The 216343-nt window shown below is 41.3% G+C and overlaps 4 protein-coding genes and 3 long non-coding RNA genes across 19 annotated transcripts; 2 read left to right on the forward strand and 5 right to left on the reverse strand.

Annotated features, from left to right (window-relative positions):
• Positions 1-305: 305 nt before the first annotated feature.
• Positions 306-55515, reverse strand: HEG1 (heart development protein with EGF like domains 1). Of its 2 annotated transcripts, none has more exons than XM_081924669.1 (21): positions 54910-55515; positions 32708-33043; positions 31822-32148; positions 28904-29227; positions 28064-28387; positions 25743-26069; positions 23425-23688; positions 20680-21021; positions 20009-20341; positions 17221-18624; positions 16109-16225; positions 15883-16002; positions 15211-15290; positions 14470-14528; positions 13266-13426; positions 11411-11545; positions 5663-5705; positions 5476-5513; positions 4134-4221; positions 2681-2855; positions 306-1288 (listed from the first exon to the last, which is right to left on the reverse strand). In XM_081924669.1, exons 1-21 carry the CDS (start codon positions 55175-55177, stop codon positions 1139-1141), a joined length of 5415 nt encoding a protein of 1804 aa, XP_081780795.1. In that variant the 5' UTR covers positions 55178-55515; the 3' UTR covers positions 306-1138. The 2 variants fall into 2 exon arrangements, with proteins under 2 accessions (XP_081780795.1, XP_081780794.1); XM_081924668.1 differs by having other exon boundaries at positions 23347-23688.
• LOC309377890 lies at positions 41274-47082 on the forward strand. The gene is made up of 3 exons (XR_014171768.1): positions 41274-41793; positions 46084-46215; positions 46523-47082. It is a non-coding gene; the product is annotated as an uncharacterized lncRNA (long non-coding RNA).
• Positions 55516-61961: 6446 nt separating the features above from the next.
• On the reverse strand, positions 61962-129985 carry SLC12A8 (solute carrier family 12 member 8). 4 transcript variants are annotated; one of them, XM_081925050.1, is made up of 14 exons: positions 128685-129985; positions 119674-119904; positions 118375-118521; positions 114705-114896; positions 111775-112006; positions 87363-87476; positions 80752-80839; positions 79825-79912; positions 72994-73140; positions 71443-72112; positions 69972-70069; positions 68821-68938; positions 65587-65647; positions 61962-62184 (listed from the first exon to the last, which is right to left on the reverse strand). In XM_081925050.1, the coding sequence occupies exons 2-14, from the start codon at positions 119791-119793 to the stop codon at positions 62019-62021; spliced, it is 2241 nt and encodes a 746-aa protein (XP_081781176.1). In that variant the 5' UTR covers positions 119794-119904; positions 128685-129985; the 3' UTR covers positions 61962-62018. The 4 variants fall into 4 exon arrangements, 3 of the variants coding, with proteins under 3 accessions (XP_081781176.1, XP_081781177.1, XP_081781178.1); XM_081925051.1 differs by having other exon boundaries at positions 128216-129985; XM_081925052.1 differs by lacking the exon at positions 128685-129985 and adding an exon at positions 127899-127942.
• Positions 129986-130106: 121 nt separating this feature from the next.
• LOC309377827 lies at positions 130107-131777 on the reverse strand. Its single transcript, XR_014171699.1, has 2 exons — positions 130249-131777; positions 130107-130213 (listed from the first exon to the last, which is right to left on the reverse strand). It is a non-coding gene; the product is annotated as an uncharacterized lncRNA (long non-coding RNA).
• LOC309377741 lies at positions 130274-163917 on the forward strand. 6 transcript variants are annotated; one of them, XR_014171627.1, is made up of 4 exons: positions 130274-130378; positions 145725-145786; positions 158827-158880; positions 162901-163917. It is a non-coding gene; the product is annotated as an uncharacterized lncRNA (long non-coding RNA). The 6 variants fall into 6 exon arrangements; XR_014171628.1 differs by lacking the exons at positions 130274-130378; positions 158827-158880; positions 162901-163917 and adding exons at positions 131912-132182; positions 134025-134362; positions 149541-150439; XR_014171629.1 differs by lacking the exons at positions 130274-130378; positions 158827-158880; positions 162901-163917 and adding exons at positions 131912-132182; positions 134025-134059; positions 149541-150439.
• ZNF148 (zinc finger protein 148) lies at positions 137847-176963 on the reverse strand. 4 transcript variants are annotated; one of them, XM_081924979.1, is made up of 7 exons: positions 171878-176962; positions 157629-157975; positions 154430-154555; positions 151126-151249; positions 150448-150531; positions 146133-146251; positions 137847-145160 (listed from the first exon to the last, which is right to left on the reverse strand). In XM_081924979.1, exons 2-7 carry the CDS (start codon positions 157956-157958, stop codon positions 143556-143558), a joined length of 2388 nt encoding a protein of 795 aa, XP_081781105.1. In that variant the 5' UTR covers positions 157959-157975; positions 171878-176962; the 3' UTR covers positions 137847-143555. The 4 variants fall into 4 exon arrangements, with proteins under 4 accessions (XP_081781105.1, XP_081781103.1, XP_081781104.1 ...); XM_081924977.1 differs by having other exon boundaries at positions 154430-154558; XM_081924978.1 differs by lacking the exon at positions 171878-176962 and adding an exon at positions 158637-158722 and having other exon boundaries at positions 154430-154558.
• Positions 176964-181007: 4044 nt separating this feature from the next.
• Positions 181008-210622, reverse strand: SNX4 (sorting nexin 4). Its single transcript, XM_081925301.1, has 14 exons — positions 210405-210622; positions 206065-206183; positions 200882-201020; positions 199376-199525; positions 198108-198155; positions 197611-197666; positions 193923-193995; positions 192450-192511; positions 190425-190490; positions 188605-188694; positions 188082-188181; positions 186290-186435; positions 183196-183310; positions 181008-182835 (listed from the first exon to the last, which is right to left on the reverse strand). Exons 1-14 carry the CDS (start codon positions 210570-210572, stop codon positions 182788-182790), a joined length of 1380 nt encoding a protein of 459 aa, XP_081781427.1. The 5' UTR covers positions 210573-210622; the 3' UTR covers positions 181008-182787.
• Between the last annotated feature and the right edge of the window lie 5721 nt (positions 210623-216343).

The raw sequence follows: 216343 nt of genomic DNA on the forward strand, positions 1-216343 counted from the left end.
CTGCCTGTGAAATTCAACAAGCATCCCAACCAAATTTGGGGGCTCATGTTGTGGCACTTCAGGTATTCTCAGCCAGAGTTTCAGATTCCTATCACTTTTTCTTCTTCCTGATCTGATGATTTCAGGATTTTATTTTCTGAGCTCAAATTTCAGATACTGTAAACCTGAATATCATAAAACACCCCACACCCCCATTTTTACTGTGGGCAATCCTCACACACCATTTGGTGGTGTGTAACCATTTTGGTTACACACACACACACACGTGTATGTGTGTGTGTGTCTGTGCATGCATGGTTCTATAGTATGAGACCGGCATAATCAATTCACTAAGAGTTCACAGAGGAAGAAAAAATTAATGGCTGGAGAAGGCATGGGCATGAAGCAATGATTACTGTTCATAAGACAATGGTCAGTAATAAATTGGGGGCAAACAGAGGGCAGGAGCAAGCACCATTGCAACTGAGTCAATACACAACTGAATGACAAAACAGGAAATAAGAAGATGCATTATCCTAAGAAAAGAAAAAGGACCCTGAACTTTGCACATTACACACAGAACCCCCATCCTTAGGCCACATTCCCATACACATCCCCGGCATTCTGTGACTATCTCATCAGTACCCATTAATAGATACCTGGTGACAGAGAAATGGTTCTTTCCATAAAATCCACTCAACGCAGCTTTGCATAAAATGTGGGCAACACAAACACAGCACTAGTTGTTAACTGTAAACACAACACACTTTACTGGCGTTAGATTTAGAGTGTCATCCACAGCGTTTGTTAGCTTTGCTTTAGTGATCTACTATCAAATTCACATTATGTGACACAATTAGTGATAAGGAAAAGATGCAGAATGTACACAAGGGAACTCCTTTAAGCTTCTCCCTTGCCTCTTAGACAGGCCTGTGTGCTGACTTGCTCTTTACACGTGCCTTCCCATTGCTGTTCAACAGCAGCTACAAATGGCTCCTTTCGGACAACCCTGTTCAGTATCCTCCAAGGGTTCAAAATTTCCTTTCTGTATACAAACTATGCCAGCATCTGAGCTGTATAATTAATGTGTACCCAGAAAACAATCAGCAGGCAATGGCCGATGTTCCATTCACTTTCCCATCTCTCTCCTGCAATTCCATTAAAAGTAATCTCTTCTTCTGCTGTCATCACTAACAAAGGAAGGATTGTATTGGCCAGGGTAGATGCAGGAGTGTCGGGATCCCGGAAGACCTGTGTAAGGTGGGTACAGCCCGTTTCTTTCTAGTTCAGGGTTCCTTGGGTTGGTTGTCTAGAAGGATAAGACATGGACACAGAAAGGAAGGGAAAAAATGGTTCAATAGTCAGCACATCCTTTGTGGGATTTTAATAATAATACATGAAGGTACAAATGCTTCCAATAGGTAATATGCTCTTCTGATAGAGCTTAAGCAGATGTGTTCAGTAATAATTGTTTGAGCATTCTAGGCCACCAGGCTCATGAAGAAAAAAATAATCTGTTTGGTTTTTATGTATATAATGCACTGCTTTGAAATTTTTGACGGAATTGTGGTATATAATTTTTAAAACACACACACACTTATATAAACAACATTACCATGAAATTAAAACAAAAAACAGAGCATAGAAGCAGTTATTATTACAGTATTATGTCTATATAGTGCCACCATGCATGACAAAGGTAAACACAGTAATATCTCTGAATCCCTCTTTTCACTTTTATTTCTTATTCTCTTCCAAACCAAAAATCTGGAATGCCAAAGCTTTGGAAACAGAATTATACCAATCAGATGCAACCTAGGAAAATATATTGCTGCCTAATACTTCCTTAGCATACTGGAAAGCAAGCTTCTCTCACAAGTTGTTCCTGGCATGAACAGATCATAGCCGTTGCAACCCAGACCAATGAGTACATAGAAAATACAGCACATCTGTTTTGTACTCCGATGCACATGTATGGAGAACGCCTCCAGGGCAGCTATTTTGGGTGAAGCACAGCCAGGTAGGAATCAATGATGTAGGAGATACAGTATGCTGCTATCATTGTCATATGTTATAGGATGAAGACAAAGGAGACCTGGATACAAATTTCCACCCAGCAATGAAGCTCATCATCATTAACTTGGGCTAATCATTCTCTCTCAGCATAACTTAGCTAGAGAGGGGTGGATTCCATTGATTTATTGGGCAAAGGGGAAGCTATGAAGGTAATGAACAATATTCCTGGCCCTCCCCAAGGCCAAGATCTTAGTAATCTGTCATACTGGAAAGACAAAGACATCACTGTTGGATGTTATGGGGATTGTTACATCGTAATTCATGTACTATTATGATGCTATAGCGGCTGTATGCTCTAATTGTGGCAGCCTGTAGAAGGCGGGACTATCTGAATGCATAGACATAGTTTTGCCACTAGGTGGCAATGGACTTAACTGGGGCTAGGTGAAGTTGAACGTTTCCTGTGTCTGTTCTGTTCTTTATGGAGAGAGACAATAAAGTTCTCATTTAGCTTAAGCCTTCCATGGCAAGATCAGCATAAGAGGCCTGCAGGAACATACACTGACTGCACAACAGCCCCTGCTCAAAACCAATTATCTTGACTGTAACCTTGGTTATATATCACTGAGTATAGAACCTTTGGACTTTTGTTAAAACGCACATGTACAAGCTGAGGATTAGTTACCATATAGTAAACATCTGTCATCTGTAGTAGGTTTTTAGTGCTCCCATTCTCTTGCATTTCAATGGTTTCTCTCCCCCAGTCTTGAGCTCGAGGGTTTTTGGGATACTCAGCATATGGCGACATCTGGAAATCTCCACTTTTGAAGATGAGTTTGCTTATGTCGTTTTTATTCTTCCTGGGATAAATAAATAAATAAATAAAGATTTATATGCAAACCATATGAAAAGGACAGGAGATAGCTATAAAACTCCCATGCATCTTTTTCATAACCATAAGAGAGCCAGTGTGGAATAGTGGTTGAACTTGGATGAGGGAGACGCGGATGCAAATCCTCACTGAACCAGCCATGAAGCTCATTGAATTTCCTTGGGCCAGCTGCTCTCTCTTTCTGCACAGCCTTGCTTACAGGGGTGTTGTGAAAACACAATTATGACTGGGGTGGGGAATAAGGGTATGCAGAATATGTTTCCACATATGTTTGAATTTTTTTAAAAAAACCGCATGAAAAATCATAGTTTTACTGCAAATTTCTCATTTTTTTTGGTATGAAATGTTGCCTAGTATACTCATTTTTGCAAAGCCATTTCATTGCAAATAAACACATTTTGCATGTTATTTTCACGGATATATGCATTTCTATGCACAGTTGACCCCTTCATGGATCACTGCCTTGTTGTGGCGAAGGGGCTTGAATAACTCGAAGAAGCTATGAGCTATGCTGTGCAGGGCCACCCAAGACGGACAGGTCATAGCCGAGAGGTTAGACTAAATGTGATCCATCTGGAGAAGGAACTGGCAAACCGCTCCAGTATTTTGCCAAGAAAACTCTATGTACATAAAAAGGAGAAGCTTTGAGAAAAAAGTGAGAGTTTCCAAGGCATGCTCTGGTTCATGGGGTCACAGAGAGTCGAACACGGCTAAGACGACTAAACAACAACATGCACCCTAGTGTATGTATTTTTGAACGCATTACTTGGCTAGAGAACTGCATCACAAAATTGAGGAAAGTTTCTTTGAAGGATAGCTGTGTTTCATTTCACGTATCATTTCAGAAAGTGCTGACTAAGTAAGTTTGCCTTAAAATGCAAAGTGCATCAAATTTCTCTTCCATCCTTAGCAGGGAGTCAGATACTACACTGCTCTAGTGGACAAATGGTGGTGGTGGTGGAGAAATATAACGATAATATCCCTTTCTTTTGAAAAATTAAAGAAGCTTCTGCCAGATCTTACTTATGCTTTTCAGTATTTATGATATCTGCCAAATCATTTATCTTGATATGGCTGAGATACAGCTCTGAAACATTTGGACATTATTAATTTTTGCAAAATCACAATAAACATTTTAAAGGTGCAATTTCGTTCAACGAAAGTATAATCAATAGATAAACAATTTCCCCATGACGGGTATTTAGTATTTTATTTTAAAAACAGGCACTTGGCTTAGGATACCTACTGGCAGCATGTGACAATGAGAGCTATCGCCATGATGAGCAGAAGTCCCCCTCCAGCTGCTGCGATCACAATGGTGATTAGCTGATACGCTAAAGCAAAGAACAGAAACAATATTGCTTCAATGGGAAATTGTTCATCTTTTATGTATAGGCAATAATGTGAAGCTGTCACCTTCTTGATGCCTGTAAAGATTCCCTTAGCTAACCTCTGAGATGCACTTATGTCATGGAATGCTTACAAAGCCACCATCAGGTATGGGATAAAGATTCACTGATGTAGCTTAGCTTCTTTGACAGAACTGGAAAAACTAGTTAGCCTATGAGGAAATGCTCACAGAGACAATTAACAGGTACTAGTTGATATACACATATTTTACATATTTTGAAACCTCTGAACTCATTGCTGGCTGGTTTACGGATTCAATTCAGTGTGCTGTACTGGTTTTGTTTTGACATAAAAAGGTAAAGGTACTCCTGCCCGTACGGGCCAGTCTTGACAGACTCTAGGGTTGTGCGCTCATCTCACTCTAGAGGCCGGGAGCCAGCGCCGTCCGCAGACACTTCCGGGTCATGTGGCCAGTGTGACATCGCTGCTCTGGCGAGCCTGCACCAGCGCAGCACACGGAACGCCGTTTACCTTCCCACTATAAAGGGGTACCTATTTATCTACTTGCACTTAAGGGTGCTTTCGAACTGCTAGGAGGGCAGGAGCTGGGACCGAAAGACGGGAGCTCACCCTGCTGCGGGGATTCGAACCGCCGACCATACGATCAGCAAGTCCTAGGCACTGTGGTTTTACCCACAGCGTCACCCGCGTCCCTGCTTTGTTTTGACATATAAAGAACTAAATTGCCTGGCTTCAAATTACCTCACAGAAATTCTCCTTCTGTATGAATCCTCCCACCCAGACAATGAAGAACTTTCAACAGGGCCTGCTGAAAGAACCATTTTACATTGACGCCACGTTAGCTTTCAGCAGATGAAGGGCCTTCTTTGCTGTGGCCTCTGGAACTGTGGTACTCTGGAATGGCCTCTGAGAGGAGTCTTATATGGCTTCCTCTCTGTATTCCTTCCAGGGTCAGGGTTGGCTCTCTTTTTCACAATGTCTAAAAATTAGGTTTGATAATGTTTTTTCTGCTCTGCTCTATTTGTACAGATCCCTTAATACTGCTTGCTTAGACATCTGTTGGTTTTAAATGAATGGTTTTTGATGTGCTATAAGTGACTGCCTTTAAAGCCTCGGTCATACACTGTTTTGGAAATCTATTGTTGAAAGACCATATAACTTATTGAAAGAAAAGCAAAACCAGTTTGGGAGTTAGAGCTGCTAGACCAGATACTCACGATTGCCACAGTTGAATCCTCCTAATCCAAATGGGCAACTGAAACAGGAAAAAAAAGTTTCCAATCAATTAAGTGTTAATTGAACCAATATGAAAGTGATCAAAATGTGTTAATGACTAGTGATGGCAATGAGCAGGAGGGAAAGGAATGAGAAACAAAGAAAAGAGATTTCTATAATTTACTGTACCTCACACAAGTGTCATTCACAAGTTTATACCCATCTTCACAAGCTAAAAGAGAAAGAGAATGTCCATGAGCACATCTCAGTGACAGAAAAAGATCATTGCTGGTATCCAAAGAACTACTTTAGGTGAACTCAGTGCAATTATTTTTTTTTACATCCCTGCCCACTTTAAACAGCAAACGCCTGTGAAAAACTGCTTTTGAAAGTCCTCTTAGTTTCAAAAGTGGGTTTCCACTGGGTATGACCAGCGGCTGCTCTTCAATCAACACGAACACATCTTGGGTTGTCCAGAATCAATTGCACCATTCTGTTATATTCCGGCCAATAAATAGGCGCAATCAGTAGTGGCTGGCAGGGTGGCGCGGATGGGACCCAGCATTAGTGAAGAGGGAGTTCTAACACAAGCCTGGTTCAAACCTTGGCTCAGCTCAGCTTAGAGAACCAGGGAGGAACAGAGTGGCAGAGAGTTCCTCTCAAGGATCCAGCACATTTATTCAGTCTCCCTAAGGCACAATTTGGCTTTCCATGTAGTGTGGAGCAGCATTCAGGGAGAGAAAGCAGAGTGAAGACCTTGAAATAAGAACTTTCTACTTTTCACCAATTGGCATTTAATTATGTTTTATTGAAGTTTTTAATAATTTTTTTTATGGATGCATTTTGAAGATTTGATTCTTCTATGTTGTATACCCCCTTGATATATTATCACAAAAGCGTGGATTACAAATAAATTATCGTATTTTTTGCTCTATAAGACTCACTTTTCCCCTCCTAAAAAGTAAGGGGAAATGTCTTATGGAGTGAATGCAGACTGTGCAGCTATCCCAGAAGCCAGAACAGCAAGAGGGATTGCTGCTTTCATTGCGCAGCGATCCCTCTTGCTGTTCTGGCTTCTGAGATTCAGAATATTTTTTTCATGTTTTCCTCCTCCAAAAACTAGGTGCGTTTTGTGGTCTGGTGCGTCTTATAGAGCGAAAAATATGGTAATAAAAATAAGACAATACTAGGTAAGTAACTTGATGCATTTAAACCAGCTGGCCAGTGGAGGTCACTCTTAACACACAGCAATGCTACATATGAAAAGACTTGCAGCGGTGTCCACATTTCACTCAAATACATTTTTAACCAAAAGCAGCCTGTGCAGACTGCAGTGTTGAGCAGAGGAACAGGGGTAAAGGTGGGGAGGGGAGGAGGCATGGGCTGGGCGGTATCTGCTTTTCAACATTGCGGTGTATTGCCAGCCAAACATCACAGTTTGGCGATATACCGTGATGTTGAAAAAACAAGATGCGTTGGCCTCTGCCCGCGAGACACCAGGTGAAACTGCCCCAGCTCTCACCCAGGCTCGTAGGCTGGGACAGTGCAGCTTGTTCGTGCAGCTCAGCTGGGGAGAGGAACTTCCCTGCCCCCCCCCCCAGCTGAGCTGGCTTGCTGTGGGAAGCGGCCACCGTTCAGCTGAGCAGTTTCACAAAGCCCCCACCCCACTGCCAGCTTACGGAAACCAGCTCCTTTAACTGCTCAACTGAGGCAAGGACAGCTGCACACTCCTCCATCAAGCAGTTTAAAGATGCAGAGGGAGGAACAGGCTGTATTGGCGGCTCCGTCGTATGAGGACAGAGTGGGATGGAGATTACACTCAGCGATATATTGGTGGTGAAACTGCCGGCGCTCCTGAGTCCCTCTGCTAGCAGCGCCCACTGGGGAATCAGGAGCGGTGGTGGTTTCATCAGCGATATACCGCTGAATGAAGCTGACATCACGGTCTGCTCCTCATACTGGTCCTGGGCAATATATCGATATATCGCCCAGGACTAGAGGAGGCTTTCACCTCTTTGACTGTAGCCATTTTCCCATTCATAACCATCCCCTGCATGGAAAAGTGATACAGGCACACTTAATTTTTCCTTTGGGGAGAGGGGGAAGAGAGAATGTCCATGAGAACATCTCAGTAATAGAGAATATATATATATATATAGAGAGAGAGAGAGAGAGAGAGAGAGAATGAATAAATTAGATATCCAAAAAACTACTTTAGATGAACTCAGTCTAAATCAGCTGGGAGTGATTTTGATTTTGTTTTTTTAATGGCTAAGGGCAAAGAGTTTAAGTATCATCACTATTCCTTTGCTCAGTGTCTCAGGGTCGTATCCAACACTGAGTGGGGAGTTCCACTTTTGCAGTGGGACTTCCCCTTCTCCTTTCCCTGTGTACCCTCAAAATCTGATCCAGAGAGTTATCCAAGCCTCTGGAGCAGATTTTGAGGGTGCTCAGGAGACTGCAGGGCAAAAGGATGAAAAGGAGTTCTGTTGTGCAAAGTGAAGTCTGCTGCTCTAGTGTGATAGCAGCACTGGATACAAACTAGAGTTTCCAGAGGCTGTTTTTGGTTTACAGATTTACATGTCGTTTCCCCCTAATGGCACATATTTAGCATTCACAAGGTCCCAGAAGGCATAGGAAACGAGAGGCAGAATGCATGCTTTGCATTCAGAAACTCCCAGGCTGAATCCCTGGCATCTCTGGATAAAATGATCAGTTAGCAGGTAACGATAAAAACCAGTCCCTAGGACCCCAGAGACCCACTGCTATTCAGGATAGACAATGCCGGGATAAATGGAGAAATAGCCTGATGGTATAAAGCAGCTTTCTATGTTGTTTCTAATACTTTAATCTGCGGCATCCCTGTGGATTAATAGTGACCTCTGCTAGTCAACTGGTTTAAATCAATGCTGAACCAAAGACTCATCCCTCTACATTTCAGGGGGTTTAAGGGAATGAGACCAAACCCATGCCGAAGACTGGAAAAGGGTGTGTGTGTGAACATTTGCAATCGGAACAGCAATAGTTCAGGATTGAGGATTCAGTAGTGAGGATTTCCTCTTCTCCCTTTCCACTGAACAAACCTGAAGTACTGCTGCAAGTGCAGCAACAGTGTGGAGTGAGCAGTGGAGCCTGCTCTGTCGTTCCTATGCAAATACAGGGCTTTCGATGCTATTTGTTTAAATGCTGCATTTCATCTTTATGTTATAAATTAATTGATTCTGTTATTTATTTAGTGGGGCCAAAATTCAGATTGTATTTAGTTTTCAAGGAGATGACAATCCTCTTTGATTGTTATTGGCCGCATTTATATGTGGTCTACAGAGCTTAATAAAGATAAGGAAGGTAGGAAAAGTGAAATATGAAACTTGGTTGCAGCTTCCCAGCTATGTTTTGCTGGAGCCCACAAAGCTAAACAATTTGCACACAGTGCTTTTAAGTTAGGCCCTACACGTTCCTTATTGGCAAACAATTATGTGGTGTTCCGGCCCTGCCCTTTATGTATCATCCATAAAAGGGACCCCTCTACTATTCAAGTGAGCAGCTTAGAACAGTGGGATGAGCAAGTTAAATAAATTGCTGCTATGCTTGATGGAAGGCGGGAGAGGTTTGGCACCTTGCCTCCACCCCTCTGAGAATGTATAAAGCGTTAACTCCAAAACATGCTATTATCTGAAAGCCAGAAACCACTTTTTCACCAACACTGAAACACATCTGGATATTTTTTCTGCTGTGCAGTGAACCCAGCCACCCACCGTGTCTAAACACAACCATTTTCAAAATGCAGGACACATCAACAGAATGCTTGAGATCCAGAACTCAAGACAGATAAACAGGCAGGTAAATCTGCATCTGTTAGACAAGTACTGTACAGCCAAAGTTTAGGTTGATTTTCATGCAGAAAATCTCTGGAACCAAATGGCACTATAAACTTGGCAGGGAAGCTCCTTATTAAGAGTTGGCAGCGTGTTGTTCTTCACCAGCCAGCCAGCCAGCCAGCCAGCCAAATCCAGTTTCTCTCTACTGTTCCCTGACCCTGCATAAGAGTCACATACACTCCTCATTCACTCACTTGACAGGACTTCAGAAATCTAGTTCTGGCTCCTCCCCAGGAAATTTGCCAACAAAGAGGGCATCCTGGACCATAATTCAGTCATATCTCCCAGTTTTGCTGGGATTACTAATGTAGGTATCCCCAGAGCTGGTCAAGGACACAGCTGTTGCTTAATGGGGTGCTTGTGTAGGAGTTCCCAACCAATCTAGAGTGGTGCAGAATTTAAGTTAAACCAAACTTGGTGTTGCTGCACTTAACTCTGGCCAAGAGAGGTTCAGACGCTGTAGTCTGGAGCAAGTGGAACTGCAGGTTGTCCAGTTTGTGGCTGCTGCTAGCAAATGACTGAGTGAATTGGTTGATTCACTCCTGTGTCCATAGAAAGGTGAGAGAGGATTCCTCTCAGAGGATGGGTGGAGGAAGATGCCTTGATGATCTTGGGAATGGAGGGGGGCTGGAACACAGATAGAAGCTGGATGATTGTGGAGCAAAGAGAGAAAGGCGTTGGACAGGGATGGGGGTAGAAGGATGCTGGATGGCCATGCAGAGAAGAAAAAGGAGCTGGGGGTTATGGGGGGAATAAAGAGAATAAAGATATAAGTGAAAGGAGCGGGTTAGGGAAGAGAAAAAGAAGCACAACATCCCAAGTGCCAGGGACCATACTCCCCAGAAATTGTGGGGCACCTGTATCTTTTAAAGTAAAATTTATTTTGGGATTGAGGGGCCTTGGAGCATAGGAAGAGGAATTGTAAGGTGCTGTCTTGGTTTTGGCCTCCGCTGATTTGATAAATCACAAGTGAATGTGAGATTCTACAAGAGGTTTTTAATTTTTGTCTTTATGATAATTTGTTTTATAATATTACTTATTATATAGATAAAAGCAGACTGACACAGTTTCCTATTCCAATGTTGGAAATGCTCCATGTGAACAAAGCATCACTTTCAGGCTAATGCTGAAGGTGTATTGGCCAGGGGTGCCCCCAGAGTGTGCAGGGAACCAAGGGGGCGGAAATCAGCATCCGTGTTCATGTTTGAGCCTCTGCAAATTCAAACTGAATGCTTGCAGAGAACTACAAAAATAAAATGAGGGTTATCTCAGAGCAAGCACAGATGTCAGATTTCTGAAGTTCTTCTGTCTCTCCATGTTTAATTAATGTCTGAGGTGTAGACTAATGGAAGGTCACTGCAGCTACTTCCATTAACAGAAAAAGTGAGGTCATATTGCTGAAATCTAGACAGGATCTAGGCTACATCCACATGGCTTAGTTAGCATGGAGTTCCTGAACAAGCAGCGGGGATACTATTTTATTTCGGACTGAACTGGATTCAATCTAAAAGATATCCAATAGGGTAATTAAATGCTATTGGATCATGTTTCTAAATGTGTTATCTGCTTTTCGGGATGAAAAAGCAATTCACACTTTGGGTCAGCTCAATTGGAACATTGTGAAGGATCCACCAAAACAGCCTGTGAATAAAAAGCAATTATCTTTTTTTTTACTTCCCTTGGAGATCAGACAAAACAGAGACAGAAATAACCACACTATGTCATCTCTAAAAACTGAACTTTCGCCACAGGCATATCAGACCCCTCCCTGGCCTGCCCCCTTTTTATTCTTTTCATAGGATCTTTCTGGCTTACACAGCATGCTGTGTAAAAGGATAATATTATTGCTGCACTGAGAGCAAGCAAGAGACCATATCCCCAATTTCTACTGTAGAAAAACGAGCACTGGGAGAAGGAAACCTAAGCTTTTAATACTTATTCATAGGGCTTGGCACGCATAGAAATACAAGAAATCACATTGATCTGCGGAATATCCTTTGAACTGGAACCAAAAGATTAAAGATGAACCCCAGCGATCCAGCTGCACAGTGCATAATACCTCTGCAGGAATGATCCAGTTTGTTGTATTTGAAGTATCCAGCCTGGCACTTGCAAACTGCAATGCCGTCCAAGTCCACACACACAGAAGTTTCTTTGTCGCATTCCGGATCTTTGTGTTTACACAGGCCGCCAACTATTGCAAAAAAAAAAAAAAAGAACATTGGGAAGGTCATTAACTAGGCAGAGGGAAAGTGCACCTTCACTGGATTCTTTCTCTACAGATATCAGGACTGGAATTAGATATTTTGTGAGTGAGGGATGGGGAAAACCTGTGGCCCTCCAAATGTTGCCAGACAGCAGTTTACACCATCCACAGGTTTCCTACCGCTTGTTTGACCCTTATTGTTCCCTTTTGAAATGCCACCATTGCTAAGGTGCCAGGCTGTACAGCTGTTGCTCATCTCTTAATGACAAAAAACCTAACCAGCTGATCTTGCTAATCCAGTATCCAAGCATTTCCAGTGTGTTGGTAATAGCTGTGTATACTACTAACTACTGTTGTAATTTTTAGATCTGTGTTTGTGTTATTTGTGCATGATTTTATGCCAGCGTAGATGTCGCTGAGACAAAAGTGCAAACGTGCTGGGAATGTGGGCTTGGGAGAGCACAACTTTGACTGAGACTCTGTCCTGCCATGCAGTGTCTAAAATCTTCCTAATAAAGGCATATGGAAGGCATTGAGGCATCACTCTTGGCGGGTGTAAAATGGCCATGATTCACCTTCATAAGGCAGCATGCTCAGCATGGAAGCCTGGTAGACCTTTATCTTGGTACTGGTCATTAGCATCGCACTCTCCCATACACTTTTGAAGAGGCAAGCCATTGCCATAGATGTCTTCTCAAAACAGTGGTACCTTGGTTTACGAACTTAATCCGTTCCAGAAGTCCGTTCTTAAACCTAATCCATTCTTAAACGGCGGCACGCTTTCCCTAATGAGGCCTCTGACCACCAGTGCCCTTCCACCATTCAGATTCCATTCTTAGAGCAAGGTAAAGTTCTCAAACCAAGACACTATTTCCAGTTTTGTGGAGTTTGTAAACCAAATTGTTCTTAAACCAGACTGTTCTTAAACCGAGGTACCATTGTATGCTTGTCCACTCTCATTGATGGAAAGGTTACTGGTTACGGTAGAGCCCATTTTCTTGGATTGGTAATTTAACTTTGTGGTTTTGTGTTACTTTGTGTTTCCTCTGTGCATCCTTAGGGGTTGGAAACTGAAATACCATTAACCTTGCCAGTTCTGACTGTGATCAGGTTTTTTAAAAAAATTCAATTCCCTTCTTTTCCACTAAGGATTAGCATCCTTGGAAAAAATCTAACTGTTGGTAAGCTAATCAATTTGAAGATCTATATTATTAGTAGTACTACTGTTTTATTTTTAAAACCTGCACTGTCAACTCTCATCCTGTGGCTCTGAGAAGTGTTGCCCCATAATTTTGACAGGTTCATACCATGTGGTCAGGATTCAATGCCGCACCTGACATGAAAAGCCTGTACACAAAGACCATAACCCCACGGTGTGTCCCATATTTTACTTACAAGAATGTTTTTGTAGAGAGGCAAGCTTCTCACACATGTGAGAATGAAATCTTTATTTTATCCTATAGAGGCTTTCAAGAGGCTTTAGGTTTCAGTGAAACAAAGCTTTTCAAAGAGAGCTTTGAAGAAAGCAAGCTTTTAAAAAGAAAGAAAGAAAGAAAGAAAGAAAGAAAGAAAGAAAGAAAGAAAGAAAGAAAGAAAGAAAGAAAGAAAGAAAAGACAGAATGTTCTTTTGAAAACTTTCTTTAAAAAAAAGAAAAAGAAAAAGAAAAAAACCAACCCCAAAGCACAGTGTTTAACCATGTCTTTTTACCTCTGTGGAGCAGTGTAAGTTTAGAGATGAACTGGCAAGTCTGTGTAGGAGCCTTGCAGGCCCGGATGTGGCTTCGCACGGTGCTAGCAACCTCAAAAAGGGTGACATTGGAGAGCAAAGAAAAGGTGCTCAGGACAGACACTTGCATGATGCCCGACTGCCTGTGAGAAAATGCAAAGTCTGTATCATCATCCTGCAGTTGTAGAACCACGACACTTATTTGAGAACGGTACAAATATCATACACACAGCATGAACGCATTTTCCTAGTCTTGGCTTGGCAGTATCTGTTTGCCTGTGGTGCTTTATATCAAAAAGACAGGGAGGCAGTGCACTTCAGAGGCTGCTGGAGTCAAAGTGCCCACCTGACCCTTCTTCAGGCACAGCTCCTACCACTTTTGCAGGTGCCGGGGGGAAGACTAGGACCATGCCAAGGACCTGACTATAAAGCCAATGCTGGTTGTGCTAGAAAATCTGGCATGCCTGATTCCATTAAGAATCTTCAGAGCAGGTGCATTCCTGTGACTTAGTGTGCTGGCTGGAAGCAACATGTACATACTGCAGGGAAGGGTTATCGGTTTGTTTTGTCAAATTGCACCAATTCCATGCAATATAAAGAAGTCACAGGTTGATCAAGGGGAAAGGGGAAAAGAGCTTGTGCTCCTTTAGAGTTGTGTACACGAGAAAATTTCAGGAGCGGTATCTTTTATTACTCAACATGATAAACTGCTCCTGCCCAAATTCCCTCTTGTAGGTATCATTTATTATTTCTATAGCAGCATCAATGTTTGTGGCATTTTACAGGGTAAATGAAGACTGCAGCCTGTACCAGAAAGCTTCAGTCTTCAATTGAGGCAAAGAGTTAACCGACTGGAGGTGAAGAGAACCAGGGAAAGAATGTGTTATTGCAGTCTCTCTTCCTCCCAATTATTAATGGCACAGTATCATGGGTGGGGGGTGGGAGGGACTGTGGACTACATATCACAGTATAAAATAGTTTTTATATGTGCTGGAAGCTGCCCAGAGTGGCTGGAGAAATCCAGCCGGATGGGCGGGGTATAAATAATAACATAATCATCATCATCATCATCATCATCATTATTATTATTATTATTATTATTATTATTATTAAAACCCCCGGGGCAAGAGTTCAAATCAAAGCTCAGCCACCAAAAGTGATGGTTTTACTTTTTCATGATCCTTACCTGGATGCTTTAACAGTGGAAGTGTAATAGCCTGGCAATGTTGAAAGAGAATTGTTCAGCTGTAAAAAAAAAATTGAACAGACATTGTATTGGTTTGTTTGTTTGTTTTGCAAATTGAGCCAGGAGCTCCGAGCTTCGCCATCATGCCATGCATCCGAACCCAGCTGCACCAGGTAGCTGGGCTGCTGCTGCTCGCCTGGTGTGGTCCCTCACCACCATTCCACCCCCCCCCCCCCCAGTGTGTAAGGAGGTCCTGGTCACCCACAGATAGCAGCACATGGGGACATGAGAGAGGAACTTGGGCCACCTATTGCAAAGGAGAGGCATAGGCATGGTGTGTGTGTGTGTTGGGTGCATGTGTGCTGTTGCACACAAATCTGGAGCTGGCTCTGCTTAAACCTTTGAGGAGCAGATAGTGCTTCCTATGTGAAGGTTCTGAATGCAAGCTCATGGGTCACGAGAGGAAAAAGGCAAGAAGCAGCATGATGGGCAAAGTTGTCCACGGTGGACAACTTTAGGATGTGCTGGAGAACTTTCTAAGATCATTCACAAGTTTAAAAGACAAACTCTACTGCGCTGTAGGGCAGGCAAAGGTGCCAGCCATGCCCCTGATAAGAGAGCCTTCTGTAAAAGAGCTGGGCAAGGAGAAGAAGCCCCCTTATTTCTTTCAGCAAACTGCCTCCTCACAAGCTGCCACTGTCAGTTCAATACTACGCTTAAAAAGCATCTTTTGACACTTACCATGTTCATAATAGCTTCTTCAACTTGAAACTCGGAGTACTGCCCTCCAGTTGTGTTAAACTGGCCAACAAAGGTTCGAACTGAAGGCAAGAAGATAACTCGTTAGCTATTTTAAGGGCTAGATCTCTCTCTCTCTTTCATGTACACACACACTGAATGCCAAGGAAACCTAACTTTTCTCCACAACAGTGAAATAGAAACATGTCTTTTTATTTAAATGGAAGTTTTGTATCTAAGTCCCAAACTAGACATTACACAGCAGAACATGGTTAACTGCCAATCATACATTAATGTTAGAACACAGGAAGCTGCCTTATAACAAGTCAGGCAATTGGCCCATCTAGCTCAGTATTGTCTACAATGATTGGCAGTGGCTACTCATGGTCCTCCAGCCACTGTTGGACTGCAACTCTCATATTCCCTATGGTCATGCTATCATGCTAGCTGTGGCTGATGCATGGTTGAATCCAACAACGTAATGCACATCTTCTCTACTCCTTTAAAGTCTTGAAGTGTAAAATCATGGATTGGATAAGTTAGTTGAACTTAGGTAATAAGAAGCAGCCGGTGCTAGTAAAACCTTTTAAAATAATAATAACAAATTAAGCTAAATGTGGCTTTATGTTTTATTAAGAAGTTTGTCCCCACCCCCAGTTTCTTCAGTTCTCTTACCTAAATTGCACTTTCCTTTCTCCATCTGGTAGCCCAGGGAACACGTGCAATGGAATGAACCTTGTGTGTTAGTACATGTGGCCAAGGCTGGGCATGAATTAGACAGACACTCATCTACATCTGAAACAGAAGGAAAAAGCCACAGTCTTTAGAATGGAAGTCCACCAACCCACTTTTCACTGCTGTAAAGCACTGATGGAAAGGGCTGCCATTATTCCTCCTTTACCCGTACTGCAGTCCTCTCCCTGCCAACCAGGTGAACACTGGCACTGGAATTTGTCCATCAAGTTATCCACAATGCATTTCCCATTATTAAGGCAAGTCTCTGCGGTGCACGCATTAGCTGTGAAATAAAGCATTTGAAGAATTAAGTCAGGATCAACAGATGTGACCAAATTCACCTCTGAACCCCCACATTCAACAAGCAAGGTAGTGCACTGCACCTTTCACCCACATGCACACAAAAGCTTCCTCTTCTGATACCTAGAACCAACAAGTCAAGCCAAATAGACTATACGCTGCTGGGGTGATCACTCTCCAGAACCATCCAATGAATGGCTACTGCTGGTTTCCCAAAACACACAGAGAACCAGCTTCCACTCATCCTGCTGATCGGAGTCTCATTTCTGGCATTCTGAAGGTGGGGTACCTCTGGAGCATTACCAGCAATGGGCACCTTCAAGCCATAAAGAAGTGGTGCGCTTCACAATGTAGCCTTACACCTTGGAGACAAAGCGCTATTCAGCCTACATCGCAAACATAATTTTGTGCAAGAGGCAGGCACAGCAGAAAGGGCTTCAACCATAGGTCATTGCCTTGTTTAAATGCAGGAGAATATGGCCAGCAAACACTGGCACACTCTATTAACTAAAGGAGTAAAGGCATTACAAAATAACTATAGTACATAACTGCAACAAGAGGTTGCATTGTAGAGAGCTCCAGGGTTCTAGAGAGATGGGATAGCCATGCCCTTTTTTCTGCAGATTCCATTTTATTATTCTAGATGATCCTTCCCCCACCTCAACAGACATTCAACATTGTGTGGACACTGCTGGGTTGTTTTGAGACAGGTGTTACTGCGTCCCCTTTCAGTTTCATCCCCTATAGATGCTTTATGTGTGTGTGTTTTAAAAAACCTATCCCCCCCAATCTCCAAATAATTTTTGATTCTGAGCTCCAGAGTAGATGGTTTCTGTTTTTTGTAGAAAGGCATAACCACTTTTTTTAAAAAAAGATAATCTACCAAATGAATTCCCATCCCAAAGTGCAATGATACAGCACCATTAAATCCATTTTTCGTGTTATACCCATTTCCATCATTTCTCAGAGAAGGCTTACCTTTTCCACGGGAAGCTGGAAATGTCCTTGGACTTCCTCCCCGTGCAAATGTAGTGGCTTTGGTGGGAACCGGTGAAGCAGAAACGGTCCCTGCAGTGGTTTTGCTGGAAGGAAACATTTTGGGAGGGTGGGCAGTAGTGGCTCTGGAATCAGTGGTTTTAGAAGCAGTGGTAATGCTCGTTTCCATCCCTTTTGTGGGAGTTCCAGTGGCATAAGATGGCGTCTTGGTGGGAAGGGGAGGACGTACTTTCCGAGGCTTTGTAGTGACCACATAATCCACGCTTGAGGCCAACGTAGGTAATCCTAACGTTGTGTGTGCTATATTTACAAGGTTCTTTCCTGTGGTTACCCCCACCAAACTGAAGGCATCCTCCAGAGTGGTTGTATATGGCAATGAAGCAGTTGTTGCTTTGGCTGTCTCTGAAACTGTGGTACTCTCGGCCCTGTACGTGGGAGACGTAGTCGGAACAGGAGGCATTTTTCCAACCCTGGTCCCTGGGAGAGAAACGTTTTGCCCCTCCGAGCCCTTGGTTTCATCTAGGGATACTGTCATAGGTGACAAGTGGTCTGTGAGCTGTTCAGTAGTTTGGGTCAGAATAAGAGAAGACCCTGTTGTCCCCAGATCAGTGCTGTCCTTCAGTGGGTATATCTCAGTCTGGTTGCTGAATGGCCTGTTGGAGCTTCCAGCTGTGGGTGGGTCTGTTCCAGTTGTCCCTTCAGATGCAGCCATAGAAACACTGCTTTCCGAAGGCTCACTAGGCTGCAGCAACGACAGTGTTGAGGAAAGAGGAGGCAATAAAGAAGAGGATGGGGGCAGCGTGGGCAGTGCTGTTGGCAACTGCCTGCGTGAAAAAGCTGGCAAAAGTGTTTGAGGGGAAGGTGAAAGCAGGGGTGGGAAAGCAGAGGAAGACAATGGAAGAGGGGATTCTGAGGTCAAAAACAGAGTTGGCAGCTGAGTGGGTGGAAGTGAATCCTGTTTCAGTGACGCTGAAGAGGAAGGTGTGAATGATAAGCCGCCAGCAGGTGTCAGTTCGAATTTCGAATATAACTGAGTTGCATGCAGCTCACTGACTGTGGAAGAGTAGGCCGGTGTTTTCAGGGCGTGTACAGACAACGGTTCTGTTGACGGTGTGGAGAAACCCATGTTGCCGGAGGACATGTTGCTTCCTCTGATCTGGGTCACAGAAAATGAGGACTGTGCTGACTCTGAAGGGCTGGAAATTTCTGCATAAAAAGTGGAACTCTCGGATGAGTCAGCTGATGTGCTGCTTTTTGGAATAGACAGTAACGTCCTTTCTCCGCCCCTTGTGAAAGTGGTTGAAATGTACGTGCTGTCAGTATGAGAAACAGAGATTATTTTTCCAGTGTCAGTGCTACTCATTGGCTGGTAGTCTGTTCCAGTGTCTAAAATACAAGCAAAAATTATTATTAATTCTTAGCATGAAATTTCTACTGATACAGATTGGGGCCCCCAATAACAGTACTAGTTGCAGATTCCATATGTAATAACATTAAAACAAAAAAAATCCATAAAAGTTTCATTTTTTAAAAAAAGCCTCAAGGTAGCAATTATTGGTAACTTCCATTATCATTTTATATGAATTCATGGCCGTAGGCGGTTTGATGGCTTATGTTACAACTGTATACAGAGAAAAAATCCTAGACAATAATCATGGTAGGAAGGAATATTAACAACAATTAACTAAGACAGCAAAAGGCTATATCCTCTTCTTGCCAATATCTTCTTGTTCTTACTGAGAATAAGTGACTATTGAAGTAACTCACAATATTGGACTGAGCTTCTGCATAAAATGAGCTGTAAATGCGTCATTTTATGTTGCCAGCTGATAAGAGATGGTGAGTAAATATTATTAAACCAAATGGGATTTACTTATGACTGGACATGTATAGGATTAGGTGTTAAGACTGCAATGCTATACATGCTTATTCAGAGGTAAACCCCACTGGGGGTTACACTCAAGGAAGTGTCCACAGGATTTCAGTCCAAAACTAACCCTAACCCTTTACATTTATTGCTTCATTTCGCTTTTCTCTTACACACTTTTTAAAAAGTGCCAAGCATAGCTTATGACAATAATAAATAACTCAAAACAAATTCCTTAAGTACAATTCACAGTATTAAATCCAAACCATTTTTCCTTAAATCTCCTAACTAATATCAACAATTACTTCATCCTAACCTCCTAAAGGTTTGGAGAAATGTTTTACAATGCTTGAGCTATGGCTCTAAGATTGGCAGGCTTTTCTGGGAAATAAATCCCAGAGAATTCTTCCAGCTCTTCTAGTCCAGAATGCTCCCAGCTGGGGACCTGATGAACTCACAAATCTGTCTGTTCTCTGAGGTCACCCTGACAGGCCCACTTTCAGAACAAACCTTGGTTTCAGCTCGTAGCATGTGCAGAGTGAGATATAACCACAAGCCCAGGTTTGGACATATTGAGAAATCAAACCATAGCTTTGTTCACAGCAGCAGTAGGACCGGGAACCTGCACACTTGCTTGTTTGCACTAAGCGTGGCTTAGTGTTACCTGTGGATCACTGTGGACATCCAGTAATTGTTGGTCCCAAGAATAGAAAGACATACACAAAAGCAATACCTTTTACAGATTCATCTTCATTCAGTTTCACCAACAAGAAATAATAGTTCAATGAAACTTGTTGCCTTGTCTTGTAAAGCTTACATGAGCTTGAAGAATATGCAATTAGGGTGATAATTGTGTATTGATAAGTGCTGGCAGGTAAAGCAGGGTACAAAATAAAAACCAACCTGCAGGTTCACTTTGGAAGGAAGAGTAAGTTGGTGTCCTGGATGAGCTGAAGTTTTGGAAAGACTCCGTTGAAGGCCCAGAAGTATCAAAACCTTTTACTGAGAAGTCAGTCCTTCTAGAGTATGCTTCTGCTGAGGAAGGATTTAGTTCTGAGCTGTTGGACTCTTCTATATATGAAAACGTTCTTTCAGTCGCTTCAGCAAACGTATTGTTAACTATGGATTGTAGAGTTTGTGTGTCTCCTTTGCTGAAAGTTGCTGAATGGTAAGTGCTTTCAGTGTAAGAGTGTGAAATGCTTGCGTCACTCATTGAATGATGACTACTTGCAAGAACTGAAAGAGGAATTTGAAAATGAAATTTTAACATTTCATTGGTTCATACTGTACTCCAGATCCTCTTTTGCTGCAAAAAAACCCCAAACTCAAATGTCATGCTCTGAACAAATTATACAGCTTATAACAGAACTGCTTATCATGAGACTTGATAATTTGTAAGTGTGTATGCATACACACACACACACACACACATCTACCTATGCATACATAATATATACATGAAAATAAAGCTCTTTAGAATTCTAGGTGTTTACAGCACGTATAGACATACATAATGCAAACTATGGTGAGTACAGTCAATTCTTCCTTCACTTTTTTTCCTAAAGAAAACTTACTTGACGGATCCTTTGGTGAAGATGGGGACGTTGGAACTTCAGAGGAATGCTGAAGCAGGTGCTCAGTAGAAGATCCAGCGGATTGCACTTCACTTTGTGAGACTTTATGAGTTTCTCCTCCGGGATTCAAGCTCAGGGTCAGATCTGAAGACTCGGAAGTTTCAGTATTGTAAGTGGTACTGTCTGTTGCATCAGGAGATGTGCTGTTATCTGGTAAAGACCGTGAGGTCCTCTCTCTACCATGCATGAATGTAGTTGACAGGTATATGCTGTCTGTAGAAGCCCCAGAAAGCCTTCTTTCCACATCAGACACTTTAACTGGCTGAAGACTGCTTCCAGTACCTAAATCGAAACAGAATACACCGTATATTTCTGTGTATAAGACAACCCCTATTTTTTTTAACCATAATTAAGAAATCAATATTTTAAACATCAAACAGAACAACTTTGAGATTTTTTGAGGGAAGCTGGCTGCCCACGCCAGAGTCAGAGCCTGAACCCCTGTGCATTCACCATCCATGTACAAGACAACCCCCAATTTTTGACTAATTTTTTAATAGCAAAAACCTTAATCTTATACACAGAAAAATACAGTAGTTGGGGAAGAGGAAAATACAAATTTCATATGCATCCCTTCTTTGAATTCCTTTAGGTGTTCGTACTTCCTGTCAAAGGTACCGCTTCTTTCGATTATTTTAAGTATGAACACTTAAAAGTCATAATAATACAGCTGATCCTCAAAGGTTTTCAACTAATGCCACACAGCATGATTACAATTCAAAGAAAGATGTTGTTAGTTAGGCTTAAGTGCTCACTTCTTATATCCTTTTGATATAGGCAAAAATTATTTTGATTTTAATGAGACTTGAGAATGTATTTGGCTGGGTGGCCTCCAGTACATGTTGGGTCTAGAAATAGAAAATCAGATGACTACATCACAATATTTTTTATGGTTCCATGGAGTTGGAGTATTTTCATAAGTCTGAAGTGGAATTAAGACTAGCACAGAATGTTTTTAATGAAAAAATGGTGCAGAAACTGGACAGTGGGCATTTGAAGTCAGCGGCTATTTGATATGCTTAACAGTGTTGCTATACAAGCAGAAATGCTGACGAGCTGCATTTTACATTGTGTGTAATTTCATAGATCATAATAATAGAGTTTTCAAGGATGGAATACAAAGAATGGACATGTGCCAAGGAAACAATTGCATGAAAGTCACAATAGTTATTGTTGATGCTATTATTATTATTATTATTATTATTATTATTATTATTATTATTATTATCATCATCATCTCAGCCTTCCTCCCAAAGGAGCATAGGCTGGCAAATATGCAAGTGATAAAACAATTAAAACATCTAAAAAAATTGCAATGCAGATATAGACCAGGAAAGATATCTCCTTAAAAGGCTTTTTGGAAGAGGAAGATCTTCAGTAGGTACTGAAAAGTTGACAGAGACAGTGCCTGTCTAATATTTAACAGGAAGAAATTCTAAAGGGTAGATGGCACAACACTAAGGGTCTGAGTCCTGAAAGCCAGTGTGGTGTAGTGGTTAAGAGTGGTAGTCTCGTAATCTGGGGAACGGGGTTTGCATCTCCGCTCCTCCACATGCAGCTGCTGGGTGACCTTGGGCCAGTCACACTTCTTTGAAGTCTGTTAGCCCCACTCACCTCACAGAGTGTTTGTTGTGGGGAAGGAAGGGAAAGGAGAATGTTAGCTGCTTTGAGACTTCTTCGGGTAGTGATAAAGCGGGATATCAAATCCAAACTCTTCTTCTATTGCCAAAGAGTCAAGCTGTTACCCAGTTTAAAAATGGCGTATCTTTTTAGCAGCAGAAATTGCTGCACCTAAGGGCAACCTCACATTTTTTAATCAGGTATGAGCAGACTTCAGATGTACTATTTTGTATTATGTTTCCCCCCTGGAACTTGAAGTCCACCACATGCGAAATAGCAGTGCAGTGGGCTGGGGCTGAGGCAAGGGTAAGAATGCAAAGTAAGAATTCTTCTGAACACATGCCCAGGAATTTGTTGTGCAGAACTGCATTCCTTTCACACAGAAATCCAGTCCTGGTTTCCCCTTAAGTTCTCTCTATTTCAGCAGCCCAATTTGCAGAGTGGGGCTACTGGTAACCCCTGCTTTACATGATAAGCATATTTGTTCCATGTATAGCAGGGGCTCCGGTTGCATGTGCTTGTGTGTGTAAAGACATACATGCGTTATGCACATTTTCATATGTTTTGCCACAGGAACCACAAATGTATACAAAACACTTTGGCTGTGTACACATTATACCTCTAAAGCATATTCGGATCACAGTTCCTCTCTGAAAGAATTCTGGGCATGGTAGTTTGTTAAGGATTGCTGGGAATGGTAACTCTGTGAGGTGTAAACTACAGTGCTCAGAATTCTTTGAGAGAAAGAATGTGTTTTGACTGTGCTCTAAAGGTATAACGTGTGCACAGGACAGTTATATAAAGTGTGGATGTGTCGCAAAGAGCAAAGTTATAGTCGTTCATATTCATGTGTATAATACAATAGTTAAAAGCTGACTGTTACTTTAAAAAGGAAGAAATAAGGGGAAGATTATGGAGAAAACTACATAGACAGACAGGAAAAAAGCCGATTTCTAACCGAAGCAATAACAAAAATTGAAAACTCACTTGAAAGATCTATTGCAGAAGATGAATAGGCAGAAGTTTTGGAGGAATATGTAAATAAATGCTCTTTTGAGGACTCACTGAAATCCATCTGGGTAGATGGGAAACTTTCCTTTCCACTTTGGGCTGAGGTTGACAAGTTCTGGGTTAAATCTAAAGAGCTGACATTTTCCAGATCAAAGGTTGATAGCTCTGTTGCATCTGTGGATTTGCTCTTGATAATTAGAGATCCTAATGTTCCATCTCCACTTTTGATGAATGTGGCAGTAGAGAACATACTCTCAGTCTGAGAAACCCTTTCCTCTGAACCAAAGTTGTTGAATGTGTGCTGGCTACTCCTAACATCTAGAAGAGAACAAACTGGAATTAGAACTTTGTCTACAAGTTCAGACTAAAGTTATGCATATACATTAATTGTGCAACTGTATGCACATTTACTCAGAAGTAAGTCACAATGTGTCCAATGGGACTTATTATCTTGTAAGTGTGTTTAGGATAGCAGCCTATTATAAAAATCGTGATTTTCAGTTTTCAAGTTTATCATGCTAATGTCACTGTCATCTCATCCAAATACAACCTTCTGTATTTTTTTTTAATGATATGGAAATGTTTTACATTTCAGGAGAATTTGCTTATTTAGATTTATTCTATGGTGTTCATTTTTTTAAAAAACAACAAACATTCTGTAAAGAGAAAAGAAAAACACAATGAGCTGGGAGCTTTCCCATGAGTAGACAAAATCATGTATCCCCTATAGTTTCTTTAAAAAATGTGCCATAGTGGCCACCTGCTTTTCATCTTTCCTAACCTAATTTAAAATTTCGAATCTAGTAACTCATTATGGCTTCATCTAGCCAATCCAATTAGAAGAGGTAGTCACTATCCTACGTCTCATTATCTCTGGCATGGTCTTAGTTGGGCAACATATTCCATTTAGGTCAATGGAATTAATCAGTAGAAACTCTAATAAGCTAAATTACTAAAGCTAAAATGTGGATTTTTCCATTTGAATTTAACCAGAGCAGAGGCCACAACTAGTGAGATGTTCTAAATCAAAAGCAGAGATGTATGTGTCACCTACAGCCTTGCTTGTGTCGCTTAAGAGATCCTAAAAGCCCGTATTTGCGTCTCACAAGAGCGATGGAAGAGTACATATTAGGTAAAAATTTCCTTTTTCAATACTGTCTTGAGTTACCCAGACCTTTGACTTAGGAAGACACTTCCAGGGTAGGAATGCTATGCCCCTGGGGCCACTGTGAGCCTAACAAGAGACCTGGTAAGAGAAGTTATTATCTTTTTACAGCACTGTTCCTACAGCAGCTTCCTTTCCCAAGCGTTCCAAAAGCAAGAATCTGCTAATGCCATCTGCCCAACGAGGCCTACAAGACTCAAAAAATCACTAGCACGAACTTCCTAATTGAGTAGAATATTTTAACTGTGGTAACCATTTACTATGTGTGCTGCTTCTTAAATAAAATGACAATTGGAAGCCACTCCCCATGTGGATTGCTGACACTGTTTTGAGATCATCTACTCCAGCAGTTACTATGAATGAATGCACAACACTGGCACTCAGATGACAAGCCATTTATAGGTCACATTCACATCATATGTTTAAATCACATGGCTCCCCTCAAAGACTCCTGGGAACTGTAGTTTGTTAAGTGTGCATTGTAAATGACAGTTCCCATGATTCCTTGGGGAAAAGCCATGTGCTTTAAATGCATGGTACGGATGTGACCAGATATTATGTCCCTCGCATGGAAGTGTCACCACATGGAAGTGTTCATCAGTGAACTCAATGTTAACGCTGTAACTTATGAAGTGGCCCTGGAGTATGGCGAAAAGAAATGATTTTCAGAGCAGGTGATGAAAAGGCTACACTCCTTATGGGGCTCAACATCCCTTTAGAAAGTTTTCCATTCCCAAGTCAAGCCGCAGCATAGCTCGCCACAGGAGTTGGGGCCACAACGGGAAACGTTTCCTTTTACTCCAGCCCACTCATGATCGATAGCAGCCACCATGGAGTGTGTGGAAAGTCCCAACATTATTGCCCTGGCTCATATGGTGACTTATATAAACAATACCACTGAGAGGGAAAGGGCACTTACTACACGGATGCTGATTTCCAGGGAGTGTGTAATCTTCAGATCAGCCCTTAGGGGGTGATGGGTGGGGCTGGAAAAGGGATGTCATAAAAGGGCTAAATTGTTCAAAGGTGTCCTCTAAGCACAAACAAGAGTCCCCAGGGCTATAACACAAAGTTTATGTGAACGTTCTCTCATTGCCTAGGATCGGGAGCAATCCCCTCTTTTTCCACAGGAAATTTGGTTTTACACCAGCCAAGGCAAACCAGTGCTCTCAAATGTGTAACAAAACAGAAGATCTTAATTCTTAACCTGTTGCTTCTGAAGGGGACTGGGAATGTGTAACTGCTGCTTCAATAAAATCAGTGTCCTCTGTTGACAAATTCGTCTGTCTGGTCTGCTCCGGAGTCAACATGTAAGAAGAATTAGGGAGGGCTGAAGAGCTGGAGGTTTCAGTATTACCGGCGATGGACTTTTGTGTTGTGTTCTGAGAAATGCTGTTGTTGCTTAGAGTTTGTACTGTCCTCTCTCCACCTCTGTCAGGTAGAACTGAAACAGTTACCCTGTCAGTATGAGAACTAGAAATACTCCTCTCTGTATCTGAGCTGCTTGCTGACTGGTGATCAAGATCTTCAGTAGCTGAAACACACAACAGTAAAAAAAAAAATGATGTATGCCGTCTCCAGGTATAGAAAGAGTATCTCAAGTTTTATTATGTAGTTTTCTTATAATCATGCAGATCAAATGGAAAACATGAAGGGGGGCATGCGCGCTGCAGCCCAATAAAAATAATGAATGCTAGATTAATGGTTGAATTCAAAAAAATCAATGCGCAAGAGGAATGGCTTCCACCCACACAACAGAACTTTCCCTCCTCTCCTCCCACACTGTGCCCCCACACCAAACCCAAATCTATTCTGATGGGTTGCTCTGATTAGGAGGGTTCAGAGGCCACTGGAGGGGAGGAGTGAGATGGGAAGCTCCACTGCAAGAGCAGAAGTCATTCCACTCACACAAATATTTAGTTGGAAACAACCCATTGTTTTATGACAAAAAAAGTTAAATGTTTTTGTACATGGTTTGTTTTTATTTCCAGTTGTCATCGTAACATTGGAAACATTAATTTGGATTAAATACATTTTATAGCATAAATTAATAAAAAACTTCTCTTTTGGTCTTTTTTCTTTCAAGTGTGTGTGTGTGTATATATATACCATGTTAAGTACCTCCATACTTCATTAATCCATTCCTCAATAGTTGGAGAAATTGCTTGACTTCAGTACCTGTTTTTTCAACTGCTATAATCTCCAAGACCATTTAAAAATATATATTTATCTTTATACTTGTTATAGGTTAAAATGCATATGTGGGTACATGTTGAATCCCTCTGCTCTAATTTATTATACTTTTATATTTCCAGTAAGCTGAACCATAATTTTTATTTAACTATTTAACTAATGTACCATTTGAAACAGTTCTCTCTAGTAGCCACCTTTAATAAGAAACAAGTGTTCCCGTTGGCAAGACATTTTCACAAATATATATAATTACATACACTCCAGTATATTAGCTCCATCCGCCATATAGTTTTAACTTGATTAAACTCACATATGTATTCCAGGAGGAAAAAAATAGATCTTTGACAATATGTTGTTATTGTTGCCAGTAATCAATCAGTCAAAATATGTTAAGGTTCTGAAAGGCATATTGGGTGACATCCGGTGATCTACCAACAAGTCACTGTTGATACAATAGATCCCCCTGCCCTGCCCCAGTGTGCCCCTAAAATCTGTTCAAGACAGTTGGGAGTCAGTTTGGAGTAGACAGGGGAGCAAGGCAGGAGGTTGCAAGGGAGAAAAGGAATTGTTCTCATTGCATGTCTGGAGGTCCATTCATGTGATGTTGGACATTGCCAAACGATTCATGTCCCCTCCAAAAGTGCAAATAAATCCTAATTTGAAATACCAGTACAGTAGTACCTCAGTTTACGAACTTAATCCGTTCCCGAAGTCCGTTCTTAAACCAAAACCGTTCTTAAACTGAGGCGTGCTTTCCCTAATGAGGCCTCCAGCCACTGGTGCCTTTCGGATTCCGTTCTCAGACCGAGGTAAAGTTTGCAAACCAATACACTATTTCTGGTTTTGCAGAGTTTGTAAACCAAATTGTTCTTAAACCGGACTGTTCTTAAACCAAGGTACCACTGTACTATACTATTTAGATATTCTAGTCTTAAAGAATAATGACCAACAATTAAAACCTCATGTTTGCATAGTCCTCCATTTTTTTAAGTTTTTAAAAAAGATTTTAAAGTTTCCTTAGTGTAAAAAATCAGGATAATAAATGACTGAATCTGACGCAGATTTGAGTGGGCTCAAACATACCATAACACCTGTCCTGTTTTCTAAACGAAATTGAGAATAAAGAGCTACTGTTAACTTCCTTCAGTTGTCTGCACATTTGTAGACAAGTTTATTTCAAAACCGCCTTTAGTGGTTTGTCTCTCTAATCTTAGCCTATCTCCTCTTGCTCTCGTTTTTTAAATCTATTCATCCTAATGCTTTGGTTTCATTGTTACACCAGGCAAGTGAAACAGTACTCTGAGATTTAGAATAAAAGAGATCTTCATGCTTTACCTGTCATTTCCAAAGAAGCCTGGGAATGTGCAAGCGTGACTTCGGTGAAATCATTGTCCCCTGGTGACAAATCCATTTGTCCAGTCTGTACTGGAGTTAACACGTGAGAGGAATTCGTGAGGCATGAAGAGGTGGAGATTTCATTGCTAGCCATTGTGGATAGTTGTGTTGCATTAAGAGAATTGCTGACGTCTCTCAGTGTCCGCGATGTCCTCTCTCCGCCGCTATCAGTTAGACCTGAAACAGACGCACCGTCTGTGTGAGAACTAGAAATACTTCTCTCTGTATTTGAGCTGCTCCTTGGCTGACCGCTGTTTTCTGCAGCTGAAACACAAGAGCAAGACATTAGATGTGCCATCTGCATGCGCTAAAAGGACATCACATTGCATTTCTTCCCATAATTATATTCAGACAGCTCTAATGGAAAACAAGTCCATATCCCCTTTTGTCTGACAAAAGCAATGAAGTTCAAAAAGATGCCTTAGAGTATGATGAGAAAGTGTGATCCTGTGTTGAGTCAGTCAAAAGGGTGGTTACCTGTGAATAGTAGAAAAAGGAGTGAACCTATAACTGTGTGTGTGTAGGGATGCTTCATTTCTGTGCTTTTAATGCCTGCACTGAACTGGGTGCAGCTGTAGAGGGTGCTCTGGTGCTTTTGGGTCTGGGAGACAGAGCCCAACAATATTTGAGGAACACAGATTTCCTGTCTCTGAGCTATAAGGTATTTGCTCTTTTTCTATTCAAGTTTATATTCATTGCTAATGTTTGGGCATCATCTTTACACCAGACAAGTGAAACAGTGCTCCAAAACCTGTAATAAAAGAGATCTTCATCCTGTACCTGTTGTTTCTGAAGGAGCTTGGAAATGTGGAAGTGCTGCTTCAGTGAAATCATTGTCCTCTGGTGATAAATCCATTTGTCCAGTCTGTACTGGAGTTAACACATGTGAGGAACCCATGAGGCCTGAAGAGGTGGAGATTTCATTGCTAGTGGTTGGGGATATATGCGTTGCATTAAGAGTTCTGCTGACATCTCTTAAAGTACGTAATGTCCTCTCTCCACCCCTGTCATTTAAACCTGAAACAGACACATCATCTGTGTGGGAACTGGAAACGCTTCTCTCTGTATTTGAGCTACTCCTTGGCTGACTACTGTCTTCTGCAGCTGAAATAGAAGAGCAAGATATTAGATGTGCCACCAGCAGGCACTGAAGGTGGATCTTATTGCATTTCTTCCCATAACTGCATTCACACATATTTAACAGAAAACAAGTTAATTGTGCTCCAGTCCCTGCACCAGCTGATAGAAATGATGAAACCTTGGGGGGAAAGTTGGGGTTTAAAACCTTTATAATAAAATCTGAGGGGAAAGTGCTAGTATAAAAGAACTGCTTTGAAATATTCAAAAATATCTACATTTTTAGGAAATTCCTACAAGCAGTAGCTTGCTCCACTTTAAACCCAGTGGAATACTGTAAACCCTGCAAAGCTATAGGATTGTGTTATGAAAGGAACCTCTAGTGTGACTCACGTTTCGGGACCAGAAACAGCAAGAGACTTGAGAAAGCAAAGAACAAGATCTTGGAAAGACGGGGAAGATGCTAACTCTGGTGCATATTTCTGAGCGATCGTTGTGCAACATATTTTCTCTTTAACTGCAAGGCTCTCACCCACAAGCCAAATTAGGCTCGTGGGGTCTTAATTTGGCCCACAAAGTCATGTCCCAGCTAAGTCCACCTGCACCACAGCCAAGGCACCTTCAGACTTGCTCTGCAAAGCACATCACAATTGTGGCATGCAATGTTGACAGAGGGGATTGACCAAAGGGAGCTGGTGTTACTATTGTGATGCAATCCATTTTCAGCTGGAAGCTCCTCCTCAGAGTGACACTATAACTCTATGCATTATTATAACAAGACTTTAATAAGGCAGCATTTGATAAGACACAACCATGATTATTTACCCCCTCAGCTTCCAACAGACATTGTGTATTTCAAAGAGCCCATTTCCATTAACTGAATGAGCTATGTCTGCAGCCCTTTTGCAGCAAGGATCAAAGTGCAGCAAGCCATCAAACTTCAGGATAAGATTGTGGCTAAATAGTAGGCAAAAGGAAGTCAAAAGCCAACAGCTATTCCAAAAGCCCCCACTCAGACATCCTACGAAATAATCTTGCTGGCAAGTAATACCCTTGGTCCCAAATAAGGAGATGGCCTCTTTGTCAAGAAATGGAAGCAGTGCTCCCAAGTCTTGGCATCCCCATTCACTCACTCTTTTCTTCCTACCAGGTCCCAACCCAAAGAATGCACAGATTGCATCAGCAGAATATGAGGCAGCCAATGCTTCTTCTGCCCATCCCTTTTTCACTCTACCCCTGCCTGTTTCACTTGTTGGTTTTCTCCCTTTTCTGTTCTTAGCAATGAAACCAGAGCTAAGTCAATGATCAGTAGTAAACTCCACCACCGCCTGGAAGAGAAACTGAGAGTGGGGCAATTGAATTGTGTTGCTTTCTTGTTTTGCTGTCCTGGGCTCCTTTGGGAGGAAGGGTTGGGTAGCAAATTAATAAAAGAAATAAATTGGGAAAGGCTATTCAAGAGGTGAACAAATAAAATCCCAGCTTGGATCAACAGGAAGCAATAAAGAGGAAGTGTTCCATTTAAAGGCACAGAAGTTCTGAAAAGCATTAATAGTGCTTTGCCGATTGCTGGTGCTAAAACTGTGCCTCCTCATGGGGTGGGAGGTGGGAAAACATGGGAAGAAATGTGAGTGAACAAAAGAAGGTGATTCTAAAGAAAAGGGATACTGTGAAAGCAGTAGGATTTCCCCCACATTGCATCTTTCCCACTTTTGCCTTATCAGGATTCACCCGTCTAGAACCTAAATCAACTCTCCAAAATTCCTGGTAAAATTTCTTCTTTTGCACAACTATTTAAAAACATAGGAACCATCTTCCCCTTTCCATCTACCTTTTTTCTATGAGTGGAAAAGATGTCTTCCAGTGGTTACTAGTCATGAAACCCCAGACGGGAACCTCAGTCTTTACCAAAAGTATACTATCCATGCTGATGACAAGGAACGGATAGCTTCATCATGCTCTGCTTTATGAATTTCAGTGAGGAATATTACTATCCACCATCAACAGACTACTACCATGACATAGAACGACAATTGTTTTGATTTCACATAAAATATCAACTTAGTTTCTGTTGTGATTTTTAAACGGCATGCCAAGAATCTAGTCCAGGCTTCCTCAACCTCGGCCCTCCAGATGTTTTTGGCCTACAACTCCCATGATCCATAGCTAGCAGGACCAGTGGTCAGGGATACTGGGAATTGTAGTCTCAAAACATCTGGAGGGCCGAGGTTGAGGAAGCCTGATCTAGTCCTCAAATCATAATGGTGACTTGCCTTACCACTTCTGGAGAAAAACCCCTCAAATTAATCATAAACAATCCTTTGCATTTTGGAACATACTAGAGAGCTTAAAGTTTTCACATCTATTATCTCAGGAATACTTTCAAAAACCCTGCAAGATAGCCAAGTATCATCCCAAAATCTGAGATGCAAGGAGGCTGAGAAATAGTGGCTTCCCTGTCGCCACCAATATTTGCTCAGCTGAGATAAAATCTGCAGTAACTTCCTGGCTCACAGCTTACACGGCATTACACTACAGCAGTTCTAAAACAGTATAATGCTATTATTTCTCTATGGGAATTCATTAAGAAGTAGTCATTTGGAACAGAAAAAACAACAACATACTAGTCTTTGGAGGCAAGTAAGACTGGGCAAGCCGAATCCTTGCTGAAGAATCAGGAAATTGTGTGACCTTTGATGTGTTACTTCTTCCTCTGGAATGTGTTGCATGAGACGGGAACTGGGTTCGATCAGGAAAGGTGGTGACTTCCCTCTGAGAAACTGGGTCTTTTCTTGATGAATCAGTCAGAGCGACGCTGTCTGTAAGAAACTGTGAAGTCCTTTCTGTGCCTCTGTTGGCTGTTGTTGAACTGTCCATGCTGATTATATGCAAACTGGATGTTGTGCTGTCTGCATCCCACATTCTATCTATATGGTGGCTGCTCCCAGTAACTGTAAATATGAAATGAGAAAATTAAACCCTATCAGGCTCTAACAATTTGGTATTTGAGGTGGAACCATGGCTTCCATCCATCTGATGTCTTGAATTACATCTGGTGTCGAGGGCTGTACAGAACTTGCAATAACTATATTATACTTGGGCATTACACAAAAAAGCAACTGGAGGGTAAATCTTGCAAAATAGGCGAATATATACAAAATTCATTATTTGCATAAATGTATGCAGGTTCAGCTTTGTGTGGCATCTTATTCATAACTTTGCTTGAAAAGGGGGGTGTCTCAGATTCCATTTGTTTTCATTTTCAATGAAATTCAACTAAGACTAACTACAAACATGTATAATGTAATGATTACAAACACCATTAAACACCTTTATGTTTGTACATCTAATCGTTAACAAAGGAATGACCATAGCCTTTCAAATCAATCTGTGCCTCATCCAACTTCTCCTTATTCTTACACACACCCATTCAGCTTTACTGTTTCTGGTATTTTCCCAGGGTTTGTCATTCCATTCAGATACAAAAAGACTTTTGATGGTGGAACTCACTTGGGTGATTATCCTCTGAAAGTGAAGAAACGGGTGTCCTGGGAGAATGTATCCTCAAAGTCCCTGTTTCGAATCCAGCAATATCCAAGGAACTTGGTGAGGGATCAGCTCTTCTGGCCTGCATCACCGAAGATGACTGCTGAGCTGTATCTCCAGACCTGATCATTTCAATAGAAGCAGAGTTTCTTGTTCTGGCAGTAGACACAGAAGCACTGTTGGTTATCGTCCACAGTGTCCTTCCTTTGACACTGCCAAGGGCACTGAAGGCATCTGTATTGTGTGCATGAGAGCTGGAAGTCCTTGTTTCGATGTTGGAACTTTCGCTGCTCATAATGGCTGGAAGAGAGGAAAAAGGATAATTAAAACAGAAGCAAAACCAGGTCTGATCCTAATTACCCTGGACAAGTCACAAATTTATTAGCGGACAGCAGATGGTTGTTATGTCTGTGTGTGTTTGGGCCCAACCTGTGCTTATGTGTGCGCATGTGTGAACAAAAACAGAGAGGGAGGGAGAATGTATGTATGTGCATGCCCATGTGCCCGCTCCATCACATCTCATGTGAATCATCTTGGGTTTCCACTCATTTCTCATTTCTGAGCATTATTTTTTTCATATCATCCCAGAGCCAATAGTTCTTTAGCAACAGACACTACACCACCACCGAATCCTTTGTTTTCATATCCCCTGCCCCTGGCAGTCATAGCTGCATGAATTACTGCACTTTGGAATGTATCCCAGCTTTGTAATTACACCCTGTTGACCTAATTTATCCTCCTAATTATTTTTAACATCTTTCCAAGAGACCATGGGTTGGCTGCAAACAGTTGGTGATCATTACCAGCGGTGATCATGCTTTAGCGAAGCCCACGATCATTGCAAGTTAAGAACATAAGAACATAAGAATAGCTCTGCTGGATCCAGCCAATGGCCCATATGGTCCAACATCCTGTTCTCACAGTAGCCAGCCAGATGCCTTTGGGAAACCCACAAGTTATCCATATGTAAAGATGTTTCAGAGACGGGGAGATGTGCTTTCAGATAATGTATTTCTGGATTCAGAATCTCTTCTAGGACCATACAAGGCAAAGCCAAGTCTATTCTCATAACAACAGTGGTCTGGCAAACTCTGTCCTGTAGGTTTCCTTCATCTGTGAGAAGCCTGTGCGTTCGATTACTGTTATCAACATTCCAGAGCCAGCACACACGAGTGTCCAGAGTGCTCATATCTGACACTGTCACACCAACAAATCATGCCCCCAGACAACAAGCTGCTTGCCAGGGTCAGTTTGCTCTAGAAATTCGAAAACCTAGCAGGCTGTGCAGCACATGCATTTGTAACTCAATGCCTGGAATGTAATGTAGACCATAGTCCCTTTTTAGCAGCACTCAAGCAGAAAAAGTTGGGTATGCAAAAATGTATGCACCTTCCATCCCCCCTTCCAAATGTTTTGAGGAACGAGCCATCAGACTTGACTGCTCAGTGACACACTAATGCCTTATCCGGGTGGAATCACATGCTCTTTTGTGACACAGAGGTTCTGGAAAGTGTTGATAGTCCTCCCACACAATTTTCCCTTTAAGGTTGTGTTATGCTTTCTTGCTTGTTCTCTCACTCGCTTCCACTTTCTCTCTGTGTGTGTCCATGCGCACATATACTGAGATGTAGTCAGAATTTTAATGAGTTATAAACGGTTATATCATCTATACCAGCTATGGCCGAACTTGGCCCTCCAGCTGTTTTTGGACTACAATTCCTATCATCCCTGGCCACTTGTCCTGTTAGCTTGGGATGATGGGAGTTGTAGTCCAAAAACAGCTGGAGGGCCAAGTTTGGCCACCACTGATCTATACCAACAGCGAACTCATTCTTTGTATCAGTCTTGGGCTGGCCCTGCTGATGCCTAGTTTGTTGTATTTCTGATGCTATGCAAGTGGTACTGTTTATCCCTAATTTTAGTTGATTGTTTCTATCATTGTCTTTAGTTGCAGTTGTTTTTAAGATTTGTGATGGATGATCTTCACTGCATTTTATGTATATATAGCCTTAGTAAAGGTTTGGCTCCTTCACACTCTAGATCAAGTGCATGAGAAAGAAATCCTTATCCTACTACAGTATTTCTTTATTAAACTTATATTCCCCACCCCCCACCCTGAAAAAGAGGGTAGCAAGCGTAAAAGTGATAAAACAATTAGAACACCTAAAAGCAATTCCAATCTGGATGCAGATCTTATAACATTGAGGAAAGTAAGATAACAAGTAATAGGAAAACTGGTCTTTTGAGATAAATTAGCTAAGCAGAAGTTACAATAGCCTCTTATATAAGTAACTCCCTATACATAGAGGTAAAGTTCAGTTATAAATTCTTTTGTCACATACAAAGCCACTGCCTCCTGATTTGAGCAGAAATGGTGTCCATCCTCTCCTCTTGTTAAGATAAATTATTTTACTTGCAATATGAAGTTATCGCACAGCCTTCAGTATCTGTGGCATTGTTCCCGAGTTATAACTACAACATGAGTTGTGATGATTACCAGACTTGCCTATTATAAATGCTACTTCCTCCTACACATTTGTGATACTGTTATAATGCATCCAGCATAAACAGATTCTGCTTTTAACCAAACTTCTGGGTTTCCACTTTAGCTGTTTGACTGGATTGTGAAGTTCTTAAAACAACACATAATGGATGTGATCTATTTGTATAGCACATTACAATGGACTTCATCATATATATTTTTTACTCCTGCCACTGAATTTACGGCTGCTATTTGCATTATTTAGAAATCAGTCTGGGTTATGTGCAGCCCAACTCCCCATGAACATTTCCTTGGAAGTAAGTTCAAGATAGTTGCCTTTAAATCTATGAGATGTGTTCATCTGTCAGCAGCACCAGCCCTGCCTCTTCTACCATTCCCAATTATGTGGCTGCCCTGCAGGAGATGGTCAAGCAGACAACGATGCCAACAGTTATTTACCTAGCACTTTCAAGGAGCAGGGCCTTTTCTGTGGTCTCCCCTCCCCTTTATAGAACTCAGTTCCAGGGGGACACCAGGCAAGCCATGTCACTCAACTCTTTTAAATAAGCTCTAAAAAGGTGCTGTTTTAGAATGGCCTTTGAGGATTAAAATGTGAGATTGGCAGAATGGTTGGGCCATGCATGTCCAATGCTGGTTTCAGCCTATTTTAGTCCGTGTTTAATTGTCTTACTGTAATCAGATTCAACAGTTTTACTTTTGTATTTTAATGATTGTTACTAGTGTATTTCAGGGATCGGAAGCCACTTTGTGGGCTGACTGTTCTGAAAAGTGGAATACAAGCCTTTTAAATAAAGTGCAGAGATATCTCCCCAAAATTATGTTCCTTATGCGCTCCATTTGATTACAGGTTTCGTTCATGCCTCAAACAGCAGGAAGCTCACTAACATTACCATACGACTTAAATCTTTATTTTCACAGAGGTCAAAGGCGCATAGACTCTGAATCCTTTCGCTCCATTTCTGCAAAGGGCAGCCACTAAGACTTGTTGAGGCCTGACCCTACTTAACTTGTATAGTCTGATAAGCTCACAACTCAAATCCTGTTCCTGCTCAATTTGATAGCAAAGCTCAAATTAACTCCCATAAGTGAGACTCCTAAAAAGGGGGATTACCGAATGGAAGTATTGGAATGTGGCAGCTGTTAAATGAAAATATTATAAACATTCTAGGAACTTTAACCCCAACATTTGTAGGGTTTTAAAAAGAAAGAAAGATGGCTACCTTTTCTAAATTTCACAGACTCTATGAAATCTATGTATAACAGGCCAGATAGGCTTAATTTATGAGTTAATTATACATACCCCTTTGGTATTGTATGCATCCCTGTTCTGTTAACTTATTTATGGCATCTGCTAACAAGGGAAACTGTATTTTTCATTTCTGTGTATACAGTATTACTATTTTTATTTAAAAAAATGCATATCTAATCTGTAACAGAATATTTTGTATTGGTACAATTATATTATTTTTATTTGCCCCTTCATTTCCCCACCCTTTCCTTTTCTGTGTATTTGTTACTACACCGGGAAAATGAAACAAAATGTTTTTGAAACATTTCTGGGCAGAATATAAAGGCTAACTGGAAGACTTGCAGAAAGGAATTAGAGAAAAGTGTTTGCTTTTCAGCTATGATGCCAGGATAAGCAACACTGCTGAGTAGAGAAACGAAGTTCTGAGTTCTGATTTATTCAAATTTTGAATGGTTGAATACTTCAGAGTTCGTCTTCTGCAGTTATCCTTTCAAAACACATTTACAAATTAAACATTCAGAGACAAAAAGTGGAAAATTATATCACTCAATAGGTTAAAGATAATCAGCTCCTTCCCCACAATTTGTCCTTGGTAGATTCCACCCTTCAACGGCTACAAAAGTGTATGTATGTGTGTATGGATTGGGGGACACAATCCACTATAAATGTGCTGTTTACACAGCATTATATTTTCAACATTATGATGCACAAGGAATTTGATTAGCAAATCTTATTGAATAAAAGAAGGGATTAATCATTTACTTAGGGTTTCTAGTCCTCTCCATCGCAAAGACTCAGGCTGTGCTTTAACAAATTGAAAACATGGATTAAGAAAACAACCAGTTAAAATGAAATAAAATTTAACCATATCTGAACTCTTATCAACAAGTCACACATGAGGTGATTGTGAGGCTATGTAGGTAAGGCCTGCCTACCCACCAGCTAAATATTTAGCAAAATTGGGAAATGGCCCAATCAGGATATCATCCCATGTACTGTCAGTCGTACATTAGTAGCTGAGTAAGACCACTTCACAAGCTTGCCTAATATACAGTCAATAGAGAGCATGGTTGGTGGGTGTACTTTGGCTCACTCACACTTTAAATTTAAACCTCCCTAATTTACTAGTTTCATAGCTGTAGAGGAACAGTCACGAGAGTCACTCTACGCAACTTTGTTCCCTTCATTTGCTGTTTATTACATTCCCCTGCCCCCTTCCTCAGGAGAGTGTACATGGTCTCTCCCACCCCAACCAACACTTTACCCTCACAATAGCCCTATGAGGTAGTTTAGAGAAAGTGACTGGCCCAAAGGTATCTGCTGAGCATCATTTATGAATACAATTTATACTTGGATCTCCCTAAACTATACCCAGTACTCTAGCTTATGCACTCATTAAGGGCAGAGAATGGGGGGGGGATCACACATCTCTAGCAGGAACCATGTCTGTTTTTTGGGCCCTCAATCGTTGTGGTCTCTGAAATGAGAGGTACATGTTGTACTTAATGCAAATGCCATGCTCTGAAGTGGTTGGTTACTCCCTTCCGTAGAAAGGGTGTCTTCTAAGTAAAGGAGCATCTGGCAACCTTAAAGCTAAAAAGATATGTTATGTGTTCTTCATCTTTCTGGAAATTAAACCGCACTGAACAAAAAGAGAATCTCATGAGAAAAGTAACTGAAACTGTAAAAGTAATGTTTGCAATCTGGCAAAATCCACAGTAAGTCTTCACACTCAAGAGAGAGAGAGAGAGAGAGAGTCACAGAAGAAAATCTGTATTCCCTTGTTCCTTAGTCTGTGTAGGAAACCTTTAGCAGTAAGGTTTAGGCTGAAAAGAATAATAAAGAAGACAGTCGGCCTCTCCTGCTTCATGGGGAGGCAGCACACACTTTAGCAGCCCACTCCTTTATCAGCTACTAGGAAAGCAGCTCTCTGGACTGTGTTTTTCAAACACTGCTGCGGATGTAATGATTATGGGTGGAGGCCGTTTTGGAGCCAAGCGAGTTTGTGCTGTGCGAACAAAAGCTTCGGTCCTAAATCTGGACTCTTTCAGTTTCCTTCCGTGTTCTTTCCCTGAAAGGAGCAGCACTGAGAAAAATCCTCAAAGCAGAAAACCAATTCTACAGTGTCCTCAGCATGTGGAGAATATTCCTTAAAAAGGGTGCACTGTTTTCTCTGATAAGCAGGGGAATGCAATTAACCCTTTCCTTAGTGGGACAGGCAACCTGTTCAGCACAGAGGGAAACAATGGAAACCATATGGACAGACCACATACAAATACAGTGGTACCTCAGATTACATATGCTTCAGGATACATACGCTTCAGGTTACAGACTCCGCTATTACCTTGGGTTAAGAACTTTGCTTCAGGATGAGAACAGAAATCGTGCGATGCCGGCACAGCAGCAGTAGGAGACCCCATTAGCTAAAGTGGTGCTTCAGGTTAAGAACGGACCTCCAGAACGAATTAAGTATGTAACCTGAGGTACCAATGTACCACTATTTTTTTAATAAGCTGCTCCAGTGTGGTCTCATGAAGGCCACACTCTGGCACATGCGCAGCCACAGCACATTTATTTCACATTATTTGTAAACCTTGAATTTTGAGCAACCGGCGCCAAGCCCAGTGTAATGGGCTTTGAAATTCTGGGAATGCGATTATTTTGTTTCTGAGGACAAGTTCACACTTAGCGAGAGAGCTGCCACATACATGCCTTGGGAGCACACACAGGCCACTGGAAAAATCACAGGAAGCACTGGTGCCTTTCATGAGAATCTGTGGTTCCATTTGGGCATATAAATGTGGCACCAGCAAACTGCTTGACTGTAGCATCCTAAAATCAACAACAGTGCTGCATGTTTTGTTTTACAGGTGGCATTTATCAAAATATATACAAATCTGTTTTGGTATCGCATTTGTTGAATTACATGCATTGTTTTCTCTGCATAATACTCTATACTTCTTATTGACAATCCACATTCCTATTTACTTATGCAGATCACTTCATTTGGAATGTCTCTCCATTTTGTTCCTACTGTGTTCTATACTAGGAAAACAAGCAAGGACAGGACGCCAATGCCAGATAAATCCAAGTAGGTCTCACAGCCCACCAGAAAGAGAGAGAAAATTTAAACTGGTTTAAATGCACAGGAGAAGATGAGAGCCCTTTAAAAGGGCTAGCCTCCATGCATTAAGAACTCATAATGAGCCAATGCACTTCTAAGGAATTATTAATCACCACCATCATCAATATTATTATGTTCTAAGTCTACAAAAATTAAAAAGTAAGGTTGCCAATCCATTATTATTTCTCTTTGAATAATACTTGAAAGAGGGACTCTCCATGTTTTGTGAATGCTAAAAAATGTTCAGCATGAGACCAGCATAAGGGCTGTGTTGGTTTTTGGGCATAGTCTCAATCTACAGCAATATTTTTTCTGCTAACAGACCCCTTTCTATTCAGAATCGTCAGTAGGCATTGGTTCGTTATAAGTATTGTTTTCTGGTGCATAATGAACACCAAGGCGTCTTTCTATAAATTCTAAATATGATTTTGCTTTATTGACGTGCTTTTCCGCTTATCTTCTTGACAGTGCTCAAGATTAGCAAAGTTCATTCTGGTATAAATGGATTTTCTTGCTTGTTTAAAATGTTACACCACCCAGTATCTATATTCCCATTTGGAATTCTCTTGTGAACTCTTTCTGTTCCTGGTAAAACAGAATTGATGCTTTGGGCTTTAATAACAATAAGAAGAAGAACCACAGCCACCACAACAACCGAGGAATAATGTGGATTAGTAGAAATTATGAGAGAGAGAGAGAGAGAGAGAGAGAGAGAGAGAGAGAGAGAGAGAGAGAGACCCTATTTTGTCACCATTTCAACTTCTACTCATTTCTGATGGCAACATCATAGGAGTCTGTCAGGCAGCTCAGAGAGGAAGTTGACTGGCAAGAGTCCACCGGTGCAGAGTTGCTAGGTCACTGGAACAATAAAATGGCAAGAAAAAAAACATCCTGGCTGCAAAAGGGGCCAGCCGAGAGTATAAAAGGGCGGGTGGAGGCAGGGGGCACGGGGAAACACAATGAAAACCATGGCAGCTCCCTGAGTGTGTGGAGAACAGGTTGACTGGGATGAAATATAGTTTCAGGCCTGAGTGATCAGGACATTGCCTGGCAGAGCCTTTGCTGGGTAAATTTTATAGCACATCAGATTTGGATAACTGTAAGGAAATGTCCTTAGCTACCAAAACGTGCCTTTAGAGTAGGCACGAGGAGGCCATGGAAACTGGATTGTTTTCCATATATGAAGATTTTCATTGTCATCCAAATGCCAAACATGTCATGTTAAGCTAGGGCTCAGATATTCTACTAGACAGTAATCAGGAAACGTCTACATTCTTATATAACCTGCAACCCACAGGAAAGCTGCAATTAAACAGGAACAGAGCTGAACAATAACAGGGACAAAAATCTTTCAACCATTTATAGGATCGGCCAAACGACATGCCAGAGCTGTTCCACATTTTTGACATTTCTGAGTTCAGATTTGGGCTGATGTTAACCCCGTAATTTTTATTAGGGTTTGGTGTCTTAAAACTGATAGCTGAGTGCAATTATTAGCACTTTAACCTAAGAATGACATACTAGTACAACCTGCAACAAAATGCTGCAGTGTGAAGTGTTCCTGTACAGTGCAGCCAGAGGATACTCCATTCCTTTGGCCCTCCCTGCCAGTTTTCTATTTCCTACCTGCTACAACAGACACCTGGAATTATGTGGTCACTGAGAATGCTCAGTCCTCACTGGGCTGTTTGGGGTATTAGTTTTCGGTCTGAGAGAGAGAGAGAGAGAGAGAGAGAGAGAGAGAGAAACCAATAGTGGTTTTTTTTGAACTTTTTGACATCATTGGATCCCCCATGCATCCTGATATCTCCCCCTCTTGTTTCTGGGCCTCAATTTTGGCTACAATCCTGTCAGGGCTCACCAGCAAAGTCTGCTATTAGAAGGAGTGCTAACATACCGAATGAATAAAGGAGCATTTAGGGCTATCTATGATGGTTCAGTCTGGGCTAGACTCCATGGCAGATGTATTTTATTTATTTTTACTTGTAATTATTGCTATTAACTCCGCCTCCCCTTTCCAAGTCTCAGGAGGAGTTAATCTCATTGCGCTCAGCTTGGGAGTCTGTGGAAGTGCTTCCGTGTGCTCTAAAGCCCAGGGCCATAGGAGAGGCCACTCCATCATTCCACACACACCCCTCCAAGTTCTCTGAGTTGCACAGAAGACTCTGAAAAAGGTAAGGACAAAACACAGCTAGCAAACCCAAGCCATAATGTGTGGATGATTCCTGCTTCTGTATAGCCTCTGTATGCAACTACTGCAGCACGATCCAAGGCTCATGCCTTTGCAGTGATAAGAGTGCTCATATCCCTTGCTCCACAAAAATAACCATTGGCTTGCAACCTGACATTTTGGGGTGAACCTCTGTCTCCCTGATTTGGGATCTGGGTATCGTTAAGAGCCTGGCTTCACAGAAGTTAACGGCAGGCTCCTACCGACTTTGAGCAAAGCTGGGATTTCAGCCAGGAAGTTAGAAGCAGAGCTAAGAATAGCCTTCAGATCCCAATCCTGCACTTTAAACCCTAATAATACCCACCTTCCTCTTCTTAATATGCACTTGGAAAGACCATCGTGAGGCCACTAAGTCTGAGAGACAGGGTCGAGTGTCACCCTTTGTTTATCATGGTCTTCCTGGGGTCCTGCTTCTTCCCATACCACAGAATTTAGCAATGCCAGACCGCAACAAATGCCTGTTGTGGCTGAAGCAGGTGGGAAATCCAGATCCATGGTACTCAAAGCTACTCTGCCCACTAAGCAAGGCCTTATGTGCTTTTTAACCTGTTAGTTCTACCCCCAGCACAGCAGCTTCAGAAGCAACAGGCCCCAAGCTGTATGTATGTAACGGAATTGTTGTTTCTTGCTCTGCTGAATTTTAAGTGAAGATGACAAACAGGCAAGGCACAAATTTCTGCCCTGATAACTCTCCTAGAGATTGCAATGAACCAGGCCTTGGTTTACTTCAAGACCAAGTAAGGTCGCACTTATGGGGGGGGGGGGAGATAAAGGGGGTAATCTATTTTGATAACCTGTAGTGAGAAAGAATTACTCAGTTTCTGTTTAAACATTATCTGGAGTGGTGTGGTTTCTGCCATCCTAGATATTTCTATCATGGTACTCTTTGCTAGCTATTTTAGGCATTTCTTATTAAACGTCTGCCTTTCTACCAAGGAGCTCAAGTACTTAGTACTTCCATAGTACATAGTACTTCCACCTTCCCCATTTTATCCTCACTACAAACCTGTGAGGTAGTTTGAGCTAAGAGAATGTGCCTGGCCGAAGGTGACCCAGCAAGTCTTGTGGCTGAGTAGGGATTTAAACCCAGTCCTCCCAGGTCCTTGTCCAATATTATAACCACTACACCACACTGCCTCACACCACATGGTTAGGAAAAACTATATGGTTGCATACCATCTGGGGTAAGGTGCAAGTTTCTGACAGGCTTATGTGCTTGAGAAATCAAGAACTGCGTATGTAGGGAAATGGAAACATACTCCAGAATCTTTTAAGGACATACTAAAGGTTACAGGACAGCCCTTCTCTTGCAACATTAGCCTGACAGGAACTGTCTGTCCCCTTGCAAATACACTTCCAGGAGAGGAAAGCATTTGCAATGGATAAAAAATAATAATGAAGAGAACAGGCTTAACTCTTCCCCTGCTAGCCCATACTCAACTGTGTTTAAGTCTGAAATACAGACCTGAAACAGTGTAGTAAATTGGTGTGTGGAAGGGGGAGTTTCAAAAGAAAAATGGCTGGCAAGAGAAGAGTAAAGCTGCTTCTCTGTTACAAATCACCCCCTCTTGAGCATAAGGTGCAAAGCAGAAGCAGCCACCAAGCCAACCTTACACACTGCTGAAATTTAGTCTGAGCTGGTTTGTTGAGCGAGACCTCCAGACCCACTGCAATTGCACAAGGTGCTCCTGCCAGTATGTGACTGAATCCCTCTCAAATGTAGGAACAGCCTGGGAGTGTCCTGAGTGCCGCAAATGCATCAGGAGTGAGCAAGGGGTACCACACTGGGGGGGTCCATAAGGAAGGCTTAATTAAACACCCTGCAGACGAAGGTCACATAAAGAGGCAAGCAAGTACGATGCAAAGGTCTATCGAAAGGAACAGAGCGATTCTGTGGTTTGGTGTTTTGTTCTTTTAGAAAAAAGGTCAGCTAAGGAAACAATTCTGTGGTACTTAAAAAAAAAGGTCAGCTAAGTGAATTAGTCAAAGGGCAATTAACTAAGAGAAAGCCTTCATTAAAATGATCTTTGCATGAAATAACCAGATTTTGTAGTTGAGCAAGCATTGCATTTTTTTCCCAGCACAGTGCTGCGCTGCACAGATGTAGCCAGTCTGTAGGCACTTGATCTAATTCAGCCTCATAAAGTCCAATAGTTCTCAGCTAGGCTGGAAGGGCAGGCTTCCTGATTTAAGTGGTCCTCAGGGCATGAGGCGCCAGCCGGGAGTATTCCACCTTCTTCACCTTACCTCCTCCTTCCTTGGAATGGCATCCCGTTCCCCACAGCTCACAGAGAGCGGAACTCCCAAGCCCAGCCCCCTCCCAGGCACATCCTTCCAGTGCATTGTCTCAGAAGGGTGTAGCTGCTTCAGTCTGAACTGCACTTGGATCTCTCGACACCCTATAATTTTCACCTCTTCCCCCTTGACACGAACCATCTTGCCTACTGGCATAAAGGAGAGAGAAGATGGCCAGGGGGGTGGGGAGCTGCAAATTTTGGGCAGGCTTTTCCTTTCCTAATCAAAGCCCCACCAGTTACAGTTCAGTATTGAGCTCGAAAGTCACAAGGCTAGGAGGTATCCAACAGCAAAGGGCTAACATTCCCCTGTGATTTAACATCTGCTGCATTCATCCCCACAAAAGCCACAAGCCATCTTGGCTGGAGTGCGGGGATCACTTTACTCCAAATGAGATTATGGGTCTAGAGGAGGTTTTGTGCTCTGCCAAGCCTCCTTCCCCAACAAGCTGCTTTGTGCCAGCTTCCAAGCCACCCAGGCCTCTGCCAAGGAATTCCTGTGCCAACCCTGTGGCTGGCCATGCATCCATGCTCATGTCCTTCTGGACGTCCTCTACTCTTGAGCAAAAGGACCACCTTCTCCCATTCATTTCATCTGTACACCTGTTTGAAAGCTAAAAGATTGTGAGCCACACCACCTTGTATTTATCTTAAACATCTCGTGTAGTTATTTGATTTTACTGCCGTTCTTCCATGAAGTGCAATATCCAAGGCAGTTAACAGCCTGTCAATAAAACGCGCATGTAAGAAACCCCCCACAAAAACAAACAAACAAAAAACGAAACAAAAACAGAACCCAAACCAATTACTATTATATCAGCAGGAATGGGACCCCTCCCCTTAAGAACACACACCTAAGTTTGTATTTAAAAATAAAAATAAAAGGAGGGAGGAAAAGTCACAAGCAATAAATGAACAGTGAAAGTCTACATACAGTGGTACCTCAGGTTAAGTACTTAATTCATTCTGAAGGTCTGTTCTTAACCTGAAACTGTTCTTAACCTGAAGCACCACTTTAGCTAATGGGGCCTCCCACTGCCGCCGCGCCGCTGGAGCACGATTTCTGTTCTCATCCTGAAGCAAAGTTCTTAACCTGAAACACTATTTCTGGGTTAGTGGAGTCTGTAACCTGAAGCGTATGTAACCTGAAGCGTATGTAACCCGAGGTACCACTGTATTTCTATTCAGAAGTAAGTCCCAGATATATATTTATGTATTGGATTGCAACCAAAATTGCACAAACTGTCCAAAAGGGCACCTGTTGTATGCAGGTGAGGACATTTGAAAGAAGGCCCTCCTCCAATGGGGTTAAGAAAAAGCAACAACAATAACAAGAACAAAAAGGATATCGTGGTGAAATGGAGTGTCATTCAGGAGACAAAGCTGACTGGAAAGTTGAGCACTTTTGTTAGGTGGTACAGATAAAAGATCAACATTTTGTTATAGGTCCTGTTTGTACCCCTCCCACCTGAAAAAGCAAGGCCAGGGTATAAGCAGATGGGGACCCAAATTTAATTTTTGTGTTTGTTGCAAATATGTGGATACTAATCCTCAGATATGAATTCTAGTTACTTTTTTTTAATTAGCTCTGAAGCATATCTAAATAACAATCTAAATACAAGTCAGTAGGCATGAAAGTGTATCTTTTTCAACTCATTTATGCTGCCACAGAAAATTTGCAGTTAAAAAGAAAGGCATCAGACCAACTGCCTGTTTTTCCTCATTATTCCAAGCAGAGATCGCGTTTCTTCTTTAAGAACTACTATTTGAAAGAGCCTTTATTTGCTGTGTTATCTGCCAGCCTAGCAGTATATCACATCTCACTCTGGATAAATGAGTTGATAATATCCCAAAGAGGACTGAAACGTTTAGCATTTCGCTCTGTAATTTAAGCTGGGATCAAGTAACAATGGCTGTTTAAATGCTTGGATCTTTTTCAGGGCTACATTTTCATATGGGCTTGCAGAACCTGCACCAAGGGCAGAATGTCTTTGCAGGTGACAAGCACTAAAACTTCCTAGACACAGATGCCCAGAGTCCACAATAAAACGTAATAAAGTACAGCAACAAAGGTAATTAGACTTCATGATGAATTGTGAGCCTTGACTTGCCCATTAAATAGCCAAGGTCTTGACTTTAATGCTGCTTTTGAAATAACTTTTTTTTTTTTAATGGTTTTGCTTTGTCCATCAGAATTGTGTCCAGTTCCTCTGGAAACTCCTAAAAACCAATGTTCCTCAATTGGACAAACCACTTTGAAATTAAGAAAATGTTGAAATATACATATACTAAAAAAACCGGAAGCTGTTCTACTGGGAATTGTAGGTACAGACATTAACAGACAAGATACTAAGCTTTTCCTATATGCAACAACTGCAGCAAGAATTTTATTAGCACAGAAGTGGAAACAAGAGGAATTACCGACAAAGGAAGAATGGCAACTGAAGTTAATGGAGTATGTGGAACTGGCCAAAATGACGGGAAGAATCCAAGAACAGCGGGACCAGAAGTTCCTCAAGGAATGGACTAATTTTGTAAATTATTTGAAAGACAATTGTAGTCAATCAAACACATTGGTAGGATTGCAAGAAGCTTTGTAAGGAAAGGTACAAAAATCACTGCAGAGAAGAATAAGAAAATATGAACCTTTGATGTTTTTGATTTGCAAGCAATGGTTAAGTAGTGAAAATGCAGAAATTTGAAATGAAAGACAGAAAATCACAAGGAAGGTTTGAAGGAAGACATGGCTCTAAAATGCCAAAATGTATAATGTAAGAGGAGAGATTGTAATGGAAAGCATTATTGTAAAATTAATAAAAATGATATGGCAAAAAAAGGAGTCCAATAACTTTGGGAAATAATAAAGCAAGAATACACATGGATCTGTGATGGTTGCCTTGGTAGTACTGGAACTTGAAACTCAATGTGGATTTCCAATGCAACTTTAGGCTCCGCTCACATTTCAGATCTATTTGAAATAATACTCCAGATATACCCTAAGCTGACCTAGGATATATTAATTTAATTATGCAGTCAACTCATAGAACATTATTAAATTTAAGTCCCTCTTATCTCCTTGTGAATCACTGACTTGCAGGACATCCTGTTTCATTGTTCAAAAACGATGGATTATCTACATCCCAACAGTGTCAGGGCAGGGCTCTGGGCCAGAGGTCCAGAACCCCATTCAGCAGAATGAGCAGGACGGCCCCCAAATGCAACATAGCTTCCTCATCGCATGTCAAAGAAATATACACATCTTAAAGCAGGGGGATCCATTAACTTAAATTAAGGACAGTCCTACACTTACCAGGGCTTTAATTCCTACTGAACTTAATGGGACTTGAGTCTGAATAGACATGTATGGAAATAAACTGTAAGACCATTAAGTCCAGAGTCCAAAATTACCTCATGGTATCCCATGATACATAGCTCTTCTTCAGGGAAACATTTAATACCCTGGGTAGTTATACACACGTTGGAGGAAGAGAACCCTCAACAGTCATCTTTACTTTGGTAGATCACAATGACTGTTCCTTCTAAAGATTTATATTATAGGGGTGTTTTACCCTTACCTTATTAGAGGTATAAATAATCTATTCTTTTCAAATAATATGTGAACTTTGCACCTTTTGCCATTTTGTCCCTGCATCTTTACCTCATTTTGGCTACAATCCTGGGAACTGTAGTTTCCCCCTCCGCAAAGCTACAGTTCCCAGAACCCTTGAATTACAGTTCCCATAATTCTTGGGGAAAGTTAGGTGCTTCAGTGTATGGTGTGTATGTATGTTGTCTCCTTCATGTTAGTGCTGTTCCCATCTAATCTTGCTGCCCTCCTTGCTCCTTTTGGCCCGCTGAGGTGCCATAGCCACTGGCCCAGAAAAAGAAGAGCGAGGCTTATTTGCTTCCAAATGGATGTTGCTGGGTCTTTGAAGCTCAGTTTCAATGAGAGCAGATGTTGGGATATTAAAGATGCCTACGCCACCTGAGGAGACCACTCTCATCTCAAGGGCCATGTGTGTCATTTATACACACAAAAGAAAATACTCCCCCCCCCCAGTGCTTCACTCTGAGCTCCCCTCACCCCGCATTTCAGAAGCCTGGATCCGCAGACAAAGTTACAGCCAAACAAGCAACAGCTATTTTAATGGCTCCGCATGTTGAAGTTTTTAGAACTTCCTTTACTCGAGGGAACTGCATTCTTCTAAGATTATATTATTACTTGGGCTGCCTGCCTCAGCAACACAGCCTCTCATTTCCCTTTTGGGTGGGAAAGTTTTTCTCCTTGTCCGTGGACTCTAATTATGATTTCAGCCTGAAGGGTGGATGGGAATGTTCTGAGCGGTCAAAAAAAGCATAGGCTAGCTAGCCATGCCTCGGGGTGAAGCAGGAGGACACGGTGGTTTAGCATCGCAGCATTTAAAATATGTGCCTGCATCTTCTTCACACAAAGTTCACTATGTCATAAATGTGCCTCTGCACCCCTATACCTAGCTTTAAAGCAGGAATGGGGGAACTTTTTCACCTGAGGGCTACATTCCCTCATGAGCAACCTCCCGTGTGTCAGTTGTGTGGGAGGCCAAAAGGAAAAGTGAGAGGGGCAATGGATACAGTAGCTACACCCCTCGCACACAAAAATTAATTTCTATAAACACACACAAAACACACCCCTTTCCATTTCAGAAAGCAAGAGACACTCAAGGGCACTTTATAGTCTGACAAAAGCCCTCAACGGTGGCCAAGTGAGGAGTGTGGCCTAGGCAGGAACATGGTCACCTGGCAAGAGTTTTGAGAGTCACAGAGAGAAGCCCGGAGGCCTGAGATTCCCCAGTCCCATTTAAAGGAAACCCATTAATAATTTGCTGCTCTAATTTCCATATTTTGTATGAATAAGGTATTTCCTCACACTCTCTGGTCTCCTAGTCTTTCCTGAAGCTACCTGATTATAAACTTATTGTTGGGGTAAAAAAAAAAGGGGGCACTGTCATCTCTCCCCCTCTCTTCTTCGCCACCTTCCCCCCGCCCTTGCATGCCATACGATATGTATCAGATACAGCAAGTCTGCGCTTCCAAATGCAGACAGAGCAAAGTCGGTAGTTTTTGTATCTTTCTAGAGCACAAGACTGAACGCTTGTGATAAAACAAAAGAGAGGCAAACCTAAAAACGGTGCTGAAAAATAACAGGTAACATTGAAATAATACCTTGCCTGGTGTATTTTGGTGGGACCCTTTCCGCAAGAGCGTGGGAAGTCTATTTGTTGAGTTATTCTACTAAGACATTTGTCCACAGAACCAAGCCCAGCGCATAAATAGAGAGGAAGAAGAATGCCAAGGCAATCACAGCTGTAATCCAAAAATGATTCAATGGGCCATATGTGACCACTGTTGTGATAATGAGTAATCCTTTGTTTTGTTTATTTGTTTATTGCATTTATATCCCTCCTTTTTCTCCAAGGAACTCAAGGTGGCACACACTGCTCTACCCCCTTCTCATTTAATCCCAACAACCCTATGAGAGGCAGTGACTGGTCCAAGGTTTCCCAGTGAACTTCATGGCCAAGTGGGTGTTTGAACCCTGGTTTCCCAAGTCCTATTTGCTTGAGAGCTTTCTGCTTCTAGTCATATAATACCCAAGATACTGCATATACAAGTGTTAGGGGAAATGCAGTTTATCAACAAATGATAGGGTTTGCGGGCATTTCAGGAAGCAACAGCAAAATGGCTGCCCATCCGTATGTTGAAAACATGGTTACATTCCAAAATGCCCTAACGGACGGCCCAAAATGCCCTTGCTTAACAATGAGACCAGATATAAATGTTAGAAAAGAATAAATCAACCGCACTCATTTATTCATTTTTGAATCTCAAAGGCACAGAAAAAGGTGGAGGGTCCCAGACAAACATTTGTTTTTCATAACCATCTGAGCTAGCCATTTTCCTCTGACTGCTGTCGCTGGCTGTCCTCACGATACCCCGTGTAAGATAGGAAATTCTTAATAATCCATCATAACCAAATAGGAACTGAGATACAGCGCCAATCTACTGAGTTTCCTAAAGTCACAAAGGGAGGTCTAAGACTGAACCAAGGTCTTTTGAATCCCTGCCCTGTTTCTTATCTACCAGACAATCTTTCCTTCCTTTTAATGTAAATGCCATTTTCTTTTTTTACATTGTTTACAGTTGAGTACTGAAAAAGTGGCACAATGAGGGCAAGACCATCTAGCCCAGCATCCTGTCTCCAATAATGAGCAATGCTGCTTATAGTAAGTCACCGCCTAGTGGCTTGGACAGCATCTAGTAAGCCTGCACACACACTATTTAAAGCCTGTAAAAGGTAAAGGTAAAGGGACCCCTGACCATTAGGTCCAGTCGTGGCGCTCATCTTGCTTTATTGGCCGAGGGAGCCGGCGTACAGCTTCTGGGTCATGTGGCCAACATGACTAAGCTGCTTCTGGCAAACCAGAGCAGCACACGGAAATGCCGTTTACCTTCCCACTGGAGCGGTACCTATTTATCTACTTACACTTTGGACGTGCTTTCAAACTGCTAGGTTGGCAGGAGCAGGGACTGAGCAATGGGAGCTCACCCCATCGTGGGTATTCGAACCGCCGACCTTCTGATCGGCAAGTCCTAGGCTCTGTGGTTTAACCCACAGCGCCACCCGCGTCCCCATAAAAGCCTGTAACTTCCTCCCAAAGAAACTTGGGAACTGTTTGTTAAGGCTGCTGGAAAATGTACTTCTGTAAGGCGTAAACTATCATTTCCATGATTCTTTATTTGGGGGGGAGGGTGCTTTTCCAGTCTATAAATGACAATAATTCGACCATGGACAAATATCCAAGTGGACTTTTTTTTGAGAACAGAGGCAAGAGTGGAAGCTTCTCAGAGTCCTCCCCTCAGCTCTGCAGGAATCAATACCTACACATTTCATTTCGGAGCAGGCACCCCTGACCTGCTTCATAACCATTATCATATCTTTAAATGACTTTCGTATTTTATCCTTGCTGAACACAATCCAGTACATGAATAGTTACAGTTAACCTTATTGATTTAAATGGGCTTGAACTTAAGTGCCTCTGTTCTGATTCCAAAATGCATATTGGGGCCACATCTGTATAAGACCAACTAAAATGTCACAAAATAGTATGCAAGCTTCAGAGTTCTCCTGAATGCTTCATCAGGTTAAATGGTAAACAAAGCAAGAATATGGATTTTGGAATTTTTCTTATGGGCCAACAAAGCTACCTTTAATTTTTTTTATTCTGATTGTGGACACTACACATATTTATTTGCTTATATACACAATTTAAAAAAATAATACATGTTATTTGACGGCATCTTTTTTTTATATAAAAAATGCTCAAATGCTTTTAGATGCTATTAATTGTTTTTAATGGTTTTGGATACTTTTACTTTAAAAAAAATGTTTAAAATTAGCTTTTAAATAGTATTGTTTTATCACAAATGTATTTGCCACCAGGGACCTCTTTAGGAGGAAGGGTGTGAGCTAAATGTACAGTAATAAACCATCCATCCATCCAACTGTTTGGTCTATCCCTGGTATCACGACATAAATACTGTATCAAGAAATACCGCCATCATTTCCTTTCATTGTTACAGCTTTAAATATTTGTTTAAATCTGTTTCATTGGCTTTAAACACCTGAAACAAATTTATTCTGGCCCAACTCTAGACCTCAAAGGCCTATTGAAGGGTGACTACAACAAATACTAGTCAAACAAAGAGTATCTCAGTATTATATAACAGCACTGGAGTGCGTCTTTACAGGGGTTGATTTTACCACATTCATTTGCCCAAGTCCCACCAGGGCAGTCTGTATGTTAAAACAGGTTTGTGGATCCCCGGCCAGATCAAGCCTTGAAGAACCAAATGGAAGCTCCATGCTACATGAAGAAAGGCCCATGCAACAGATGAAAAGGTAGTCCGCTTTAGCAGAAAGGATCATGTACTGGGGTGAATTGTTTCCAGCCTCTGGTAAACAGAAATTACGCCATGCGAACCCTAGTCAAAACTAACTTGCCTTTGGATTTGTGCATTGCGCGTTGCGCATAGAAGACCTCTGCTTTAGCATAAGGTTCTGAAGTACACCTGGAGTTGGCAAAGCACTGTAGGTATCTACTAACCTTTCCCTCTCTCCTCCAAAGGTTTTTCCTCTCCCGGGCCCCTTACCACCTTAATCTCCAGAGTATAGAAAGTAAACCGAATGCCGCAGATCTGCAGCATATCCTCACCAGAGTCAAATCACAACTCTTGCCCCTGCATCTTTATGATGCCATCTGTATGATGCTGGCAGAAATAACTGCGGTACTATAGAAAGGAAATTGCAGCATCTCCAATAATTTACACACCCTAGAGCCAGACTTTGTGCATCACCTTAGCAGATGATGAGACACACCAGCTGAGAAAACCTTATGTTATACAACACAACCCTATGTGTATTCACTTGGAAGGAACTCCCATCTTGTTCAACATTGCTTACTCCCTACTAATTATGGTTCGGACTGCAGCCCAAACCTTTCTAGTCCTTTTCAGATGAGATGCAGTTCTATGCATCCACAGTGGCCAAAGTTTCTAGGTATCACAGTATTCCCACACTCCAACTGATCCAGCCAGGGGATGCCTGCTCCTTTCATTCCTTCTTCAAGTGCCACTGCCTCTTTCTGGGTTTCAGAATCCCTGTATGGCTGGGAGAGGAAAGAGTTGCAAAGAGGGGACGCCTCTGCTGCATGCTTTAAGTTTCTTTTAACGTCTGCACCAGTGTCCTTTATAACATCCCAGCCTCTTGTCACCCTCCAATTTTAGCAAAGGGGACCGGCAGAAAAGGTAAAGCCACCCCCCTTATAATTCAAATCCTGAATTATATATGACTTGAGATTGCTTATCCCTTAAATACATGCTAATCATGCTTTGATAGTCACAAACTTGGGAAAGAAAAGTAGAATCTATTTCATGCCACTCTTGCAATACATACTTCTCAGAAGAGTCTAATTTGTATGACTGTGCAATCCTATAAATGAGTTCAATAGGGCTTTCTTCCAGGTAAGTGATAGGACCCTGAATCCAGACAATATGGGACCCTGAATCCAGAGATTCAAATGTACCTGGGAGTAAGGCCCCATGAACTCAATGGGGCTTACTACTGAATAAATATGTAAAAGTCTGTTTGTGTTTCTAACTATTCAGTTTTTCATTGCTCTTTTCTTGAGCCAGGCTCCTGTTTGCTCTCTTCTACAGTATTATAGAGTTATAGAAATAGCAGGAAATCAAATTAACATTTACCTGCATTTTCTACTTTTGTTTATTTTGCATTATTTGCATTCATTTTCAGTTGCTTTGTGACAATTATCATAATCAACAACAATAACATTAATTTTCATCATGATCATCCTCTTGTGGTTTTTTTAAAATCCTTCTTGAAAAGACTTTGATCAATTTAATATTAGGAAATGACAGAAAATCATGAACACAAGTGTCCAAACACTTTATAACTGGCTCAATGTAAGTTACAAGTAAAATATTTAACCAAACTCTGCTCCCTGCACAAGCCTCCATTCATTCAACTGGAGAAACACTGGTTGTAATGGGGGCAGGCAGAGAACCCTTGTTCAATGAGATAAGGTACATTTACTGTGCCATGCTATGCATCTTTGCTTAGATTGAAGGTCATTCCACCAAGTTCAACAGGACTTACTCCTAGATATGTATAGGATTGCATCTTAGCCAATCAAGTTACTCTGTGGGGAATTCTTCAGAACTCTGCAAACTTATTTTACCTATAGACTTCTGTACAGTGTGCTTAAAATAGCCAACTGTTTCTATATACCACTCACCTATCAAGCCCAAATATATTTTTTCTTATTATTTTCATTGTTCCATGACTTCCAGCAGCTTGTTTTCTGGAAAGCCTGTTATTTATCTTTACCTACTGCAACAGAAATCCTAACTAGAGGCATAATACATTACTACTAGTAGTAATAATAATAATATTTGTTTTGATCTTTAGATATTAATTAATTGTGAACGGGGAAGCTTCTCTCTCACAAAATAGCCTCGTTAGATCTGCAAATTAAACCCAGTCAAGTTTTGACAGGACAATCCACCATGCCGTTCATCCAGTAGCCGGACTCCCAACGCCTTCTCCCATAGCCAAGTGTCCCAAGCCCTTCTGCCAACGACATGGGGCCACCAGCCCGACCCAAGCGAGGAGCAGAGCAGCTGTCGAACAAGCCTCCCTTACGGCACTTGCAAGTGGCGCTTAAGAAACCTTTCTCCCTTTGCGCCCCACTTGAACATCCCCCAAAGCCGGATCCCTATAGAGTACTAAGAGTGGGAGGTTGGGGTGGGGAAGAGAAGAGATGGCGAATAACAGAAGTTATTTTTATTGTTTCAAAAACAACAACTCGGTGCTGTCCGACAGAAGTGGCTTTCCTTTGAGTCGCAACCCCTGCTGGGACATGGGTGGGAATGATCACCGGACTAGAACTCCTTTTTTTGCTAAAGGGAAAACTGGTGGTGGCGATGCTGAGGGGGTGGCAGAGGCGCAGAAATCGGCCGGCTGGCATGTTCCTTCTAATCCGTCTGCAGGAATCCTCCCCGCACCACCACCCCCGTCCATGGCGGGATGAAATGTGCCGGATGAAGCTAAGCCCCCCCGGAGCAGCAGCTGCTGTGGCGGTGGGCGGGCGGACGGACACACACACATCCCCCCGAGCTTCCCTCTCCCCGCTTCTCGCTCTCTTACTCACCCAGGTCTCCAGCGCCGACAGATGCCACGGAAGGCTCCGGGCTCTCCTTCGCCTTGGGAAGCAGCAAGGAAGCCGCCGAAAAAGAGGAGTCCTCCTGGGGAGGGGTAGATCCCCGCGGCCCCGTCGTGGCGAAACGGGAGCGATCGGTGGTGGAGGAAGAGGAGGAGGAGGACGGGGAGGCGAGGGGGAAAGATCCCACAAAGAGATGCAGCCCCACGAGTAGGAGGAGGCAGAATTGATGGATCAGAAAAGTGCACGTTGCTGGCATGATGCTCGGGGCTTCACATGCCCGGTGGTGAATAATAATAATAATAATTAATAATAATAATAATTGCTGTAAGCACCATGCTCAGTGGGCGGGGAGGGAAAGGGAGCCCGAGCAAAGGAAAGGAGCCGCCTCTACTCTCGGAGTTCCCCGGGTCCGTGGCGAAGCCGCTGGATCAAGGGATTTCATCGTGGAGGCGCGGCTGATCTGGGAGGGAGAAGAGAGCAGCCCCAGCCGAGTGGCTCACAGCCGCATGCGAGCTGCACGAAGCCTGAAAGTAAAAGCACACAAGGGCAAGGCTCCTCCTAGAAGCTGACATCACCGGGCGATGCTGCTCCCCTCCCTCCCTCCCTCCGTCCTCCGCCCCCAGCGCGCCGCCCGCCTTCATCTCCCCCACCCTTGCAGGCGGCTCGGGTGGTTCTCTCCACAGCCATGGTCCTAGCCGGAGATTCAAAAGGACAGAGGGCATCCGTAGACCAAACTTTTTTTCGGGGGGGGGGGACGACAGGCGGGGTTTCCGGATTATCAAAATCATTAGGGAACTTCTACATCACCTAGAAAGCTGGTGTGGAGGAGCACAACAGGCCCAAGACCCTGGATATCTCCCCCCCCCCAGCAAAAGCCTGAAAACAGGAAATTTTAACTTAGGACAGGAAGTTTCCTGCTGAACAGAAGCCCCATCACAGAATCTGCCCAGGCAATCAGTGGGGTGTAATGCTGACCCGGGGAATATCCCCTGACCCTTCACACACACACACAAGTCTTGCATGGAGAGGGGTTTCCAGTAGCAGTCAGGAAAGCTGTTTGTTGTGTGTGGGGGGGTGCTCCTTAGTTCATGCAAGACGCAGGGATTGACCAATTTGTGGCATCTAGGCAATGTGGATTGCAAAGGGCAGGGTCTGGGCAGGTAAGGACCCTGATATGTGGAAAGAGGACCTGTCAGAAGTTCACATGGTGATAAGCATTTTCAGGTGCTCTCCAGCATGGCAATGAAGCTGTTTTTTTCACTGTCGAATGTAAAACCTGCATTCGATTTATTTTTATATATCAACCATAAATGCAAGACACATGCGTAAAGACACAGACGGCACAATTCTAGATAGCCATGGAAAAGCATTTTGTCAGCTCCTTCAGCCAAGTGACTGGCTGCAGTAAAAAAAACTTCCCCAAGCAGTTCTGGCTGAGTAAGTACATCCCTGCCCCCGACAGGTGCTGTAGCTGTCTAGGATTCCATCCAAAATCTTTATAAGCTAAAAACACATTGCATTACAAATTATGGCACTACATAAATGATTAAAGTGACCTTACAACATGCGTGTATATATATATATATATGCAGGTTTTGGTGTCCTTTGGTGTCCTCGGAAGTTTATATATATATATAAACTTCAAACTATTGATCTGCTTTTCATCAAATTTATACTCCTCATTCATTCCAGCAATAAATAAAACTTACTTCTGCTGGTAATTATTTATTGCCTGTCTTCTTTTATCCCAGACTTTTATTTCACAATTGTTCCATTCTGTTTTCTATCTCACATTTACAACATTGAGGGGAGGGGAGAGAGAGCAGGACTCTTGCCAGCTTAGGAGGAGAAAGAGGTGGTGGAGGTTACATTAGGGGAAGTCCTTATAGTTTAGTGGTAGAGTTTCTGCTTTGCATGCAGGAGGGTCCCAGGTTCAATCCCTGCTATCTCCAGGTAGACAATCCTCATGAGCCAATGGACTGACTCTCCATGGCATTCTACTATCCTGCCCAATGCAGTGAGATTCCATTGTAAAGACACCATCACTATCATCCTCCATACCCAAGCTAAGAGATTTAGCTTGCTTATGTTTCTTTGTAGTAGTTGATCATACTACTAAGCAAGATGCATGGCAAAAACACAAAGTCGCTTGAAAAAAGCTTCAGGTGTTGCATCTAACATTACAGTATTGTATTGGAAACCAATACAAGGTAAGCTGTGATATCTTTATAGCACTACTACTGTTGCTCCAGAATTACTTTACCTTATAGAGCTCACAGCAATAAAATAATTCTTGGCACTTGTATAGTGCTTGGAGAGCTTCACAGCCGTTATCTCAGTGATCCTTACATCAACTTACAATGGCTTGGCATTAAAATCCTTTCATTGCAAATGGAAACATGAGGCTGAGAGAACACCCAGCTGCCTATGGCCCCCTAATTTATGGATTGGCAAATCCAGTTCCCCACATTTCCACATCAGTTTAGATTTATTTTTATAAAAGTTCTCATGAAGAATTATCAGTAGTTTAGGAGATATTTCTCCTAATACGGTACACACATTTTTATATGTGGTTTTGCCCAATATTGCATTTTTGCATGTTGTGCACACTTTCCCCTAGTATATGTATTTATGTACAGTGGTACCTCGGGTTAAGTACTTAATTCATTCTGGAGGTCCGTTCTTAACCTGAAACTGTTCTTAACCTGAAGCACCACTTTAGCTAATGGGGCCTCCTGCTGCTGCCGGAGCACAATTTCTGTTCTCATCCTGAAGCAAAGTTCTTAACCTGAAGCACTATTTTTGGGTTAGCAAAGTGTGTAACCTGAAGCGTATGTATCCTGAGGTACCACTGTACACATTATTTGTGGTTGGAGGATTTTAAAACAAAATTTTGGAGGATAGGTATGTTTCAGTTTGCATATTGTTTTGGGAATGAGATAGGTTCCCCATTCATGAGAATTAAATCTATTTTCTCCCTCATCTTTACTCTAAATAATTCATTGCCAAGGTGGAACTGAAACAGGCTCATGTTATTAACATCTGTGCTGCCCTAGATGCTTGAATAATACTACAATCACTAGAAAACAATTCTAGTTTATTCCCATCTTTTATTTTGCATGGTCATCACTGCCAGGCATCGTAGCACCACAAAGTTTCTTTTATTTAAGGTTAGCAGCCTACTTTAATACATGGCTTCTCAAAATTGGAATCATTTTCCAAGACTCGCCCCTAACCTTTTTACATTCTGCCTGCCATGTTGTCATTTTACCCTTGCAACCTGCATTACCACCCAAAATCACCCACCTGCAACAAGAACTTGAACTCTTTCCAAGAGGAGAAACCAGATAATGATTGAAAGGAAGAAACTGCATGGATGAATTGGCATACAATCAATCAATTGAACTGCATGTAGAGTTTTCAGGAGATAAGTAAATAGGTATTTTTGAGGTTATTGGCACAGGAGCATATAAGACTTCAATGTGCCAAACACACAGCCAATGAAAGCAATAATTTCAGAGAAATATGTATGTATATCCTTGAAGGGAAACAAACAAGAGAGAAGAATGAAGCAGATTTAAAGAGCAGGAATTCAAATAGCTTTTTATCATTGTAACTTCTTAAACATTTGTCATCCTATACCACTGTAGTATTCATTACTGAAAATAGCTAAGGAACTCCAAGTTTATCCTCTCAACAACTTTGTGAGGTAGGTTAGTTTGAGAAAGAGTGGCTAGTGCAAGATCACCCAGCCTTTCTTTCTGAGCAGGGATTTGAATCCAGATTTCCCAGGTCCTAATTCAAAACCTTAACCACTGGCTCCACCACACTGGTTTGGGCATTATGAAAGACATATCACTATCTTGGAAAAGACCTTAGCTTTGGGACCAATGTAATCTGCTCTTGAATTTATGCTTACATCCCAAACACAGAGCATCACTAGAAGGAAGTGATGTCACCTGTAGCACAAATGTGCTTTGAATGGTCCACATGATTAAGAAAACAACAACACTGCTCTATATTTGATGCAATCATTTCTTGCAAGCAGGATAACACAAATATCTTAAGCACAAAATTCTGCAACGTACCATTCATCTCAGCTGAATAACTGTAGCATGAAATATGGTAGCAAAATCACCATTCCTCCCTTCTGCCATCAACATTTTGCTTCTGCATAGAACACATTCTGAAAAAGAAACAATGAACTGCCCTAAGATCTAAGGGACGGGAAGTATATATTTCATTCATACATGTCACTTATTTGTTCTTTGCAATTTGTGGAAGATTAAGTTTAAATCAAAACACACCACTCACACACATTCGCAGTTGACAAGCATCAAACAAGTTTAATAGTTCTCCAGTGAAGACTCCAAATATGGAATAATGATAAAATTGGCAAGTGAATTAATTAGACACAGTATCTTATTATCTTGCATGTGAGAGCGATTATTTAAGCAAGTGAAAAGTAAAAAGCAAGTAAAAGCAGAAGCCAAATTATTGGGCGGGGGTGGAATTACAGAAGTTTGTGTAGAATATTTTTGAATCAGCTGGCAAGACTGGCTTTTCTTCCATTAGAAGCAAAGTGGGAATGCAAATAAAGTGAGCTAATAAAATGAGGTACTATTGCTGAGTTGTAGTGTGGGGGTGGGGGGGGGGAAGAATAGCAAACGCTTCCAAATTCAATCCCTGGAATATGCAAGTAGCGCTGTGAAAAGCTCCATCCCAAAATCCCATGGAGCAGCTGCCAGTCACTACAGACAGACAATATTGTGCAAGAATTACTCAATAGTGAGATGTGGTATAAGGCAAATTCCTTTGTTTTTTCTCTATTCATTTTATTTAACATAATTTATATACCATTTGATTGTAAACAAACCAACAAACCACCCTCCAGGTGGTTTACAACAATATAAAACTAAACATTAAAAATTGTTGCTAAAAACAGGTATTATAAATATTCATAAGATTAAAATCAACAGCAGCTAAAAAGATTAAAACATGTGATCATCTTTGTGTCTTGATAGGCTTGCTTAAACAAAAAATGTTTTTAGAAGTACAGTGGTACCTCGGGTTAAGTACTTAATTCGTTCTGGACATCCATTCTTAACCTGAAACTGTTCTTAACCTGAAGCACCACTTTAGCTAATGGGGCCTCCTGCTGCCGCACCTCTGGAGCACGATTTCTGTTCTCATCCTGAAGCAAAGTTCTTAACCCGAGATACTATTTCTGGGTTAGTAAAGTCTGTAACCTGAAGCGTATGTAACCTGAAGCGTATGTAACCCGAGGTACCACTGTATTACGTGGCAGCTGCCAACAATGCCAGTTCTACAGATCAAAGTGGTCAAATAGGCGTATACTGTGTGAGGCAACCCAACTAGTGGTCATATGTTTATATACTAACACCTAGAACTTGGCTCAATGGCAAATAGACAACCAACGCAGATTTCTGAGGGGAGCTACATGCTTATAGGGTCATGTTCCTGTCAGCACTCATGCTGCAGCATTCTGCACTTACTGCCGCTTCCAGATCAATTCTCCCAGTTCCAGAGTCAGGCAACAAGCTTAGAGCTCCTGAAAATAATCCATGGGTACCCACTGAGTCAATTAATTCAGACCTGGAAATATACTTGCTGTTTAACATTTTATTACAACTGCTGTTAATTTTTCACATCATAAAATAAGAGGTTGGTTTGGCGGCGGGGGCATGTTTCATGTTGTCCACCCTAAGCACCATGATACCGAATTCTGGTACTGCTCCAGTCTGAGTCCATGTAACACATGATTCCTCTTGATGACCTGTCTTCCACACAACCACCAGGTATCAGTGGCGTAGCGTGGGGGGTGCAGGGGGGGCCGGCCGCACCGGGCGCAACATCTGGGGGTTAGGGTTAGGGGGCGCAAATCCACGGGTTAGGGGGCGCAAATCCACGGGTTAGGGGGCACAAATCCACGGGTTAGGGGGCGCAAATCCACAGGTTAGGGGGCGCAAATCCACGGGTTAGGGGGCGCAAATCCACGGGTTAGGGGGTGCAAATTACTTGCCTTGCCCCGGGTGCTGACAACCCACGCTACGCCACTGCCAGGTATCATTAAAACAGTAGATAAAAACGGTAGATAGTCACAGTAGCTGGGGGCGGGGTAGAGACTTAAGGGTCAGAAGCACTCAGCCATGTTAAAAAAAAATTGCCAAGAGGGTTTCTAAGTCAGCCTTGTAAATGTGCATACAAAAGTGCAACAAAAATGTTCTAGTAGCTGGCAGAAATGGAGCTCCATCCCTCCTCTAACATCCCACTGCACTTCTATGCAGAATGTGGAGATGGGGGGCTTCCTTCCTCAGGCGGCCTGCTTGATCCAGAGAAAGGTTAGAGAGCACTCCTGCCAGCCTGCTCACTTGTCTGCATGCAGCTTATTGTTAATTCTGCGTTAATTTCTGTGCCCGATCACAACATGCAATCCTCATTTTAAGCTTTGATGGTTTACATTTTTTAAAAAAATTCTCAGTTGCTGCATGGAACGTGTCTGATATGGGGCTGTCTGTTTCACACTACATGGATAAGAGGCACTACATATAGATTTAGCATTGGTTCTTTCTGGGCAGCTAAAGTTTGACAAAACTGTGTGTCCAAAGCTCAGTTGTCTAGAAACTCACCTGCTGAGTCTACCTATACTGAAGACTACTGTTGCTTCCCTTTTTCATTCTTCTGGTATCCTGTACCTATGGTTTTCTGAATTACATGCTAAGATATGGACATATTAGAATTAAGCGTGTCATATAAACAATCTAAAACAAAACCAGAGAACTTTATAAAACTGTATTTTTTAAAGAAAAATTATGAACTGTGGAGTTATCTCACACTAACACCCCCAATGTTCTGGAAAAGCTGCAAAACTCTTTTTTTGGGGGGGGGAATAGAAGAGAACAGAACAGAGTTTGGAAGCCAAGGCTTTGAAACTCCCCCCCCCCGACTCCCTCCTTTAATTGGAAGTTTCAGTATTCATTAAAATCGGTTCTAAAAGGGAAAGCCTTTTAATCAAGTGGTGTGTCTGTGGCCAGTGTTTTTAATTGGCTGGCAGATTGAATGGGCATGTTGCTTTCTCATTGGAACCGATTAACAAACTCTTCTCTGGTGATAAGAGAGGAATGGTGGTAGCGGTCCCGGGAGGCAAAATCTGTATTCTCTTCTGTGAGCTGAGTGGTCTCCATGCCAACTGTTGCAAGGGACGGTGTCACAACAAATCGCTCCTCCGGGGATGGCTTTCCCCTGAAAAACAAAAGGAACGCAGAACCTTCAGATGCCCCATTGTTTCCCAATACATCTGCAGCTGCACTCTTGAACTGTGTAAACAAAAATAGAAAAAAAGAGAAAGAGAAAAGGAATCCACTCTGCTATGCACAAAGACACGGCACTTGAAGAAAGAATGCAAACTTTTCCTTATGACTTGAGGGTTTGGCCAAAATTCATCATAGACTCTTTCCTTATGTAAGTTTTATTTTTAAACGGTCAGTGAAGGTTTTCCCCCTTAATACATACACTTGCGTCTCTCCGGTTACGGTATTTCCCAGTTGCTTCAAATGCTCCAGGCATATAAAACTGCACTAATGTTTGGTCCAATTAAATCTATACAGTACCTTATGGCTGAAGACCAGTTCATGTAAAATAGTGCCTGCTCATTTCCTTTTAGTGCTTTCCAGTTAGGATGCAACAATTCAAAGAATGAAAAGGCCCAGAAAATTCATCCTGCACTTCTGTTGTTTTTCAGTAAAATCGTAAAAGACTACTAAACACTTATTCAATGCCTTTTAAAATTATACTTTTATATTCTGAATGTGAATTTAAATGTACTAAAGACCAATTTCAACTGCATTCACATCCATTTTGCAGAAGCATCCTTCTTAAACTGTTGTAGGAAGTGCAGTAGCATTTAAACCCTTAATGCCATTAGGACCTTTTGAATTACTAAAATGTGTAAAAATGCTTCCAACTAGGGCAGTTTTGCCATATAGAGGGAATGAGTAAATACAGCCCCTAAAAATACTTGTAACATGTTCTTACTGCAAGAGGCACACATTATGGGAGTTTCCATGCCACCAGTTGTGGCCACAGAGTGATTACACCTTGAACTCACAAAAATGCTAGCAATTTTCTCAAAGTGAAAACTAGCTGCTAAGGGACTAACATTGACAAGGGTCAGATGCACACTTTGCTTTGAGTCTAATTAACATCTAATCCCATGAAAGACATCTCTTTGCAAGTGGTAAAGAATATGGTAAAGGCATGTTGTGGGGAGGGGAGTTAAGTTATTCATCCTCAATGAAATTCTGGACCACATCCGATGGTACTCTTGCTACCACTTTCCAGACAGCACTTCAAATTGCTATATTCTTCTAACTGCATAAGAACTGCATTTTCCTAACAGCACGTTGCAATTTGAATGCTTAGTCCCCAAACAGAAGCACTTCCTTAAGAGAAGATATCAAGATGCTTATCAACAAATGAAAAACTTTATATTTGTTGCATTATAAATTGATCATCTGGAGGGGGGGGGAACACTCTACAAAGGAAGGTTGTTCCAGATGTACAGCACAGAGCAGCATGGGATATAGGAAAGGGGCTCCTGTAACAACTGTAGAGATGTGGGAGTTGGCCGGTTCAGATATTTAGGAAGGGTGCCTAATGTTGCACCTTCTGAAATGCCCTCTTCTGCAAAATTACTAAAAGTTATTAAGATTGCTGTCCTCCTTTGTATCTAGTAGAAGTACCTGCTGATAGATGAACTTATGCAAAGTAGTGAAAATGAAAAGATAAACAAGGACTCCTATAGGAAGAAATATAAGGGATGTGGAAAATGGTAAGCAAAGAAAGGTAAGATATGTGTTAATCATCTATGATGCTCTTCTGTATTTCAAGAGACATGGTTTCTGATGGATGGCAATTTCACGTTATGTTGCGGATATAGAGCAACTGCAATAATTCTTTGACAAAAACTGAAGGAAGCTGAAACTGAGTTTTTCAGGGTTAGAGAATGTAATAACATATTTCTAGCATCCTAAACTTGTGTTCATTTGTTTTTTTAAACCCTAATTGAAGGTTTCCCTCAGTTAGTTTGATTCTTACTATTTCATTGGTTTGTAAATTTATTTAAAATTAATATTGTATTTACCAGGACAGTTGGCAATAGGTAAGAGACTTTGCTTCTTTGCTCTATATGTCATCTGGTAAGTACACAGCTAGTGTTTACAACATGTGAAGCAGCAATAGCAAATACAACAAAAGAAGGAACACTTGGAGAGTCTGGGAAAGCGTAAAGCAGCAAATGACCATAGAGAAGGACCTATAGAGAAGAGTAGCCAATATGGTACCCACATCCCCAGATGTACTTTAACTATAGTTTCCATCATCCATGACCATTGACCATGCTATCTGGTTGGGAGTCATTCGGTACCCCTGCCAGAGAAGCTAACTCAAAACAGCCAGGGAAGTTCAGAATTCTGTAAATGAGTGGTTTGGTCAGGGTGATTTCTGGCAAGAGAATGACTTGGAGGGAAAGGGTTAAAAAGTTCCCCACCCACAAAAAACCCCCACTATAGCCTCAGTGGCTGCATTTTGTAGAAAAAAAACTTATGTACAATGATCACAGAATGATGCTGTGTGTGATATGTAATTCTACTCTTAATATGGCAAAGTTAATGGTAGTGCAAGTACTTATAAAACTAATATTATAGCTATTCACACACACATTTCCATAAAAGAGTGCATACTGCTCTAAATCCAACAAAGTGTAGCTGTTGATGACTATTATTATTATTATTATTTAGTATTATTATATTTCTATACCACCCTTCATCCAAAGATCACAGGATAATTTACAATACAAAAAACCCCAACAAAAATACATCCCATAATAACAATCATAATATATAATCCATAATATAATATGGATTATTGTGGAGACCTCGATGACCAACCAGAATATTCTCCTCTCCCATATTTCGCTACTAATTTTAAGGTCTTCCTCCTTCCCCCTCATTGGTTCCTTGTGGACACAATGGAGTTGCTCTTCATTCAACCAGAGAATCAGAATCAATAAAGTAATTGTACTACCTGCTGATGCATTTCAAGAATGCACCGTACAGTGCACTTAAGTGCACTTCAAGTGCACCTCTGTTCATTCAAGTTTGTTAATGTTTCAGTGGCTCTGGGGGATGTAACTGGACATTTTGAAAAATAAGTGGGGTATAAGTTGTTACGTTATGCATCTCTGCAATGTAAAAGATAAAATGGAGGTAGTGCAGTTAACCCTACCTTAGGAAGTGTAGCAAAATTCTTGCTCCCTCAGAATCTACTAAAAGTGAGATTATTGTTGGTATGGTTCCATTTAGATTTAGCAGGTGGGTTGTAGGAGAGCCAAGATTCATTATAAGCAGGGCAGAAAGAATGACTTGGCCTCTACTTAATTAGCTATGCTGAATGGCTTATGAGAAATATGTCTTGTGGTATTTTGTAATATATCTGAGATCTAAATAACTTAGGTTGCAATCCTATACCTAGGATTAAGTGTCACCGAACTCGATGGGACTTAATTTTTACTCATGGATAGGACTGCACTGTTAATCTCAAATTAATTAAGGATATGAAACGTCTCTTTTCCTAGTTAACACCAACCTGCAGGCATTAAGTAAAAGTTGTTTTATCCATTGGAAAAAGCTGAAGTTGGCTGCTACACCTGTAGAAAAAAAAGACAAAATAAGTTGCACTATTGATAAACTGCTCTTAATAACTTGACACATAATCTAAAACTCTGCACTGATCCTTACTAATCCAAGCTGGCCCAAAGTTTAAAGGTTTAATAATGGTGGGAATGTGTTTTTCATATTTCTCCTCAAATTGAGGCTTTGCGATAGTCACTGAATCAGTGACTGCAGGCTGTAAATAACACCTGAGGGCAAGACAGTTTCAGCATAGATGCCATTTAGTTTCCAGGACAATTCAAAGTGCTGGTTTCGAGCCATAAAGCCTTAAATGCCCCAGGACTGCAATACCTCAAGGGGTGCCTCTCCCCATATGAATTGACATGGAGCCTTCAATCTTTATCTGAGGCCCTCCTTTATGTGGCTCCCCCATGAGAGGTCTGAAGGGTGGCAACCCGAGAATGGGCCTTTTCTGCAGTGGCTCCCTGCTTGTGGAATATTCTCCCCAGGGAGTCTCACCTGGCACCTTTGTTACCTATCTTTAGCCATCAGGCAGAAACATTCCTCTTTCACCCTGCCTTCGGCTAATTAAACAAACTATGGCCATTTAAATTGCGGGAGGGGGTATTGCTTTCGTTCCTCACTATATTATGTATTTTTGCGCTTTTATATTGTAAACTGCCCTGTAATCCTCGGGTGAAGGACTGTCATACATACATACATGCATAAAGCATGCTTGTGCCAAAAGGTCCAGGCCTGGAAAGTGATGGCATGTGTCTTTGGACGCAGAGTCAGGATCTTATGAATAAGGAATCCCTGAATGATGAGATCTAGGGGGGCAGAGTATATAAGGTCTCCCTCTTGAACCTTCAAGTTGCTGGCCCCTTGTTCACAAACCTAGCTAGACTTTGTCCAGACTCCCTGTAGTATTGACCCTGGACTGTAGCCTAACTATGGACCACATTTTTGGCCTGAAGTGATTCCCTGTGCTTGCCCCAGGTTTGTTAGATGGCACTACATCCTCAACCTTGCTCTCCTTGGTGTTTTGGTAAGAGGTTTATATCTCCTATGGTTGAGGGCACCCACCCAGCAGGACTCTCCTTATGTTCTGACATCTAGCTCTGTGGTTCTTTTTTTTGGGGGGGGGGATTTGCTTTTTACAAAATGGAGTCATTGAGACTACGATTTGAAAGAGGGAGGGGGGCTGTTGTGGAGAGAAGAAGGTGATCTTGAAACCTTTTCTGCCAAAAAAAACTCCCACAAGCTGCATTTTACCCATCAAGAAAACATGCAGGCAACCATGCAGGTAAAATCTGCACAGTGTGGGCAATATTGGGTGGTGCTGTTTGTTTATTTATTTAATAAAATTTATGTACTGCTTTATGGGACGCAGGTGGCGCTGTGGGTTAAAGCCTCAGCGCCTAGGACTTACCGATCGAAAGGTCGGCGGTTCGAATCCCTGCGGCGGGGTACGCTCCCGCTGCTCGGTCCCAGCGCCTGCCAACCTAGCAGTTCGAAAGCACCTCCGGGTGCAAGTAGATAAATAGGGACCGCTTACCAGCGGGAAGGTAAACGGCATTTCCGTGTGCGGCTCTGGCTCGCCAGAGCAGCGATGTCACGCTGGCCACGTGACCCGGAAGTGTCTTCGGACAGCGCTGGCCCCTGGCCTCTTAAGTGAGATGGGCGCACAACCCCAGAGTCTGTCAAGACTGGCCCGTATGGGCAGGGGTACCTTTACCTTTACCTTTTTATGTACTGCTTTATTGTAAAACAAACAAACAACCCTCAAACTGGTTTACAAAAAGAATTTATCAATGAAATTAAAAAGGCAGTTAAAATGGCAATTTTAAGCATTCAAAAATAATTAATCAACCATAAGTTTAAAAAACCAGAGTAAAACACATGTCAACGTTCTACAGGTTTGAGTAGGCCATCCCCGCAGTGACTTGAGGTGAAAAGATAAGAACTGCCCCTGCAGTTCACCTCAAATTGCTTCCTCTCAAATTGCTTCCTCTGTGGCTGTATTTTGTAAGAACAAAACTATCCCTAAAAAGAATCAGGGAGCTACATCTTAAGACATAGTCAGTGAAATTGAATTAAAGCCTGGGAACCACTACGATAGACTATGGTACTTGCTATTTTAGTGCCATCGAGTACTACATTCTAAATCAGACACACACAAAACCCCTGAACACCTGACATGCACAGACTCTTTTAATACTCTTTTAGCTTAAAGAGTATTTCCTCAGATTACATTTCTTGAATATTTAACATGTTTTACTTCATAAATCAAAGGGGCTTCCGCTTTGTAGTCAGAAATTCTGCTATTTAATGAGATTCTTATTGAGATTCCAATCTTCGAAGCATTTTTCTCAGGAGGATTTATCTAGACGGGTGGATGGGAAGTTATGAATGGATATGACCCACTTATATTTTCATCTTAAAAACAACATTCCTGTAAGGCAATAACTCCACCTAATTTATTCCACGAAGGTGCAACAGAATAAATTAAAATATTTGGCAAAAGGTATTAACTAGTTGAGCCTGATCATTCTAAATGCAGCCAAGCTATTTAAATGGCCAGCCTGTGGGGCTCCCTAGATGTTGCTGCACCCAGTCTCTCGTCAGACCAAGCTAAGTGTCAGGAATGACAGAAGCTGGTAGTCAACATCTGGAGATTCACAGGTTCCTCCTCCCAGATTCAAAGAATCTTATTTTATGACTTGCAACAAAACCATACATGTAATCTGCAGTTAAGCTCAGGGCCTCAGTGTCAGACAGACACTGCCAGGTTCAGAGAGGAAGAGAGCAATGGAGAAAAGTTCTCAGTGACACCTCCTCTCCTCCCATCATTACGAAATTCATCTCCACTGAGACTTCCCAATGTTCAAGTCTCAGGGTCTTTCAGAAGTAGTGCAAGAGAATGGGTTGCATTGGAAGATTAGGGTTACATCAATAAAAGGATGGAAAGTGTAACTGCATTTTTATCTGCCTAACATTTCTTCTGCTACAATTGGATTGATTATGCTCTTATCATCCTCCTCCTCCTCCTCCTCCTCCTCCTCCTCCACCCCAACAACTTTTGATAGTCTAAGCTACAAAAATAAGCAAGTAAATAAAAAAGTGTTAACATCAATGAGAAGATGGGACATTTTCATGCAACTAAAACATAATGAAAACTGAGACCGATCTAAGTGAAAACACTTACCAGGTGGTAGCCCTGGACTCACTTGGCCAATGTAGAAATATAGAATAATTGCTAATCCCAAATTAACAAGAGTGTAGATCCACTGAATAACAAACATAATTGCAAGTGATCCTATTGCCTGTTGGAAAATGGAAAATGTAGGATTACTCTGGGGTACAGTAACTAGCGCTGCCATTTCCCCCCAGAATGTTTACTTTATTTTAAAATCAAACATAGCTAGGCAATCTGAAGGAGAGCAAATTGCTTAGAATAATTATTCCAAGTCTCACCCTACTTTTTACAACTTTTCAGGACCTGCCACAAAACCCATTCTGGTACTTAGCAGAGGTGGGGGATAACCTCTCATTTAATGAGTAAGTCTTCAGTGGCATGGGAAACAAGACACATTTTGAGAATGAAGCAAATTACATGACCCACATTCTCCAAATGCCAGACTGAGCATGTGATTAGTCTAAATTAGAATTTTCAAAGAGCACATGGTGATCCAAATGGGAAAAGCAGCTGAAAATTTAGCTCCATTTAGTTTGAGTGACAGGCAGGAGACCACAAGAGTTCTTCTACTAAATCAGACCAAGCGTCCATGTAGCCCAGCATCGTGTTTCCAATCATGTGTCCCGCCAGATGCTTCTGGAAAGCCCAGAAGTAGGGCATCTCATATGCATACTGCTTCTGAATCTGGTAATTCCATGTAACCATCAAGGCTAATAGTTCCTGATACACCACATCTGTATACTCACCTTTTAAAGTCCCCTAAATCACTGTTCACAAGGTAGGTTTTAACTATACTGAAAAACAACAACTTTGAAATCTTAACTCCATTGGGTTCCATCTTACCCAATTGTGGACAGGTTCCTGGTGATGCTATACTCTAATTGGCTGGTTCATTTTGTAGTTCCCTGATTTGAAGCATCTCATAGTGTCCTGGCATCTCACTCCAGATTGCATTACCTTTTTTGCTACTTCTTGTTTCCTAGGTTTCCAACTCTACACTTATACTGATTAAAATTTCGTATTCAAACATACTCTCTTGCATCATATATATGTAGCCTTTTCTGTGAAGCTTGAAGCATCCCTATGGATCTATAAGTAATGTTAGTTGCCACTTGCTTATTATCCTAAAGAAAGGTTTGAAATATTATAGAGTAACTCACACCAACAAGGGAAACCCAACGGTCACAGAGTCTGGAGTAGAAGGACGCTGGCATTTTCTGAATTTCTAATTCTTGGCTTTGTTGTTTTACATTTAAATCTACAGAAGGAGAGAGACAGTAGAACAATGGATAGATTCTGAAGGATCAGGCCTAGGCACTCAAGTGCCCTTGACAGGGATCACATAGTTCACTATGCCTGAACAAAACTTCTTCCTTCTTCTGTCAGAAGTTCAAATCCAGCTGCAGTGTCTTCTCCCTCCCACCCCCCAAAAACCTATTGCTTTCAGAGGATACAATTCAAGTATCAGGTGCTGTGTTGTTCTGAAGTTTTCTAGAAACAGCAAGCTAACTTTTCTCCTTCTCTGATGTGAAAGTCCCAAGAAAGCCCTAGTCTGCTTCAAGAGCCAAAATCTCTGCAAGGAGAGCCCACTGAAGATGGTTAGTTAAGAAAGGGGCTAAAATTAAGGGATTCTTCAATGGCAGCTCCTCTGGAGGAGGGGTTTGGAGAGGCTCAGGTAACAATTTCCCCACTACTAAGCAGATGTTTTTGTTCCTGTCTACAGTCCAGCCTTTGTTGGCCAATCAAGACAACAAGGGGGCTACTCACATAGATGCTGAGGGAGTAGCCTTCTTGGCATGAGGCTTCCCTGACAAGCTCCAAGGTTTCAGAGGAACATAAATATATCACTATACGTGCAGAACATAAAGCTGGCCAGTACTCCAGCTCTTCTCCTTTCTCCATCCCTTTCCTATTACTGTATTCCTTGCAAAAATGAAAATCCCAATTATTTGGAAACACGGTTTGTGCCAATCGCAATATATTATGCTACAACTAGTTCTGCTCACAGAATTTAGAATTTATTCACATTCAGATAACACAGCAGTCCAACTTATGAGATCTTCCAATAAGATTGTTTAGGTAAGGAGAGCTTTTGCTGAGCTTAGCTACTGAACGCTGCATGCCTCAGGTCCTTTTCACACTACAATTATGCAGAAGGCAACATTTTGGAAAGGGAAAAATATACGGGCATGAAACCAAACAATTTCAGTTTCTAGGCCACAATCAGAATTATCTGATGAAGACCACCACAATCATTTCTGCTTGTAAAGAATGGAGAGTTGATGTTTAGGATGTTAACTTTTGGAAGCAATTACCTCCCATGTCAAAGTAAAAATAAATGTTGCGATACATCTCACAGTGAAAGGATTCATATGTAGACTACTGGCACAGTACACTGTAAATAGTAAATCTTCCTGCACTGAATTAAATCTGGGCAACATTTCCACAGGCAAATTAGAGGAGAATCTCTTGTGAATCATTAAAACAGACTCTACAGTTATGAAAAAAAGGATAAATTGTTGCCAGGTTTGACAGACTGACCCTGTAAAACCAATTTTCACCCTTGCCTATGGAGGAGTACCAGCAATATTCTTCATTTTAAAAGGTAAGTTTAATTGTGTTTCTTGTTACCTTCCACTTGGTGACTGGCAGTTTTGTGCCTCTCTTCAAAATGCTGGCCTCTGTCTTGGTCTTGCTTCCGCTTGGGTCCTACAGCAGCAGAACTCTCTTCATCCTGGTGATTCAGCTCTGAAAAGCTCTGCATACTTTTGTCACTGGATTCCAGGTCACCACTGCAAAGATCCTGGGTAGAGGCAATGTTATTCCCAAGATCCAAGAGAAAGCTGTCTTGTAACGTTTGTTTGACTGCCTTCTTCTGCTTCCTGGGCTTGGCCATTTGGCTAACACCCATGTCCTTTTCTTTTCCCTCAAGACTGGCCCCTGGGTCTTGGCCGGGAGGCCTAAAAATATGATCCATGTCTTTTGTGAATTCTAGCAAGGTGCCATCGGATCGGCCTTGCATTATTCCACCTGATCCATAACAGGATGGCTTGTCCAGTATTAAAGGCCGAGAACAGCTGAGCACGACCTTGGAATCCTCTCTCAGTATCTTTTTGGAGCTCTGCTGAAGTCTGTAGCTCATGGAGACAGAGAAATAGGAGTAATCCACGACAATATAGGTAAGCATGAAGTTTATGGTGACAATTGGAGCGAGAACATTCACTTGGCCAATGAAAACGAAGGCCATGGTGATAAGGCTTGTTAAGCAGATTGCAGCCACCGGGGTTTTGTTTGGTCCTTTCTATAGTTAGAACAGAAAGAATATGAATATTGTTATATATGGGTAATAGAATTCATAGAATTGTAGCGTTGGAAGGGACCCCAAGGGTCATCTAGTCCAATCCCCTGCAATGCAGGAAACTCAAATATGTCATACATGACAGATGGCCATCCAACCTCTGCTTAAAAAGCTCCGAGGAAGGAGAGTCCACCACCTCCCAAGGGAGTCCGTTCCACTGTCGAACAGCTCTGTCAGAAAGTCCTTCTTGATGTTTAGTCAGAATCTCCTTTCTCATAGCCACACTAGGGGAGGAATGAGTTAGCTCACTCCCCACACTTTCATTACAAATCCCTTCCCTGCCCCTGCTCAGCAGCTATTAATTGTAAACAACAACAAAAAGTACACAAACAGAGGCAGCAAGTGTGTCTGTCAGATCAAAGAGAAATACTGCGATGCATTAGCTTTAGAAGTTAAATACGGACCCTCACTTTAAACAGTGCCTGTGTTCTAGAGTGTTTCTGAATTCCAGCTTGGAGAGAAAAGGTTCGCCACAGGCCTTCCCTCTTAAAACAAACAACAAAAGAGCTTGAGAATCATTTGGCAAAGAAAGATGCAAGAATATGTTGAGAGGTAGCAGATGAGGTACGAACAATGTGGAATGAGGGTCCATTCCAAATAAAGTTCATGGTTTAGAAGCTAGTTTGGGTTTTCTCTTACACAAAGTTTGGAAGATTACAGTGCTTCCTACTCAGACTGACTGGAGATCTAAATATCCCTCTGCTTCTGGAAACTTAATTAGCAGCTAGCTACTACTCTGGTGAGATAAACCAAAGGTATGCCTGTTTGAACTTTTGTGTACTGTAAAGAAAAGGTGGATTAGTCTATGTTCCATGTTTACATACCCCCCGTCCAAGAAATGCAAGTATCGGTATCACATTTTCTTGGGCGATGCACTGAAGGATTCGAGGTGCTCCATACAGACCTCCCATGCAGGACGCTAAAGATGAAATGTACAAACCAAGTAAGAATAAGAAGCCCACCAAGGACACCTAAAATAAAAGAAAAAAAGGAAAAATTGGCATGTTTCTTGACTAATGCTGCATACATTACAGGGCTGGCTCTACCATTAGGTTGAGTGGTGTGGCTGCCTCAAGCAGCTGTTTGAGCTGTACAGATGTTACACCTTCAAAGCACATTTGAAGCGCATTCTTTCCTGCAAATAATTCTGGCCACTGTAGTTTAGCCCTCACAGTTACCATTCCCAGCAACTCTTAACAAACTACAGTGCCAAGAATGTGCTTTAAAGGTATTGTGTGCACAGTCCTAGTTGTCGTGAAAGGACACAATGTGTTATGTATTTCGTTTGTTCTATTGTACTTCTGCTCCTAGGAAGACATGCTTCTGGGATTTTTTTGTGCACCTCAATTGGGGGTGTCATTTGCTGTTCCACATCAGACAGCAAAATGCCCTGGGCCAGTTCTGAACATCTGTGGGGTTACACAAGGGAGCTGGTATAGTATGGTGATGAGTTGGTAAATCTGGAGTCCAAATCTCATCTCAGCCATGAATTCACCAAGTCTACTCACACTCTCTTGTAGCCATTGCAGACTGGCACTCCCCAGCATGCCAGGATCTGATGTGGGAGATCCCTAGGATATTTCCTGGGCAGCAAAGCAAGCCTCTGAGCCGAGATTGCTGCCTGGGTAACTGGCCCCACCTGCTCGCCTAATCAGCAATTTGCAAGCAGGCATGGGCCACCAGGCTTAGCCAGCCCCTTGGAGTCCCTTCCAATTCTACAACTCTATGATTCTATTGGGGAGGGCCAAAGAGTAGTGGGAGTGCCTTGCATGCAAGTGGTCTAGCATGCGCTTCTGTTTTCTCTGCCTCAGCTACTGTTGTTAATTTATAGGTAACAGGATTGTTTTACAAGGCTGGTGTAGGGATGATAGAGACAATATACGTGCAGAGCTTTGAACAGTTAAAACATAGTATGCTAGGAATAATTACTTCTAAGTGAATATAATTATGATCAGGTTGAAATCTAAACTCTAAAGAACATGGCAAAAAGGCGGATGCGGGGAGGATGGCTCCCAATCCATTGGGAAGCTCTCCTAAAATGAAATGATTGAAATGAATGGCAGCTGTTCAAAGTACAATTTAAAATGTAGGATTTCAGTGCAGCTTGCCCAGGAAAACATCCTGGTGGATATTTCATCTCTAATTAACATGAAAGAACACACTTTAATTTGCCCTGCATAGCTAGCAAGTATGAGCTATGAACAGAGTGAAGCAATCCCATAGAAAAAGCTCCACTTAGCAGCAGCAAGAAACCTGCACAGCTTACAGGAAATGCAGCAGATTCTCAGTTCCATTTACATACTGGAAGGAAGCCTGAAGAGAGTTTTATTTCAGGGGATTGCACTTATGTAGACAGATAATCAAACCGGAAAAGACGCAGAAAGCTAAAAGCCTCCCGATAGCCGGAAAACAATCCCATCTATCTGCCTAATGAAGAAAATCAATGTTATAGATGTTTATTTCTTACATGGAATATAACCAGATCAGATATTTCATATAAATCAAAGTGTTCTTCTGAAACACGTTCTAAACGATTTAGTGCAGGGTGATTGATCTTGGATGTATGCTTCAAAAGGTGGCTCCTGTGCAATATCAAGGGGGTTGTGCAAGACTGAGCACTGAGTGGATTGGGTCCTTTTCTTTTCCTGTTTTAAACGTGCAAGTCACTGTCTTCTCAAACTATGTTAGAAAAGAACAACTCTGTAGCCCAACCTTGCACATGTTTACTTGGATGTAAGTCCCACTGAGTTTACTGGGTCTTATTCCCAGCAGGGTATAGGACTGCAGCACCAGTGCTTTAAGCAGTTTGCAATTAGAAAAACTGCATTTTTCACCATTTGATCTGGTAATCCAACTAACTTTTTTCTGTGCATACTAACAAAAGGAAACAAAATAAAGCTAGAACATCTATCTCATGTTTCTTTTCTTATCATGAGAACAACTAGAGACCTCAGCTCATTCTGCATTACATATTCCCTACTTGATACAAGCAAGGTCTGCAAATATATTAAAATGGTGGACAGAGTAGGCTTGCCCAGGAGTCAGATGAGATGTGACCAGGTAAAAGCACACCAGGTGCTTAACAGCAAGTAAGCAGCACCCTGTCTGTCATTAGGCCTAGACACACTACCAAAACTACTACTACATCTGGGTACTATTACCATTGTTTCTGCTCCTCATGAGTAAAACTCTGCTCCTTTTCTGGGTTTGCTAAGGAAAGATGAGGAGAGGGAGGAACACTGAAGTTGCTAAGCATCCGCAGGATAAATTGCACCAATTCTGGATCATGTGGCTAGAATGAAACAAGGATTGAAGTTGCTGAGGAGGCACTGGGGGGTGGAGGGTGCCATATAGAGAGAGGTATTCATCAAACCAAGGGTGTTGAGCCTGGATTGGGAACACTAATCTGTTATTTTTTGTTACAGGTAGGTAGCCGTGTTGGTCTGCTGTAGTTGAAACAAAATAAAAAAATTCTTTCCAGTAACACCTTAGAGACCAACTAAGTTTGTTATTGGTATGAGCTTTCATGTGCATGCACACTTCTTCAAATACACTGAAACAGTGTACAGTGGACGCTCGGGTTGCGAATGTAATCCGTGCGGGATGCACGTTCGCAACCTGCAGCGGCGCATCTGCACACACGCAGGTTGTGATTTGGCGCTTCTGCACATGCACGACCACCAAAACCCAGAAGTAGCATTTGTAACCCGAGGTATGACTGTATCTGAAGAAGTGTGCATGCACATGAAAGCTCGTACCAATAACAAACTTAGTTGGTCTCTAAGGTGCTACTGTTATTTTTTGGTATTGCACCGAGCAATCTCAGAGGGCAGTTCTCTTACATGGGAAGAACACTTAGTGCTCAATTAGCACCTGTAATTTGGGGACAACATGCTCCCCCTCGTATTCCCTAATTTCTAAATGCGGACTGAGCACAGGAAGCAACCTTATCCAGAGTCAGTCCATTGGTTCATCAAGCTCAGTACTGTCAAGGATGACTAGCAGGGTTTCAGACAGCAGACGCTTCCAGTCCTACCTGGAAACGTAGGGAATTGAACCAGGAACTTCTGCATGGAAAACAGATGCTCTACCAATGAACCACACCGCTGAACTACAAGCCTTCTATAGCTGACATGCATTTAATAATAATTATATAATTTCCTAAGAAAACATTCAGTTTTATGTTTATATATCACCTAAGAAAATATGGCAACCCCTACACGTTTACTCAGAGGTATTCCCCACTATGTTCAATGGCACTTTCTTCCTAGTAACTGTGTTTCGGATCACAGCTTGTTTCTGCTTATGAAAGCAGTCTGCAGGACCAGGAAGATCAAAGAATTCCTGCAGTCTTTCAAAACCAATAAAGCCCACACAAAACCAAACTAAGCTTCTTTCTTCATATACAAAACTGTGTTGCTGACAGAGAAAAAGAACAGAGGAAAGGGGAGGGGGGCAAGGAATATAAGTTTTCAATTGGAAAATGAACAAATAAATAACTGATTTGAAAATAGCATTGCTACCCACTATCATAATACATTTTTAAAAGTCATCTCATTGTGCATTCGAAAACCAATAGTGGATTGTATCAAGATTCGCATATAATTTCAGTTACCCAAAAGGTCTGTATTTGAAAGTGCTACTTGACATTCCATTCACAACTTGGAAGGAAGTTGTCTTTTCATTGAAAAGTACTTTTGAAAAGCTCAAAAGTACACACACACCATTCAATGAAGACAAATTCTTCACAAGGAATTCTTAATTCAAATTTGATCACCTCTAATATCCCATTTACTTTATTTCCTTCTCTCTTAAGTTTAACAAAATTGCATTTGATGACAATGTTACTTTAAGAATAAATGACAAATATACTACCACATTATTTTTCACAAATTACATTTGCCACGCAAGACCAGCAAAGTGCAATTCTGTCAGCATATTTTAATCCTTTTATTACATCAGCAGCACCTTGTATCGCTCAAAATAGAAAGAAAGCCCTTGTCTCCTGATTCCTGTGTTTTCATGTTGAATAGAGATGGGCTCAAGCTTTCTTTCCAAAAGAATTTGCTGAGCAGTCTCTTTTCCGAAAAAAGCAAAATTTAAACTAGCATTTTCCATATGGCTTGCATTCTCTCTGTTTGCTAAAGGTAACAGCCAAGTGTGCTCCTTTTCTACTGTGCTGGACCCATTAAATACACATTATGACAACAAGGCTGGCTAGACCAGAACACAGTGTGAACTGCATTCACAACAGGGGATTACTTTCTAGCAGACCAAGTAAGAGAGCTCCATCATGATTGGTCAGATGTCTACCTGCCTACACAACAGGAATACAGTGCGGTATAACAGAGATCTTGGCTCAGGTCCCTGCTCAGCCAGGAAGCTTACTGGGTCAAAGTGAACCAGGCACTATTTCTCAACCTGACCTCCCTTAACAAGTTGTTGTAAGGAGAACATGGTAGAAAATAGGAGTTGTCTTGAGATCACTGGAGGAACAGCAGGATTAAAACGGATTGTGATGGTTAATAACTTGTGAACCAAAAGCCAAAGGCAGGCTACAATTGAATGGCTATTCAATAACCCTGTTTTTGTAGTCTCACGCTGGCAGCAAAATCAGGAGGGGTTTTGGTTTTTTTAGTTTGGTGGGTTGCAAATTCTTTGAGCTTGCTATCCTTCCCCCCCCCTTTTTTTTTTACTGCACAACAAAATATGATGAATCAACAGCTAAGTGACCAGCAAAGAGAGCTCTCCAAGGGTGCTTCCAGACTTTCACCATTTTGGGGTGGGAGTCAATCATGTGCCAGAAAACGGAGGCTGTGCAATTATAGTTGGTTGGGAGGTCTTATGCAGCAAACCTGCTTCCCTAAAAGACTGGACTTTTTTGTGATAAGGAAAGTGACATGAAACACACTGGGAAGTGTGAGATACAATGCAACAGAGATTTCCCTCTGGCTCTGATGAACTGCCATTTGGAGAGAGGCTCAGTGCTGCAAAGGGCCTGGCTACACCTGCCAACATGTAGTCTGCCATCCAGGTGCTGGTCCAGACCCATATCTGCTGAGCTTCAACAAGATGGCAACATCATGTGTCCTCAGACCATGCCCTGGAAGTATTAAGAAACTGTTCTTGGACATGTAAGGGCAAATTGCTGAATTGCATCCTTAAGGATGCAAAGAACCAAAGAATCATGGAGTAGGAAGGGACCACAAGGGTCATCTAATCCAAGCATAGGCAGACTCGGCCCTCCAGATATTTTGGAACTAAAACTCCCATCATCCCTAGATAGCAGGACCAGTGGTCAGGGATGATGGGAGTTGTAGTCCCAAAACATCTGGAGGGCCGAGTTTGCCTATGCCTGATCTAATCTAATCTGTTGCAATGCAGGAACCTTTTAGCTCAAGATGTCTCCCTGGACTTTCAAACAATGAAGTGCTAATTTCAATCACAATAAGCTAGAATGGGGAATTAAAAGGAAACATTTTATATCAGACTTCATAGCTACAAATTGGCATATATATATCACAATGGAATGTCTAGTATTTAATAATCCTCTTAACTTTCACTGCAGTTATGCTGGGCTAAATCTGAAAGTGTAAGATTGACTTTCTGAAAGGGAGCCTTTATAATTTTATTTAGCAATTTCAGTTTGGTCTGGGGTTCCAGTGAAGAAATAGGGGACACTGAACAATATAGAGCATTTGCTGTTTGATAATATTGGCCTGCTTTAATTCTTAAGGCTCTTAGTTCAATCCCTCTGTTAAGAGGTAATACTGAGATCTGTAAGAGAATGTAAGCTGCCCAAATCAGTTCTCCACAGTAAATTGTGTGGGATATTCCAAAAGGAAGTAGACCTTCATACTGGCTACAAAGGGTAATTTTAAGGCAGCAGTTCCCATATTTTTGTTGTACAAATGGCCATTTATTGTAAGCTGCCCAAGGAGTACCATACAAATGCTGAAAAGTAAATAAATAAAACTTTGATCTGCATAATAAACAAAATTCTGCATATGTACAGTATGCAGAAGTTGTATCTATGTTGTATCTATGAGGCTTGGTGCATAAAGATAAATAATATACTATATATATTACAATATACTACATTATGATCACTACAAGCATTTGAAACGAATAAGAGAAGTTTGGGAAATCCAAAAACCTCGTAAGTCCCTTTTCTGTCCCCATTCCTCTAACTCTTCCTGGAGCATATAGCTCATATAGTTTGGTCACCTGTGATCTATACTTGCTGCTGCTATTTGTGTAATATACTGATCACGTGTGTAACATGTTGCTCTGCTTCAGGGAGCAAGGGTAGAATCTCTTGCCTCTGACTGAGAATTAAAACATAAGTTTGCTGTACACCTGAACCACGTAGACTTTGGTTTGTGTAAACCATAGTAAGCCTAGTTTAGACAGTGCAAATGCAAACTAAAGTGAAGAAGTGAGGTGGCAAATCAGATCACACAAGGGGAGGAAGACAGAGTGCACAAGTCCAGCACTCAGCTACATAGTGCCAGACTATAATTTGGCTTTTAGTCTGAACAGACTCAAGCTCCAGGACACAGAAATCCCATAGCTTGTTTTCAAATATGCAAGTTTTCAGTTACGTGTTTTCAAATCCATCCTTTTCATGTAGCTAGAGAATCTCAGTTAGTTACCTTTTCTGCCATCATAAAATCATAGCGCAGTGATACCCGGGTACAAGTGGCTCCCAACAAAAAAACAAATACTATGTATAGAAACCACCTGCAAAGAAATAAAAGAAATATTAGTGTCAAGCATATCAATTATTTTTCTAAATTATGTTAGGTATCCATTGCCTTACAGTATAAAACTATCCACTTAAGTAAATAATCAATGATAGTAGCATGTAATCTTCCTTGCCCTACATTCTGAAAATGCTCTAATAGTTGCTTCCTTGCTATTCCCATCTGAGTTGCTTCACAAGTGGTGCCCAGAACTAGACACAGGTGAGATCTGACCAGTCATATTACCCAGTAAGACAAAGCATATAGGAGTATAGTCAAGTACTTTAACTACTGTGTCACAATCTCTGGTTACAAATCAAAGTATTTATCTGTAAACCAAAGTGAGAAACATCATTTAGGTAGCAGTGTATCTCATTTATTATAAATTCAAATCCAATGGGATCCTTTAATTTAAGAATTATTTCTAAAAATCCATTTGCTGCGGAATTTATCTAGGGATCTGCGGTGGATGTTAGAGAAAGACTCAGCCTGTTTGTTTCATATTCCTTGTGGATTTTTTCCCCCAACTAGAGGAAGAGGTTGGGGCTTTCCCCCTCTTTTCTTTTAAGATTTATATCCATTTCAGAAGAATCTCAGCATCCATAAATTCTTATATATCCTCTAAATCAGAAATAGAAGGTGGGGGACAAACATCAATTCATTATTCTTTTTGCTAAGCTGCCCAGGAAGATTCTTTGACTGTCTGCCTAGGTTTGATTTGTCAGGTAATAAATAAATCTATTTTCATATTACAATAATCTATATCACACATGACAGAAAGAAAGTTACCAGGAGGTTTCCTCATAAGCACCACCACCTTGTTTTCAAGGGACTTACGAAACACCTATAGCAGATAGGGATCCTAGAGGGATATCTGTTGCAGGCTTCCTGAGATCACCACTCATATTGAACCCAGCCATCACACCTGCGTTTTGGGAACACGGGAAAATAAAGAGGACACTGTGTTAGATTGCTGTAAGACAGTAGCCTTTTTAAAAACATCACCGGTGCATATGCTGATATCAGGGGCCATGTATACAAGCTTTGTGATTAAGCCATCAGGTATCCAGTGGCAACAAGCTACGAACTACATGCCCACAAAGAGGTTCTTTGTTCCAAACTGGACAATGGCACTGGAAGAAAAAGCAGAGATTTAAACAAAAAAGGGCTTATCTCAAAACTATCACTTGAAAGCAGTCCCCTCTCCAAATGACCGCTGACATTCAACTCTGCAAATCATTCAAACAGACCACACATATTATGTGGGTAGTGTACTCCAAATAGATTATAGGTTCTGACACATTCACAAGATAACTCTTGTTACAAAATGTTTAGATCATGAGCCTTCAGGACAAAGGGATCCAGCATTTGCCCTTTATGTCTGTGATTACTGTTACCCACCCTCTACCAATTTGGTATAGGTGGGCCCTCCTTAACGAATTAATTGCAAAGTGTTCAACTGGTAACTATTTGATAAGACAACAGTCACATACATACACTCAGTACGCAGGGGAAAGGATTACCCAGCACCCTGCAACACACATCTTTCTTCCAAGTAAAAAGGCACTAGAACTGAACTGAAGAGCAGTTTCCTATGTTACAGCTTACAGCAGCTCAGACAAAGGGCTTATCGGCACTTCCTCTTGTCCCACTGCTCTTCCCCAGGGAAAACCACTCCTTAGGACTCAACTGGAGCAAACAGCAATCGGCTTTTCAGTGGGTTGCTGTTTGTTCCGATTTAGAGCGAGTTTTCCCTGGGAAAGGAGCGGGGCAAGGGAAGTGTGGGCAAGCTAAAAGTCAGTTTACTGTATCAATAATCACCACCTTCTTTGCTCTAACTTGGGCCTTTCATTCTTACCTCAGTTTTGCATTCACACAGTAGCGATCCGTCATTTTTGTCTCAGTTCAAATGCTATCTTTCTCTGCTACCAGTCTTTGATTGCTCTGCTTGTTTTGATTCTGTCTCATTCCAACCCAAGAAAGGACACCCCAATCCAATGGTGTTTGGGTGCTGTTTGATACTTTTAAGATTGTCCCATTCTCTAAAATCAGTTTCCTGTTAAAGGTTGTACTTTTAGCAGCAGTCACTCCCTGCTGGGATGGAGGACCGATTCAGATGGTATAATGCAGGGGTCTACAACCTTTAAGACAAAAAGAGCCACTTGGATCCGTTTCTGAAGAAAAAAACCTGGGAGCCGCAAAACCATTGCGACATTTAAAACAAATATATCTCTGGAGTCGTGATCTGACAGTGGGCGGGAAGTTGACCGAGCCGCGGGTTGCTGACCCCTGGTCTAATGGAAACTGATTCTTGAGTACTCTGGGGAGTTTCGCAGTGGATGGTGACTGTGGTCCTGTTTAGGCCCTGGCCCTGTTGTGAGATGGCAAGATGAGGAGGACTGCTGATACAGTCACTCCCAAGGTCCTCTTCAATGCTACAGGGTCCATACAGCATCTTGGTTTATTAAGGTTGTGTGGGAAATGTTTATTTTTATGTACACAACTTAGAAATGATTACGCAGTATAGAAATGCCATAAACAAAGAGGTGCCTACTTCCAACTTTGGCTGATTTGCCAGCTATGTCTGTTCCTCAACCAAGATAACGTGTACAGTTTTGCATGCTCTAGCAACCTTTCGCCTAGATCACTGTAGCACACTCTACTTAGGATTAGCCTTGAAAATTGCCAGAAAAGTACAGCTAACACAGAATGCAGTTTCCAGAATAATGTTGGGTGCCTCTGTGCAATCTACCATTATGTCCATTCTTGCTACCTATATGTTACCATATGTTACCATGTTATTAACATACAAAGTCTATTCTAGTATCAGCTATGCTTGGATTTCAAAGGGGCCGTATTTGGGAATGCCTAAGGCTGCAATTCTAAAAACACTTACTGGAGACCATATCCTATTGAACCCAGGGAGACTCACTTCAGAGTAAACATGCTTAGGATTACTCTGCAAGTACATATTTCAGCCAAATGAGCAAACTGTTTAATACATTTCTGTATACACACACACACATGTGCGTGTATGGTAAAAAAAAAAAATCCTGTCTGCCTACATCTGGAATGGCTTTCCCTCTCAGTATTTTTAAACTATCTGTGGTTGTTGTTGCAATCTTTCTGAACTAATTCAGTAAAATCAACATCTCCCACACCCACAACTTCTCATGCAACTCATGCAACAGTTTAATTGCTTGGATGACAGAGCCACTTCTTTACTATTACATTACAAAATGTTTGGGAAGAAAGCCAGTAGCTTCATCTGAAATACTTTAAATATCTATTACAAAGAAAGGAGCAGAGCTGCATGACATTATTGGCCGTGTGGCTATAAAATAAAGTAATATCACTGTTACTTACATCAGTGGAGCATGATAAACAACAAATCCAAAGACACTGAGATGAAATTTAATCCACAACCTTCAATTCATTACCGTATTGTTATTATTCTCTGTCCAAGCAGTCTCTAGAAACGACACGTTAGTCTGATTTAACTACACTGGAGCCAGATAGTGACTTAGTTGCAGAACTCTACGTTACCGTAAGTGAGACCCAACTATGACCTTTGGTTCTGGCAGGCTGAAGTAGGAGCAAAACTGCTCCATCTGTGTAGCCAGAGCTGCAGTTGCCTCTGCCAGGCTGTTCAAGTTATTAGCTCTGCAATCCTAAGGTCCCTGGCAGAGTGCCCCAGGGGCTATAGGGAGCACAGGATCTCTCTCTCCCCAAGGGCAGAAAAAAAGGGAAAGAGCTTTAACCATTGACAGGGATATCTGAAGTCAGAAATCCTTTCTCTACCACCATTAGAACTTCTGCAGCCTTTCCCTTAACAACATTGGAACTCCAATATTGATAAGGCTACAAATTGGGGGTGGGAACTGAAGGAAGTACATAGTCTCCCTTTGCTGGATGAGGTAGTTAAACCACCTTCTGTTTCCATCTTCCTCCCACACTTGGAAGCGCAGCTTCAGATGAAGAATGGGCTTGGATTAGTCAGAACCTCATCTTTTTTTCTGAAAATATTGCTCATGTGGCTTTCTGCCATTTCAGAATGTCAAAGCAATTCCTTACATTTATTCTCAGCTTAACAGGTGCATCCAGGCATAAAACCAGCCACTGGCAAACTCCAGTGCTGCTAAACCACACTCACTGGTAAATTAAGAGCATGATTCCTTAAATCTACACACTATATTCAGTACCGCCCACATGGATCTGCCAGTAAGATTATCCACCACAATTTGCATTTAACCAAATGTTTTGTTATGACACTATATTATAGACAGGGGCCAAGATCAATAAATGGGCAGTCTATGTCAAACACAAGAGAGGATAGGAGTCTAAATTAAAAAAATGCAGGGAGATCTGAGTGAAAAACCTTTGGCTTGCAAGTAAAAAGTTTGCAAACCGTTTGTCAGATCTAGAATGGTTTATACCTGTGGCCCTCCGGGGAACCTGTGGCCCTCCAAGGGTTGTTGAACTCCAACTTCAATCATGCAGCCAGTATAGTTAATAGTCGGGGGTGATGGGAGCTGCAATCCAACATAATATTGGAGGACTGCAGGTTCTTTAGGCCTGGTTTACACAGATTTTAGAAAGAAGCAAAAACCTTGACTAGGGGCCAATCAGGGTCCCAGAGAACACTGAAAGAAGAGAGACTGGTGCTAGTATCCTTCATCACATCTTATGTGCTAGCTCTTCATCGCAGGATCTTAAAGAATAACTGTAGTACTAGCCTCCAAGTGAAAAGCGCCCCTCAGTCTATACAGCCCAACAAGGACTTCATAAAACTTCTTCTAATGTTTGTCTGGGAATATAAAACAAGAGCATTTGTCAAGCTCATCACAGGCCACAATACTTGGCTGGTGGTCTAGGTTTGGGTTGGTGGGTCACATGTTTAAGGTTTTCTTGAGAGGGGAGTTCAGGCATCCACACAGCTTCATTTTCGTCTTTGGCTATTTAGACCAATGCCAAAAACAAAATTCTACAGAAATTCTCTAGAATGTAGGACTCCTACAGAATGTTCAGTCTCAGGAAATACCAAGTGACTGTTTGCCATGTTTGTTATGGGCTAAACGGTCTTAATGTGGAGTAAGTGAATGATGGCGTTGCAATAATACATTATACAGTGGAAGCCGTGTTTGTTGTAGAAAAAAACAACAAAGTCCTGAGACATTGACGAAGCTTACATCACAATGTCGTCTGATTACTGTTAGGCCCCTTGAATATTACTAGTACTAACACTAATAATAAAAATAGTATGTTGTGGCTTCAGAATTAAAATCTGTTCTGATGCCTGAGAAACTATCCAATTCCTCCTATGGTTATCTCTAGATACCTGTGTTTCTCTTGCTCTGAGTCGCTTTAATTCCAGCTCATTCTTAATTGTGCTTCTATCCTGCTCTTACATGGTTTCCACATTGGCCTCCCACATGATCCCATGTGGCTTCACCAGTGCTACAGAATCAACCATTAAGTGGGACCAGATACCCACTAATTGCATGGGTGTTCATATTATCATTATCACTTGATGATTTCACTGATGGCAATGTGAAGGTTCTTACAAACTAGTCCTAAACTTTGTTTCAGTGGGACTGAGACTTGTAAAAAGGTTTAGGATTAAGTATACTTTCACAATTTTTTCTATCTTTCACTTTTGGTCCTCTTCATGGGCTTCTCTCTACTTATTCCTCTCCCCTTACTAGCTGAAACTGTTTTCTGAGTCTGTAGCTCATACTCCTACATTATTTTTGAGTTGCTGCTTATCTAGTTGTCTGCAGTTTGTGGCAATGACAGGTTCCAAATGCTCAAGAGGGGTTCTTCTTCAGGCCAAGTTCCTGCAAGCATTATTTGAACACAGCTAGCTAGAGGAACGGGACATTAATTTACACATGCCACTGACACACGGCCATCGTGAGAAGCTAAATGCTATAAAACATACTAGAAGAATAAAGAGGAAGCTGTTCGGTAGCAACCAAATTAATGACATTCTTAACACAAAAAATGCACTCAGGGAGAGCATTTAGCATAGCTACTGGTTTTACTAGTACTAATGAAGTAATAATTCACCCATACTTTTGAAATAAATTATATCTGTTAGGTTTGGCTTTTTTCCTAGCTGCCAAGAATTAGGAAGAGTGAAGAACCATTTAACGACATTGAGGGTAATTTTTATTGCAGCACTCATAAATATTCCTCCTTCTATACTTGCCTGTGTTGGATGCAAAGCGACTATGCTTCGGCATTATGTATGGGGTTTCTCTCTGCCTCTCCCCCATCATTATCTATTTCTATCTCTAATTTTAGGAAATTTTGTAAAATAAACAATGGTCTCTACTCAGGTGCTAACCAAGCATGTAGCTGAAGGTGAGCCAACAGACTTTCATGAAAGGCTACTGAGCAATCCTAGGCACCATGTGGATCCTCTTGGGAAATCAGTAAAGGTTAAAGAACAAGAAGCACAGAGCAAGAGTCAATGGACAATTCTCACAATGGAGGGATGTGAAAAAAATGTGTTGTTTCCCCAAAGATTTGTATTAGGGCCTGTGTTTTTAAACTTATTCATAGATGATCTGGAGTTAGGGTAAGTAGAGAGATGACATCGAATTAGTCAGGTTGGTGAAAACAAAAGGTGATTACAAATCACTCCAAAGGTGCCAAACTGGGTGAATGGGCAATAAAATGGCAAATTCATTGTCATCGTTTAAGCTGATGCACCTGGTGGTAAAAGAATCCTAATAAGCAGACTGATGTGGTCTGAACTGGTGGCAAGTGATCAGGAAAGGAAACTTGGAGTAGCTCAATGAAAATGCTGGCCTAGTGTGTGGCAGCTGTGGAAAAGGAGAAAACCACGCGAGGGATCATTAGGAAAGGGATCTTAAAACTGCCAGCATCTTAATTCCACAGGTTTCAGGCCAACATTTATTGTGATAGGTTTCCAGTTTATCTTTGGTGTGTGGCTGGTCTATTTCTGCCATTGTGGAGTTTAATTGTATTGATTTTATTGTTCTCCTGGGGGCATGGGCAGCAAGAAACAAGCCAACAAATAAACAGCCCACAAAAACACTCCAGAATGTTCTGAGGGCAAGGCTGCCAATCCTGCTTCTGCTGCTTTCATCAAAGACATAGCACAGAATACACAAGACATTTGAGAGGGGTGGGGAAAAGAGACTGAAAAGTCAAAAGACGAGACAGAGATCTATGTAGAGTTCAGAAGTCATTCCTTTTTGCACAACCACACGTGTGTGTGTATGTGTGTGTGTGTGTGTGTGTGTGTTTTGAATTTTTAAAGCAAATAGATATTGCTCCCAAATTTTCTTTGCTAGAATAAGGACTGTAAACTTATGGTTTTTAAAAAAGCACAAGGGAGACGTTTAGGATTCTGTATTTGTGTAGCACACTTACAACCACAAGAATTATTAAGTGCATCTTATACAATTCTACGGTACCTGTAGCAGCTGGGAAGAACACTCCAAACACAGTGAAGAAAGACTCCCCCGGGCTGTAGTTCGGCAGCGTGTTATTCAACATTAGCTCCTCTGAATAACCAACGAAACCATGTTCTGCATGTTTCAAAGTAAAATAACACATGTTTAACGTCATAGCCTGCTGCAGTCTTTATTTATGCTCTCCTTATTTACATCCTCCCCATCATATCCTATTGTTTTCCATCACTACTTATTTGCGGAGATGGTCTACTTTCCACAAGCATCAGAAAAAGGCAACTGCATTGTTAATGAATCACAAAGATATGACAGCAAATGTTGAAGGGGAATACCGCACTATCAAGTCTGAAATAAGACATCTATCATGTTTCTGGACTGTGGTGCTTTGGAATAAATAGGAAACAGTTCTTTTTTAAAAACAACAAAAAAACAACACACCAGCATGTATTAAAATCAGGGATAATTAACAAGCCTATTTTAATCATAAATTGCAAAGCCAGCAAAATTGTATCTTTAGAATATTCAAATCCTGATCAGTGTTGGAGATGGCGATCTGGAAGGGAGGCAAAGCATCAGGCTGTTCAGACTGAGAAGCTATTCCAGAGCCAGGGGCTTATAGGACTGATAGAATATTATCTGCTCCTTGTATCACCTGATCCTACTGAGTTGGTAGCTGCAGCACTGCCCTCTGGCCACCCCAAAGCAGTAGCATTGCAGAAAACAAGCCAGCAGGTCCTTCATTCAACAAGATGCCACAGTGATAGAGAGGCGAAGACACTTTGGTCCTGAAGCTCAGATTCCCAGTTTGAGACTACCTGACCCTTTACATTAGCTGAACTTCAATTCTTATGGCTGGGACTGAGTATTTTTATTATTATTATTATTATTATACAACAATGAATTGAATCTGTGAATTATTTGCACCAATATTTTTTTATTCAGCATTCAAGGAAAGGCATTGAAAGAACAGTCATGTCTGGTTTTGGGGAATTGTTTATATAGCCTACATCTGAGTGGTAGCTGGTTTACCACTTCTATGGTACAATTTAAAAAATCACATGTACCTGGAAGAAGATGTTTTTTTTGGGGGGGGGCTAAATTCAGTTCACATTCAAAGGCAAACTAAGCTAATTCATACTTTCTGAAACAAAACATAAACTGAAAAACAGCCATTGTTCAAAATTCACACTTATCTGAATTTTGCAATGCAGCTCTCCAGTCAATTAATGTGATAAAAAGCATATACTAAAGTGTGGATATAAATTCATGCATTGTTTGGGGGGGGGACATGCAAAATACATTGCACTAACGGAAATCGGTTTGCAAAAATGTGCATATCAGGGGGAAATTACATATAAAAAAATATGTACAATTTGTACAAAAATGCTGCTGAATCTTCATGCTAACTTTTATTTATTTTTTAAAAATCTGCAAACTGAAGTGGGCATGTGGAGAACTGAATCTACGATTGGAAAAATGAGCAACCAGGAGAAGCTGAAATGGACAGATTTGGGGATTCCTGCCTGGAAATAAGCTCTACTGAGTTTGATGCGGTTTATCCAAAGGGTAGCTCAGTTGGTAGAGCATGAGTCTCTTTATCTGAGGGTTGTGAGTTCGAGCCTCATGTTGGGCAAAAAGATTCCTGCATTTCAGGGGGTTGGCCTAGATGACCCTCATGGTCCCTTCCAGCTCTATGATTCTGTGATTCAACCCTAGCTATGTGTGTATAGGACTGCATCTTAATAGCTTTTCTCTGGCCCAGAAGAGATCTCACCTAACAGGCAAAGAGACTTGGGAAATGCCAGGTCTCTACTGGGGCAGTTCAAGTTTATCTCAACTGTTTCTGGATTTGAGGCAGAGTCTGGGCCCCTTGACATCTGGCCAAGTCACAGAGGTTAAATGAAGCTACACATTTCCATGACCATCTTTAGCCTTCATGAAAAAGAAAAGGGTATCCTTCTTGATGCCTTGAAACGATAACCACTGATCCATGAAACCCAGGACTTGGCATCTATTATTCATGGAGTCTGCAGGCAGACTTTGCTATAAAACTTTACTGAAGGCTCCCTGGGAGGGGTTTCTTAGGCAGGGTCATGCACAGCAAGGAAAAGAATCCCAGAGGAGTGAACAACAAGATTTAGCACAGAGGCTGTGCTCACATTCCACACCCCCGGTGCGTAGTGTGCCATTGCAAAAGAAGCAAATACCCCGTAGCCTTCACTGACTTCCCTCAGCAAATGAACAGGAAACTTAGAAAACGTTTATGTTTCTGCAATTTTTAACTTCTGTGTAAGGGTGACTGGATTTTTAAAAAACACATATTTTGGGATGTTAGAGTGTTTAGTGCTTTGGAGTAAAGGACACACCTTAAAGGTTTGGAAGAGTTTGAGGTTTTGGCCGAATACTTTGAGAACTTGGAAAACGCCTTGAGAGGTGAATAAGCTGCCAGTGAGCAGTGGTTATGCAGGGTGAGCCATTATGCAACTGCCGAAAGGATATCCACCATGCCAAGTTCTGCGAAGCCTGGACTTCATTACAGATTAGTCAAGTTTTGGGTCAAATTCAAGATAAAGTCAGTTGACAATGTTAAAGCTGAGCGAAGTGAAGAGAAAGCAGTAGTGCAATACTCAACCATGCTATTCTGAAAATAGCCAATGATGATGATGATCACTGAACTATACAGTGGTACCTCAGGTTAAGTACTTAATTCGTTCCAGAGGTCCGTACTTAACCTGAAACTGTTCTTAACCTGAAGCACCACTTTAGCTAATGGGGCCTCCTGCTGCTGCCGCGACGCCGGAGCACAATTTCTGTTCTCACCCTGAAGCAAAGTTCTTAACCTGAAGCACTATTTCTGGGTTAGCAGCGTCTGTAACCTGAAACGTATGTAACCTGAAGCATATGTAACCCGAGGTACCACTGTACAGTGCTTGCAATTTGGGGGAGTGGTGGGGAGTTTTGAATGTTGAAATAAAGCAGGTTTTTTAAAGTAGGACCTTCTACTATCATTCTGGAGACCTAGCTCAAGACTAAAAGATGCTGGAATAAGGGAGAACTCAGTTAAACTGGGCATTGTATAGGTCCCCCCCCCCCTCGTGTCACTGCAAGGAAAGGTGCTTCTAAGATGCGAAAAGAGAAAAGAACACATTCTCTACAAACATTCTCACTATTATTTCTTATATATAGATAGTATGATGAGAAAAGACATTAATACTCAGTATATTATTGTTCTTGCTGTTAATTTATTACCTGCCCTTCAACCGATGGTCCCAGGGTGGGTAACCATAAAAAGCTATTTAAAATGTTGTTGAAAGGTCAGGAAAGATAGTATTTGCTCAATGGGATTTAACGTAGTTGAGAGGTTGGTTGTCTTTAGTATAGAAAGGAAAGGATTCACCCAATGAGCCTACCAGCAGAAGCCCTGTGAAAATACTACTTGCGCAACTTGCTATAACTGTTCAGAAGAAAGCTCAGGTTTTTTTAATTCTTACTTTAGTGCTGATTCTTCATTATGGTTGAAGGTATTACAGCACCCAAGACAGAAAATCCAACCAGCATTTTTTCTCCCACCCAGTTAATAAGTGGCTAACAATTTGGCCTCCTTTTCAGGATGACCAAAGTTTTAGCCACATGGATCTTTAAAGAAATGTACAAAATCTAACCTCTGCTCTAAACTAAATTATGACTAAGCATATTTCCCCCCAAAAGATAAATGCATGTACAGCAGAAATGCATACCTAGCAAGTATATTGGACAGGATGTACAAAGACTTCTTTCAGAGAAACCTGATCCTATTTTAGCACTAAATATACATTGCAGCAAATGGTTAGGAATCTTTAGGGCTCTGATCCTAGCACATTTGGAAATAAAATCCATTATGAAGCAAGTCTGATTCATTTCATACAGTTTTCTCCTAACTAAACACTTTTTAAAAATAGAATTACCGTGTAAATAGCTGGCTGAATAATCTGCAGCCTCTTTGATAATGGGTCGGCCTTGGGGAAAGTGGTGCAATTTATTGGAAACACTTGATTCCTACATCTTTATATACACAGGAACAAAATAATTCATTCTTGCTTATCAGGCACAAGGTAAGATGAATTGCAAATGAATTTTTGACATCTTTGCAATATTTCTGAGGCAGCTTTCCAGACCAACTACCACGTATCAGGTATATCACTGAGTTGAACACATAAAATAACTATAAGGCTCTTGGTGCTGGATCTCAGTGCCTGGGCTGAATGTATCTCGTCGGATCAAACTAAGATCTAACAATCATTATGAAGGTCAACATCCTGTACCCAGCAGTGGCCAGCTAGATGCTTCTAAGGTATTTATCCTATTATGGCTGTTATGAGAAGTAGGACCACACTCCGACATGTCTAAGGCTTGAAAAAGTATTATCTATAATGAATCAAAGAGTGACAAAAATATTGTATGAAGAGATACAAAGAGCCTTACTAATGCAATTTTCTTTCTGATTTGTGGAAGCTCTATGTAGCAAATGAAAACAAAACAAAATGTCACTACAGCCATGGTGGGTGGGGGGAGATTATGTGTCAGGGCTGGAGTCACAGCACAAAACAATAAATCACCAGAGGCCAGTGACACCAACTCTTTATTCAAGGAAACAAACCACAGCTCAAGCCTAGTGGTCTCAGCAACTCTCTCTTGCCCCAATGAAGCAGTTGCGAGGACTGAAGTTCCCCACCTTCCCAGTGCCCACCAGGACCTTCCCAGTGCCCACCAGGCTCTTTCTCACACGGTCTCAGGCTGTGTCTATGCACAACCCCCGTCTGCTCTGCTTGCTTCATTTCTCTGCATGTTCTAAGAGACCAGGGGAGTGGGGAGCTGGTTGCAGCAGAAGGCAGAGACTCCCTGGCTTCTGCTTCTGCCTTGGAGTCTGAGCTGTGCTCTGCCGCAGCCTTTTCCTGTTCACTAATCCCTGCCACTTATTCTGCTTCTGACACCTCCCCTCCCAGTCTGCTCCCTCTTCTCCCTCTGACCACTTATCATCCGACCACCAATCCCCTGGCTCTGAACCTTCTTCCCCTGGGGGTTCTCCAGTTGGTGCCTCCTATCATTCCTTTGCATCCAGCCAGTCTATGACATGAAGACAAAGTTTTCAGCATGTTCAGTTGGTATGATGCCAGTCCTGCTGCAGGTCTATGAGAGATTGAACTAGATAAGTGATAAAAGCAATCTAGTATCAGCACCCTAGTTTTTCACTTAAAATGTGGTTCTTCTTTTAAGTACCCTTCTATCCCTAAAACACAAATAATGGACTGAGCTCATGAACACACATCTGCAGGGGAGATTTGCACAGAAGGTCTCAAGGTACTAGACTGGTATCACAGGTGTTGAAAAGGTATCAGAGCTCGTCTAGTCCAGACCATTGTGCAGTCCAGGATGTACTACATTAAACAAAGAAAGATGTCCACAAGAAACAAAGGTTGTAGACTTCAGAACAAATCCAGCACAAAGTATAATTCATTTATTTTGAGGACAGAACATTCAGAATTGTCAATGAGTGGCTGGTTGGCAATGTTACTGCAGATGTAGAAAGAATAGCAAAAAGGAAGATTTTTAGTTGGGGCCTTATTGGGAGGAAGGAATGCTCAGTTAAGAATCTTGCTTTCTATCTTCCCTTTCTACGTCTTCTAGACCAGTGTTTCCCAACCAGTGTTCCGCGGCACACCAGTGTGCCGCGAGACGTTGCCTGGTGTGCCGTGGGCGGGAGGCGGGCGAGTCGGGCGGCGGTGGCTTAGAAAACGAGCGGAGCTGCGAGCTGCTTGTAAAACAGGGTCCCAGACGCGGTTAGCCGCGATTAACCAAAATCGATCCCAGGTTCCTTAAGAACTCTCTGCAGTGCGTTTAACGTCGGACGGCTGCGGCTCATAAAAGCGCCCTGCAGCCTCCCAAGCAGCCGTGACGGGAGGCGGGTGGCCTGGGCAGGACGGACCGTCTGGCAGCAGCAGCGGCGCGGGCGAGTCGGCGTCTCTTTCCTGGCTCTTGAGACGACGGGCTCGCCGGCTTTGCGCTCGCAATGTGGAGCCTGCCACAAGCAGCAGCCGCAACAGCAGCCGCGTTTGGGCTCCCGGAGAGCAAACTTCCCCCCCGGCCCTGGACCCTCCTTGGCCCCCGGCAGGTGCAGCGGGCGCCGCGCTGGGATCTCAGCTCCTGCGAAGGGGCGGCCGGCGCGGCTCCGGGGGGCGGGGATGGGGAAGTAGATGGTCCCCCCGCCCAGTCGAGACTGAATGGTGCCCTTCCCCGAGGGGAAGAGGGAGGCGGGGAGGGGGGCTCCTCTGGTATTATTAATTAGCCGTAATTTTCAGGCTTTCGAATGGACGGCTCCTTCCATCAGCGAAGCAGCTTTTGGCGGCTGTCTCAGTGGTCCCGCTAACTTTCCTTTGAGGAAAACCTGGGCGAGAAAAGCCGCCTTCCCCCATCCAAGTTTGTCTGAAAGTGAGCAGGGTGGGTGTCACAAAGGGGTTCTAGTGGGGTTTTTTGTTTTTATTTTTTTTAAAAAAAAACCTCCCCCACCATCAGATACACCAATTTGCAAGGAGCAAAAGGCACTGAACCTTCTTCTTTTCTTTTCTTTTTCTAAAAAGGCAACTATTTTATTCACGCTTTTATAAATGGAGGATGGAGGGGGGTGCAGAAAGAGACGGGGCCGTGGACTAGATCCAGCGGGAAGGAGCCTTTTGGCGGCCAGGTGCTTCAGGGGGTTGGAGGAGGCGACCCTCGGGGTTCCTTCCACCTCCACTGAAAGGTAAATGAAAGAGGTCTTAAAGCTAGCTATCATGTTGCTGAACTTATAGCCAAGTCAAAAAAGTCGCACACTGTGGCAGAGACATTAATACTTCCCGCCTGCAAAGCTATTGTAGAGGAGATGCTCGGACCTGAAGCAGCTAAGGAAATAGCCAAAGTCCCTCTCTCAAACAACACAATTTCCAGACGTATTAATGACATGTCTGCAGACATTGAAAGTGTGGTTTTGGAAAAGCTCCATAGCAGTGAGAAATTTGCATTACAACTTGACGAGTCTACTGATATCAGTGGACATGCTCAACTCTTGGCCAATGTGCGTCATGTTGATGGTGATGCAATTAGAGAAAACTTCTTTTTCTGCAAGGCATTGCCAGAAAAAGCAACAGGAGAAGAAATTTTTCGGGTCACATCAGAATACCTTGAACAAGGAGGACTTAAGTGGGAAAACTGCACAAGTGTCTGCACCGATGGAGCTGCAGCCATGGTCGGGCACACCAAAGGCTTTGTAAGCAGAGTGAAGGAGAGAAATCCAGATGTGATTGTTACGCATTGCTTTTTGCACCGTGAGGCCCTCGTAGCCAAGACTTTACCAGCAGACCTAGTTCATGTGTTGGATGATGTTGTGCGCATGGTAAACTTTGTAAAGTCACGACCCGTGAAAAGTCGCATATTTGCAGCTTTGTGTGAGGAGATGGGAGCGAAGCATAAAACCTTGCTGTTTCATACGGAGGTCCGGTGGTTGTCGCGTGGCAAGGTCTTGGTTCGTGTGTATGAGCTGCGGGAGGAACTTAAAGTGTTTCTGACAAATGAGAGGTCAGATTACGCAAAGCTGCTTGCAAGTGATGAGTGGTGTGCAAGGCTGGCATACCTGGCAGATATATTTCATCATCTGAATGAACTGAACACACGAATGCAAGGCCAAAATGAAAACCTGCTTACAAGTACAGATAAAATAAATGGATTCTGTTCAAAGGTGCAACTCTGGCATCAACACGTGGAAAGTGGCAATCTTGAAATGTTCACACTCACCAAGCAATGGCAAGGTGTTCACACTGCTGCACTGTGTGAGATAATAGGTAAACATTTAAAAACTCTCGAGGGGAAGTTGCCATTTTATTTCTCTTCAGTCTCCACTGAATGCCTTGACTGGGTTAGGGACCCTTATAGCTCAGCATCAGTTGGTGGAAAGGACATGACTTTACAGGAGCAGGAGGAACTAACTGAACTGAGACAAAATCGTGGTTTCAAGCTAAGATTTGCTGATCTACCTTTGGACAATTTTTGGTTGGAAACTGCCAAGGAGTTCCCCCTTCTGGCAAACAAAGCTATTTTGACATTGCTCCCATTTTCCACTACATATCTCTGTGAGTTGAGCTTTTCAAGCATGATTGCTATAAAAACTAAATACAGAGAGAGACTGAGAGCTGTTGACGAAGAGCTACGTGTGTGTCTTTCTTCGATTCCAGCCAGAATATCAGCTTTGTGTTCAGCCAAACAGGCCCAGGTTGCGCACTGAATAAAGTATTTTATAATTTTTCATATTTCTGTTTACTTACTATTTCATAATAAAGTAATTATAAAATACTTTCTTTGTGTTTATTTGATTCCTATTAAAGAGAGTTACTTTATATATAGTCAATATAGGCACAGAGTTAATTTTTTAAACATTTTCTAATGGTGGTGTGCCTCGAGATTTTTTTCATGAAACAAGTGTGCCTTTGCCCAAAAAAGGTTGGGAAACACTGTTCTAGACTACAGCAACACTGTCAAACACTCAATCACAACCCATTCTGGATTCCACATGACAAGCAAAGCAAAGCCTCCTTAAAGCTTACATAGGGCTGTGGTTGAAGGGGTAAAAACAATCTAACTGAGGCCCAGCCCTGAGAAAGGCTATTTGGCCTCCTTATCTTTTGATGGAAAAGAATGTGCTCCCTCAGATTAATGACGTGTTTACCCAAAAGGAAATCACCACCCTTCAGAAGCACTGACTGTTTGTTCCTTCCAAGTCACTGTTTGCTGATTCTGAGCTGATCTCCCAAACCTTCCCATTTAAAGCCACTGTACAATACAATTTCCTATCAGTGGCCAGCTGCTCAGGGTCCCCCCATGTTAACCCTCTCCAGAAAGCTACCCTGTAGGGGAGATAGAAGAATGCACTCCACCTGTTGCCCCAGCTGCTGTCAATGCCAGTGAAGTGGGAACAGTTTGCTATTTAGGTCACGCTGCATTATTCATGTGCAGAGAGACAAAGGGGACTTCTTTTAACATGCAGGCAGCTACATTGCTGCAGGACCCCCAGGGGTGACTCATCTCTAGCTACAGCACGCAAATATTTTTATGCCCACAATTCCAGGGGAAGATCATGTCTGTACACAAACTCAAGTCAAGGGAGAAATCACATCAATTCGGCACCTGCATCTATATAATTCAGAACAGGCAGTGGTATGTATATTTGGCAATTTCTATGATTATACCACACGAATAAAGAAAATAGAACAGGACACAGATTCGGGCAATCTGAGAATCTCAGCATTCATTTTTAAAAAAACAAGCACATGCTACTAGCCCATAGGGCTTGAAAGCATGTGTAAAATACCTGATGAAATCTTACAAACCATAAGGGAGAATAAATGGTTTCCCCAGTGCCTAGTGAGCAGGACTTTTGTCTTCCTCAAGACAAGCAGAAACATAACAAATTATGACAAATAAGCAATGAATAGCACAATGTGGTCTTGCATTATTTGCATAGGTTAAAGAGTTCAGCAATTTAATGGTGCCGAATTTGGGGTGGATTAGCACTTTTTATTTATTTGAAATGTTTATATTCCTTGCCTCTCCTGATATTTGAAGCATCTTAGGGCCAAATTAGATGTTACGTGGCATGCAGCTGCAACCTGGTGTCTCTTCTCCACAACTCTGAGGTAATATCTAGTGATGACATTGCAGCCCTTCTCTCACTGGTAAGGTGAGGGCTGGAGGGGTGGAATTCTAAACACAATGGCATTATTTTGCTAGCAAATATTGAGCAGATGAGGAGGAAAGTCTGCTCTGAAGGCACATCTGCTGATGTGTGACAGCAGCTATATTATTATTATTTATTAGACTTGTTAGTTGCTTTATCTTGCTCAAAGTGACCCAAGGCAACTTACCACTAACCAACCCACTCAATCAATACGCCATCAGACTTGGTGTTATTGTGCCTTAGGATCAACAGAGGTGGCCCTCTAGGTGATGCTGCCACCATTGAGTGGAGGCCTCCTTATTGGCAGTTTCCCCATTTGTGGGATGCCTTCCCTGGTGAGGTACACTTGTCTCAGAAATCTTTGCACTGATGGGACTTGTTTGTAGAATGCAGAGCCATATCTTTAAGAAATGGTGATCCTCTGATGTATATGGCCCCTTGGGTGTTTTTTTAATGAACCTGTGTAAGACAAAGAATCTATGCAAAGAGAGCTTAGCTGCCATTTTGTTTGAAAAATATGGGTTATAGAATGCTGAATTTAGAGTAGAAAAAAAGGGAAAGACAGAAGAGAAAGTTGGTTTTGCAAATGAAAAAGAAAAAAAGCTTAGGAGAAACACTGTGGACGGTGACAAAACCTTTTCAAAGCTAACTGTGGTCTAGTCCAAATGGAAAATTTCTTAAATGCACAGATAAAAGATTAATCAAAATGAAAGAAAACAAAGCTTAATGATGGTAGAGAATAATGCCATTTTATTATCGTGATGGAAATGGTAAAAGCTTGAGAACAGGGAATGGAACTTTAAGATATCGTCTGCCCAGCCCACTTTATTGACCAACTCCCATCCTATGACCAACGTCAGAGAGAAAACAAGCCTATCAAAATAGATTCCTGTTGTTTTTCTCAATTTTAAAGTATCTTTTCCCCTAACAGCCATTGCTATCTCACTACATCCTTAGCACTTCCCAAGTTGTTCAAAGAGGTATTTCTTTCCACCAGACTCTCACGTCAAGTCTTTCAAGTCCTATCTTATTATGCGATAAAGTAAACAGGTGCCTTTTGCGATTATCACCTAACGTATGTCCGCAATCCTATTTCTGAAGAATGATTTACAAACTGAAAGCAGAGGTGGAATTAAAAACACACAGGAGAAAAAGTTATACAAGCAACTGATGGAAGCCATGCTTGGAAAAGAACTTCTAAATTGTTTGGGCAATCGAAACTATAAAGGTTACAATATATATATTGTAATATATATCACGATAATGACTAGAAGTGAAGCATAGGTGCTAGAGGCAACTAAAAGCTTTTGGGAAAAGTGGCAACAGTGGTGCAAGTACATAGGCGCCGACTCCATGGGGCCTGAGGGGGCCCGAGCCCCCTCAAAAATTCGTTTTGGGGGGCTCTGCCCCCCCAATAATTTAAGAAAATTATTAGTTATATTATGCTTTGTAAAATCACAAAATTATGTTGGTATTTTTTATTTTCCTTGTTTGACGATAGTTACCTTTTAAAATACATTCAGTAATGAGTTAAAACAAAGCCACTCCCGATCTAGAGAGGGGGTGGGGTTGCGGGCTCTCGACCCATCAACAATCTCGCGGGGCTGGCGTCAGCCCCGCGAGACGCGGGGATTCCCCCTAGCTCATTAATATTCACCGCCCACGGCGGCAGCCAATCGGCTGCCGCAAAGGGCGAGCCCTCACAGGTTCACTTAAGGTCGGGGCAGCCTGGGGCTCGCCCCTTTCGCTCCCCCAGCAGCAGCGGTTTGGAGGTCTTGGGCCCCCCAATATTTTTTATAAGTCGGTATGGGCCCCCGCCCCCCCAATATTTTTATAAGTCGGCGCCCCTGTGCAAGTAGAGAACTAAAACACAAGTGGAAACAACTACCCTTTTAGAATCAAACTGCTAACTTGTTGCATACTTACCATATAATTATTGTTATATGGCAGAGCATGAAACTGATATGCAAGCTGGGTTGGCCCAAATCTTATTTTGGCCATGTAAATATGAGTGGTGCTTAATGCAATTCTTTGTTGAGGCAAAGAATAGGAGAATTTATTTTGTAAGCCTTTGAAATGACTCCATTGGCCTAAACAGCTACAGCTTTTGTTATATGAATATACAAAGAGGCCATACACTGAGATCAAATACTGGTCCATCTTGCTTAGGGCAGCCAGGTCCAGGAGAAAGCAGTGCTGTATCTCTACTGCACAACTGCCATCCGCCACAGTCAGCATGGCCAACGATCAGGAATGATAGAAATTGTAGGAAGGCAGAATAACGTCTATCCATGGCCTACTCCAGTATTATTTTTCATCCCGATAGCAGGGAGTGAATCTGGGAAATGCTGCATGAAAAAGTATGTGTTCTACCATGGAGTTATAGGCCCTAGTGCATCAGTCAGGACATGTTCAGAATGAAAATTGAGACATCCTGCCTCCCATACACCATACTGAATCACGCATTTTATCCGTTCAATTAACATTCTAGCACAAATTTAACAACAGCTAAAACAACAAAAACGGGGTAAAGCCTCACACATTAAAATGCTTCACATTTCCACAATTACAGCGAAGAAGACTCCACATTTTATGCAGGGCAACTCTATGCATGTTTCTTGGGAAGTAAGTCCCATTGTGTTCAACAGCCTCACTTGGGTGCTTGGGACTACAGTGCTAATCTTAAAACAAAGGGGAGCTCAAGAGAGGTGTGTTTTGATCCAGGAACTCAACGCTTGCAAAGTGTAATTTTCCTCAGCCGATGCTATTCACAGTTGATGAAACTTTGCAGAGATTGTCATACCCATTATGGAATATTGGCTTGGTTAGGCAGCAGGAGTCACCTGACCTCAGGTCAGTTGCATCACTGCTCCTTACCATGACGTGGAAGGGAGGGAGAAGGTGATGGAATAGTTAGCAGGGTGCCAGAGGAAGCTCCAGATGAGCCAATCTCACTGGCACCTCGCTCCTCTCTCTACCTCTGGGTAAGCAGCAGTAATGCAACTGACCAGGTCAGTGTGCCCATGGGCACAGCCAAGGGGGGGCAGGGAGGGGCAGCTGCCTCCCCAGATCAATGAAACAATAGAAATACTTAACTGACCAATCATGTTGGTTCTGCTCCCCCTAACAAAAGTCCTGCCCCCCCCCAACAAAAATCCTGGCTACGCCCATGTGTGGGCCACTGGCCCAATCACACTGACTACTACCGCCTTCGTTCTTTGGATTTTAAATGAGAAAACTAAAACAAACTACAAAGTGATAGATAGCTACGTATTATTGTTCTGTCTGCCAAAGAGAGAAGTGTTTGTATGTACTGGTGTTGGTAAACTGAAACAGTTAAGCGTTCCTCCCATCCCTTCTAAAGTAGATTTACCCATTAGTAAATCTTTTATTTTAGCCATGATCTGGCTCTGGAATATCTACTTCAGAGATCCTGCAGGCCTCTGTGGGCTTGTCAGTGTAAGGCCCCCTAACAATGTTATCATTAAAAAGAAAGAAATACGTCTGCACTGCAATCCGGACTCCAGACAATTGGCAGGTAACCAGTTAATAAATTTCTTCGCCAGACTGTTGAATAGACTGGCCTATGGTCAAGAGTGATGTCACATCAATTCAATGCGCTATAATTGGAAAAATGTGAGTGGAAGCAAGCAGGGTGGGTTGTTTTTTTAAAAAAAAATAAATAAAAGACCGCATTAGCAGTCTCCTACTTTGTTCACCCATGGTGTCTACCTTGATCAGTAGCTACATGGGATTTATGCTGCTGTTTTTGTTCAGTAGTTTTGCAGCTCAGGAATTCAATGCCAATTTCCAGATGTATTTCAAGTCGGGAGCAATCGGGAGGGCAATGCCTGGGCGGTGTGTGTGATTAGTTGCACATCAACATCTTTCTCCATACCGTATTTTCCCGTGTATAAGACTAGGTTTTTCCCCTAAAAAATAATATCAAAAATTAGGGGGCTTCTTATACTCTGGGCCATCTCCCCCCCTATTTTCTTAAATCTGAGTCCCCCCAAATAGTCTTATACATGGGGGCGTCTTATAGATGGAAAAATAAAGTATATATTTTACATATATGTTGCATTCTCTTTCAAAACTGTCAAACTGTTTATATCCTGAAATGTTAAAGAAAGGTTTTAAAGCATATAGATTCTCCCACCCCCAGGGTGTGGGTGTGGGTGTCATCTGGTGTTCCACCCAAGCTCAGCAGACATCCTGTTAACATTTCTTTCTTTGCAGAAATCCTTAATGAAATATAACCTTCATTTACAATCGGCATTAGTGTTTCTTTTTGCTACTAAGTGCCCCACTGCCTCTCAGCGTCAGGTGCTGGGGTGTCCATAGTAAGACTATGCATTATCTCTGCTGAATCCCCAAAACACAGAAAAAAATTAAGCAACCTATATACTATTAAACAGACACACACACCTTTCTTCTCTTTCCAGTAAACAAGTATTAATGATGTCATTAACAAAAATTGGTACAAAAAATAACCATGGTAAATTATAATGTAAGGTGGTTAAATAATCCACAACAACAGCACAGCAAAATAAGGCATTCATGAAATAATGCAGCTAAGAGTCACAGAACTGGAAGGGGACCATATTGCCATTTCGAATGATGTGTCAAGCTGCCCAAAATGACACTGTATTTGCACAAGGAAGGCACATTATGATTTAGTTACAGATAGGTAGCCGTGTTGGTCTGCCATAGTCAAAACAAAAAAATTCCTTCCAGTAGCACCTTAAAGACCAACTAAGTTAGTTCTTGGGCTTTCGTGTGCATGCACACTTCTTCAGATACACTGAAACAGAAGTTTCCAGACCCTTCGATATAGTAGCTACTGGAAGGATTTTTTTTTGTTTTTACATTATGGTTTGTTATTGTTTGTGCTTTATATATCCTTTCACCTCGTTAAAAGCTTGTATCTCACATGAATACATGAAGTTGCCTTAAACTAGGACTCTTCATGTTAGTGGTTTGTACAGTAAATGTATACAGTATTAGGTCCACTGCCCTCCCTCACTTACACGTATCTGGCATACTTTGTAAGAGTGGCAGGGTGTGAGATTTTACACACACACACACACAGCTGCAAGAGTACAGATCAAGTTAATAAAATTATGTGGCCAAATTTTAAGGCAAGATGTTATTGTGAAGGCTAACACTTCCCTGAAATTCTCTGTTTAAGAGCACAAAACCATAGATATGTCTTAAATAGAACAACTGTATCTAGGTGGAAGACTTGGGGAAGAAAGTGATGGGAATGCACTTGTATTTGTACATGAAAAATGCCTTGGGTTCATTTCAATTTCAGGCCGAACTACAGCAGGCATAGGCAACACAATCTCGCTGGGAATAATGAAACAATACAGGGAAGCTAGAAAGAGCTTTATCACAATAGAGAAGTGCAAGTGACTGGCAAATGAATTTGATGTAGAACTTAATGCACCTAGAGAAACGATTGCAGCATTAACCTGCTTCCTACTGAGAATTTTAAAAATCAATGGAATGCAACATTCATTATTGTTCTTTTCACTTGGAAAGAACTGATCTCTTTTTATACCTGCTGACTTTATCTGTGCCCCTCAGTTAAAAGTCTGACGTTTTCAAAATAATGCTTGCTACAAACATTTAAAATATAAATTAACTTGTGTGTTATGTTTCAGCAGATGTGTACACAGCCCTTTTCAGCATGAAATATGAATTTATGAAATAAAATGCCGCATTACAGAAATTGCTTACATAACTGACATTGCAATGTGTGCAGGATAGTGCTTGGTAAAATGTTTAAGGTGCCCACAGGATTTGTTGAACGATAAAAACAGAGTGCTTCCTTTCTTGGCGCCTGAGTGGGGGAAATGCGAAATGATTTTGTTTGTACTGAACTGCAAAATCATAGCAAACCTGCAATCCTAAACCCATTTACTTGGGAACTGTTTTTGGCATCCAGCTGTCTCGAGAGACAATGGAGTACGCCTCTGGCGGTGAAGTCAAATTTCTACATGAGCAGCACCAAAGTGACCTCCCTGAGACACAAACCTAGGCAGTGTCCTGGGCTGCCCAGATGACAAGACTCCACTCTCAGCCCCACTGATGTGGTCCAAAGGAAAGCAGAGCAATATGTTTGGCACCAGCTTGGCTGCAGGAGTTGCTGGAAGGAAGTGTACAAGGCACCATCTAACCATCTTAGGAACTCCACTCTGGATTTGTGTAGGGTTTACTCCTTAGCCTTTTCTTCTCTCAAAGATATCCCGCAAGGCAGAGTAGGTTTAGGATCAGAGTTTTCCTTTTCCTAGATGGGCTAGCTTCCCAGGTTGACAACCCCCATCTGACCCTCACTTCCCTCTACAGAACATGCAGAAACCACCTTCTTGACCGTTCGACCTACTATTGGTCTCATCCACTCAATCTGCCAGAGCTTGTCATCACATGCAGGGGAAATGACTGACTCACCAAGGTTTTGAGACCCATAGGGTACCCTCACCTGGTTCAGCAAGCCAGTCGAAGCCGTTCCTGGGGTGTGGCCATTGTCACATGCTGACAGCTTCTAGGAGCCACAGGTGAGAGTTGAGTGCAGGGTGGGGACCAAAGGTGGACAAACTACCCCCAGAAGGTGCACGATGTGTCCCCCATCAAAGGTACTACCCCTTCCCTAAAACCCCACACACCTACCTGGGAATAAGCCCTACTGAATTCAATGGAACTATCTTTTGAGTAGACATGGTTAGGATTGCCACAACAGTAGCCATTAGCTACTCCAATAACTTTTGCAGCACAAGACCAATAGGGCTACCCCCCTGGAAATTCATTAATTTTGAAAAGGAACACACAGGGAAGGAAATTGATTTGTAAATATCTGTTGATGGCTGAGACACACACGTATATCCTGCAGTGTAAAAGACATTGAAAATTACATATATTTCTGCATCAGTGAACAAGGAAACAGAAGATGGACATGCTAAGTAAACCAACTGCAGAAGAACAGAAAAAACCAGATGAAAGTGTGAAGGAATGGCTGAATGGGTTTGTTTGTTTGTTTGCTTGCTTGCTTGCTTGCTTGCTTACTGTTGTTTTGGCTTGTGCAAGGTTATAAATTTCCCAAAATACATTCACCATCTGCACTAGTGCTTCTGAGCATCCACTTGCCTAGATTCCTTTGTTAATGATGTTTGCTGATTCTCAACTTTATCCAGTACAAAGAAAAAGGGGATAAGATAAAAATAGCATCTTTAGCATTACCATGTATGGCAAATGGTTACCAATTTGGTATAATCACGGAACATAAAACAAACCAGATGTTCCTGTCCTAACTTTATCAGATATATAAATATCCAATTAAAAGTCCTAGCAAGAAACACAAAGAGAAACTTTTTTGCTTAAAAACAAAATGCCTGCAACATCAGTTTCTTCTTAAATCTTTCTTGTGAAACAAAACAATACCCAGCAACAACTAAATATTGAAAATTATTAACAGATTTTGTCTAGAAGGATTAAAAAAGCCACCTACATTTTTTATTTACATCCTTACATAGCTTTGTTTTAATAGGATTCCTAAAAAATAATTGACAAACAGGAAAATGGATGCCTCTGTGCAGAGTGGAAGGAATCACAGCCCAAAAGAATTACAGAGAAATGCTAGGATAATGAAAACTAGGGAATATTATTAGGAAGGACTCTTAACTTCTTTATTTCTATTTTGGTACTTTACTAAGAGTCCTTGAAAATGAATTGCAGGGCTGCCTACAGGATTTTTGGGGCTTGGTTCTGTACTTGGTTTAAAGAACACGCTTCCTTTTGGGTATGTACACAGGTCCTAATTAGAAATGCCAAGCTTCTTGAAATTTTGCAATTAGTCCCTTATGACCCATTGGGAATTGGAACCCTTTCACCTTCCCAAAGTGTGAATATGAAAGAATACTACATATCCCACTAGGCTTTTATCTCGCATGATGCAAGCACACTAATATAAGATGGAAAAGAAATCTAGTCTTCTGCCCACTCCCATTACCCACAGCAAAGGGTTTGGGTTTTCAAAGCAGGGGTTTCCATTGCAAAAGAAAGGGAGAGAGGATAAAATGATTTGCATAAGTTTGCATGTGAGGCTTTCTACGGATAGATGCTAATGTTTAAATTACTGTATTTTTTGCTCCATAACATTCACTTTTTTCCTCCTAGAAAGTAAGGGGAAATGTCTGTGCGTGTTATGGGGCGAATGCCTACGGATGGTGGGGGGATCTGCTGCAGTTGTGAGCAGAGGATCCATGGTTCCCCTTCCTTCCCTCCTCCATGGCTCGCTTTGCTTGCTTTGAAACAGCAAAGCGGGAGAAGAGCCACTGAGTGGGGAGAAGAGAGGGACAGAGAGCCTGGTTACAAAGCACGGATCCACATGGATCCTTAGGATTTTTGCACTGGGTCACCCCAAATTCACCATCAGATCACATAGCATGTCCATGGCTACAGCTTGCACCAAAAAAATCACGTTGCCTGGGGCCACAGTGGTGCAAAAACATGGTTACAAAGCACGGATCCACATGGAGCCTCAGGATTTTTGCATTGGGCTACCCCAAACTCACCATCAGATCACATGTCTGTGGCCACAGCATGAACCACAAAAATCATACATCCACTGTTTCGTTTAGAATATTTTTTTTCTTGTTTTCCTCCTCTAAAAACTATGTGCGTGTTATGGTTGGGTGCATGTTATAGAGCGAAAAATACGGTATATAACTTAAATAGAAATACAATTCATCTCACCATAGTGAGGGAGACTGCGAGTAAGTGACCTATGTGCCTACTCTAGCACCTAACTCTCCACAGACCACATGCCTTACCCCAGGGCCAACCAGAGACGTTGTGTCGCTGTAGGGAAAACGTCCTGCCACTACCACATATGCCCCCTGCCAGCCCCATCACCACAACTGTACCTGCCACCACAACATCTGTCACACTGCAGCACAGCACCAAGGGCAACAGGGCTGTGCTGGTGGCCTCGGTGAAGCCCCGGTAGGCCTGGAAGCAGCACACCGGCAGGGGTGGGGTGGTCGGATCCGCCACCTGAAGCAAATGGCCTCGCCTCACCTGGCTGCCCCTGCTTACAGCCCCAGATCTGCATCCTTCTCGACTGTTTTTGCCTGGATAGAATGTATTTGCCAATGCTTTTTGCTTGCCTAGGTGGAAGATGGAGAGGGTCGCGTGAGTGAATTTACATTGCTTGCCGCATCCAATTTTGCTCCTGGTCCTGCCCACCACTGGGCAAATGGCCACTGGAATGTGACTCTGGCTGACGAAGGTTCCCCACCCCTTCCTTAGTGTATAATGCAATATAGATTCTTGTACGACCTATCTCACAATGGAGAAGTTAGATCTAGCTCTGGCTTTCAGGTGCTGGGAAGCAAAAGAATTACGGGGGAAGGAAACTACATGCTTTTCCTTAAAAAATGAGTATCTAATACATTGGTGGGAAACCCTGTGGCCCTTCAGATATTTCTGCCCTACAACTGGGCTATGTGGGCTGGGTATGACTGGACTTGGAACCACTGGTTCTCAACTCCTGGCTTACAATGAACAGATACAAATAGTTGTGTCCAATTTGATAGAAAGGAGAATGTGCAGCTCGTATCCAGGCGCAAAGAAAGTTGCTTTGATCACAGTTCTCTCTTCTAGGAAGAAGAGATCTGGCTTTCTTTGCATCTGGTCCCTCTCTGTCAGCTTGCACTTTGTCCCAAAAGTTTTTTTAACCTCAGAAAAATCCACTTTTTCACATGTGCCTAGGATTGTGAGGAACTCTGTCTCAAATTAAGCTATGATTGTTCTCCTCTGAAGTTTCCCCTCTTTTTATCTGTCTTCCTTTTCAAGCATAACCTCCAAACAGCTGAATCTGAGCACCGTTAAAATGAATGCCCTACATACATTTGCACTGATATGTTCCAGAAGGGCATTTAGGGAGCAATCCTATCTCACGGCTAGGGAACGGGGGGGGGGGGCTGAATGGAATGAAAGGACCACCACGTTTGAAACCCTACTGTTCATGACAGCCAAGGCAAAGCGGGGACGGGCAGAGCTTTCCAAACCGTGTGTTGTGACACATTAGTGTGTCGGCTGCAGTGTGTAGGTGTGCCATGCAAATCCTCCCCTCGCTCCTTCTGGGGCTTGGAAGGGGTTAATTTAACCTCCAGTTTGCCAGTACTGTGTCGTGAAATGATGCATGTCTACAAAGTGTGTCACCAACGTGAAAAGTTAGAAAAGCTCGGGGAGGTGATTCTACGACATTTTTGCTGTGTGAGCTTCAGGCTGTTGCAGTAGAAAGGTACAGATCAGGACACTCGCTGGCTTAGGTTGTAGCAGACCCATGGCCAGCCCATCTCTACCCAACTGCCACTCCTTTTTTGAGGCTACAGCCGGTGGGAACACCATAAGCAATATCCTGTCAATAGTCCATGCTGTTGGTAGGCAAAGGGGAGAGCTGTGGTGGTGGAGACCCACTCACCAGCAGAACCTAGTGGAAATAAGCCTCCACTACTCCTAACCCTACCATCACCTGCACAGATAAGTGGTTAAAATTGTTTTATAAGTCTGAGTTTGTGGATGGGTTATGTTTTTGCTGCTGGTGGCGATTGTTGTAGGTCATATCTTCCACTTGAAGAACTCTGGGATTTACGTGATTGGCATTGCCTACTCCTCCCTGTGAATTGGACAGAAATGCAAGGCCTTCTGATTCATTTTCAGGAATCATCCCATTGTACCACTCCCAGTTCTGCAAAACCAGAACATCCTTAGGGATAAAATAATGTAAAAAGCTGCTAATATGTGTGCCCTTCAATAGCAACAGAGATCTCCTCAAGACAACAGCACAGACACTAAGAATAATGTATGCCATTTCACATTTAACAAGCTAATGTTTATCAGCTAGCTATCTACCAAAATCTACTTGTTCAGACAATATTTTCCCACTTAGGATGGTGACTATGAATAGGCCTCAAGCTCCCATCCTGACCCCACTGCAAGGAAAAGTGACTGAACTGAGAATTACTACATTCAATCCCCTACCCCCAAAATCCTTGGAGACAAAGCTCACTCTTTAGAAAGTTTAATCTTGTAGGGCCTAATATCTCCCTGGTAAATTACTCATTTCTCCTCTTATTCAAGGAAGAAGAGCAGAAAATGCATACATTTGAGGTCTGCTACTGATCTCCTCTTCCAAATGACAATCCTGGGGGAATGGGGGTGAAATGAAATATACTGTCCAGAAAGACCCACAAAGACACCAGAACTTTACGCTCTGTGGAAAAGATGCAGCTGTTTTAATGTGACCTAGCAACAAAATCAAACAGGAGTTCTTTACTTCCAGGATTATACAATGTAGAGAGATTATTTTAGGGAAGAACTTATACAGGAAGATGGGAACCCCATCTGATAAAACCCTCTAAATGTAAAAATGTGTCTCTGCCTTGAAATTCTAAAAATAAAAGCAACAAGGGGAAGGAAGTGACTGAACACTGGGATAATATTGGTGTGTATGTGTGTGTGTGCAGTTGAGGAAATGGGAGTGATACAGCAAGGAAACTCCACCCAAGCATAATCACGTAGTAGAATTCATTTGAGAACCAAAAGGAGGGTGTACACAAGTCTGGATGTGAGGTTTTTTCCCCCTAGAAAGTTTAAAAGGGGAGATCTTTTAAAGTAAGATGATAGTGATGAGTAATTCTAATATGTGTTAAAACATGTTTTGTCTTTCTGTGACACCCTAAGAGCTTGGTGAAAGCTCTTTTAAAAGCCTAATTAGTATTGGTTTTATATTTTTAAGAGCAGCATAGTTAATACTTACTAGTATTTCCCAAGGAGGCTGATATTTGTAAATTAAATGTTCTAGTTACAAGTGGAGAGACCATGATGCAGCAAAACAAATGATTTTGTAGATGTGCTGTATCACTTAACTGAAACTTGAATGGTTAGAACACACCCATATTCTAAAAAATGTCAGTATCAGATTCCATTGTTTTGCATCCTCACATTGATTATCATTCCCATTAGATCCCTATATAAAATTCTCAATTATCTGACTGCATTCTAAATCACATCAAAGCTCCTGGGAGAAGTTTCCATATGGACTTGCTTAAAGTACGACAGCAGCAAACTACTAATAATGTATTAAAAGCTCAGAATAATTATTGGGGGGGGGGGCAAGATGCTACATGCAAATAGTATTGAGGCTAGACAGCAATCGCTTGCACAGCTGCAGTAGCTAATGTTATTTTTAGCATTTATTGACCATTTGTCTTTGTTAGAAAAGAACTCTTTTAAAAAATCTATGTTGATTTATTAAGTGCCTTTGAAATTCATGAGGCTCAGAGGGGAATGCATATCCACCCTTACACACACACACACACACACACACTTCTTAAGAATGCTGCCACTTTTCAAACACACATTCTGAGCACAATCTTTTTAATGCCCAGTTTATTCAGAGCTCAGATACCACACAGAGGACATCTGCAGTAATGCAAGACATTCCAAGTAAAGTTTATATGAGTAATTAAAAGGAGGGAGGGACTCGCATACAAAAAAAGCACTGGAAACTACAGAGAGCTACATTTCTGAAAAAGTAGAACAAGTGAGATATTTTATTATTTTGTGTGCCATGCATAACATGCTAATTCTTCCATCTCTTACCTCAGCAGCACATGCTGACATTTTAACCGAGAAATGGGTCTCTTTCCTATCAGAAACCCTAACCCTAATCTGACATGTGTGAGAAATGATGATTTATTTAAAAACGAAAGGCCAGGTGCTGTGAACATGTTCAGATACTATTTTGACTTGTGATGATTACGCAGAGAGGAGGGGAACTATGTATTTTGCTCCTTTGAGGATATAAAAGTTTATTTATTTATGATTGCATTTATATTTCACCTAAGTCCAACTGTGTACAATAAGGCTTACCGAAAATATGTGCAGAATCAGAGCTTCAGCAATCACCAACCCCAGCAGCCTTTCACCCAAACTGTCAGGTAATTGCAAAACTCACACCTGTTCTTATAATTTGGACTCATTAAACACGACTGCAAAAATGTTAGGACCTTTGCAAAGTGAATCGTTTTCCTGTGCTGGTCTCCAACCTTTAACTTCAATGCAGATTTTACAAATGAAAGCTACACCAAAGAAAGAAAGAAAGAAAGAAAGAAAGAAAGAAAGAAAGAAAGAAAGAAAGAAAGAAAGCAAGCAAGCAGCGGGATAACAAAAAATGAATCTAAAGTGACACCTTCTGTTTAGTTGTGCAACTACATATAATTTTATGTACTTAAATTTAACAGCGTGATCAAGAACAAATCACACTAAAGATTCTTATTTGTGCCATCGTTCACAGCATGCATCTCTTTAAAAGATGTAATGGTGATTAAGTATTATTCTACTTTGCTTTACGTAGCCAATTTCATGGTAAAATAAAAACAAACTTCAACTGCACAAATGGGAAGGTTCTCCCGTTCTTAATAGGCTACTATAAGCAACATGATGAGCAATACTAGCTACATTAGCTATCTTGGGTAGTTTTATGGGATTGGTCAGGCAATAGATATATGCAAGTCAAAATGCATTTGAAGTAGCAAAGAGGTGAAGATCTTTAAACATAAGGGGTTTTTAGGTAAAAATACGAAACTCATGGACACAGCAACTAATAAACATAGAATTCCATGAAACTCCCTCAAACAGCTGTAAAGGGGCCTAGCAACTGGGAGGAAAAGTCCATTGCTTGAGGTCTCCTCATGGTGGTGGAAGTTCTAAGCCATTAAGGAAAATGGTCCCTCAGGGATGCAGCTGTATGACAGCATGTGAGGGACTTCTTGATACATTTTCTGACCCCCAGCCTGCCTCTTGTGCATCTAGCTGCAACTTCAGAGAAATTAAGAAGACCTGCAAAAGTGCACCGTTTTCCAAACAAATTTTGGAAACATTTGATCACGGTTCATCCTCTGTTCATGATTTTACTGGTTGTACTGTTCTTTTAGTGAGCCATTATTTATGTATCATATTTTAACTGATTTTTATTATGATGGAGCACACCCTAGAACCTTTGATCAAGGGTGGGTAATAAATACAGTGGTACCTCAGGTTAAGAACTTAATTCGTTCTGGAGGTCCATTGATAACCTGAAACTGTTCTTAACCTGAAGCACCACTTTAGCTAATGGGGCTCCCGCTGCTGCTGCACCACCGCTGCACAATTTCTGTTCTCATCCTGAAGCAAAGTTCTTAACCCGAGGTAATATTTCTGGGTTAGTGGAGTCTGAAGCGTATGTAACCTGAAGCGTATGTAACCCAAGGTACCACTGTACAGTGGAAACTTGGTTTTCGAACGCCTTGGAGAAGTTAGATCTAACATAACTCGAACATTTCGGCTCCCGAATGCCGAAAACCCGGAAGTAAGAGTTTTCCGGCTTCCAAAAAATGTTCAAAAACCAGAAGTAAGTGTTCTGGTTTTCAAACGTTTTTCAGAAGCCAAACGGCCGATATGGCTGTTGGCTATTGTTTCCGGGGCGCCTGCACCAATCGGAAGCTGCACCTTGGTTTTTGAACGTTTCGGAAGTCAAAAGGACTTCTGGAACAGATTACATTCAAGAACCAAGGTACCACTGCATGTCCAATAGGTAAGTAGATAAATAAACAATACCAAATTTACCTGGATCCAGGTGTGTGAAAGATCCAATGACAAAATCCAGTGTGGAAACAGCCAGTAGGAAGAGAAGCAGCAGCTGGAGACGGATTATCCATTTCACACCGGCAAGGTTAATTCCAAGCAAACCCAGCAGCACAGCAAGTGAGATGCCCCTTATGGCCCAAATGTTACTGAAGCCCAGGAGTTCAGAGATACTTTCAGAAAATCCTGTAATGTACATAGCACCTGCAACACACTGAAAAATACTTCCAGTTACGAAACTGCTAAATAGTATGTTACAAGCCATATAAACTGGAGGACGCAGAAGATTTTATTTCTTTTTCTTGGCCTGCAAGTGGACCCTTGTGGCAGCTTAAAATGTCAGAAAAACAAACAAACAATAAAATGGGTATAAAACAAACTCTGTAAATAAATAATAATAAAATATATAGCTTACAGTTATTAAAAAAACAGTGTGGTATTTAGCAGCATAATGGCCGATAGAAAATGGCCCGGTCCAGTTAAGGCAGCCACCTGACTCAACCTTCTAATATCTGCTGTAATAAAAACATTTCCACTAATTTCCAGGAAGCAAGAACAGAACAAGCCTAGTAAAACCACATTGGGGAAGAAGTTGCAAAGAAAGGGAGTTAATGCTAAAAGAAGATTATCTTCAACAGGGGTTTGGAACCTTTTTGGGTCCACAGGCCAGATCCTCCCATTCCAAATTTGACAGGTGGGTGGGGCAGTGGCCTCTCAGCAAATAGGAGGCGCTGCTGGTCTCCTTCCAACCCTAGCAATGAAATGGGGGGACTGCCCTCTGGGGTCTCCTGGGCTCTACACCAGTCTTCAACCGTAGGGTAATGTTGATTTGTTTCCTTGCCCTTGTTTCCATTCCCTGCTTCTTCCCTTGCCGATGGGGCAGGCACATTTTGTGGTCCGCCTCAGGCACAACCATCTATTGGGCCGGCCCTGAAATACTGTGTAAATATATCGTTACATAATTTTGTTACTGGATGGCATTGGATTTAGTTGTATCTGAGTGGAGTTTCCTTTTGCTGTTCTGCTCTTTTTGAGAGAGGCAATAAAGTTCCTCTCTAGCTTCCTGACTGGCGTGTCCTCTATACCAGGCATACTACCAGACTTTTAGAAGACATCTGAAGGCAGCCCTGTTTAGGGAAGCTTTGAATGTTTGACAATTGTACTTTAATATTCTGTTGGAAGCCGCCCAGGCAGATGGGCGGGGTATAAATAATAAATAATAAATTATTATTATTATTATTATTGGCAAACTCGGCTCTCTAGATGTTTTGGGACTAAAATTCCCATCATCCCTGACCACTGGTCCTGTTAGCTATGGATGATGGGAGTTGTAGTCCCAAAACATCTGGCGGGCCAAGTTTGCCTATGCCTGCTGTATACCAACCATGATAAGTACCTATTTATTACATTGGCTCATTTTTTATAGTTATCACTCAGTGACCTCATTCAAATATCACCCTAAGCCAGCCTTCTCCCAACATGCCCCCTCCAGATGTTTTGGACTACAACTCTCATCGTCCCTGATCATTGGGCTCTGCTGGCTGGGAATGATTGGAGACGTAGTCCAAAACAATCTAGAGGGCACCAAGAGGGGGGAGGTTGCCCTAAACTAAAGATTGCATGATATGAATGAGTCAGAACAAGTCACAGTGAGCACTAAGCTTGCCTCCTCCTCCGCTCCCTGATCTCTCTCCTCCTCTGGTACAGCTACAGGGAGGAGTTTGGTTTTTCCTTAACCACAGCTTGTCCATCATCCATACCAACAAAGTGCGGTTAAAGTTATCTATGGTTTGTTTGAATAGTTATACTTGGACCTTCTAAAAGCTAGAAATAATAACTGCTGTCATGTAGTGAATGAGTTCAGTGAATGAGGCCAGGATGGACCTTTTCTGTCAAAAGACTCAAGCTACAGACAAATTGCCATCACCTTAGGAATCTCTACTTCAAAATGATGTCCACATTGATGGAATATAGTTCATAGGCACCATGTTCCCCGAGCTGGTTCCTTGCCCAGAGGCTTTTGTGGACTAAAATTAACAAATCACAAGTGCCAAACTGGATAATTCCAAAGATCTTAAAAGCTTGTAGCAAGCTGGTCAAGTATTTCTTAAACAGAAACTGTAAGAGTGTGGAAAAGTGGGAAAGGCAACCTAAAACACAATCACATGTATAAATGAAGGAATGATATAATAGTATGTAATTATTAAACATTATTATTGTGGAGACCTCACAAATGAATTAAAATAAGAATGATTTTTATAATCATATAATCATGACACAAAATCATTTCTTTATATAGCTGGTCAGGGCAGTTTGATTGGAGTCACAAAGTGGGCTTGATTTATTTATTTTATACTGATTTTCAGCTGTCTTGGGTATCAGTGTCATACTTGGGTAATTCCAAAGTGCTCCTGGCCTAAATTTGGTTCTAAGCCCTTAAAATACCTCACAAGCAAGTAACAAATGTGGCACACTCATCTGCTGTGCGGCAGTAATAAGAAATAAATGTTAAGCCACCTAAATTCCTCCCCAGCAGCCCCCAAATCTTGGGAGCCACATTTCCCTTTGAGGTGTTTGTTTAGCTCTCCAGCACAGCAAATGGCACCCAGGATTTACGTTAAAAAGCATTCCCAGTGTAGAACTTTGATCTAGCATTAGCCACGTTTCTGTTCCAATACAGGCAATTGCAAATCTATTCATAACATTACAGATACATAACAGAGTTTTCATAATTTTTGCAATTGCACAATTTCTACTGAATATTTAAAAAATCTTCTTCAGTAGCATAATATAAACTATGGGGTTTGTATATCATTGCCTCAAGCAAAGAAAAGGAAAGGTGACTGGAGACACACACACACACACACACACACACACGAAATAATTTATTTAACAAGAAGTTGCATTCCTACCTGACCAAAAATATAGAGGAGGCCAATGGTCCCCCCAACTTGACCTCCAAGGACAGTAGAAATCATTGAGTAGACTCCTCCACTTCCAATGCTGCAGCGTTCACAAACCCCAATGCCAGACAAGACCGTTACTAAGGCCACCAGGATGACAATGGACACCAAAAACATGCCCATTAAAATACCAGTGTTTCCCTGAAATGGGAGGAAAAAGAAAAGGTTGAAATTTAAAAGAAGAAAGAGATGCATAGATTTAGTAGCCAAATATAGGCAATTTGGTACCCGCTGGATGTTGTTGTATAAAAATGGGTGTGTGTGTGTGTGTATGATTTGAAGGTCTACATTTCAAAAATATTTCAAGGCACACACTTACCTTTGTTTTGCTTGCTACACAAGAATGCAATGCATTTGTACTGCATCTAAGCCAAAGTGTCTTGCTTACCACTGTCAAAACATTAGGAAGTTTACATGAAAGCAGTAGGAAGAAGGTATGTGGTTTCTTAGAACTTAACACTTGAACTCAACTCTACTGCAAATCACTCCAATGTCTAAAAAAAGCAACGTAGGAGGACTGGTATGTTGTACATGATTTTCTAAGAAATACAAGGTACCACAAGGCTCTGAGATGGGCTAACAGTGCTCATATCTTTCACAAAAACATGCGTATAAAATAACAACTGACAGGACTACGACATTAAGGGGATTTCTAATGCATCTCTTTACAAAAAGCAGAAGCCAGGCCTTATATTCTTCTGTTTTCACAGCTTTTAGCATATGAACCCAGTCAGAAGGCCTTCAAATGTTATCAGCATGCAGATGCTAAATAAAAAAGTGACCTCTTAAGCATTTCTTCTGAGCTTTAGAGATCCCCATTGTGAACAAACTCCAGCATTTTGCTTCCTTCGTGCCATCTTCAAAGCACTCTGTGTGCTGCTCTTATCCCACAGGCATTGTGTTCCTTCCTGCTATGACTTCTCAAGGAAGGGCAGTGGCTTTTAGGTTCTCTTGCTTACTAATTATTGCTTTGTGCAGAACATGTTAGGCTATGCTTGTGCCATCTGCGTTTCCAAATAGCACCCACTGTCCTGGCTAGTTTGAAGATATTTAGTATACACAAAACTGATAGTGCTTTTGTTTTGTTTATTTTGCTTAACAACTGATGCAAAGCTAGAACAATGCTTTCCTTTTAGAAAAAAATATAGCTATGTAGGGAGGCTTGTATGCTAGCAGATGTCTGCATGCTGAGTCCTGGCTCCAGTTCCCCTTGGTCTGATGCAACTGCCATCAAAACCAGCAGGATTCCAAGCTGAAACTGCACTTCATGTAGGCTACAACATTCTGGATACATATCAAGCTAGTTAGAGGAGCACGCGGGGAGAGATAGGAAATAAGATTCTGAGGAAACAGCAGCATCCAATTTCTAGTTTTGATGAGAAATGAATGAATGGACCCTCAGATCAGATCATCACTACTAGTAAGTTTGTGATAGTGCAAGGAGAACAGAAGGTGCAAAAGGTAGCCGGAGGCTTCTACAGGTCCATGGGTAATGCCGGTGGAAAAACAAAAGACACTCTCAACGCAAATCTCCAGCCAATGAAACCCACAGTTTGTTCCCCATCAACAGCTCAAGGACCACTTAGCCATTTGTTGCCTGTAGGCTTTTATTATTTCATTATTATTCAATTTATTACCTGCCCTTCACACCAGCAGGTCCCAGGGTGGGTCCTCTTGCTGTGCAATTTGTAAATATTTGTTTAAGATCTCTGTCTCTTTTTTTAAAAAAAAACACCAACAATTCTCCATTTTAACAATTTACCGGTAATTTTGAATTCTAATCTAATCCACTTTCCAAATCCAATCTTCACAATGCATACACGCATTCACTCTCAGTAGAGATTTTACACCACCGAGGAGCTTTAGCAAAGGAGAAAGATTTTAAGCAGGTAAATAATTGCCACAGTGGGTCTGGGTTTCCACTCTTCTAAGTTTAAAGTTCAGTTCATGCATAACTGTTCATAATATAGTCGTACCTTGGAAGTTGAAGGGAATCCGTTCTGGAAGTCCGTTCGACTTCCGAAACATTCGGAAACCAAAGCGAGGCTTCTGATTGGCTGCAGGAAGCTCCTACAGCCAATCAGAAGCCGCGGAAGCCCCTTCGGACGTTCAGCTTCCAAAAGAACGTTTGAAAACCGGAACACTCACTTCCAGTTTTCAATCGTTCAGGAGCCGAAATGTTCGACTCCCAAGGCGTTCGGGAGCTGAGCTACAACTGTATAACTGTTATCAACATATTTTAAAAACTCAATAAATTTGGTATAAGGACAATGAAAGAGGGTGTTTGTTCCAGCTGGGCAGAAGGAGTGCTGCTTACAACCATCACTTCAAACTACACTATGTTCTTTCAGTAGAGCTTGGAGGAACATGAGGGAGGACGTGTAACTATGGCAACATGTGTTACCTGAACATTTATATTTGATCAGCTTCCCTGTAAATAGCCTAAGCTACTATTTTATTTTATTTTGACATAAAGGGAGAGAAATTAACAAAGCCATAGGAACCCAAGTATATTTTAAGCAAGTAATTTTGTGGGCTTTAAAGAGCTGATAAAATAAAATTTAAATCTGGTCTATGCCAACAGGGATTGCAAGCTGTAGTCCTAAGGAGCTTACTTGGAACCAAGTCCTGCTGCAATCAGTTGAACTCAGATGAGCTCCAAGTGCTTTCAGCAGAACTTACTTCGAAGTAACCAACAATCTGGAGCAGGCTGTAAGAGGACCAGAATGACTGCTGCACCAGCAAAAAGCCAGACCCAGTGGTATGGAGGGGGTACCTCAAATCAAAACAGGATGTTGCACAAGCAGTGCCTGTTTCTACCATAATACAGCACAGGGCAAAGTGATTGGGGATGCGCCAACCTAAATACATTCTGGCCACCTAAACACCCAGCTGTGCCAAGGTAGAACCACATGCTAAATATTTGGTAATAATAACAGGATTGTCAACCTAGAAGAATAGCTTTTGCGCCATGTGAAAGGCATAGTATACTGCTGCTGCTGCTGCAGTCAGTATAAGCCACTTTCTGCTCCATCACAGCTTCCCACATTTCATCAGGAGGTGGAAGGATCAAAAGGTCTTCTAGCCAAATCATCTTGTTACCACTTGTGACTAAAAAGGACCAATCCCTACAACAGTGTGGTCCAAACAGAGGCCGAGAGCACCAAATACTATGCAAATTTCTCCACATGATCAGAGAATGTAATCAGGTTGGCCTGCAGGGCAAAATGTTGACTTGACACCAAAGCGGACTGGTTTAAAATTATTTGCTCTCATTATAGTCTTAACTGGGCTGGATTGGGCTGTTTGCCAGTGCTCCGGTTATATCTCCCATTTGCTTGCATATGTGTGTGTGTGTTGTGTGTCAGCAAGCTGCTTAAAAAACAGACACACCATAGCTGGAGGTTGGATATGTGATGGAGGCTATGCGGATGAATATGCATTCAGCAGCTATTACAGAAGAGATGGTGGAAAGACCTAAAGATGCATAAGGCAAAAGAATGGTCGCCAGCACACAGGCTTTCAGTACTAATTTAAATGCAATACCTTAAGGACGTCAAAACCAATTCCAAGACAAATCAACAGCTGTATGGCTTCTCATTTAGTTCCCCATACTTACCACCAGCCACCCTGTCCTCAGAAAGAGAACTACTCCAAAGATATTGATCATACAAGAGGTAAAGACTCCGTCCCAAGTGCCAAAGAGCACTGGTTCCCAAACAAAAAGGTGTATCTTCCACCAAGGTCTGTTGTGTGTCGGAGAACTCTGAATGAAAATAGGATTTAAAGGTTACGTTTGCTTTTTCATCTTGCTGGGCACCAACAAAGAGGCACAAAGGGTCAGTACTAAAATACCTGCAAAATGCATGCTTTAAGGATGACAGAATTTGCCCCGTTCTTGCCCCCAGGGCACTTGATTGTACGGAAATGAGAATCCTAAATAAGTCACACTACTGTGGCATCTGGTTGGTCACTGTGACAACAGGTATCTAGAAGAGATGGGCCTTTGGTTTGATTCATAAGAGCTCTTCATCTTATGAAGGGTAATCATGTTGCCTGAATCCCACCCTACTACAGACAAAACCCAGATCCCCTGTTGATTATAGCCTACAAAGACCTACTTATCAGCAACTAGATTCAGTGCCAATTTTTAAGAATGGAGCCAGCAGGTAAGGGCAAAAGGTTCTGACACTTATCCCCCACCCCTGCCATCAAAAAGGAAATCAAAAACAAAAAACTGCTTGCCATCAAGTCCTGTTTTCACAAATACCACTCTCTTTTTGCCTCAGTAGTAACGTTTTTAAATAATAATTTTTGTTGGTTTATTTTCACATTTCCCACTGAAATTATTTCAATTTATGCAAAACAAATCGCAAGACATGAAACAGGGTTAAGGATTTTTATAAATAAATAATCTACATAAACAACTGGAAGAATTGATCAAATAAATTGACGTTTTCTAATTAACAAGCATCTTCCTTGCAGGTTCCACATTACCCTTGACTCCCACCCAAACCAAAAGTTATTACTGTAAACACAAACAAGAATATGCAGCAGGCAGGGCATAATCATGTAAACTAGCTCCTGTATACTCAATAAAGCCATGCCAAAGGACCACAAACTTCTCCTGCGTACTTTGTCCCCTGACAATTCTCACTTTTTGTGCGAGTTTCTCTAATAAGGCAATGTGCCACAGCTTTTGATACCAATAATCAAGGTCGTTAATTTGGAGATTATTCCAATGCTTTGTAGCAATTGTGGCTCTTGCTACAAAGTGATTAATTATCAATGATCTATGGATATAAACACTGTAAACTGAACACAAATCTGGACTCTTCTCAGAGCATTACTCCCACCACCTTGCAATGTTTCAGAATTCAGAACTCAGCTGTAGGGAACCAGGGCTTTTGCAACATACCTGTTGTGCTTCTTCGTGAAAAAGTTCTTGCACATGCCCATCATGCTTCATGCTGGTGTTGCCCCTGGGCAAAAACAATCTTCCATTCACATTAAAGCTGTAGCTGGAGGGTGATGCCATGATAATGGAAGCCACGGGGCAAGGAACAGAGTTCAATGTCAGCTATTATGTTCAGGGGAGTTTCTGCACAGCTGAGGCATGCACAGCAGAGGCTTCATTGCTGTACTTCACCTAGTTCAGAGAAAAGACAGAACAACTTACCACCACCTTCAGATGCAGGCACAAGAGTTTTATCACAGATTCATAGAACAGAAGAGTTGGAAGGGATCTAAGGATCTTCTAGTCCAAACCCCTGCAATGCAGGAATCTCAACTATATCATACATGGCAGGTGGCCAGCCTACCTCTGCTTAAAAGTCTCCAAGGAAGGAGAGCCCACCACCTCTCGCGGGAGTCTGATTCACTGTCAAACAGCTCTTACTATCAGAAAGTTCTTCCTGTTGCTTAGTTGGAATCTCCTTTCTTGTAACTTGAATCCATTGATTTGGTTCCTACCCTCCAGAGCAGGAGAAAACAAGCTTCCTCCATCTTCTGTGTGACATCCCTTTAGATATTTGAAGATGGCTATCTCAGTCTCCTCTTATCCAGGCTAAACATATGCAACTCCCTCAACTGTTCATCTTAAGGCTTGGTTTCCAGACCCTTGATCATCTTGGTCTCCTACCTCTACACACATTCCAAGCTTGTCAACATCCTTCTTAAACTGTGGTGCCTAGAACTGGACACAGGACTCTAGGTGGGGTCTGACCAAGGCAGAAGACACGGGGTAGGTGGGGGCTGGAATAATAACATCAGAATGTAGCAAAAAACTTGCGTACCATAGCAAGGATGACAATGCAAATACTAGACCTGGCTTTGCTTTTCCCAGGTGTGCTGTTTGATTTCCCTAACTCCTTACAATGCCAGCACTTTGACATCAGAAGCACCTAGAACTGAAAAGGAAAGGTTTTCTGGGCAGGCAACTCTTGTCTCATCCCTCCCCATGCTGGTTGGCGGGAGAAAGGGGAGAAATATAGTGCTCACAATGTCTATGAGAGGATGTAGAGGCAAGATGGATTGGATTGGATTGATCTTTATTACGGCCATTGGCCCGTTACACGACAGTTTCCCATACCAACATATTATACTTAAACCTCCAAATTTAAAATTGCCAAAACTTACAAAAGACAAACAGTAACCGAAGCAAAACAGAAGCAAAAACCACCATCATACATTACAATAAATTTGTAACCTATACATCGCCCTCTGCTCATAAATTAATCAAGGATATCAATGGTGATATTGCCTAAAACATAGATCATGGTTTAAAACAATGGTGATATCACCTAAAACATAGGTCATGGTTTAAAGGGGTTATCTGAATCACACAGGAGACCATTTCTCTTCTTTAGGGATAGGGCGCTGATCAGGAATCTGGCAACCATGAGTGATTTTAGGGGGTCATCATCAATTAGTAGATATCTCAGTTTGGCTTCAATCGTATCATCGGCAATTCCTTTAAGATATTGAGCAAGAAACTTGCTCCTGGCCGGTAAGTGAAAAGCACAGTCAAAAATTATGTGATGCAACGATTCCGGTGCCCCACAATTACAATCACATAAGAGCAATATCTGTCCATTGGAGAATCTATTTCTCAGCACGTTCAATGGGAAGGTGTTGAATCTTGCCTTTACAAAGGCATATCTATGAGCTGAGGAAGTTAAGGAATTCAAATAGTTTGGAGCCTTAAGAGAGGTAATAAACCAAGATTTAGAGGTGAGCAGGTACCATTGCCCAAGATCATTTTCTGCTGCAAGTCCATCTCCTCTAGCTTACAGGTTACTGTTCTTTTAGCTGGGACTATGTCCTGCTCTAGTAATTTGGATGGGGAGATTCCCATTGCCGTTATTTTCAGCTGTAAATTTTTTACCCATGGGCTCTGGAAATCATCTCTCCACATACATTGTATCAAGTACAGGTTTGGGAGATTGTGCCATAGAGATAACCAGTGACAAAGTATGTGCTTCCACAGAGCATTTTCCAGGGATACAATATTAAGTTCCATGCGTAACGCTGTATTACTTACACAGTTGGGCAGTTTCAATATCCCTCTTAAAAACTGATTTTGAATGACCTCCAGGTGAGATAGGTTGGCAAAAGTCCCCCAAATTGAGATGGCATAAGCAATTGTCGGGATCACCTTGGCCTTGAAGACTTTCAACGCCTATGGGATATGAAAGGCCCCATCGGTGAAGAAGAATTGCAAGATCGCCAAGGAGATAGCTTTGGCTCTATTTGTAACATAGGCTACATGGGCCTTCCATCTGAGGTTATGTTGTAACCAAACTCCCAAATATTGGAATCTATAGACTTGTTCGATGACTCTCCCATCAATTCTCCAATTATGGAGTTTCCGGCTCTTTGAGAAAATCAGGATCTTAGATTTTCCATAATTAATTGTAAGGGAATTTGCGTTACAGTATGATCCAAAAAATTTTAGGGCCCTCCTGAGACCTACTCTAGAAAAAGAAAGACCCGCATATAGTAACAAGGGGCAGCGATAAAGTGCTAGGCGGGGTGCGTGAATCCTTTCTTGGGCCTCTATTAGGGGAGTCCACATGTCACTTATGAACAAATTTAACAGGAGTGGAACCAATATACAACCCTGTCGGACACCTCTGTTAATGGGAATTGAATTCGTGAGATCACCCTCCGGGGTGAATCTCACTCTGGCCGCTGAGTTCTCATGGAGTTTGATTATTAGTCAGAGAAGCCTTCTGTCGATGCCCCAGCGGGTGAGTTTTTCCCAGAGGATGCTCCTGGGGATACTATCAAAAGCTGCCTTTAGGTCAATGAATGCCACACAGAGTTGGCCACCCTTTGGGGTGGAATATTTCCAGGCAAGATGCTGTAAAATTAGAATATGATTAATTGTTGACTGTTTTGGGTGGAATCCAGCTTGTTCGGGCCCAATTAATTTTCTCTCTTCGGCCCATTGGATAAGTCTGTTCAACAGGGAGCGGGCATACAGTTTCCCCACTATTGAGAGCAGGCTGATGTTCCTGTAGTCCCCCGGGTCATCTGGTGAGCCCTTTTTGTGGATTGGAACGATAACAGCGTCCTTCCATACTTCCGGAATCATTCCAGAGTTGTTAACTGCATCGAAGATGTTCGCCAGGACCTTGGCCCACCAGTCCGTGTGGTATTTTATAGCTTCTGCCGGGATCAGGTCTGGCCCAGGCGCTTTCCCTGTTTTGAGGTTGACGATCAAGTCATGGATGTCTTCCGGATCGGTAGGGGGCCAGAGGGGAAGCTGATCTTGAAATTCGTCTCTTGTGTTAACGATACAGTCAGTTGTGGCAAAGTAATTTTTTTAATAAGATTCCCAAACCGGGGCGGGAATAATAGTTAAAGGGTATCTTTTAGTTCTTTTATTTACCAGGAGCCAAAATTGTCTGGTGTTCCGTGATGATGAGGCTTCTATAATTGCCCGCCATTGATTCACTTGCCATTCCAGTCTGGCACCCTTTTGAATTTGCTTGTAGGCCGATTTTGCTTGGAAATATTCTTTTGGCAAGACCATTGCCCCAGAGGCTTTATACTCTTTGTAGATGTTACCAAGAAGTTGTCTAGCCTGTTTACAAGCACTGTTGAACCACAATGCACCTGTCTTCCTTTGTGTTCGATTTATTTTATGCGTCGGGACAGAGAAAAAAGACGTTAGATCTTCCAACAGATTCGAGAATAGTCTTAGGGTTTGGTCATAATCATGATAATCCTCAATTAAGCCTGAATATGCTTGTTTTAGTCCTTGTTGTAAATATGCTGAGAATTTTTGAGCCTGTAGTTCAGACCATTTTACACTTTTGACTTGCAGTACTGAGTTCGTAATCAAATATGTTGGATGTCTGTCTCCATCTGGGGTCCAGTCTATAGTCATTGTGGTGACCAACGGTAGGTGGTCGCTCAGTTGAATATTTTCAACTTTAAAATGGGAAAATTTGGGGAATATATCATGAGATACCAGCATATAATCCAGGACACTGTTTGCAGAGGAGCTTATGTGTATGAACTCACCCGGTATGTCAGGCGGGCAGTTCCCGTTTAGAAGAGGCAAGATGGTATACAAAAGCAGGATTATCTTCCTGACCTTCCCACTACAAGCTCCCAATTCATCTGCACCTTGATGTTCAGAATCTAGCTGCCACCACTGTCCAAGCTCAGTAAGAAGCCACCCCTCCCCTATCCTGCTTTCCAGCTGCCTTCCTCATCCTTGCTCTCCTGGTAGACTATTGTGAAACAAGCCCAACCCTTCTTTGCTTTACCTTCCCAGGCACCTGTGATGTTAAAGCACAGGCAAATTCTTACACTACCACTCACTTCCTTTACCCTATGCAAATCGCCAGTTAAGCAGGCAATGAAGCAGTTAAGGTTCACTGATTCCCTGATGTTCATTCCCCTCCAGTGGAAGGAAGGAATCCTTGCCAGCTCTACCACTGGTTGCTGTTTTTCAGTGCAATTGAGGCTTCATGCAGCGGAAAAAGCAGCAGGGGGAATGAACTCTCAGCAACAAAGATAGAGCTTTTATGCAAATAGTCTTTGTCATAAAAGCCAGCAAGGAACATTAACATGGCAGGCAAATAAAAAATGGTTTCTTAATAAGCTATTCCTGCCCGCCCCCAACAATTTCAAGAAGATTTGAAACAGAAATTTTATTTTGTGAGAGCTTCGGCATTATGTCCACATTTCGTTCAGCACCCAGTGCCTAAAGGAAGTAAAACAAAAAGAAAACATGTATTGCTGCTCATGCTAGTTTTAGTGCCTAAGTATAAAAAAGGGACACGGGTGGCGCCGTGGGTTAAACCACAGAGCCTAGGGCTTGCCGATCAGAAGGTTGGTGGTTTGAATCCCCGTGACGGGGTGAGCTCCCATTGCTCGGTCCCTGCTCCTGCCAACCTAGCAGTTCAAAAGCACGTCAAAGTGCAAGTAGATAAATAGGTACCACTCCGGCAGGAAGGTAAACGGCGTTCCCGTGCACTGCTCTGGTTCACCAGAAGCAGCTTAGTCATGCTGGCCACATGACCCAGACGCTGTACGCCGGCTCCCTCGGCCAATAAAGCAAGATGAGCGTCGCAACCCCAGAGTCAGTCACGACTGGACCTAATGGTCAGGGGTCCCTTTACCTTTACCTTTATAAAAAATTATTAAAAATGTGGTTTATAAGGAACCAGTTGGTGTTAAAGAAGAGGGTATCAACATGGTAAAGAAAAGGCAAAAACATTTAGTTTGAGGGGCAGGTTCAAACGTTAAAAGACACCAAAGACTGTATCTCCCTGAAGAATGTGAAAAATGACACCAGACAAACCATAAGACCCCTTAATGAAGAGATCAAAAACCCATTTTCCATATTCAACTAGATTTAACCAAACAGTAAGGTGCAGCATTTGGATGTCACACTAAACTACAGTTCAGCTGTTATCATTGTTGTCATATTTATAGCCCACCTTCTCCTCCAAGAAGCTCAAGGTTGAATACACGGCTCTCCCCCTCCCCATTTTATCCTCGCCTGTCAGATAGGTTAGGCTGACAGACTGTGACTTGCCCAAGCAAAGTCACCTAGTTTGCTTCATGGCTGACTGTGGAATTGAACCCAGGTTTCCAAAGGCTCTAGGGACGCGGGTGGTGCTGTAGTCTAAACCACTGAGCCTCTTGGGCTTGCCAATCAGAAGGTTGGCAGTTCGAATCCCCACGACAGGGTGAGCTCCCGTTGCTCGGTCCCAGCTTCTGTCCGGGAATCAGCGTGTTTTTACATGTTTTATTTAAAATGCATGTCTGGGTTATTTGTGGGACCTACCTGGTGTTTTTACATGAGTAGAATGTGTGCTTTTATTTAAAATGCATCTCTGGGTTATTTGTGGGGCAAAGGAATTTGTTCTTTTTCTTTCTTTCTTCCAAAATATAGTCCGGCCCCCCACAAGGTCTGAGAGACAGTGGACTGGCCCCCTGCTGAAAAAGTCTGCTGACCCCTGTCCTAAAACATGGATTGTTGTTTCAAAATGCTGCACTAATTCATTCTTCTCTTCTACCACTAACCAGAGCATCCACTAACCAGAGCATAACTGAACTCAATGGGACTTATTTCTGAGTATACATGTATAGAGTTGAGCTGTTAATTCCATACAGCTAAAATGATTGTGCCCAAATTATATCCATAGCAGATTCTGTGGCTTTTAGCATGCAAATATAGACTGAGTCTAAATCACATCTCTCCAAGACTAGTTGAGCCTTTTCTGTTCATTTAGCAACACCAAAATTTCTGCTTTTGCACCGTAGGATATTTTGTCAATAAACACAAAACTAAGGAAGCTCTCTAAGCTGAAATCACTGCTTTCAACAGATGGCTGGTTTAAAAAACAAAAAGGTTACTATATTTCTCACCGTATGTACATGTGGTCTCACTGACTTCCGATGGGGCTCCCTTTCCTATTAGAGAGGGTTCTATTGGCTGTGCTATGTAAAGTGATCCAAGATCTCACATGACTTCATTTAAATAAAAGCCTTAACCAACATCTCACCTCATATCTTTAAAACACCTTATTTTTAGTACTCAATAATTTTTTAAAAAGTGAAAATGCATTACAGCAAATAAAACCTAATGCAGAACCTGTAAGTACACAAACATTCGTTTTACTGAGGTACCATAACTTCCCAGGCAGCCTCCATTTTCAAGTAAAGCCATGGTAATAGGAGTAGAGATTACACCATTAAGGAAAGTCTCCTGTAGTACTATCTTATAGTGGCTTTTCATTAATACTAAGCACTACAAGAGAATGTTGGAAACTGAGCTGCTGCATTGTAAGTCTTGAATATTTTATAAATAAAGTCTGGGTATCTCTCTTGAATAATATCACCAATCAATGAATAGGACTTGATCCATTGATCCAGAGCACCTGCTCACACAAAGGAAAAGTCCATGATCTCCAATGAGTCTCTCATCATCTTCATCTGTAGCACTTTGAACCACATCCCACATCATCTCTAAAGTTTTCCAAACCTTCGGAACTGGCTTTATTTTTGGGGTGGGGAAAGCAGAGGGTTACAGAGAACTGTATTTGTATGTTGCTGTACACAGGGGCGGCGAAACCAGGCTTTATTTCATCCGGGTCAAAGACCCAGTTTGGCACCCCTCTATGCACATTTGCACACAGGCTGGGAGCCTCAATGGTGCTACTCTGGGGGCTTCACCCAGAGCAAAAAACCTGGCTAGCCCCCTGTAACTCTGGCTGTTCACACCAGAGAGGGGACAGGGATGTGTCGTCACCCAATGCAGATTACAGTACAGTGGTACCTCGGGTTACATACGCTTCTGGTTACAGACGCTTCAGGTTACAGACTCTGCTAACTCAGAAATATTACCTCAGGTTAAGAACTTTGCTTCAGGATGAGAACAGAAATCGTGCAGCAGCGACACAGCAGGAAGCCCCATTAGCTAAAGTGGTGCTTCAGGTTAAGAACAGACCTCCAGAACGAATTAAGTTCTTAACCCGAGGTAACACTGTACTTGTTTGGTTTTCTGGTGCAACCTGGCAACCTCAACCGCAAACTCCTATCCCATAAAGCTGTCATCTGCGCATGTGCAAGGTCTGTCCCAAATGTGAGCACCTCATCTCAACTACTATGCGAATTTGGCCTACGTTTTTTTTTAAAAGGAAGGGAGCTTGTCTGAGGGAAAGTGCATCAAAGAGCAGCATTTCTACAGGATACCTATGGACTAGGACTAACCTCATGAGCACACCAGCAGTGGGAACACATTGGAGCTGGACTAAAGCGTAATGCGCACACGGCCTCTGCCTTGCTGCCTTGTTCCACGCATTTTTCACTCAAATTTTTCATTTCCCCGCTTTTCCCGTGGGGCTCCTGCGTCAGTAATGGCCGAAATCCAGTATCCACACCCCGCACCCGAAAAAAATATTCCTGAATCTTTATGCTAAGCAAAGCGCTGCACGTTGAAATGGTGTCCTGATCTGGTAACGTCCCAAAGCTCTGGAGCCCTGCCTAAGAGGTGAGGGGCGCCAGCCGCACCTCGTTTAACATGCCATCACCTTGACGCGTGTGATATTTTCTTATAACGCCCCCCCCCCCAATTAATGAAATCCTCTTTTTCCAATACAACTTTTAAATACATACTTTAAACATAGCATTATGCCAATAAATATATAATTCCAAAATAGGAAAGGGCATTGTTTTGAGCTCGGAAGAAGGCTCCCCTAACTGCTGCGGGTGTTTGAGCGCGACAGGCGCCGCGATGGGGAAGGGCGGGAAACGCCGGGGTCTCTTCCACGCGCCTTTTGACTCGCGAGAGCAGCCCTTGGGGCGCGGGCGGGCGGGGCTCCCTTGGGCGGGTTTCCCTCGCGAGCTGACGAGGCCTGCCTCGCGCCCGGGCCTGCCCACACTTCCACGTTCACGGCGCCCCGCCGTAGGAGTTTCCCGGATCCGGGAGGCACCTGTTGCGACCGCCGCCTCAGCTGCCTGCTTGCTTTCTCACAGCATCCGGGCGGGGCCGCTTGCAGCCTGCTCGTGAACTGGAGAAAGCCTGCTGCTTCGTGCCCCTTGCGAGCGCCGCCCCGCCGTCGGTGAAAAACAGTATTATAGCGGCTGCCGGGCTCTTTCAGGGCGACTCCTGACTAGCCTCCTCAGTTTGCAAGCCCCGGATCCTTTGGACTGCTGGAATTCAGCCTGAATTCGCGCAGCTTCGACAGCACAAAAGTCCCAGGCATCTCTAGGAATGTCCCCTGTCAGGAACCCGGGAGAGCAGCTGCCAGTCAGTGTAGACATTAGCGAGCTCCCTGAGGATCTCCCCACTGCCTCCTGAGGGTGCGCTCTTGCGCGCGCGCGCCCTCACACATACACAGACACCTTGCAGCAAAGCGTTGCTTGAATTTATCCAGCCTGGGGGATCCGCTGGATACTTACCTTGTTTCTTCTCGGCCTCCAGGAGCGAAGGATGCAGCTTCCCCCTCCGCCCCCGCCGCCTTCCAGTCAGAACCTTTGCGATCAAGTCTTACTGGACAGCTGGGACGGACAGCCACCCAGGTGCCACGTGGGCCGGACTGGGGGTGGCTGGGTGCAGGACAGGAAGGGATATTCCCACGTCAGGATGTTTGCTTTTCTTTTGGCCCTCCCACCTTTCGGGCTTTACAAAAAGGGTTTTAATTGAGTCGTTTGTTCTTGAGAATACGAGGGCGATAGCACACCCTCTCACCGGTGACATTATAGGATTTCTGGTGCGGCTGGATGTGTGCACATCTTGCTGGTTGCATCAATTTTATTTGTGGGTGAAAAGGCTGCCCTCTAACTTTGGAATGAGGTTTTAGATATTTCGATAATCCTTTATATATAGGTCCGTGAGGACAGAAAGCAACCCAGCCAGGGGTGTGTGGTATAAATAATAAAATTGTTGTTGTTGTTACCAATTCTACTACTGTACTACTACTTTTAAAAGGGGACAAAAAACCTTACTCCAGAAACAGGCTTTCGGTGGGATTTTTGGACCTCTCAAATCACACACACACACAAATATAATACTGTACTAAATACACAAGGCACTTTGTGTTCCTATGTTTTTTCCACATTTATAGAAAAATAATATTGGAGCACAATTAATTACCCAGCTGGTTTTTAAACCACATACATCCTCTTAGCATTTACAATTCTGTGGAAAAGAGAGGAAAAACTACTAAAATTAGCTCTGACCCCTGAAGCTTCCTCTTCATAAGAGGCCTGTCACAGTCGTTTATATTTAGTAGTTTTTTTCTCCTGTCTTAGCATAGCTTATTTTTTTTTAAGTAGGAAGGGAAATCAAGCGACGCAAGTGTCATATGTTGAATGAGCAAGAGTGCATGACAACAGAGCCAGATGAACTGGTTTATCAAGGCTAAACCAAAGAAAATACACAAAATCAACAGGATTCTGGCAAGCAGCTCTTTAAAAAAATGCTTCCTTTCATAATACATTGCATGTCTTTTGGTGCACAAATACCAGAAATATGAGATGAATGCCTCCCAATAGGGTTAGCTGCTTCCTAACAGAACCATATTTTTGTCCAAGGTCTAACAAATATTTTGTATTGCTGATGGTAGAATCAGGAGAGCATTTTCCATATTATAGTGCAAGGAGTCGTGGAAGAGAGAACATTTTATAGGTCATTCTATGGTGCATTCTCATCTGGTAACTTCCTGAGCTCTATACATCTGAAGTCCCATTGAGTTCAGGCTAGCGGGTACCGTATATGCTTGGAACCCAAGTTGCAGGAGGTCTCCAAGTGAAGTTTTGCCATAGACAGTGCTTTTTGCTCATAAAAGTATTTTTACATTTACATTTGTTCATTTTTTCTTTCTAGAAAGATTCATGAGTCTAGGTTGTAAAACCCAATTTGGGCAGTGTAGCTTGGATGTGTGATGGTTTACTAATGGGTTACCATCATTCTGCAAACCAGCACATCACTGAATAATAATTCTGGGGAACCTAACAAGTAGACAGCAAGTGTAATTTGTGGCTAGGAAATGCCGCAGCTGAACTATATAACAACATGCAATATTTTTAGGCCTCAAGTTGCCACAGCAACAGCCAAGCGGACTTGCCAAATCAGTGGGAACTTTCACAATAAGGTAACTGTTCCACAGGATCGTAGTCTTCGGCTGGTGAAAATGTAAGGCATGCAAAGACCGTCCATTTTATTCCTGTGCTGTAAAAATTCAACATAAATTGTCAAAATGGAGGGAAAAATCTGAACTAAGATCTTCAGCAGGGAAAGAACAATTTTAGTGTGTCATTAAAAGATGAGCTATAGCTCAAAGTGAAAATGTAGCCCACTCAGACACTTAAATGTTCCTTTAAGGCAGGCTTCCTCAAAGGCTCTCCAGATATTATGGCCTAAAACTCCCATGATCCCTAGCTAGCAGGAACAGTGGTCAGGCATGATGGGAATTGTAGTGTCAAAACATCTGGAGTGCCAAGTTTGAGGAATCCTGCTTTAAAGCTTTTTTCAAGGAGCCTTCAAAGCGGACTTTAATCCTAGTGGTATCTGTAATGGATTTGAATTGGTTTTATGTATGTTGGAGGGTTTAAGTTGTGTATTGGTTTTTAATTGTATTTATATATGCAGATGTTTTAGCTGTTTTTAGTTTTATGTATGTTTCTACCACTTTGGGATGCCTCATGAGTAGATATTATTAATTTAATTATTTTTTATTATTCTATGAAAACTTCCATGTTTCTGATTAACCTTTAATAACACGCAACATTTATATGAATCTGATGTGTGCCAGATGTAGAATATTGCCTCTGTCACTACTGCTCATTTGCTAGCCCCTCTTAGCCAAATTCCCACCACTAGTAAAGGCTGCTGGGCCTTTTCTTTGCTCTTGTCACTGGTCACACACTTTGAGAGGGCAAATGAACAGGCAGTGACAGCAAGGAAAAGGAGCAGGAAACAGCAGGAAGCCAAGCCAAGCATGAGAAAGTACAACCTGCACTAAAAGCGAATGGGCTTGAAGGAACACAGCCTAGTAACCTGGGCAAAAAGCAGGTAGCTCCTGTGCACATTGTGAAGGCCCTGCACCTGATGCGCCCTGGAGGCAGACCCTTCCAGTGGGAGCAATCCAGAAGCCTGTGATTTATGGAAGCAAGTCAGAGGGGAATTTATCTGGTTCAGACCGACTTTATGTCCACTATATGCAATGGGTGCGATGGAGAGGATGACTTACTGCCAGCCAGCAGCCAGTGTGGATCAGCCCAGCTGGTTGAGCAGAATGTACCCTTTGATGAAGACTTTTATCATGGCTCTTAAATCAGCAGAGTAGGCGAGTGGGCTAGGAACTAGTGTAAAGGTAAAGGGACCCCTGACTGTTAGGTCCAGTCGTGGACGACTCTGGGGTTGCGGCGCTCATCTCGCTTTATTGGCCGAGGGAGCCGGCGTACAGCTTCTGGGTCATGTGGCCAGCATGACTAAGCCACTTCTGGCAAACCAAAGCAGCACACGGAAACGCTGTTTATCTTTCCGCCGGAGCGTTACCTATTTATCTACTTGCACCTGATGTGCTTTCGAACTGCTAGGTTGGCAGGAGTAGGGACCGAGCAACGGGAGCTCACCCCATTGCAGGGATTGGAACCACCAACCTTCTGATCAGCAAGCCCTAGGCTCTGTGGTTTAGAACTAGTGTAGAAGCAAAATAAAAGAAAAACAAGGATCCTCTGCAGATGTGTCATGCAAGATGCCAATGAAGCAAAACAGAAGGCCCTGGCAGGGAATCACTTCACTGAAAGAATAGTTTTGAGTAGAAATTTCATGTGATCTTACTGGGAATGTTCCTAGTTGTCTTTTGTTAGCTGTGGGATCCATTTTATCCCAGCACACAGGGAACCACAGCTCATCAAGGGAATGGCGTGGGGTGAACACAAGCTTTGGCTGGGGTATGTAACATTCTAATCACACACTTCACATCTGAGTAGATGAACTGTCAGTGGTAAAAGATTTAGTGGGGAATTTGCTTTTTGCACTGCCAATGAGATTGTTGTTATGCTTGAAGAAGAGAACAGGGTAAATATTCAAACACAAACGGATTAATTTAGCCTGTGTTTTATTTATCCATTTCGGCAATGTATAATCCACTTGTCAGCCAAATGAATCCCAGAGTGGGAATGTGTGGTTTGATAGTGATTGTGGTGGCAGTGGTTGTTTTAGAACTTGATGACTTCCCAGCATCAGGGGGTGGAGGAATAAATATTTTAGGCTTTTAACTTTTGTGTATTTATGGTGGCAGAGAAAATAAGAATCCAGTTAGCAGAATATGTGAATATGGCACACAGGCAAGAGTAGATCTGCATGACCTTATCCACATCAATGCAATTCTAATTGTCTAGAGCACTCATCTTCAGCCTGGGGGTTGGGACTCAATAGTGGATTGCAGCCTGATCCATGGTGGGTTGCAACAGGAGCACTACCACCATGCAAGTATGTGGGGATAGCTTAAGAAATGGATCCCTAAGTGCATGCTTGGGTTAAATGTGGTTCCTGGGTCTAGAAAGGTTGAAGATACTTGGTCTATAGCATTGGCTAAGTAATAGCATACTGGAGAGATTCAGTCTGGGATAGCAAAAGGTACCATTGTTTTCACATGACAGCCATGTGTCAGGGACTGGAGCAAAATATTGTTAACATAAATGTGGTAATTTTTTCACCCTAGAGGGGAAAAGCTACTGGTGAAGCTTTATTCTGAAAATTGCTAATTTCTCACAATGTATATATTTAAAATAAAAGGGCAGGCTAGCAAAAGTGTTTTCCAAGATGAACTGTAAGCTTTGTAAAACAGTAACCCCCCCCCCCAACTGAGGACTTATTTTTAACGCACACTTTCAGTTGAAGACCCACTTATTAATTTTTTACCATATACTGTACCTGAATGGTGTTTGAGTTGCTTTAGTGATCCACTTTAGGTGAAAGTATTACATAGTGAAATAGTGTTATATGTTTGGGCTGTATTTTCTTTAAGAAGATGTATTTTAGCATTTGTGAACCTGTATAAAAATGAGGTTCGGGTTTTCTTGATTGTAGTGTATGAGTGAATAATTTTGCCTAAAGTGTCACTTTTCACATAAACTTGGGACCATGTTTTTTATTATTATTATTTTTTACAAGAACGAAAAGCTTGTAGGCACTTCTTTGCAATTAGTCAGTTGTGTTTTTAACCAGTTCCTGGTGATATGAGGCAGATGTTTATGGCATCCAATGGGAGCTTAATCATTTCCTCATTGTCTTTTATACAAGGAAGAGAGAAAAAGCATGGTTGTTTCATATGCCATTACTTTACGACAATTGGTCACTTTATAATGTGTGTATGCAGCGCTTTTGTGTGTGTGGTGGCACTCATTTATATTGAGTACCATGACTTTTTTGTAGTCTATTGCAGCCATTTTGTACTGGCACCCACAGCATTTTTATCAAGTTATGAGTACGGAAACCTTATTTATTTTTTGCTAAAGAAAAGCACCATATATATGTACACACACATACATACCCCCATAGAGACTGAAATAGGCAGTGATACTTTGCTATCTGCATATTCTGACAAAGATGATCCAAAGGAGGAGGAATCCAAGATAGGTATACATATAATGCATTGTAAGGAAACAGAAAACTTTTCAAACAATTCACTGCTTCAGAAAAATCTGGAAAAAAGTGGTTTTAATATTAAGTTGCCTTTTACAAATGACAATCACAATGGAATACTAATATTCTTCCTTGCAATCCCACAGACATCATCAGTCCACTGACTGTCTTCCTAAAATAGGTAAGGTAATAAAAGGTCTGCCTCATCAATGAGGTATGACAACAATCCAGGACCTGTTTGCTTCATTTGAAGCTCTTGGGGCTAAATATGCCCTATAATTTCAGCAAGAATGGGAATACCATCAATATTCATTTGGCAATCGGACCTGCCCGCCCTACCTCATAAGGAGCTGAAGCTTTTGGAAGTACAGTAGTAGAAATGGTTATATCAAGCATTCTAGTTCACAGTGATGTCAAGTTTGGACCTGCCTTCAACACACAAGCCTTGACTGTAATTAAGATGACATAGAACCAGGATTTACAGGTACCTGTTCATTACAGCAGTGAAATAAACATGGGCAGGGAGGGGAAACTGACAAACAGCTATACTAGATATGACTGAAACTAATGGCATTTATAGGAAACGTTGGGCATAGTATGCATTGTGAATTGAGTGTCCCACATACCAAATTAATTCTCAAGCTACAAGGGGCACAAAATCCATTTTACACATATTTAAAATAAGAGCAGATTTCTGAGAATATGCATTTGTACTTTGGACATTGTACCATTTGTACTTTTAAATTAAAATTCCCCTGCATTAGGTTATATACCAGTAATATAGGACCTGCAAATCTTGAAGAGGACACCAATTTTAAAAGCAGCAGGAACCACAAGGAGCCTTGAAGTTAGACCAGGATTGTGATTCCTAGCAGAGACAGTCCTAGTTAAGATCAGGGTGGCCTAACATGTGGCCCAAGGGTGGCATGTGGCCCTTGAGGCCTTTTTCTGGCAGCCCTCAGCAACATTTGTGCTGCCTTGCCAAAGCTGGCTAAGTGAGGTGCTGGGCTGTGGGAAGGTGTGAGATCTCTGACAGAGTCCTAGAGGCTTCCTACCGCCTTACCAAAGCCGAGTTAGCACTTTCCCAGCTTTCAAAAGGAAATGGGAGGACTCTAGGACCCTGCCAGAGCCTCGGACCTCCTCTGGCGTGGCTTTTGGAAAGCAGCATGAGTGGAGTGAGGCATCAAAATTTGGCTTCACTCCCAGCCCCCCCCCCCAAGGGCATGACAAGGCAGTGTGCGGCCCACAGGTTCTGTGTCAAAGTACTCCAGCGTACCCTCCGGGTATAGATGGTGCTTGGATCAGCAGGCTAGAAAACAAACTTATTTAGATATCTAGGTGTAAATGAAACCCTCTTGGAAATATCATATGGAGGCAGTGAAATTAAAGGTACAGGAAACCATAGGAACATTGATGTAATTCTATTACAATAAGGGAAGGCAGGTTATTGCTACCAAGTATCTTTAGGGTAGGTTCAAAGTGTTTACCCAGATGCTCTATGACATTGAAATCTGGAGCTCTGATTTGAACTCCATTAAAGTTTTGGAAACTGTGCAAAATACTTTTCTTCCAGAAGCTATACTTTCTATCCATTAGAAATACCAGCAGTTCTTCATTGTACATAATCTGGGTAGCCAACAATTAAGGCAAGAGTGGACTGTGCTTGCTCAGTTAAAAGTATGCTAAAAGTATACTACCTTGCCTATTGAGTGTTTTCCTGATCTGTGCTATATGGAACCAGATGATAACCAACTAGAATGCAGCTTCCCAATGTTTTATACTAACATTATTTTCCAGAACTGAGCTCTCCTTTGACTTTGAATAAGTGTCAACCAATGGATTGGCTCTTTTGGATAGAATCCAGAAGGGACCTTCAACTAATTAGAAACACCACATTTCCTCCTTGGGTATCCACTCTTGAGAACAGAGCGTTTTAGAGGTAGTTGTCTGATCAAACTTTCACCAGCTTCCTTAAGAAATGCCATTATTGAGCTGTTTCCAAGTGATGCCCACTGCAGTCTTGGATGGCTGCAACAAGGTCTCGTATGCAGAAAGACTTTGAATTGATAGTCAACCACATGTAGAAGACATCACTCATTATCTGTTAGCCTGCCCCCTTTATACAGACACCCAACAGATCGCTTGCTGAAACCTTTGCTTTCACAAGCAAGCAGGTGCAGCCCTGCAAAAATGGTTGTTTCATTTTCAGTCATTTCTACATGTATAGCTTGCTGAAATGACAGATATAGTAAAGAAGTAAAAATGTATATTGGTAGTGTGATACATAAGCACCATCCCAATCCATTCTGCCAATGCAAGCCCATTAGAGATGAAAATTTGGTAGTTTGTTCGCCTTCAGTTCTTCCTCCTTATCCAATGTAGAATTGGCCTTTTAAGTAATGAAACTGAGGTGTTAGTCATAGACATTTTAATGCAAAATGAATATACCTTATATGAATTGTAATGTGCATAAACAGTTCAAAGCTAGAGATGCCCTTTGAATACCCAGAGACTAATCATTGGCTTATATCAAGAATGAAGCTGAATCTTCTGCTACGTAAGAAATGTATGCATTCTTCAAATGTTGTAACTAAATTATCATGAAAAATCTCTTGTGAGCCTTAATTCATAATGCAGAGTTCTGTATTTTTATTTTCCAGCAGCCAGAGCACACTGAGATTTCAGCCATTGCTTATACATTTAATAATTTTTTTAAAAAAAACCAAACCTGTCTTCATGTACATTTTTCAATAGTTACTATAAACTCCAAATAAATTAACCATAAAGAAAAAGGTCAAAAAGTAGCAAATTGCACTCTGTTTCTTAAACAGATAAATCCCATTATTATTTGGGCAGAACTCCCTTTCCAGTATTGCAAAGGTCTTTGGGTACATGAAATAACACCCCTGTGCAGTAATGGGCATTGTTGCATGAAAATTATATTGGCTTTTTGTGTTTTTCTGCATCTCCCACACCTGCTATTTGAAACTCTTTCCAATACTAAGATCTTAACTTTGATTCTGTGAGAAGGCAGTGGATCTTGTTGAGCTCCACCTACACAACTCAGTGCTTGTGCCACTGTAGTTGAAGCATGGCACTGCTTGGAATTACAAATCTGGCTCAAACGCACAGACCCCGTAAGCCCAGAACATTCAGATCTATAGAAAAGGGAAGCAAAACAATAATGGTCTGTGAAATCCTTTTCAGTCCCAAAGGACATAAGCCCTGAACAACAGAAGGAACCATTCCATCCATTCCTATGACTTTCAGTTCACAAAATTTGTGAACCAAACTACTGGCCATATTACATGAACTGTGAGATCCAGGACTGAAGATGGCACTTTCTGGTCCAAAATACATAGAGGTATTGGCTGTGAGTACTGAAAGGTATGTGCATCTTCCCTAGGCTAGAGTGCAAGTATCCACACAGCAATTTCTCAAGGTATCTCACAAAATCCATTAAATGTTCTGATGTTATGTCCGTACACAACTACCACACAAACACATTATCATCACAATATTCCTGATTCCTCAGGAATCCTGCATTACCTAATTTATTATTTCAAATACAAAATAATTACACAAATTCATACTTTCAAGTTTCATACAAAAGCATCTATATTACTTATACACATTTTTAAATTAATGAAACTGGGAATTTAATTGCTTTTTTTTAAAAAAAAAAAACCAACACTCACAGTAAAATGGACAGATCGCTTGTATTTTTTTAAAGTAATACTGTATGACCACTGAAATCTCCTTTACTGGTATTATAGGGGATTTTATGAACTGAAAGGCAAAGAGGCGTATGGATGCTGGGGGGAGGGGGGAATACCGTATCAGAAAATAAATTCCAGCAGCATTCTTCTATTCTTTCTCTGCCCCTAATGTTTTTTTAAAGTTGTGTATGTCCTGGATTTTCTACCAAACGTAAAATTTGTGGACTCATTTGCAAATCACACAATGCATCCTTAAAAAAAGAGCAGATCATCAGGTTTATTTGAATACCAAGGTCCTTTTCCTGACATTGTTAAAATAAAGATAAAACTTACAGAGACAGAATCCAGTACAATTAGTTTCCAACAATAAAATCTCCTTGAACACTGTTGCAAAATTCCTTCTACTGAAATGCTTCGCTACAATAATAAAAAGCATACATTACATATAAAAAGATACCAGTGTACTAAAAGTGACAGAAGTGAACTAGCAAATCCTTCAAAGCACATATTATATAAATGACTAGCATTTAAAAACATTTCTTCCTATAAAATGTAGGTCATATACATTTATAAATCGGCGATCTTTCCCCACCAAAGCAATGATAGTTTTCAAATAATTATGTTGCTCTGTACAGTCTGAAAGCATTGTTCAAACTTTTTGACTTGGTTTTGTTTTGCTTGAACTCCGGATAAAGCTCATCTCAGCAGCTGATAAATCCCTATGGCAAAATTATATCAAAATCAACCATGACTCGGTGTTCAACTGCAATGTGAATTATGAACAAGAACCACTTTTTGTATCACGTGAACCTGATTTATACCAAAACCATACTGGGATTTAAGGATTTAAAATTAAATTTCAAACTTATTCAGTTGGTGTGGAAACTGGAAGAGCAAATCCTTATCCTTCCTTCAAAAATAAGGACACTAACTCATCTTGCAGAAGCGCATCTGAGCCATTAGTTTCATCATGAACGTGTGCACAGGTGCAGATCTAAGGCCTGCTCTCCCTGAAACTCAGATTGTGCTATGTAAACAATGTTATATACTACAAACCAAAAAACAGTTGAATTTATTGATTAAAAACAATTAAGAATATCCATTAACTTAATCAAAGCTATTAACTCCCCAAACAGTTTTTGGAACTTTCCTTATGCTACTTGCAAAGTTAGCACTGTTAGGCATTATTGCTTACATACAGTACATCATATGCCTCCTGATATAAAGCAGTACTGTGATCTGTTTATATACAAGGTTCTTTTTTTCCTTTTTTTAAAACAAGCTGTAAAAACATTACATACTTTACAGACAATACAAATTCCCACATTTGTACTCAAGTCTAACAAATGGAATGCATAACATTAATAAAACATCATAAAGGAAGACTGACAGTAAGTCCTTGATTGTCAAGACACATTTATATTTTATATATAAACTCTAACTGTGCAGAATCAAAGATTCAATCATAGGTACATCCTTATTTGATAACTCATATTTACAGAACAATATTGCATAAAAAAATAAAATAAACATTTACACTTTTTTGTCTTTTACCTTTCCATTCACTGGGAAAAAGAAAGCAAGAAACTACTTTGAGAAAGGTTTGCTTGCTTCGGTTTGTGTTCGCTACCAGACCATCTCTCTCTTAAATTATTATTGAAACAATGATTTTATACAAGTATAGCAAAAGCAACTAGAAAATTTCCCTGAAACAAAGTTGTTTGGAAATAATGAAAGTTATTTTTTTAAAACATAATGGTTTTCATTCATTGCAATACTTTCACAGGACATGTTTTTTGTTTTGCAAAAGGAGTACTTAAATGTCCTACATATACCTAACAAACATGCACTTAACATAAAAGGAAAGCATCTCCAAAAGTTACAAGGCTTCCGTTGAGCAGAATTTAAGAAAACATAAAAATAGTTTGTTTTATTATGAATAATAACTGGAAATCTTACATTTGAATTTTTACCAACCAAAATACCCAGATCACTAACACATTTCTGCCTTCTAAAGCTTTGAACTATATTCTAATAGCTACTCCCCTGCAACTTGCGAAAGAGTCCAATGTCAACTCAACAAAATTTTAGGTTGCAATTTTACAAATACAAAGCAAGTTAATACTGAAATACTCAAACAGGCTGATCCTGGATCCATTTTAGATCCGTTTCAAATATTTACGAAATATGATACACACATCATAAAAATTAATCTAAAGAAACATGGAATATGCTGTATGTATCCAAGTGGAATTTTTTCAGGAAACAAGCCAGAAACTTGGAAATGAAATCAAACAGCTATACTAAAAATTCAGTAATTCACTAGTGACTTGAAAACCCATGTTTAAAATCACAAAATAAATAAGCAAACAAAAGCAGGCATATGACATTACAATGTATTTCATTCATTTTGACAACTGTGGTTTAGTTTGCAGTATTTGTACATAGGTTCTGCAATATGCTTGGTTAAAGTTATAGTCATACTTTCATAAGACCTTGACTACACGACTTTACACCACTGAAGAAAAACAAGGAGAAATTATATTGTGTAGGGATTAGCATCCTCATTAATAATAATAAAACGTTCAAGCTTTCACTGTACTTTCTCTGAACTGCTCCTTCTCTCAAAAACCTTGTCCACCTACAATAGCTGGGAGTCTGTAATAATTCTCTTAAACTAATTTCAGAAAAGGCATATAAATGAAAAACAAATCCTTCTAAACTTTTCTTCAGAAATAGAGTACACTGCAGTACATGATGCGGTTTCTCTTCTGATAAATGGATAGATCATCTTTGATCAATTGTTTACTCTGAATAACTAAGACAAAGAGAAGGATAAGGAGCTACTTCAGCTTTAAGCCCAAAAGTCAGTTCCTTCATTAACTTGCTTTATATTCAAAGTAAAAGGAACAGGAAATTAGTGTTAAAAGGGACACTCAGGCCTAGCAGTCACCCAAAAGACGAGCCATTAAAAATTGAGAAAATTAAGCAGCACGTTTGCACCGAAGTCTAGTTTCAAAGAGTTTAAGTTAACTGAATCCAAACATAACATTGAGCTTAACAGGACTGTAGAACCATAGCAGAGATTTCCTAAATACACTTTAAAAAGCATTATTAAGAAAGTATTTCTATTAACACTGTCTCCTAGCATGTATATAATAGGTCTATAACTGACGAGGGTTGAGATATATCTGTGCCATTTTTTCTTCTTCTAAAAAGCAACTTAGGAACAGGTTTTTACATGATTCCCGTGGGCACCCTCAAGAGCCACAGGTGGAGGTCCGGCTCATTATATTCCATCGCTTGCCAATGCTTCTCCTCAGCTACAGCCTCTCATGTTCCCAGTACGTTCCTCTAAAAATGCTGGAATGCTATAAAACAGCACTCCCTCAATACAGTGCAAAGAGCAGCCAACAGAAGGGTAAATATGGAACTGCTTGGCCATGCACATTTGGATCCTAGCCATAGTTCCTTCCATTCCTCTCTGCTCACTTTTTCATAATGGACACTTTCAGAGAAGCATCCCCTTGTCTTCTCACTGTAGGGATTATATTCAACTTGCACCCCTCCACTCACAGATGGTTCTTTGATGAAGTCGGTGCTTCAATGAATGAAGAAAGGGAAGGTCGTTTCACTTATTTCATCTGAGTCCCCTCTGCCCCCCACTAATCTCCTCCAGAGGATTGGGATCCCTTTGGAACAGCGTGGGAGAAGGACACGAGGGTTGCGAGAGAAAGGGGAGTTTGCAAAAAATTGCCTTCCTCGCCCTTCCATTCATGGAAAGCTCTCCTGGAACAAAGAAACTCCCATGAGTGGGACACAAGATACAACCCATAGCCTTTACACCCTGACCTTATTGTCTTGCCATATCTACATACACACAGAGACTATTAGCCATTCCCTCTAGATACTAAATGTGCACAACTCTCACTTGCCAGTCCTGTTTACTTCTCTGAACCACAACTGAATGTTAATTGTACAAATAGTGGTGCACTCAAACACTGGGCCACAAATGCTTAATTAAATTAAAATATGTTATGTACTAGCTGTGCTGGTGTGGGGCAGGAGACAAACTAAAAAGACCTAAAAAGTTCCATTATTTAGAAGTTTTTATGTGTGCTTATTTTGACTCAGTACCATGGTTGCATTTACTTACTGTACTATGAAATAAATCCTTGGACAACTTATGCAGAGTAGTGGGTTATAACAACACTGTCCTGTAAAATTAACCTGTTTGTGACCTATAGGAATAAACAAGGCATTTCATAACATATGTGTCTTGGCTACTGCAGCAGCTGCCTATGACTTTCACGTAGATTCTAAAATGGGTCTGAAATTGCACAGGTGAAACAAAGGAGAACTGTGGCAATAAAAATTAGGAGTACCATTTTAATTAAAACAAAGTTTTTCTCTGGGAATTGAAATTTTGCTTTCCTTAAATTTTTTGAATGAAGGAGGTATTGTTAGGGTTATCTTTGAGAAGTGGTGAGCAGGCCTGAAGCTGTAAAATAATACATGCACCCATCTCCCCTGCCTAAATGTTGAGTATGGTTTTTTGGGGGGGGGAATGTATCTGCGTTCCTGTCGCTCAGCCTTTAGGTAAAACACTGCCCGCAAGATTACCTTAAAGCAGCCCATTAGTGAATGTACAATATAATGAAAATAAAGGCTTCCGTTTTAAAAATGATTATTATCCTGACATTTATGTTAAGTCGAAGCACAGCACGTTAAAACTGTATACAGAACTAATCATTGCACCACACAGTGTAACTCAAGACAGTCTACTATTAAAACAACCACAGGGGATAGGGATAAAGTTTGCAGTTAATTTATTTGTGAAATGCAGCAAAAGTTTGACCATTTATCTTTTGGTCACTGTTCTCAGTCACCAGCTAGTGTTAGTAAAACTGCAATGAAACTGTTCATTAAGATAACTCTTCTGTTGTTATGTAAGATGATAATGATGCAGCCACATCAAACCTAAAGGTCTAAAATAGTTTTATTTTTGAGAAAGAAAGAAAAATGGAAAATAATCTAAGTGCTCTAACGTTAATTATTGCAGATTTGTAGGCTGAAGTACAATTTAAACTCTTAAAACCTGGAGTTCACCATTCATATAAACATTATGGAAATGGGAATGTCATCTACAAAGCATTTTAGTTCAATCCTAACCATCTTGATACCTGTCATTTGGAGATAAAAACATAAAGAGTCATGTTTACCTTCAAAGGTACAAAGAAATATGCAATACTTCAGGAATGAAGTAAATGCATTAATAGTAAGTATTTTCCTTTTAAAGTACTTTTAATTGAATCAAACATTTAAATAGGGGAGTGCATCTAGAAAACATAATTACCTTTCTCTAAGTGTTGTAAAAGGAAATTCAAAGAAACCAAGAAGGAATATTATGTGTATGACTTTTTAAGAGAGTTGATAAAATGGATTTCCCCCCAAAATGCACTATAGTTGTCTAGCCATCATCTCCTGACATTAAAACTTTTAAGTTCATATTATCTGTACAGTCTATATTCATGTTCCCTGCTGAAGTGCAATGGCCTGACTAACTAACCAGGAAATTCCAAAATGAATAATCTCATAATTATCATTCTCCCCAAAATAATCAATGTTACCAAACTAAGAAATTATTACAGGAGAGACATCTTATCTGGGTTTTTTGGTTTCTTTTGTCTTGTATAAAATCTCAGCATAGCAAGCTCCTGATCTCCAGCAAGCAAATAACCACCTGCCTTTTCAGTGGACACCCACATATAAGGCAATTCAAAAAGAATGGTGACTAACCACACACACAAAAAGCAGTTGCCAATACTCTGTACCGGCTTACTTTTCTGTTGTAACCCAAGGCCTTAAATTTGTATAGGACTGACTCCATCTTATACAGAAGATGCTCGCTCTTGACAGACCCATGCTAAAGTGCCCATGTTATTTCTACAGATTTTCTTAGCCAAATGTCTGGCCTGTTGTGGCATCAGGTGAAGAGTTCATCCCAGCTCGAGCATCATTTACATTCACCAAAGGGAATTCTGGGAATTCGGCGCTTGTCCCTGGTCCCCGCAGGTTCACCTGCCCATTAGCAGTGTTAAACTGAGATGATATTCCAGCTCTTGTTCCATGGTACTGAGCCCTGAACGGTTGCTCAAAGGAACTTATTTGATATGCTTGGTGGACAGGCTGTGCTTCTGCCTTCTTCTGAGAAGTAACTTGATCCAGAAAGTCCTGGGTAGAGGATGAGGAAGAATGATTTGGCTCGTCACCTGAAAAGGGAAAAGAGTGCTGGGAATCGCCAACGATAAGTCCAAAGTGAGACTTGTCTGGAGTTGTTCTTAATGGAGAGTTCATTCCTGATCGAAAACTGTTGACCGGTATAGATGCATAGACCTGCTTGTCTATAGAAGAGAACGCTGGTTGCCCTGCAAGAGTCTGGTTGTCACTCACAAAATTAAGGCTTGGGTTGTTCAAATAGGCATCATTTTGGCTAGTTCTATCCAAAGCTTGCTGAAGAAACTTGGAATATTCCTGTAACATACTGGCTTTATCGGATGAGGAACCTTGAGAGCTTGTTGCAACATTCTCAGTTTGTGTGACTTCTGACACCTCAGAAGAATTGATTGATATACTAGAGGTCACTTCCGTATCAGCCACATTAAAAGCTATTTCATGCTGGCCATTAGCTTTATGGGAATAATGGTCTAAGAGAGTCTGAAGTACCTCATCTGGAATGACATTTTTGTCATGGTTGCCTTTAATCTCCACATTCAGCCCCGATGTATCCAGTATTGAGGCTGTGCTACCTTCATCTATGACACTGGCCACAGCAGCCTGTGTGACTGAAGGCTGAGAGGCAATGGTGCCTACATTCAAGGCATATTCTCTGCTATTACTATTAGCTGCTTGGAGATACCGCCTCTTCTTTAAAAACTGCATTGCATCATCATAGTTTGTGCTGCTGTGTACAGGTTTACTGGGGCCTTCCTGCAAAGTATCAACTTGGTCAATGTCAGCATTGCCTTCAGAGTCCAACAGGCCTTGTTTATCCACAAGATCAAAGGGATACTTAGAAACCTTGCTGTCTTCGTAAGATGCTAAAGATGAAATGGTCTGACTTTGCTCTAGTGGCTGTTTTAGGCTCCTCTTACTATTAACTTTTTTGAGCACCAGTTTAGGTGGGTGTATTTCTCCAGAATTTGCTTCCTGTAGGTGCCCTCCACTGACGGAAGAATGTGGTAACTCCACTGCATATTCAGCCACCATATACTCATCCTTGATCTTAGCGCTGCCAGCATACAAAGGCAAAAAATCATTCTTATCTTTCTTATGCTCAGATTTATCTGCCCCGCTTTCTTTATCTAGCCCCGAAAACTTCAATTTCTCCGTTTTTTGCCTTTTCTTCTTTGGCAAAGAGCTGTCCTTCAAAGGCATTGGGAAGCCTTGATCATCATCAGGAGTCAAAAGGCCAATTTTGGTGGCACTTCTGTTGGGTTTCTTGTCACGGTTTTCATGGCACATACGTTTGTGTTTCAACACCCGGTCAGTCCTTGAGAAGAACTGCAGAGGACATTTTTGGTTAGAGAAAAGCCATGCAGCCTTTTGGCCAATTCACATTTTTTCACATGATAAAGTCCTTCTAAGTCAGGGTGGGGGACGTTTTTCAGCCTGAGGGTCCTATTCTCTCATGGAGAATGCTCTGGGGTGGCATGGGCAAGGCCAGAGGCAAACAAGGGGGAACATCCATGGATGTGATTCTTAGCTTTCTATAGTAGGCCACATTCCAGCCACACAAAAACTGGAAGTTTCCATACCTACCCACCCCACCATCCACACAAGCAAGAGGCAATATCATAGTTCAGGGGCAAATTTCAGTCAGGCAAAAGCTCAAATATGGCTGGTTTGGGGAGATGGTTGGTGAAGTAAGAGTCCTGAGGGAGAACTAGAGAGGCCTGAAGGGGACATATTTGGACCCAGAGCCTGAGGTTCCCCAACCCTGTCATAAGTGATTTTGGGAATTAAAAAATGGTCACATGTCACAAAGTGAAAATGTTACCATGTCAGAAGATGTGAGAGTCAATATTAATATTCAAACAAACCCAACCCTTTGTTCTTGATCTATAGGAGCCTACTGCAGTACATAAGGGCCCCTCCTGCCACTTCACATACCTGCAACTGTGGGAAAGGTAAGACAAAAGGACAGAAACCTAAATGACCCCTCCAATTAGCATTAATTTGTTTCAAAGTATCTGTCCTTATTAATTCTGCGTATTTTAGATAACTAAAAACTTAAGTTTCTCAATGGGTAAATGTTCTTTTCATACTGGAGAGCCATAATTTCTTTCATATATATCTATAAAATCAAGTTTTTTAAAAATTGCTTTTAATTAAATCCACAATGAAACGTATGGTATTTAGAAGACAAGCCAAAGTGCCCTCTTACCTCAAAGTTTTGAAACTTGGAATCACAATTGTCACGATATTGTAAAAACAGATTCCCTTAAACACCCTTCTTTCTCCTTCTCAAATTACCTGCAAGCAGTATTCACACTGATAAGGCTTCTCTCCACTGTGAGTTCTCTTGTGCCTTTCCATGTGATATTTCTGTATAAATCTCATGCCACATTCATCACATCGAAATGGTTTCTCACCTAAGAATAAAAATGAAAAGAGGAAGTACTGTTTAAGAAAAAAAGGAGAAGACAGATAGTCTCATACCTCTCCCCACCATGCTATTATTTAGGTTTACTTAACAAAAAACTTACAAAGTATTGCTTTGATCAGCTGGATGTAAACAAAATATAGGTCTGACCACACACCAATATTTTTTCATATGGCTCATCACTCCAAACATGTTAAAAGAATCACACAAATATTGAGTAGAGGTGGAAGAGAATCAAATAAAAAATAAACTAGCCCATCAAAAAAGAATGTCTCAACATTCAGAGCTAGAGGAAAACAAATAAAACAATAAATTTCCATTTTCATTCCAGTATTTTATTCATTATTATTTATTGTATTTTTATCTCACCGTTTCCCCAAGGAGCTGATGTACATGGTTCTCTCACTCCTCATTTAATCAACAGCCCTGCAAAGTAGGTTAATCTGAGAGGCAGTGAGGAGCCCAAGGTCACCCAGTGAGCTTTATGGTCAAGTGGGAATTTGATCCTTGGTCACCCAGGTTCTAGTCTAACACTGTAACACACTAGCCCAAATAAGTTGCCTGTATGTACTAGTAAAGTGAAAAAGACTGCATGTAAAAGCTCCTCATATTGCCAAAAGTTTGGGTTTATGAAGAGAATTAATTTTATATGTCCTTGTGATTACCTTGTCTCAATTTTTTCAGACCAGCCACAAGCATGTTCATATAAAGTGCTATTATATAATATCCCATTTTTTAGCATCCTTGTAACAAGATAAAATAACTAAAACTGGAATAGCTAGTTGCTGACTTATAGCAATAAATATCCTGATCCTTTATTTAGTCAGCCGAAGGTGTATAACAGAATCATAGAATGGTAGAGTTGGAAGGGACCACAAGGGTCTTGTAGTCGAAGCCCCTGCAATGCAGGAATCTTTTGCCCAACGTGGTCTCAAACCCACAACCCTGAGATTAAGAGTCTTACGCTCTACCGAATGAGGTATCTGCTGGTTCCTTAGCCCTTCCCAGGGATAAAAGTATCATCTGGCTAGTGCACTGACAGATTTATACACAGTATATCATGGACCTCCCTGAACCTGCTTTCTACTCCTGGGTGAAAAGCAAATAGGAATCTTATGCACAGGTGAACCAGGTAAAATGCTCGTACTGTGTAAAGAAATAAAGAATGGTCAAAGAATAAAAGACACAACAGAGGTGAAGCAACTCTAAAAAGATACAGTATATGCCAAAAGATAGACCTCATGTATTACTTTGCATCTCATTACTTTGTATCGCATTGCTTCGTATTCAAGGCAGCGATGAACTAGAGACTATTAAGGCTCCTCGCTTTTACAAAGACTAAAAAAAGACTGAAAAGCTAAAAATAGCTAATTAAAATTCAGAGTTGAATCATTCTGACAAAATATTTATTTATAAAAGCAATGATATTTTTATAAAGACTCAGACTATTTGTTATTTAATATCATAGATGGTTCCATAATTTTGTTTCAAAGACAAGTAGCGCTTAATATTTGTTTTCCATGTTAATAAATAAAACAATATCATTTTTTATAATTTCCTTTCCCTTTATCTATTTTTTTCCCTTTTACACAAAACTGCTGTATTATCTTAGCTCATTGTAATAGTTTAATCCACTACACAGTCATGTTAAGATTCTTTGTATTGAAGCCAATTTGTCTCATTGACTTAATGACTAAGCTGACTTAAAGCCAAGCATTTCAGTTCCCTAGGGCAGTGTTTCCCAACCTTGTGCCTCCAGCTGTTTTTGAACTACAACTCCCATCATCCCTGACTAGCAAGACCAGTGGCAAGGGATGATGGGAATTGTAGTCCAAAAACAGCTGGAGGCGCAAGGTTGGGAAACACTGCCCTAGGGGATACAATTTTCTGTTGGAAAGTAAAAAAATGGTGTTGTATCTTGTCCACCCTAGCCTCTGACTCAGGCTGAAGCAAAACTTCAAGTCTTTGCCCTGTCTTTCTTATCTCCTATACTGTATATACTTGGAGTCACAACATTATATATTTCATGTTATCAAACCTAACTGGCAAGCAGTACCACGCACAGTTATAAAAAGATACACAGATCCAACTTACATATTAAATATATATATATATTAAAGAATGAAACATTAAACTGACAATTACTTTAGATGAAGTAGGTGTAGCCAAATGACACATAAGAAACGTACTACCAAACTCATAGGCTCAGTTCAGAAAATTAAACCATGGTTTGTTTAGCTTAACTCTGGTTTGTCTGTGCATGGTTTCTTTAAGGTCAAGAAACTAGGGTTGGTAATGTGGGTTTTTTGTAATAGCTGAACTCAGTATTTTGGTTTCCCGTGTAACTCCATTCTTGCTGCCTGACTACAGAGTCAAGAGGGAAGAATTTCTCAAAAAAGAAATAGCTCACATAGCTAAGAGACTCTTGCCACCACTTTAACAGACCTCTGTTTGGCTACAGGCTCCTTTGCTTGCCTACTAAGCTAGCCATCACAGCTCGGCTGCCTAACTGCAACAGCCCTGCAAGGGTGGCAGGTAGTACACCAGTGCCACAGGTACCACACCCCAACAATCTTAATGAAATGTATGCAGAGCAGATAACCAAGCCATTCTCCAGTCAATTCACATACATTCAGTGCATGCCTGCGGAACTAAGTATACAGAAGGCATTCTAGAAATATTATCCAATTTTTAAAGTGAAGTATGCAAAATTATTCTCAGAGAATGGCATATAGTGAAATATTTTCCAAAATCAGCTTTCTTTGCACAAACTTTTCCATGGCTAAAACTACATTGCTTCATAAAATTAGTAATATAACGAATAGATGTAATACCAGTCAAACTGGCAAGTTTATATTCTATTAATAATTGTGTAGTATAGTAAAGAAAGGTTTTGTAGATTATATATTAAAACAGTAATATTACTTCCAATATCTGATTTATTTTATTCCTGCCCATTTATTTTTTGCATTGTTTCTTAATGTATTATGGGTTGTACTCAAATAAGCCATGTTGTTTGTATATGGATTTCCACTTGTGCAACAGAACCTCTCCTCCCACTCCTTCTCCCGTGCCCCCCCCAAATTTGTTTTGGGCTTCAATAAATGCAAAATACACAGACGTCAATTGTGAAACAGGGTTATATTTTAAATATATATATATTTATTAGTTACTTTTTCAAAAATGAACTCAACATGACTTACAAAAATTAAAAACAGATATAAAAACCAAGAATAAAAACCTAAAATTCAACAAAATACATTTCTTTCTCTATGCAGAACATACCCAACAGCACATCATTTAAATAACTGAATGCAACAATACTGAAAGGCAGCAGCAGAAAGAAGCCCAGGTGTACAGAAAAACACATGGCGTGGAAGAAACAGAAGTATAAGCAAAAGTGCAAATCCAAATACTAGTAAGGCTAGTTTGATGATAAGCATGGATACAAACATTCCAAGACAACCGGGGTATTTGTGCAATTTTCTGTCATGTTTTGTTTTCTCAAGGTTTACATGCATACACATAAAGTACTAGACATCAGCACCAGCAGTTGGAACAGATATGAAACCTTTCACCAAGCAACATTCAGCATTTTTGCAAGCTCCACTTTTCTGAAATATAGACTGAAAATTGGCATCTAGTCCAAAAAAGACTATATTTCTAAATATTTGCAGAGATAATGAAAGGCCATGCACCAAAATGCCAAAAACCCAGTAAAGCCAAGTCTTTTTACAGAATGTGGTTTTCCAGAAGTAAAATTTTAAAACAAACCAATATAAACTTAACCATCCTGCTTTAACTTTGGGTCTCATTTTTTCTATTTGTCTTTTGCTAAAACGCTTACTCTTGTATAATTTTCTGTATGCTGTTTTTTTTTTTAACAGGGTTCAGATACCTATGGGGTCAGGCATTTTGGCCATAATTGTGTTCGAAGTATTCCTATTTACCACTTACCCAATAAAAATATTTTTTCTCTTAAGGTTTGCTCACATCAGCTGTCAGTAACTTCTTGGGGGCAAGGGAGGAAAAAGGCAAGGCTAAAGCAAACACCTAAATTCTTTTCCAGAGTTTTTTGAACGGCACGTTAAAACAGAAGCTGCATAATCACCCAATACTTGGCCATGTTTCGGAAACAGTTCTTTAAACACACCAGTAAAAAGAAACTCAAGGCACTATACTCACCAGTATGAATCTTCTCATGTCTCTGTAGCAGGTACTTCTGAATGAAACGCATCTCGCACTGACTGCACTGAAATGGTTTTTCACCTTAAACAATATAATTCCACATCTGTAAGTTAAAAGCTACAAACATTTGTTTCTAACAGATTCTGCTGAGAAATAAAATAGTCGGCTACTGGAATCCAGCATATAAATGAATTCCAAAATATTTTAGTATAAAAAAGTCTGTCTAAACTACCTGGGCTAAAAAGAAAGAGGCTATTAATTCGGCGAGCCTGCTGCTAACAGAGGAGTGCAGCTCATGAGCAAAATCAGGCAGGATGCTGTCATCTAAGTAGGTACTGTAAAACTCTTTCATCTATTCCAACTAGAATTCCATCACTGGTAAAATAAGAACCCAGAGACTATGCTATGAACAAGACAAAACTGGAAATTGGGTGACTTACCAACCCATCCTTGTACAGAAAGCAAAGCAACACAGCAAATCTCAAATTAACAGAAATGACACTAATTCTTTTCTGGTACTTTTTGACACTTTGGTGCATGGAATACCTAAGCTTAGATGCCACATTTCCTGCACTTTGGAATATAAAGTTTGCATCATTTTTCATAATTCAGTGCATTATTAAAGATCCAACCATTTTTAGATAATATAAAATACAACTTAAATTCAAGCAGTACCTGTATGAATGAAGACATGCCTTTGTAAATGGTAGTTGGTTCTAAAGGCAGCATGACAATGCTCACAAATGTGAGATTTGGTAGTTTTCAGACCAAGTGATCCATCCTCATTTATTGTAAGGATCTATTTTTAAAAGGGCAAAATTCAGTCTTACATTAATTTCTCAACAATATTACAAGATTCATATAAATACATAATGGAGGTAATCAAGCACTTTTAGGCAATACCACAATGCAAAATAGGAAGATTGTAGACATAATTATCAATTGACTATCTTTTAGTTGACCTAATTGAACCTTAGTTTTTCAAGATTTGTTATATATAATACACATAATACATCCAAAGAAGTGCTTGAACAGGCTTCCTCAACCTCGGCCCTCCAGATGTTTTTGGCCTACAACTCCCATGATCCCTATCTAGCAGGACCAGTGGTCAGGGATGATGGGAATTGTAGTCTCAAAACATCTGGAGGGCTGAAGTTGAGGAAGCCTGTGCTAGAAATTTATTCTCAGTAAAGCAAGTCAGAATATTTTTGATCATTACAAAGACCTAAGGAATGAGATTATTACTCCACTCATTCTCTCCATCCCCGGCCGTTCACAAGACACTACACTGTATTTTCTCTTATCTGATACGGACAGTCAGATAACAGAGAAGGTCGCGAGGTACATCGAGAGAGCTGTGAAACTGAGGGCCACCATCTGAGTGACAGACTTGTTCATCTGACGGACCTCCTTCTGCTTGTTCTTTTCTTCCTTTTATTCTTACTTTATTTTTAATTCTTGCATAGCTGTGGCCTGTTGGCTTTGCTAATAAAGTTTATTTTTTTTTTTTTTGATCATGTTTGGTTGTCACTCAAAATACGGTTTCCTGTGACATGAGCAAGCCTATCCTCCCAGGTTTGCCTGTGCCCCCATCTTTCTCTAACATGGCAGACAGGACGGGTTCAGAAACTTTATTTCTGCTCTTAGTTAACCGCACCTTCCTGTGTCATCAGACCACAAATTGTGGTTTCCACTAAATATGGCAGATTTCAGAACTAGCAGATTTCAAACCATGGATTATGAAGTTGGCTTGTCCCGAAACTAACCATTGTTTCAGTTACCGCATGTTAAAACCACATATTCCAATTCAGACAACATAGGAAGCTGCAGTTAACAAAAAGCTGAAGTAGAAGTTTCTACATTTAGCTATTCAGCAAGAGAAGAGGGGAGGGGAGGGAGCATGTAAGCCTGAGAGTGGATGACATTCGCTCCCATCATGCTAAACCATTGGTGTACAAACAGGACCACTATCCTCTCAAATGGTAGCACTATAAATCAGTCTTTAATCTACTCAGTTGGGCAAGAACAGAAAGCTATAAAATCTAGAGGCACTCATGTTATATCCATTTTATTTCACAAGACACGGAGTACATCCAGCAACTGCAATTCTTTTTTTGTACAAGTGTACTGGTGACAGGACTTGTAGTTTGGTAATATTACTTACATGTGAAATGATAATTGTGTACTTTATCTCTTCCATCTCAGTAGAAGGTAAAGGATAACCTTAATATTTTTCAGTCTTAATAACCCATTACAACAGCCCTATTTGCATGTCATGCTAAGTCAAAACCATGGCTCAACAGTAACAGAAAATCTTACGTCACTCCTCCCTGGCCATTTTGTTACTGCATCACACTGAGCTAAACTATAGTTTATCTTAGTGTGCAGTCCAAATCCAGGGGTGTGGCTCAGGTCTCTGCAGACTAACCATGAGGTGTAGCCAAGGCTTCTTCTATAGGTTATAGTTCAGTATTTGTCTGGGAGAAGTAAACCATGAGCCCGGCTTTAGACAACATGCTAAGCCCACCTATGGCTTCGGCCTGGGTGGCACAGCAGCAAAATGATCAGGGAGAAGCAAAGCAGTTGCAATCTCCTCTCCTGGAGCTAAGCTAAACACTGTGACATGAACAAAGCCAACACATGACACTGTTAAAGCATGTACATTAAATTGGTGCAGTTCTTCAGAGTTTGTTCTAAGTGAGTGTAATCCTTTTAAAGGTGTCCCTGCAAATGATTCTTTGCATGGAAGAAAGCCCATCTTTCTTCAGGTAGTCCTAATCAATAAGATTCAGAAACAGCAGCAGAAAACACTTGTTTTGATAGATCCTGTTGGTTCTAGGGTACTTGGGTGCCTTATACAATTGGCATTCACCATCATGCGCCTTGCGGTGGTGGGGAGGGGAACACAGTTGCTAAACAAGTTATAGTAGGTTGGTTTGACTTTCTTTTCATAGAAAAGAAAATACACCATTAATTATACTTGATTGCCTTTCTTGATATACAGCTATGAACTTGGCTTATACCTAGTACTGCACATTCAAAGACTTAAGATTGGGCCCTTCTAATACTTCATTTCCTCAGGGGAGTGTATATAATGTTCATGCTCTAGGTAGTTATAGTCTTCAAAGTCAATACTAGAAAATGACCCTCCAGTACTTAACCTGCTCTCAATCTCTCTTGTCAATTTGTGATCTCTTACTATACAATATTAGGAAGATTTGAAGGACAACCTCTACAATGAAATAAAGGAAAAAGGGGGTTCTCAAACTACAACTGAGACAAGTACATGAAAATAGCTTCCAATCAGTGCTTCCAATTAGTTTTCATTAAACTTCAGAAATTGCAAATGAAAACAAGAATAATACTGTAGTGGGCAAGTACTGAGTTTGAATTTGCAAGTGTAAATTGTATAGCAGGAAGCTGAATAAAAATATATTCAAATGCTTCATATTTTATGCTTCAAAATTCAGACATAGCATTTTTGCTGCACTTCCTGAGAGGAAATTCAAGATGTGCAACACTGAAAACTGAATTTTAGATTAAAATGGCTCATTTGAAATTAGAAGACTGTGAATGGAAGGCATTCATTTAATTTCAGGTGCATGCAGTAATCAATTTCAACACTTGTGCACCTGTCTGATTAAAAACAAAGTTGTTAGAAAAACACTATGATATTTAAATAAGCCCAATATTATTATTAATCTAAACAGTCTCCGTAATTGATAAGTGGTCCTTAAAACTACACACTCATCAAAAGATAATATTTAGAGAAGGAGATGCCTGGGAAACAGATGTTGAAGTATGTCAAATATTCATGCTGTGAAAAGAATTTCAAAGAAACAAGGTATGAATATATTGTGGCTTGGCTTTGAGATTAAAGTTAGGTGGCTGAATCTATGGTTTCCAAATACTATCATTTCCAATTGCAAATTCAAGGAAAATCTCCAGTTGCCTTCAAGGTTCAAATTAAATGTCTTACCTTTGCTGGTGAACGCTGTTTCCTTTTCTTCTTCTTTTGCATATCTAAACCCTCTCGTATTAGCTTTTTGTCCCTTTTCTGTTGCTCTGCTACATCAGTAAATGTAATTTCTTGTTTCACGCTGATCTGCTAGGATACGAAGTGCCAGCATCAGATAATATTAATTACATATGACACATAACATATAAGACACATTTTAACAAATTCTTTCAAAAATAGTAATACATCTGGAATTACTTTATACCCTTCGTACTGTTTTGGGGAAGAGGGGGAAAGGCTACTTTAAAAAGTCTTATTTGTGGAGAGTATTCCAGTATGGTACTCCTTTCATACCTTCAAGCACAGAAGGTTGGATTACATGCCACATATAATTTAACATTTAACAAAGAAATTTCACCTGACAAAAACACTTTATAATTTAAGATATGGTTATGTTGGCATTTGAACCACAGTTTCACTGTTCTAAGGCAAACCCTCATTTTTGCCAAAAAGCTACTATGATAATTTCAACCCTTCTTTTAAATTCTCGTCTCTTCCTGCTGTGAATCAAACATTCATTTTTGCCAGTAGAACATAAAGCTACTATGATGATATCAAACCTATCTGAAGGGGCCATCCTTCAAAGGGGCATGTGGATGAGGAATCAGGAACCTTTTCCTACTCCAAAGCTTACTTCCCTGCTTCCTTTCAAACAGTTTTCTCCCAGGCAAGTTCACAGGCTCAGCTATAAACAAAAGCTCTTGGAGCAGGACAGTGTACCACAAGTATCCTGCATATGATGTGAAAGTCAGACACCCACCTAACCCCCTTGTTTTTTGTTGCTAGAGCTGTTCCATGTTCAAACACACAGAGCTTCTGTCACCTCAGTTTTCTCCCCTAAGGTTGCGAACTGTACTTTCAGCAACAAGATTCTGTTATAGAATCAGACCAAAAAACCAAACACCTGGTGTAAACCGAGTTGCCGATTGATTTTCAAGGCTTGAAAGTCTTCCACTACAGTGAGAATTTATTATTTTGTTCTATTAACAGTTTGAAAGCATCTCATTCTTTTCTAAAGTTCCTGTTACTTTCTTACAACAAAGCACCATCAACGTAAAACCGTATTTTAACCCAGCTGCAATCTAAGAAGCTATTCCTCACACATGCAGAATTACCGTATTTTTCGCCCTATAGGACGCACCTAGATTTGAGGGGGGGAATAAAGGGGGGGAAATTATTCCCCCCCACACACCCAGGCACGGGGCTGGGGCGGGGGAAGCCCGAGCTTCCCCCGACCCCAGCCCCCAGAACAGGTCCCAGAGCAATGCCAAAGCTGAGTGCAGCTTCGGCATCGCTCTGGGAGCTTGCACGGCTGGGGGCGGGGGAAGCCCGAACTTCCCTGACCCCAGCCTCCAGAACGGGAGCCAGAGCGATGCCGAAGCTGAGCACAGCTTCAGCATCGCTCTGGGAGCTTGCGCAACCTTTGCGAGCCCGGGAGCGCAGGCAGCTCTGCGCAACCTTTGGGAGCCCAGCGCGGCTTCGCGCCCGGCTCCCTAGGGCTGCGCAGAGCTTTCTGAAGCCTGGAGAGGGAGAGGGGCCGGTGCGCACGGACCCCTATCACTCACCAGGCTTCAGCAAAAGCCTGTATTCACCCCATAGGATGCACACAGATTTCCCCTTCATTTTTGGAGGGGGAAAAGTGCGTCCTATCGGGCGAAAAATACGGTAACTGTGTAAACTCCACTGCTTTTCAATCCACATCATTAAATACCAATACTAAACTGTGTTAGAAGTGCAGGAACCACAACAACACACTACTTCTTTGAATATAGCAGAAGCATTTTCAAGTCCTTATCTCCTGTGCAGGAAGAATGCAGACACTTAAAGTCAAATGAGCACCGTCTATGTAAGACATATATTTAAAAAGTGTATAAAATGTGTATTAAAACATGAGAACGTGTTCCTAAATAAACAGTGGTTGGTTCACAGCATCTAAGATTCCCAAGTTTTTTAGAAAGGTTAAGATTGTTATCCAAAAGCAGTCCTTCTTGGCGCATAACTCCCCCCCCCAGCTGATTGCAAATACATCTATTATGACTACAGTGGTGCCTCGCAAGACGAAATTAATTCGTTCCGCAAGTTATTTCGTCTTGCGAGTTTTTCGTCTTGCGAAGCACGGTTTCCCATAGGAATGCATTGAAAATTAATTAATGCGTTCCTATGGAAACCGCCTTCAGACCAGGTCCGGGGACAGTCTGTCCCCCGACTTCTTCTGAAGGCTGGGGGGGGGGCGGACAAGGGCTTTTCTTCCCACCCCCAGCATTTTTAAAAAAAACCCGGGACAGCAGAGGACTTCTCCGCTGGCCCAAGGTTTTTTAAAATGCTGGCGGGTGGCAGCGAAGGCAGCCCCGGGGTGATTTAAGACAGTCCCGGGGCAATTTAAAAGCCCCCGGGAAGGCAGGCAGGGGGGACAAAGACTTTTGCCCCCCGCCCGCCTTCGGAAGAGGTCCAGGACCTCTTCTGAAGGCTGGCGGGGGGCAAAAGTCTTTGCTCCCCCCGCCTGCCTTCAAAAGCCGTCCGGGATAGCGGGAAGTGCTTCCCTGCTACCCCGGACCGCTTTTAAAATGCTGGCGGTGGGGAGCAAAATCTTTCGCCCCCGCCGGCCTTCCTGGACCTCTTCTGAAGTCCGGAGGGGGGGGGAAAGGCTTTGCTCCCCACCGCCAGCATTTAAAAGAGGTCCCCGGATATTTCCCTACGGGCTTTCGTCTTGCGAAGCAAGCCCATAGGGAAAATCGTCTAGCGAAGCGACGCAAAAACCGAAAAACCCTTTCGTCTTGCGGGTTTTTCGTCTTGCGAGGCATTCGTCTTGCGGGCCACCACTGTATACTGTTTTTTACAGAGGAAGAAATAAGGGAACCAGGGACTGATAATTCAGCCATGGGCTCTATTCCTAGCTCACACTTTAAGTCAATATCTGATTACCCCCTTAACTGTGCAAACAGCACTAGAGATAAAAACAAGCCATGGGATTTATAGCATTTTGTTGTTGTTGTTGTTAAAAAACAAGAACCTCCAATTCTTTTTTCTCAAGAGTAATGAACTACTTTTATTTTAGTTTTTATTTGGTTGTTCCTGCCATGCTTTTTTTTTTTTTTAAGCAGCCCTTTTGATATGATTTGCTCAACTTATAAGTGCAAGCCGTGCTAAATAAATTGCTTACAGGGACATTGACTGCATACTGAAGCCCTTGAGGAAGCCTGTCTTGCCCCTCCATCTCATCATCATTTTTCACCGTCTCTTCGTGGACCATGAGTTCATCATGTGGGATCATTTCTTGCTGCCGAAGTTCACTTTCCTGTAGCACTTCTTCTGCAGAAAGGATTTCCTGGTGCGCCATAGCCCGGTCTTGAAGCACTGCTTCCTGCCGTTCCACAGGAACTGCCGACTGGTCAGATGCAGCACCCATTCCAACCATATCCCTGGATGACTGCATTGGCTCTATACTACCACATTTAAGAAACAATCCTCCCAGCTTATCTTCAATGTTCATTCTTAAGTGCAATTAACCTGCAAATACAAAAACAAAAAAACTCAATTAGAAGAGTATTTACCATTTATTTCATTTTTGTTACATAAGTAGAGTTACACCTCAAAAAAGACAAACAGAACAAGAAAAACGATTTTTAAAGAATGATACAATAAAAGAAAAAAAGTAAACAATACAATAGAGCTAATAGGCAGAGTGTTTAAAAACACAGCCCCACACTCAAGCTTCACTGACAATATTTGGGTATTTATGGATACATACATGGGAAATGTAAGGCATGTTGATGAACACTTTTACTCTTCTTATGGGCTATTTGTGTTTTTTGTGATACTTTGTTCTATAATTTTAAAGGTACTGTGAGTCGCTCTAACTTGTTTGTAAAAAAAACACACGAATCACCATAATAAGAATAATTTCACAAAAATCTGAATACAGGGTCTTTGTAAATCTCTCCCTAGAAAAAGGATAAGAAGTGCATCCCCCCACAAATACATGCCAACTACTCATAAGGTCTCAAAATCTGACACTTTTTGCAAAAAGATTCCAAACTGGGAATAGAATTTCAGAGTGCAAAAGATTCACTGCATGGATCTGGAGCAGTTCAGGTAGAAAAAACAGATTTATGCTCGCAAGATAGATGCACCATTTAATTTTTTTAGCTTGAAATTTTCCAAACTGCACCTTACTTCAAAACATGGGGCAGTAGCTAACAAGGTGCTTCTGCTGGTGCAAGGACTTTGGGTTGCACACTGAAACTTCCCTTTCCTCTCCTCTTCCATGCCCCGAAGGACAAACATAGCATAAGAACGTAAGGGAGAGCTCTGCTGGATCACACTCAAGGCCTAGTTACTCCGGCATTCTGTTCTCACAGCAGTCAACCTGATGCCTATGGAAAGTCCACAAGGAGGACATGGAGTCTCACTGGGTGAGTAGAAGTCCGCTTAGATTTTTCTTTTCATTTGTGGGAGAGGGGTGTGTTTTTGTGACCAACATAACATGCTAAACCAACCTTTATCATCCTTAACTGATCTGATTTTATTCCTAACAAAATTTCTTCTCAATTTACCAAATGAGACAAACTGTCAATAAAGGATCATTACATTATTGTCTGTTTTCTTGGATAGATCTTTAAATGAAGATTAGATAGATAAAAATAGATAAATTCTGAATCAGCTTGCTCGTCAAACTTCTCATATGTAAAATCTGTTCTACACATGTGTAACATGCTATTTTGAAAAACCGTTGCCAGATAATTAAACTTTGGAAGATTATCTTTAAAATGATGCAGACGTTAACTATATATGGAAAATGAGTCTGTAGATTGACATTTTCGTGAAATTGCCCTTTCCTGAATCAGTCAAAGGCTGAAGAAATATGCCTTGCTGCCGTTCAATTGCTTTAATTATTAAAGGACTAGACAGGCAATGAGAGAATTGCACTTAAATAAATTTTCTGAAAAAAGTCACTACATACTAACAATTTCCTTGGCCCTAGCAGTTTTTAAGAATACTGGGTTAGGCAGAGACCTTCATGCAGAATGCGCTGCTAATTTAAGCACTAGCTCACCTTCCTATCACCACAAGCCTTGTCAGAAACTTCACAAAACTCTTAAAAAATAATGGAATTCTGCAATAGGTCAGCCAGAAAATTGGATTGTATCTACAAAAGGAAGTGTTTCCAAAACAAACTGACCCTTGACAAAATGCATGATATTATACACCATGTACTAGCTCTGCTACGTTAATATGCTCCCTGGAACAAAATAGTGGCTCTTAAAAGAAGACTTCTCACTCCTTCTCAAAAACTATATATAACTTACTTAAGTAATCCTGCAGTTTATTATTTTCTAAAAATATTATCACTTTTTTTTAGAACATGCATGCTCATCAATTCAGCAACTGTCCCAAATACTTTAAATCCTATATCAATCTCACAAACAGAATAGTTACATACTTTTTTAAAAAAACACAGTATATTTTACTAGGTCTTGATAGGTAGTCGAAAGGATGGAATCCAATTTGATATATTTTCCTTACCATAAAAAAAATCAAAAATGGAAAATGCAATGAATAGTTTTTTTCCTGTCCTAAGTAGTCATGCTGCTGCCTGCAGATTGACCCATGGTGCTTGCATAGTTTCAGGCTCTGCTACACTGATCAACTCTACTGCACAGCATCTAGTTGCAATGCATCTCACACCATTTTTTACAATGAATTCTGGTTATTTATGGAAAATATAAAAACCATTAGATTCAATTCAAAAGCTACAGATATATGAGTGTTTTGAAAGTCACATATCAAAAGATTTTCCAGTATCCATTTAAGATCATGTTGATGATTCTACAAAAGGAAAGGAAGCAGGAAGTATCAGGAGAAATTGATGTTTTGTACAACCACGGAACTGAAAACATAAAAGAAAAGGATTTCTAGTGCTGAAGCATAATCATTGGCCCTTGACCTATTTAGACATAAGGTTGTGTCCAGTTTTGTCCTTCTGTTGATGGAGGGCTCCTTGATCCAGCAGAGATTCCATGAGGGCAAGTGATTTTAGAAATTTTCCCCTTTCTCCTGCAGATTTCCAGCGGAGTGCAAGGGATACTACAGATGGAGAGTGGCAAATCAGCTCTTAGCAGCTCTACTGGAACAAAGAGCCTTCAATCAGCAGAGGGGCACAATTGGATACAGCCCATTAGGGAATTGTCATTGAAAGTGAGGAGCCCAAGTGGTGCCTCTCTGGGTGTTTCTAAAGACATGATGTATTTTTCTCTGCTTTTAAAAAGTGAATTGGTTTCACCGAAGTGTTATTTTATTGTGACCTCCCCTGTGAGGAAGAATGAGCTAGAAATTATCTTATGAATAAATCAGATACATAATTAAAAGCAATTCAGACACACATATATACTGCAGGGCAAGATGACTCTCATCACCCAGTCCTAGATTCAATGTGAATGCACAGGTTTTGTATGTGTATTTCCTCAGCTTGTTATTATTAATGGTTGAAGGACCAAACACTTCAGACCAAACTGGTAACCAGAGTACCAAACAACACAAAGGAGACCCGTTCCAGTTTGGGCAAAGATCTACAAAGCAACAAATTAGGTTGCAAGGCAAGAAATAATTCTTTACCACTCGATCTGATTCTATAAAAGTAACGTTCAGATTAATAATAGCCCCAAACAGAAACATTGTCAGGAATGATCCATTCTAGTCTGCCAGTACAATGAAAGAATATAGCAGGCCACTTATCTGACAAGGTTTTAAGAATCACAGAGATATCATAGCTCAGCAACAGCAGCACAAGCCTTGCAGGGAGAAGGTCCCAGGCTCTGTCGTTATCTGGTAAAAATGGAGCTTGGCTGGGAAAAGTCTCACCGCGCAACCTTGAAGAGCTGTTGTCAGATAGAATATATACCACAGGGCAAGATGATGAAACGGTTGGATTTGTTATAAGATGGTTTCATATCTTCATGTGATCCTCATCACCCAGTTTTGAGAATGTGAGATTTTTCTGAAGGATTGGCACTGCTAGGCAAGATGCCTCCATTGTGAAGGAAATCAGCCCTGAGTGCTCACTGAAAGAACAGATCCTGAAGCTGAGGCTCCAATACTCTGGCCACCTCATGAGAAGAGAAGACTCCTTGGAAACGACCCTGATGTTGGGAAAGATTGAGGGCACAAGGAGAAGGGGACAACAGAGGACGAGATGGTTGGACAGTGTTCTCAAAGCTACTAACATGAGTTTGGCCAAACTGCAGGAGGAAGTGGAAGACAGGAGTGCCTGGCATGCTCTGGTCCATGGGGTCACAAAGAGTCAGACACGACTAAACAACAACAACAACAACAACAACAACAACAACAAGGCAAGGTGCCCTAATGTTCTGACTCAGCATAAGACAGCTGCATATACAGTCATGTAACTGCGTCATTATCCAGTGCTGGATGAGAATACGTAGTGTCATATCAATAATTGCTTATGATACTGCCATATCATTAGCCACCACATACGATAACAAAAACCTCTGCCCCAGCCACAGAATCTAAATGCATCAGTACACATTACTACTCTAGTTTTGTCCAGTGCCTTTTTAAAATAAGAAAAAAAGATGTTGGTACTCACCATGAAGTTCTTACAGTGAGTGCCATACTTTTAACGTTGGGGGGGGGGAGCTGCCAGTACTGCATACCCTTGAGTACCCCCAGAAAAAAAGCACTGGTCTTGTCTTTCATGCAAAAAGCCTGTTCACATCTTTTGCAAGTGAATTCAGTTGTATAGCCTTTCACAGCAATGCTAAACATACTGCTCAAGTATAAAAACTTCTGCTCTGAGCTGGGACATAACTCCCTGTCTTGTTCAAAACCCCAAAAGAGTTAATAGCAGAAAGATTAACCTCTGTATACACTGAGCTTCAAGTGCACAAAATTACAGGCAAGAATATCTTCCAGTCAATTTTCTTGATCTTTACAATAAAAAATAAAAAATTAGCACTGTAATAAAAGAGTAAGAAAGTTCTTCTATTACATGTAAGATTTTTTAACAGTATGTCAGTAAAATTCCTATACAGTACTGTTTTATCTTGATTTCCATAGAATTAAATATTTGATTTCCATAGAATTAAAATCACTTGAAATGCAAAGCAAGAAAGGCAAATGGGCAGAGGTAATTCTTCCGAAACAAAGTCATAAATTGCAACTGTTACTTGTTAGTTTAACGTATTTATACAACATTAATACAACCTGCCTTTTGAAAGCTTGGTAATAATGTAACACTAAATAGAAAAAGCCACTACTGCCCCATATCCTTTTGACTTGGGGTATTGAAAGTCAGTCTAAGTAAGCAAAATGCTGTAGACTTGAAATCTTGTGAGCCTCTAAGGAGGAGAGTATCACCATTTTGGGGCAGCCACTAAGATAACCTCTCTACATGTCCTTTTGTTTCAACTTGGCAGATGCACATCTTAAACATTGGAATGGTACACGTGAAAGTGAGACTGGGTTTGTAAGGTACAGGAAGCTTTAGAGGTAATACGCTATGTTCCGTTTCAACAAAAGAAATCAACACACCCTTAAAAGTGTAACTGCCAAAGAGAATGAGATCACTGATGCTTCTAAGAGTCTGATACTTTGTGCATAGAGACAACTGGAAAGAAGAGTGAATGCTAGTTCCACTTGCTGACCAGGAGCTAGACTCGCACTCTGGAAAAGCACTAAATGCCATTGGTATTACCACTCAAGCAGAGGAGAAAATCCCCTTCACATCACAGAAGCACTGTGCAATGAGGTTTTCAAGATGGGAAGAGAGGTCCCTGCAAAGACATTTCCTAACACCGGTACATCCTTGTGCCAGCAAGGAACTGTTCCCTTGCTCTGCTCTGCATGCCACCACAGCTTTTGTGGCACAAAACTTTGCTATCACAGCAACAAGAGGGAACAGAATTGAGCTGCCACTTGGAGAATTTCTCCTGTAGCATATGAGCAAATCCGAAGACTGAAGCAATGCCATTTAACTCCACAGCATGAGTGAAGCAGAAAGTTCAACAAGATCAGTGTCTTTCAAATGTTCAGATGCAGCCATTCAGAGCTGAGTGACGGAACCACAATATCATAGCTTGTATTCTGCAACAAAAAGACGGGAGCTCTGCAGATTTGCATGTGTTGAATCTGTAATGCAGAGCTAGCCAGCACAGTACCCTCCAGATGTTGCTGAATTAAAAGTCACATCACCCTGACCACTGGTCATGCTGTTTGGTGAAATGGGGACTATGTAATCCACACACAAAAAGGCTTTTAAATGTCTCTTTTTGATTGTTAATATATTGTATTTCTGCTTTGAATCATTTTCAATATAAAGCAATTAAAGATTTTTTTCTTGATTAACAAACATCTGTAGGGCACCATGTTGACTATCTGTGCTGTAATGTTCCCAACATTATTACTCTAAAATATAAAATTATTATTTCTCTTTGTTCATGTTGTGCTATTGATTTAAAACTGGCTTACTTAATGCTATGTGCAAGGAGAACGAGGTGAGGAATATTTAGCCCTGCTTTTTTCTATCCAGTGACATTGCAATGCAACAGACAGTTAAATTACCAACTGCACTGGGCATTTTTGCCTTAAGGGAACATTTGACCATGGGCTAATCCATTGACTAGAATTGAAAGCAAGGACTCCATACTCATCTGACAGTTATCATTATTATTATTATTATTTATTAAATTTGGTCACACTGGTCGATGACCTCCGGCGGGCTAGGGACAAAGGTGAGAGCTGTTTCCTAGTTCTGCTGGATCTCTCAGCGGCTTTTGACACCACTGACCATAACATCCTTCTGGACCATCTAGAGGGGCTGGGAGCTGGGGGCACTGTTATACAGTGGTTCCGCTCCTTCCTCCTGGGCCGTGTTCAGAAAGTGGTGGTGGGGATGAGTGTTCAAACCCCTGAGCTCTCACTTGTGGGGTGCCTCAGGGTTCTGTCCTCTCCCCTATGCTTTTCAACATCTACATGCAGCCGCTGGGAGAGATCATCAGAGGGTTTGGGCTGGGTGTTCATCAGTATGCAGATGATACCCAGCTCTACCTCTCTTTCAAATTGGAACCAGTGAAGGCGGTGAAGGTCCTGTGTGAGTGTCTGGAGGCGGTTGGAGGATGGATGGCGGCTAACAGATTGAGGTTGAATCCTGACAAGACAGAAGTACTGTTTTGGGGGGACAGGAGGCGGGCGGGTATAGAGGACTCCCTGGTCCTGAATGGGGTAACTGTGCCCCTGAAGGGCCAGGTGTGCAGCCTGGGAGTCATTCTGGACTCACAGCTGTCTATGGAGGCACAGGTCAATTCTGTGTCCAGGGCAGCTGTTTATCAGCTCCATCTGGTATGCAGGCTGAGACCCTACCTGCCCGCAGACTTTCTCGCCAGAGTGGTGCATGCTCTGGTTATCTTTCACTTGGACTACTGCAATGCGCTCTCTGTGGGGCTACCTTTGAAGGTGACCCTGAAACTATAACTAATCCAGAATGCGGCAGCTAGACTAGTGACTGGGAGCGGCCGCCGAGACCATATAACACCGGTCTTGAAAGACCTACACTGGCTCCCAGTACGTTTCCGAGCACAATTCAAAGTGTTGGTGCTGACCTTTAAAGCCCTAAATGGCCTCGGTCCAGTATACCTGAAGGAGCATCTCCACCTCCATCGTTCTGCCTCAGACACTGAGGTCCAGCGCCGAGGGCCTTCTGGCGGTTCCCTCGCTACAAGAAGCCAAGTTACAGGGAACCAGGCAGAGGGCCTTCTCGGTAGTGGCACCCGCCCTGTGGAACGCCCTCCCATCAGATGCCAAAGAGAAAAATAACTACCAAACTTTTAAAAGACATCTGAAGGCAGCCCTGTTTAGGGAAGCTTTTAATGTTCAATAGGTTATTGCATTTTAGTGTTTTGTTGGAAGCCGGCCAGAGTGGGCAGGGTATAAATAAATTATTATTAGTATTATTATTATTATTATTAATTTATAGCCACCCTTCCTCCCAAAAAGGACAGCAAACACACAAACAAACAAACAAAAACAACTGAAACAGCTAAAAGCAATTCCAATATAGATGCATGCAATAATCCCATTTCAGAAACTTGTGCATATTAATTCCTGGGACAGCATCCAAGGTGTCAACCTGCTTGCACGACGAAGTTCTGTTTGCACAATGGGGCTCCCCTCCTCCTCCCTTTCCCCCTGCAGCTCCCCGCACACCCCCAAAATCTGTTCTGGGGCAGACTGAATGGATATTTTGGGGAGGAGGGAAATAGGAAGCCCCACACATCCACTGCTGCAACGCTGGGTATCTCCTGTGCAGAAGCGACAAGTGGAGCACTGGTAAAGGAACAACAGCAGCAAGTCAGGGGTCAATTGGGCAGTTGCACTGGAAACAATTGTGTAAGCTACCATGCTCAAAGAACAGCTCATTTGATCAGGTGCAAAGTCCCATTGAAGCCTCCAGCTTGCCTGTTGCATTTCACTTTTGTAAACCTCTTCAGATTTCATAGGTTGCGGCATTAACTCAAATAAATAACAACCAAGATAATAGCAGTACTAATGATCTGGGCAGGGGCTTCCAGTAAGATTATACATTTTATAAGACTTTCTCTGTTGGATAACAGCCAAAGGATTACAGATGGAGTAGATACTTTGAGAAAAGTGTGTATCTTTGGTGTTCTAGAGTATAATCATTCTTCTGTGAGCTCATTTGCTATTTTAAGGATAAGTGGGTTTCTCCCACACAGATACTATTTGTGTATTTGGTCTTTTATATAAAAGTTGTGTGCAACACCTTTAAAGCAGGTGGGCACCCATTAGAAAGTCTGATTGCCTTGGCTAACAAAAAGAAAGGAGGGCCAGGATATTTATTACCTGTACTTCCAAAGTTCTCATCATTATGTTGACTTGGGTTTCTTGCTCGAATCATGTGGAATCAGCAGTTCTACAACATGGTCTCTACAAAATACTTCCACCTGGACTGATGGGGTCCTCAGGTTGCTGATGAATGGGTGGTGGTCCTACATTTTACCAAAATTACTATCTTCCATCACATCAAATTCTGCAATTCTAATGTTTAAAGAGTACTTTTATCACCATTTGCCAATTTTAAAAATGGTGTTTAACCATTTTTAGGCTGAGGGCCACACTAATCCATGGAGACCAAATGTAAAAGTGGATGTGGCCAAAGTGAAAAAGTGAGTGTGGGTGAACTGTAAAAGGAAGTGAGTCTCCCCCCTTTTTAAGGACACCTTCTGGAGGCTCCTGGGGGTCAGAAAAATTTTTTTTTCATACCATGCAATCACAGCAAGGGGGCTGTGGGAGTGATGGGGGTAGGAATGGGGGGGAGAATTGAGAGGTCATGAAACCTTCTGGAATTACAGTATTGCAGGAGCAGTCAGTTTAAAACAGGTTTTTGGGGGAGAATTTTTTTTAAAATGTTAACTTTGGAGGACCACAATAAACCTTTTGACACATCACAGCAAGGATCCACAGGAGTTTTTTAAAAAATTAAGATGCATATGATGGGAGGGTCAAAAGCCCACAAGTTAGCAACACCTGTTGATAACATTTCATTGAAACTGGCCAATCAAATGCAATGCTTTGCAAAATTCAAAAATCAGCGCAAATGTGAAACTGCTCAAAAAATAAAATATTGCACTAGAGTGCTATAATGATATGTGGTCTGTTTAATGATATAGTTGGTATATCAAGGCCTAGCAGCTTTTAGTTGCTTTATTTGCTGTAACCAAATTCTTGATGGCTTGACAACTTAAGGATCCCAGGCAACCCACAAGGAAACAATGGCTCTTAGAAGTGTGGGAGATTCTTGTCATGAAAAAATTGACATTTCAAATTAAGCTAGATAGACAGTCTACCAGAAAATAATCATTTTAGGAAAATGTGGCATCCACTCATTATGTATTTTGGAGGGTTATGTTAGCTCTTAGCTCTGTTGAAATATGTGTATATATACCTATAATGATGAGCAATGAATGATATCAATTCTCTTAAATGGCTGGGGGCTGTTTACTTGCTTTGAACCCAGAGTTAGGTGTTCATGTTAATCAGGATATAATGTACTGCTTTACTGACAATCTCAAATAGAGAGAATGATAAAATGGCTAAGATGCCAATTTTACACTGATCTCCTTCATTCAATTTTGAAAGGTAATGGCACTCTTTGACCCTCGTAAAGTATAATCTCTTCAAACCAAGTAGACTGAGCAGTTTCCAAATTGCACAACATCACCCCTTGCAAACTAAGGTTTTAATGGCAATATTCCTATTTCAAAAATGCATAGTGTTCCAACATACCTGTGTCAAACCATTTTCCCCATGCACCTGTTGAAGGGTAGTACTTTCACATCCTGTTGCATGCTTATGACTTTCTATATGGTTTCTCAGTGGAGGAGCCATGGTGAACATCCAATGATGTCAACATGCAGTGGGACTTCCCTTTCTCCCCCCTGCCCCGCCCCGCAGCTCCTTGTGCACCTTGCAAATACACTCCTGTGAGTTGGGGAAAGCCCTGAGCATATTGCAGGGTGCAGGTGCTTTCAAGGTGGGAAAAGAAGGAATGAACCACTTTTGTCACAATGGATATCACCTCATACTTTTTCTTTACCCAGTGGTGTGCAGGATACTCTTTAAATAATAGTCTAAATATTAACTTTCAATCCTTGCAGGCTTTGACTGAATTCTAAAGAATGATTAGGTGCTTATACAAAAATAAAAAATAAAAATTGGAACCCTAGCATTACCATAGCTGGTTGATATTTTTTTTGGGGGGGGTGGGGGCCTGTCTTCTGAAAGGTTTGCAGCTGATCTTAAATTAGAGAATCCTTTTGTGAAAGAAAGAAATAACATCCCAACTCTACATTTGTAGTTGAGGTTTTCTTCTTCTTCAGATATTATTCTGAAGCATCCAATAATCATCTCCAATACATGAAAAGAGAGAAGTAAAGTTCAGTATTTTTCAATTCTCTATTAAGTTGTATTCAAATTGCAGAATTATGAGAGCTCTTAAAAGAGTGTCCTTCTATCATCATCTGATCTATTGCTACATAGACCAAAGCAGTCAGAATGATAAAGGGATTATTTACAGAAAAACCCTAAGCAAAAACCCAGTTTATGAAACTTTAGTAGTAATTACATTACCTAATTGTTCCTCTAATCACTTAGACATGACTTGAAGAGGTATCAGTTTAAATGTATATAATTTATCAAAAACGTGTTACTTTGGACTGTATCCAAGTACATTATATTTAAGAGTACAACTACTGAAGTAAATGGACCTAAGTTAGCAATGTCAATCCAAGGGTTTACTCTGAACAGGACCAACATTGGACATAGTCCTCTATCTTTTTAACGGTCATCTATCATATATGGTCACAGGCCAAAGCCCCAGTTTTTTTGCAAAGACAAAAACTATGTTTAACAAAAACAAACAAAAGCACTGCCTCACATTTTTACATCCAGGGCAAGATGTGTTATAATAAATAGCCAGCCACAAGTGTTTGTTCAATACTGGTAAACTAGTTTTGCATACAGATTTTAATAGAAGCCCCAGCCTGAATAAACCCTGCACAAAGTTAAGTAAATATCAAGGCTACAACCCTACACAAAGTTGCACATCTGCCAGTCCTACTGAAGTCTGAGGAACCTATTTGTGGATAACTCTGGCAGAACCACAGCCAGCATTTGTGTAAAAAAATAAGCTCTCCCAATTCTCTATTCTGAAAAGGAAGAAAGCCTTTTCCAAAATCACTACCAGCAGTTCAACATCTATCTGTCCCACAAAAAGCAATTGTTATTGAAGATTAAAATCCAAAACGACTAAGGTCCTTCAAACTAGTAACAACAGTTAACCTAGAAAATACTAGTTACATAACAAAGATAATCAACAGAAAGGATATTGTATCTTTAAAACCCTATAAAGGTCTCTCTCTTTTTTGTAGACACTTATAAAAAACATGGTGGAATGTTATCCAACATAACTGGACCCCAATCTTCTAAAAATGACACAGAGCAAGAAGGCCTCCCAAAAATTGTCTTGAAACGCAACTATCTATTGAATTCACATATTTTAGCCCCATTGTTATGTTGAAAATGAATACAATCTTACATTTTAGGAAAACTTTAAATCTAAAACTGATTTTAATCTACAGTGTAAGTGTCTCAACTTGTAAATGAAAGCTTTGATGATCTCTCTTATGCCCCACAAGCACTTACTCCAAAATATTGTTTACATGGAATGCAACCAGACTAAAATGGGAATGGGATAGTGGATTCAATTGTGGTAGGTAGCAGATAGCCACAGATCTGGCAATACTGCTTTCAGATATTGGATTACAATTATATTTATGTAGTCCACCATTTAAGTCTGGATCTGAATGTTTCTGACCTTTCCACAACCATTTCTGAAAGAAAGCAAATGTATTTGGGCTAAGTTTTAGCAACAACTGAGTTGGCCATTTTCAATGTATTTCTTTATGAGAACACTTTGAAATTATTCCCATACAAGCATAAATATAAAAACCTCTGGGTTGGAATTGTTCAATCACACAAATTTTTAGAGACAATCTCTGGACAGATAGCCAGAACTACTGCTGACAAACATTTCCTCAGAAATTCATAGCGGTGACCAGTTCCAATGCAAGATCTTCCATTCATGCATCTCTACTGAAATCATTCCAAATGAACTCCCAAAGAGACATACACAATGCTAGAAGCAGAAGCAAGTGTGTAGATGATGTTCAAGTATCTCTATAGCTTAGAAATGTATTTCTGGGTCCATAGTGGCACCACAGTTTTATCTTCCTATTCATGCTGAGCTTGACTCTTAGTAAATACTCCTTGGTGCCCACTTAGCAATGCTCTCCTTATGACAAGGTATGTACTTTAATATACAACTATTTATAATAAATGAGCCCAAACAGTATACTGCAAAATCCTTATCACATAGGAGTATGAGCTAGGCTAAGTTATGTATCCAAACAGTAGTTGTAGGAAGTAGACAGTATGTGCGTGTATGTCTCAGTTCCGTAATTCAGTACCTGAAAAAGAAATGTATTTGGGCCTATACTGGAAGCGAGGGAAGGAAGGTTTAAGATTGCTCTGCATCTGGAAACTGATGCATTTCACGTTCTGACAGTCTTGTGCAGCCTGATGCTCTACTTACTCAGAAGTAAATTCCACTGAGATTAATGGCATTTACTCCCATGTAAGTGTGCACAAGCCTGTAGCCATAATCTATGTTTCTGACAGTCTGTCTCTAAGGAGACTGGAGTCCCCTGCTGAACAGGAAAAAGAAGCTAGATATCTCTGTTCTGCATATCTATTTACAGGCTCTTCAGATTCAGGGCATGTGGGTCTCTGTGAGACTTACCGGTACTCTTGCGGTAACAATTCTGAAAGAGGAAGGGGGAAAGTCCTGCAGGAGATTTACCTACCCATCTATATCAAAATGCAACATTCAGAGCAGGACAAAATTGCCTGTTAGGTGTTGAAGATGCCTGTTCATAGGGATCTGTCAATCCCTTTGTCTCTAATGTTTGCCTGGCTGTCTTCAGGAATCCTAGGGATCCCTTGCTGGAACAGGAAGCAACCAGAGTTGGGGCTGGCCACTTCTGAATCAGGCTGTCAATCGCAGGGTTAGGTAGTTCAAGGGGCTGGTGGCAAGGGGGTCACCCTTTGAAGTCATGACTGTCCCAGTGTCAAGCATCTGAAGGGTAGCCTATGTGACTTATTTTTTTAAAAAACAACAACCCTCAAGGTTATAAAAACTGCAAAGAGGGGAGAGGAAGAAATCACTGTGGGCCAAAGGTTTAGGAATGTGCATTTCTGTAGATCGGTCATCCCTGCAAGTCCCTTTGTCTGCCAGGCTCTCTTCTCCTTTTTTTTATTTTTAAGGAGGCCACCTTGGAAGAAGAAAAAGAAGAAGAGGGGGGTAGGGGGGTTGGGAAGCCTCCCGGGGGAGATCTGCCTACCCCCCCCCCGTTCCCCCATAGCCCCCTTCCTCCTTTGTTTGCCTATATCTTGTCTCCTTTGCCTTTGCCTTTGCTGACCTACGAAGGGCTCGGAGGGCTACCGGAGCCCCAGCGAGGCCTGCTCGCTCGCTCGCCCGAGATCCCAGCTCTCCTCCTGGCGAGCAGTTGCAAGGCCCCGTGCAAGCGGGATCTGGAAAGGAGGCGGGGGGGGGGAACACGACGGAGCCCGGACTCTCCCCTCCCCTCAGCCCCCTTTCGCCTCACGCACTTCGCACCGTCACCCACCCACCCGCTCCAGGCCCGAAGCGTCTCCCTCCGCCCGCCCCTCCCTGGCGGGGCCGCCACAGAGCTCAGGCGACGAGGCCCCACCAAGGAGCCCGGGCCCGCCTCCCGTCCCCCTCCGCCGCTGGATTCTTACCGGCGGCCCGAAGCTGGGGAAAGAGTAGGGCGGCGGCGGCGGCGCGATGACGACGACGGTGGCAGAGGAAGGCGAGGGCGGCGGGGGAAGAAGAGGTGATGGGGGGCTCAGAGCCCCCAGGCCGCGGCTCCGGCTCCTGCCCCGGGCACCATGATGGCGGCGGCAGCAGCAAGCAGCAGCAGCAGCGATGGCTCCCTTCCTGCAAGAAGCTGCTGCGGCGGCGGCGGGCGGCAGGCCGGTCGGGGAAAGCGCAGCCGCCTCAGCCTCCTACTGGCGGTGACAGCGACGGGCCGAGAGAGAGAGCGAGAGAGCGCCGCCGCGGTGCAGCTTGGGAAATCGCCCGCAGGATCCGAACCCGCCACCAGAAGCAGGGCTAGCTGCTGCTGCTCTCTCCCCCTGAAGGGAAGGTGGGTGAAAGAGCGAGAGGAGTAGTAACAGAGAAGTGGAAGGCCCAGGGAGGGGAAGGGGAAGGCTTCGGAGGTCTCAGCCGCAGGACTTGTTTCTGGGTGCTGGGGACTCTGAGCGTGTGCCCCTCCATCCCAAATCTCGGAGTGAACTGCAGCCACCAGCGTCAAAGACTAATTCGATTAATCGGTGTGGTTTCTAGGTCAGCTTGGACTTCTGACTTGAAATTCAGCACTTGGAGATCAAGGAGGTGGGGAGAGAAGAGAATAGCAAGGGGGCCTACCTAAAAAGTGCAGAGGAGAGTGCAGGGAGGGAGTAGATGCTACAACTGCATTCGGGTGAACAAGGTTAAAGGGTGTTAGGTAGTCCTATCTTGGGTTATTCCACACACCCGATGTCCCCAAACTGACAAGAAAACCGTAGATGGAACACGGTAAGGCACACAAAAAAGTGCACCAGCATCATCATGCAAGAGTTGGCCAGAAATAATTTATAATTTATAAAAAGAGAAATCCACAGTTGCAGAGCCACATCTGAAAAGGCCCTGTTGCCGATGCCCACCAATCTGGTCTTCACTAACAGTAAGCCAGAAAGCAAAGCCTGCTACTGATCTAATGGATCAGGTAGGTTCATTTCAATACAGTAGTGAGTGACTAAACAGCTGGTAGTTTCCTCTTCTAGGATGAATTCAGATGTGTTGTAGTGAGATTTTGGCCTCCCAGCACCTGCATAATCCCTACAGCATGCTTAGATCATGCTGCTAGAGCTAGAGCTATTCTCCAGAAGTTTGTCACTACAACTCCCATCAGCTCCACCCAGCATTTCCTTTGTTTCTGGGTGGTTGAGTTGCACTCTAATACATCTGGTGGATACCAAGTTGGGGAAAGCTGCATTACAAAGCTGAAGAGACAACGTATTAAAAAAAAAAGCCTACAATCTATACTCATGGCATTTTTACAAGTATTAAAAAATATATACCAGCCCATCTATGCACATATACATTGAGTGGTGACTCTGACAGGCAATTTGCCCAGAACTGTTACTCATCCTAAGCAAGCAGCTAACAATAAGATACTTAGGCTGCAATGCTAAACACACACACAAACTGCACTTCTCATATGGGGTACTTCCTAACTGGTGGCTCTTAACGCTACCCAGTAGTCCTCCCACTGTTAGATATATGCAGAATTGTAATTGACTTTTCACATTTTTTGGTTAAAAGTGTTGTATGTTTCATCTACACTACTAAGTGTGATGCAGCTTTATGGGCAGGAAAGAGGCAATTCACCTGAGCACAGCATTTTTTGATTATCTTTTTCCAAACATTTAAAAAATTCATACCAAAGCACTTTTTCCATTTCAGGGGCACTGCACAATTACTTCAGTTATGTTAAAAAGTAGATGAAAAGGGTAAAATGGAAAAAACAAACAAACACAGTGATAAAATGGCACAGACTGAAACGGCAGTTTGGGCTTTTAAAAATCATTTTGTACATTTGAGTTAAGACTTTTTTCATTCGTGTGCTGTTGCTCAATTTCTTTTTTTTTAAAGTAGGCAAATATACAAATTAAATATTGCCAAAAAGCTGTGTAAATGAAATGGCCCCAACCAGAAAGGTAATAGGTAAAATTAGTGCTAGACTGGGACCTAGGAGCCTGGGGTTCAAATCCCTACTCACCAATGAAGCTTACTGTGTGACCTTGGGCCAGTCACACCCAGCCTAACCTACCTCACAGGATTGTTATGAGGATAAAATGGGGAGGTAGATAACAATGTACACTACTTTGAGGGAGGAAAGATGAGATATAAATGGAATAACAAATAAATAATATCCCTAACACATCAAGGCCACTTTACATGCCTCTTAACACAGATGGGAAATATTGGATATTGCAGTGCTGTGCTGTTGCTTCCACAGGAGTCTAATTTTCTGGGTAGACTGATGAAACACAGGAGAGCAACAGTTGAAGAGAATGTAATAAAGATGCCATATTTTCCATAGGAAATAGTGTGGATGCACTTATAGACAGCATTTTATACTCCCCACATCCATGAGTATTAGGAAGTTCCAGGGCAGACTTTTATTTGATGATGTTCCTTCTGAGGAGAGTGTACTGGAGACAAAGAGAAGAGACACATGAATATGTAAATAATAGTATACTCAAGTGTAATATACTTTTTATAGAATGTTCCACTTTTTACAGGCGCTGCCTCTTTGCTGACAAATTTTGTTCTGCTTCCAGCTTCTTTCCTTTGTTGCATCTTTTAAAAAGGAATTTAGATTCCTCAGAGCCAAGCTAGACATAAGGAGAAAAGATGTTTAAACAAAGATGTTTAAGCCTGCATCTGTCCCAATCACACTGCTTGTAGGGTTGGTGGATAATAAGCTATGGGGCAGTGGGAGAAAAAGTGTTAGCGTCTCCCAGCCCATGTTATCCTTTTCCAGTTAATACCAGACTCTCATTTTCTACATGACTGGGACAGATCTGGGTTTAAGTACACAGCCTGCCACCATCATGACTAGCTTTGCCTCTAATGAGAAATAGAATGAAAGGCCTCCAGCGCAACAAAAGCCACTCCTTTTTCCGAAGCTGCATCATCTGGAATCCTTTCTCAAATTTGTTTGGCAGCCTGTAGTTAGTTAAATTGCAGGGAAATTATGGTGAAGGCACTGGAACAAATGTCAGCAGGTCTGCGATGTTTCTGATACTTCCACAGCTCTCCCACACTCCCAAGATCTTCAGCAACATACTACTATGGTAGTGCCGTTGTGCTGAGATTATCATCTCTCAAGACTTTGTGTATCGCTGAATAAACTTGATTAATCAGTAGTGATGGCCAGTTGATATTCCTGGAGTCGCCTGCCTGTCACACTGTGTGCCAGGATTGCACCCTTTTGCAGTTTGTAGACCACAAAACTGAAATACTAGTAATTAATGAGCACCAAATTAAACTATTTCCTTAACTGTTGGGCCTGAACTAGTATCTCACACTGAAATGAACTAATACAAACAATTTATAAACATTTCACAGGAATCATAGAATAAATATCCACAAATATTTTAATATCATTTTATGAAATACAATCTAAATATTTTTACTTAGGCTGCAATCCTGAACACAGTTACAGAGGGAACAGGCACAAAGGTGTTCTCTTGAGTTTCCATGAAATGTTCTTCAAATGTCAGCGCTTTGAATTGTGCCCAGAAATAAACAGGTAGCTTATTAAGCTATTGTAACATGTGCTGTCTATGACAGACTCTGGTCAATAGTCTGGCTACAGCATTCTGAAGCAGCTGAGGTTTTCAAACACTCTTCAAATACAGAACCAGTGGTTACAGCTGTCCTAACAATATAACCAAGGCGTGTGTTGCCATGGCTAGATCTGACATCCAAGAATGGAAACAGTAGTCATACCTGGGCAAATGCTCCTGGTCACTGTGCAAAACTGGTTTTACAAGTTCCGGGCTGAATTGAAGAATGCATCCAAATTATGACTGGGGGAACCTCTTTTTTTTGCAGATTGAAATTCAATTTATTTACCCTCACCACGACCATTAGCAATGTTGGGTTTGGACTTAGAATTTGAACAACTTCATTGAAATTAGATAGAAACAAGATATAGAGTAGGGTGTCATCTGCATATTGCTGATACTGAACCCTCCAGACCTGGATAATCTCACCCAATGGTTTCATGTAGATGTTAAATACCATGGAGGACAAGTTGAAACTTGAGGGACACCATAGGTCAGTAGCCAAGGCACTGAACAGGAGTTGCCCCAGCACCATGTTCAGGAACTGCTCCACCAAGTAGGACCAGAACCACCATAAAACAGGCTCCAAAGTTTCATCACAGCCACCCAGTCCAGAAACATAGCATGTGATGGTATGAAAAGCTACGAAGAGGTTGAGTAGAATCGACAATGACTGTGACATATTCCCTCCATCCAGTTCCTGGCAGAGATAATACACCAAGTGAACCAAAACTATATCTTATCTCATAACCTTTCAGGATTAACCCAGTCTCGTAACAGCTTATCAAAGATCACACCATATTATTATTGTACAAATAATACATTCTCAGAATGTTAATGTTCAAAACATTATCTAAAAGGTTATTTTAACACACAAAAGATGGATGGACACACACACACTTCAATAATTGATTCTATAGTAACAACCACCAATGTGGCACAAACATGCTATATGTAGTAATATTAAATAGGCACCCTCAATCTTAAATTGACACCAGTTCATTTAGTGAGAATTACTTCCAAAAAACTACAGGATCAGGCTGCAAGACATACAAATTATTTAAAAAGCCCTGTCATGGTCACGCAAGAGGGCAATTTCAGTACACACACATTTAAAACATAGGCAAGTTAGGAGCAGGAACAATTGTTGGAAGTTTATTTCAAGCAATGTTTTGCTTTGCTTGCTGAAACCCAAGCCTGTATAATCTAGTAGAATTAGACTTAACAGTATATATGTAACTGAGACACTAAAATGTTGTCAGATGTGGCAGAAAACAGATGTAGATTGTGCTCCCCACCTTACATGTCCTGTGTAAGAAGCCAAGCGGCACAAAAAACCAATGATACAAGTGTTGCAAAAATTATACAGGCTGCTGGAGAAAGAGAAACATATTAATAGAGATATTTGCAAATATCACAGACATTTCTATGCGTCATAGAAGGAGCAACATACAGTGGTACCTCGGGTTACATAAGCTTCAGGTTACAGACTCCACTAACCCAGAAATATTACCTCAGGTTAAGAACTTTGCTTCAGGATGAGAACAGAAATCGTGCAGTGGCGGTGCAGCGGCAGCAGGAGGCCCAATTAGCTAAAGTGGTGCTTCAGGTTAAGAACAGTTTCAGGTTAAGAACAGACCTCCAGAACGAATTAAGTTCTTAACCCGAGGTACCACTGTATAGCTTCAGCTAAAAAGGATGCACATCTATAACGAATGGCTGCACATCTATAACGAAAAGACTAAAAATTTAGACATTTCTAACATGTAACCATGCGACATGAAGCGCTGCATATTTTGCCAGATACAAACAGAGCAGTCTGGCTACAGAATATGTGAAAATGGCTTAAGGATTGCTTAGAACAAGCTCTGATTTTTACTCTTATTTTCATGTAGCATACAGCTGAATATTTAGTTCATTACATAATATGCCACCTTCCACTGATATGAAATAAATTATTAATTTTGGCACATTTATTTATTTGTTATTGTACTGGTTTGTGTATTCTGACTAACATGAATCATCGTTGCACATTACATCTGGGAAAAATGTTGAAGGAAGGGCACACTTCCCATCTTGTACTTTTATCAGTAATGTACCTGCCATATGTTGCATTTAGTCTTTCCCACGGTAGCACACAGCTAACACAACAACAAACATGGATCAGTTCCCCTTCAAGTCTCTTTGAGCGTGTCAGAACTGTAAGGGAAATAACATTTTAGCCACCATTTTGAATTGGGGGTGTCCTGAAAGCAGACCACATAGTAAATCTGCAACACCTTTCCAATTCTATGGAACCACATAAACCAAAAAAATCCGGTACAGTATATAATTTTTTGCCTGTGGCTTTTATGGCAACCCTTGAACTAATATATAGATCTCCTTGAAAAGCTTGTAGTGACTTGTATGCTGCTGTTTTTCCTGCCATACCTGTTTCATTTTAACCATGGTTTAACACACAGTCCAGCAATTGCAGCACTAGGCATGTGCAAGCCTTCAGCATCAGGCCAGAAATAATAAATCTGTGCTCCCCTGAATTTTTTATTTTTGTTTTGCTGTACAGAAAGCAGGGGTGAGGTTGAGATCACGTAGAGAAACAAATCTGACATCCTGCTAGAGCTGTTGAAAAAGTTGTGGCTCGTGGATCTATCAGAAGTGGATATGAAACTTTCAGCCTTGATTCTTCCAGTTCACCTAACACACCTGATACTTAGTATGTAATTTACCTTTTTCTGCCAACAATTGCATTCCATAATGGCTGGCAGTTCCAGAGTTCAGATTAAAGATCCCAGCTGCTCAACAATGCGGATCCTACTTAGATGCAACAGGAGAGAAGAATTATGGCAGAGTCTGGGACAGGAGGGAAGCTGTAGGTAGAAGGGGCATTTGACAGTTGCAGAGTCTCCAGACTCTGTTTAGAAGGGGGAGTTTACAATGACTTTAACACCCCATTTTCACACAAGATGATGTTTGTTATGTGGTACCTATTTCTTTACAGATTCCTGTGAAAATGTCGTGATAACCATTGCAAATTGTTCTGCCTTATTTTTGTGTGTGTTAGGCTACTTTGGAATACTTTGACACTAGGGGGCAATATGTAATCAAACATTTCTTTTACCTAAATACTTTTCATTCTAAAGAAACAAATTTTGGTAGACACTAGTCGGAAGATGTACGGTTATTCACATCTGGGTTTATAAATTGTGTTTGTTTGCCAGTAAGTAATTTTTACTACATTCATAAATCAAAACTGTGCCCAAAAATTAATTACAAGAGAGTATACAGTATTTAGACACCACAGTTCAATGGGTAAGTGGAGTTAAAAAGCACAAAGAGCCTATTCAGTCTATCTCAAATTTTAAGCAGAAAGAATAGTCTATTCCTCACAACTTTTCCTTACCTTGAGAAGCTATGCAGTATCTAGCAAATGTTCAGATGATCCAAGGCTGCTGCTCCATATCTACCTCTCCAACAATCTGTCCTAAATTTTTCATAGCAGAAATTTCAATTTGTGAGCTCACACCTGTACTGTGGAGTGGGGGCAGGGACTACAGAGGTCCTTGGCTACAAAACAGGTCTGAATAATTATTTTTGCAATCCAGCATGTTTAATATTGTCAAATTATTGTTGAAATATCCATTTCTGTAAGGTAGTTGGAGTCAGGAGTCAATTGTCTGAGATGTCAAAACAGGTATCTGGAATACCATGTTGATACTGAATATAGAAAGCAAAATGCCCAAGAAGTATCTGAGCATCTATGTGCAGTATATATTCCTTATGCAAATATTAGCTTACTAGTTTACCTGTCTGAAAAATTATTGGAGAGAAATCCATGATAGTTGATAGTTAATATTAGCTAGCTTACTTGCTAATGGTTGATGCAGGCACATGTTCCATTTGTCTTGTAAATGTTCCACTTCTAATACTTAATCTTCATATAGATGCTGACATTCTGAAGCACAGAGCAAGCCACTATGATTGTTGGCATACTCCCGACAGCTTTCCCTGGATACTTCAAAATAGCAAAATGTACTGAACTAACAGCTTGTCTTTTTGGGCACCATAGTAACACAGTTAAACTCTCTAAAACTGAGCTTAATACGAGTTAAGGTTTTTCAAATATGGCAGGCTAGAGAGAGGTTCTATCAACTGCTATAGTATTTGCAGGTACGGTAGGAATATGTTCCTATCCATACACTTGTAGAAACATTGTTGATGGGCTATGCACACAATTTTCCTTTTGCTGAGTAGCCAACATTTCAACAACACACAATTAGACCAATTTGAAACAGAAACAGACTTGGTTCACAGTACTGCAGAGTGAAATGAGAGCCTATAGGGGATGCCAGCTTTTCTGAGATATGTTGGAAAGTCAATTTGCTCCAGAGTCTCAAGAAACCAAAGTGAGGCAAACCTTTAAAAATGCTAAAATCCTGCTTTATTAAAGCAGTACATAAAGTTTTTAATGCCTTATGTGTTTCAGGTATAACTTGTCAGATGCAATGCTTGTTTTGTGTTTTTGTCATATCAAAGTTCTCTCCTTTTACAGAAAACTTCTGCTAACGAGACTTTTTGGTCTGCTCCAATAAAAAAAGTTAGTACAGTACCTTGAAGCTGCACTCTCCTTCAGTGTCTTGGGGAAATTGGCAGTACCCTTCTTGCCTCCTCCACTGCTTTGAGGGCAGTCCAAGAAGTACAATTCATCGTTATAATAATATATTATATACAGGATCCCCAGCAATATGATGAAGCATCCTTGCTGAGGCTAGTTAGATCTAGGTTGGGACAGCGCCTGGATGGAAGACTGTCTGAGAACAACATGCACACTCCCTTAAATTCTACAAAAACTAAAAATTGCAAACAATACTCTCCATAAAGTATTGGACAGATAAGATGCGGGAGTCTGCTGTTACTGAGAATGAACGAGAATGCAGGAGGGCAATAAGCTTATTACTGATAGCCCAATCCATCTTTTAGGTTACATCTGAAGCAGTGCATCAACCAGCATCCTCATCTAAAATAGGACTGATGTACAGTGGTACCTCGGGTGACATACTCTTCAGGTTAAATATGCTTCAGGTTACAGACTCCGCTAACCTAGAAAAATTCCTCGGGTTAAGAACTTTGCTTCAGGATGAGAACAGAAATCGTGCAGCAGCGGAGCAGCAGCAGGAGGAGGCCCCATTAGCTAAAGTGGTGCTTCAGGTTAAGAACAGTTTCAGGTTAAGAACAGACCTGTAGAACAAATTAAGTTCTTAACCTGAGGTACCACTGTACTAGTTTACTTTGAGCAAAAATGAATTTGAGGTTACTTTTTTTTAGAGGGAGAGAGAGATGTATATTAGCAATCAAGAATTTGAGTCCCACATTAAATGAAAATGTACTTCTTAAAAAGTAAATGAAGCCCAATATAGGATACAACCATTTTAATAATTGGACAATTCAAAATAAGTGCAAAAAATACAAAAAATAATAAAGTGTAGTTTTATTTAGCATTTGGCACAAAGCATACAACAACCTTTTGATCCCTTCTCAGATTTAATACAGTTAGCAAGAAAAAGGCATACTAATACATTTAAGTTATACAGCTTATGAAATAGAGGGGCGGGATAGGGGAAGGCACTAGGAAGATCAAGTGCATGGAAAATATTGACTCCAAGTGCCTAGTGGTATTAAATTAAGGCACGACTACTCTAGGAAGTTTACTAGAAAAATCTAACTTTGTAGCTGCTTATTGTTTTTTGGAATGTACAAGTTTTTACTCAGTTTTAGGACCCAGATTCTACAGTTCTTTGAAATGGAATGATTGGCAATAGATATATTTATCTTAAGGTGGATGAATTTTCCACTTAAACAATAAAGATGAAACCATTCTTAAAATAAGTTGTTAACCTTTAAAACCATACATCAAAAATTACATAAATTTAGCTGAAAACATTTTACTCTGGAAACCTGGTTTTATAACTGCAGCAAGAAACAAGATCTGATTTGGGGGAAATAAACAGATTAAGTAGTTCTTTTTGGAATATGTAAACTAATACAGTGTCATCATCCGAAATAATTAAATGCATACTTGACAAATGAATACTATTAATCTCAGAAGCTTTGCTACAATTATGTCTGGCATGATTCCACATTTACTCAAGTGACATTTTAAAGACTCCTATGCAGAAGAGCAAATGTGCATTAGATCTTTCCTACAGCTGGGAATTGGTGTCTTGCATTTTTAGATTCAGAGCGAGCAAGAGCAACCTTGCTTTTGAACACACTGTACCAGAGAAGACACCAAACAATTCATTCTATTCATTTCCCTTTCAAAAAAAAAACATAACTGGACAAAATGAGTGCAGTAAACAAAACAGATGCATATGCATATAAATGCAATTCACATTTATGTTGCTACAAGTGTAAGCAAAAGCAATTCAGATTAATAGTGTTCTTCCAGGTGGGGTGGAACGCTGTTACTATTCAACAAGGGGAATAATTTTATGTTCAGCTTAATCTTAAAAAGACACATTGATGCAGAACCAAATACTTTTAACCTAATGGATGATGCTGAGTAAATTTAAAGCTGGTGTTAAGCATTTTTACTGAGGTCAGTAACAGTAACTATTCAGTGCTAATTGTTCAATCATGTGCTGGCAATTAGAGAAATTCTATAATAGATTTCTATTGGTTTTAAATTCAAGCACAGAAACACCACATTGTATTGTATGGAGCACCCCCACTGTTTAAAAATTTGATATAAAGATTAAGCTAATTTTTTGGAAAAATGTTTCTTCAGAGATGCACAATGCATGTGTTATGTTACAGATGGTGCTTAAACTTTGAAAACATAATTTTGTGCCATGACAAAAAAAAAATAATGGGAAAAACATCAGCATATCTTATAGCATTACAATTGTGAAACAGCAACATATGAAGAAGGGGTACCTGGAAATGATTTACATAGTGCAAAGATTGTGGTTCAAGAGCCTAGTATGTTGAACAGTTTAGTTTATGTAATCATTGGAGCCAACTTGGATCCTCCTTATAGCCTTACCTCAAGAGAGAACTACAATGTTCAATTTGCTACTGCATGCAAAAGAAGCCACAAGGTGGCCATCAAGGAACAGAGACCAATTCTTTGTGCCCTACTTTCACAAATACACCAATTCCATGGTTTAATAATATAGCAACTTAGTATCCATGTTCATGCACTTGTGCTTCTGTTATCTGGCAATTTGCCACGAAGGACTGAGTTCCATACATCACATCTTGCTGAAACATTCTTTTGCATTTGTCCAAACTTGAATTCCCTTCATAGGAAATAGAAAAAACAAACAAAGAAAATGCTGGTTTTGAAGCAAGCTTTCAAGCTGACAGTTGGGTAGAATCAACTACCCAAATCCATGCATCCATGTCTACTTAAAAATCCTGGGAATTTTACACATGATGGAGGAGCACAAATCTTACATTCATCATGTAATGCATGCTCTATGCTTAAGCACAAACAGAATGTTCCTATCCCCAGAGCATAACAGAATAGGGCTGTGGAAGCAGGCTATTGAGTAATGCAGAGAGGAGTATCCTGAGGCTTCCCTTCCTGAGGGCAGAAACATGTATTAAATCTTCATACTGTGCTTCCCAAGTTTAAAACATTAGTCCAACAGACTTACCTTTTTGCACATGCTGATCTGCATTACAGCATAACTTATCAGGGCCTCTTTCAAGTCATGGTTCTTTTGCTCTTTGAAGCGTTCAATATCAGTCCAGGCACTTTTCATAAAGTCACTGCAATAAATGGAAAACAAATTAGTGCAAAAAATGCCTGCATCATGTAAGGCCAAGCTATCAATCCTGTTATTTACTGGATGAACAATTGCCACCATCCTACTCAATGTGAGAAGCAACTGTAGCTGCTCATGAGAAGGGGACATATTCAAGAAAGGTTGTGATTTTCAGTATTTTTTCAGGATTCCTTCTCTCATCTTTGCTAACTAATTGCAGTTGTGCATTTATCAATTTAATGTGTCATTAACTATCAATCCAGATTCTCCAATTAGCTCAACTGGGATCAGTTTTATATACAGGATTAAATTTTTGGATTAAAATACTGGATTAAAATTTTGGGGCCACATGACTACATGTAATTAATGCATTTCCCCCCTCATGCTTCTTTTACTGCTCGAGGCTCAGATGGAGATCTGGACAGCTTGCTACTTGGAATTTTAACCTTTCACGGAAGTATTTTATTGCTGTGGATTCTGGAATGTGGAAACTATTTCCTAAGCAGCCTTGGGGATTAAAATACAACTTAGTGTCTAAATATACAAATATGGGTAAGGGGGTGGGGGGAGGAAGGAAATAAGCAAGGTGGTCTCCAGGAGTTCCCTCTTGTGTATTCTGCACTGTTTGTTCTTTGGAAAGTTTTGAATAGTTTTACTGGCCAGCTGATGGGAGTTAACATTTTAAGTATTTTATTTCTAAACTGAAAACTTGATGCCTTTTTCAGTGACCAGATTGCATTTCCCAATCATTTTGACACAAAATGTCAATGTCTCTAAACATTTTATGAACAGCAGGTATGTTTAACAGTCATTATCTATCTATCATCCAACCAAGACCCCAAAGCTTGGAGGCAATACTTACATGGTTTAAGTGTATCAGCTTTGCATTCTTGAATAGAAATGAATGGTAGACATTCATCCTATGCAAGAAAGAAAAGGGGCTGCAATAATACACTGACAGATTTTCATTGACAGACCTTTTTCCAGATGAACTGTGTCAAGGACCTTGGAAGTCTACTGCTCAGTCCAAAGGCCTACATAGAGTAGCATTCTGTTCCCACAGTGTGCAAACATTTAAATGGCTATGAAAAGCCCACAAGCAGAACATGCCTGCAATAGCACTCCCCGGCTCATGCTCCCCGGCAACCAGGGCTCTGAAGCACACTGCCTCTGATACTGGAAATAAACAGCCATCATTTTAATCCCCTTTTAAAACCATCCCAGTTGGTCTCATCACTACATCTTCCAGGTTTAATTATGTGCTGTGCAAAAAACCTCATTTTGTTTGTCCTGAGCCTTCTACTATTTAGCTTCACTGAATGAGCCCAGGTTCTAACATTGTGAGAGACGGAGAAACACTTCTCTCCATCCACTTTCTTCACACCATGCATAATTTTATACATATTTTATATATATATATACACACACACACACACACACACACGTGTGTGTGTGTGTGTGTGTGTATATATACTTCGCAACTTTCCTTATAATAGTTTGCTCCAGCTTTTTGATTACATTAGTTGTGATTTTCTGCAGCTTTCCCCAGCCTTATGAGGCTCTCAGACACAACTTTCCATTCAGGGAAAGGGGTTTCAATCCAAACTGACAGTTCCGTGAAATGAACAAGGTGTGTGGGGATGGAGGAGGCAATTTTTGTCAATTCTCCCTGCATCTTCCCTTCTGTTTTGAAGAGTTTTCCAATCCTCCACAGAAGATTTTCAGGGGCACAATAAGTTGCAGGGGGAGGGAAAAACTGATGAGAAGCACCCTCCCTTCTGTGATGAATATTCCGTGAGCATAAGCCTACTCTCTGAATCCAACCCCAAACCATGTTCCCCCCAGACCTGAACAGCATCTATTAATTTGCATGGCAAAAGTAAAATACAAACTTGCCCTTCATTAAATGGAATAGATTATTCAGGGTCATGTGTATGCTGCAATTCTGTGGGAGAGCAGAACTCCAGCTTCCTGAGAATCTCAGCTTTCATTTTTAAAAGCAAAATTTGCTTGTGATTGCAAAGATCTGTTTGGAAGTGTCTGGGAAACATCTGCTGAAGCTTTCAAAGCCAGAGGGACTGCTGAAGGAGGGGGCCTTCAGTGTCCTATACAGTTCCTTGCCTCGCCTCATGCCTAACAAAGCCAGAATTATGCACAATAATAAAGATGGGGAGAATTCTGCTAAGAACTTGCTACCTATGCAAATACACAAAATTTACATAATTCATGCAGGTCACAGAGAAATCCACTACTCTTGGCATGAGGCCTGGTTTCCCTGGGTGCAAAATTTTTGTTTTTTTAAACTAAGATGTACAGATAACACTGAGCATATTGATCTTCTTAGCTGCAATCCTTACACAGGAAATCGTAAAAGCTGTTTTCCTCTGCAACAAATACATTGGTTTTGGAAATGTCAGCACTTATTTCCTAAGATTTTTGTTCCTAGCAAAACATCATTCTGTTTGTTCACGAGTAGCCTGCTAATAAATCTAACCTTAATAGGAAGCTACCTATGTTTTCTATAAAATCTCAAAGGGATTTTTTTTAGTCACCAAGTTTTCTCAGTGTGAAGAAGCATTATGTTTGTATTCTGTTCTGTGACAGAGAAGCCAGCCTGCTAAACGTATTACTATCTTAATAGAACACACACAATAAACCATGAAACATGCTTTGAAAGTGTTCAGCTTTCTCTCACGAGCAGTAGCTAAGAATGTGGAGTGATAGCCAACAAAAGTCATACTATTTAATAGGGCTACCCTGACTGAATATGTTCTTTTTGCAAGTGAAAGATTTTGCAAAAACTCATAAACACCAGAAATATATAAAAGTTGTGTGACAGATCCCAGATAGCTGCTTCCCTCGTATTTAGCATTTAACAGATAACCAAAGTTTCCAAAGATAGTCAGATGCTGGCAGCATACTGTCAGCTTGCACAAATATGACTTTCACACCTACATTTTCTTTAAACATGATCAACAGTTACCGGCTTTCTAAATTCTTTGCTTTGAGCTGCTCCTCTCCATCACGTATCTGTTCTTCGAGCACTTTTATCTTTGCTTCTCTTTGTTCTGGTGTTTCCTGGCCAAACAGCTTGCTGGTCATTCCCTTCAAGGAGAATGTTCTTACAGTCTGAAAACAGTAAACATATGTTCTAGGAAATTTGCTTTTCTGGAGGGGAAGGTGCCCAAATACATGAATAAGGAAAGCTTATAGGGCACACATAACTTCAAAATATTAAGCAGCATATAAAATGTATTCTATTTTTATCCCAGCTGTCTTTCAAAGAGCTCAGTGACAAATTTGGTTCTTCCAAACCCTGATTTCCTCACAGCCACCCTGTGAAGCAGTTTAGGCTGACTGCCCCCAAGGGCACCTAGTGCTCTTCACAGCCAAGGGGGAATTAGAACCTCCCTCATCCAAGTCACACACACTTAACAATGACACCAAGTTGGATCTCACACTGTCTAAAAGAGACAAACTGTTGAACCTAAATCAAGATTTATTTATTTTTAACTATATATCTTTACTTAATGCAGCATGGTACAACTCAGACCAAGAATATGCTGCCGGCTTACACATTCCCATCTCTGGAGCCAATTGCCTGCTCCATTTCTAAGCAACCATAATTGGACGAATTAGGCTAGCTTGGCAAACTAACGTTAAGCAGAAATAAAGATGAGAAGCAGGGAAAGAAAGAGAAGCATAGAGCAAGTCCACAGTCCTCCAAATAATGGTTCAGAGGATTCTGTGAAATGAACCAATGAAACAGTGGCTCCAACTCTAAAAAAAGCTATTACTGAATAAGTACTCCTCTTTCAGTAGTCCATGTTTATAGCTGAATGTTTAGGTTAAAAGGGAGTTAAGCTACTCCATTTGTTTCAGAAAGATTTAAGTAACCATATGCAAGGTTTCAGTCTTAGTGTTTTATTTTTTTACATACTGCTCTATTCCCAGTAGGGTCAGGGAGTATCAGTATCAAACTTTATTTTGGTCACAGACCAGCATATGATAAAACATATGGCTAAACTGAACACATAAGACTTAAAACAGGTAAGGGATAAAAACCAGTAATTAAAAGGAGATTATATCATACATACTTATGATTTACAATAAATGTAATATTTCCCATGGCTTATATCTTCCTTTCTATTCCTCCCCGACACGCATCCCTTCCATAACAGTTTTTTAAAAATGTGATTAAAATCCAAACAAACAGCTTCATGCCCCTTTGACTTACTCAAATGATCAACTCCATTCTCACAATCACCACAAACATATATGCTGTTAGACAAATAGAGCTATCCATAGTAGTACTCTGAATGCAGTACTGTGCATTCTCAAAATCTTGCCAATGAGATAAACTATGTCGATGTCAATAACACCAAGTACACAGAACACTCCTGTTTATCCAAATTCACTGGGTGCCTCCCAGTCCACTGAACAAGGGAAGTTGTTCGATAATATTTTAAAATGTCTAAAAGTAAAAAGTTTCTCCCCCCCCCTCTCTCCTGCCTCCCTCTAAGTTCAAAAACTGCACTTTATCGAGCAGCATGTAACACACCCTTGTGGTCAACACATACATTTTCCATACAGAAGTTTTGCATGAACAGCATAAATCGCTGTGAAATAAATTACAAAGATCTACAACTTGAGTAAGACCCTTCACAAGTCTCCTGTCAGCAAGCAATACATTAATGCCATTTAGTGTAAGAACCTGGCTTTCTCCAATTCTAGATTTTGGAAAGGAAATTGGAAAAAAATGAAACCAGGCTTACTCCCGTCGCCAATTCCTCACATTGCTGCTTCTTCGATGTCAGATCCTGAGCAGCCATTTCCAATTCATACTGAAGAAGTTCATGCTTCCTGCAAACAGCCCTAAAAATAATTCAATAAAAGAGATTCATGTGCAACTGTTTAAATCAGATTTTTAATGCACATCCTAACCAACATCTAGCCTGAATTTTAATAATCGCATCATCATTATTAATGCATTACTGATCCAATTGACATGCTAGGGAGAATTGTTCTCTCTGTTTCTTTCAACTCATTTTTACAGCCATATGCACCTCTGTCACATCCCATACAACCACTTTTATATGAGCCCCATTATTTCCCTATTACAAACAGATCTTGAGAATAGGCTGAGAAACAACTTGTTCCAGAATTCCATGTATGAGCAAGCTTTTGAACTCACCTGCACAATAATCTTTTACATTTGTAAACTGTTTACAAATGTGCTCAACTGCAATGCTTTAAACATAACTAGAATCATCATAGAAATTATGCTAATATGCTTACCGAAGAGCTTCTGCATAGAAGAGATATTCTTTCAGCTGGTCTGCATAATGTTCTTCCTCTTCTAGTATATCATCAATTGAAGCTGCATACCTTTTAAGAGAGCAAAACAGATAAAAGAGCCCCTGAAACTTCATCAGTGTTGTAAAATAATTATGTACTAGTCAAAAAACATATTTCTCACAACAACAAAATATATCGAAAAAGCACTTGTGAGAAATGCTCCTTAAAAGCCTTCCAAGCCATTTCTACAATAAAACATTAAATCTTATATTAGTAATATGTTTCCTGCTAAAAAGAAAGCAGTTTTATTGCAAGGGAGGGAAACCCAATAAAATAGGTTAAAGTATTTGACTGTCGCTCTTCAGTCAAACAGGCAGCTAAAAATATGAAATAAAAGATACCAACTGAATTTTACAAGACAACTATTACATTATGTTAGGTAGCCAATAAAGCAGGAGAAGAATTTTGGTGCTCACCTACTGATCAAATACTATTATACCAAATAACTTTAAGAAATGTTGCAGTGCAGACCAGAAAGGGGATGGTGTTCTGCCAATTTGAAAAAGCTTCCCCAGTGCTTTCCAGGATGCAAAATGTTGAAGAGACTTAAAAGAATACTCAGTGGGACACTTCTTGAAACTATAATCCTTGAGATGGAGGATCAGCTAACTTTGATAGACAGGCTCTGGCTTCCTAAGAGCCTCAGCTGTTACTCTTGGTTTCCAGGCATTACAGATGCAAAGATAGCCAGAGAGAAAAGCAGCCCGCAGCCCCCAACCCCTTCCATCGCCATTATGGTCAAAGCCCCTGCTGACTGCTTAAGCAGAGTTTTAAGTCCCACTGGCTTCAGAATGAGAGAGAATAAGCCTCAAGTTTTACCTTCCCGTACTGATCAATGCAAAATAAACATGTTGATAGCTCTGCCTACATGATGTTGTTGTTCATGATGATGATGATGATTTTACATTAAGATCCCTAAGACCACCATAAGATCCCAGGTGAGTTACACCATTGAAACACAATATTTAAACAGTTAACAACAACTTTCAATCACAAAAAGGTGAGTCCTAAAAATAGATGTATACTTTATGACAATATACACCTCAGATATCAATGGTCAAGGTAAAGAACATTCATTGGAAGCTGTACAGTGAAGGTGCCAGACACACCACTGTTGGGAGGGAGTTCCACAGCTCAGGGGCTGCCACAAAGAATGCTCTCTCACAGGTCTCCAGCCACTGAGGATAGAGAAACTACCAAGAGGGTACCCTCTGCCAATTTCATCACCCAAATCTGTAGGGAAAGAGGCAATCTTTCAGATACTTGGGGCCTGAAACATGTAGGGCTTTAAATGGCAACATATTAGGATAACTGAAAATTCCTCAGATTTTAAATTCCCTACAGAACCCATTTAAAAATTCAGGCAATAAATAGATGTGACTTTTAAAAAAACAAACCTATAAAGTTATATAGTATCTATGGAACAGCTATTGCTGTCAAACAAATGAAGAACATCAGGTTTCATTCTACCAGTTTCTGGCATAGTAGCTTAAAGGAAACTCTGGAAGCATTTCCAACTTCTTCTATAGTTTCAAAATAATAATAAAAAGAAATCCTTTTTAAGTCACCAGGGATTCCTTGGGCTACTTAATGCAACAGATTCTGAAGCAGTCCACAGCTAAAGCCAATGAAATACTGAACAGCCTACAGTGCTATTTTTCAAAACACACCATCTTCTCAAAACTACATTTTCCTACACATGCACCCCTTCTTAATGTGTCCATCTGGATTCCATCAACTCTCAGATAGTCAATACTTACACATCCATGTGATGGCCAGCACTCTGCAGCCCATCCCCCATCTCCTTCTCTATTGCACTCCATTCACTAGAGACAAAAAAGAAAAGGAAAAAAACCTTTAAATAAGAAACAACATAACACATGAAGGGTGAGAAAGTTAATAAGCTGCATCCTGTATGTAGTCTCTCCCCAGGTGGTATCTATATGGAGAAACCTCCAAGTTATACTTGGCTAAACTGCTGTACTTCCTCCGAGCAAGCAGTAGTTCTGAATGCAAAATTTGAAAGTCTGTTATAAGATATGTTATCCTGTCTTAAACACCACATGTAAAATATGACTTTTGAGAACTCCCAACAGTTTAAGGCCCCCAAAAGAAGCTTGTTTGAACATTTAAAACTGGAAAGCATCACCACGTTATTTTACTACACTTAAAAACAAATGACTTCCCAAAAGTTGAGAGAGAAGCACTCTTTCTCACCTTTATGTTATCACTAAATTTCCTACTGAATAAATCTTTAATTTTAAAAAGAAATATTTCCTCATCCATAGCCTGAAACATACTTTGATGGAGTTTGATTGTGCCTATTTGTTATCACCAGATCCATAGCAGGGTTTTAAAACAAAGATGGCACTTGCCTTTCAGCTCTACTAAATTAACCTTTCACCAAATATAGTCTGTTATTTTTTGGCAACATTGTGTCCATGAGTTTCAGTAATATTTTCTTAACGTCTTATATTATTTTGGTATGTCGTTTTATGCTAAAATCTCAGTAACATTTTTATTAAGATTACTGAAACCTACAGAAATCTTGCAAAGAAACCAAGCACTCCAAAAACTAATGTGCAGTTCATCTTGGGTTCTATCTAGCATAATTACAGGAGTACTACTGATACAGTTGAGAGTTCTAAAATCAGAGATGCACATCTGCAATCAATTAGCGTAGTGGATTAAATGTGCCAGCTGCAGAACACAAAAAGGAGAATCAGATTCTTTAATTTTCCAGTAAGATGGCCAAGTTAAGTTCACAATCAGGCATACAAATCACAAAAGCTTATTGCTTCAGTCAGCTCTTGAAACAACTAAATATAGATCATCTTGGAAATTGTCATGATGGTGGTTGGTTTCTTACAGCACTAAAAAGTCACCTGTCATTTAAGTCACATGCAATGTGATCAAAAGGTTCGTGCTCTCCAGTCACGTTTCATGATGTCACAATGTGGCTGGACTTTCTCCCAGGCTTTGCACAGAATAAGGTACAGGCAAAGTACTGCAAAGGGGATCTGCTAATAAGTTACCTCTTGCTTCCCTTTTCTTGATAGCTGGGAGGCAACAAAAGACACTCAAGTAGCAGTGTTGGCATTGCCAGACAGAGCTAAGAAGTGGTTCTTAGCCTTCTGCAGTCATGAAACTTTTTCTTTTGATTCCTGAGACTTCAGCTCTAGCCCAGTCTGCAGTTTGTACCCTCGGTTTGGAAGTAGCAACGTATTTTGTTGAGCTCAATTAAAAAGGTGTTAGAGATGCTTTTCGGCAACATTTACTGACAAGAGCAAAACACAGAGTTTTTTAAAGACTAAATTGCATGCGATACTAAACACACTGATGTTACATTACAAGCTTTTTAAGTGGTGTTAACAGTCACAGGGAGAAAACCTGATCAGGACTGAGACCACAACATGAACAACGCCCCCACTCCACCTTTGGCTAAGCTTCTATTAGACCTAGAAGCAAAGCACCCACTAGTCATTTCCCTCCAACAGGTTTCATGAGAGAAAGGAGTCTTCTGTGGTGTTAAGATGCTTAGGATGTGAATTTCCCAACAACAGGAGCTCTATTGCCCCCCCCAGCCCCAACTTTTATTCTGATACCAGCTAAAAACTTCACTGTCTGTCTCCCCTCACCACCTTTTGACTGTTTATCTACTGCTTTCCTGTATTAAAAAGTTGTTTTATAGTTTTGTTTTTTATAGCTGATTTTGTCCAATATGAATTGGAGAGGTGGGAATAAAATCTCAGTCAATCAAGGGGTAAATTGCTTTCATATCTTACCTGAAAACTCTTCCATAATTCCCATGGACTTTGTACACACCATACAGCCGATCTGCCACTCTCTAAAGCAAGCAAGCAGTGGTCAGTTTTTCCAGACATATTATTTAACTGAAGCGTTCTAGGAAAAGTGTGCCATATAAGATATTCACATTAACAAAGCTCTATTCCACTTTTTCCTTCTGGAATGCTAGCCTGAATTACATTAATAAAATACCAAGAGGCAAGAATTTTATTTTCTCTTTTCTTGTTGGTCTCTACCCAAACAAGAAAATGCTTATTTGAATTGCTTTCTCTTCATTGTTCTAATCCCATCATGATCCACCAAAATATATTCTTTTACATCGTGACTGCTTTCTTTGGTTTAAGAAACCATTAATAGAAAATCTTGTCAATTTTTTTAAAAAACTGAATTACAATGTTATCCAAATGGTCCATGGCCTCCAAATGAAAGGATATTAGGATGGGATATGATGGCATTTGCAAAATAGTTGCTGACTCTTCTGTAATGTATCAGGTGTGAGTTTTTTGCCAGCCTTAATTGTAATTTTTGACAATATGCCCAGCACTGAAGTCTGGCTCACTTTCAAGACAAACTGAGCTTTCTGAAATAACAGAATTATATCAGCTACTTACTAGTCCCTAATAAACAGCCTGAAGACAGAAACAGACAACATGGAGACTATGGGCAGAATCCAAATTTGCTCTGGAGGGTTGAGGGAAATCTGAAAACAGATTAAGGGGCAATTGGGATAGGAGGGGAAGTTCTGTTGCACTACCAGAAGTCCTTGGTGCCAACAGAATTGCTTTATTAGTTACTGCCTTAAGTAGCTCAGCAATTTTATATTTAATTTTTCAGATCCATGATATCAGATCCTACACTTAAACCAATGGATATTCTTACGGGACCAAACAATTCCTTACATCACCCCCGAACACACGGCAGAGGTTTATTCTGAAATAAATCTCCCCAGCCCCACAACAAGCTAAAGCTAAAAATGGGCACATGAGCTCACAGCACAGTCTGATGTTCTTATGGGAGGGATCAAAGCAAATAAAAGAGGTTTACCACTATACACAGTACAATGGATATGCGGGGTGGGGGGGTGGGAACTATAAGAATCTAACTGGAAAACACAAAAAAGAAGTATTTGAGTATCCACACCTCCCAAGGGGCATCCCATTTTTGAGCACCACTTTTTTAATTTGTGAAAATGTTCCTGTGTTTTTTTTACCCCTCACATCAGAGAACCGCACTTAAAAATGTGGTTGTTCTTCCAACTTCTCGCTATTTCTTGAATTCTGGGACACAAAGCAAAGGCACATTTTTTAGAAAAATAAATGGCCACTTCCAAAACCCAGCACTACAATCAAATCAGCTGCACATCAACAAGGGACAGATGGATTCTTTTATTGTACTTTAACCAATGTTGATAAATGTTACTCTCCATTAGAACCCAAGGAGGAAACACTTACAGCTCTAACTCTCAGAAGGTGTGATATGACAGACTGCAGCTCATCACTGTAGTGTTTAAGTTCTGTAAATCTCCTGGGAATGCAAAAACAGATAGCAGATCATTAGCAATCAGGAACACAAACTGCCATAAACTGTATGACAGCTTCAGAATGGAACAGTTTAAGGAAAAGATTGACTTGTTTAAGTAGAATTATCTCTAGCTTCCTGAAGTAGCAGCCATCAGCTAAAGTAAGGATTTGGCAGAACTCTTATTAATGCAAGGAAGAGTTGGTTGAGCAAAACGAGGCCTTGTTTAACCACTAGCCTGTTCAGTATTCCACTTGGTCAGTTGGAAAACAATTTATTTGGACAAAGAGATACTGGAATGAAATGTAGTACCCTCATTCAGGCGCAAAATTACATTTCAAGCACAAACCTCAGCAGTTTGAGACAGATGGAAAGCAATACACTGACTTAAGCTACCAGTGCAATGCAAGGGCTACACATTCACAACATGGTGAATTAAGTTAAAAAATACAGGAACATAAAAATCAGCTATCAACAGAAAAAAATTGGCCCTTCTTAAACCCTTTTTCAGAAGTGCTTTCGGTACGGTTCTGTAGATAATGACCACATTAAAAGGGGGGGGGGATCAGACCCTTCCCCAAGTAGTGCTGACTGTGTAATGCTTCTTGGAGCAAGCACAGTTAATAAAAATTGCTGAAAGATAGTTAGCTTGGACAAGTTAGCTGTTTTCAAAGTGCAACTGCGTCTCAGCAAAATGAGTAGTTTAAGGGTTCAGGCAGATGTAAGAATTTAAGAGCAGTCAGAAGTAGTGTTGCTGGAACTCTCAAAAGAGAAGTCTCAACATTTATTTTTGCTAGCACACATTCATGAGCGCTTGCAGAGTTAGACGCAGAGTCCTTCAAAATTTAGGCTCAGCTCGACATGGGCTTGTTTTGACTCTGGCTACTACTGATTCCATCCCTTCCCTCAACTTACTCAGCTATGGCAAGGAAGGGCTTACAGTGCATCTGTAAATACTGCCACAGCATGCTCCAACAGAATCCAAAGGTTTCAGGAACCACAGGAAATGTTATCTATCACAGCAGTGCTTTCTTCAGCTGCACAACCTGTCAAGATTCTACCCAACCTACACTGCAATTAGGCTTGAAAAAAAGGAATCAACAGAAAACTTTTTTCAAAGCCAACTGCAGCAGGAGAGGGGAGAAGAGGAGACACAGACGGTTAAGTGCAGAAGTCTCAGGGGCACATCCAACACAGACCAGCAACTCCCTGTTCCAATCTAAAGCCGGAGGCCCCACTGCTATGGGAAAAGTTGTCAAAAATAAAGGATGAGAGGTAGGCCCCATCATCAGGAACATGACAAGGCCCGAACTTTAGCAAAGGCATAGACTTTGTGACTTTTTTGGGGTATGGGATGGGGGAGGAAGGAGTGTGTGGTTGATGTCACAGGTGCTATCTAGTACCAGCTTTCAGCTACATGCCCATGAAAGAACACTGTATGTTTGTACAGAACTCAGTGAAAATACTGTATAGCTAGCCCTACTGTTCTAAAACAATTCCACATCTGTCTCCACACTAAACAAATGATTCTCATTGCCTGAAAATAGCTACCATTACTGTTAACCACGTGCAAGATTAATATATCAGAAAAATGAGAGAATTCTCCCCTCAGTTGGAGTTTGTTGATTTTGGGTTTTTGCCAGCATTTGAAATATAAGGGAAAGGACTAACTACAGTCCAATTTCCCATTCTTATAGCAACAGGGGACAAAGAGAACTGAAAAAGAGTAAGCAAGCATGGCTGAAATAAATGTAAAAGTGGTCTAGGGAATTGAAGGGAATTAGAGAGCACTGCCTTTATCAGCACATGGTTCAGCCAAGACAAGCAGAGACACTAATTTCATCATGCAATATGTTGCCATGTTCTGCATTTGCTTTTTGGAAAGTAGTGCTGGAGTTGTATAGGAAACTAACTAAAAGCTTTGAGCTTCGCAAATTTTGTTTTAAACCGCGAGTGACTGGAGGGAAAGAGAGGGATTATGATGTAAGAAAAGAGTTTAATTAATGCATCACTGAGATATTCTTTACTTTCCATCAGCAGGCCACAACATTTTCATCATCCCTCTTTCTCGTTGCTTTAGACAGAATGAGCTCTGTGCTTAGTTCAAGAACAACTGCAACAGCTAATATTTTGAAATGCTCGTTAGTAATCAGTTTCAAATTATTAAATCAAAATGACTCTAGCTGAAAATATTTTAGTTACGACAACATTTCATCTTTTTACCAGTCAAAATTCCCAAGCTCTTCTCAAAGTCTACTTCCTCTGCAAAAGACATGGAAAGAAATAGAGCCATAGCCAGTCACCAAACCATAAAGCAGAAGGGAAAGTTATGTTTTGTATTTGCTGGTTGTATTTGTGAGAGATCATTTTAACTAGTCATGAAGTCATTTGAATAATGAGTTGCAGCATAAATGAGGGGCTCCCAAAATCCGCCATGAAAAAATATCAAATTTGTAAGAGCTTTACAGCACCATCCTATACATGTATACTCAGAAGTCCAATGGAGTTGAATTGGGCTTACTCCCAGTAGGGATAGGACAAGGGTGGGGAACCTGTGGCTCTCCAAATGCTGCTGTGACTCTAGCTCTCCATCAGCCCCAAACAGTATGGCCAATGATCAGCACACCACTTGCACTTACATATTTTTGCATGCTCTATACTCTATTCACAATAAAGCAAAAGTTGGGCTTCCAGCTGCATCATTACCACATTATTCCTTTCACCCCTGGGTTTTCCCCTTTATTTTGGGAAAGCGTAAGGATTTATTAGTAGATATACTGTGGTCATCTCAATGACATACTATGACATTTAGAAAGCCTATCTGCTTACAATTATCATTGGGTGGACATATGTCAAGGGAGGAAAGGGAGAGATGCATGTGTAGGAAATTATTACTGGGATGCAGGAGCATTTTCTGTATGTAAACAAAAAGAACAACAACACTCTTTTAAAGAGTTGGGAGAGGGCAGAGAAGAAGCCCAAGGGATTTGGTAAAGGGAATGAGGATCACCTTTCAAATTTACATTGGGTGCTCTTTGGAGATAGGCTCAATAAACCAAGAGTGAAGGGAGAGAGACACCTCCAGCCCAAGGAAGAGCTGTGAGTGGTGAGAGACTCTGCATTGGCCAGCTGGTAATGCCTTTTTCCACCTGCCTTGCCATACCCTCCAGTCATGGGGGTGGGGAGAGTGTGTGTATGAACTTAACAGTGCTTAGTTCATCTTTTGCTTGCTATTTTGTTAATGTTGTTAATATTTTTTATAGATTATAAATGCCATATTGATTTGTTAATCATATGACTTTTGCTTTAATTGTGATGTTTGGCTTGTTTTAGTTGTTGCTTTGTTATAGACTACTATACTATTGCTATTTTTAATTATTCTGTATGATTTATCCTGTACTTATGATGTTCTATTATGTTCTATCATATTATTGTTATTTATTGTTTGTAAGCCACTTTGGGATTCGTCTGAATGAAAAGCGGCATAGAAATGTAATAAACCAAACCAAATCAGAGCGTATATCAACAAGGAGGCGGCCTTATAAGCAAATAAAAAATATTTACACATTAACTGTAACTCCCAATTGCAACACAAACTAAAAACACACACAACACACTTACCTGTCTGGGTTTTTCACTCTGAATGTTGCATTAAGGGCTTTTAACCTAGAATCTGCCTAATGAAGAACACACAAGACACTAATTTTATTCACTTAAATAAATTTAAAACACACATTTCAGAAGATTATCACCAGAATAAAATATGGTATCACTTGTGATTAAAAATGTACTAGAAGCAGTTATTGCAACAATATTTCAAGTTACATTCGAGTATAGAGGCCTAGCTATTACGTCACAAAACTTCTATGAACAGAAATGGGAAAGCTCAGTTGAGACTATTAATCTCAAGGTCGTGGCCTTGAGCCCCACGTTAGGCGAAAAATTCCCTTCCAACTTTACAATTCTATTCTTCAAATCTCTTTACATATTATGCCATAACTTTCAGTTACCAAAAATTAATTTTGAATATTGCTCCCCTCACATTAAATTATGAAGCTGCAAATTAGGCTTACCCTTTGACAGAATGTCACACATTATAATAAAAATGAGATAATTACCTTTAGCTGAAATCCTGTTTCATTTACCGTCTCCTTCCATCCACCTTCCTAGAAATGGAAATTTCATTTCAACTTTAATTTCAATTTCATTTTTCAATGCATTATAAATGTGTGAGTGCTGCCTCTGTAACACCACTGGTCCAACACAAAAAAGGGCTAGCATTTTACTGTATTGTGTTTTTAAGCTACAGTAAGCTGCCCTGAGTGGGCACTAGGACAACGGGATAGAAATGTTTATATAAATAAATGGGCATCTGCATATATAAGACAGGCTTGCAAATAAATCCACAAGAGCTACCAGCCCACAGAACTTTTCATTATCCCATCTGCTCATGCTTACCAATTGTTTAAAAAACCCACCTCTGCTCCAATTTACAATGATTTCCTATCTGTCACTTGGAATCAATTTCTACCCACTTCATATGAGTAGGCAAATGGGTATTTACCAGTCTGGTATAAGAGCCAGGATATGCATTACTTCCTTCATTATTCTCATAAAACACATTCCAGCAATGCCTGTTCAGAAATCTGAAGACTCTCTGGTGGCTCCATGCAGAAAACGAGTCACACTCAGGAAGAGAAGAGTTAATGGCCAGTTCTGATATTCTTATTTTAAAAGATTTATCAACTGCTCACATTCTAAAATATCACAGTAGTGTACAGAAAACTATTGCTCTATCCAGTTACTTCTGTGGCTGTTAATCTTTCCCATTTCACCCTTTTCCCAACAGCTAGAAAAGACCAATCACCAGAAAAATAACAGAGCAGGCTAGCAGCCCTCCCTTTTCGGTTATGACATCGAGACACTTCAGCTTTGCCTACAGGGCAAATGCAATAAACAATCCTGAAAATCTTTCAACAGGCAGGACTGGACGGCTATTTATATGGATTTGATATACTACAGAACAAGATGAAAACGGGGCGCTTCCATTACTCAAATTCAACTATCAAAAGCCTACAGTAGATTTTTCTTGTTACAGTATCCTGCAGGGCTGAGAAAGAGTCCTCCATGAAGTCCCAAATATCTGTTCTAGTCAGTGTAGACTCTACACTAACTGGCAACAGATTTCCAGAACTTCACACAGGTGTTTCCTACTCAGAGAGAAGCCACCAATTGAATCTAGAACCTTTCGCAAGCAAAGCATGCACTCTGTCATTGAGTTACAGCCCCACAATTCTTACATAATCTGATGCATTTATCATGAATTAGAATTAAGGTGGAAGAGTTTTTGTTTTGCTTTTAAATCCTGCAGACAGAATTAAGGTACCTTGGTTAAAAATGAATTAAAAATCTTCTCCTGACAAAGAATGGGATGTGAAGCCACCCGCAATAGGAAGTTTTCCAAGCCAATTCTTCTTCTTTCCACAAAATCTGGATCCATGTTATCTGCTGCTAGCTTATGCCAAACAAACTCTGCCTGTGAAACAAGGGGATGTGTTAAGAGCATGATTGTGTATACTTCACACTAAGATAATGTTTTCCATTTCTACAAATTATGTGAAGTATATAAGCAGTTATGTTTGCTTTACATAATTTATTCTGGGGCAAAGGCACAGAAACCTTATGCTCTGGTGACTGAAAATGCTGCTACAGTTCAGTTCCTCCGTCTTGAAATTTCACTAGGCACTGCCCATACTTGTGTAAACATATCTTCACAACCTTCTGAGGTCACCAGCTTTTTGGGGATCCTGGGTATATTTGGAATGTTGAGTGTGTGCTTTGAGAACCACATCTACTGGCTGCTTCTCTCCCTATTAACCCAGGTCTCTCTTATATATGCCCCAGAAAGAGAGAAAGCACACATACAACACTTGTTTTTCCCCCATGTGGTTTGGGTAAAAGCTGGATCTAGTAGTACTGCATGATCTTACATGGAGTCCACCCAAAACCCACCAAATTAAGGTTTATGTTGGTAGACAGCAAAATAAAAATAAGTGTCAGTAATAAAATAATAATGATGCAAGGCATGAGTGATCATTATTATCATTATTTTACATTGGATGACAACAAAACCACCATCAAATCACAGAATACAACTACAGCCATATATCTGACCTATGAGTTGATGGTGATTTTGAAAGAATTCCTAGTAAAACGGAGGATCTGTGCTGTGGATCTGCATTTTTGCACCACAGCAGCACTGAAAAGCACTGGATCCATGATTTTCTTACAGCTTGGTCAATGAAAACAGAAATCATGTGTGATATAATGGTGGTCTGATGAGAAACTTGTAAAAAATAATAATACAAGAGGATCAGTTTTACTAGATCCAATGTATGTACATGTGCCCCCCCTTTGATTCCTGTGGCACCCCTGGTTGCTACTCCTGGTTTCTCCATTTTTCTCACCTGTTTCCCATACTGCTCCCCTTTCCCTCCTAACTCCCACAGATTACCAAACTTTCTGTTCAATTCCTGATCTAAGCATTAAAAAGCACATAAAGCTGAAAAAGGAAGTGGGAAGTAGTGTTGCTCTTCCAACTTCTTCATCTAGTCATCCTGTATGTACTTTTAGAATAAAACACAGTACCCATCCACACCACATGACAAAAGGGGGCAGTAAGCATGTCTATATATGGTGGTGGGGAGGCACAGAGGCTTTGCCAAGGAAAATCGACAAGGGTATCATTGTTCCCATGGACCCCACACTGGCAACCCCAAAAGGCTGCTTTAAAAAGCCCCAGCACAGTACAATACTGGATGAATGCTAGTGTGGATATTGCGTCAAGAAAGATGGAAAAACAGAGTGAGATGAAGTTGCAACATTTTCTTACCCTTTTTTCTGGCAAAGGTGGTACAATAACATGTGGGTAGTTAACTAGCAAATAATTCCTCAACAATTCAAATTCACTGTATCGCCTCCAAAGAGAATCTGGGGGAGAACATTGCCCTTCAGCCTGCGACTCCACAGCCCTGAAAGACATCAGATCATAATTTTGAAGAGAGAATGCTAAGATCAGTACAAGATCTTAGTCTTAAAGCTATACACAATTTGCTAAGAAATTTTATTTTGTGGGTTTTGCAATGACCTTTATAGAGATACTATATGGGGTTCTGAACTGTGGGAAAACAAATAATGCCAAAGATTCCAACTGTGACGTTTCACTGGTATTGCTTATATGAACCTTTTAAAAATGCAGTGGTCATTCTTACCTTACTTCTGGCCATTTTTGTATATCCAGTGTATTTACTTCATTTAAAATGTTTCTATATTTTAGTGCTAGATTGAGTTGTGAAGCAGTGTACGTATACATAAAGCAAGAAATACCATAAGCTGGAACAAAAACAACTAGAATGATATGCACCATGTTAAATATTCACCTAAAATGTTACTGAGGTCCCATGCCTATGAGATAACATACATATATCAGGATATGTACACCCTTGGCTACTATTGGGAAGCTGACATCAAGCCAGCAGGGAAAGCAAAGGAATATGGAAAATGCAAATTTTGGCTTTGCTAGCATGACCAGCCAAAAATGGTAAGCACTTGAATTAAATATATAAAATGGATGGCATCCAATGCAGTGAAAGTATGCTCAGACACAATGGGAATTCTGCCTCCCTTTCCTCCCCTACTGCTGTCCTGTAACAGACTCTCCTGTCATTGCAGTAAATACAATGAAGAGACAGTGGGAACCTAAATCTGTGCTCTTGCTTGGTACTTTTATTTATTAACAAAAGCATAGGTTCAGAAAGAGAGATTATAATGGAAGGCTGAGATTCTGCACTACAATGGAGACAAGGTAGGGAAAATTGCAGGTATTTTTATTCTTGAAGAATATTTTTCCATCTGGCTGCATTAAGTGGCCATAAAATATCACTAATGTGAGAATACTTCTCCCCAGGAGATTTACTCCACAAAAGGAAGTTAAACCCACAAAAGGTACTCATTATGCTGAATGCCTTCATCATCATTTGATTCTTCCAGCCACATTATAAACTTCATCTCTAAACACAAGTTCTGCAATCCCTGCCTCAATTAAGATGATAATCACTTGCTGACATTTGGTCTAACTTTTCAATTTATTATTGGTTTTGAAACATTACGATGCTTGTCAAGTGTTCTGACAAGAAAACCATATGCTTTCCCACTTAATAAAGCAGTAACAATGGTCCTTGCCATGAGCTGAAGCAAGATGCCTGGGGGAAAAGTTAAGGAAAAAGTTATACCTCTGAATTTCCACCATTTAATGGTGTAAGTGATTGAGATACTGAATTACTCTAAACCCGCATTTATTTACTTTAGTGAGAAATGCCAAACTGAACCAATGGGCAGAGAAGATCTGTTAATTCTCATTGCTATATAAAACTAACTATCTGAAAATGGGTCGTTAAACAGAAAGAATCTATAAATCAGGAAAACGCAAGAAGGACATTGTTTATTTCCCAATTAAAAAAAAAACTTTTGACTGGATGACTTACATGGTTAGGCCTGGTTCACACACTTTTAATACAAGTTTACAAATGAATTACTGTATTCGATGTTTAGAAGGGGACATAGGCATTACCATTATTCCATGAGAATAAAAGTCACGTTTTGCCAAATACTTAGCCAAATGATTGTATTTGTGTGCTTTTCTCCAAAGAATAATATATTTAAGGGATCCAGTAGTCCAACAGCTATTTAAAATCCTTCTAGACCAGCATCCTGATAAATACCGTATTATAGGTGCCCAAAATTATTTGAATATGAAAAGGGTATTTGACTGCTAAAGCAGACAGATAAGCAATGATAATGCAGCAGGTCCTTCCCACCTTAGGATCGGTGTTTTTTACCTACTCATAAATCTCTTTTCTCTTTCTCCTCCACTAAAGTTGCGAAAAGGCTGGCATATCAAAGGAAATGATAACAGCTCCCCAGTTCTCTACTTGAATTAGGAAGAACTTAAGTACTTAATAAGATATTTGAAAGGCAGTCCAATATAATAGGGACGCAGGTGGCGCTGTGGGTTAAAGCCTCAATGCCTAGGACTTGCCGATCGAAAGGTCGGCGGTTCGAATCCCTGCGGCGGGGTGCGCTCCCGCTGCTCGGTCCCAGCGCCTGCCAACCTAGCAGTTCGAAAGCACCTCCGGGTGCAAGTAGATAAATAGGGACCGCTTACCAGCGGGAAGGTAAACGGCGTTTCCGTGTGCGGCTCTGGCTCGCCAGAGCAGCGATGTCACGCTGGCCACGTGACCCGGAAGTGTCTCCGGACAGCGTTGGCCCCTGGCCTCTTAAGTGAGATGGGCGCACAACCCCAGAGTCTGTCAAGACTGGCCCGTACGGGCAGGGGTACCTTTACCTTTACCAATATAATAAACTCCATACATAAGAAGAGGAATTTTACATTGACAAATAGGTTGCATACAACTGTAATCTAGAGGTGTCAAGCAAAAGGAAAAAAGAGTGAAGTCTCTTATTAGTTACTCTCAACATGCTTTTGTAAACTGTTAAAAAAAAAAAGCCAAACCCAATACTCCTCATTTCTAACACACAAACAATTCAATACACTATAACCATTTCTGCCGCACTGTTTATGCTTGCCCCATTGCTCTATATACAAAGCCAAGCACACACCAAAAGTGATGTATAAATAACGAACAGCAGCAGTATGGAAAAACAAGATGTATATTATACCCTGTAGAACAATTACAACTTGTTTCATTTCCTTAATGTTCAACAGTCAAGAGACTATCCTAGTACCCTTTGGCATGGTCTACTGGGAAGCCCATTTGAGACCACTGGATGTAAGTTCTCAATTTTTACTGCCAACCATGTCTCTTTCAGTCCTTATTACTATTAAGCAAGTCTTCAAACCTCCTCTTCCCCTAGGATAGTTTTTATTTCACAGATTTATCTGAAGATGATTTAATAAAGTTACCAGCAAGACCAGGGAATCAGCGAAACAGCTACAATTCCGCCTCTGGGAACTGCACATCTGTACTAAGCAATGACTTAGATTAGCATTATGTGTGAACTGCATCATTGTCAGTGTTCCAAGTTAGCAATTCTCTTATACAGACAGATCCTTTTAACTAGTCCTGTTCTGACCCAATGTGCAGATCACTTGTAATAAAAACAGCTTGTTAATATTTTTTGGATTGTTAAAAAACAAGTCCACAGAACTTGAATTCTCATTTAGATTTTGTTATTTTAATTGATTTTAATTCAATTTTTATTTTGGTGTTTTAAATCGCAGCAAATCTAGCCTCTCTAACTGCACAGAGCTAGCAAAGGACACATGTTACTTAAGAAATTATTAATATGTTTAAATTCAAATAACTTGGAGCCTTAACGGATCAATCCTGTCTACTCAGCAGCAAGTCCTGCTGAGTTCAATAAAGCCTACTTCCAGGTAAGTGGATATAGGATAGCAGTCTAAGTGTTAGTTACAGATAGGTAGCCGTGTTGGTCTGCCATAGTCAAAACATTTTTTTTTTCTTCCAGTAGCACCTTAAAGACCAACTAAGTTAGTTCTTGGTATGAGCTTTCGTGTGCATGCACGAAGAAGTGTGCATGCACACAGGTATCTGAAGAAGTGTGCATGCACACGAAAGCTCATACCAAGAACTAACTTAGTTGATCTTTAAGGTGCTACTGGAAGAAAGTGATTACTCATGAAACACTGGGAACTCAGAAACTGAAGATAGGAAGCATCATGACCACATTTACTATTAGGGGAAGACTGGAGAATCTTTTTCCTGCTGCGGCTACATTCCCTCAGTAATTATGGGCCAGGAGTCTTACACCAGCAGTGGGCAGGGCAGAAGCCAGTGACAACTGGTATTAGAGCAAAAGTAGCCTTGGCCGCTCCTTTTCTCTCTCTTTGTGCCCACCTCTTTCCCCCCTCCCCTGTCACCCTCCAGCCTGCCCCCAGTCACCCTCCTTGCAACACATAAGAAATTAGTGCAAGGGATACATGAAATTAAGCTGAGGGTCAAAAATTGCCTGTCCCTGTATTAGACAAATAAGGGATCTTATTTTAAAACTGAAATATCCATAAGTTACTGATTCCATTCTCATTCAAAGCAGAACTTATCCACGGTACATTTTTCTGAGTATATCAACTTTAGTAAATTTAACCTAGCTTTGGAGGTTTGATCTTTAGTGATGGGGATACAATGGGCTGATCACCATATACTGATTTTATAGTATCATCCAGCACTGAACTTCAAGAAACAAACAAACAAGAAAGGATTCTCTTGTTTCCAGCAGTCAGAATTAGCCACTGCTCTCGATCTCCAGTTCAAAATAATTTTAGATAAGCAAAGCTGATACAAAATTCCTTTATAATAAGGGCTTAAAGCAATTCACCAATATTGCTAATTCATAAGACACGAAAAAATAATGTTTGAGATGCTGTAGAAAGGGGGAAAGCCTACCATCTGTGCCACAGTGTAGCTAAAAGGTCAACAGAGTAGCAAGGCAGTTTTTTCAGCAGATGAACAGGACTATTTTGCAGTTAGGATTGAAAACAGTAATCTAGAACACTCATTTTATTGAACAGAGAAAAATAGTTAACTGTGTATTATTTGCAAAAAAAATAAAGCTGTGTAAAGAGGGTGCTACAGTAAGTTTGAACAGCTTGGTTAATAATGTACAAAGGGCCACAACAGTCAACCAACATTTATATGCAAATGCCTCTAGAATGAGTGGTCAGCTAGCTATGTTGAGCTTATGTATGGCTACTGGTACTAGCATTTTGAATTCTTGCCAGTAGAGTAACTAAACAAGAAAAGACACAAAGATTAAATCTATACAATCTATTTCAGAATACTAAAGAATTCTGTGGAATACATACAACCCTCAGCTCACAGATTCATCTACAAGTAGGCTAATATGAATTGTCCTTCAAGTACATGTTCCCATAGTCATCCAAAAGCAGCCATAGAATACTGAAATGTAACTGGCCCTTAAACTACTGGAGAAGAGCCAATCAGATAACTAACCTTGGTTGAATGCTCTTTTACCCACCTTGTTTCCACGAGGTAAGCAGTGTAAGTTTCCTGCATGTTCATGGCATTCCGTCCAGTCCGTTTCTCTGCTTCTGCAACACTAATTTCTATTTTCTTCAATAAGCAATCTTCCATCATCTTTTTACGAAGAGAGGGGGGGATATTAGTAAGCATTGCACAAGACAAAAACAACTATCAACTCCTTTTGAATTCTGATTCTTCAAAAGGGCAGAGCACAGTTTAGTTTCATACTATTCATCGGTTCCAACAATACAAGTAAGCTCACCCCACAGTATCTATTGTTATGAATTTGGGGGGGGGGTGTGTGAGGTAGGCTGTATGCCTGAGCCGCCTTCTACTTTCTGGATCCAGTAGATTCAATTCCTGGAATAGCCAGGTTAGCTTCCTGGTGAAACAATGGCCATGTAAGTATGGGTCCTTAAGATAACAAAAGAAGTGGCTTTGTGGTAATCAGAGAAGCAAGACCCTCTTGGGGTGTTAATGCTGTGAGCCTCTCCACAGTAGGCCCAGGTTACATATATGTGTAAATAAAACATATATCATAAAGACTCTAGAGTCTCCACTGTACCTCATTCTGAAGGAATCAAGAACCCTGGGTAAGTGTGTAGAACCTGTGGAATATCATACCACTCAAGAGATTGGGGTAGCGTGCAACAGATTGTTAGACTCTAACCCTAACATTATAGTCTTATTCTTCTGCTTTAACTATATCAGAAAAACTGCCATAGTACCCTATTTGTCTTTTAATTACACCAACAATGAGCAATGGTAGGTAGGTGCATACTGTACATTGAAGCTTATGGCACAGCAGAAGCTTTCTCATATTGTACCACATGGTATTCTTATGTGGAAGAAAATAAAGAATTAAAAACGGTGGACTTTCCAGCACTCTCTTTGTGTTTCTGTTGCTTGGACCATCATACCGTTAATACACTTCTTATATACAATCTTGCCAGTGAAGAGCTGCTTCAGCTATTAAGTATTAAAAAGGAAAGCTCCACATGTACATGTGGAGATGAGTCATGACTGGCCATGCCTCCTCACCATATATGCACCATTTATGTGCAGTAATACAAATGTATGTAGTACTTCAAACATGACAGCAAGTACACATACTGTATGCTCAATGATAGGTGAAGTAGCCATAATCCTACTTTTTCACCTTAGTCTGTTAGCTTCCCAATCTTTGCCCCCTCCACAAATGTTGGTGCTCATGTGCATGTTCACAATCACTTAGTTCAAATGTTGTTACCATTTCATATCCACAAGCCAGCTGGTATAAGATGTCCCTCTCTTTCATATAGTATATTTCAGTCCCAATTTTTGTCACCAAATAGCCAAGCCAGATAGCAAAGTAAATTAAACTAGACAGGACTAGATCGAATGGACCAAAAATACAGAAGGGCAGCCCTGTATAGGGACGTTTTTAATGTTTGATGTTATGCTTTTATACTTGCTGGAAGCAACAAAACCGGTGGGCAGGGTACTACTTCTACTACTACTACTATTATATTTCAGTTGATCATTAGAATGGGTTATGGGGTGTTAGCAGAATGATAGTACCTATGGAGGGGGACACATTGTGCTCCTTCTTGGGTAGTTAATCCCCACCCTGCACTCAGTTCTCATCTGTGGCTCTGAGTCAGCATGCAGTAAGCACCAAACACAGGGAAACAGCTTCAAGTGGCTGGTTAAACTACCGTATTTTTTGCACCATAGGGCGCACCGGACCATAGGGCGCACCAAGTTTTTTTGGGGGGAAATAAAGGGGGAAAATTTATTTCCCCCCCCAGGTGCGGGGCTGGGGCGGGGGAAGCTAGAGCTTCCCCCGACCCCAGCCCTCAAACAGGCAGCTCTCCGCAAGCAGCGGGAGCGCTCCCGCTGCTTGCGGAGAGGTCCGCGAAGCCTGGACGCGCTGAGCTCAGCGCGCCCAGGCTTCGGCATGCAGGCACCTCTCCGCAAGCAGCGGGAACGCTCCCGCTGCTTGCGGAGAGGTCCGCGAAGCCTGGACGCGCTGAGCTTAGCGCGCCCAGGCTTCGGCATGCAGGCACCTCTCCGCAAGCAGCGGGAACGCTCCCGCTGCTTGCGGAGAGGTCCGCGAAGCCTGGACGCGCTGAGCTCAGCGCGCCCAGGCTTCGGCATGCAGGCACCTCTCCGCAAGCAGCGGGAACGCTCCCGCTGCTTGCGGAGAGGTCCGCAAAGCCTGGACGCGCTGAGCTCAGCGCGCCCAGGCTTCGGCATGCAGGCACCTCTCCACAAGCAGCGGGAACGCTCCCGCTGCTTGCGGAGAGGTCCGCGAAGCCTGGACGCGCTGAGCTCAGCGCGCCCAGGCTTCGGCATGCAGGCACCTCTCCGCAAGCAGCGGGAGCCCAGCGCTGGGCTCCTGCTGCTTGCGGAGAGGTGTGCGAAGCCTGGAGAGCATGAGGGGTTGGTGCGCACCGACCCCTCTCACTCTCCAGACTTCAGCGAAAGCCTGCATTCGCACCATAGGACGCACACACATTTCCCCTTCATTTTTGGAGGGGAAAAAGTGCGTCCTATGGTGCGAAAAATACGGTAGGTAAAGATAGCTGAGGGGTCTCAACCCCTCAGTGAGTTAGGGACTTCCTTGCGTGTGTAGACAGGGTCTGGCAGATTGAGCGGATCGGACGAATAGTGGGTCCAAAGGTCAATAAGGTAGTTTCTGCACAAGTAAGGGTCAAATGGGGCTCGTCACCCTGGGAAGGTTGAAACCAATGAAGCTTACTTCAGAGTACACATGCCTTAAGTGGTGCTGTACATTACCACAAGTAATACAGAACCACAAGTGGTGCATTAAATTAAGCCGTTGCTTGAATACACACACTAGAGTAATAAGTTTCAGCTATTTTGATCCAGGGTCTACCTTTAACCAAGGCATGAATCTGGGAACCCACTTACAGTTTTAAAGCATATATTTGTATGGCAGTAGTGCAGCTCTTGCAACCCACCTTAGAACATGCCATGACCCTGAAGTGGGTCCTAGCTCACCAGCTAAAGACCAATGCAACAGAGTGCCTTAGGCAAGCCACCTACTCCAGTTAGTATTACTTATTCAATCTGCATTATCGTCCTTCATCCAAATATCACAACACGAAAGGAGACACAAAATACATAACAAAGCAGAAATGAACCAGGAACATGGAGATGGTGGTGCCATGCAAAGTGCCCTGCACACTGCAGTGGTACCTCTGGTTACGTACTTACTGTATTTTTTGCTCTATAATACTCACTTTTTCCCTCCTAAAAAGTAAGGGGAAATGTGTGTACGTCTTATGGAGCGAATGCAGGCTGCGCAGATATCCCAGAAGTCAGAACAGCAAGAGGGATTGCTGCTTTCACTGTGCAGCGATCCCTCTTGCTGGTCTGGCTTCTGAGATTCAGAATATTTTTTTTCTTGTTTTCCTTCTCCAAAAATTAGGTGTGTCTTATGGTCTGGTGTGTCTTATAGAGCGAAAAATACGGTGATTCGTTCCGGAGGTCTGTTCTTAACCTGAAACTGTTCTTAACCTGAAGCACCACTTTAGCTAATGGGGCCTCCTGCTGCTGCCGCCGCACCACCAGAGCACGATTTCTGTTCTCATCCTGAAGCAAAGTTCTTAACCCGAGGTACTATTTCTGGGTTAGCGGAGTCTGTAACCTGAAGCGTATGTAACCCGAGGTACCACTGTACTGCCAAGTCTTTACCATCGTTATTGTCAGTCCCTGAATTCCTAGGAGGGTTAAGAGGAGGACGGCAGTTCTGAGGGCGCTGAGGGAATTTCGTTAACAATGACGGATACAGTAGACTCTTTATTTGCATCTGCCACTAGCAATAAAATGAAAGGTACTGAAGATAAGAGGTAAAAAACTTTGGGGGTTTACATTAATGATCAAATAATAGATCTTATTCTAATTGCCCCCGCAATTTGATTTCGTTAACCGTGACAGAGGAGAGGGGTTTCAGCTGGAGAGGCTTTCCTCACCTGTGCACGCTCAGCTGCACCTGCCAGAACTCCCAGCGGAGAGAAACTCTTTAAGAGCCCAGAGGTTCCCCCTCCCCCTCCCTGCTTCTCAACGGAAAACGCCCGCGGGACCCTCTCCCTCCCACCCACTCACATCACGCAACTAACCCTCCCCAGCCCCTCAGCTCAAACCCAGTTTCACTCTGCCCTCCTACCTACACCCTTCCCCGCCCTCTCAGGCCCTCCACCAACACCCCCGCCTCTTCCCCTGCCGCCCTTCCCCTTCTCAGCCGCCTCCGCCGGGGAAGCGGGACTAGGGCGAGGGCCGCGGCCTAACTGCCCTCCTGGTCCCCGGGAGCGGCGCAGCTCCCCTCACCGCGTAAGTGGCCGGGGAGACGGCCGCCGCCGCCTCGTCGTCTTCCTCCTCCTCAGGCCCGGGGCCTCCGGGAGACTCGGGCTCCTCGCCTTCCTGGCTGCTGGTGCTGCTGGTGCTGCCGCCTCCGCTGCTCCCGCCGCCAGGGCTCTCGGCACCGGGATGCTCCATGGAGGACACAAGGGGGGAAAGGGACGCGGAGACTCCACCGCGCAGGCGCGGAAGGCTCCCTGCCTGAGGTAACTACGCGGAAGGCGGAAGGAGGGAGTGGGCGGGGAGAAGGGGCGTGTCTAAACGTGAAGTGGAACGCACTCCTTGAGAAGGAGTAGTGCCCGCTAGTATGCTCTCTCCCCCGCCCCAGACCTTCCTTAGAGGTTTTTAAGCAGAGATCTGTCATTTTGAGATCCCTCGCACCGCAGGGGGTTAGGCTAGATGACTCTGGGGGTCCCTCCCAGCTCTACTATTTTGTGATCGTATGGTCCTCGGCACCACTAAGGCGAGATTTGCACCGCTTGATCACCCGGGTGCTGTGCATGTTTCGGTGGGACTTTGCTAGCATCAGTGGTCACTGACTTGAAGCCTGTATGTGTTGCTGCGTGCATGTTGTTGCCCAGAAGTTACGTCTTGGCAGATCCCAATGGGGCTCGCAAGCAGCCCGACTCATTGGCTACAGTGAGAGATACTCTCCTTGGGTAACTTCCGCCCCGCCGACGCCTCCCGCCGTGCAGGTTTTCTTTTGCGTGTCCACCTTGCGTTTCCACCTTACTTGGTGGGGCTTACTATCTAGTAAACGTGTTTAGGCTTTATGTGTTTTCTCAGGCTGTAATACGATATACCATACACTGGGATTAATGGGAGAATCAGTAAAGAAGAGAGGGTGTGTACCTTTGCATGTGCAATCTTAATTCTTGCAGCCCCCCATGGTCTGATTCCCCTTCCTCTCCAGTCCAGTTATTTCTCTTAATTAATCTTTATCAGTGGCAGATTTCTAAAGCTGTCGCAAACTATATGATATATCTGGGGTATAGACAAGGCAGTGCTATGGGGGTGGATGTGTGTATGTGTGTATGCAAATACGTGGGAAGGGGAACGAAACTGGGTCTTTGACCCAGGTGAAATAAAACCTAGTTTTGCCCCTGGACAAAGCAACAGTTGTAAGCATCTACCAGTATTTCCATGCATGTGTGAGTTTTAATTAAACACAATACATTTAAAACGCATGACTTCTGCCAAAGAATCCTGGGAACTGTACTTTGTTAAGGATGCTGGGAATTGTATCTAAGTGAAGATACAGTTCCCAATGATTCTTTGGCAGAAGTCATATGCTTTAAAAACGCTTTAAAAACCAGCAGCACTTACAGACTGGCTGAACTCCACCACAATTGCTCCCTCCAAACCTCCTTGCCCAAACTCCAACTCTCCACAGGCCTCAAAGGCTGGTGCAAAGGCTTGTGGGATTGCTAGATGCCGTTCCTGCACTCTTTGGGAGGCCATTTTTGCCCCTTTCAGTGCCATTTCCGGGTTCTGGCAAGCAGAGTCACACATGACTTGAATGTGCATAAATGGGGAGTTGCTGGTACACTGTTTAATGCACACTACTTTTGAATCTTATTCAAAAGCCAAGCAATTAACACTTTAAGCCTCTCCCAGGCCATGTTAACAAGACAGGATGGAACTAGGCAATTTGCCTGGCTGTGCTGAATGTTGTTCAGCTCCAAGATAACCCCATCAAAAGAGAAGAGAGCTAGCAAGACAGCACGGCCCTGTGTATGCATTAATGCGGGTAAGGAAGTCAAAAGGTCTCTTTGAGACTCGTCCAGATTTGCTTTTGTTGTCATGAGAGAAGATACAATCCCAAGTTTCCCATTATCTTCATTTTTAGAACCCAGCCATAACAATAATGCTTGATGAGGCATATATGGGATTTGCACAAGTATTTCAGCATCACTGGGGTGGGTTCAGAAAATTCCAATATGCATATCCTTTAAAATGGAAGTGTAACTGATGCAAGAGACATATCTTAGTGTATATCTAAAGTAAACACCCCAAAGACCACTTCATAACGGGAAACAGATTTTGGGCGACTGTGCAATCATGCATAAAATGGACTATTGGTTTATAAAACAAATCTTAAATCAGTCATACTCAAAGGGCACATCGGCAGTTCACATTCTTAAAAGGAGTGTTTGTTCCAATAAAATGTTCGTTGTAAAAACTTGGGAAATTCTATCTGACTAGGAATGAATGGGCAAAGGTAACAATTAAAATAACCTTGGAAGAAATTTGTACAAACAATGGAGACAACAGAATAGAAACCAGATACACCGAAAGCACTCACAGGGTCTTTAAAATCATCTTTGAGTTTATTTTAACTGGAGTTGTGAAGGGAGGATAGGTTAGAGAGGTCAAATGCATGCAAGTTTAGTACAGTATGAATGTTTTGCTTGCAATAGCTAAAAGCTAATTTTACAGATGGAGAAATGCATTCAGAGACAACTGTTGATAAAATAGGTTTAAGGGTAGAGTGGCCCATTAGAAGAAACCAAGATGTCTTGATTGCTGGGACATCAGAAGAGGATTTTGATCCTTGTAAATTTTTGTAGTTTGATCAGTTGAACAGGGAAAAAATTTCATGGAAATCTGAACTATAGGTACAGCAGAACTATCACAGCCACATTCACCTGTGTTCAAAGCATACAAAGCAAGTCTGATACACACTGATAAGCAGTAAGCACATGTTTGTGCAAACTAGATTTTAAGGCTTCTTCTGTATGTAAGTAAACTCATTTCCTTAGGGAATATTGCCTTTTCTCCTCTTTGGGCTTTACACAAGGATAACAAAGGGAGCCACCTTGAATAAAATATGAGGGGGAGGAGACAGGTAAGCCCTGTCTTAATCGATCACAAACCATTTGAATGGCAATGCCCATCAACTTTGAGGGCATGGCCCCCTCAAATATTTTCTGGGGAGCTGAAGGGACCCTGGCCCCTAGGAGTTGGCTCCTATGGATTGCTAAAATTTGCCAGTTCCACATGGAGAATACACAGCTGTTACACTGTATTCATCTTAGTGGGCTGTCTTCTGATCATTAGGTTACAGGTTCTGGAGGCCTTTCTTAATCATGATGTTTCTGATGAAGCAAGTAATAAAAGTTGGGTTGCCATACATCCGGAATTTCCCGGAATAGCCGGGATTAGACACAATTTTTATGTTTGGATTTTCACTTTTTGAAATATGGCAACCCTAAAAAAGAAGCCATAAGATGGAAAAGGGAATGGACTTGTAAGGCAAGACACAAACACATTCCCGGTAATGAAATGTATGCTATGAGAGTACAGTACAGAAGTTGAGTTACACTTTTGTGTTCACCATTTTCATTTTTCACTTGCCCTCTTCTGGCATGTTAAATGTTTGTTTGCCAGCTCTTCCATGATTGTTGGCTGCGTAATTGATCTTATCTCCCTCTACTGATCTATTGTTTCCAAGTTATGTTTGCCGCTTGCTGGCAAGGATACACTTAGATGTGGATCGTCTTTTTTGTAGAACATAGAAAACTGCTTTGCACTGAGTCAGACCTTTGGTGCATCTAGCTTAGGACTGCCTAAGGTGACTGGCAGGAGTTCTTCATGGTCTTAGACCAGAGGTTTTTGCAGCCATGGCTGAAGATGTCAGGGATTGAAAAGGGAATCTTTTGTGCGCAAGGGGTGTGCTCGACTTTAGACCTCCTCCAAGTAATCTGTGAAAGTATGCTAACTGCATTTTTGGTCAGACTCTCCTATCCCAGCCTGAGTTCAGGGGGAAACCTGTTGTTCCTGTCTGTGCACAGCACTGATTGGCAGGGAACTGGTGAGATCACTAACATACACTAACTGGTGAGATCACTAACATACACATATATCTCCAAAGGAGATTTTCAACATTTAAACAATTGATGCTGCTAATGCTGCTTTTTTGTTGTTGTTTTCTTTGGAGAGAGGGTGAATATTTATTTATTTAAATATATATCCAGTACTGTGGAAAAATAAGAAGGCAATCTGCTTGAGGCACTGGTAAAATGGGTTATTCATTCACCATTTGATCTGCTGCCCAGTATGTCTGTTGAATGGGATATGAAGGCACTCTGCTTTCTATGCATGTACACACACTGACATGATCTTTGAAGAGGTCTTTGTAGCCAAAGGTCTTAAATTCCAGTATGCTGTGGACTAGGGTGCATTTTAATTTTGTATTTACTATAATAAAAAAAGGCAAATGCATTTGCTTGTGATGTAAAGGATGTATAAGATGAAAAATCCTAGCGGACAGTAATTAAAAGTAAGTAATCATTGGTGGCCTTTTCAGCCACAAAAAACATTTGCAAAAGGTGCCAAAGCCTGAAGGAAATGATGATTGGAAAAAGGGGGGGGGGACCCTCATATATTGCTGTAGCAGCTTCAGAGATGCCTCTGCATGTAAGCGGAATGGCTGTAAAGAGACCATAAAGACTGCAGGAGGGCTGGGGAAAGCAAATATTAAGCCAAGCAGAAGCAGAACCCATAAAACAGAGTATCTGGAAAGTTTTCAGGGGAAAAAGAGGAGATGGCAATATAATAATAATAATAGTAATAATAATAATACCCCACCCATCTGACTCCGTTTCCCCAGCCACTCTGGGTGGCTCACAGCATATATCAGAACCTAGTAAGACATCAAACATTAAAAACTTCCCGATACAGGTCTGCCTTCAGATGTCTTCTAAAAGTCAGATAGCTGTTTATTTTCTTGACATCTGAAGGTTAGGGTGTTCCACAGGTAGGGCGCCTCTACTGAGAAAGCCTTCTGCCTGGTTCCCTGTAACTTCACTTCTCACAGTGAGGGAACCAGCAGAAAATCCTCAGAGGAGGACCTCAGTGTCTGGGCTGAATATATACTGAAGCCAGAATAAAAAATGCTAATTTCTTTAAGCTCACAAACACCAAATATCCACAAAGATAACATGAATGGTTATGATATTATTGCAGAGAAACTGGTCAGGGATATATGCCAGTGGAATTTAAGTGTCTGACTGCAACGACAATCCTTCCACTGAAATATTAATGTATTAATTGATCTGCCTCCTTTTCCTCTATGGTATTATGTATTGCATATTATTCTTTACTGTTACTTGCTCTCGGCCACCTGTCCCCATCATCAGTCTAGCTGTTGTATACCAGCAGGAGCTTCTGATGTGAACTGATGGCACCATGCTGAAAATATATTAAAAAATCACTGCAGCCAAGTTATCCAGATCTGGATATGATCGTAGCTGGCAAACCAGAGCAGAGGTACTCCTAACTGCCGAGGTCATGCAGACATGAACTGACAACTTAGTATTGAGGAACACCCCCAGACTATGTGCCTGCTACCTCATCCAGAACAGGTTGTCTCCCTAAACGCCCGGCATGGAACAACCACTTGCCCGCAGCATCTCCACCTTATGGGGGATATAGTCTTAGTTTATCGGTCCTCATAGAGCCAGTTGCTCCTTGCAGACACCACTTGCAAAGCCCAATTCAGATGGAACCAGGAGGTAGAACTGGTTGTCATCAGCATATCGATGACAAGCGTGCTCCGCATCTCTGAATACCCCTTGTCAGCAGTTTCTCAATGGCCAAGGAGCTGAGCTGAAGTCCCCTGAGTTCTACGTCTGGTAGGAGTAGCCCTGCAGGAAGGAGCAGAACCACTACAGTACAGTGCCTCCCACTCCCAGCCCAAGGAGCTGCCACAGGGAGAAATGGAAAAGGAAAGCCAACGGAGCAGCCCCCCCCCCACTCCATCTCTTCCCTAATTAACAGTCATCAACCTGAGTGAGCAAAGGCTGCTTCAGTACAGTGGTACCTCAGGTTACAGACGCTTCAGGTTACAGACTCCGCTAACCCAGAAATAGTACCTCGGGTTAAGAACTTTACCTCAGGATGAGAGC

The sequence above is a fragment of the Podarcis melisellensis genome (assembly GCF_964234715.1).
Source record: "Podarcis melisellensis genome assembly, chromosome: 1".
In the NCBI taxonomy this organism is placed as follows: domain Eukaryota; kingdom Metazoa; phylum Chordata; class Lepidosauria; order Squamata; family Lacertidae; genus Podarcis; species Podarcis melisellensis.

What these genes read in the sequence shown, in the direction of transcription:
- ZNF148 (XM_081924977.1), bottom strand. Translation starts at nt 157,958, where the DNA reads ATGAACATTGAAGATAAGCTGGGAGGATTGTTTCTTAAATGTGGTAGT. An exon ending in AACAGCGTTCACCAGCAAAG is followed by an intron (nt 151,250 to 154,429) that starts GTAAGACATTTA and finishes TTTTAAAAATAG; the next exon opens with ATCCTTACAATAAATGAGGA. An exon ending in GCATGTCTTCATTCATACAG is followed by an intron (nt 150,532 to 151,125) that starts GTACTGCTTGAA and finishes ATATTGTTTAAG; the next exon opens with GTGAAAAACCATTTCAGTGC.
- HEG1 (XM_081924668.1), bottom strand. Translation starts at nt 55,177, where the DNA reads ATGCCAGCAACGTGCACTTTTCTGATCCATCAATTCTGCCTCCTCCTA. An exon ending in AGCTCCTTCAGAAACAACAG is followed by an intron (nt 28,388 to 28,903) that starts GTACAGGATGAA and finishes CTTGTGTTTCAG; the next exon opens with CTGCAGAAAACAGCGGTCAG. An exon ending in TGACAGATGTTTACTATATG is followed by an intron (nt 1,289 to 2,680) that starts GTAACTAATCCT and finishes TTATCCTTCTAG; the next exon opens with ACAACCAACCCAAGGAACCC.
- SNX4 (XM_081925301.1), bottom strand. Translation starts at nt 210,572, where the DNA reads ATGGAGCATCCCGGTGCCGAGAGCCCTGGCGGCGGGAGCAGCGGAGGC. An exon ending in GCTTACCTCGTGGAAACAAG is followed by an intron (nt 201,021 to 206,064) that starts GTGGGTAAAAGA and finishes GATGTCTTTCAG; the next exon opens with GGCTGTGGAGTCGCAGGCTG. An exon ending in AATTATGGAAGAGTTTTCAG is followed by an intron (nt 190,491 to 192,449) that starts GTAAGATATGAA and finishes TTTTGTCTCTAG; the next exon opens with TGAATGGAGTGCAATAGAGA.
- SLC12A8 (XM_081925050.1), bottom strand. Translation starts at nt 119,793, where the DNA reads ATGGCATCACCCTCCAGCTACAGCTTTAATGTGAATGGAAGATTGTTT. An exon ending in GTTCTTCCCAGCTGCTACAG is followed by an intron (nt 80,840 to 87,362) that starts GTACCGTAGAAT and finishes CCCAAAACGCAG; the next exon opens with GTGTGATGGCTGGGTTCAAT. An exon ending in CTTTTACTTAATGCCTGCAG is followed by an intron (nt 62,185 to 65,586) that starts GTTGGTGTTAAC and finishes TTTGTTTTTCAG; the next exon opens with GGGAAAGCCATCCCCGGAGG.